Raw genomic sequence first — 278,038 nt, forward strand, 5'->3', positions numbered from 1 at the left:
CTCACTCTGGAATTTGGGGTGCCAAATGCAAGGGCACTGTGAGGGCAGAGGCTGCCTTCTGCAAAACTGCTCCTCCTGGAACAGACAGTGAATAAAAGCAGCAGCAGCCCTGGCCATTAATTACTCTATTTGTTTTCCACATTGCCTCTCACCACTTATTAGTGCAGCACTAAGGAGATGGGATGCAACCCCAGGCTGGGTGTGGATGCTGCAGAGGAATGAATGCCTGTGGGATTGGCATGGATGTGCCACTGCAGGGGAGAGGGGCCAAAGCCACCCCAGGGCCTGGCAAAGAGCAGAATGGGACAGGCAGAGGGGTTGGAGTGAGGCTGTTTCTTTGGGATGCTGGGCTAAAGCCACAGGAGCCGTGAGGCTGTGGGATGGGGAGTGCTGGCATTGGAATTCCCAGGAATGTATTTCTGTATTCCTGCCTGTCCTACTGGCCTCCAGGCACTGCAGCACTGCTGCCTGATGAATCCTCACACAACCTCATTAAGCAGGAGCTGCTTCCCCCCCAGGTAACCCCGTGCTCAAGAGCTCCTTGGGAACATTGAGGTGAGTGTGGGGAAAGGGGTTCTGCCCCCTCCCCTTCAGTCAGGCACCCCAAAAGTACCAGAACTGCAGCAAAACATAACCTTGCTATAAACAAGCCACAGAGAGTCAGACTCCCATGGGGATCCATCACCAAGAAATGATTCTCCACCAGGGCTGGCAAGGAGGAGCAAATAATTTGTCCTCTCTCTAGAGAGCAACAGCCCATGGAGGGAACTGAGCTAAACATTCCTCGATGCTCTTAATCTCCACCTATGTGCGTTTCTGGCAGTGCGTCAGAAATATTAGTAAAAATCGTATTAAAAATAATATTTAATGATCTTTTATGTGAACACCCCCCTGGAGAGATGTTGCTGGCATCAGCATAGAGAGGAGATCTTATTTGATATGGGATTTGGCACAGCTTGGAGGGCAACAGGACGGATGCGGCTCCGTCCTGGGTAATGTGTTGCAGCATTATCTTGATGGGATGGTGTCAGTGTGGGACGCATTAATAAATCTACAACAGCCTCGTAGCTCCCTGGAATATCATCTGTCACGCTGTGAAGCAGAGCAGGGCGAAATTAAACATTTAAATCTCACACAGATGGTAGGAGGAACTCGCTCCTCGGAAGGAAGGAGCGGCAGAGGGGAGGTTGGGCTCCTGGCTCCGCAGTGGATGCAGAGCCTGCAGCCCAGCCAGGCCTGGAGACACACTTAAATTGATTGAGCAGAATCCATCACCATCCACAGAAATGTCAGGAGATGCTTAAATGCATTCCGAGTGTATCGTGTTCTGACCTCTGCTCACCCTGGCATCGATTAACTCTGGGTTTCCTTTACCTGGGGGAATCCCCAGAGCACTGTTTATAAACATTCACAAACACCAAACCCCACACAGGAGGCATAAAACAACACAAGAACAACGCAAACACTCGGCCTGGGACGCAACACAGGCTAAGGAAAGCTGCAGGCTTGCACCTGGGGAATTGAACTTCCCTGAAAAGGAGGAGGCTGGCACTGCCTGTTCTACTTGTATTGGGAAAAAAAAAATCATCTCTGATTCCACTCTGTTATTAAAAAATACCCGTCCCAGTGACCTTTAAAATATCTGAATATAACACCAAAAATGCACGTGGTGCTAGAGGTGAGCGTGAATAGCCTGATGTGGGCTGCCTCCCCAGGCAGGGCCCAGGGTGGCTCTGGGGACGTGCCACCACCTCTGACTGCGCTGCAGCCACGCTTGGGAAATCAGCAGAGCAGAAAACACCTTTGCTTATCACCCACCACCACCCTGGAGGCGGCTGCTGCTGCCACGCCAGCACCAAGAGCAGAAAGAAGAGAACAAATTCCTTAACTTGGCCCTCGCCAGACCTCACTTCCTAGAAACTGTCACCAGGAATGTCTTTGACGTCTTCACAACAATAATATCCAGCTAATAACAGTGAAAACGTGGCACAGCAGCGAATAGGAGAGCATTAGGAATCCTAAGGGGCATCTTGGTGGCTGCATTTGCTGTAACCACCGCTGTAAAGCCATCCAGACCTCTGAGCAAACACAGGGCCCTCCTCGCCAGGGCGATGGTTTCTGTTTGCTTGGGGTGTTTAGCAACACCCTCAGGTCAGTGCTGAGATCCGCCCCATGTGCTGCTGCTGCTGCTGCTTCAGGGAATGAAACCTGGCTCTTCCCGTGGATTTGGGCAGAGGGGTTGCAAAACTGGGGAGTCCCTTGGGGAGAGCCAGCACAAGGCACGTGCCCAGTAACATTACCAGGCTGAGGATGTGGTGAGAGGAATTTCCCTCCCATCGCACCCACACAAATGGAGAGCCCCCGTGGAGGCTCTGGAAGAGCTTTTGGAGAACCACGGGAACCACAGCCAGCCCCAGCAGTCCTGCCAGCCCAGGGGATTTCAGGAGATAAAAATACCCCTTTCCATGGTGTAGCTTGGATCAGTGAAACCTTTAAACAGGGCTGGTGGGACACTTTACCCTGAACTTCCAGGAGGAACATACCCTAAGTCTTCCTCTGCTCCCTTCCACACTTGCTTGGACACCCTGAGCCTCAGCTTTGCTCTGGGGCCACTGGTGGAATAGAAATCTTCCCCAGTGGATCTGTTCCGGTGGAAAGTGTTGGCTTAAATTAACATTTTCAACAAAAAGCAGGTTCTCAGACGGTTCATAATGAGGCACATGGTGAAATCCTCCCAGCTGTATGCTCTACCTTGCTTTAATCAGATCATTAACTTTCATAAAGATGTAGGCAGGAGGAGTGGCGGCACTTGAAAAGAACTCAAAACACGCTGAGTTTCAAACTTCAGACTTGTCATTGACTTAGCCTTTCATTGAGCCAATTATTTATGACATATTTGACGAAATTCAGAAAAGAAAGCACTTAAAATCTGCATATCTGCTTGGCTGCAGTGGAGCTACTACTACTTGAAGGAGGAACACGAGCAGGGATCTCTGCTCGGAGCCTGAGGACACCTGGGTGCCTTGTTTTGCATCATTATTTGCCAGCAAGTGGTTCAACGAGCACCGATGGGGTGTCACACAGACGCATTTATTTGTATCCTGTTTTTGTTATGCACGCCTTTTAATAAATTATGAGGAAATTAATTCCGAACTTATGCGTCCAACTGGGCGCTGAGGCTTGCAGGCAGCTCAGCGCTCCGCGGCTGGGGCTGCCTCTGGTGCTCCCCTCTTGCGGAACCGCGGAATCCCAGAGTAGTTTGGGTTGAAAAAACCGAAAATTCCCATCCCACCCCTTTACCACGGGCAGGGACACTTTCCACTATCCCAGCTTGCTCCAAGCCCCGTCCAACCTGGCCGGAGACACTTCCAGGGATCCAGGGGCAGCCTCACGTCAGAGCGGACGGGGGGTACCGCGAACCCCGCGGGTGCCGCGGCCGCCCCCGGCTCCGGCCGCCGCCGATCCATGTCGGGATTTGGGGCGGCGCCGCGGGGCAGCCCGGTCCGCCCGCCCATGGCTGCGAGCGGCGGGCCCGGGGCCGCGGGGGCCGCGCAGGCTGCGAGCGGCGGGGGCGGACCGGCCGCCGCCATGGGCCCGGCGGGGGCGGGCGGGCGCTGAGGGGGGCGCGGCGGGGGCTCCCTCCTTCCTTCCCTGCCTCCTTCCCTCCCTCGCTCCCTCGCTCCCTCCCTCTGCCGTCCGTCTGTCCGTCCGTCCGTCCCTCCTGCCGCCCGCCCGCCCCGGGGCGCAGGGCGGGAGGCGGGAGCGGCCCCCCGCGCTCCGCACACGCGCACCGGGAGCCGCTCGGCCGTACCGGCGGAGCCGCCGCCGCCGCCCGCCGCCAACCCCCGCCCCGGGGGCGGCTGCCCCGGCGGAGCCTCCATCTGCAGCCCGGCGGCGGAGCGGGAACATGGCGGACCTGGAGGCGGTGCTGGCCGATGTCAGCTACCTGATGGCGATGGAGAAGAGCAAGAGCACCCCGGCGGCCAGGGCCAGCAAGAAGATCACCCTGCCCGAGCCCAGGTACCGCCCGCCCCGCCGCGGCCCCGGCCCGGCCCCCGCCGCCCTCCCTGCGCCGGACATAACGGTCCGGCCGTGCCCCCGCGGCCTCCGCCGGCACCGGGGCCGGCCTTGGCGAGCGCGGGGCCGGGCTGGCTGTGCTGGATGTGCTGGATGCGTGTGTTTATTTGCCACAACTTGTGCGGGGTCCCTCGGCGGGTGAAGGGGGGACGCCGGTCCCTGCAGGGGACGAAGCCCCGCAGCTCGGGGGTTTATGGATCCCCAGCCCGGCGGGTGAGGAATTCCCGTCCAAAGCGTTCGGTAGCACCGAACGGAGCCGCTCTGGCCGTGCCGCTCCGCAGAGCGGTTTTTTGGTGATGCTTCATGGGGTTTGACAGGGGATGCGGGAAGAGGACGGGGCCGGAGCTCGCCCTTAGCAGGCGGCTCACGGAGCGGAGGTGCTGGTGCCGGTCTGGGCTCCTCGCCCCGACCTTCCCCGGTCCCACCGCGGAAGCAGCCGGGTGCCCTGGCACGGACGAGGTTGTTTGCTTGGAGCTTGGTGCTAAAAGCAGCTTTCCTTCGGCAAAACCAGCTTTTTTCCCGTGGTTATGTGTTTGTTATAAAATCACCTGAGCATCGCTTATTTATCGGTGAAATTAAAACGGAGCTTTTCCTTTTTTTTATGGCTCTGTGTGTGTGTATACATATACATATATAAAATGAAGATTCAGCCAGCAAACGAAATACTGCAACAGGAAAAATCTAAACCAAATTTTACTGCAGAATGTGTAGGCAGTTTGGAAGCCTGCTGGTGGCCTAGCCTAGCTGTCTGCTGTGAGCCAGGGATCGCTGGAGCCCTCTTCCCACTTCTTCCCTCGTTTTCCTGCCTTTCTCCTGGAATGCTGGGAGGCTGCAGAGCAGGGGAAGGTGAAGGATGCCCAGCCCGTGTTTATCCCCCTTGCAGGGGCAGTGAGAGCTCAGGTGATGAAGTTTGGCTGTTGTGTTTAAGGTCTGGTTGAGGATGGTGTTGCTGGACTGCGGCTGCTTTTCTCCTGGTTTGTGTTTACACTTTAAAAGCCATACAATATCCATGACATTTCATCTGCCCTGTTAGCCCGAGGCGCAGCTTTGCTGGGGGTGCTGGTGGCTTCATGTGCCTCAGTGCTCTGGTGATTCCAGTGCTGTCCTCGGTGATGTCCTGCTCCCTGTTCCCAGCAGGGACATAACCCCCGCGGGCAGGTGAAAGGTGGGACGTGGAGAATTGCAGGGCAGGACGAGTCCTCCCGATGCCATGAGAAATATCACCAGGGTTGGTGCTTGTGGAGAGGCTGGAAGCTGCTGCCTGCACCGACGTCCCTCGTGCCCAGCGTGGCGGAAGCCTCGTAGCAAGCACAGCACCTGAGGAACCTGCTGTGCTTTGCTCTCCCGCTCCAGGATTTACATCTTTGGTGGTTTCCCTGAGCTGGGAGAGATGGTTCACCTGTGTTTGGCTCCAGAAGGTGGGAAAGGCAGCCAGGTGCCAGAGGAAGTTTTGCAGGGAAGGCGAAAGGATCGGTGGCCAAAGTGCCTCGCTCCTTGGGCTGCCTGTGGAAGGACCTGTTGGAGGTCATGGCTTGCCACCCTCCCTGGTGTGTGATGCCCTGCAGGAGGTGAGAATCCTTCAGTGAGGAGAGGTTTGGGGCTGTACGTGGTGCTGTGGGACAGGGGACACGCCAGGCCCTCGGCACAGGAGCGGAAGGAAGCGCGGACATAACCGAGAACAGGGACTTACCTCAGCCCGGGACCACAAACGGCTCTAGGGTGCCCAAAATGACTGAATCTCTCAGCTTCTAACTGAAACCAGGGATTTCCTCATACAGTAGGAAATTGTGACCGTTATTCTGGTGTCAGATATCTTTGTGCTGGCTTCTGGCTGGTTTTTTTGATGCCTCTCATTAGAGCAGACATGGTGTGCTGGGTATACTGAAATATTCTGTATCGCTGGCAAAGTGATTCATTTAAAGTGACATAAATCGGCTGGTTAAAGGCAGGTTGATATAGTAACAGGAAAAAAAATACAACACACGGAGTCCTCTCTTGTTTGAAATCAAACAATTTTTCCAGATATTCATTATTTCTGTGTGTGTGTGAGCAGCTCCTTGGAGGAGCACGAGCCCGGCTCTGTAACGTTGGGTGTGCAGCCATGCCCGCCATCAGTCCTGGCTGTCACTGGGACAGAGAGCAGGAAGGTCACTGGAATATCACATCCATGCTTGAGAATAAGTGTCCCTGCATTATTGCAGTGCTCTGCTCACAGGAAGGTGTTGGTTTATCTCTGGTGGGCAACCACAGCCCAGGGATGGGTCCAGTGCCCTGTGGTGTTATCTCCTATTGAAATAATAGAAAGGTTTTACCCCTTGTCTCCTTGCTGGAGCCCTGTACACCTGTCGGCACCCTTTTATCTTTCCCAGATAAGGCTGAGGTTAAATGAAGCAAATGAGTTTACTGTAATGCAAATTTGAGGGGGCTTCCTGTTTACAAGGAAATAGCTGTAGTGCCGGCAGAATGAATTCCAAGGCTGCAGGCCAAGGCTTAGCAGCAAATAAACTATGAGGGTGAAGAGTTTATTGGCCGTAGGGCTGATTATTGCTGAGTTTTCCTGAATTATCCTCAGACTGGTTTTGTCCTGAAATCGTTAAATATCACAGTTTGGGGAGGAAGCACAGAAAACACTAATGAGCCCGGAGTGCCTAAGGAAGAGGATTAGTGTGTTTTTGTGTTTTTTTTAAGCACCAAAACAAAACAACCCTTCTTCCATCCTCTGTCATCTGCTTTTCCTTCCCTTCTGCATTTCCTCCTTTCGTTCCTAAGAGCCTTTGCCAAGAGCTGTGAGAGCTGTGGTATCTTTCTGTTGTACATTGTTTCCTAAAAGCCTGTTTTTCAGGGAGATTCGCATGGGTGGGCAGAAAAGCTGTCAGAGGCAGAATATCCTGCTGAAATCAGGCCTGGAATGGGAAGGAAGTCAGCCCTGTGGAAACATGAGCAAATATGAAACCTAAATGTTATCCTGCAGCATTGCTCTCAAATATCTTAAGTTTTGGTGGAAAGGAGTAAATTAACTGCATTCTGAATTTTTTTGGCTATTCAGCAGGCTGCTGAGGGTTTTTTCCTTTTCCATGTCAATTTTACATTTCCCTTATTTTGGTCAGAGGGAGTGGAAGAGCACTTATAGAACAGCTGTTTTTATTTGCCAGCAGCTTGTTCTGGTTTGAGTAAAGGATTTGCGTAATGTGAAACTGAGAAAAATGGTCCAAGAAATCAGGTAACAAATGGGAGAGGGTTCAGGGCTTGCAGAAGCCTCTTGTGTGCGCCTCTGGAAAGTTGACATTAAACCTTTCTTGCTATAAACATCACGTAAGCTTTGGGTGCTTTTGGTATACAAATACCACGGGCATGGTAACAAAACACAGCATCCATCTGTCCAGGCTTCTCTCCCTGAGGCTGTAGATATTTCTCATCCCATCTTTCCATTTCTAACCTGCTTTCACTAATTACCTCTATTTCAAGTTAATTCTGATTTTTCTCCCACTCCTTTTCTTTGGTCTCCTCTGAATCTTGTTCTGCTGGGGGAAAAGGGAGCATGTTGCAGTCACTTTTTTTTTCCTTAAAAACAATGCTTTTAACATGACATTTTCCCTCAGTTATCATCCCATCTTCACTTCACTTGTAGGGGTGAATTCTGGCCCCTGGTACCCAGCTGCTTCTTGTAGGGTGGTTGATGTGCCCTTTGCTTTCTCACCCAGTATTCAAATTGGCTTGTTAAAACTCTGATTAAGGGTTGTTGAAAACACAGAGGTTAATTTGCCTTCCCAGTTCTATCCTGAGCTGTTTGTAATTTCTTTTCCTCCTCTGTTGGTGCTGAATATTGTTGAAATCCAAGCGACACCCCGCTCAGGGTTAAGCATCATTGCTCTGTTCTCTCTTGCTTCTGATTTTGTAATTCTGTGCTCTTGGCCTTGCTTTGCTCTTTCTGTGGATTTCACTTCATTCTTTTGAGGTGGCCTTCAGGGAGTTCTTGCACCTTGTGAAACTTGAGTTAATCTCCAAGTTGCAGGCTCACATTCCCCTGTCTGTGCTGTCAGTCTGGGTGATTTTGGTGGTGTTTTCTCTGGCATTGTTTAATGCCTCCGTGTTGTGTTTATTCATTTACCCTGCTGTCTCTGGGAACATTTTCCTGACAATTGCTTGTGTAATTTCCATTTTTGTTGCTGTTCCGCCCGTGTCAGCCCTCTGTGTCTCTCTAGGTGCTTCTTTGTTACTGCAAGCAAACTCTTCAGTTTTGGGTAGCTCCTTCCAATCAATGCCTGAGAACCTTTTCCATGAAGAAATTCTTCCTAATATCCAAAATCTGAAGCTCAAATAAGTAAACTGAAGCTTATCTTGCTATCTGCACTGCTAGTGTGAAAAGACACACGTGAGGGTTCATTGGGAGCTGCTTGAGGAAGGGGAAAAAGCTGCTTTTTTCTGAACTAACAGTACAATAAAGGCTGAACACTTGTGATTTTTGGTGGATTAGCTCAGGGCGAGACAGAGTAGTGAAATTTTTGATTGGAAATTCAGCCTCCCTGCTTGGCCATCAGCAGAAGTGTGTGGTTGTGAAGGCAGTAAGAAATGGCTCTCTCAGAATAATTGGGTGTGCATACAGAACGCTGGGGCTGCTGACAACGTGTGCTTGCTTTTTATCTCAAGTCAGCTTTGTACTCCAGCACTTTCTTGGGAAGAATGCATGCCTGGGGATGGATTATGGCCTGTCAGTGTAGGAGGATGTATGGGAGGGCTCCTGCTTGCTGTGGGTGCTGCTCTTGGCTCTGTTTGGGTGCTCCCTCTCTCTATTGGGAATTGAGATTTTACTGTACCTGCAGTGTCCCATACTCTGATAACAGACAAGCCTCTACAGCAGAGCACAGGAGGATGAAAGTCCTTTGCAGAGCTTTAAGAGACAAGGAATGAGAGTCTGGATGAAGGACAGCTTGTATTGCACAGATCAGGAGCCACTTAGGAAATACCTGGTGTACATTTGTTCACATGTAGCACCTTGGGCAGGTGCAGGAGTTGAAGCTGAGTTTTCTGAGCCTCACTGGAGACCCTTGACTGTCTCAGCTGCTGGGCATCCAGTGCTTGGAGCATCTCTGGGCACAGGAAGGAGAGATGTGGCCTTCAGAGAGATGCTCCAATTACTTCTCCCTGGGGATGCTGCAGGATTGCCGTGTATGTTTTGCAGCACAGACCTTTCCTTCCCTCGGGTGTCATTACCTTAAGTAAGAAAAAAAAAAAGGATAAATCAACGGTGATCTGGAGGGAGATCAGTGTGCAGCCTTCTGTTCCTGTGCTAAAAACAGAGGGGTGATTCTAGATGTGTTTTTTGGGGAAAGCTTCCAAAATGTGATGTTGTGTTACAGGTGCACTCATTTGATCTGGTGCAGGTGAGCTGCAGGGACCTGCCAGATGTTTTTTTTTTCAGTAAAATTAATGAACTTTATAGCTCTTAATCCTTTTATAGCTGATGGCTTTTCAGTGCCCAGACCTTCCTGTGTGAAATGGTTTCAGCCAACACTGGAACTATAACATCAGGACACGAGCGTGTGCAGCCCTTGGTTTCTGTTCTGGTGAAATCATGTGGAATGGCCTGGTTTAATCTTCTTATCAATAATAGCTTGATTTTGTCGGTAATTAATAAAATTAGTAGAAAGCCTATCAGGAGCCGTCAGGTCCAGGTGCATAAACCAAACAACAGAATTTAATTGAACTAAATTGGTGCAAAAAGCAGCAGTTTCTAGCTTAGAAAATACAGCTGTTTTCCACAGGAGCTTCACCCCATACTTACCCAAAAAAATCATTCCAGTACTGACTAAACACCTATATACAAACGCCTTGCAGAAATAAATAACAATTTCTGAAAGCATTTGAAGGATCATAGAGCCCCTCAGCCCCCTTCCAGCGTGCCAGGAATTTGTCCTGTCAGCACGTGTCGTGTCCCATTGAGGAGGGAGCCAGGGAAAGGGAGGATTTCTCAGGATCTGGTGGAGCTGTGCAGATCAAAGCCATCATTAGGGATCGAGTCTGGGGCGTGTGACAGCAGACAGGCACCAGCTGCACCTCCCAGCTCCTGCAGCCTCACCAGGAGCTGGGAATTGCTGGGTGCTCGGGGGAGTTCTGCCTCTGCTCAAGGTGCACGCGAGCAAAGAGCTCCTGCATCCTCCCGGGAAATTAAAAAGCTCCAGGGAAGCCAATGAAACACTCAGAGCTTCAGACCTTGGAGAAAGACACCCCTGTCCCAAGGGGCCCTCTGGGATGTGACAGCTCTGGGATGTGCCTTGGCTGCTGCTGTTTGTTGTGATTCTGCCTCGATTTCGGCAGGGAAAATGAGCTCTGTTGAGGCTGAGCTTTGTGTGGTGGCTCCAGAGGGTGGTGGTGAATGGAGCTGGATCCAGTTGACATCCGGAGGAAATGGCTTCAAGTTGCTTCAGGGGAGGTTTAGGTGGATTTTTGAGTGGATTTTGGGCCTCAAAATGTTGAAATTTGGAGGGGGAAAGGACCTGAAATCCACCCAGAAATCCACCTTGGGATCATGAGATTTGGGAAAAGGGACCCAAAATTCCTGTAATTTCAGGATCCCAAAAATTTTTCGAGGGGAAAAGGTGGAAAAACGGCAAAAATCTGAGGAAAAATGGTGCGAAAACGGTGAAAGTTAAATGGAAAAAAAACCCCAAAATTCACCCAAAAATCCACCCTGGGACCACAAAATTTGGGAAGAGGGAACAAAATTTCTGGAATTTCAGGATCCCAAAAATTGGTGGGAGTCTCCATCCCTGCAGGGATTTAAAAGCCCTGTGGATGTGGCACTTGGGGACGTGGGTCAGTGGTGGCCTTGGCATTGCTGCAGGAACAGTTGGTCTTGATGGTCTCTGAGAGCTTTTCCAACCTAAAAAATCCCATAACTGAATTAAAAGAAGCCAAATCGTGTGTGGATGTTTTGTTCTTGGTGTCTTGAGTGGGGATGGCTGGGGGTGGGACATAGCTTTGAGAGTGACATTCATTTTTGAGCCTTCTTTTATCATTTGCTGTTGTTTTCCAGTCTGGCTTCTCCATTTCTTCTCTATCCTCCTCTGTTCGTTTTCATGTTTGAAGCAATTCTGTGTTGTGCATCAGTCCTCTAGTTTTTTTATTAAGGTTTTGATGTTTGGATTTTTTTTTTTTTACCCGAGATTTTCCTGATTGTTCAAAAATACAGGAACATCCCTGTAGTTTTAACTTGTTGTTTAAAAGAGCTTTGAAAGATCTGATTCTTAGGCCAAATATTTCATCCCAGTTTTCACTTTTGATCAATCTTGCATTGCTAAACCTTTTAAAAGCACTTGTACAAGGAGAAAAAAACAACCCACTTTAGGCTGTGGTGGCTCTGGGCCATTCTGCCAATGCTTTGAATTGTACTTGTTGACCCTGTCATGCTTTCAGTTCAGAGGTCTTTGGGGCAGGATCTTTTGGTCCAATTTTAGCAACTTTATGATGGATTTGGATAGTGGAAGTAAACATTTAAAACCTCTGTAAAATTGCATCCTGAGCCTATAAATGAATAAATAAATCAGAGGCGTCTGTCACTGTTGGCCGTAGTTCTTGGTCTCTCAATCAAGGTTTATACTTGCTACTTGCAAAGAAAGTTCTAAACATTTGAGATTGAGAAAGATTAGAAAAAAATTGGCACGTCTTCAGTAATTCTGTGTTTGTTTAAAAAAAAAAGTAATTTATGATTGGCGAATGCCTTAATTGCAGTCAGAGCGAGGAGATGTGATTTTGCTCTGATTTCCCTTTCTTGTAATTTCTCAGCAGCAGCAATCTGGTGGAAGGGCAAGTCCTTGACACTGCAATTTGGTGTAATTATTCCTGCAAAATTCATGTACTTAGAAGCTTTTATATTAGTTTCAGATTTCAGCTCTGATAATGCCTCAAGGATCTTGGGGCTGGTGTTTTGTGAAGTTGGAGCTCCAAAAACTCCTGCTTCTGGCTCCCTCCTTGTAAACTTTCTTCATTAAAATAATTTGCATAAGTGAAGCTGCTGATGCAGGGAGGGGAGGGGGTGTGGGCAGGTGTTGCTGAGCTCTAATCCCTTCCATCCCACAGGGCTCTGGGGTGAAATATGTTGCTAATCACCCACGACAGCTCTAAGAGCATTAGTTTGCTGCAGTGAAACGACTTGGCTTGGTGTGAGGGCACAAAATGGGGCAGAAATGGGTGAAGCTGGGCCAGAAAATGGCAGAAGTCCCGTGGAGGTGGGTGGGGGTGTGTGTGTGGTGTGATGTGTTTATGGAGAGAAATCAAAGTTTGGGGTCGCCCATTGCTTTGTGATGAGGTGGTGAGGCTGGGCATGTGCATTAATTAATAACTGACTCACAGAAGGATTTGCATTGGGAAAGATCTTCAAGATGGAGTGTGATTCTGTGAGTTTACAAGTAATACATAAATATATCAGTTTAGATGGTGTAATGATCTTTTCTGCCTTTCTGTGCTGGGAATTTGCCCCATGAACTGCTGGAACCACAGTGACCGCGTGTGTAGCAGCTTTTACAGCATTGAGAGCCCAGTCATTTGGAGAAATATTGACTTCTGCTGAACTTTGAGCTGAGTGCAATCTGAGAGGAAGCAGAATGAAATGGGTTCAGTGGTTTGTGAGCGTTCAGTGTTTATTACCCCTGACACAGGAATAAATGAAGGTGGCTGTGGTGTGGAGATGGGATGCTGGGAGAGCAGAGAGTGGACAGGCACTGCCAAACCTTGGCAGTCAAAGCAGTGGCCATGGAGTTGATGAATATCTGGCATTTTCTTGAAATAATTATTAATTTGGACGTGCCAGGTGACATCAGGAATGCAGTGTGCTTTTGGCCACATGTGGCAGAGGGATGGTATCTGTTCTAATGACAAAGAGGAGGGAAAAAATAAATCCAACTTTATTTTACAGACTGGAGATCTGAGCAGATAAAGTTTATGACCTGCTCTTGACAATACAGGAAATGTTGGTAGAGTTAAATCCTGAACTAAGCTCTTAGTCTCTGTGAAGCTGATGTTTCATTCTTATTTTGCTTTTTCTGTTCTCCTGTTTCAGTCTATTGGAGAATATATTAATGATTGGAACTGCTCATTTTTAATGCAGATGTGGTTCTTCAATGCTGGCCATTGTTTTTCCAAGCTGTGGTGTGCATGTGTGCACCTGTACACCAAGTAACATCCCACAAATCTGAACTCTTATTGATTTACAAGAAAAAAATCATCTGCTCTGATGATAAATAATTCAAAGCTCATTTAAGATCCAGCAGTAGGAAGGGCAGTAGTAAGGAGATTCTTGACCTAGTTCCAGTAGCAGGAGTATTGCACATGTGGATACACCCCATTGCCTCATTCTGTGCCCTTTCCTTTTCTGAGGTGTGAGTTACTTTCAGAAGAACTTCAGGGACAAAGTCTGTGTGAAATGAATAGCAGAACTTTTATAGAATCATGGAATAGTTTGAGTGGAATGCGCCTTAAAGCCCATCCAGTTCCACCCCTTGCTGTGGACAGGGACACCTTCCACTATCCCAGCTTGTTCCAAACCCTGTCCAACCTGGTTTTGGACACTTGCAGGGATGGGGCAGCCCCAGCTTCTCTGGGCAACCTGAGCCAGTGCCTCCCCACTCTCACAGGGAAGAAATATTTCCTAATATCTAATTTAAACCTCCTCTTTGCCAGTTTGAAATCATTCCCCCTTGTCCTGTTGCTACATGCTCTTGGAAAAAGTCCCTCTCCATCTTTGTCAGAAGTATCAGAGCGAGTGCTGATTGCTTTCCTCTCCTCTGTAGATCCTGGTTTGGGCATTTTCCCACATCCACTGGGGTTGTGCTCCAGCTGCCCCGTGGTCAGTTCCTCACTTCCAGTGGCCATCCTTGGGCACACACACTCAGACACCCAGCAGAAGTTGGATTTCTCCTGCTTGGCATGCTTCTCCTTGGAGTCCCAGGCTGTCCCTGCAGTGTTCCTGGGAACAGCAGGAGTGGCTGTTGTTGTCCAGTGCTGCAGCCAAGGACAAGTCCTGCCTTTGGCTCAGCTCTTCTCCAAGGCTCCTTCTGCCTTGCTGCTCGTGCTGGAACTCGTCTAAGAGGGAGGATCATAGATGCTCTTGCCTTACATGGCCTTTTCTGTGTTAGAAAGGACATAATGTGTTTTCTTCTGAGCTTTTCAGACATGTGTTCAAGTAGATGTTTTCCTCCTGTGCCGACCTTGGCACTGCAGCTGCTGCCTGTGCCCTGCCAGGCTGCTCACAGGCAGTGAGAGCTGTTTCATTCCAGAATGGAGCTTAACCTTGGAGGCTGCTTTTCAGCAGGTTTCTTTGATCAAGGTTGGAGTAACTAGAGCTCCAAGATGCAGCTTGAAGCTCCTTTCAACAGACTGTTCAGCTCGTGCTTGAAATAAATCCCATTTCTGGGCAGCTGGAGGAGCTGACCAGGTTAGAGCGACCTGTTTATGGTTTGGTGAGGGTGCAGATAAATCATCTTCTGCCTGCTTGGGGCTGGCAGTGTGCTCCAGCAGGCCTGGGGTGTTTGTTCAGCTCCTCCTTTGGGGGCAGCTTCACCCAGGGGCTCTCAGAAGTGCAAGAGCACCCAGCTGCCCATGGCCAGGCACTGCTGGGCATCCCCCTGGGGCCAGTGGCAAAGGGCTTCCCTGTGCTCCCAGTTAAACCAGCAGTTACAGAATCCCACAATCACTGAGGTTGGGAAAGCCCTCCAGGACCATCAAGTCCAACCTGTGCTTGGTCCCCACCTTGTCACCCAGCCCAGAGCACTGAGTGCCACATCCAGATGTTCCTTGGGCACTTGCAGGGATGCAGACTCCACCTGGGCAGTCCCTTCCAATGCTTGACCAGCCTTTCAGTGAAGATAAAGATGCCCAGAGAGAGGTACTCAGGGTCCAAGCTGCATTTCTCACCAAATTTTAGGCCTGATTTTGACTTCCCCTAAACATCCTTCAGTTGATTTGTGGTATGTGGATAGTAAATGGAGTGTTCCTGAATTTTTTGTTGCTTGCGGTTTTCTTCCTCTTTGAAATGAAAAGAAGACATGAACAAAAGGTTTTGCTGCAGTCCAGTTGGATGTGCTTTTGTTTCTGAAGTCTCCTTGGATTTTGTTTTTAGCCAACTTTTGTTTCTGCTCCTTGTGAGTGCTGCTATTAAGGTGGATCATGCTGTGAACTGAGATGAACTCGTGCAGACACGGCCACTTCTTGCATTAGTGCGTGGCTTGTGCTGATGGCATCTCTGGCCAGGGAAAGCTTTTCAGAAATGGCTGCTTTTCTGTGAAATGCAGCTTTTAATCCCAGATTGTTTACGTGTAGGGCAACTAATGAGTCAATAGACTAAAGCAGAGAGGGAACCTTTCTTCCTGTTTGTGGAATGTGCTAAGCTCCATTTTAGAATTTTCCATCCTTCTGAAGGATACATGGACTCTGCTTCAATTCTTTGAACTCCAGAGGATTTCTACCTGTAACTTCCATGTGAGAATTAGCAGGTGATTATTCTGGATAGCTCATAATCCACTCCATGTCCTTTGTTCCTATTTATCCATATGGATAAGTAGCAATGATTTTAAAGCAGTGCGAGTGTCGAGGAGCTGGAACGTGGCACAGACTCCTGTAGCCTGTGATCATTTTACAGATTTGTTCAGTTTCTGTGGCTGCAAAAGACATTTTGTTCCTTTGACGTTATCCATCAGACCAGAAGTATGGGATGTCAGCAGAGGAGGAGGAGGAGGAGCTGGAGAGGTTTGCTCCTTACACAATCACTGTTTTCCTGGGCGCCTCAGTCACACGTTAAATTTTCATTATCTTCTCCCATTGTCTAGACTGGAGATCTGTTGATGTAATTTCTTGCAGTGCACTCGTGTGAGCAGAGCAAAGCTTCCTTGATGTCATTATTATGAAAAAGGCTTATTCTGTTACTGCTGGTCTGGTGGTCAGTGGGAACGGGGACGGTGCTGGGGGGCGATGGCAGCGCCGAGGGGCTCGGGGAGGAGGGGGAGCTGTGGGCTCTGGGAGCTCCTGCCAGGATTGTTCATCTCCAGGGGCTCCTCTGTGAGCTCAGAGGGAAGAGGGGAAGGTCTGGTTGGCAAAAGATTTGATTTTCCTAAAATCCAGATTCCTTGGATTTTAGGAAGAAGTTGTTCCCTGTGAGGGTGGTGAGGCACTGGTGCAGAGAAGGTCTGGCTGTCCCATCCCTGGAAGTGTCCAAGGCAAAAGATTTGGGTTGGATTTTAGGAAGAAGTTGTTCCCTGTGAGGTGGTGAAGCATTGGCACAGAGAAGGTCTGGCTGTCCCATGCCTGGAAGTGCCCAAGGCCAGGTTGGATGGGGCTTGGAGCAACCTGGGATAGTGGAAGGTGTCCCAGCCCATGGCAGGCGGTGGAACAAGATAATTCTTTAAGATCCCTTCAAATCCAAACCATTCTGTGATTCCACAATCTCTTATTTACTGCTCCCTCTTCATTTAAAATCAGTATTTTGTTTAGATTGTTAAAATACACAGAGGGCAGACCCAGTTCTTAATGAACAAATAAACAGCAAGTTCGTCACTGAATAATTTATCATCTCAAACCTGATTAACAGTGTTCAGCCCTCCCAGTTCTTGTCTGACTTGATGTGGTGGTTGGCCTCCAGAGCTCTCGCTTTGGATCACACTGTTCAGAGATCCGTGTTCCACGTGGGACTTGGAGATACACAGAGAACTATTAATAGGAATTTTTCCTACATGGGAGTTTAGGCCCTCCCAGCAAAGTCCTTGGCTTTATTATAGACTTTTTTTCTGGTCAAGTCATTCAGACTTCGTGCCTCAGCTCCTCTGAGGAGGAGTGTGGATGCTTTCCTCCCTCCATGGGGGGAGATGTGTGTCAGTATTTGGGAGGCTTCTCAGAATTTTAATGATGAGCACACAAGAGGGGATGTCCCTGAGGTCAGCAAGGCTTAGCTGCTCAGTCTTGCTGCTGCAGAAATATCAGTGATATTTAATGGCCTTGTTTAGAGCATGAGTACTTTGTTCAAGGTTATTTTTATAATAATAAATAGTGTAATTATCATAATAAGTAGTGTAATTATAGTAATAAATAGCATGTATGGAAATTATTGATTTTAAAATTGGAAGCAGAGAAAGTCTGGTGGAATTTTGGCTCGATACTGTGACAATAGAGTTGCTTTACCAAGGCCCAGCACTGCTGGCCTGCATTGATTTTAAGATTTATGTTCTTGTATTGTTGCCCATATGAAATTTTTATGGGCATTATATTACAATGAATATTGAAGTTACTTGACAAATAAAGGAAATCTTTGTTAATGTGGTTGAAGTGAGTGATTGTGACATTATAAATTAGGCAAAGTAGATGTTAAGTGCACTGCAGCCAAGCAGGGCCTAATGGAGCTGCTGTTGGCTCCTTGTGTGGCTAGCTGGGGGTGACTTGTGCAGTTATTTTACTGTGCAAGATAAACCTGAGACAGAAATAAAGTGGTGACCAGGATGTCCCCAGGGAAGTGACCCCAGGGATCAAAAGGCAATTTTAAGTAACCCCCTTTTTTTTTTTCTCCTTTTTTTTCTTTCAGTATCCGCAGTGTTATGCAGAAATACCTCGAGGAAAGGGGTGAATTAACCTTTGACAAGATCTTTCATCAGAAAATTGGTAAGTCATGTCTCAATAAAATGTTATTTGTGTAGATAATTTCAAGATCAGTTTGGTTTTTACATTTCTCTGTGGTGCCTGCTGAGGAGCCAGGGCTGTAGATTGAGGAACACTGGAGGATGGACAGGACTTAGTGAAACAAAGGTCTTCAAGAAGGTGAAATGTTGTGAAAGGGAAGAAGACAGAGCAAGGCCATCTGTCAACTTCAGGTTCTGGAAAACTACAGGGAAAATAATTAAATTATTTGGAAACATCGAGGAGAAAATGATATTACTTGGTATGGGCTTGTCAACAATGTAATGTGTCACATCAGTTAAATTTTTTTTTTCTTTGCAGAGGTAATGAGCCTGTTGATAAGGGAGCAGGAGAAACAATCCCAGATGTGTTGTCTTGACCCTCTGACATGGTGTTCTTGCTCCCAGCATGGGGGGGGGGGGGTGAAATCTGTGTGTGTGCAGGGGGTGAAACTGCTGGGAAAATGGGCTGGTGGAGCAGTTAATCATGGAGAGGTGGATGCAGGGAATGGGAGCATCAGAGATCAGTGTTCATTTAGCTGAGTGCTGCAGTGAGGATCCTCTGTGCTCTGCTGTGACGCACCGAGGACAAGGACAAAACCTCCATAAACCAGGGGAGGGGGAAGATGCAGTGCTCCCAGGGAAATCCAGCAGTGTCCTTCCTCTCCACCTGTGCCAGAGCAATGACAAGGCACAGCCTGGGCACCCTCGGGGCAGGGACTTGGCTGTGACAGCCAGCCCTGAGCTGCGTTGGCTCAGCTGGATCACACCATTAAATATAAAATCAGTGTTGTAGCCAGCGAGGCATGTGAAATAATCCTCTTCTGGCAGAATGTTGTGTCCATCCTGGCAGTGGATTAAAAAAATATACATGGACCTGCTGGGAACAATCCAGGAAAGAGCAGTGGGAATGAGCAGTCTGTTAAATCTGACCCACAGGGAAGTATTGAAATAGGGTGTGATGTGGGCAGTGGAAGGGAGAAGTGAGGTTGAACATGATTCAAAACCAGAAAAGCTGTTGCAGAAACGATGAGGTTAGTCCATTTTCTAGAGCTTTTAATGTTTCAATGAAAAAAAAAAAAAAAATTTAGTGGCAGTGTGAGTAATAAAGCAGGGAGGGTTTCACGAGGGGCTCTTGGGATCTTTGTGTGGCAGATTTGAGGAGTGAGTTGGCTGGGATAGCACAGCTGCTCCTGAACTGGAAATGGGGAATGGGCTGGGAAGTCTTGAGGTCAGTGGTTTCATTCCTGTCTGAAATGAGGCTGTAGTGAACAAAATACCTGATTTCCCAGGAAAAGTGGTGCAATGGGGGGCATCTTTGGGCTGGTTGAGTTTTCACTGGCCTCCCTTCTGGCTGGAGCAGAAATACCCCAAAACCTTCTTGCTTGCCTGGCAGCGTGCAGCTCACTGGAGTGGGAGTTTTAGGTATTGCCAGATTAAAATAATCGATTTTCCTGTGTCTCAGAGTGTCATTAATGAGTCTCAGAGCCACTGGAAGTCCTGGGGAACTTTTCACTGTGTTTCAACAGCTCTGTACTTGTGCTTAAAACGATGAGTTTTTATTGTGCCCAAAACTTTTGCCATGTAAATGCAGATAGATACCTTGTTTGCTGGTACTGGTACTGACACCTCAGTGTGTGCTTCAGCTCCAGTGCCTGTGCTGAATCATTAATATTTTGCTGTAGCCTGGCAGTTGCAAAATAAGCAGAATTTTAAGCAACCAAACACAGCCTGACTTCAACTGAGTCTCTTTGGGGGCAGTGAAATGAAGAAGTCCTTTTTTTTTTTTTCTTTCTCTATAAAAAGAGAAGTCAAACAGACCATCCTCTATGTAATGGATATTTCTATTTGTGTAATTGAATACTTTTCATTACCTGTTAGAGCGAGGACTGTTGCAGTTATTTTGATTAGTTACAGCAATTACAGTTAGGTAACTGGAACCTTGGAAGGATTAGATCTTTCTCTTTTTTTCCCCATGTTGGTAGTAGCCATTAAAGCTGGAATTTTAGAGCCCAGTTTCATTAACATTTTAGTTTCTGTGCACAGAGGTTTCCTCCTCTCCCCGGGTACAGTCAGAGCAGGACTTGCCCTGGATTACCTGGAAATGAGGAGCAGTTCTGTGAATGCTGTGCAGGAGTTTCAGTTCATTCTGAAGCTAAAATAGGATTTAAAATGGGATTTTAAAAAAAGATTAAAGCTAAACACGACTGTTTTTAACAGCAGACTTTGCATCACGCTGGAAAATACAGTATTTCCTTTACTGTGGTTGTTCATTTAAATTTGATTGCGTTTTCTAGCGTGTTCTTTGCCACTCAATTAGCTCTGTTTCCAGACATTAGCATAATTGCTTGTGGTAAAGTACCTGCAGTTTTAGGCGAGCGTTCTGCAAAGGGCTGTGAGAAGAAGTATGGGGAGGTAATTAAAACTCTAATCACCTTTTTGTTCTGCTCCTTGTCTCTTTGGCTGGAGGGGATGTGGTGAGACCGCAGGTGGGGCAGGTCCGGGTGAGCCGGTGTGGGGGGAGTCTCCATCAGCCGGGATCTCCAGTAATTCTGCTGGATCTTCCCTGGTTTTTCCTGTGATAATTTTGCTGAGGAGCCATCCAGCACTCCCTGCTTTATCTTTACACACTGACTATAAAACGCACCGAGCTCCCCAGTTTTTCCTTGGCAACTGCTCTAGATGAGAACAGGTTTGTTTCTTATTTTTTTTTTTTTTTTTACCCCAGACCTAATTTTTTCCTCACAGCTCCAGGTCACTGCTTTTTTAAAATTTTTTTTCTTGTTTTTCAGTATCCTTTCAAATGTAAACCCAGGCTTTGATCAGCTGTCTGATAGAAGGGCTCTGATGTCAGTATGGATGTTTCCCTATGCATGTGTCTAATTATGGTGCTGGTCTCATCACCTGCAAGTGTTTATTCTTAGTGAGCCCTAAAATCATTTTAGGGTCAGTGCTTTCCTGCTCCCACTGCCAAAGCTTTGGCCCAAATTCCCTTCCTGCCAGGTGTGCAGCTGCAGGGAGCCACAGGGGCAGCTCTGGCTTGGAAACCAAAACCTTTAGGATCGGGATAAGAGCAGGAAGCTCATCAGGGATGAAAATGGCCTGGAGGCTCCATCAGATTTGCACAAACAAGTCTGTCCCCTATTTGCATCCCTTCCCTCGGCAAGGCAAGCAGGCTGCTCTCATCCCTTGGTGCTGGCACTGCTGTTTGCCCCCCGAGTGATGCTCCAGAACGATCTGGAGCTCTCTAAGAATGTCCTGGTGAGTCAGAGGACGTGGAGCTCATGGAAGCACCCAGAAGAGTGCTCTGGCAGCCCAGCCCAGCCGGCTGTTCCTTCAGAAGCTGCTTCCTCCACAGCAGAAGCCTCTTGGGGAAGTACAGCCTGTCTCGAAGCCGAGTGCGTAACCACCTTAGCTAGTTTTCTTTTACCACATCCTGTTTGCTACAACACCAGATTAGGAGTTTCTTTAGAAAAAGAGACGTTTTTGAGAGGTTTTGGAAGCGTTCAAGGCCGGGTTGGGCAGGGCTGGGAGCAGCCTGGGCTGGTGGAAGGTGTCCCTGCCCATGGCAGGGGGTGCAATGAGATGGGATTTAAGGTCAAACCAAACCATTCTATGACTCTGGTATCCCAATATCCATAATTTACGTGTGGAATCCACTCTGCTTCACAGCTGTGTTAAAATTGCACGTGGAGTCCTTGTCATGGAGAGGCCCTGCCCTCAGAGGGCAGGTGGGAAATGAGCAGAGCAGGGGCTGCTACAGCCAAGGCCTTCAATTGAGTCTATGAGATGACAATATTGCTTTGGAACAGGGTTATCCTGGTTATTAAATGCTTTGGAGCAAACTTGCTGCCCGTTACAACTCCGTGACTCTGGTGTCCGACTCTGAGCTTTCAGACAAACTGGGAATGGAGCTGGGTTAGAAATCCTGGGATGTGATCTTGGAGCATCCACAGCTCCGTGCCTGGCTTGCTTCAGCCTTGGGCTCTCTGGTGGCTGCTTGAGACCCTGGTGAAGGCCCAGAGGGTGCTGTCATCTCTGGAGCTGGGGGGACGTGGCAGTTCCTTCACACCCTTCTCGGTTTCTCATCTCTTGCACAGCCGTTGGGGCTGGGGGAAGGATGAGAACAGGACGTGTTTTAGCTGTTTCAGCAGCTGGTCTTGCTGCAGTGCGAGTTTTGCACCTTTCCTAGGAAGTAACTTGCTTTTTTTTTTTTCCCCGAAGGTGGCTTAGGTTTTTTTTTTTTTTTCTTTGTGAATTAATTAAAACAACTTGTAGTTGACGTAAGAAGTTACAAACCTTTTTTTTTTTTTTTTTTCCTTATTTACCATCCACTTTCGCAGAGTGAGGGATGATCTTTCTGAGGTGATTCATTCCACTGTCTTCCATATCCTCCTCAACCAGCTCCAAGCTGGAGGTTTTCCCAGCAGGAGGGGGGGAAGCATTTTGCCATCTGCATCAGGGGCTGGTTCCAGCCCACGGGGGCTTGTGGGGGCTCTCAGCCCCTTCCCTGCTCCCCTTGTCCTGATCCAGCTCAGCATGGATCATGTTTGTTCTGCAGCTCCCCGGCTCAGCTTCCAGAGCATTTGGTCTATTTTGTAGCTCCTTCTGCACAGGGATTTTTGTGCCTGCCCTTCTCATTTTCAGGGAAATGTGCTCAAAATGACCCTTCTGGCTGCTGTTTCCTCCAGCTTGGTCTGGGACAACTTTCTGTTAAAAAAAAAAAAAAAAACCTACCAAAACTGGGGTGAGAACAGCTACAGCAGGTTTTTTGTTTTTTTTTTGGGGCAGTGAATGATGCTTTCTGTTGCTTCTTCCTCTAGTTATGGACTCATATTTCATTATTTCAGAATTTGGTGCTAATCATTAGATAGGAGTTAAAATCTGTTGAGAAAAACATTTTTGCTCTTCCTCTTTCTGCTGGCACCGTGCTCCCTGAACTGCCTAAAAATAACAGGCTGGGAAAAGTGACTCCCTAGAGCATTATTTAAGCTATTGTTTAATTTAAGCAGAAGATCTATGTGCTGTTGGCATTCTGGACTAATTAAATAGTCCTCTGAGGAAATAACAATGAAGGCTATAAAACTTGGTGGGGAGTAAAGAAAAGCACCTGAGTTTTTGGCTGTGAAGTGAGCAGGGATGACTTTTCTGAGATGTATCATGAGCACAGAGATAAATTTGCTCTGTTCTGGTACTTTGATGTTAAATAATGTGCAGCCAAGTAGCAGGGACATGGTTACTTGGTGGGTTTTTCTGTAAAAGCAGGGGCACAGGTCGTTTCTGCAAAGTGGTTTTATTCTGAGGTTCTGGTCCTGACCTGGCAGCCACCACACAGAATTAGTCACCACCAAAATTAGGAAGTTGTCTTCCAAACAAAAATTACACTTAAAATGCTGTTTGAAGACTGATCTTCTTCTTCTTTCTCATGGTGTTTGTAATTTTCAGTGCAAGATCAGCCTGGGACGTGGGATTGTGGACAGGCTGCAGGGGGTTCTTAGGGGCTGTGGAAGCCCCTCTGTCCTTGCACAGTTCTGTGATCAGTTAAAAACAACACAAGAACCCAAACCACAAGGAGACGTCGGAAACTGTGTGGCTGCAAACCGAAACAGAAACCGTTAATGTGAGATATTTCACAGGGGATCTGCTTCTCACACGGTTCTCTGCCTGCACCAAACAAGGCTGGGGATGTGGGGGGGGGGGACAGTGAAAGAAAATCTGTGCTCTGAGCCTTCTAAAAGTTGGTCTGGTTTTCTGTTTGCAGGTTGTTTTTTTTTTCACCAAATGAGTGTTAGATTTAAGATCTCTTTATTATGTCATAATTTCAGTGTTACTGGAAGCTACATTTCTTTCAACACCCTCTTATTTTGTGGTAAAATAAAGTGATACTTGGCATGATTTACTTGGAAGATCATTTTGAGGGGTGTTGCTGAAGCTCCTGCTGTAGATTTTACGTGCATTGGAATTGTCTGCCTTGGTGTCAGGGATAAAGAGTATCCAAAGGCACTATCAAAATGCATGCATTCATTTTGGATTTTCTTCTGATGATAAATAATTGAGCATTTCTTTGTTGGGCTTCAGCCCTGATCTCCCTGCCTGCCTTTCTGGGGGGGTTGAAGATGCTGTGATTTCCCAGGGGAGCTGCAGATTAAACCTGAGCTTTAAAATAGGAAAAATATACACCCCATCATCTGGACAGTCCCATGATGGATAATGTACACATCCTGGTAGATTAGCATTTGTATGCAGTGCAGTTGTTGGAAGATACAAGGCACGGGGAGAAAGTCTTTATCTCAGCAGAGCAGTGCAATTGCACGGTTTTTGGGTTAAATTATCAAGAATTCCAGGCAAACTGGCAATTTTGAAGTGAAGTAGCAACATAGGAGAGAAGACGAGAGTGTTAAGGATTATCACTCTGTAATAGAGAGAACAAACAAGGAATTATTTGCATGACATTTCCCTTGGCTGTCTCCAGAGAACACACACAAACACAAGCACCTGCCCTGCTGTGCACCTGCCAGAGGTGTGTTTGCTTTGCCCCTGGAATCCTGTAGGAAAATTAGTTCCTTTTGGATCAGAAGGGCCCTGGGTGGTTGGTTCAGCCCTCTTCAGCCTCTTCTTGAGCTCTCTTCGCTGTGGCTTAAAACTATGGGAGGGGGGTTTAGGCTGGATTTTAGGGAAGGGCTCTTCCCCTGGAGAGTGCTGGGTGCTGAACAGGTTCCCCAGGGAATGGGCACAGCCCTGAGGCTGCCAGAGCTCCAGGAGCACTTGGGCAATCCCAGGGACAGCCTGGGGTTGTTGGGGTGTCTGTGCAGGGCCAGCAGTGGATGATGATCCTCTGGGTCTCTGACAGCTCTGGGTATTCTGTGATTAACACTGTGCAAAGTGGCTTCCGTCCCAAAGGTGGTGTTTTCTCTCTGCTTGGCCTCTCTTGGGCTTCCTTTGCCTGTTCCTGGTGGAATCTTCTCCTTGTGCCCCACCACTGTTCACACACAGTCCTGATTTCCTCTTTTCCCACCCAGCAATTCCTCAGTCAATCTGAAACAGTTGCACTCCCATGGAGTTTTTTATCAATGTGTCTTGAAACAGTTCACAGCTAATTAAGCCTCTGAACACCGCTGAGAAGTAGGGCAGTGTTGGTTTGCCATGTCTGTAAGGTGGCATGGTAACAGCTTTAATGAGCTTTACCTGCCTAGCTGTAAAAGCATTATTGATATTGTTAATAAAGCAGATTCTCTGGGCCTGCCAGTGCTGCTCATTCCCATCAGTGGGATCACGCAACAGAACCAGCACCAGTCAGTAGAATCTAAATTACTGGAGCTATTAAGTGTTCTCACTTTCAGCAGTGCATTTAAGGGATAGAAAGGTCAGAGGTGCAGAGCAGAGGAGCTGGAGAGCTCTGGCTATCAATTACCCCATTTCCAGCTGCTTTTATTGATCCATACAGCATTTCTCCTATAAAGAACGTGGGCAATACACCTGACAGCCTCCTTCCCTGCCAGTGTCCTGTCCAGCCAGGGCCTCTGTGACATCCTGCTGTCACCTGTGTGTCCGTGGAGGTTGGATAGGTGGGCTCAAAAACATGCAAACCAGTTTCTTAGTGTTTCTAGATACTTCTGCCCATGATTTCCACGATTAAAAGAGGAAGAACAGCAGAACCATCTGTGTCTGAGCCTCCAGCTCACAGCAGCTTTCTCAGAGTGCCAGTGAACCAGAGGAAGAGTCAGAAATTCCTGCAGCAGAATCAGCTGGGCTCTGTCACTGTTGTTTTAGTGGTTTTGCTGCTCTTTACCTAAGTGCTGTGTGTATTTACTAACTGAATACTGCTGGCTTTGTGTTTTGATTTTGACCACAGCACAACAGTTCCTCGATGTTCTGGCTGAACAATTTGGCTCTTCACAGTGGTTCAGATATTGAGCAGAGTTTGCTGAGGCAAATACTGGCACCAGGGCCTTGAGAACACCCTTTTGTTGTGGAGTTATTCCATGTATTCATCAAATGATCCTGTCACCTTGCTGCCACTAAAACCACACCTGGATCTAAGCCCTTCCTGAGGAGCAGAGCTGCATTTCCCAGTGGAGTTTGTGTGTTCAGTAATTGGTGAAACAGTGAAATTCTCAGCTTGGAGCAGGGCAGAAGGAAAAGTGTGTTTCTCAATAGTAAAGGGATATTGGCTTGTATTATGTAATTAATTTTAAAATCTTTATAAAGGGAAAAAATACTGGTCAGGAAAATAGCAACTTTCACATCCTTGGTAGGGCCTGAATTGTGATGAGAGGAAAGAACAGATACAAAAAAGCCCAATCCACCACCATGAGGTTTTTGAGCTGCTCCTAGTTGTTAGCTTGCTGGTACCTTCTATTACCAGTTGCAAAGGGCTGTGAATTTCTTCTGTTTACAAGTGAAGAAAAAAGAAAACCTCAAGTGCCGTGTATTCCTTGATGGGATTTAGTGAAGAAATTTAATCACATTCTTTGTAATAACTGATTGAAATGAAATTCTTCTATTCTGTGTTTAGTGGTCTTTTTAAAAATTAGAATATTTTTGTGTGTTTCTATTTAGTGTTTTTTTACTCCTCCATCTTCTAGAGGAGCTTTTTCTTGTGTAAAAACCACTTTTTTCTTTCACCTTTGATATGTTGAATGCCTTTGATTTTTGACTTCACTCAGCTGGAATCTGCATCTTAAAGGAGACCAGAATATGAAGGATACACAGTAAATATGGTTCAGAGCTAAGTTTCCCCCATTATTTTCTCTGCACTGCTTTAAAAAATGATTGATCACACATTCAGTGTTCAGAGCTACCATTTCACGAGGATATTCAGAGAATCCCTAAATGCTTTGGGTTGGAAAGGACCTTAAAGCTCATCCAGCTCCACCTTCCACTATCCCAGGTTTCTCAGAGCTCCATCCAACCTGGCCTTGGAAACTTCCAGGGGTGGAGCAGCCCCAGCTTCTCTGGGCAACCTAAATAAAGATAATTGAGTGCTTTCAGTAAATATGTATATTCACTGCTTGGCATGCTCTACGTGGCTCAAGCTTTTGGGCTTTGACACAGAATTTGTGAATATTCCTCCGTTCTGTCCCCAGTGTCAGTGCTCAGCTCTCCTGCTCCTCTCCCTGCAGGAATTCCAGGCATGCACAAGTCTGGTGTTTAGAAAGAAGGCTGACCAAGCTTCAACAATGATTTCCCCGGGTGAAAAGCTATTGGAAAATAGGCCTGGAAATAAAAAGTTTTTCTCTGACAACACTTAAAACCTTTTAGCCAAAGCTTATTTTCATTTAATGATTTCTAGACCTCATTAAACAGGCTACCTGGCAACTTGCAGCCTAATTTTGAGCTCAGTTTGGTTCTGTTCTAGGGAAATTGTTCTGTTCTGCTCACCATTGGATGCACGTCCTCATGAAATACAGTGTGTTCTTTCCCCCTGCTTTCTATGCACAGGGATATGTTTCAGTCTGTTATAATGTATTATTTTTAATGCAAAGGGAATGAACATTAGGCTCAATTAGGAAAGAATGGAAAAGGGAAAGGAAAGGAGTGGAATGTGTGATGCTTTCTGGGCTGGGAGGATTCTTGTGGCTTTGCACCTTGCCAGAGCACAATTCCTACACGGTTTTCCCTGGTGATCTTTGTTCCTGGAGAGGGAAATTGGTGGTTCTCTCAGCTGTGGAGCTCTTAGGTGGCCTGAATTGCTCTGTGCTGTGTCAGCTCTGTGTGGGCACTGCACAGAACAGGAGTCTGAGCCTGGCCTGGTGTTCTGTGACAGTTGCAGCCTGGTGGGAATCACAGGTTTTATGTGGTTTTATGTGACTTTGTCCCAGTGTTTGAGTCTATGACCTGGATCTGTTCCTGGTGCTGATGGATCTGGAGGTCACTGAGGGCTATTTCAGGAGGCTGAACACACCCACAGCTGTGCTGTAATGTCACTGTGGTGTGGCAACTCTACATAGGAGACGTTCCTGGGGAGGAGATGCCCCAGAATCTCAAAATCATTTGGGTCAGGAAATACCTCCCAGAACCATCGAGTCCAACCTGTGCCAAATTGCCACCACTGAGCGCCACATCCAGGAATTCCTTGGACACCTCCGGGGATGGGGACTCCAAACCCCCCTGGGCAGCCCCTTCCAATGCCTGACCACCCTTTTTGGGAAGAAATTCCTCCTGATTTCCAGCCTGGCCCACCTTGGTGCAGTGTCCTGGCGGGGAGGTACAGAGAGCAGCATGTGAGACATCCCCTCTGGCCGTGGCTTCTTGCTGTCATCCGAGCTCACCAAGCAAGAAAGATCATGAGGCATATCTTGGAATGACTGAGATGGGAGCCCTTCAAGTGCCCTGAGCAGGGACAGAGCCTGTGTGGCAGCCTTGAGCACCATCCCACATTCCCAGAGCTTTTCCTGCCCGGGAAAGGAGCCCGTGTCTGGTGCAGATGTCACTGCTGCTTTGTTTGTCAGGGTTCTGTATTTATACACAGCACGTTTCGGGAGGATTTGGAAACAGCTTGATATTTTTGTTCTCTAATTTGCTATTTTGCCTACTAGAAAGTGGCTACATCAGCGTTTTGGACCACGTTCAGGCCCGCTGTAAATAGATGCAGCTTCCTTTCAATCAGTGACATTGTGAACGCTTCTATCGGGGCTAAACGTGGCTATTTTTAGCTCTGCTCTCTCACCTAGTCACTCCTGTTTGCTTTAATAAGATTTTTATTTACTCCTGTTAAAAGGTCACTTGAATCTTGATGCTCATAAAATTCCAGTTAGAATTAGAAGAAGTCATTTTCTCCCCAGTGTTTTATGGTGGCGTTCCTCGTTGTTGTTCGGTTTTATTTTATTTATCATTCCGTGCTCTCAGCTGACTGACAGGGGTGAGGAGGTGGTGTTGTGGCTGCAGGTGACCTTTAGGCTGCTGGAGGAGGCAGAGGCCAGTGCTGGCCCCTGTGGCTGCTGCCCTGGGGGGACTTTGGCAGAGCCAGAGACAGGAAAATGCCACAGAAGCAGAAAATGAGAAGGTGGCTTTAATCCTGCTGAGCGGCCCTAGTGAGGCCACATCTGGGCTGTGCTGTTCAGTTCTGGTCTCCACTGCTCAAGAAAGTCAGGGAGCTCCTGGAGAGGGTCCAGTTGAGGCCATAAACATGATGAGGGCTCTGGAGTGTGTGGCTGCTCACCAGCAGCATTTGTGTTGTTTGACTGTGGGAAGGGCTGAATTCTGGAGACAAAAACCAGGGGTGGAGGGATGCTGTTGATTAGAGTCAGGATTTCATGTAAAATTCCTGTGCTCATGCTGGAAAAACACAATTATTTGGGATAAATACTGAAGTAACCATTCATGTTCTCTTCTAAAGAGATGGGTTAACTTAGTTCCCCTCCTTGTGACAGGGACCTCGTCCAGCTGGGGATGAGCTCTGTGAGTACCTGGTTATGGCTGAGCTGCCTGACCTGATTCTGCTCTCCCCACCAGCCCATCCCTTCCTGCTTGTGAGCCTCTGCAAACCTCAAAGGTGGCCTTCATCCCTCCTTGAAAGGCATTTTGCCGTGGTAATTAGAGTCAGTGCAATTCATGGCACTTGGCAAATTTGTCTTGGGATTGTAAATGCAAAGCTGGAGGGGAAGATGATTGTCCAGAGGCTGGAGCCCAGAGGAGCTGGGTGCTGCCTCACACTCTGTGTGTGTATTATTGATATCATCCATCACTTTGGTGTTGCCAGAAGAAGCTCTTAAAAAATATTTTTCCTTTCCCTTAACAACCAGTGATCTGGTTGTTGCAGAAATTATATAGTTATACCAGAAGGAATCTTTAAAGCCAAAGCTGTCAGCATCTTTATTTCATAAATAATTGCTGGTTCTTTTTAGCTGTTACTTAACGCTATCATTTTATTAATTCCTGCTTTCTGTTCCTGGGCTTATTTTTCTGTGTGCTGTTAACTGTGCTTATTGTGCTCCTCGTCAGCTCCCCCTGAACTTCTTAAAACTCCTGTCACTTACTCAATGCTGCATCTGTCACTTCGTTGTGCCATTATGTGAGAGCTGCAGTTTCTGGCTGATCGTTTTTCACTCAACCCAAGAGCAGCAGTAAAGGAGGAGATTTCCTTTGTGCTGCAGGGGAAGTGCAGGGTCTGTTGATAGAATGGGAGGTCGAAACAGAAACAATTCCAGTCTGGGGAACATTAGGCTCTAACTGGATTTGTCTGAATTATAGAATCACTGAATGGTTTGGGTTGGAGGGGACCTTGAAGATCATCCATGGGTAGGAGCACCTTCTACTATCCCAGATTGATCCAAGCCCTGTCCAACCTGGTCTTGGACACTTCCAGGCGTGGGACAGCCCCAGCTTCTCTGGGCAACCTGTGCCAGGGCTTCAGCACCCTCACAGGGAGTGATTTCTTCCACGTATCTCACCTAAATGTCCATTTCAGTCTGAGGCCATTCCCCCTTGTCCTGCCACTCCAGTTCCTGATGCAAAATCCCTCTCCAGCTTCTTTGTAGCTCCTTCAGATCCTGGAATGTGCTGCGAGGTCTTTCCCCAACCTTCCCTTCCCCAGGCTGAGCAGCCTGAGCTCTCAGTCTGTATATTTTGGGTATATCTGGGTTTTTGCAGTGCAGTGCCAAGAGGCCTCAGGGAGGAGCAGCCCATGTCCTGTGGCTGCATAAGCCTCTGATTGTTCCCTGTGCCATGGGCTTGGGAACCTCTTCTTTCTCTGCCATAATTAAATTGAAAAAGTTTGGAAAATACTGAGCAGGGCTGGAATGTTTGGCGTGGCCCTGCTGGAAATGTGTGTTGGTATATTTTCACACTCCTCCCACAGTTGTCTTTGTGGTTTATTGTTGTGTTTTTTTTTTGTTGTTTGTGGGTTTTTTTGGGCACCAGCCAGGAGCTGGGACCAGGCCAGGGATTTTTCTTTCACTGCATTCAGAGCTGTTTGTGCCACTCTTCAGTCTCTTAATTACCCAATCTTTGGTTCATTGTCCTAGAAAAGTTCAGTCCATTCAGCAGGATTCTGCTCCGTGCTGCTGCTGGTTCCGTCATGTGGGAAATAAGGAATTTGAATCGGCTCCCAAAATTTCACTTTTTGTCCTCAAAAAGCCAAGCTGGCAAGGAGAGGTGGAGGTGCACGGTCTGGCTGAGGAGATGGGGCACTTTGGGTGGGTTTGGCAGTGATGGGGACATTTGTGACACAGATTGCTGTGTGAAATTCCAGGGTAGCAGGTGCCAGCTCAGAGGCAGGGAAAGACAGAGCTTCCATGGGATGAGGCTTGTGACAGTGCATTAAAATGCTCCTAATGGAAGATTCTCATCTGCAGCCTGCTGGGGTCATGCTCTAAATTACTTGCAAAGGAACTGTAAAGACCCTGATGTAATTTATTGAGCAATAAAACCCATTAGAGGTAACATGAACCGGTAATTCTGAAATGGGAGTGCAGAAGAGGTTGTGCTTCATCAGTGAAATGTAGGTAAATCTCCTACAAAAAAAAAACCCCAAAACGTGAATAGTGTCTAGTTTTTACTGGGGGAAAAAAAAGAGAAGAAAATGTGGTCTGTGAAGAGGAACGGGATATTTTTGTGCATTATGGAAATGCCTGATAAAATCCTCAGCAGGTGGAAGCAGTAATGGGTTTAATACACCTGTGGGAGGTGAGGCAGGCTTGGGATCCCTTTGTGCTGGAAATGAAGAGCTGGAATCAGAATCCTAAACTTTGGCAACTGGGGATGCTCACACAGGTTTATACAGCCCGTGGTGGAACTCAGGTGGTTTCATGAGCCTTTTTACAAGTGTGATGAGACAAATTTCTCTGATTTTTCTGTCTTTCTTTCCAGGATTTTTGCTCTTTAAAGACTATTGCATGAATGAGATCGATGAAGCTGTCCCTCAGCTGAAGTTCTATGAGGAGGTAAGTGCTGGTGGTGATGGAGCTTTGGGGCTGTGCAGGCAGTGAGACTGTCCTGCTCCATCAGGGAATGCTGAGAGGGAAGGAGAGGGACATTGAAGCAGTGTAGGACCGGTAGAAGAGGATCTGGGATGAATTTGCTGGTGTTGGGGTGACACTGAAATCCTTCAGGTCTTTCCCCATCAGTTTTTCACTTGTGGAAAAGGCAGCAGGGGGGGATTGTGGAGGGATGAAGGGTGGGAGCTGCTCAGATGGTTCAGGAGCTGCTGTGGCAGAGGGGACACAGATGGAGGAGCTGTGTCCCTTGTCAGGAGATAGCCAGTGAAGGAGCTGCCAGGCACTGTGCAGGGCACATCCCAAAGGATCAATAATTCCAAGGAATGCCCTGGGCCTCTCCAGCTTCTGCTGCTGCAGGGTCTGAGCTCCATGGCACCATTCATTCATTCATTCCCTCTTACATTTGTGACACTGAATAAAGCCCCAGTGAATCCTGTCCCAGGTGCTGATTTCAGGGCAGACCTGCCCATACCTGATGCTCAGGGTTAATTTAGAGCTGGAATAGCCTTGGCTGCTTCACTCATGAACTGAGAATTTAACTTTTATCCTTGCTATCAGCACAAACAGCTGGTATCAATTTGGAGATCAGTCCTCAGCAAGACTCCATTCCCCCACTCAGATCAGATACCTGCTGTCAATAAAGAATCTTTTTCTATCATTTCCATCTCTTTATACACTGAAGATATCACTGTCATAAGTAATCCGAAAAGGCCTGTTGTACCAGATTATTTAGCAAGATATTTTTGGCTGCCTCTTTATCTCTGAAACAATTCAAAATTGTATTTTTAGGTTATTAGCAAAATGTTGCCTCAAAAGAATTTCAGTGCTTTGTCATGTACTTCTGGAAAAATCCCATTAAAGATATTTAAAGAGAGGTTCATTGTGTTTTCCTCTGTGACATACCGGATCCAGGAGCTTTTCCTTTTTTTATATATTTGATTTACTTGCTGCATTTATTACACATAGAATAATCTGAGTACATTGCTACATTAAAAATTGCTTGGTGTAGAAGAGCTCTGTACTCCAGGGATTTCATATCACTGCAGCTGGAGTCACGATCAGGCATTTAACAGGATGAGTGATTCATCCCGATCAGTTTCAGGAGGAAAAGAAAAGAAATTAAAAAGAAAAAAGGGGGAAAATTGGGAAAAAAAAAAGGAAAAAAAGAGCTTCTAAATACTTGAAAACAAATGCATTCTGATCCCAGTTTTTGAGGAGATCCTTTTGATCTCTGGGGGGCTCTGCTGAAACCCCTGAACCCTGACTGAGGAGTTGTGTCCTTTAACAACCAAACATTGAGGGATAGGAGGTTGTTCTCAAATAAGACAATCAGATATCCATCAGGCTTCCTCCTGTACTGCTAATTATTTTGTGTCATTGCATTAATTAAAAGTGTTTCTTGGGCAAAGACATTTTGAGTCATTTTAATTATAAATTGGTATCAAGGGGGAAGCAGCACAGATGGCAGATCGGGGTGGGACTGGTGCCTTATCATGTCAGCAAACACCAGCAGTACAGCTAGAAAGATACTGACTTTAATTAATGTTCCACCTCCAGAGGTAGGTTGGTTCCAGTTTGTCTCTTGATAATTGGATTTGATGATCTGGGAGGTTTTTTCCCAACCTAAGCACTGCTGGGGTTGTGTGGCACAGAGCAGATCTGCTCACTGCCAGGCATCTGGATCCCAGGGTTTCTCCTGGAAGGTCCAGAAAGCCAATGCTGAGTCTTTCCCCTTGCATCTTTTTTTTACATTTTGTCGTGTCTGGAAGAGCTCTTTCCCTGAATATGCTCCAGAGGACCCTTGGACGGGGTGAATTTTCTGTTCTGGAGCTGGTTGTCAGGTTTTGTTCTGTAAATGAACTGTCTGGGATTGCTGTTCTTTCACCTGGAACACACTGATCTCCTACAGTACACCTGAGGAAACTCAATGTGTTTTGTAAAACTGTCTTTTAGCCACCTTTAGGCTTCAAATCCACAGTGTAGCTGGACTATGTGAACATTTTGAAATGTGCTTTATATTCTTTCTTGGACATCTGTACCAGATGTGCTGTGATCAGGGAATTTTTGGTTGGAAGAGCCCTCTCAGCCCATTGAGTCCCACTGTTCACTCAGCACTGCCAAGGCCACCACTGAGCATGTCCCCAAGTGCCACATCCTATTAAATCCCTGCAGGAATGGGGACTCCACCAATGCCCTGGGCACCTGTACCAGGGCTGAAAAAAAATCCCAATATTAAAGGGAAACCCCAGCCGCGACTGTGCTGTCACAGGTGATTTTTCATCAATAAAAAAAAAACCAATAAAATAAAACTTCAACCCAAGCCCTGTTTTGACCCAATGAGTGAGAAATCACAAGGGGATGTGTGGGGTGTGCTTTGTGCTGCAGATCAAGGAGTACGAGAAGCTGGACTCGGAGGAGGAGCGGCTGTCGCGGAGCCGGCAGATCTACGACACCTACATCATGAAGGAGCTGCTCTCCTGTTCCCACGTGGGTATCCTGCCCTTTGCCCCCCACTCCTGGCAGCAGGAATTATTTCCCTTTGAAATCCAGGATCTGGGTTTGGCAAAATTTTTTGGTTTTGTGTTGTTTTTTTTTATTGAGGTGTAAAAGTTGAGGCATACTGCAATTTTTATTAAACTTAGCGGCACGCAAAGGAAGTATCAGGAGATTTTTCTGGTTTATGTTTCTTTAGACTAAATGTCTGTTTCCAAAAGGATGAAATAAATGGATTTATTTGTATATAGGTGTGTGTAGAGATGTGGCTAAAGTCACTGAGAAGACACATTTCTTCTAGCTGAAATTTGGGCCCATTGATCTGTTCTTAACAGTTTCATGTGCTCTGATTTGAAAGGAGGATTTGCAGGTGTGGTATCATGCTTTGGGTGGAGGGTTTAAGCTTTTCTCTTTTTTTATTTCCCTCAAAATGCATTATTTTATTAGTAAAAGGTTCATGAGTGCTTCTGGCTCTGGAGCTGTGCCTGTAAATGGGATTTTTCATGGATTTGTTAAAGGAGGATCATCACCCCCTTTGATTTTTACCTTCCTCCTCCTCATCTTCCCCTCTCCTGCTTTTCTGCTTCAGAATAATCCTGTTACTGGATCATTCTGCACATTTCACACAATATTCACTGTAATATACCTGTGGGAGGCCCTATTGATTCCCCTTGGGGTTGGTGTTTCTGTGTGGGGAAAAGAACAACAGTGCTCTGACCTGAAATGAAACTCTTGACAGTTCCAACTGTTTGAAATCTTCCTTTTTCTTTTCCAAAAGCCTTTCTCAAAACAAGCTGTAGATCATGTACAAACACATTTAGCCAAGAAACAAGTGCCAGCCAGCCTTTTCCAGGTGAGCTTTCACAGTCTGAACATTCAGCTTCTCTGACAGAAAGTGACTTTTTAAATACTCTTTAAAGAGACTGAATGAATGGGACTGGTACATATTCTGTGCTGTAAGTGGGATTGAAATGCTTTTCCAAGTCAAAATTACAATTTACTCTTGTTATCTGTAATATTTTCAAGCGCATTTAGAAAAGCAAACTATACCTTGGTGTGTGAACAGAAGAGTTTTTATAGTTGTGTAATTTTGAGCCATTAAATGATTTAGAGTAAATCACTTTCCATCAGGAAGATGCTCAATCCTGTCAGGGTGAACTGAGCTGCAGCAGTGGAGAAATAGTCTTAATCCATCATGGGGGTGTTTGTAAGCCTTAAGTGTCTTTTACCTAAATCTGATGTATTTTTATGTGCTGAAAAAATGTGGAGGTTGCCCCTGCCTGATGTCTGCTGTGCTTCTGAGCTGTTCTGGCTGTTGCCATGAGCTGGGGGTTGGTGATTGCAGTGCTGGGGGATGCCTCAGCCCTACCTGGGGAGAGGTTGGGCCCTGACACACCCAGGGGAGGGAAAAAGTCACCTGTGATTCCAAGGTGCTGATCTCTCATCAAGGACAGGGAGGAGAGAAGCACCACAGAGACGGGGGAGCAGCTCTGGGGGCTTTGGATTCCACGGGGGTGACAATTTATTGGTTAAATACATTTGAAAGAAGAATTTTTTGCCCCCACACCCCTTTTTAGCTCATGAAAATATTTTGTGTTTGACTTCAGGGCACCTGCTCAGATTCCGAAAGCCAAATAAAGCTAAAATGCATTGTTGAGGCTTCTTTAGGAAAATCCAGGATCTGTGTGGGGCCAATGAGAGTTCTGTGTGTTGGATGGGACTGAAAAAAAGCCATTTATTGTCTGCTTAAATACTAATTGTGTTTCCTCACCCTTTTTAGCCATATATAGAAGAAATTTGTGATAGTCTCCGAGGAAAAATATTTCAAAAATTTATGGAAAGGTATGAACATGGAATATTACCTGAATTACCTGCCTACTGTAGTGGGAAGTCAGGTCCTTTCAGCACTGCTGTAAATAAGGCTAAAAATGTGTATTATTGCATGATTAATCAAATTAACCCAGCTTTGTGGGATACCCTGCTCAGAGTCAGGATGTGTGAGTGGAACAGCTGAAAAGCTCAGGGATTTCTCAGTCAGGGCACACAGAGGTTGGAGTTTGGGCTGAAAAAGGGCAGAATTGGGGTTTTGAGGATATTCTGTGTAATAAAGAATTGAAGGCACAAGTCTGGCTCAGCAGAGCAGCCCTTTCCTGCTGCTGTGTCTGGCTCTGCAAAGCTCAGCTGCCCCCCAGCAAAACCCAAATCCATTTTCTAAACGGGTTTGGTGCCATTCTGTGATAATTATAAAAATGCCTCCATAAAGCTGTTATTTCTTACTTTGAAAATAAATACTTAATTATTCATGTAGGAATAAGCAACTATTTTATTATTTTTTCCCAAAGCCCGTGGTATTGCTGATGTCTTCCCTATTTTAAGATAAAATGAGTTTAAAATGTTCCTTGGAGTATAGGGAGGTTCATTAACATAAATCGAGCTGCCTGTGTTTTTTTTTATAATTATCTTCCTCTTGATGTAATTTAAATGTTTGTTAGTTCCAAACATAGTTGTTTAAAAATTGAAAACCATCTTTGAATGATTGAAAACCGTGCAAGAGAGCTGTGGGGACACAGTGAGCACTTCCAGGGGTAAGGTTATCTGCTCTCTTTCTCTCCCAAGGATGTAGAACATGGAGTGTGCTCTGCCTAGGAATTGTTTTTCTTGGTGGGGGTAAGATTACAGTTGGTGAAAGGAAGGCTGTCATTTATTAAATACCACCCCACGCCCTAGCTCAGACTAGATTTTAAATATCAGAGTCTTGACATTTCCTGTAATACTCTACACAATAGTCTCAGACAACTTTTAAACTTTTTTTTTTTCTTTTGCAGTGACAAGTTTACTAGATTTTGTCAATGGAAAAATGTAGAGCTAAATATTCATGTAAGTACTCACAAGTATATTTATCTTGTCAGAGGCTGATACAGGAAAGAGAATGTTCAGTTTTGAATCCTGTTCTGCAAAGGCCTCATTAAGGAGGGTGGTGGATGTCACTGCTCTGCTATTCTTAGGCACAGCCCTGATGATTCCTGTCTGGACGTCCCCTCTGCCTTCCTCAGCTAACAGAATTTTGATTTTTTTAATGGCTGAAAGAGCTGAAGTGCCAGAATTTCTGCTCTTTACCAGCCCAAATCCCTGTCCACCTCCCTTTCCCACTCCAGTCTGTGATCCCAGCACCCTCTGAGCCCCTTTCCCTTGGCCTCAGCTTTTGCGTCCCTCTGCACTTCTGTGTGACAACTTGGGCTGCAAAAATAGCCCTGAGTGAGACTGGCAGATTTTGGGAACAGCAGCCTCATTCCCCTTGGTGCTACTTCACACTGTAGTGCTTCCAAGTACATGGAAATATCAACAATAAGGGGCTCCTTTTCCAACACAGTAAATGCTGTTGAATTACAGTTGAGGATCTCAACACATTCATGGATCATTTAGATGTTTTCACAGTAAGTTTTTTTTTAATGCTGGAAAAATGAAGGTTTTGTTTTGTTGTTTCTGTTTCCACTTGCAGCTGACCATGAATGATTTTAGTGTACATAGAATAATAGGAAGAGGGGGATTTGGTGAAGTGTATGGCTGCAGAAAAGCAGACACTGGAAAAATGTGAGTATCACCCACTCTGTGGCAGAGGTGATTGTAAACTCTGGACTAGTGAGGAAATCCTTCCAATCATTTCTTAGCAAATCACTGGGAAGCAGCATCACATTGCTGTCAAGTTCTTTGTGATGAGGTTTCATCCCCAGAATTCTGATTCCTGGCTCACTGCAGGCTCAGTGGATGCTGTTCCATGCCACGCAGGGGCTCAGTGTCACACAGCTCCTGGGCACGTGGAAATGTCCTGTCAAAACCAGTGGAAAATGCACAAGTGTTAAAATCAGGTGTGTGCTCCAACAATTCCCTGGATCAGAGGATATTCCTGTGGAAGCCGTGGTGGCTGCTCAGGTGTCACCTGCTCCAGGTGTGCTGCAGGAATCTGTCCCCAAATCTGGAGAGTTCAGGGCTATGCCAGAGCCCATTCCCAGTGTGCTGCTCCCAATTTGGGGAATTCCATCAGTGCCTGCCCCATGTGTGGTGAGAGCAGAGATCCCTGCTGCCATTTGGAAGGGGGTATCCCAGTGCTGGACTTGTGATTCCCAGAGCTCTCTGTGGGAGCTCCAGGGTCAGCCCTGGGTGGTTTTTATTCTTTTTGTGATCTTACCATTCACACACCTCCCCTGATCATCAGATTTCCATTTCTAGGCACCATTGTCCCATTGTGTTCTGATGTGAACATCTGGCCATGGATTTAACCAGTTGTTCTCAATATCAATCCATTTCTTTATTTACACCCCAGCCTTTCATTTTGCTTTTCTCCTAACAATTTCAGTCCACAGCCCATCCTTAAACATTTCCCTTCCAAGTGAGCAGGGCATGTGTGAGGTGCCCTGTGTCTGGCTCCTCTTGAATTTATGTGTGCCTGACATCCTTGATAATAATAAACTTCTGACTCTTAACAAGTGGGAGACATCTTAATGTTGCTATTATTATATTCAGTATTTCTACAGTGACTTCAAGTATTTATATTAATTCTCTTACTAACAACGCTGGCTTTATTCTTGCTTTGGTACTTTTTGTCCATGTACAGTTCATTCAGTTGTCCATGTACAAAAATAAACATTTTATTTAGCTTGAGGCATGCTCAGCAGGCAGTTCTCAGAGTCCCAGCCATCTCCATGTCTGAGTGTCTGAGTAGGGCTCTGGCAGGAGGTGGATAAACCTTTGGGAAGTGAGAAGGACAGGAAAAGTGAAGCAAAGCAAGGACAGGTTTTATTAGATATAAATAGAGCAAAGGGAAGCAAAATGTGGGAAAAGCAACCTTCTTTTTCAAATTTGAAGCAAAACTTAAGATGAGGTTCAGCTTCTGGGTAGAGATTTGATTTAGTTCTTTCTTGATCCAAACCTGTGAGCCCATCCCTAACCCAGCTCCCATCCCCTGCAGGCTGCCTCTGCTGCACTTAGAGCTGCAGACTTGGTTTGGGACAGGTTCCCAGAGCAGCTGTGGCTGCCCCTGGATCCCTGGAAGTGTCCAAGGCCAGGTTGGATGGGGCTTGGAGCAGCCTGGGATGGTGGAAGGTGTCCCTGCCCATGGGTTTAAGATCCCCTCTCACCCAAACCATCCTGTGATTTCCATCAGCTTTGAACACCCCCAGTGCCTCTCTCTGGGCAGGGCAGGGTCAGGGGTTATTTTTTATCACCTTTCACAGACTCCTCAGCAGGAACATATGAATGTATTCCCAGTCTGCAAACTTAAAATTCACCCTCACTCCCCCACTCCCAACACATTGATGTCAGGAATGACGTGGCTGTTTTTGGGAACTGGAGCTCCCAAAAGCTGAAGCTCTGAGGCTGGATGGGGATAGGCATTGAAGCTGTATGTGGTAATTTCCTAAAAATCCATGAGTGTCCATGTCTAGGAGTCTTCTGTGGAGGAGCACACATGTCCTTCTCACTGATATCTATTAATGAACTCACCAACAGCTTGGAAAAATACCCAGCCTGGATCATATCCTCCTGTGCTTGGTGGTTGTTAGGGTAACATCCTTTGTGAGCAAAATTTTATTAATTTGTGTAGCACAGATGGTAGAAGACCAAAAAAGCTTTCTTGTGTGTATCTGACTTTTTCTGAGTAGAAAGAAAATTAAGGAGAAAAAAAAATATATAAAACTCAGCGTGTGTTCAAGATATTGCTTTCCTGATAGAGTTGAAACTGTTGGAATTAAATGGTACCATAACAGAGTTTCTGTTATTTAATTCCTAAGGCAGATCCTTGCTTGTAGGTATGAGAAAATGAATATATGTTGTGTAATTCCTATCTCACTGCGATGGTTTGGACATGGAATTATTTGTTAAAGCACATTTCTCTGTCAGGAGGCTTCTGCTGGAAATGTATTAGTTCTGGGAGATTTTGGAGGTTTTCTGTTTAGCCTGAAATGATGTTTTTTTAGTCCTGGGTTTAAGTCTTTCAAGAGCTTGCTTACAGGATCTTGTAAATGTGCATGGCCTGGCTGCCAGTGAATAGTCCTGCCAGAGGAGATTTTTGGTGCTTTTTCTGAATGGTTATTTTTTTTTTTTCAGGTATGCAATGAAATGTTTAGATAAGAAGAGAATCAAGATGAAGCAAGGAGAAACATTAGCCTTAAATGAAAGAATTATGCTGTCTCTTGTCAGTACAGGAGTAAGTATCACTATGTTATTCCTTCTTCCTTCCATATAATGTAAAAGCTGTTACATATAATGCATATTCCATCAATTCCCTTGTGTGACATGCAAAAATTAACCCCCACTGGAGCCTCCCCCTGATTCTTGCAATGTGTCTGAAATGAGAAGGGAAAACCAAACGTGCTTGATCAGTTTGGGTCCTACAGAATGAGCATCTTTGCTGCAGAGGCTTGAGGGTGTGCCCATTTCTGAGGTAATTCATCCTCCCACTTTCCTGACATTTTAAATATCCTTTTTGAAGTCTTTTTGTTGGAAACTTTTCCGAAACACGATTCTGTCTTGCAAAAAAGATTAGGTTTTTTTGTGTAGCTTGGTGGGATCTAAAGTGCTCCTGCAGACAGAACTCTAGCTCTTCTTCCCTTTCCTGTTACTCTGATATCCAATTTTTTTACCCTTTTTGTTTTCTGTGTAGCTGAGTCAAGGTGTATTCCAAGCCATCTGTTCTATTTATAAATTGGATTAAAATGAGATGAATTCAAATTTAAAGTTGAAACCATCACTGGTGTGTGCAGAAAGCCATCACCTGCCTGCCGCTGGCTCCCTGGGGTCGCTGGCTGAGCCGTGTTGGGCTCAGAGAATTCCAGGCAGGATGGGAGGTGGCTCTGCCCTCCCTGCAGTGACACCGTGGTTGCCATGGCTACGGGTGATGCTGGCAGGAAGGGTTCACTTCCCTCACCTTGTGGTGCATGAATTAAACACTGAGTGTGGGAGCACAGCCCCTGTGCCCACAGATATGGGGAGTGTGACCGTGTTCGCAGGGGTCTTAGGATGAGAGAAGAGACAACAATGTTGACTCCATGTTTCAGAAGGCTTGATTTATTATTTTATGATATATATTATATTAAAACTGTACTAAAAGAATAGGAGAAAGGATTTCATCAGAAGGCTGGCTAAGAATAAAAAAAGAAAGAATGAAGAACAAAGGTTTGTGGCTCGGATTCTCTGTCCAAGCCAGCTGGGCTGTGATTGGCCATTAATTAGAAACAACCACATGAGCCCAATCCCAGATGCACCTGTTGCATTCCACAGCAGCAGATAACCATTGTTTACATTTTGTTCCTGAGGCCTCTCAGCTTCTCAGGAGGAAAAAGTCCTGAAGAAAGGATTTTTCATAAAAGATGTGTCTGTGACAGGGGGGATGAGGATGAGGAGGAGTTGTGTGTGGTTCTGTACAAGAGCTGGGCAAAGAGCAGCATTCCCTGCATGGCACAGAGCAAACCTTGTTGTGTGACACCAGGGCTGTGTCCCCGGAGATCAGGGGATCTTCTCTGTGGGGCTGACCTTGAAGATGCTCAAATCCAGGCATTGTCCCCACACTGCCATGGCCACCACTAAGCCAAGGAGAGCTTAGAGCCTCTTCCAGTGCCCAAAGGGGGCTCCAGGAGAGCTGGAGAGGCACAAGGGGGATTGGCTCTCACAGGGTTAGATGGGGTATTAGGAAGGAGTTATTCCCATTGAGGGTGGAATTATTCCCAGGGTGCCCAGAGCAGCTGTGGCTGCCCCATCCCTGGAAGTGTCCGAGGTTGGACAGGGCTTGGAGCAACCTGGGACAGTTGAAGGTGTCCTTGCCTTGCAGGGGTGGAACTGGATGATCTTAAAGGTCCTTTCCAGCCCAAACCATTCTGGGATCTGGAATTCATCCCTTTTTGATGCTTTTTGATCAAGTTACCTGTTTTCACCAGAGATAAATTGTGGTTTGTCCACATGTGTCAGGATTCCTGAAAACCAGTGCGGAGTGGGTCTGTAGTGGGGACTAGACAAGAAATCGAGGCAAATGAGTAATAATTGTCCCATTAACTTTAATTTGTGATTCTGTGGCTCCAGCACTGAATGTGAATTTGCATGTCTAGAGATTCCAAGAGAAAATAGATCAGAAGCTGCTGGTGGAGGCAGTTTTCTCACAGGCCAGCACACAGTGAGGCTTTAAGCAGGGGCAGCAGCAGGAGGAAACATTTGTTTCTTTTGTAAAGGATTATCAGCTCTTTAGAGTGACATTTCTTTCAGACTCTCAGAAATCTGGAGGACTTTGAGGAGAGGTTTTGTACCAAGTGCTGCTCATTCAGGTCAGGTACACCTGGGCAGGAGAGGCTGGAGCACTTGGAATATGCAGAATGAGATAGGTTTGAAGGTGGTGGAATAAGAGAATTCCTTCAATCCCTGAACAGAAGCTGGGAGGCTGCAGTGGCTCGTGGTGTGCCCAGGGACAGTTCTGCACTGCCCAGAGCAGAATGGAGCTGGGAAATCCATCACAGCACAATTAGTCACTTAACTGGGAATCCAGATGTCTCTGCAACATGCACAATAACAGCTGTGCAGATGACACTGCTGGTTGTGTAATCAGTTCTGTTCATCCACCTCAGGCTCTGGCATTCCCCACCCCAGCACCCCTGGAGCAGGGAGCTCCCATGGCACTGTGGCGAGAGCAGCTTTCCATGGCCACATTTCCAGTGGGTTCAGGAGTACAACAGGCACCTCTGCAGAGCATCTGGAGCTTCTTGGATGGCCCAAACTGGGCTCTGCAGGGCTCAGTCTCTGCTGGTGCCTTTGCTGTGTCACTGTGGTGTAACGGGGACAAACTGTCACCGAGCTTTGGGTTTCCTCTTCTGCAAGACACAGGCCCCATCTTCCCCTCCCACAGAGCCCTTCAGGTTGGAAAGGCATTGTGAAATCCTTGGAAGGTCGCAGAGTAGGGAAAAGATTTTACTTTCTGTTAAAAAGAAAAATTTATTTCATTTCTGCGGTGGCCAATATTTGCCTGATTTCTGTTGAAAAACTGGACCATGTGGAAATCACCAAGGTGGTGATGGACCCTGTGAAACCAGGCAGTGCCAAGGTGCTTGTGGAAGGAGTGATTATTGCATTAATCTTTTCCTGAGGGTAGGAGGGGATCATTCCATCTGTGTTGCAAGACTGGGGCTGTGCAGGGCTGTGCCTCCTCTCTGTTGTGGCTCCCAGTTTTTTTCTTCTAAAACAACCTCAGCAGTTCAGCTGCCTCACCCAGACCCTCTTGAGATGATTTTACTGATGGCTGCATTCAAGATTTCCTCCAAGGGATGATAAATATAATCCCAGAATATCCTCAGCTGGAGGGCCGTGCTCAGGACACCCCAGGAGATCAATAATCTGGTTTTTTGGAGCAGAACAGGTACTTGGTTGGTTTTCATGTGTTTCAAGCAGCGACACAGCTTTGGGTGATGTGTCAGGGCAGAGCTGCCCTCCAGTTAAACTGGGACACAGCTGCTCTGTGCTCTGCACACCTTTGTCCCCTGTTTGCTGTCACTTTGTGCCCCAAAGCCCAGTGCTTGGCTTTCAGGGAAGAGTCAAAACCAAAGGTTTCCTCCTAGAGCACTTTTTAGTGTGTTAATGTCTTTAAAATATCACATTTCTACTTTTTTTTAATGGTTGCTCCAGTATTTTTTTTCCTTCCATACGATTTATTGCCACAAATTTGACTTCAGCAGTTCTCTGGATTCAGTCCAAGATTGTTTGGATGTAAGGAACTCTTTCCAAACTGGTCTTAATTCACACATTAATGTCATAATGTTGCTTATTTTCATCAGAGCAGAAAGTTGACTGCAATGAAGAATTGCTCTCCTGGGAAATTGGTTTTATTGCTTTATGTGTTCTTTAAAAAAATAACTGTAGGGTGGTTTTTTTTTTGGTTTTTTTTTTTTTTTGGTGCTGTAGAATACTCCTTTGCTGGAGTTTTTGTCTCAGGAAAATACTGCAGTACAGTTTTTCTCTCTGTTAAGCTAGGAGAGGGTAGTGATGAAATTCGGAATGCTTGCACAAAAAAAAATGAGTTATGCATCACATTTACACTTCCAGATAACTTCTATTTTTAAAATCCATAAAAATATAAGCAAGCCATGTTCTGGTGTAGAAAAACCTTTTTATTCGTCTATGTGTGGTGTTTAAATTCTACCACTAAATCCTTCTGGGTAATTAGATTGCTCTGAAATTTTAGCAGCCCTGCTTAGGGACACTTCTGAATTACCCAGTCGATGCAGGAAATTAAGTTAATAATTCTGCTAAAGCTGCTGTTGTGAAGTTAAGTGGCAGCTACAATAATCCCCAACACTGAGTTCATAACCAGAGGTGGTATCTTGTGTTAGACACCACATCAGGCTCCTTTTTTTTAGGAAAAAAAAAAATTTACAAATTTTTGAAATTTGTATTTTACATTTAGGAATTTGGCTTTTTTCCTGGATGTTGTGCAGGTGTTTCACACCCATCCCTCCCATTTGTGGGGAGCAAAGTGCAGTTGGGTTGGAGAGGGGCGGGATGTACCCTGGTGTGGCATTCACATTTTCTGAAAGATCCCTTTGCCCAGGATTTTTCTCCTGGGAAGCTGAAAAGCTTCAGAGAAAAGGGAAACAAATATTATCTCATTTGATTCTTCTATGTTTTACTTGTCTGGGATGTGTTTAGAGGTTGTTTACCAACAGGTGGTTGTTTCATTAGTTTCTGATGTGAGTTGTTTTCACTCATTGGCCAATCAGCATCGGGATTCTGGAGAGAGTCACAAGTTTTCATTGTTATCTTTTTAGATAATTTCATAATTATCTTCATTATCTTTCATTATTATCTTTTTATCTTTTCTGCATTCTTTAATATAATACAGTATCATAAAATAATAAATGAGCCTTCTGAAAACATGAAAACATGAAGATTCCTCATTCCTTCCTTCATCAGGACACCCTGCAAATAAAATATCCTGGCACTGTGGGGATGTGTGAAATAGAAATTATATATGTAAAGATACATAAATAATATAAATAAAGATACAAAATATTTATAAATATAAAGATTTATAAGATTTATGAATGCATAAAGATTTAGAAATATATAGAAACCTTTATATCTGAACCCCGTGGAAGGAAGGAGGGGCTCTGAAGTGTCCCTGTCCCTCCCTTTCCTCTCTGCCCAAGGCCGCCGTGTTTTGCTGTTTCTAAATTGGGAAGGGAGCAAGTTCCTGTCAGAGATTCCCAGAGCTTTCCCTGCTCCATCCTGCAGCTCCAGGCACGCTGCTGGAGCCACGTGAGGCTCTGCTTCCTGCAGGGTGTCCCGGGCTGCTCTGCCTTTGGGATCAGATGTGGGATGGCCTGGGGCACTGCCATTCCCAAAGGGATCACTGCAGACCCACCAAACAGCCCTGCTTTGGTGCCACAAGGTGTCCCTGCCCTTGGGATGACAGGAGCTTTAAGGTCCCTCCCAAGCCAAAGCATTCCATGGTTCCATCCCATGTGGCTTTGGAGAAGAAGCCGAGGGGGTGACAGCCACCCCCTGGTCATTAGCTAAGAGCATCCTGGCTTTTATCAGCAATAGCAGGGCCAGAGCAGGTCCATTCTTCATGGAAAGGGTTCTCCAGCCCTGGCACAGCTGCCCAGGGCAGTGGTGGAGTCACATCCCAGGGAGGATTTGACAGATGTGGGGATGTGGTATTGTAAATGCAGGTCCACTCACCAGGGGAGAGAATGATGCATCTGACTCCATGTTCTCAGAAGGCTAATTTATTATTTTATTATACTATATTATATTAAAGAATACTAAACTATACTAAAGAATACAGAAAGGATACTTGCTGAATGCTAAAAAATAATAATGAAAACTTGTGACTCTTTTCAGAGTCCCAACAAAACAACTCACAGCAGAATCCAATGAAACAATCACCTGTGGGTAAACAATGTCCAAACACATTCCACATGAGCACAACACAGGAGGAGCAAATGGGATAAGAATTGTTTCCCTTTTCTCTGAGGCCTCTCTTGCTGCCTTTCAGCTTCCCAGGACAAAAACCCTGGGTGAAGGAATTTTTTCAGAGAATGTGAATGCCACAGATGTGGACATGGGTTGGTGGTGGCCTTGGCTGAATCCCTCAATCTCAGAGGGGTTTTCCAACCTCCAATTCCATAATTCTGAATTATGGAGGCCTTGTATCCAGCACAGGCCTGGTGCAGAGGAAGGTCTGCCAGCTGCTGCCATGGGGTTTTGAAGGTGTGCCATGGAGGTACCAGCACATGAGCAGACTTTGGGAACAAAGATGTGTTTTTCCAGTGGAATTTTTTTAAGGCTGCTTGTCTTTAATGGGGTGAATTGAGGTTCAGGTGCATCAGGAGGTGAGGTGAAACCCATCCCTGGCCTGGCTGCTCTGCTCTGACATCCTAAACCTGCTCCCACAGCCCTTGTGTTGTGAATTTTGCAGGATCTGGATGTTGCTGCAGCTGCTTCCTGAGCATTGTAATGCTCCAGAATCCCAGCTCCTGCCTGGTGTGTTCACATTCCTTCAATCCTCTGTTGGAAATGCTGCTGGGGGGCCAAACACCTTCACTGTCACCTGAGCAGGGCCCTGACAGGGGGACAGGGGTTACCAATGAAGCTGCATTTCAGGAGAGAACTTGGGAATACTGGCAAATAGCACAGGAAAAACACCAGCTGTATTTTTTGCTTCCCTAAGTCACACTTTGCTTTTTGCCCAAGGTGAACCTCTGTGCTCTTCCTTTGCAGGACTGTCCTTTTATAGTCTGTATGACCTATGCCTTCCACACCCCTGACAAGCTCTGCTTCATTCTGGACCTCATGAATGGTAAGCAAGGCTTGTTCAGATGATGATGATGATGATGTTAGAGAAATTTTGGCAGGAGGATTGCTGAGATGGTTGGTCCCTCAAGCCTGGGCTGCTCTATGAGCTATTTATTCTGCTCTCCACAAACCAGTGTGTGGTACAGCCTTTGCTTATGTGGAAATCCTCTGCTGGATTAGTCACTGAATGCAAATGTTTATGAAATAAATGCATTTTAAAATGGAGTTTCAGACTGATCAAATCTCTGTATGAACTTTCTCAGCTGTTTTGTCACCACACAGATTTGCAGAGGGTGGGGCTGTGTGATCTTCAGGTAATAAGAACCTACAAAAGCTGAGCTGTTCCCCCACAGTGTCACCCTGTCTGCCTGCAGGGTAAGAATTTACTGTTCACTTAATTACATCTCAATTCTCATTTCAGGAGGAGATTTGCACTACCACCTCTCCCAGCACGGAGTGTTTTCTGAAAAAGAGATGAGGTTTTATGCTACTGAAATCATCCTGGGCTTAGAGCACATGCACAATCGCTTCGTGGTGTACAGAGACCTGAAGGTAATGCTTGGTGGGTGCCTGAATCCACACAGCCCCTCAGGAAACTTCCATGGATTACCCTTCCTGAAACCTTTCCTTGGCAGGATTATGTCTTTATCTGCCAGATTTTTGTACTGAGTTTTCAAAGTCCTTCTAATCTGTGCCATTATCCAGTTTAACCAGCCTGGGAGAGGCTTCCTGGGGGTCACAGTAAATCCTGTCAAGTGTTACTGATCTCCCTGATGGGAATGATTTAGAGGATAATTTACTGTATTTACTGTAATCATTTACTGCATTTCTGGGAGCCCTGAAAGAGGCCTTTGTGTGTGTGATGGGGGACAACAGCAGGAGAGGGGCTGGGGGGTATCACTGACACTTGGGAAATCAAGGACAGGTCCCAGAGAAGAGTCCCTGGACCAAGTGGCAGCACAAGGGGATGGAAGTGTGCCCAGAGACTGAGAATAAAAGGTGTAAGAGCCACACACAGACCCTGCTGTGAAGAAACCAAAAGCAACCTGAGGCCAGAATGGATTATACATTTATTACCTGCTTTGTGTTCAAACCTTGCCTGGTTATTCCCTTCTGTTATTCAGTATTTCATAACCTGTGGAGTTGATGGTAGTGCTCTGTGAGAAGGTGGATTTTTATCTAGGAAGTGCCTGGTATATATTGACGTTAAATAAAAGAAGGCAATTACCAATTACCAGGGAGTATTGATGTTTGAGTTGCTGTGCTGTGAGAGTTTGCAGTTGTCAGCTGGGGAATACCAAGCACTCACCTCCTTCTCTTGATTTCCAGCCTGCAAATATCCTGCTGGATGAACATGGGCACGTGAGGATATCAGACCTTGGGCTGGCTTGTGACTTTTCCAAAAAGAAGCCACATGCCAGTGTGTAAGTATTCAGTCTGGGGGCTCTGCTGCACACACAGGTGGTGCTAAATCCATCCTGAATTTGTCTTTAAAACTTAACTTTGCCTGAAGGGGAGGAATGACACTTGTGTGGCCCAGGCTTGCTGAGCTGGTGGCTCTAATGAGGTTTCTTGGGCTCCTGTCCCTGTTTTCCTGCACAGTTGTAGCAGCTGATGTGTAGGCATGGCTGGGAGATGACACATTATTTCAGGATGATTCACTGCTCAGAGAAGAACCTGACTGAGTTAAAGTACCAGATTGCTTTAATTGTCCCAACCTGGTAATTAAATATTCCCAAACCGACTAAAATCCTGGATTTATTGTGTCTTTCTTTTTTTTCTGGATCTTCATGGAACTGGAGGCAAATTTTGTTCCTTTCTGCCTCTCACCATCAGGATCTAACTGGGATCTGAGTTCCTGGAGTTGGGTGTGGATTCACATCTTACCTGGCACGTTTCATTCTTAGCTCCTCAAGTGACCTGATTTAGTCTTGGAATTTATGCAAAAAGGGAAACTCCAGCCTGTCACACCTTAAGAGATGTGCAAATCAGTAGCTTCTTGAAAAAAGTCCATATGTTTTGAACATGTCAAGGGTAAAAGCAATACCTGGTGGCTGCTTCTTGTGGTGCCCAGGGCTGACTTCAGGAGTGTCCTGTGCTCGCACAGGTGGCACAAAAAACCCATTGGAAGCAAGACAAAATTGTCAAAACGAATTATTTCCAAACTGGGCTGTCTTATTGCGATAATACTGATTTTTAATGATTTTTCCCCCCAGTGCTAATGTTGGATGTAATGAATGCTTTGTGCTGTTGTGCTCTGCAGAGGAACCCACGGGTACATGGCCCCCGAGGTGCTGCAGAAGGGCACAGCCTACGACAGCAGTGCTGACTGGTTCTCCCTGGGCTGCATGCTCTTCAAGCTGCTGAGGGGGTGAGTGGGGCTCCTGCCTTGCCTGGGGGGGCCTCTGTGGGTGTCCCTTGGAATAGCAGGACATGGTGTGTCACAGATTGGCTGAAGTGATCCCTCGGTGCTGCCCCGTGTGTGACAAACCAGGCTTCTTCTTCCAAGCCAAACCCAACCCAAGCATCCTGTGGTAGCTACAGGTGTGGGGCATGAGGAAAGCACTTCTGTCTGCTCTCTGAAATGCTGCAGGCAGCAGTTTGGTCCTCTCTGGCAGTTTTAAATGTTGAGATGTTGCTCCTTGGAGTGCTCTAAGCAGTCCTGTTAAATCATGGGCTTTGTGTTGAGACCTGGTGTTGAGGAGAAGCTCTTGGCTGCACTGGTTCCTTTTTGGGTGCTACTCAGCCTTCCCTCCTGCAGGGCTTGGGCCAGGTACAAGGTGTGGATCCTTCCATTTGCTGAATCTGGCCTGTTACCTTACCAGTGTCCAAAGGTACACGATAATTACAGCTTTGTCAGCTCATTAAACTTAGAATAGATTAATGCCATGGGATTTATCTGAGCAAACAACAAGCACTGGTGGGCAAGTGCTTGTTGAAAATGGCATCCTCAGTGTTAATGGCAAACCAGGAGAAATCTGAGGCTTTTCACAGTGCTTCTCTGTAAAGGTTGATCATTAGGTCATCCTGTGTCCTCACACATAATTAATTACAAGCTTTTATCTCCGTGCAGGCACTGTACAAAGGAAGGTCAGTGTGTGACTTGTGAATTGAACTCTAGAACTGTATCAATTTAACATTAATTGTGCACAAAGCAGACTGTGTAAAGGTGCAAATAAAGAAAGAAGTGGTGTTTAAATTGCCAGTCTTTGGGCTGTGATTGTCCCTGGCAGAGATGTTCAGGGTGGTATCAGTGCTCAGCCAGAAGCCAGAGCATTATTCATGGTGAACTCTCATTTCTCATCTGTTCTGAAGCCAATTAAACACATCCCAAAACAAGGGCTGGGCACATGGTGCCATTTCTTGGTATTTGGTAAATTTAGTCTGGCACAGAATCTGCCCATAAGTCGCCAGTGAATCATTTTCTTCCCTGATCTACTCAGAGCCTCCTTGTCAGAGTACATGAGGCTGTCTGGGAACCATTTACCTGTCATGCTGAAAAGAGAAAAATTGAAGTCCTGGTCCATCCATTGCATTCATCAATCAGACCTTTTTTGAGAATAAAAGGAAAATAACTTGGGAGTAGCAGGTCTCCAGTTGAAACATGCTGGTACACTCTGCCATGTGGTAAGCCAGAATGCTTTAGAATAGCTAATTAATGGAACTGATAAGTGAGTAACATTTTTGATTGTGAAAACCATCATCCCCTCAAGGTTTTAAAGAAAAGAAACAGGGAATATATCCTAAATATAATCAAAGTATCTCTTACTACAATGCTGCTTCTTTCACAGAGGACTGTGTGATAAACCTCTAATGGGTCACAGTCTTCCATAGCTTAGAGGAAAATTCAAATTCAAGCCAGAATTATAAAGCAGGAAAGAGATGAAGCTAATAATTTACAAGATACCATCAGATATCTTCCCAGTGGCTGATGCTGTGGGATCTGTGATCTCTTATCTCTACTCTCCATGATGGGGAATGGTGAGTTCAGTGGGTCATGCTCACCTTCCTTATAGAAGTCCTTGGATTTAAATCCCTGTGGGTGATGGCTGCTCAGGGTTTCCTTGTTAGCTGAAAGCTATTCAGGTTTTGGGGAGATAGATGTAATTGGTGAGGCATTTGAAGCACATCTTTAAGGCCAGATCACTGTTGAAGAATTACCCAACTTTCTACTCACCTTCCTGTGGATGAGATTGCTCTGCAGGACAGGAGTGATGAGGGGAAGGATGGGACTAACAGGATGCTCCACTCATTCCTGGCATTGCCATAGCTGAAATACCCTGATATATTGAGGCTTTGCATTTATTTATTAGCTTTTTTTTCCCCCTTCTTTCCACAGGCACAGCCCTTTCAGGCAGCACAAAACCAAAGATAAGCACGAGATTGACCGGATGACGCTCACGGTGGTAAGGGCTGGCCTCAGTGACATCCCCGTGTTCCCTGAGCTCCCATTTCCCCTAAAACTGGAACTGCCCCCCCCTGCTCTCCCAGAGAGCTCTATCTCCATGTGGGAGAGCTGTTTCCAACCACCAGCAGAGACAAGAGGGCAGAGCACACCTCTTCCATCATGGAATATCTCTTTGTGTTTCCTTTCTCCACAGAACGTGGAGCTCCCGGATTCCTTTTCTCCTGAGCTGAAGTCCCTTCTGGAAGGGCTCCTGCAGAGGGATGTGAGCAAGAGGCTTGGATGCCAAGGAAGGAGGTAGGTGTTGTCTTCTCCTTGGACCTCTGCCTTGAAAAATTTCCACTTCTCTGTCAATGAGTGAATACATTTCAAGTAAAAATCTGCTTCCTGTTGTGAGGATTTTAATTTTGGAAAGAGAACATTACAAAGTGCTGCTGCATGGAATTACATTTCAGATTCCTTCGGTTTGGACATGTTTTTTGGACAATTTCTGTCCTTAAAGCCTTTTCCCTGAGTTCCCTGCAGTCATGCTTGCATTGGGTGGTGTTCTTACTTCTCATCCCTCGGTTGTTTTTCTGGTTTTGCCTGATCTGTTTTGGCATGAAATCATATGACTTGAGTCAGACATACTGATTGGGAAAATTTATTGCTTGTATTGTATCTGTAATGATAGGAGCATATTACAAAAAAAACCAAACCACAAACCAAAAAACAATCCCAAAAACATCAAGCAAAAGCTGCGAATATTGCTGGTGCTGCCTTTGTCACTTGATTATTCTGAGGAAAAGAGCTTTTGTTTTGTTTCTTGACTACAAAACACTCCTTGCTCCTGCCAGGCTCACCTTGCTTGTAGCTGTTCATGAAATTGTTATCTCCTGTTTAAAAAGCCAGTGTGAGACTGAGAGAGAAAAGGAGAGGAGTAAACAAGTGTTGAGAAACCATTGGGATGTGTGATAACAGGTAGATGGTCACACCTGAGCCTGGGGCTGCCTCCAGTTCCAGTGGGAGATTCAGAGGACATTTGTTTTGGAGCCCTCTTTGATAATGGCCTGAGATTGCTTTTCCCTGGGAGATAACAAGAGCAGTTTATTATTTTCTCATAAAATTTGTATAATGTGGAGTAATCTGGTTATTTCTAGAGCAGTGGTTGGGATCTGACCCAGAGCAGTGGTTGGAATCTGACCAGAGCATTTCTGGGATCTGACCCAGAGCCATGTTTGGGATCTGACCTGGATCTGTGTCTGGGATCTGACCCAGAGCACTGTTTGGGATCTGACAACAGAGGAACTTTGTTTGCTGTTGGAAATGATGGAGTGCCATCAGGAGTTCTTGCCTGCCAGCCCCTAGAACACTGTTCCAAGTGTTTCCACCTGCAACTCTTCTGTTGTTTACTGAGGAATTTTTATTTTTTTTTTGCAAAAAAGAGCAGTTTCCTTGATGTTCTCAAGTGATAGAAGTGTGACCTTTGAGGGCTTTGTATTCCTTGAATACACTTTAAAAGCCCTTTCCTTTGTTGACTTCAGTCACTTCTGTTTTGCAGCGCACAAGAAGTAAAGGAACATCCTTTCTTCAAAGGCATTGATTGGCAGCAAGTCTATTTACAGAAGGTAAAGGATAAAGACAGTAATTTAACTGACTTGGCAAAGCAGTAGAAGGAAAATAAACCCAAACAGGTACTGAACAGAAAACTTGAGGGTCACAGTGCCCAGCTCAAGTGCTCACTCTCACAAATACAGGGAGGGTTGTTGTTGAATATTCATTACTACAGATATTCTTGATTGTTAGGAGTAAATAATAACATTTCCAGGCTCAAATGACTGCATGTTTCCTTTCCTTTGCTGTCTCTAAACTGGGGAGTTTTATCCCCAGATTTTTGATGGAGCTCTAATTAAAAGAAGTGCCAACAATTTTGCATTGAAGTTTAATTCCAAGGGGGGCACTCTGGCACAGTCAGGTGTAATCTGTGCAAAAAAATACAAAGCTTGTGCATGACTCCAGAATGGAGTTAAACAATACCCATTAATTTGTCTTTAATGATGCTGATTTCAATTTCTAGTACCCTCCCCCCCTGATTCCTCCCCGGGGAGAAGTCAATGCAGCAGATGCTTTTGATATTGGCTCCTTTGATGAAGAGGACACTAAAGGCATTAAGGTACCCAACGCTCACTGCTGGAGGGTGGCACTGGGGCTGCTCTGCTTGGCTTTCCATGTGTGTGTGGCATTCCTTTGCTTCAGGGCTCTGGATGTGCAAGAAATTCCTTCAGTCTGGGAGAATCAATCCGTGCTGGTACCTTGGGCTGGTTCCCCTGTTTGTTGTTGCTTGGCAAGTCTTTAAGTTTTTAGGTTAACTGAAATCTACTTTCTTACCAAAAGTTTATGTGATGAAGAAAATGTTTCAAATGGTCAGGAAAGAATTGGGAAAGCCTCAGTTTTTCAAGAATACCTTATGGTTTGTGTGTTTAAAAGTTGGGATTTATTTCGGGTAGCTTGGAGAAATGGAGCTAAACCTTATTTTAATACTTGAGTGGTCAGAGAGTGGCAGGGAAAACTCTTAAAAATGACAAACTGTGTTAATAGTAGCAATGTCATAAGTTAGAAGAGTGGTAAAAGAAATTTTCACCTTCTGATATTATCCAAAATTTAATGAAAATAACATAAATTATATCAAAAAAAGCTGTCCCCTTTAGAACTCACATAAAGGGGGTGACCCTCCTGTGGATTCCTCCACTCTCTGAGGTTTCCCTGGGACTTTGGGGCAGCAGGGCTTGGGTCAATGCCCTTCGTTGTTTTCATCACCCATTTCTGCGGTAGAACAGACCTCATTCTTGTTCTTACAGAAGTGAGTCAGGAGAGAAATTAATTGTTCTAAACTTTATAAGGAAAAAGCCCCATTAAGTACTCACCGAGCCTAAAAGGGAGCTCGTCTGTCAGTGTCACCTGCTGTGGTGACAGAAGTTGGCACAGAAAAGTGCAGAGAGCCCAGGATGTTCTTTATCCCAGAAAATTCCACATCTTCAGCATCAATGTTAGCCTGGCAGGATTCCAGTCTCCTGCAATTCTGCAGTGCAGGATTCAGAGGAACATTTTGCAAGGAAGAACCGGGGAGTCTTTTTATTTCTTGAGTGGCTCAGAGATTCTCGATAACATGATTCCTGTCCTGGAATGTGAATCACCAGCAGGTCAGTGCTCTGTCATCTCCAGTTTGATCTCAGAATCTCATAGCTCAGGCTGACCATGGGATAAATTTACCCTTGGGGGTGAGTCAGGGAGGGACAGCACAGCCCCCCTGGGTGTCACAGCTTCCAGAGGGGACAGGAGGATTCCTGCCTGAGTCAGCTGCCAGTGAGGTGCCAGGAGCCCTCTCTGCCTTGGGCACCACAGCTTGAACCCCTTGCTCTCCTCCCTGGAGTTGAATTCATCCTGCAGAATGCCCTGTGTTCCCCAGAAGAGCATGTGAGCTTTGGGTTATGAGTGGGGAGCCCTCAGGGGATGCCTGTGGCTGTTCCCCCTTCCTTGGGTGCCACAGGGAGATTTTCTGGGTGTGTATTTTCCTGCTGGGATATAGCATGGATCTCTGAAAAGGAGAATATCTATTCCAGGAGGGTCTGGCCTGACTGCAGCAGGAGAATTGAGCTGCTCCTGCAGCTGTTGGTGCTGGATCCACACAGCTTTAACCTCCTCCAGGGATGGGCATTCCACCACTGCCCTGCTCAGTGCTGGGAAACCCTTTTGGTGAAGGAATTTTTTTCCTGATTTTCTTCAGTGCAATTCAATTTAAGTACTCGAAGGATCAGTGGAGAAAAGAATCTTTCTCCCAGTAAAATTGAGATCTGTAGCACATGCTGATGAATTCTGAGGGTTAATTATTAGGAATATAAAGACAGGCTGTGGAAGCATGGAAGGCATTGCTGTGGAAAAGGTATCTTTGCACTTACTCATGGAGCTTTTGGGCTGGGGAAGTTTTTGTGCAACAAAGTTAAGAATACTGCTGCTTACATTGGCATAGTGATTTAAATGTCTAGAGAGCATTATGGAGCAGTGTTGAGTGAGGATTTTGGAGCTATCAAACCAAACAAGTTTTGAGCAGGTGGCCTGTTCTCTGCACATAAATTAATATCTCTGCTTAAATTAGTGTCTGTGCTTCTCTTGCTTGCATCTGTTTGTTTTGTGAAGGTTTGAGTTCAATCCATCGTGTAAAATAATACTGTTGCATGGGTAACTATTAACTGTTGGGGATAAGAGTAGTGAAAGTTATTAAAATGTTGGGTTTTTTGTTGTTTTTCTCTTGCAAGTTGCTTGATAGTGACCAGGAGTTATATAAGAACTTCCCTCTGGTAATATCGGAGCGTTGGCAGCAAGAAGTAGCAGAAACTGTTTATGATGCAGTAAATGCAGACACAGATAAAATTGAGGCCAGAAAAAGGGCTAAAAATAAGCAGCTTGGCCACGAGGAAGGTAATCTGTCCTTACACTTCTCTCATCTTTTGCTGCTAGGTAGTAATTCCTGGGTTTGGAGTTCTCCCATTGCTGTCATTCCTAGGAATCGTTAGGATTTGTTTAATCGCTGTCATGTTGCTTAAGATGCTTCTGAATGTTTTCAAATGCTGAATGATGACATCAGGCTTTGGAAAGAGATTCATGGAATCATGGAGTCCTGGAATGGTTTGGGTTGGAAAGGATCTTAAAGCCCATCCAGTCCCATTCCCTGCCATGGGCAGGGACACCTTCCACTGTCCCAGGTTGCTCCAAGCCCTGTCCAACCTGGCCTTGGGCACTTCCAGGGATGGGGCAGCCACAGCTTCTCTGGGCACCCTGTGCCTCCCCACCTTCCCAGTCTGTGGGGTTTGATTTCCTGCCCAGGAGCTGGGAAGGGCCCCAGGAGATTTTGCACAGCAAACTGCAGCTTGCACGGGGGTGTTGCATCAAACCCCCAAACCTTGGAGAGCAACATTCAGCACTTTTAAAACTTCCACCAGTGAGATACTTCTTTAAGAGCCAAGTCCTGTCCTTGTTCCCTGCTCTGCAGGCACAGCAGCTGTGCAGTTAGGGCAGAGCTGGGGCTGAGTGTGTGGTTTGAACAGAGCTGGGGCTGAGTGTGTGATCTGAACCCGCCGAGGGCACGGCAGGTCCGGGGCTCCATCCCTTTGGCACAGAGCTCTCAGAATGCTTTCAGCTGCACCTCCTGGCACTTTGCTAACATCTCCTCTTGGTTTAGATTATGCCCTGGGGAAGGACTGTATCATGCATGGCTACATGCTCAAGCTGGGGAACCCCTTCCTGACTCAGTGGCAGCGGCGTTACTTTTACCTCTTCCCCAACCGGCTGGAGTGGCGAGGAGAAGGAGAGTCCCGGGTGAGTGAGGGGCCCTGGGAGCTCTGCTGGAAGGCAGGTGGAGCTGGGACACACCTGGATAGCCCAGGAGTTCTCCTGGGGAAGGAGTTTTCTCTGAGTAAAAGCCCCTTTGAGTATCTTCTCTGCTGTCTCACTGTAGTTAACACATAGCTTGCAATGCACACAGGAGACGTAAAGTTGACTTGAGAATCCTTTGTTTGCTTTGTTGTGTTTTTAAAGGATTTTGGTAGTTGATGGTGTTGTTTTTCATTTAGGACCTCTGGACTATTTATACAAAAAAACACAAACTGGTAAGGTGACAAATGCTATAGCATTTTGTTTCCAAGAAAATGCTATAGTGGCTGTAGTGTAGCCCAGCTGTGCTCATGTGCAGGGCAGATAATTTGTATATTTAAATTAAGGAAGCATTTGGAATTTAAGACATTGTGTACTCTGCAGTCCATAGGGAGAGTTTTCCTGCACACTGTTGTGTATGTTCTCTTTGTAAGTATTCAGTGCTGAAATATTCCCTTTCAGCTCTTTGAAGTAGTGAAATTGCCTTTTTTTGGGTAATAACAGTAATGCTTGAAAAATGTATCAAATTATATGCAACTCTTGAGGGAAAATAGTTAATATTCTGTTTGCAGACACACCTATTTGTAGATTCTTATTTCATGCTGTCATTACTGGCTTTTAAAACTGATATTTTGTTGTCACTATTGAAGCAACCAAGCCCCTTGTAAATCTCTCTTACCTTACTATCTATCTTTAGTTCATGACCCAGCCTTCAGAAATAAATGTTTGTATAATGACATTTAATGTGCATCACTTAATTCATGTGGATAGTCCAGGAAAATGAGATAGTGGCTTTATTTGATGGGCAACAGAGTTTTTTTCAATTAATTCTCTGCTCTTTTGCAAATGCTGCAGCAAAACTTGCTGACAATGGAACAAATAGTATCTGTTGAAGAAACACAAATTAAAGATAAGAAATGCATCTTACTGAGAATTAAAGGAGGAAAACAGTTTGTCCTACAGTGTGAGGTAAGACTTGATTTTTTGATAACTTCATCAGATTGTTTTGCATGTGATAAACAATTGACAAAAGTTTTTCTGCTCATCCTGTTGCATGTTAATTGAGGCACTTGGTGGAGCAGAGCCAAGTACCTTAGTTACTGATAAAATACCAATGTTTATCACCCTTGAGTTCTGAAAGCAGGAAACCTGCAGCTTGTCATGGATTTCAGTGGTATTTGGGACAAAATGAGTTGGGTTTATTAAATAGCTAAAAACTTCTCAAGCTCCAAGGGCCTCGTTGGCTCATGTCTCACTGTGGGGACCTGCTGGAGCTCATGTGTGGAAGGGGGAGTGCTCAAATCCTCAAAACATTGTACCAGCTTTCATTGAGGTGATGGAGAATTGCACATGGGCAATAGCCAAAGTTGCTCATTCCTTTGGAAAATTAAAATATCTTCCCCAAGGTGCTGTCTGACAGAGAATATCGGAGATATTTTTGCCCCCAATGAAGGAGAGGAATGATGAGGAGGACTCCAGTGATATCAGAAGGCTAATTAATTACTTTATTATACTATATTATTCTATACTATATTACATTACATCTAAACTGAATCTGCCAAGCACTCAGCTGCACTCCCCTGCACAGCATCTCGTGACTGTCAGCCAACAGTCCTGACACACAAACCTGTGTTAGGAAAATTAATCCGCAAACATCAGAGGTTTATGTCCAAAAAAGGAACAGAGGAGTCCTTTGATTATTTGAATAAAGGCAGAGGCCATGGGGCATTCCCCTGGGATCTCTCCAATTTTTGGAGGACACAGCCTCCTTTTTATCCCAATTTCCCGGCCACATTTCCCTTCTCTCTTTCCCCATTGGCTGAGGTACTTGAGAGGTACAGACTTCCCAAAACACCTGATACCAAAGATTTGCCTCTAATGTATAACCCTCCCTTTTAACTTTTAATTCTTATGGAATTTAGGGGCTTTTCTTCCCCATTGTTTCTTTCATCTTTCAATGCCTAGTTTCATTTAGCAGCAAACCTAAAGTTTATTTGTAAAAGCAAGTATCTTTTTCCGTTCATCAATCAGTGGAATCCATCCCATTGTTTCTTTTATATCCCAGTGCTGGTTTTATCTCCCAGCAGACCCACGGCTTGTTTGTAAAGACAAATCCACCATTCCTCTCACCTGGATTCACTCGGTCAGTGAATCAAAACACTCACACCAGAATCTAATTACCAATTCTCTTCAGGTAACCAATCTTCCATAATGTGAACAAACACGGGCACAGCAAACGAGATGAGAATTGTTTTTCCTTTCTCTGAGGTTCAGAGAATGTGCGACCCAGAAATATTCTTGGGAAGATCTGTGCCTTGGTTTTCTCTTTGAAGAGAAATGTGGCTACAAGAGAAGACACCATTGGCCACGTAGGATAAAGTGCCAAACTCCTTCTGTGTCTCTTGCAGAGCGACCCCGAGTTTGTCCAGTGGAAAAAGGAGCTGACAGAGGCTTTCACCGAGGCCCAGAGGTTGCTGCGCCGGGCTCCAAAGTTCCTCAACAAATCCCGCTCCACGGTGGTGGAGCTCTCGAAGCCCCCGCTCAGCCACAGGAACAGCAACGGGCTGTAGGAGGCACCCACCACCTTCCCGCAGGGAGAGCTGCTTGGTGAACCTGCAGAGCGTCCCAGAATCCTTGTGAACGAATGACTTTGTGCAGCGTGCCGGAGGCGGGATGTGCCTGGAGGAGGAGGAGCTCCATGTTTACAGCGTTGGGATCACGTCAGGACTCTGTGTCTGCAGCAGGGGTGGGGACCCTGCCCCTGGCAGCAGCAGCAGCAGCAGCAGCAGCGCTGGAGGTCACCAAGCCCAGAGGCTGCTCCTTGCTCCACACCCCCGGCGGGGCCCGCCCGAGCTCCGTCCCTCTGGAACTACTGATGGAAAGAAGGAAGGAAAAAGGAAGGAAGGAAGGAAGAGGCTTTGTCCCTGCCGTGGCCTGGCTGGCAGGGGGGTGACACTCCCGTGGTGACACCGACGGACCGTGGTGGGTGCCCCCCCTCACTCTGTGGTGTTGCCGTGTCCTCCCCGACCATTACTGCTGACTCTCTCTGATAACCTTGCTCCATACTGCTGATGATCAACAGTGTGACTCTGATGCACTTCAAAGTACTGAAATTCTTAACTGTCCTGTGGTTTAAATGTTATTGCTACTTCATGGGAGCGTTGAACTCGAATTATTCCCTGGGTTTGTTGTACTCACTAATAGTAGCTACCACCAGTTTTGCTTCTTCTACGTATATGCAGTACTATAACTGACACAATAGAGTAATAATTGGTGAAGAGGAATTTATGGTAGCTTCATCTAGTGCTCTGTTGTATAAATTGACTATTTTAGCACAGTTTTTAAAGAGCAGATTCCTTTTGACAAGTTTACAGTGAACATAAAAGACAGTTCTTTTCCATTTCAGGTCAACTGCACTTTTTAAAAAAAAAAATTAAAAAGAAATGATTCAAATCCAGTGCATTCTAGAGCATGTGCTGGGTTCAGGTGTGTGTGGGTACCTCGGTACGTATCCCGGATCACTCCTCAGTCCTGGGACTCGGGATCCTCCTCTGCTGTACACAGGTGTGTTCCCATAGCATAGAAATCCCCAGAAATCCCCAAAAATCCCCTGGAGCCCAGCCCAGGAGGTTCGTGCACATATCACAGCTCACCTTGGGAAAGGATCTCTCATTTTCTGTTCTGAAGAGTTCAAACTGCCCACAGTGAGAGCAGTGTGAGAAAACTGAGCATGGACGAGCCGATCAAATGCCAGGTTTATGTTAATTCTACCTGAGGCATCAGGGTGGAGAGTCTTGCTGAAGGAAGGATCTCATCCTGAGCTGTCCCACAGCTTCCCCAAGCTGGGTGTTGTGGTGGTTTCTAAGAGAGGGATCAGGGCTGAACTTAAGCTGTTTTTCCAATTCAGTGAACAGCTTAGAAAAGATTTTTCTTCCCAGCTACAGAGGTACAACTCTCAGTCCCTGAAGAGAGTGGAGCTGTGCCTGTGTCAGTGGGAGTAGAAGTTGTGCGTGGTTTGAGCGTGTGTGGCTGTCAGATCACCACAGAGTTCCTTGGAGGGAAGTAGTGAAAGTGGCTCTGTTTGCTTCTGCATGGGAGCTGGGTTTGCTGCACAGCTTGTGCAAACCCTGCCTGGCCACCTGGGGCTGCACCAAAGGGAAAATGCATTCTAGAAAATACCCCCCTGAGAAAGTGGTTTCTTTCAGTGATTTTTTCCCCCCCCCTTATTTATTTTCTAAGTTATTCTGTGTAAACAGCACCAGCCTCTCTGTCACTCCTGTTGAGCATCTCAGCTCCTCTGTAAGGAGCAGTGTCAGAGGTGATTGGCCAAAGGTTGGACTTGATGATCTTGGAGGTCTTTTCTGACCTAAAACAATTCCATGATTCTTTGTGTGGTATTTAAAAAATGTTTGGGATAAAAAATGCCTCATCCCACTGGCCGTGGTTCAGCTTTCCCTACAATACCATGCAATGCTCATGTTTTTCTCCTTGATTTAGAAAAAAAGCCCTCAGATGGTGTCAAAACCTTCTCATAGTTCTTGTGTAACTTGTTTTTGCTTTCTTAGTCCCTGCTCAGTCCCATTCTTCTCCTTCAGTTATTTTCCATGGCTGGATTTCACTCTCACTCCCTGTCAGCAGATTCCGGTGCCAGTGTTAGTGAGAGAGGAACAGGTCATCAGCTGGGAAATTGTGCCTCAAACCCAGAGATTTTATGTGAAATGAAGGCTGTATATTGTCTTAGGGAAATACATTTATTTTGAAATGTGATGGAGTTGGGATGGCCCTGGAATATTCTCATTATTGTGGTCTTTGCTGCCCCGTCCAACCTGCAGTGGGAGGGGGCAGGAAAAGATTTGGGTTTCTTTAGCCAGCTGTGATTTATTGACAATTGAAAATAGCTTTATTTTTGTGACTTTTATCTAACTGTGCAGCTAGGAGAGGGGAGGTTATCACAGTGACAAACTCCTGAACGGAGGTGGGATCCCAGTAAGAGATGGGGCTCTGTGTGGAAGTGACTGGATGTGCTGGTGTGGAGGGAGAGCTGGAATTGCACCCTCCAAACCAGAAAATCCTGGATGCTGCCCCAGTCTGCTCCTTCCTGATGTAGGAACCAGAGTCTCTGAAGTTTTTGTTTTGGACAAAGATTCCTGGTGGTGTTAATCTGCAGGAGGGTCTTTGGCTGTGTGTTTAGGATCTCTCATTTCTTTGCTAATTATTTTGCAAATTCATGAAACCGTTAAAGGAGCATTTACTTTGGGGTGTTTTTTGTGGGTTTTTTTTTTTTCAATCCTTCATCCAAGTGTTGGCCATCCATTTCTCCAAGTGTAAATCTTCTTCCTCTTGGTTGTGTTTGAGCTTTTTGTGTTCTTGTCCCTGGTCCAGCAGAGCCTCGGCTGCAGGCTCACGGGTTCTTCCCAAAGTGCTGCTGTGAGAAAAGCTGGAGTAATGCTGGAGTGGATCCAGCTGGGATTGACATTCCTGGTATGTTCCCCCACCCCCCAGCAGGCTTCAAAAAATCTTGGAGCAGGCTAATAATAGCTGGAAGTGTGTCTGGGAAGGGAAGCCTGGCAGGTAGGGAGAGAGCAGCTTGGGGGATAGACCTTGCCTTAGTCACAGTCGAGTTTTCCTGAATTTCTTGGGGCTGCCCTGAGCACAGACAGGAGTTGGACTCTGATGATCCTTTTGGGTCCTTTCCAGCTCAGGATATTCCATGATTCTGTAATTCAGCAGCTCCCTTTAGAAACCCAGTGAAGATTTTCCTCTCCCACTTCTACCAAGGCGGGAAAACCCAGAAATTAAATTGCGAGGTTGTGTTTGGCTTTGAGACAAATCAGGATAAATCAGGTGTTTACAGCCGTGTGGAGGTGGTGGAAACACAGGTTTGTGCTAAAAACAGAACTTGTTTTGGTTGTGATCCTGCCCACAGTGGCCACTGGTGCCCAGAGGAGCTCTCGGGGTTGATGCTCCCTGAGCAGGACCAGCCCCAGCCCCGTCATTCCTGGGGTTTGCAGGGAATCAGCTCACGAGGACTGAAATCCCTGGAGCTCTGAGTTGCTCTTTCCCTGGCAGCTGGTCAGCTTCAGGAGCAGGTTCCTTGATCCCATGTCCATATCCGTGTCCTGCAGCCCGTGGCAGGGCGGTGTCACCCCCAGCACGTGGCAGTGACACGGCTCCTCCGCCTCTGAGGTGTTTGCACCCAAAATATCCCCAGAGGAAGGGCTCTTTGAAGTGTACAGTAGGCAAGAAATAATTCTAGTGGTGTTGATTAATATAAGGAATGAGTCAGTTCTACGAATTAAAGAAAAAAATCTGAAAAGCGTATTTTGACAAAGCATAGTATTAATTTTAATATTGTAAAAAAAAAAAAAGAAAAAAGGAAAATATCTAAAATATACAGAGAAAAGATGTATATCCAAATGTCTGAGGAGTTTCAAGATAATCTACTTTTGTTTCCTGTTGGTTTCTATTCCATGGTGTACATATTGTGTGGATGGAACATCGGCTGTTTTAATACTATTGTTAAATTGTATTTTTATTTTGTGTTAAACTAATCATCACAGACTCAGCTTTATTTTGTTTATGTAAAGGTTGCTATGCTCTGTAGGTATAAACCCGAGAATTCTATTTTAACAGAAAAAAGCATTTTATATTATTTATTAAATACATGTTTCTCCAACTTCTGACATTCCACAGAATTTCTGCTCCGTATATGTATGGAAGTGGCAGCTCCTTTCAAGCAGGATCAGCCAGCTTTATTCTGTTTTTCATGACAAATTAGGGATGGATTTCCTGAGCCTGTGCAGCCCTTCTCTCCCAGCACAGGGACTCCAGGCTCAGTCAGGACCATCTCAGGTGGAAAACTCCTGCAAATCCACCCCTCCATGGGATATTTCCAAATTTCTCCTTTGTCCCTCAGCATTCCCAGAGCAAGTGTTTATTCACAGGAATCTGTGCTGAGTTAAAGAGAATTAATGACCTAAACTGGTGCAAGGAGTCAGTGTGGTGTTTGATCCAGCTCAGCCGTCAGGGAATTGCAGAGCTCTGTCATTCCCAGGGGAAGGAGCGAGTGGAGGCAGAGCCTGGACACAGGGCTGGGCTCAGGACCCAAAATGTCCTCACTGGAGATGGGTTTGGTGTTCCAGGGGCATCACTTGATCCTTCAAAGCAGGATCCTGAGGCAGGAGCAGTGCCAGATCACTGTCCTGGAGCCAGGGCCAGGGCAGGACCCTGCTTGGTGTCACATCTCAGGGGGGTGGCGGCCACCAGGGACCCTGCAGGGACTGTCCCTCAGGGTGTGGGGAGGGTGACACCCAGGCAGGACCCCTCTGTGGTGCCATCTCTCCAGGAGCTGCCTCTGCTGGGCACATCTGGGCACATCTGCAGAGGCATCCCCAGCACCTCTGTCCCCAGTGAGGTACAGAAATAGCCCTGAAGTTATCAGTTTGCTCAGTTCCTAAAAATAATTCCAGTTGTGAGCCTGGCCTGTGCAGTTTGAGGAGTACTTGAGGTGTAACATTGTGTGCTCTCAGTTTCCACAGTGGTGGGGCTGGGGGTCTGTGCTGGTCAGGGCTGATCCCTGTGGCATTTCTGGGTGAAATGTGGCATTTTCCATTGCCACACTGCTGCTGAAGTTCTCTCCGTGCTGAGGGGCTGCCTGGGGCAGGGAGGGATCCCTGCTGTGCTCCCTGGAGTAATCTCTGCCTTCTTTCCCATTTCCCTCTCTGATCCAATTGGATTTTGGGGTGAGCTGTAGCCCAAGCTGTGCCTGGAGGCAGAGGGGAGCTGGCAGTGCTGGTGGCATTGTGGCTCCTCAGTGTCACCCCTGGAACGGTGCCGTGCTGGGGACAGCGCTGCTGGCCTGGGGTGTGTCCAGGCAGGGATTTGGCAGAGAACCTGGGGACAGCTGCAGGAAGGTGGCTTTGTCCAGGGCCAGGTTGGTCTGGGTTTGTGTGACACGCTGTGTTTCCAGGCTGGAAAAGGAGATGGGCTGGGAAGAGGCTTTGCTGTTGGTAGCAGGCATCTCCTCAGGGAAAGGGAGAGAGAGCAGATAGTGAGATGGCACCAAAAAATGTGTGTGAAAAACAGAATAAAGCAGGAGCATCCTCGGAGAGGGGATTTGTGAGCACTTCCAGTGCCTCACCAGGTCCTTTAAAACAAAAAGGAGCAGATTCACACGAACAGCTACTCGCGATGAAGGAAACGATCGAAAGAGAACCTGTCCAAAATGTGTAATTAATGGTAAGCAAAGCCAGGATCTGTAAATAACTTTAGATATTGTATCGATGAGATCAGTCCTTGTTTTATGTACTTGGCTCTTTCCATATTTATTGTGGGGAGGAGGTTCCCAGGAGCTGTGGCCTCGCTCCTCACGGACTGTCCCGGAGTTTACAGCCCCGTCGTGGCGGGTGTGCCACACTCGGTTCTTGCCGCCAGTATTTTTTTAACGGATTATTTTGGCACAGCTAAGCTGCTTCTGTGTGTTGGTCAGTACAACTGCTCTCCTACGACCAGACCCCAATAAAAACCGTCCTTTGCGTGTGTGCCAGTGTCCTGTTCTTTCCGTGTCACCCGTCCCTTCCCGCGCCCTCCGCGAGGCTGAACTGGGATCTACTGGGATGTACTGGATGGACCCCACTGCCCCATGTACAGGTAAGTCCCTTCCCCCAGCCCTGTGCACGCTGTTTGTCCTGGTTTTTCTGAGGGACACATCAGCTGTGTCCTGCAGGTGAGACAGTGCTGGCTGTGCCAGGACTGGGAGGTGTGTGACAAGTGACCAAGGGTGGCCTTCCATCAACAGTGGCCAGGCTCCCTCGTCCCTGCAGTGCCACCTGGAAAGGGTCATGGAAACCACATCCTCATGCTGTTCCCAGCTGGGATTGGGGTTGGTGAGATGCTCACCCAACCTCAGCCTCCTGCCAGGGGACTCCAGACTGACAATCCTGTTTCCTTTCTTACTACCAGAGCCATTCTGGCAGTGGGTGCCAGTGCCTTGGGTGTATCCGCGGAGCTTTTGGGTCAGATGTGGGTCAGAGTGGCCGAGGTGGGGACATTGCCCCTGTGGAGCTGGACTTGTCCTGAGCAGGTGACATGGCCCCTGACTGGCTGTTGGCAGCTGGGACATGTGGGACACAGGTCCTGCTGTGCCCTGGGGGGGGTCACCCTTTTCCCCATGTGGTCACCACGTGTCCACTGTGCTGCTCCCCTCCCACCTGCCCTGGCCGGGTGCTGACCATGCTGGTGCTGGTGCCAGGGGCTATTTTGAGCTCTGCTCCCAGGTCCTCCTCCAGCTCAGCCCCACCTCAGGGCTGGGGCTGCTGGGGGAACTGGGGTGCGCTGGGGAGCCCCGTGCTGGGCTCCCAGCCCCAGGCTGTCCCCCTTGGGTAGCACCAGAGTGTCCTGGGGGGGCTCACACCCAACCACAGCGTTTCCCCCATTTCTTTGGGGCGCAGAGGTGTGCACCAAGGAGGGCACGGGTGACACACGTGTGCCAGCCGCTGTGGAAGCCAAGGAGCAGGAGGGCCCCGCGGTGCCACCGTCTCTCCCCAGCCGAGGCCCCGGTGCCACCGCCGCGGGTATTTTTAGCAGTGACATGTGTCACCTCAGCTGCCACCGCGGCGGGGGCGGGGGGAGGCGGCCGCTGACCCTCTCGGCGCTGCCGCCGCCGCCGCTCTCGGCTCGCCGGGATCCCGGTGCCGGTGTGGGACAGCAGCACCCACCGCCCCCGCCAGGTACCGGCACCTGGGGGGCCCCTGGGGTGGGGGTCGGGGTCCCCTCGGCCGGGAGGGCTATTTTTAGTTGGGAATGGGCTGTAGTCCGTGTTTTTAGTTGGGAATGGATGGCGAGAGCGGCAGCCCCGGCTCCGGGGGTGGTGGGGCTGTGCCGGGGAAAGAAACGCGACAGGGCAGCGATGGGAGCGGGGATGGGGACGGGGACGCTGCTCCTGCCCTGGGCAGGGCGGTGGCTGGGGACCCCTCGGTGGCCTCGTGGCACACACCAGGGTGGCAGCAGGAGCGGGTCCCGAGTTAGGACCGATCCGAAAGCCCTCGGCCCGCCTGGGGCTGTGTCCTGAGCGGGGGCAGCGCGGTGCTGGTGCCACCCTGGTGCCACCCTGGTGCCACCCTGGGTGCTTGGCCCAGGCACGTCCCCTCCGTGCCTCGGTTTCCCCGAGGAGGGTCCCTCTCCGGCCGGGCTGGGGGTGGCAATGCCGTGTCGCTCGCCCCCTCCGGGCTCTGCGGGGCCATCGGGGCCGGTTCGAGCCCGGCTTGGGGACAGCGCGGGGGCAGCGGCGGTCCCTGAGAGCACGTGGGGCAGCCGCCCGGGAAGGCAGTGACATTCCCAGCCCGCTCCTGGCCGCTCCTGCCCTTTACTGTACAAGGAGATGCGGCTGCCGGGGAGGCACGGCCGGGCCCGACGAGCCCCGACGCGCTCGGTGCATGAATGATCCCGACAGGTGAAACCGCGCCCGGCCCCGAGTGGGGCACGGATGGGCTCCTGCGGCCACCCAGCCCGGGGCTGTGGGGTCCCAGCTTCAATCACCCCCGTGCCACCAACCCTCCGTGCCACCACCTCCCCACGCTGCCCTGGTGGCCTCCCTGTCCCCTGCCGTGCTCCAGTTGGTGCTGCGGGCTCAGCTGGGCAATGCCTGGTGTTAGGAAAATTAATCCACAAACGCCAGAGGTTTATGTCCAAAGAGGAGACAGAGGAGTCCTTTGACTTTATTCAAATAAAGGGAGAGGCCATGGGGCATTCCCCTGGGATCTCTCCAATTTTTGGAGGACGCAGCCTCCCTTTTTATCCCAATTTCCTGGCCACATTTCCCTTCTCTCTTTCCCCACTGGCTGAGGTACTTGAGAGGTACAGACTTCCCAGAATGCCTGATACCAAAGATTTGCCTCTAATGTATAACCCTCCCTTTTAACTTTTACTTCTTATGGAATTTAGGGGTTTTTCTTCCCCATTGTTTCTTTCATCTTTCAATGCCTACTTTCTTTAATCAGCAAACCTAAAGTTCATTTGTAAAAGCAAATATCCTTTTCCATTCATCAATCAGTGGAATCCTTCCCATTGTTTCTTTTACCTCCCAGTGCTGGTTTTATCCACCAGCTGACCCACAGCTGGTTTCTAAAGACAAATCCACTATTCAATTGGTCAGGGTGCTGCCAGCCTGGCACAGCTCTGGGGCCAGCCCCTGGCTAACTCTCTGCTCTCTCTCTGCCCTGTGTGTCCCCACGTGTCTCTGCACAGCACCGTCCTGCCTCGCCGCCACCATGGCCATCTCCTCGCGCCTCGCGCTCTGGGAGCAGAAGGAAAGTCTCAGTCCTGGCACTGCTGCTGTTTTTGGGCTGCCTGGGAGCTCAGCGCTGGGGGGTGTCACTGCAGCAGCCCCGGGGTCACATCCCCACAGCTCCCTCGTGCTGTGCCCGGTCCCCTGGCTCTGAGCTCCCCCACAACCTGAGTGTTTTGGTTTGAGTGATTTCCGCCTGCCTGAGTGATTTTCATGAGCTGGCAGGCAGGGTTTGATGCTGGTGCTGCTGCTGGAAAAGCTGTGGGAAGTGGGGCTGGTTTTGCCCTGAGACCTGCATGTGGCTGTGGTGATGCTGGAGCTGCTTCTTGCCTGGTTGCAGCCAGGATGGTTCCTCTGGTGGCCACACCAGGGCTGCTGGCCCAGAGCAGAGCTGGCAGTGGGCTCCTGCTGCACCAGACCATGGGAGCTGCACCAATCTGGGCACTTCTCTTTGGCCTTTTCCTCTCGGTGCTTCTGCTCCCACAGCATCCCTGACCCAGCCTGGTGCCCTCGGCAGGAGCCTGGGCAGGGTGCTGTGCCGAGCATGGGCAGGGTGCTGTGCCCAGCCTGGGCAGGGCGCTGTGCTCAGCTTGGGCAGGGTGCTGTGCCCAGCCTGGGCAGGACGCTGTGCTCAGCTTGGGCAGGGTGCTGTGCCCAGCCTGGGCAGGGTGCTGTGCCCAGCCTGGGCAGGACGCTGTGCTCAGCTTGGGCAGGACGCTGTGCCCAGCCTGGGCAGGACGCTGTGCTCAGCCTGGGCAGGACGCTGTGCTCAGCCTGGGCAGGGTGCTGTGCTCAGCTTGAGCAGGACACTGTGCTCAGCCTGAGCAGGGTGCTGTGCCCAGCCTGGGCAGGGTGCTGTGCTCAGCTTGAGCAGGACACTGTGCTCAGCTTGGGCAGGGTGCTGTGCCCAGCCTGGGCAGGGTGCTGTGCCCAGCCTGGGCAGGACGCTGTGCCCAGCCTGGGCAGGGTGCTGTGCCCAGCCTGGGCAGGACGCTATGCTCAGCCTGGGCAGGGTGCTGTGCCCAGCCTGGGCAGGGTGCTGTGCCCAGCCTGGGCAGGGTGCTGTGCTCAGCTTGAGCAGGACGCTGTGCTCAGCTTGGGCAGGGTGCTGTGCTCAGCCTGGGCAGGGTGCTGTGCCCAGCCTGGGCAGGACGCTGTGCTCAGCTTGGGCAGGGTGCTGTGCCCAGCCTGGGCAGGGTGCTGTGCCCAGCCTGAGCAGGACGCTGTGCTCAGCCTGGGCAGGGTGCTGTGCTCAGCCTGGGCAGGGTGCTGTGCCCAGCCTGGGCAGGGTGCTGTGCCCAGCCTGAGCAGGACGCTGTGCTCAGCCCTGCTGCCACTAACAGGCTGTGCTGGCTCCTGTCCCCCTGCTTGCCCTGTGACCCCCCCCTGTGCTCCCCACCCCAGATTCGTGACGAGGACCGGGGGCCACCCCCGTCTGCTCCCCCCCTGCTCCTGTCGGTCATCCCCGGGGGCTTCATCAAGCAGCTGGTGCGGGAGACAGAGCAGGAGGCCAAGGAGGCACGGAGGAGGAAGGAGAGCAGGGTGGGCACCAAGGAGGAGGTGAGCACTGAGGGACCTTGTGACCGTGTTCACAGGGGTCTTAGGATGAGGGGAGAGACGAGGATCTGACTCCATGTTTCAGAAGGCTTGATTTATTATTTTATGATATATATTATATTAAAACTATACTAAAAGAATAGAAGAAAGGATTGCTTCAGAAGGCTAGCTAAGAATAGAAAAGAAGAAGTGATAACAAAGGCTCTGTGGCTCCGACTAGTCTGAGCCAGCTGGCTGTGATTGGCCATTAATTAGAAACAACCAACATGGGCCAATCCCAGATGCACCTGTTGCATTGCACAGCAGCAGATAACCATTGTTTGCATTTTGTTCCTGAGGCCTCTCAGCTTCTCAGGAGGAAAAAATCCTAAGGAAAGGATTTTTCATAAAAGATGTCTGTGACAGGACCTCACACAGCACAGGGGAGCTGGGTGTCCCCAGGAACACCTTTGGCTATCTGGATGCTGCAGCTGGCATGCAGGAGCTCAGGTTTACCTCTGATGGAGAAGCTTTAAGGTGAGGATGAAGGAAAGGAGTCAGTTCTGATGGAGGTTTTGATCCAGAGCTTTATTCCTGGCCCACAGGCCTCTGAATGCAGCAACAGCTCCAACAGAACTCCCCAAACCGCGTGGTTGCTGTTCCTTTGAACCCCGGGGAGAGGGGCAGGGAAGGGGTAGGGATCTCACCAACCAGGTAAGGGTGGGGGGAGTCTCAGGGGACAAATGACACCTGGATGGCCCAATGTCCTCAGGGCTGAGAGGCATCTTTTGAGCTCTGCCAATCACTCGATGCCCTTCTGGAATGCCAGGACTGACAGACAGCACTCAGCAGGGGTCAGGGTAGGGGAAAGGGGAGGTGATTGGCACACCTGGGGAAGGACTGGGGAAACTGAGGCAAACCATGACATCACGCTGCAGCATCCCCAGGTGTCACAGCAGGCTCCTCTCCTTTCCTGGCAGCCCGTGGGGAAGGACGGAGACAGCCGAGGAGCGGCAGCCAGCCAGGGGCCACTGCGGAACGGGCTGAAGGCAGAGGGGCAGGGGGGCAAGGGGGTCACAGCCCCCCCAGACAAGGAGCTGCCCCCTGTGTTGGGGACTGTGCCCAGCAAAACCCCAGCCCCTGCACCTGGCCCAGCAGTGCCTGCCCCCAAACCAGCAGAGACTCCTCCCAAAAAAGCAGAAACATCCCCCAAAACAGCAGCGCCTGCCCCCAAATCGGCGGAGACACCCCCAAAAAGAGCAGAGATTCCCTGCAAACCAGCAGAGACATCCTCAAAGCCAGAAACATCCCCCAAAACGGCAGAGGCTTCTTCCAAACCAGCAGAGACCACCCCCAAACCAGCAGAGACCCCTCACCCGGGGGCTCCCAAGGTGGGAAAGCTATCTTGGCCCAGGAAGAGCCCCAAGGACTATTTCTTGGGGGGCAGCCCCCCAGCTCCAGCCCCTGCACCCAGCCAGGGCCCCCAGCGAGGCAGCAAAGTCCCGGTGAAGGAAGGGGACACACTCAAGGGGACAGTCCCTGAGAGCACCAAGAAGGAGAAGGGGACAACCCTTGAGAGCACCAAAAAGGAGAAGGGGACAACCCTTGAGAGCACCAGTAAGGAGAAGGGGACAATCCCTGAGAGCATCAAGAGGGAGAAGGGGACAATCCCTGAGAGCACCAAGGAGAAGGGGACAATCCCTGAGAGCATCAAGAAGGAGAAGGGGACAATCCCTGAGAGCACCAAGGAGAAGGGGACAATCCCTGAGAGCATCAAGAAGGAGAAGGGGACAATCCCTGAGAGCACCAAGAAGGAGAAGGGGACACCCCTGAGGCACGAGGAGCCCCCAGCCAAGGTGAAAGCCCAGAAGGAGCTGTTGTCAGCCAGGAAAGAGCCAGAGAAGATGAAGAAAGATGTTGGAGGTGGCAAGAAGGAGCCGAGGGAGATCAAAAAGCCTGAAAAAGCCACAAACAAGTCAGAGGGTCTCCAGGGGGAGCCGGGAGGAATCCAAGAGAAGTCCACAGATGTGGGAAAAGAGGTGGGGAAGGTGAAGGAAGAGCTGGGGAAGGGTAAAGAGATGCTGAAAGAGAGCAAAGGGATTGGCAAGAGCACAGACAAGGACCAGGCTGAAGAAACATCGGGAAGGAGCCAAGAGATGAGCAAGAGCATGGAAAAGGAGCAGGATGAAGAGGCAGCAGGCGAGAGCACAGACAAGGACCAGGTAATGTGCTGGGTGTTATCTGGGTTTTGGGACACTGGTGCAGTTCTCTGCTTTCATGCAGTTCCTCCCTTTCCCATGGGGCTGGGGCTGGTGGGAAGGGAACCCCAAGCCTGGATGGGCAGGAGTGTGGAAATGCCCCTGTCCGTGGGACAAAGGCAGTTTGTTCAGCTCAGTTTTCCCCCTGCTCCTGCCCAATTCCCCTCTCTCCTCCCCCCAGGCCCCGAGGGACGCTTGGTACGAAGCAGAGAAGGTGTGGCTGATGCAGCAGGACGGGTTCACACTCGGTAACTCTCCCTCCCTCCCTCCCTCCCTGGGTCAGATGTGTCAGGGGCAGAGCTGGCTCCGGGTGCTGTGCCCCAGACTCAGAATCTCTGCTGCTCACAGTGACTCTGAGATACGTACAAGTCTCTTTACGTACAAGTCTCTTTTTCCCTGCCTGGCTGTTGAAGAAGGAGGCAGGATTCTTTTGTTCTCGTTCTCAAGGTTGTTTATTTTTTCTGTTATCTATTGCATTCTTTTCCTGACCCACCGAGGTCTGTCTGGTAGGTCAGGTTGAGGCACACTGGTGTTATCTTTTTATACTAAAAACAACATGTACATTGTTTACCATAACTTCCCAATACCCATCACCTTTGTTAGACAGTGAGCTTCTACTCCAAACCAATCTAAAAGTGCCAACATCACCTGGAACATGGAGGCTAGGAAGGAGAAGGAAAAAGGACAAGGCACTCCCAAATTCCTCCATCTTGGGACCCTGAGCCCCCATTCTAAAAACCTCAAAAATCTATTTTTCACCCCATGACAAACTAACTATTATTCTACTTAAACTCTTTTGACTTGTAATTCTTCACATAAAGGTTGGCAATTGTTTTTACCAAGGGCTAAATCAAAGGCACAGGGGGCTTGGGCTCTGTGCCAAGGTCTCTGAGCCCCCTGGGCAGGGGCTCGAGCCCTCCAGGGCAGCCAGAGGGATTTCCTGGGTTTGGGTCGGGGTTGGGTTTGGCCCCTGGCACTCACCACAGCCAGCTCTGCCCGGGCTGCCCCACCCCAGGGGCCCTCACCAGCCTCTCCTTCAGCCACACAGCTGAAACCAGACGTGGGGACACCGGAGCTGCCAGCAGGGAGGGTGAGGGTGCGCCGGGACGAGGATGGCGCTGTCACCGAGGTGGACGAGGACAGCGTGCAGAGGGTGAGTGTTCCCCTGATTTTTTAACATTTTCCTAAGCCTTCTGATGTTTACATTCTTGTAGCAAGCTTTCTCACACGCTTTCTGTAAATAACTCACTGTTTTACGTTCTTTTATAGAAGAAGGGAAATTTGGTAGACTGTTAGTTTGCCCAGTGTCGTTGGAGAGGTGATGCTTTCACCCTCCAATCCACTGTCTCTTTTAGGAAACTATAAATGTTAGAATCAAAATGTAAACTCCCCTTTTCTTCACCTTAAAAGCAACAGGGTGTGCACTCGTGTTGTTTCGTGTCCTGTAATGACAGGTGAGCCCCTTCCCCGGGCTGGGGGTGCAGGGACAGTGCCAGGGCACAAAGATGCTTCTGCAGCCCAAGGTGTCGTGGTGCCAGCAGGTTTGGCACAGCCCTGCCATGACAGCAGAGCTCGAGGGGTCTCTGTCTCTGTTCCCCAGACCAACCCCCCCAGCCTGGACCAGGCTGAGGATCTGGCTGCCCTCATCAGCCTCAACGAGTGCAGTGTGATGAACACGCTGCGGCAGCGCTTCCGAGCCCGCCTGCCCTGCACCTACGCGGGGCCCAGCCTGGTGGCCATCGCCACCAGCACCGCCGACGGCGCCGCCAAGGTGAGAGAAGGGACCGGGGACAGCGGGAAGCGGCCACCAACCCTCCTGGGGACAGTGGCGGAGGGCGCCGGGCGCGGCGGGGCCGGCAGGTGGCACCGTGGGACCGTCACAGTGCGGGGACAGTCGGGGATGCTCTGGGGACAAGCAGGACCGGGGATGCTCTGAGGACGTTTGGGACCGGGGATACTCTGGGGACACTTGGGACCAAGGATTCTCTGGGGACATTTGGGACTGGGGATACTCAGGGGACATTTGGGACCGGGGTTGCTCTGGGGACATTTGGGACTGAGGATTCTCTGGGGACACTTGAGACCAAGGATGCTCTGGGGACATTTGGGACAGAGGATGCTCTGGGGACATTTGGGACTGGGAATACTCTGGGGACATTTGGGACCGAGGATGCTCTGGGGACGTTTGGGACCGAGGATGCTCTGGGGACGTTTGGGACTGGGGATGCTCTGGGGACATTTGGGACCGAGGATGCTCTGGGGACATTTGGGGACTGGGAATACTCTGGGACATTTGGGACTGGGAATAGTCTGGGGACATTTGGGACTGGGAATACTCTGGGGACATTTGGGGACTTGGGATGCTCTGGGAACACTCGGGAGCAGGGACGTTTTGGGAGGGGGATGCTCTGAAGGTCCTGATGGCCAGGAATGCTCTGGGAGTGCTTGGTCTTGGGGCTGGGGGAGCTGTGAGGACTCAGACTCAGGAGGTTCTGCACCCTGGGGAGGAGCCATCACCCTGAGTGTGAACACCTTCGGGATTTCCTCAGTGAGAAGCCTGTTTGGGATGTGCTCTGTCACCCTCTCCCTGCCCACAGATTCCCAGGGGGAAGCGGGAAAACCTCCCCCCCCACATCTGCTCGCTGGCACACAGAGCCTACAGGAACCTGCTGCTGCAGAGGCAGGACCAGGCCATCGTCCCCCTGGGGCACAGTGGGGCTGGCAGGACCCAGTGCTGCCAGAGAGCCCTGGAGTACCTGGTGGGCACGGCGGGCAGCCTGGATGGCAGGGTCTCAGGTATGGGCAGGGCAGGGGCTCAGGTATGGGCAGGGCAGGGGCTCAGGTATGGGCAAGGTCTCAGGTATGGGCAGGAGCTCAGGTGTGGGCAGGTGTCGGGATCTCTGGCTTATGAGAGTGACCCTGAGAAAAGTTCAAAAGTCTCTTTTCCCAGCCTGGTGCTTGAAGAAGGAGTCAGGGCTCTTCATTTCTCGGTCTCAAGGTTGTTTATTGTTTTTATATCTATAAAATTCTTTCTCCTGCCCTGCTGAGGTCCATCCAGCAGGACAGTTCCAGGCACTCTGCCTGCCCCCAGGGCAGTGTTATGTCTTTATACTAAAAACTACATATACAGTATTTACCATAACTTCCCAGTACCTATTACCTATGTTAGACAGCGAGCTTCTACTCTAAATCAATCTGTAAGTGCCAACATCACAGCAGAAGATGGAGGCCAAGAAGAAGAAGAAGGAGAAAGGCTGGACATGCCCAGTTCCCTCCATCTTGCTTCCTGAACTCCCATACCAAAAACCCTAAAATCTCCTTTTCCACCCCGTGGTAACTTCACTATTATTCTGCCTAAACTGTTGTGGCTTGCTGATCTTCACATAAGGTTGGTAATTTGCTCCACGGGTCATAATCAAACCCACAGGTGCTTTTGGGCTCTGTGCCAGGGCTTCTGAGCCCCCTGGCAGGGGTCCTGGCCATCCTGGACAGCCAGAGGGATGTTCTGGGCTCCCACAGGCAGGGTGTCAGGTATGGGCAGGGATGCTCGGTGCTGGGCAGAGGCAGCACACAGAGCCTGTGCAGGCTGGGGGCACACAGCCACACAAAAACCTGGATTTGTGCTCCCTGGGGTGGCTCCTAAGCAGCCGATGTGGCCTCGAGTGCCGCTGTCACCGTGGCAGACTCAGCAGATTTGTGAGCAGCAGGAGGGAATCACTGGAATGGTGCTCGGGGCAGCGCTTTCACATTTCACACCTGCTCGGGTTACAGGTGACGCTGCTCAGCAGGCAGCGCCTTCAGAGGGCAGGGTTGGATTTCCCATCTCTCTCGGGTACACCGTGCTCTTGCAAAGGGCTGAGGGACGGCCTGGAACAGGCTGGGCAGGCTGGCACATCCCCTTCCTGCCAGTGGACACCCGGTGTAGGATGCTGACCCCACAGCCGGGCAGCTCCCCAGGGCTGGGACAGAGCCCAGCAGAGGTGAGGCAGGAGGAGACCCATCCTCCAGAGCTGCAGGGTGGCTCAGGGGGGCTCTGCTGGTGGTTTTGCAGTGGAGAAGATCCAGGCCATGTTCACAGTGCTGGGAGCCTTTGGGTCGGTGACCACCGGGCACAGCAGCAGCTCCACGCGCTTCTCCATGGTCCTGTCGCTGGATTTCAGTGCCACTGGCCAGGTCACTGCTGCTCACCTCCAGGTACCTGTCACAGTGCTCAAATGGGAGGGCTCTGGCTGAAAATGGGGGCCCTTGGGGTGGGGATGAGCCTCCCCTGAGCTGCACTTGTCTGGGCATGAGGGGTGATGCTCTGCTCCCTGCTCTGCTCTCTATTCTCCCTAAACCAGAGGTGCCCAAATGGCCCCAAAGGAGCAGAATCTCTGTCAGCAGTGTGGCAGGGTCTCCCAGCCTGTCCCTGTCCCTGGCAGGGAGCTGGGGGCCGTGCTGGGATGAGCTGATGATGAGGAAATGTATAATTCAGCGTTTCATTAGCAGCACCTCGCGGCCGCCTGGAGCTGAGCCTCAGAGGGCTTTTATCATGTCAGGGCTCTCATCAAAGGCTCTTTAATCAGAGCTGCCCATGCCCCTGAGCCTTGTCTGCTCCTGGGGGGCACCAGGGCTTCCACTGCTGGCCCTGCTCTGCCCTGGGCACCCACGGGGAGCTGGTGGCCTGGGGGAGCTGTCCTTGTGCAGCAATGTCCCCATTAGAACCACCAGAACCACCCTGGTGTGGCCGTGGGACAGTCTGGGGTGGGGACCCCCAGCTCTGCACACTCATTGCTGCCTCCAGTGCTGGCACTGAACGCCTTTGGCAAGGCTGGAGCTGATCTGGGCTTGTCTGGAGCCCAGGCAATGGCTTATCTCAGTCCTGCAGCATCTTTGCTGGGGCCATGGCACTGCCCAGGCCTCTGGGAGCTCAGAGGGTCCGTGGGTGCTGCTTTCATGCACTGAGGTTGCTCCTTGATGCCTGGATCATGGTTCAGCTCTTGCTTGCACAGCCGTGGGTGGGAGGAGCAGCCCCCAAACCGAAGGTTGCAGTTTATTTCAGCCCCAAGAGAGGTGAAAGTCTCTGTTTCACCCGCACGTTCGAAGAATGAGTTGGAGTTCTTCAGTTCTGGGTCTCAGAGTTGTTCATTGTTTCTTATCTATAAAAATTTTTCTCCTGCCCTGCCGAGGTCCATCCAGCAGGACAGTTCCAGGCACTCTGCCTGCCCCTGGGGTGGGGTTATGTCTTTATACTAAAAACTACGTACACAATGTTTGCAATTACTTTCCAATACCTATCACCTATGTTAGACAGTGAGCTTCTGCTCTAAACCAATCTGTAAGTGCCACCAACACAGCAGAAGATGGAAGTAGAGAAGAAGAAGAAGAAGAAGAAAGGCTGGACACACCCAAGTCCCTCCACCTTGTCCCCAAAAGCCCTACTCTAAAAACCCCCAAAATCTACTTTTTCACCCAGTGATAATTTTATTATTACACTACTTAAACTTCTGTGGCTTTCAGGTCTTCATACAAGGTTGGTAACTTGCTCCATGGGTCATCATCAAACCCACAGGTGTTCTGGGCTCTGTGACAGGGTCTCTGAGCCCCCTGGCAGGGGTCCTGGCAACTCTGGACACCCAGAGGGATGTCCTGGGTTCCGACACCAGCTGAGTCCCTGCAAGGAGAAGTCCAGCCCCTCTTGGCAGCTGCCAGGAGCATCTCCTCAATCTCCCTGTCCCCTTCCATCTCCCTGTCCCCTTTTCCCTCCCCAGACCTTGCTGCTGGAGAGGGCCCGCGTTGCCCAGCAGCCCGAAGGAGAGAGCAGCTTCAACATCTTCCCACTGCTGCTGGCAGGGCTGGATGTGGCAGAGAGGTGGGTGTGACAGCCCTGGGCTGCCCAGGGATATTCCTCATCCTTTATATCCAAATTCCCTCCATCAGTGGGGTTTTGAGACTCCCCTGATAAGGGATTGTGAGAGTAATTGCATGAATGGGATCTTTCTGCATGTGGAGAGATTTTCTATGAAATGAGGGCATTTCCTGGTGCACCTCCACTAAAGTTGAAATTGGGGTGATAAATGAGACAGAGATCCCTTTCCCTCTTACTTCTGGCTCCCACCAGGCTGTGTTGCCAAGAGAAGGCTCCAGCTGATGTGCCTGTGTGGGGCAGTGCTGTGGTGGCCTGTCCCATCCAGGTTCCTCAGATGGTGGCTGGGGGTGCTGAGGGCAGCCAAGGAGGGATTTTGACTCTCATTTTTTTTTGTGACTACTCCCAGGACGATGCTGCACCTGCACCAGGTGGCTGAGAGCAATTCCTTTGGGATCAAACCCTTCACAAAGGTAGGGAGAGGGAAATGCTGAGGTGGGATGGTGCAGGGCACCCCCCTTGTCACCACCAGCTGGAGGATGACTTGGATTCCCTGGTTCCTGGGTGTCTCGTGATGATGCCACCAGACTGGGAGCCTGGAGGGGAGGGAGGGGATGTTGGGATGTGAGGAAGGGTCTCCCCAAACAAACAGACCCCCCCAGCACCCCTCTGCTGGGCTGGGGCTGCCCTCCCTGGGATGCCACAGCCACCCTGGGACCAGATCCTGCTGCTCCAGGGTCACCAACCCCTGATGTTCCCCTGCAGCAGCAACTCCCAGGGGCAAGAGCATCCTTTGGGCAGCCCAGAATGTGAATTTTAGGGGTTAAAGCTCCAGAGCTGACTCCCACCTCCAGCCCCTCATTAGTCTGAGCTGTCTGCAGAGCCCCAGCAGATTGTCCACGAGCCAAAGTGCTGGGATGAATCGCAGCAATTTGCAGTTACATCATCTACTGATGAATCCAGTATTCCATCTTCATTAGGGAGCTCCTGCTTCACTTTGGCAGCCAAAGGAACTGACTGCTGGAGCAGCAGCTCGGGGGAGGGCACAGCAAGCCCGTCACCCTGCTGATGCAGCAGACCTGGGCTCAGAGATGGGGTTTTACCCTCCTTTCACAGCTCTGATTTCTGGGGATTTGCCAGCCCGGAGTTCTCCCTGGTCCCTGCCAAGGTGGGACGCTGCCTGCTGGAGCTGGTGGCTCCTGGCCCCACGGAGCAGCCCCAGCTCAGGGGCTGCAGGAGGGGTGTCCCTGGTGGGAGGTGGCAGGTGAGGTCCTGCTGGTGGCCAGGAGCTGCTCAGCTCTGGGCAGGAGTGAGGGGACAGGGCTGGGCTCTGGAAGGTGTCTCTGCCATGGCTTGGAAGGGGATGAGCTTTAAGGTCCCTTCCAACCCAAAGCACTGGATGATTCCATGAAATAAAACATCCATCCCCAGCTGCTGCTCTGTAGACACTCATGGAGTGGGAATTTCATGTCCTTGTGTGACAAGGTGATGCACCCAGCTTGCTCCTAACACCAGGCACCTGAGGAACCTACCTGTGGTGGTGTTTGAGGGTCCCCAGGATGAGGGAAGAGATGAGAATCTTGACTCCATGTTTCAGAAGGCTGATATATTATATTATATTATATTATATTATATTATATTATATTATATTATATTATATTATATTATATTATATTATATTATATTATATTATATTATATTATATTATATTATATTATATTATATTATATTATATTATAATTATTCTTTTATTATTTATAGAATTATTATATTATTTTATTATATATAATTATATCATATCATATAGTATATCATGTCATAAAGATATACTAAAACTATACTATACTAAAATTAACTATACTATAAAGCAAGAGAAAAGAGAGATCAGAAGGCTAGAAAAGAAAAGGGATGAATAATAAAATCTTGTGACCAGAGTCCGACACAGCTGGCTGTGATTGGTCATCAAATAGAAACAGTTCACATGCTGGGTAAACAATTCTCCAAATCACATTCCAAAGTAGCAAAACACGGAGAAGCTGAAGCTTCCCAGCTTCTCAGGAGAAAAGATCCTGGCAAAGAGATTTTTCAGAAAATATGTCTGTGACACCTGCCGGTGGCTTCACCGCTTGCTCTGAATTTTCTGGGGCGTCCTGATGGTTTCCCTCTGCCTTCTGCCGGGCACAGTGCCCAGCGGAGGCAGTGACACCCCTGTCCCTGTCCCCCTGCAGCCTGAGGACAAGCAGAGAGCCCTGGTGGCCTTCTCCCAGCTCCGGGCTGCCATGGGCACGCTGGGCATCACCGCGGAGGAGCAGGCGGCCGTGTGGCGTGTCCTGGCTGGAATCTACCACCTGGGAGCTGCTGGAGCCTGCAAAGGTGAGGGCAGTCCTGCCTCTGCTTCCCTCACACCTTGTGCCTGTGCTTGGAGAGGGGAGGGAGTGTGTCCTGCCAGGGATCAGTGCTTGGTGATGATGCTCATCCTCAGGCTGCTCTGTTTTTTGGTGGCTCCAAGTTCTTCCTCGCTCTTCCTGCATGGTGGGAAGGGGGATGCTGGTGTCCTCCCTGCTTCTGGAGCAGCTCTGTGCTTGCCAAATGGGGACAGGGAAGGGGCTGCTGGGTGTTGTGGTATTTTCGGGGTCCCCAGACGAAGGGGGGAAATGATGAATCTGACTCCATGTTCTTAGAAGGGTAATTTGTTATTTTATGTTCTTATATTTTATAAAAGAATGCTATACTAAAGCTATACTAAAGAATAGAGAAAGGATACTTACAGAAGCCTAAAAGATAATAAAGAATCTTGTGACTCTCTCTCCAGAGTCCTGACACAGCCTGGCTGTGATTGGTCACTAAGTTAAAACAGTTCACCTGTTGGATAAACAATCTCCAACCACATTCCAAAGCAGCAAAACACAGGAGAAGCCAATGACATGATATTGTTTTCCTTTTCCCACATTCCAAAGCAGCAAAACACAGGAGAAGCCAATGACATGATATTGTTTTCTTTTTCCCACATTCCAAAGCAGCAAAACACAGGAGAAGCCAATGACATGATATTGTTTTCCTTTTCCCACATTCCAAAGCAGCAAAACACAGGAGAAGCCAATGAGATAAATGAGATGATATTGTTTTCCTTTTTCTCTGAGGCTTCTCAGCTTCCCAGGAGAAGAAATCTTGGGCAAAGAGGATTTTTCAGAAAATGTGATGGTGACAGGGTGTCACCTCATGCCGGCTCCTTGGGAAGGACTGGGGTGGGTGACTCCTTTGTTGGCACGTTGTCCCCAATGACACCATGAAGGGACAGCTTCAGGTAGCACTAATTTCATCATCTCTTGAGTGTCTACCACAGTAACTGAATTATAATGGGCTGAGTCTGGATGAAGGTTGTATTTATAGAGACTTTGTTAATACGGATGGGCAGAAATTGCCTTATCCCTTACAAATGATTTTAGGACGTGCTCTAACCCATTTCAGAGGCAGCCACATTGATCTACACCCTTCAATTTATGAGGGCTGCATAAAGGCTGCCATAAACTAAGGCACAGACATTTATAAATGTCTCTGCAACATGTCATAACACATCTTATGGTAATTTATGCCATTAATCATTTATTAATTATTCTAAAAGGATAGATGCTGTCATGACTTACAGTGAGTTCTCTTTTCTCCTTCTTTCTGGTGTTCTCTTTCCTCATTTCCATCTACCTTAATACCCTTCCAGCTTTTATAGATGACCCTATGCATCATGAGTGTCAGAAGGCTTTTGGCCAAAAAATTTGAAAGTCTTTCAGCCCTGTGGGTTTTCAGGAGAGCAGATTTTGGAGATGCGTCTCATTTTGGGAGTGCCCAGCTCATGGGCAGGTGGAGGGATGGTCATGGGGAGCTTTGCTTTGCTCAGACTTCCTGCACATTCTGTCCTCAGTAAATCAGCCTGGGAGGGATTGGAATGCTGTGCCCAACGAATGCTGCTCCATTCTCTGAGCAGGAGCAGGAATGGGAGCAGCAGACCCGGGCAGGGCTGCAGCTCTGAGCACTCTCTGGTGTGGGATTAACAAGCAGATCATGTCTCAGTGTCGCTCACTCTGGTATCGATTCCCCCACCGTGTGTCAACAAAAGGGGAGAAATGAAAGGAAATACAGATGAAAAATGGATCAAAGCCGGGTGGAGCAAAAGTCTCAGTGGGGGCGACGACACTTTTAATGTGGTTAAACCTGTTTCCCGATAGCCATCTCTTCCCTCCCCTTTCATGCCCTTTGATGTTGTGTATTCCAAATCCTCTCCTTGAAATCTCACCAAAGGGAGCCTCAGCACTGCTTTTCCAGGGCATTCAGGAGCTCAGCCAGGCACCTCCTTCATCCCCATCCCCTGCCCTGGCATGTGTTAAATGGGCCCCAGTGTGGGCTAAAGGCACCTTTTTCCCTTCTCTCCTCACCCATTCCATTTGTGCAGGAATAAACCAGGAGGGAACAGCACCACCTCTCCCTGGCTGGGGATTGAAAATGCATTTGCAGCTACAAAAACGCCGAGAAGAAAAGGCTGAATTTCAAAAGCTCCTTCTGCTCCATCCCAGCTGCCTTTGAAACGTATTAGAGCAGCTCTTTTATTAGGAGAGCAGCCTGGCAGCTGGAGGCCAGCAGGGCACCCCGGGCACCATTCACCTGAGTGCTCCAGTCCCTTTGTGGGCTGCAGAAAATCCCCTGGTTTAATTTATTTGCTGTCCCTGTAAGCAGAAGGGAGGCTTGGGGCGCAGCGGGGGCGGCGTTCAGCTCGCTCTCACGCTGTCCTTTTGCTGCCTGACATTATCAGAATATCAGAATATCAGAATAAAGCTTTGTGGCTCCCTGCTCCCTGTGGGCTCCCCAGCACACACCTGTAATGGAGGTGGCTGCCATTCCAGCCCTCCTGGTGCTGCCACAGCTGTGTCAGGAGTCACTCCAAACCCCCTGGCACAGCGAGGCTGCTGCAAATCCGCCCTCCAGAACTCCTCTGGATGCAGGAAAACCACAGGGCAGGCAGGAGGGTTGGAACCTGCTGCTCAGGTGGGGGACACTGAGCTGCCCCAAGCCCTGCAGAGGTCAGGGGCAGCAGGGCAGTAGGAGGGACAGGAGCACTCAGGCAGCCAGGGAGGAAATTTGGGGTCAGTGAGACCACCAGCAACAGCCCAGGGTGAGTGCTTGAGCTGCTGTGGCCCTGCACAGATCCACCCCTGTGGCATCATGGCCTGGGAACCCAGGAAATTGGGAACTGAGCAGTTTGGGAATGGGCTGGGGCTGTAGCAAGAGAGGCTGAGCTGTCCCTGTGAGTGCTGACCCTGTGTTTTCTTTCTGCTTCTCTTAAATATTGCCTCGGCCAAAGTAATTCCCTTCAGGTGTTAAAGTCAGCAGGTTTTCCATGGTCACATCACACTCAGGAGAGCCATGTGGAGCTGCTGGTTATAGCTCATGGAGGCTAAAATGGTGCTTGGGGATGCCAGAGCTGAGTGGACCCTCTTGTTTGTCCCAGGGATGCTGGAGTGGGCAGTGTGGGATGCTGGAATGGGCAGTGTGGGGTGCTGGAGCAGTGTGGGATGCTGGAATGGGTATTTTGGGATGCTGGAGCAGTGTAGGGTGCTGGAATGGGCAGTGGGGGGTGCTGGAGCAGTGTGGGATGCTGGAATGGGTATTTTGGGATGCTGGAGCAGTGTGGGATGCTGGAATGGTCAGTATGGGATCCCAGCCAGGTCTATACAGCCCCCCCAGCCCTTCCAATTCCCCGTCAGGCAGAGCTTTTGTGTCTGACAGGAATCAGCGTCCGTCCAGCCAGCTCAGACAAGAACAAGTGGAAACAGAATAAATCAAAGCCTGGAGTGTTGAGGCAATTCCCCTGCCTGCTCCAGCACAGCCCTTGATGTTGGAGTCCTTCAGTCAGCAATGAAATACTGGGGAAGGATCAAAGGGGCAGGGAGAAGGGGGTTGATTAATCAAGCACCCCCAGCCCTGCTTTGTGCATCCCCTCAGCCAGGAGAGGGTTCCCCATGGAGCTTCCCAGGGTGTGGCCATCCCTCGCTCTCCATCCCACACCTTCTCCCTGCCACCAGCCTCCAGCTGTGTTTTAAGGGCCCATTTTAGCTGAGAGCCCCCCAAGCTCCTCATCCAGCACCCACAAGTGCCACCCTGAGGTCTCTGGGTGATTTTGGCTGCTCCCATTTTTGCTCATCCCTCTGTGCTTCTGAGCTGTGCTGCCCGGCTTCCTCCACAGCACCTTTCTGCTCTGGATTTGTAAAAGGATTAATCCTGCGGATTACTTCCCTATTGATTTAAATCATTAAGCTGGGATCGTTATCACCGGCTGCGAGCCATGTCTGCTCGAGGGGAGGAACTGCTGCTCCCGCCTGTAGGGACAGCAAACACTGCTGGGACCCTGAAAGGTGATCCCGGATTTCCAGGGATTGCTTCCTAATCCCATCAGCTCCCACCAGCACATCTGCTGCTTTGCCCTGCTGAAACTCTGATGTCCTGTGGTTCGCTTGGGACCCGACTTGCCTTTGGACCATTTTGATTCTGGGGGTGCACGAGGGGGCGTTTTGGTGATGCTGAGTCCCCCCGTGCCCCTCCCCAGTGGGCAGGAAGCAGTTCCTGAGGTTCGAGAGCGCCAGCCGCGCTGCCGAGGTGCTGGGCTGCGACGTGGAGGAGCTCGGCAGCGCCGTCTTCAAGCATCACCTGAGGCACATCCTGGCGCAGGTGACAGCGCGGGGTCGGCCCCAGGCAGAGGAGAGCCCGCCAGGTACCGCCACGGCCCCATCCCCTTGATCAGCGGAATTAGGAGTTTACAATTATAAATTGTAAAGAGGGTGTGGTTTATTGCAGCTGGGGTGTGTGGGTGTGGTTTATTCCAGCTGGGACCGTGGGGGGGGTGTTTCCACCAAAATTTCTGAGATGGGTGAGATGGGTTTTGGGTTTAAACACACATTGAGCCCCCAAGCTCACACCTCCCTGCCTGCCTATTCACCACCCAGAGTTTTTGGTGGTGCCATACCTCATGGTAGTCCTGGGTGGGTGTTTTTGGTGAAGTAACATCATCTTCATCAATGTTCACTGCTTGAGTTTTTTTTCTGGGCAGGCACAGTGGAGGTTTGGCTTTCACTCAGGCCAAAACCAGGAGCCTGGTTCTTGCTGGCTCCTTCAGTGAAAGGTTTTGCTTTATGGGTTTCAACAGTGCCTGAGTTTTGCTTTACTGAGTTATCTTTATGGCCTTTACCTAGAGACTAAATTCTTACATGTTCTGTTACAAGTTGCCTCTACCTAGCAAGTTATATTCCTGTTAGAAACTGCAATTTGCATATTTGTTAAATAAGCTATATATCATTATATATTTCTCTCTCTCTATATATTATATTATAAATATAATATAAAAATATATAATATTATCTATAATATACCATATATTATATACTATATAATATATATAAAATAATACCTAATATCTATCTAGTATATAGATATTTTTATATATTACATTTATATTTTTAATATATATATTTCTGTTGTCCTCCCCCCACCTAAGTACATTACATGCTTCCAAAATTCTGAATTTTCATGGACATATATGTTTCCCATATCACCTTTCCCCTTTGTTTCTGGGGGAGAGGGAATGGTGAGGCAAATTGTCCTGTTTTTCTCAGGCTGAGAGGCCCAGGTAGGTCTTAAAATTAATAAAATCATTAACTGTGCTGTGTCACATCACTGCCCTCAGCTCTCCAGCTGCCCCTGCCTGACCCTCCTTAGGGACAGGTGAAATGAGATGAATTCAGATAAGTGATGTGGCTCAAATGCTGTGAGATCTCTGCCTAGAAAAATGGGGGAAATCCCCAAGCTCCACAAATTAGCTGGTGTTGTGCTCCAAGCCCCTGTGTCCTGCAAGGAGATCTGGATCAGGGATTGTGCTGCTGAGCCACCAGAAACCTTAAATTATTGTATGGCTCTGATTTATGGAGGCAGACTCAGCATGTGTGAGGTGGGAGGGTGAGATTTTGCCTGGATTTCAGATCAGCCTTCCCACGCTCCTTAAAGGTTGGACTTGATGATCTCGGAGGTCTTTCCCAACCTTGATGATTCCATGGCAGCAGCAGAATTCCAGCTGGGCCCTGCAGGTTATCCTGATAAAAACCAGAACCTGAGGAGGAGACCTTTGGCATGGCAATAGTTGCATTCCTTAAATCCACGAGAACTGAAGGCAGGCCAGGGGATGTGCTGTGGAGCTGTGTGGGCTCTCCTGCACCACAACCCAGGGAATCCCAGACTCCACCTCAGCTCTGAACCTGGCTGGAAATAAACGTGTTTCCTGCTCTTCCCTCCGCTGTGCCAGGGCCGAAGATGACGGGAGTGGAGTGTGTGGAGGGAATGGCCTCGGGGCTCTACGAGGAGCTCTTTGCTGCTGTGGTCTCGCTCATCAACAGGTACCAAAGAGCTGCTGGGAGCTGGGGGTGGCAGCCCCTTCTCCAGGGGCATGGAGCAGGTGGCTGATTCCTGCTGGAAAAACAGGCAGTTGTGTGAAAATCCTTATGTGGGAGTGGCGCTGGTATTGTAGAATGGAGGGAGACCCTGATGCAGGGAATGATTGGCATTTGAATTTGATTGGCATTTGATATTGATTCAGAAGGCTGAACAATTGCTTTATTAAACTATACTATATTACATTAATATTATAATTATACCAAAGAGATGCAATATAGGAGTGTGCCCCCTGTTAATGGAGTGACAAAACTGTCCTTTGTCCCTCAAAAAGGAAAGAAGCCCAGAAGTTTCTCTCTCTCCTTGATTAGGTAAAAAGCCACCCCACTGATAGGCCTAAGGGACTTCACCTCAAACTTAAAAATAACTAATTATACAAGAGCCAAAAAGCCCCACCTAAGCAATTTACTAGAAAAAGAAGTGAACAAAGAAACTAATTGCTTTTGTGAGGTGTTTTACCAAGAGCAAGGACCTCCTGCACCTGGCTCGGTTTTTCTCTGTTATTTTGCCTTTCATTAAATCTTTTTGTTTCAACACTACAACAGAAGCCATCCTGCTGATTTTTATGCCTCCAAAGGTAGCTGAGCTATCTTGAGTGTGTTATAGACCTCCAAAAGCTTTTAAGACCTAGCTCAAAAAGACTACTATACTAAAGATACATACTAAAGAAAATCTCATGGTTGTCTCCAGACACTTAGGTACAGCTTTGACTCAATTGGCTAAGGAAACAAAAGAACTTTCACTGGTGCTTAATTAATTAAATTAAGTAAATAATTTTCTTAACGCATTTTACGTGTATAAAAGTAATAGGAGTACAGAACAGAGATAAGAATTGGGTTTTTTTCTTCTCAGTGCTTCTCCAGAAAGAATCTTTGGGAAGTTGTGCTCTCTGTGAAGAGAGCTGAGGCTACAGCGCTGGCGCTTGGGACTGCAATGTCTCTTGTGGCACTATGAGGGCTCAGCTGGCACCCCTCTGCTGCCGTTTGTGGGTAAATCCTGATGCTGTGTGTGGCTCTCCCCAGGTCCTTCTCCTCCCAGCACCTCTCCATGGGCTCCATTGCCGTGGTGGACACCCCTGGCTTCCAGAGCCCGCGGCAGCAGCGGCGCGAGCGAGCAGCCACCTTCGAGGAGCTGTGCCACAACTACGTCCAGGAGAGGCTGCAGGGGCTCTTCTATGAGAAAACCTTCCTGCGGGAGATGGAGAGGTATAGAGAGGTGAGGAGCAGGGCTTGGGAGAAGATCCTAGCACCCGGGAGTGCCTTTGTGCCCAGGAGTCCCTGGGCACTGTGATGTGAGTGAATAATTCAGGGGCTTTGCTGGGAGGGCTGCAGTAGGGCTGGGGTAGCTCTGCATGGAGCAGAAGCCTCTCTCTGCACCCCCTGCCTCAATTCTGAATCCTCTTGGCTATTTCTGCTCTCTTGGTATCTTTGTGGAAGCTGCCATGGCAGGAGGGTTGGAACGAGATGATTTTTCCCAGCACAAACCATTTTGGAATTCTATTATGTGCTTGCTGCAGCTCAGGAGACTTTGTGCCTTCTGTTGGTGCAGCTGACTTTTTCCTCAGGTGATGAATAATTGAGGATAGAAAGGAAAATGATAAATTATTGCAGAAATAAGCTGCTGAGAAACCTACAGGCAGAGATGAACTTATTATAGGCTTGAAGGAGTTACCATAATGCCTCAGCCCTGGGAAAAGAACTGAATTCCTATGGTTTAACACAGACATCATTGAGTAAGGATAGATGTACCCTTCCCTGGTGGTGAAGACTTCCAGATGCCATCCCACGACTGAAACAAGCCTTTAAATGACGTTTTCCAGGAAAATGTCGAGGTGTCTTTTGATCCTCCAGAGCGCTCTCCGCTGGCCACGCTGTCCATCATCGACCTGAGCTGCTCCCAGGTACCCTGTCCCCTCTGCATCCTGCAGTGAGGGCTCCAGAGGCAGAGTGGGAGCATCCCAGAGCAACCTGAGGTGTTGCAGGGAGAGGGGGGCACAGCATCCTCTTTGGACTTTTTGCTTTTTAAACTATGAACACCCTCCCTGACCAAGCTCTGCTCTCCATTACCCCCTTCCATCCTGGGGTGATGGGACACTGCTGAGGGCGATGTGCAGAGCTGGATCAGGTTGGAGAGGGTCTGCTCTGGGCTGGGGGTACAGCTGGGTGGTGGGAGCAGGGTGGGGGAGCAGAGCAGGCTGTGGTGGAGCCCAGAACCCCCCGTGTCCCTCGGTATTGGAATTAAATACCAATATAGCCGGATGGAATGTGCCTGGGCTCGTCTGGCCCTTGCTGCTTGACCAAGGTGGCAGCTGTGGTGGTTTCACCCCAGAAACACCTTTGGCTAGCTGGTTGTTGCAGCTGAGTACATGGAGACAAGTCCAGGCATGCAGGAGCTCAGGTTTACCTCTGATGGAGAGGCTTAAGGTGAGGATGAAGGAAAGGAGTCTGGTTCTGATGGAGGTTTGGATCCAGAGCTTTATTCCTGGCCCACAGGCCTTTGAATCCAGCACCAGCTCCAACAGAGCTCCCCAAACCGCGTGGCTGCTGTTCCTTTGAACCCCGGGGAGAGGGGGAGGGAAGGGGTAGGGATCTCACCAACCAGGTAAGGGTGGGGGGAGTCTCAGGGGACAAATGACACCTGGATGGCCCAATGTCCTCAGGGCTGAGAGGCATCTTTTGAACGACGCCCTTTCTGGAATGCCAGATTGAAGGACAGCACTCAGCAGGGGTCAGGGAGGGGGAAAGGAGAGATGATTTGCACACCTGGGGAAGGAACCAGGATAGCTGAGACAGGCTCTTCCATCACACTGCAACACCTGGGCAGCCACAGGTGCTCAAGGGCAGCGCCGGGGCCGCTCGCCGGGGGCTGCTGTGGATCCTGGATGAGGAGGTGCTGGTGCCAGGCTCTGGGGATGGCACTGCCTTCGAGCGCCTCTGCTCCTACTTCGCCACCAAGGCACCCCACCAGGACGGTGAGTTGGGCTCGGCTCGGCTGCCCAGCCTCTGGCATCGCTGGGTTTGGGATTTTGGGGAGATGTGGACGATTCAACCCCTCACTGGGTTTTTTTTCTGGGTTGGTCCTGGGGTGCTGTCACTGCCACAGGTGAGGGGCACCTGCGCAGGTGTGAGCAGACGCTGCACTTCGAGATCTGCCACCAGCTGGGCACGGCCCCCGTGCGCTACGACCTCACGGGCTGGGTCAGCAAGGCCAAGTTCAACCTGTCGGCCCAGAATGCCATCCAGGTGCTGCAGAACTCCACGGTGTAAGTGCCAGGAGGTGCCACAGTGCCCGTGGGAGGGTGTTGGGGGTGCCCCTGCCCTGAGTTCAAACCTGCCCCAGCTCTGGAGACAGAGGGTGGAGTGGGGCATCTCTTGTGTGAACAGCGGGGAATGTTTCCCACTGCAGAAGGCAGCTTTAGGTGGGATTTTGGGGAGAATTTCCTGGCTGTGAGGGTGGTAAAGCCCTGTTCCATCTCTGGAAGTGTCCAAGGCCAGGTTGGACAGGGCCTGAAGCAACCTGGGCTAGTGGAAGGTGTCTCTGCACAAGTCAGAAATGTGAGGCTTCCCCAGCAGCTGCCCAGGTTTTTCCCTCTGCTTTGAGCAGCCTTGCAAACGAAATTGGAATTGAAAGGGAACTGAAGTGCTGCAGGTGTCTGTGCACACAGGGGGATTTTAACCTTCTGCTTGCATGCTCCTGGCTCATTTGGTTTGGGCTTCAACCCAGGGAAACTTTAACAGAGCAGAGAACACCTCCATGCTCCAACCAGGGAGGATGGAGAGGGTGCAAGTGTCCCATCACCCTATTGCACACCTCAGAGCAGCACTGTGACCGTGTTCACAGGGGTCTCAGGTTGAGGGAAGAGACGAGGATCTGACTCCATGTTTCAGAAGGCTGATTTATTATTTTATTATATATATTACATTAAAACTATACTAAAAGAATAGAAGAAAAGATTTCTTCAGAAGGCTAGCTAAGAATAGAATAAGAAGGAATGATAACAAAGGCTCTGTCTTGGACTCTGTCTGAGCCAGCTGGGCTGTGATTGGCCGTTAATTAGAAACAACCACATGAGCCCAATCCCAGATGCACCTGCTGCATTCCACAGCAGCAGATAACCATTGTTCACATTTTGCTCCCGAGGCCTCTCAGCTTAGGACGAAAAATCCTGAAGAAAGGATTTTTCATAAAAGATGTCTGCGACACAGCCCCAGTTTGGAATGTGGGGCGCTGGGTGCTGCATCCCCGTGGAAGAAGCCGGGATGCCGACCCGGGCTCCGTGTGTGTGTCTGTGTGTCCATCCCGCAGATCCGCGGTGCGGGAGCTGGTGCGGGCTCGGGCGGCGGCTCCGCTGTGCTGCCCTGCCCTGGCCGGGCTGGAGGGGCGCTCCCAGGCCGCCCTGCACCGCAACGCCTGCCTGAGGAAGACCTTCGCCAGCAGCTTCGCCGCCGTGAGGAAGAGGTCGGTGTGCGCGCAGATCAAGCTGCAGGCGGTGAGTGGCAGCGGATGCGGGACACGGGGGTGGTGACACGCGGCGTGGTGGTACCCGGGGGGCGGTTTGTCTTGGATACGGTGCCTTACAGGGGTGTCTGCATCCCCAGCAGGGAGATACTGCCCGTCCCCGCTGGGGCTGTGGCCAGCGGCGGTGATGCGCTGGGCTGTGCTGGGCTGCTGGCACTCGGGGAGAGCCCCCAGGCAAAGAAATCAGGCACGGACGGCACTCAGATCGCACTCAGATCTCAGCACACAAGTTTACACACAGATCTCACACAGATCACAGAGATTACACAGTTTACAAACAGATCTCACGCAGTTTACACTCAGATCTCACACAGGTCTCACACTGATCTCAGATCTCACAGAGTGCGCACAGATCAGACAGATCACACACAGATCTCAGATCTCACACAGTTTACACTCAGATCTCACACAGGTCTCACACAGATCGCAGATCACACGCAGATCACACACAATTTACACGCAGATTACACACAGATCTCCTACAGTTTACACGCAGATTACACACAATTTACACGCAGATCACACCCAGATTACACCAGCACCTCGCTGCTTTAATTCTCTTTAGTGCTCAGACAGTAGCCAGCCCTGGGCGCTGGGCACTGCCAGGCTCCTGCTGCTCTCACACCTCATTAAGTGGCCAAACTCTCTCAGGAGAGGAGGCTCAGGCTCTGCTGAGTCCCTGGCCAGCCCGTTCTGGGGTCTTGCCTGTCCCTGGCAAACCCCGTGCCCAGCATCCCTCAACCTCAATGATTTTTAATCCTTCCAGTCCAAACCATTCCATGATTCTACAAATCCTGGTATTTCTACAAATCCTGGTACATTTTCTGGCCATCACTTGAACATGTGGCATGTCAGGAGGAAGCGTCCTGCTCACCACCCTGCGTTCACCCTCTGATTGAGGCAGTTCCCAACACAGAGCTGACCCCTCCACCTACCCAGACGCCCTGCAGGTGGCACAGGGAGCCTTTCCCAGTGCCAGCACACGCTGACCCTTTGTCCCCACTGACCTCTGCCACCCTGCAGGACGCCCTCACCAACCTCCTCCGACGCTCCCAGCTGCACTTTGTGCACTGCCTCCTCCCAGGGATGGGCTGGGAAGGGCCGGTCCCTCGGCCCCCAGCGCCACCAGATGCAGCCCCACAGCTGGATGTGGTGGCCCTGAGGACACAGCTGGAGGGGACCCAGCTCCTGGATGCCCTGCGCCTCCACCGTGTCGGTATGTCCAGACCCTTCCTGGCCCATGCCCGTCCCACCTGCAGCTCCCTGCCCCTGCTCAGCCTTTGCTCATCACCTGCTTCTCACCAGCGGGCAAGGAATCCCTCCTCCTTCAGAAATTCCCTGTTCAGAAATTCTCCTCCATTTATATTCCTGCTTTTTGGAGGCGTTCTGAGCCCCTCTCCTGCCTGAGCTCTGTGGCTGCAGCTCTAGTGGAGCATCAGGCTGGACCTGCACTGCCCACAGCCCATGCCATGGGGACAGGGAGCAGTGCAGGAGGCCCAGGGGCATGTCCTGTCTCACACAAGGTGCTGGGGTGGCATCTGGCCACCTCAAACTCATCTCAGTGCCCTCTCCCTGCCCTGGCTGCAGGGATTTCCTCTCTCAAGGCAGTTCCCCATGTCCCCTCCACCCCTGGTGCCCTTTGACGTGCACAGGATGTCCCAGCAGGTCCCTCCCCAGTGTGCCAATGCCCTGGGTGTGGTGCAGCCCCCAAGAGCCCTGTGTGCCCCCCAGGCTGTTCAGATCATGCCCTGGGTGTGGTGCAGCCCCCAACAGCCCTGTGTGCCCCCAGGCTATTCGGATCGGCTGCTCCTCACCCAGTTCCGCAGGCGCTTCCAGGTGCTGGCTCCCGAGGTGATGAAGAAGCACAACTCTGCCTACGAGGTGCCAGATGAGAGCAAGGTGTGTGTGCTGGGCTGGGGGGCACGGGCTGAGACCCCCAGTGGGGCTGTGATGATGCCAGAGCTGAGAGGAGGATGTGGGCATTGCTGTGGTCCAGTCCCTCTCCCTGGCTCCCAAAAAACTGAGGACGAGCCAGGCAACATTCCCAGAGACCCAAGAGAGCAGGGACTGTGGAATCTTTTGAGCACTGGGCATCACCTGCAGCCCGGGGTGACTCCTCACCTCACCCCATGATGCTGGCAGCCAAAAGAGCTCAGGAGGGCATCTGGGCACCTGCCAGTTTTATTTGTTTCTGAGTAAATCTGTAGCAAAACCAGCGCAAAGCCATGCCTGGAATAAAGCTGTGGATGAGCCACCAAGAGCTGAGAGGAGCTGAATTAAAGCTGGGCACGTGCTGTGCTGTGCAAACTGCAGCCAGCATGTGCAAAGGCAGTTAAGACCTCGGGATTTAATAAGACAAGTCTGACAATTGGGAAAGGTCAATATTGCCATGAAATGCTGTCGGAGGCAGAGGGTGCCTTGTCAGCAGCGTGTAAGCAGGGGATTTGGAAAATCCCATCCTCCCTGGAGCTTGCTGCCACAGGGGTTTGTCAGCTGGGAAATGCTGCCTAGGACACAGCATGAACCTGGCTCTGGAGCAGGAGAGAGGCTCAGCTGTGAGGGGACAGCGAGAGCTGGCCCTGTGCTTGTGCTGGGGTGGGACTGTCCTGCACAGCCCTGCACCACTCCTGCTCCCAGCAGTGCCACCAGACCAGGCACAGGAGCTGGTCTGCTGTGCTCACAGCTCTGCTGCTTCCTCAGCCTGGCACGGTGTTTGTGCTCTGTGATCCTTGTCTCATTCCCTGCTGTGCTCCATGCCCTCCTTGCACGGCGGCTGGTGAGGCATGGGGTGCAATCCTGCTGCTCCTGGGTCCGTGGTGGAATATTCCTTCTGTGTGTTTGTCCTTCAGGGAGCAGATGAGATGATGTTGTGTGGAGTGAGGTGATAGCAGAGGAGTTTTGTTACAATTTCTGCAGCCCTGGGGCTTTCAAACCACCCATCCAGACAGCGTGGCTGCCCCAGAGGGTGGCTGATGTTGCTGCTGTTGTGTTCATGTTCTGGTCCAAAGCTTGGAGTAATTGAGTTCAGGCTTCTCCTTGGGATAATCTGCTCGAATCCTCCAGGAGTTCTGTGCTGTGGGCTCAGGGGGGACCTCAGCCCTTCCCCCTGTTTTTGGCTCCATGGGATGAGCTGCTGGTGAGGTGGGCAGGAGAGGAGCACTGAGTGCAGCTGGAGGGTGCTGGGACAGGCACTGTCCCCTCTGTCACCTCCTGCCCATGCACCAAGGCTCTGCCAGACCAGGGATGGCAGCAAAAGGAGGAGAATCTCACCTGCAGATGCAGATCTCTGCTCCCCACCCTGCTGAAAACCCTGGGGGAGGAAAGTCCTTGCCCTGGGACTTGGGACTGGGCTTTGGCAAGGGGAGGAGGAAGGGAGGGCAGGGCTGGGTGAGCCCTCGCTGGGTGCCCACGAGGACTGGGGGTCTCTGCACCCCATTTCAGCAGCTCCCAGCAGGGTGTGGGTGTTTCCTCAGCAGTCCCATGATGTGTCCCTTCTCTGTAGGCTATCGAGGAGCTGTTCCAGGCGCTGGATCTGGAGAAGAAGAGCGTTGCCATAGGACGCACCCAGGTACCACCACTGTGCCCTGCTCCCCCATTGCTCTGGTGTGTGTGGGCACAGCCCCATGCCAGGCTCCCCAGCAGCCCAAAGTTCCTCAAACTGGAGACAAAAGCTCTCCTCCACTGCTGCATGTGGCACTAGGTGGGCTGGGAAACCGAGACTCGCTAAATATCAGAGCAAAGCCTCCTAATTCTCATCTGAAAGCAGAACCCAGGGTAAATCCTGTACCTAATTACCAAAATCCAGCCAGCCCCTGGTGGTATTTAAGTCCCTAATTACCATTGATGTCTCCTGGGAGTGAAGGGGGCTTGGGCAGCTTGTGGGTTTGCTGCAGAGCAGGAACTGTCACAGCAACCACATTTGAACTTCAGCGTGATGGGCTGAAAGAAAAATTAATTTCACGTGTGTGCTTGCCTTCAGCTCTGGAGTTTGTAAAGAAAGAATTCACGGAACGGTTCCGTGGAGCAAAATGACTTTCTTTTATCCTGCACTGAGCAGTTTGTAATTATCTCCTCTCTGGAACCCTCGTTTTAATCAATAGCACGGTGGCAGCCCCGGTCACATTTCGTTAGGGACGGGTTCGCTTTGCCGTCGCTTTGAGCATTGATTTTGTACCAGCTGTGAAACTCGCAGGCTTGGGGAGTTAATTCAGACATTAATGAGGCAATCGAATGGGTGGTGGAGCAATCATGGCATCAGCTCATGAGAGAGCCACTTTCCTTGGGGTTGTGCTGTGATTCAGTTTGGCATGGCTGAAGCGCAGCTCTCTCAGCACAGCCCCGGCCTCGCCCGGGTCACTCAGGGTTATTAAAGCTGCGCCGTGCAAATGGTTGGGAGCTCCTGATCCTGGATTCCAGGAGCTTCTCCCAGCAGTGACCCAGAGACACTTCAGATACTCAGAGATTGATACTGGCCTGGGTCTGATGGCATCAGCAAAACTGTGCCATTGCTGAGGCGTTTCAGAGAAAGAAAACAATCTGGTTTATTTTGGTTTTGCTATTGTAACACATCATTGCTGTTACCTGTGTGCATCTGAGTGTCACCTGTTAGAATCCTCTGTCAGTGGGGGTATCCATCCATCCATCCATCCATCCATCCATCCATCCATCCATCCATCCATCCATCCATCCATCCATCCAACCCCAGAGTGAGAAGAAAGGGCAGCATCCCACAGGAAAAGTTTTGAGGAATTGCACCTTGTGATGGTCAATGTCTCTCTAAAGGAGGAGGGAGAGTTTCCAGCCCTGACCTGGGGTGTGTGACCTGTTCCTTGCTTCCAGGTGTTCCTGAAACCAGGGGTGATCTCCAGGCTGGAGAAGCAGCGGGACAAGCTGATAGCCCAGAAGATGACTCTGCTCCAGGCTGCCTGCAAGGGCTTCCTCAGCCGCCAGAAGTTCAAGAGACTGAAGGTACCCATCCTGTGGGCTGGGGACACCTGAGCCCACACCTGGCATGTGGCCCACAGCACCCAAATAAGATCTTTTTGAGCTCCTTTGAAGCTTTCCCCTGCAGCCATGAGATGCTGTGCTGCCATCCCTGAGCTCCTCTGCCCCTTTCCCTGTCCAGCCTGGTGTCCCAGCCTGGTGCTCCCTGGCTGGGTGGGGGCCATCCCTGCTGTGTCCCCACAGATCCAGCGCCTGGCCATCCGCTGCATCCAGAAGAACCTGCAGGTGTTCCAGGCTGTCAGGCACTGGCCCTGGTGGCAGCTGCTGAGCCACCTGCGGCCCCTGCTCAGCGTGAACCTCGCTGAGGAGCAGCTCCGTGCTAAGGAGGTGAGTGCCAAGGGCTGGGATGGGCAGGACAGGGCAGTGTCACTACAGGACACGAAATAAAATGATGCAGGCACTGGAATCTCCAAGGTAAAACAAAAGGAAGTTCAATTTCTGACTCCACGCGTTCTGCAGAGCTGTGGAGGGAGAAGTGACTTCTTGCTTAGAGGGACCGTAGCAAACACACCATGTCCCCTGCAGTCAAACCCCATTTGATGGGGTCCAGGGATCCCCCACTACCCTCCTCATGCTCTCTGCAAGCTCCAGGGGCTGTGTCAGAGCCAAACCCCTGGGGATGGGTTTGTCAGCCTGTGGGGTGCTGAGAGATGAGCATTCCAACACCCCTGTGGACAGAAGGGACTCCACTCTGTGCTGTCCCCACTGCTGTGCTGGCATCCACCTGTGTTGCCCTGGGTGATGGGAGATGCTAATGGACATTTTTTTTGTCCCAGGAAAGGCTCCTTTCACCCCTCTGCACCCTCTGAGACCTGTGCTAAATTCCCATCTTCCCTGGAGTCCCACTCCTCCTCTTGCCTTAGTGAGGTTTTAACAAGATGTTTTCAGGCTGGCTCAGATGAAATAAAAGCTGCCCAAGCCTCTGTTTTTGTCTCCAAACCCACCTGGGATCCATCAGGCCCCATCATCTGTTAACCTCTGTTTTTATCACCACTCTGCACGCTCAGTGTTGGACATCAAAGCAGGACAAGGCTGCATGGAGCAGCTCCTGCTGCCTGGGAAGGAATCACAGCCAACACCGTGCCTTTGCACCGTGCTCTGATACCTGCCAGGGCCCTGGGACACTCCCTGGGCATGATCCAGGCCCCTGGCTGCTCATCCCAGGCTTTTGAGGTTTGCTGCTCTCTCATAAAACATGCTCCACACACAGCAAAGCTGACATTCCCTCCGATGGAATTCATGTCAGGAGCTGTAGTCCTGGCAATTTGCAGTGAGCAGCCTTCAAAGTTGCCTGGTAAATTTTATTAATAAGGCAGCTCTGTCTCTTCCACTTATTTTGAGCAGAAAACAAGGTTTTCATAAATAAACCGAGGATGCTGGAACTCTCTGTGGTTTTTTTCCAATCTTCCCTAGGAGGAGCTGGCGGCGCTGAGAAGGAAGCTGGAAAAATCCGAGCAGGCATGCAGCGAGCTCAGACAGACTACAGAGAGTCTGGAGAGCAAGGTACAGCCCCTGAACCTCTGGGACAGACCCCAAAACATCTGATACAGACCCCAGAACCTCTGCCACAGCCCTGTTTGGCCAGGCTGGGACAGGAGCTGATGGGGATGAACAGGAGCAGCAGTTCCAGCAGAGCAGGAGGAGCCATGGGCAGGGATGGTCCCCTGGACAGGATTCTGGACAGGCTGCAGTGTCCAGCTGCAGAATTCCAGGCTGGCATCACTCCAGGCTGCCCAGAAAAGCTGTGGCTTCCCCATCCCTGAAAGTATCCAGGGCCAGGTTGCGTGGGGCTGGGAGCAACCTGGGCTGGTGGAAGGTGTCCCTTAAAGCCCTGGATGGGCTTTAAGGTCCTTTCCAGCCCAAGCCATGCAGGGATTTCATGCTCCCAGCTGGCTGCTGGTCCTCTGTGGGCTCTGCTCCTGGAGACGCAGCTCCTTGTGATTGTGCCTGGGATTTTGCCAAGCATCATGAGGAGAAGGAGCTCCCAAGGTTTCTATAAATACCCTGGGTTTTCCCAGCTCCCTTGGCTGCAGCAGGGCTGAGCTGGGTCTAGGCTGCAGCCAGCAGCCCCCAAGGCCAGGACCCTCCTCATCCCTGGGAAAAGGGGGCAAAGATGGTTTAGTTTAAGCCCTTTGGGAATGCTGAGCGAGGCAACTGCCTCAAGGCAGACCTAGGAAAACACCAGGGAGAGAAATCCTGTGGGATTTCCTTACTGGGTTAAGCTTGTGGGACTCCCTAAGGAGCCTGCACAATGTGAGGTGCCTTAAAATGCTGTCAGACACAGGAGAGGAGTGTTGGAATGCTGTGTTTTCCTGTGGCTCTGCAGCCCCTCGCTGGACTGGCTGAGCAGGAAGGACCATGTGCCCGTCTGCTCTGCGGAAAATGGAATTGATTTTCTGGATTAATAATTCTCCCCTTCTGCTCCTGGTTTCAAAGGAAATTTAATGCAATAAAGTAGGACAATGGAGAGCTGTGATGAGCCCTGCAGTGCAGGCAGCGTGGCACAGGCAGCTGCCAGGCAGGAGCCTGGGCTCCCACTGGTGACACTGGCCAGTGCTGCTGTGCACTCCTGAGACCAAGGCAGAGCTCTCAGGATGGCTGTGGCGTGGCAGAAACCCCCCCAGCCATGCCTAGACTGCCCCCCTGCTCCCCCAGATCATCGACCTGACCACGGAGCTGTCGGATGAGCGCTACAAGGGTGATGTCACCTGCCAGGCCCTGGACGGGGAGCGGGCGGAGCGGCTGCGGGGCACCCGCGAGCTGCAGGAGCTGCAGGTACCTCAGCCCCGAGCCCCTGTGCGGGGACAGCGACCTTGCCATCCCCCTGACACAGCTCTCCCGAGTGCCCCAGAGCTGGGTAGAGCTGCTGCCTTCCTCCCTTCCCCAGAGCAAGCACGACCAAGTGCAGAAGAAACTGGAGTCGGTGGAGAAGCAGCTGGAAGAGGCGCAGCAGCTGGTGCAGCTGCGTGAGATGAAGATCAGCGGCTCTGGAGGAGGTAGGGGTGTCCCTCCAGAGGCAGTGCATGCTCTGGGAATCCAGCCTGACCTGTGGGGCCACAGAGAAGAGGGCAGAGGTTTGTCCCCCCCCAGAGTCAGTGCCACTCTGCAGCCCCTGGCCACTCCGGAGCGTTCTGTCACCCTGCATTGCTCATCCAGCAGAAGCTGGCAGTGACAGCTTGGGGACACAGCTCTGGATCTGGCATGGGGCTGGTGTGCTGTGCCCCAGGGTGCTGCTGGCAGTGCTGGGATGGGATGGGCACACAAGCTGTGCCTGAGGCAGGGCACGTGCTCTGTGTGAGTGGGGCACACAAAGCAGATCCGTGCCCATAAGCTGTGCGCTGGTGTCAGTGCCTTGTGCATCCCCTCCCCTGCCCCCAGCAGGGCCACAGGGGCTGGTCAGGCTCCCAGCACCCACCCTGGGTGTCTCTCGTTGGCAGAGGACGAGTGGCAGGTGAGGTTTGACTGTGCCCAGACCGAGATCGTTTTCCTGCGGAAGCGGCTGGCGCAGCTGGAGGAGCGGCTGGAGGCAGAGCTGGGCACCAGGACAGGGCTGGAGCAAAAGGCAAGTGCTGCCAGCCCAGGAGGGGACAGGGACACCCACGGCAGCAGGGCTATCCTAGGGATATTCCTCTCCCTGCTCCCAGGAGCTTTGCAGGGCTGAGGCTCAGCGTTGCATCTGCTTCTTGCTGCTGCTCCCACTGACCACAAAAAGCAGATATTTTCTACAGGTTTGAGCCTCAGAAATAGCAAAATTCCACCTCGGTCAAGTGTGAGCGTGGGCAGAGGGTGAGGAGCTGTGGGCAGGGGGTTTTCAGTGGTGGCTCTTGGTGCTGCTTTGGCTTTAGGAGCTGTACAGGGTTCTGCTCTCCCCATCTGTCACACAAAGAGCTGGCAGCTCCCGAGCTTTGCCCTGAGGAGGGAAAAAGCCAATGTGCTTCCCCGAGCAGTGCCTGGGAGCCAGGTCACTTCCCATAAGGATAAAACAAAGAAATAAAGATTTCTCATGGTCCATTAAATAGTAATAAGAAAGAAGCTGAGTTTTAGGAGCTTGGGTAAAGCGAAGCAGCCCATTTGCTCTCAGTTAGTTTGGAATTACAGGCTTCATTAATGCAAGATTTTGCTTATTTAAAGTCGTTCCTTAACGACTCCATTCCCTGGCGTGGGAGAGCTCTGAGTGTCTGTCCCAAACACAGTGGGAATCCTTGGGGATTCCAGTCCTTTTTGCAGAGAAATGGGATCAGGCATCACCCCGGGGCAGCTCTGCTGACTCAGCAGGAGGGGCTGGGATGCTACAGGCACTCGGAGGGTGCCTGGAGCTGGAGGGGATACAGCACCTCGGGCTGTCCTTGTTTGGCGAAAAATCCCTGGGTGAACCAGCCCTGGGGACTGCAGTGAGGCTGAGTCCTGGTGGGGATCTTATCCAGGGGGTGTGGGGTCAGTGGGGTTTCTTCTCTGTGGGGTGTGTGGGGTCCAAGGGCCCTTCCCCTGTGGGGTGCGTGTACTATCAGTGGGGTTCTTCTTCTGTGGGGGGGTGTGGGGTCCTTGTATCCCTCCTCTGTGGGGTGTGTGTGATGTGGGGTCATTGGGGTCCCTCCTCTGTGGGGTGTGTGTGATATGGGGTCAGTGGGATTCTTCTTTTGTGGAGTGTGTGAGATTCCTCCTCTGTGGGGTGAGTGGGGTCTAAGGGTCCTTCCCCTGAACTGAGTGTGCCATGGAGTCTATGGGGCCCCTCCTGTGTGGGGTCCCTCCTCTGTGAGCTGTGTGTGCAGTGGGGTCCCTCCTCTGTGAATTGCCACAGAGTCTATGGGGCCCCTCCTGTGTGGGGTCCCTCCTCTGTGAATTGCCACAGAGTCTATGGGGCCCCTCCTGTGTGGGGTCCCTCCTCTGTGAATTGCCACAGAGTCTATGGGGTCCCTCCTGTGTGGCATCCCCCTGTCCCTCCTCTATGGGCTGCCTGCACCACGGGCTCTACGAGATCCCTGCTCCACGGGGCGCACGTGTCCATCCTCAGTGGGGTGCAGGGGGTCCGTGTGTCCCTCCCTGGTGGCACAGCCCCTCGTGTGGCCCTTGCAGCTGGCTGAGGCGCGGGCAGCGTGCCAGGCGGCGCGGGACGGGGCGCAGCGGCTGCGGCGGCGCTGCCAGCGCCTGGCCTGCGAGCTGGAGGATGCCCGGGTGCTGGCTGAGAGCCAGCAGAGCCGCAGCCACGAGCTGGAGAAGAGGCAGAAGAGGTAAGGAATGGGCAGGGCTGGGGGGGCTGGAGCAAAGGAGGCAGGGGATGGGGAGGGGTTGGGGTGGGTGAGGAGCTGTGTTGTGGATGTGTTTTATGAAAAATCCTCTTGTTAGGATCTTTTCTCCTGAGAAGCTGAGAGGCCGCAGAAATGAGATGTAAACAATGATTATCTGCTGCTGTGGAATGCAACAGGTGCATCTGTGATTGGTCTCATGTGGTTGTTTTTAATTAATGGCCAATCACAGTCCAGCTGTCTCAGACTCTCTGGTCAGTCACAAGATTTTATCATCATTCCATTTTCCTTTCTATTCCTTGCCAGCCTTCTGATGAAATCCTTTCTCTATTCTTTTAGTATAGTTTTAGTGTATAATTTTCTTTTAATATAACATATATCATAAAATAATAAATCAGCCTCCTGAAACATGGAGTCAGATCCTCATCTCTTCCCTCGTCCTGGGACCCCTGCAGACAGCACCACAGAGCTGCTGTAAGGATGGAGCTGTTTTTTTATCTGTTTCAGCTGCTGGGAGTTATTTTTCCATCCCATTGCTGTGTGACTGACACAGGGTCTGAGCCCAGACTGGTTTGGGTTTGAAGGGATCTTAAAGCTCATCCAGTTCCATCCCTATGGAATATTCCCTGTGAATATTCTCCTTCCACTACCCCAGACTGCTCCAAGCCCTGTCCAGTGGGGTCTGTGTGTCCCTCCTGACCTTACTGTGCTCCCCTCCAGGTTTGACCTGCAGCTAGCCCAGGCCCTGGGGCAATCTGCCTTCGAGAAGAGCCTCCGTGAGAAGCTGTCCCAGGAGAACACCAGCATCCGCTGGGAGATGGGCAAACTGCAGCAGAGCCTGGAGGTAAGAGGAGACCCCACTTTGCTGTCTTGGAGCCAGTTCTGGAAGCAGCACTGATTACCTTTGCAATCAGAGCAGAGGCAATCAGGAAACTTGATTCCAATTTCTCCTAGCACGGCTCAGTGTGTTTAAATCTCCTTCCAGAAGGGGTGTTGCTATGTATAAAGGATCCCCACCCCATGATTCAGCTAATCAGGGCCAGCCCTGTTTTCACTGGGGTCACGTGTGCTCTTCCTCACATTCCTACCCCCAGTCCCACCTTGGGGATGGTGCTGCACCAAATGCCACCGTGGTGACCCTGGCATGGCTGCTGGGGTGGGGGGAGCCCCCAGGGCTGCTGCCAGCACCCCCAGGCAGCTGGGGCTGCAGGGACACCCCAGGGCAGTGGGAAGGTGAGGTCAGGATCAAGAGGGAAAAGGTGGGCATGGGGCTCTCAGTGTGGGGCAGGGGCTGCCCAACCCCTGCTGCTGCTCCAGAGGGGTTGGGATGATGTTTTTGGAATGCTGTGGATTCTGAGAGTGCAGTGTGAGCGTCCAGGCTCTGATCCTTGCTCTGCCCAGCACAAGGAGGCCTGAGGTGGCCAGGCTGGAGCAGCAGGTGGCCGTGCTGGCCGGCCGAGTGCAGGAGCTCAGCGCCCCTGGGGCCATGGACACGGTGCCTGTGCTCAAAAAGAAGCTCTGGGACCTGGAGGGCAGCGCTGCTGAGCAGAAGAAGGAGCTGGAGAGGCAAACAGCTGCTGTGGAGCACCTGGAGCAGGTAACGAGGGGCTGGGGGGGACCAGGGGTGTCTGTCCCTGCTGGGACAGCCCAACACCATCCCCACCCCTCGGGGCCGTGCATCATCTCTGGGGGTTTCAGCTCCACGAGAGGCTGGAGCTGGAGATGGAGAGGATGAAGCAGATCCACCAGAAGGAGCTGGAGGACAAGGACGAGGAGCTGGAGGACACGCAGAAGTCCTGCCAGAAGAGGGTAGGTTTGGTGCTGGGTGCTCCCCAGAGCTCCCCATGTCCCCAGGAGCCCTTCCAGGGGTCCATGTTCCTGCTTTCCCTCCATCACCTCGTGTGAGCCCCCATCACAGCTTTGGGGTGCAGACCAGGCTTTGGATCAGGGGTGAGCCCCAATCACAGCTTTGGGGTGCAGACCAGGCTTTGGGCCAGGGGTGAGCCCCAGTCACAGCTTTGGGGTGCAGACCAGGCTTTAGGCCAGGGGTGAGCCCCAGTCACAGCTTTGGGGTGCAGATCAGGCTTTGGGCCAGGGGTGAGCCCCAGTCACAGCTTTGGGGTGCAGATCAGGCTTTGGGCCAGGGGTGAGCCCCCATCACAGCTTTGGGGTGCAGACCAGGCTTTGGATCAGGGGTGAGCCCCAGTCACAGCTTTGGGGCACAGACCAGGCTTTGGGCCGGGGCTGAGCCCCTGCCAGGCTGGAGGGGCTGTTGGGGACAGTGTGTGTGAGCCACACGTGATGCAGCACATGGACCCACTGCTCCCAGTAACACCAGAGTCACACCAAGGGCACCAACTCCAGTGTTTCATTTTTTGGGGATGATTTCCAGAAAATAACTTTTCCTCAGAGCCATGAAGTTGATGGGTGCAAACACCAATTCCAGAGCTGCAGGGGCAGCCTTTGGGCACATCTGGGTGTGCTTCAAACAGCCCATCCTGTCCCCAGTGTCCTGCACGTCCCTGGCACTGGCACTGCTGGGGACAGGAGGTGCTCCAGGGGACGTGGCCCATTCCTGGTCCCCAGTGCTGGGTGCAGAGATCTCGGTGCCCTCCCTCTCCTGGGGAGTGCCAAACCCCCCCTGTGGCAGTGGCTGTGCCCTGCTGGCACCTTGAGGGGCGGCCGGGCACTGAGCAGGGCTGGGTTTGTCCCACGCAGCTGCGGCAGCTGGAGATGCAGCTGGAGCAGGAGCACGAGCAGAAGCAGATGGTGCTGCACGAGAAGCAGGACCTGGAGGAGCTCATTGGCACCTTGTGTGAGCAGGTAAGGGGGCAGTGCCCTCCCAGGGGCTGCTTTGTGGGCCCTGCCCTGTGTGACCGTGCTCACAGGGGTTCTTGGAATGAGGGAAGAGATGAGGATCTGACTCCATGTTTCAGAAGGCTTGATTTATTATTTTATGATATATATTACACTAAAACTATACTAAAAGAATAAAAGAAAGGATTGCTTCAGAAGGCTAGCTAAGAATAGAATAGGAAAGAGTGATGACAAAGGCTTGTGGCTCCGACTCTGTCCGAGCCAGATGGGCTGTGATTGGCCATTAATTAGAAACAACCACATGGGCCAATCCCAGATGCACCTGTTGCATTCCACAGCAGCAGATAACCATTGTTTACATTCTGTTCCTGAGGCCTCTCAGCTTCTCAGGAGGAAAAATCCTAAGGAAAGGATTTTCCATAAAAGATGTCTGTGAGAGCCGTGCCCTAAAAACAGGAATGGGGATAAAAAAGTGCAGCCAGAGCAGAGCCTGGTGTTGGTGCACATGCAGCTGCTCGTGAGGCTCTGTCCCTCTTCTGTCCCAGATGCCACCCAGCCACAGCAGGCACTGGGATCTGCAGGGATCACACAGGGGCTGCATGGTCCCAGTAAGGACCCACAGAGGGGAATTGTTCCTTTTTGTACAGGAGAATAATCCAAGCAGGGGGAGGTGTGTTCTTTTCCCTGGTGTTTCATGAGAGTCAAACTAGCCAGGTCTAGCACTGGAGTGCATCCAGCTACCTAGAAAAGCAGTTTATCCAATCCTGCTCGTTACAGAGGAATTATATCCCAAGCACATTTGGTGAACAAATCCCTTTTCCCTCTCTGATGAGTCTGTGGAAAAAAGCACACCCAGTTCTGCTCTTGTTCAGTCAGCAGGTGAGGGGCTGGAGTCAGCCTTTGGCATCACCTGGAGGCCATCCCAGAGCTCTGGTGACTGAGAGAGGCCAGGGCTGAGGATGGCACCAGCTCAGTGTCACTGTGTCCCAGTGCAGCTGCTCCCCACGACTGCCCAGAGGATTTCTCATATGTCCCCATGCCACTCACCCTGGCACAGAAACCAAGCCCTGTGTCCTCTGGCTGTTGGCACAAGCTGCATTTCACCATTTCACCAGCCCTGGCAGTCCTGTGAGTTCACTAAACAGGAGGAATCTGGGATCTTTGCAGCACTGGAAGGGAGGGAATATTTCAAGCAGACACAAAATGGTCTGATGAGGCTTATCCAGCACAACCCTCCTGCTCCTGGCTTAGAAAATGTTTTGGGCACTGTCACAATAAATAATGCTGTATCAAAGCAGGGGATTACTACAACAGTCCAACGTGTCCTGCTTGTTCAGGGGAGGGGAGCTGAGATGGATGAGGAGGCAGCGGGGGCTGGGGGAGCTCAGGAGGATGGGGCCCCTTCTCCCCCTAGGACAGCCCCAGGTGTTGCCCTGGCAGCCCCCAGCCCCCCGAGGGCAGTGCTGGTGTAAGGGAAGGGGAGATGGGGCCATGCAGCTGGGATTGCTGTGAGACACAAGCACAGTTTGGCAGCAGCTATTAAATCAAATCCTGGCTTTGTCACTTAAAAATCCTGGGCTGCAGCAGTGGGAGGGGGCAGCTGGTTCCAGCCATGGCTCCAAATTTATCCCCTGTGGTTGTGGAGAGACCCTGAGCAAGAGGAAAATGGTGTGAGCAGTGTCCAGGATCCAGCTGGAGGGATGGCAGAACAGCAGTGGTGGTGCTGCAAACACCCTGTGGTTAGCAGAGGACAGTTCATTAAAAAATGGGAAGAAAACAGCCAACCCAGAAAACTAATTAAGGAAATGGAGATGCCAATGATTTCTTGTTCCAGCAAATTCCAGCCAGCTCTAAACCAGGCCACAAGGTCAAATCCACACAGTTGATTTTAGCCAGTGAACAGAAAATAGCAGAGGGAAAGGGGTTTGAAACGAGAGCCGTGGAAAACAACCTAAATGGAAAATGTTCTTACACCTCAGTGATGCTGAAATTGAGTGCTGAAACCATGTCCCTGTTTATTTGGTGGCTTTCTAATTCCTTTATCCCTGTAACCATGGTTGCTCTCTCCCTCTCTCTGGCAGGGGGAGCACAGAGGATGGGTTTTTTAAGGTATTCCTTGTGGCTGTGTGGCCAGGCTGTCCCTCTGGCCACAGGTGGGGATGTGACTCGTGGGGACCAGGGGTGGGCAAATCAGAGGAGCATCTCTTTGATGGGGGAAAAATATGGAACATCCTGGAGGTGTTCACTCAGTACTTTGGTGTAATTAACCAAAATATCCCTGATTGAGCGGGGAACGCCTTGGGGTGCGGCAGAAGGTGCTGATGGAGGTTCCCGGGGCCAGCAGGGCTCAGACATCTCCTCTCCGCATCCCAGATCGGCCACCGCGACTTCGACGTGGAGAAGCGGCTGCGGCGGGACCTGCGGAGGAGCCGGGCGCTCCTGGCCGATGTTCAGCTGCTGCTGGCGGCCCCGGCCGGGCCCGGGGGCAGCGCTGCGGAGCTGGAACAGCTGCGCAAACAGGTAGGGAGGGAGCCGCGGGCAGCGGGGGAGCCGCAGGGAGCATCCCCCGGTGCCCCGGTTAACTGAGCGCTGGCACACCCGAGAGTCTCCTTGGAAAAGGAGCGCTTCCCTGTCATTAAGGCAACGCTGGTGAAGTGTTTTGGTTTTTTTTCCCTTTTTTCCCTTTTTTTTTCCCTGTTAATTACCTTCTGTTTGGCGCGTTTCTGCGCGTCTCCTACGGCCGGGATGGGGCGGCGTTGCCATAGGGATGCTGGAAGCGGGAGAGGGATGGGTGGGGGATTTGAGCTCGGCGGTGTTGAGTGACCTGGGGAGCGGCTCCAGCTCTGTGCCAGCTCTGCGCCACCACACTGGGGACATCCCCGACCCCAGCGTGAGCTCTTAGTCCCCTGCCATGGATAGGGGCACCACAGAGCTGCCCATCCCCTTGAGGGCTGTGTATTCCCAAGTGCCAAGCAGGGGCTCAGCTAAAGATGCTGGCCCTCTGAAACCACTCAGAAATTAATCTGTTCTGCACATTTCTCCTGGAAACAAACGAATCTGGAGGTACGAGCAACTCCAGCAACATCCAAACATAATTGGGAGGATCGTTGTGCATAAATAACAGCTGTGAGCAGCAGCTGTGCTGGGAGAGAAGGGGAAGGTGAGCTGGGCCTGATGGAGCTGCAGGTGTGTCCATGCCTTTACCTGGATGTCCTGGGCAAGAGATGGCCATGGCTGGGACAGGCCACAGTGGGAATGGCCACTTTTTGCACTCTTGTGTTGTTAAATGTTATTGACCCAGTGCTGTGGTGCTGCACTTCATTAAATCCCGTAATGTTTCCCAAATCCCACTTTGGGGCTGGAGAGGTTGCACTGCCCCTGTTTTTCCCCAGTCTCTGGTGGGAGGGAAATGTGGCAGGGCTGTGCCCTCAGGTCCTTTCCATGTGCTGATCTGAGGGACCTTCATGGATGCTGAGGTGCTTCCTCTGCCCATCCAGCCGTGTCCAGCCCCATCTCCCTGGGGAATAATGCCCAGCTCACCTGGGGAAGTAAATCTTTGCTCCAGAGAGTAAAGTCATGGAGAGAGCAGCTGAGGGAGCTGGAAAGGGGCTCAGCCTCGGAAAAAGGAGGCTCTGGGGGGACCTTGTGGCTCTGCACAGCTCCTGGCAGGAGGGGACAGCCAGGGGTGTCAGGCTCTGCTCCCAGGGAACAGGGACAGGAGGAGAGGAAACTGCATCAAACTGTGCCAGGGGGTTGGAAATCAGGAGGAATTTCCTCGTGGAAAGGGTGCTCAGGGACTGGAAGGAGCTGCCCAGGGAGGTTTGGAGTCCCCATCCCAGAGGTGTCCAAGGAATTCCTGGATGTGGCACTCAGTGCTCTGGGCTGCTCTGACAAGGTGGGGAGCAGGCACAGGTTGGGTTTGATGACTTTGGAACTCTTTCCCAGCATTTCTGACTCTGAGATTTTGGGATTCTTGCTCCCTGCACACCCCAGTCCTCAGAGCAAGGCAGGAGGTCACTCTCTGTCCCTGTGATTCCACGGCCTCTGCTCATCTCCCTTGTGTTTGAAGAAGAGCAAACAGCCTGGATTTTGGGAATGTGGAGTTTTTGCTGTGCCACCAACACTGAGGCTCTGCCTGTGCTTAAAATGCCACATGATTATCCTGTCCTTTAAGCTGAAACAATTTCTAATGGCATTCATGACGACTTTCTCAAAAGCCAATTCATCCTACACCAGCCCACGGACCTGCACGAGAAGAAAAACTTTGCTAAAATGCTACATTTCCGTTAATCAAAATCCATATGGCTGGAAGTGCAGCATTGTTTCTTAATAAGGCTGAGGCATCCATTTTATGCAGGTATTTAACAGATGGTGTTCACAGCAAACTAATGTTGTTCCACAGTTCATACATTATGCATTTTTTGGGGGGGAATTTCAATTTATTCTTCCCAAGTGGGAAAATTCCATTACACCAAGTGAATTGGAAGCTGATGTTTAATGAGGGGTCCTGGAGATGCTTTTCTGTCTGATGGAATTATCAGGAGTTTGGTGGGAATTGTGGCAGGGAAGAGGCCAGACCATGAGTAGGGATGCAGCTGGACAGGTGGGAAAGGCCATGAAACCAGGAGCTGATCTGTGTGGCATCTTCAACTCATCCCAGCAAAGCACAGAGACATTTTTACAGCTGACGGAAGAAAGTTCTTCCTTTTCTAGAGAAAGGTCTCAACCTCCCCAAAAAATGGAGGCAAGCCAGCTGAGGATTGCTCCAGTTATAATAGTGTTCCATTATTCCCCCCACTTTTAAATTTTTATTAATTTTTTTTTTTTGAGGGAGAGAGATAAAAAAGAAAGTTTAAAAAAAAATAATTCTCAAACTCTCACCTTGGTGTGCAGCTTTTCCCGTTGCTCCCTGGAACTCCACAGGGAAACCAGGCACGGGAAATGAGCAGTGAGCAGAGGGGTTTGTTTTTCTTTTTCGTAGAGAAAAAGAAAGAAACCCCAACGAGCAGGGGAAGGAACTGGATGTTCAGGTACAGCCTACGACAGCTCCTCCGCCCAGGCAAGGGGGGAGTTTTCGGGATGACGCTGCAGCTTCCAGATGTTTGCAGCCCATTGAAGATCGTTTGTGATCTTAATGGCTGAGCTGTAAAACCCGAGAGCAAATTAGCGTTTATAAATGGGATCTTCCACGTGTATTTGCAAATGCAATTTACGCCACGTGAAAAGCCCATTTGCGAACCGCCCCGAATCATGAATTGCTCTAATCAGGAATTACGTGTAATTCACATAATTTTGCAAATTAATGATCCCAGCTCTGCCTGGCCGAGGAGGAGGAGGGAGGATGTGCCTGGACTCACCAGGACAGGCAGTGGTGTTGGGGTCTGTGCTGGGAGGTGCCAAGGAAGCTTTGCTTGCCCTGTAAACCAGAACCAGACAAGTTGAGGAGTAGCAGGGGTTTAAAACGTGAAGATTTCTGTGTTCTTTAGCAGGGAAAAATGCCCTGTTGTCGCTCTAGGACATGAAATAAAACGATGCAGACACTGGACTCTCCAAGGTAAAAAAGAAGGCAGTTTAATTTCTGACTCCAACATTTATATATTTCCAAAAGTGACAGTGGATCGGAGGGTGAAAGTCTCCAATGACACTGGACAAACCAACAGCCCATCAAACTTCTTCTCCTCTATAAAAGAATGCAAAACAATAAGTTATTTACATAAAGTGCGTGAGAAGGTTCGTTACAAGACTGTAAACATCAGCAGGCTTAGAAGAACCTAAAAAAATAGGGTGACACCCTGTGAAAGTGGAAATAAGCATGGCTGTGTGGCACAGGGGGACAGCACCATCAGCATGTGGCTTCTGCTCCTTTAATGGTGATCCCCTGCACCTTTTCCCAGTTGGAAGAGAGTGAAGCCAAGTGTGCAGAGGCCCAGAGATGCCAGCAGACAGCAGCCCAGGAGCTGGAGAACCTGCACACGGAGCTGGAGACCCTCAGCAGAAGCAAGACCCTGGTGGGTTCCGTGGCAGGGCAGGTGGGAGGGCGCAGTCCCACCTCGGGGGGTTTGGCAGCAATCGGCAGATGCTTTGCTAAACCAGCACTGCCAGACTGGTTAATAAATCACCTTGGAGCGTTAATTACACCTCTGAGGATATTTACAAAATATCCCGGCGTCTTTACGGAGTCTCCAAGGATACTCCTCACTAAATCACCTGGACTGTTTGGAGACAGCAGCCCCCGGGGTGGTTTAAGGGTGGACAAAATTCCTGCGAGGGAGCAGCATCCCACGGTGCTGCCCTGGCTCTCTGGTGGGCTGGAGGCTGTTGGCAGCGTATTCCAGGGGGGATTTGGTGGGATCCATGAAGCAGGAGCTGTGGGTCCTCCTGCAGGTGGACGAGCAGCTGTTCCAGCTGCAGCACGAGCGAGCCGACCTGCTGAAACGCATCGATGAGGACCAGGAGGACCTGAACGAGCTCATGGAAAAGCACAAGGCTCTGATCGCCCAGGTAGGAGCTGGGGCAGCCTCTCCAACCCTGGCAGGGCTCTCAGAAAGCCCTGCAGGCTGGCACAGAGCTGGTGGTGGCACCTGGGGCTGCACAGAGGGGTGAGGAGGCACAGAGATGCTGTGATGAGGAAGGGAAGGCTCACAGCACCAAATCCTCTCGCCTGCAGCTTTAAATCTCCTTTCAAGAGGTGTTTTGCCTTTAGTTTCAACACTTGGGGAATCCTACAGCTGCCCTTCTGGGTTGTTTTTATTATTCTTTTCACCATTTTGTCATGCAGAGGTTAAAAAGTGCTGCCAGACAGCCTTGGGGCTTTCAGTGCCGTATCCAAACTATGTCAGGCTCTCCCAAAGGAATTTCCTGGGAGCTGAGGGACCCCAAAACTCCCATGGGAGGGGGGGCAGGCTGGCCAAGCTGACAATTCACAGTCTGGTGCCCCTTGCAGAGGTGGTAGGGATCCAGGAGCCTGTGTCTGGAACAAGGAGAATCCTGATCCACAAATACTTGTTTCAAAATTTAGGGAAAACCTGCAGTGAGCTGGGACAATGCAGCTCCACCAGGGCAGTCCAGGAGCAACTCACTGTCCCAGTGGCAGGAGGTTCAGGCAGGAACCAGCCCTCTGCCCTGAGCCCTGCTGCTCCCACTCCACATTTTCTGTTTCTGCAGTCGGCCACAGACATTGCTCAGATCCGGGAGCTGCAGACGCAGGTGGAGGATGTGAAGAAAGAAAAGCAGAGCCTGCAGGAGAAGGTAATTCCTGCAGGAGAAGGTAATTCCTGCAGGAGAAGGTAATTCCTGCCCAGCCTGTGGCACCCCTGATGAGGAGTGGGACCTCTTTAGGCTGGAGAAATCTTTCCCTGGCAGAGTTTTTGGGATTCACAGCCCGGCTTCTCTTTCCTCCCCTCCTGAACTGCCCTGGCTGGGATGGGCTGCCCCAGGGTGGGCACCAGCAGGGGCTGCACTCCCTCGCCTCTGTGACTGTGCCAGCCCTCCTGGAGTGTGGGATTTAATTTTAAACACATGAGTAATCCCATTAAGTGAAGTGCTTTACTGGAGCGTGGCTAAGCTGCCCGGGAATCAGAAGCAGGAGGAGCGGGTGGTGCTTTGCAGATAGGCCGGATAAAAGGAGACAAATTCCTGTAGTTTTAGGTCAAGTTCAAAATCTGAACCCGGGATCACTAAAAGGGCAGTTTCCTTTGGAGATCTCGGTGTAAGAACTGAGGAAACAGCCTGGCCCAGGCGGCTTTTCACAAAAACTGAATTTTTACGCCCGCTGTCCTCAAAGAGTGTGTGAGGAGAGAAGAGCAAAGGAGCCCCAGACACATGTCCCTGGCCAGCAGGTTCTCCATTCAGAGCCACACTTTGCTGTCAGGCCTGTTCTGTGTGGCTCCAACAGCAGGGAATTCTTTGGGGAGGGAGGGCAGTGCTTGGCCACAGCAGCTCAGGGGCCAGGAGAGACCCCCAGTGCATGTGAGGGACTGGGGAGGGGTCCAGGAGAGGGGTTCAGGAAAGGGGATGAGCCCATGGGATCAGGGGAGGGATCAGCAGAGGGATCCATCAGAGGGGTCTGTGACGGTGTTCACAGGGGTCCGAGGATGAGGGAAGAGACGAGAATCCGACTCCATGTTTCAGAAGGATTGATTTATTATTTTATGATATATATTATATTAAAACTATACTAAAAGAATAGAAGAAAGGATTTCATCAGAAGGCTGGCTAAGAATAGAATAGGAAAGAATGATAACAAAGGTTTGTGGCTCGGCTCTCTGTCCAAGCCAGCTGGACTGTGATTTGCCATAAATTAGAAACATCCAACATGGGCCAATCCCAGATGCACCTGTTGCATTCCACAGCAGCACATAACCATTGTTTCCATTTTGTTCCTGAGGCCTCTCAGCTTCTCAGGAGGAAAAATCCTAAGGAAAGGATTTTTCATAAAAGATGTGTCTGTGACAGGGGTCCAGGAAAGGGGATCAGGAGAGGGGATGAGCAGAGGGGTCAGCAGAGGGGGTCAGCAGAGGGGATCAGGAGTGGGGCTCAGCAGAGGGCTGGGGGATGCTGATGCTGACACAGCCCCTGCTCTCCCAGCTGCAGGCAGCTCAGGCCAGGGCAGCCCAGCTGGAGCAGTGCCCGGCCGAGCGCTCCATCGTCAGCCGGCAGGAAGCTCGGATCCGGGACCTGGAGAGCCAGCTGGACTTCCAGGCCGTGCAGATGAAGCGCTTCGAGGTACCCCCTCCTCACCTGGCACTGCCACCGCCCCACCTGTGGGGACAGGAGCACCTGGGAAGGGCTGGGAGGGATGGGGGCAGCCCGGGGGGTTGGTGGCACTGCTGCTCTCTCTGTGAGGGGGTTTCTGACAGCCAGTGGTGGCTCGGTGCTCACAGGGAGCTTCCCAGCTCCTCACCTTCCCCTCACCCCCCAGGTGCTGGTGCTGCGCCTGCGGGACAGCATCATCCAGATGGGAGAGGAGCTGGAGAAGGCGGCCGAGTCGGAGGCACGGGAGAGGGAGAGCAGCAGGTACTACCAGAGGAGGATGCAGGAGATGAAGGCTGACATGGACGAGCTGGTGCAGAGGGAGCTGGAGTCCAGCCGCCGGCGCGTGGAGCTGGTGAGGGGGTGATCCTGCCAGGCTTTGGGGGGGTCCCATGGCCACAGGGGTTTGGAGGTGACCCCTCATAGCCCCTGGGTTGTTCTGAGGGCTCCAGAAATTCGTTTTTGTGTGGTCCTTTGTGTGCTCTGGCTCTGGGGATGGAGTCGCTCCTGGGCTGCTCCTCTGGAAGGCACAGGGCATTGCTTTGCAGCTCTCTGCAGCCCCAAACCATTGAACCAAAGCTGTCCTTGAGGACCCTCGTGTTCCCTCTCTCCATGGCTGCTCTGGGAGCCTGGACAGTCACTCTGCTCCATGGTTTTTTTGTGGGAAGGAGGTGGCTTTGCCTGCTCCCATAGAAATGCAGTTCCCGTGTGGATGTGGCACTTGGGGATGTGGTTTCAGTTGGGCTGGATGATCTTGGAGGTATTTCCATCCTAGGTGAATCTATGATTCCAAGTTAGGTCATTCCTGTAGCTCCTCATGCTGGCTCTCCTGATGTCAGGCAGAACCACAGTGGGTGGGAAATGCCCTGGCCCTGCAGCAGCCCCTGAGTGCTGCGTGCTGGCCACAGGGCTGGCTGTGCCAGGCTGGCTGTGCCAGGCTCAGCCCAAGCACCAGCTCCTCCTGGAGCTCCTGGCTTTGCCAAACCCCCCCTGTGTCTGCAGCTCAGACAGTGCCAACCAGCAGCTGAACCTGCTCTGAGTGAGCAGAGCCCCAGCTGGCTTTGGAGAGCAGCAGAAATAGATTCACCTTCACTTTCCAGCCCTTTCCAGGGTCTCTTTTCATGTTGCTTCTTCCAGTAATCCAAGGGAAAGCCTCGCTCCTGAGTGGTAATTGAAAGATATTGCACTTCTGCTGGCAGCAGGGCTGAATTAGGAGCAGTTATTTTATCAATAATCTTTTAGTTAGCAATCAAGGAGATTTCAGGATTTATTCTGCCCCGAGGCTGCCAAGCCTTCCCCAGGGGAGTGGTGTGAATGATTCCCAATGCTCTGCCTGCACCAGGGTCAGGCTTTGCCCTTGCTCTGCCAGGCTGAGCCCTGCCTGCTCCAGCCTCCCCTGGGCATGGGATGGGCTGGGATCTCAGCCTCTGATGCTCTGCAGAGCCATGAGAAGGGGTTGAGAAAGGTGGAGAATGGCTGGGAAGGGTGGAACAGGGGCTGGGAAGGGTGGAACAGGGGCTGGGAAGGGTGGAACAGGGGTTGGGAAGGATGGAGAAGGGGTTGGGAAGGATGGAGAAGGGGCTGGGAAGGATGGAATAGGAGCTGGGAGGGATGGAGAAGAGAGAGGCTCTGCTGAGGTGCCATGGGCATTCTGGGCTCCCTGATCCCTGTGGAATTTGGGGAGCAGTGGCTGTGGGTGCTGTGATACTGGGTGTTTGTTGCAGCTCTGCTGGAAGGGAAGTGCTTGGAATGTGGATTTTCTGGCTGTTGTGATGGGGGTGGGTTCTTTTTTGCTGTATTTTGGGGGTTGTGCCTGTTTTTTTAGCAGCTTTTGGAATGTTTCATATGGGGATGTGAGCGATGGGAGGTACAGGAGCGTCTTGTGTTCTCCCAGATAAAGTGTGCAAAGAGGTCTGAAAGGGATTTTAGAGGCCCCTCCCTCAAATAAGACACAAAGAGCTGAAAACCAGCTGAACTTGTGAGGCAGGACTGAGGGCTCTGGGTTTATCCAGACACTCAGATATTTGGGGTCATCTGGCACCAGCGGGAGAAAGGAGCAGGGGGGCTCCCCCAGACACTGCTCCCCATCCCAGCTTTCCCATGGGGATTGCTCCATGGCAGCTGGCTCCAGGCTCTGCTGTGACATTCCTGGGAGCAGAGGCATCCCCCAGACTGTGTCCTCTGAAGAGCACTTGAATTAAACATGGGGCAGAGCTGTGATCAGGGAGCCCAGCCCAGCCTGTCAGGAGCCTGGTGGGGAGCATCAATAGTTAATAGAAAGCCACTTATGGCTCTGCTCCTGCTAAATCCCCCATCAATTATAAATCCAGCCTGAATTATTCACTTGACATTACTTAAGTCGTGCTCTGCTCCTAACAATTTTTGAAAAACTTACTTAAATACACGGTGGTGAGGTTGTGGACTTACCACACACTGTCGAGGTTTAAAGGGGGGGTGTTGAAGGAACAAATTCCTGGCAGAGATTGGGTTAAAAATCCTGTCTTGTTTAAGAGCTGCTGCCTGTGTATGTAGATACATATATAGAATATATATACAATATACAGAATAGAAGGTATTTTGTTTTCACAGCTCATATTTATTAGTGGAAAATCCTGTGCCACCATCCCCAGCCAGGCTTAGGGCATCTCCATTCCATCCCTCCTTCTTTTCCCACCCAGTTTAGGGCACTTGGGAGGCAGCCTTGTGCCATTCAGCAGGGAACACCCAGAGAGGAGCAGGGATGAGAGCTGGCTGTCAGGCAGATGGCTCTGCCTCATGAATTTTGTAAGAAGGATGGGTTTTGAACATTTTCCAAGCATGTTTGGTAATGATGGGGGTAGGACTTGGCCCTGCTGGACTCTTTGCTCTGGCTGCACAGCCTGGGTTTCCTCCCTGGAGCTGGAGCTCTTTTTCCAATAAAATCTGGATCCCAGCCTGCAGCAGCTCCTCGTTTCTCAGCTGCTGTGTTGACACCCAGAGCTTGTCAGGCCAGCCCCAGCCCCCTGGTGTCCTCTGACCATGGCGAGGAGTGAGGGATGGATTTACACCTTGGGGAGCTTAAACCCAAGGCTGCTCTCTGTGTTCATTGTGTGCGTCCCCTGGGGAGGCTGCAGTGCTGGGAGGGATGGACAGGGGCTGGGAAGGATGGAGAAGGGGCTGGGAAGGATGAAGGGGCTGGGAAGGATGGAGAAGGGCTGGGAAGGATGGAGAAGGGGCTGGGAACAATGGAACAGGAGATGGGAAGGGTGGAACAAGGGCTGGGAAAGATGGAGGTGGGGCTGGGAACAGTAGGAATGGGGTCTGGGAAGGATGGAACAGGGGTGTGGAAGGATGGAACAGGGGCTGGGAGTGATGGAGAAGGGCTAGGAAGGGTGGAACAGGGCTGGGAAGGATGGAACAGGGCTGGGAGTGATGGAGAAGAGCTGGGAGCAGCAGGAATGTGGGACAATGAGCGGCTGTCCCAGGGTCTGGGTCTCCCTCCATTGGCTGCTCTTAGGGGAGGATGGTGCTGGCGGTGCTGCCTGCACGGCTCGGATTTCAGGGCAGAATTTGAACATCTGGATGAGGGCTCTGGGATGGAAACTCAGCAATGGGCTCCAGCCATGGGCAGGAGCTGCTCAGGTCTCTCCTCCTGGAGAGCCAGGTGCCTTCTTGGTGAAATGCTTAGGGAAAAACAGGGGCTGACCCAGCTGGGATGAAGCCCTGGCTGGCCAGGGACTTTCTGGGTCCCCTCCTGTCCCTCTGTCCCCAGCACAGCTCCACTGAACCCTCCCCCAAGCACACCAGGGGGGCTGGTGGGTGCTGTACGAAAATCAGCTTTCTTTAATGAAGCTGTGAAACTCATCAGCACAATAATTAACTCATTTTACAGAAAACTGAGGCACAGGTGTGAAGATATTCTTCACAAGTTTGGTTTTTTTTTTTTTTTTTTTTTTTTTTTTTTTTTGTTTTTTTTTTTTTGTGAGAGGCTCAGTGTAAATAGTGTAAATAACCTTTTATTTTTTTTTTCTCGTTCTTTTGCTGGCAGATCTTTTGCCCTGGCCCTGCTAGGGCCACGTTGTGTAACACAACAGAGCTGGATTAGGGGTTTTTGGTCACTTGCAAACTGTAAAGGGGTTTATTTTTGGTGGCTTTTTTTTTTGTGTGTGTGTGATTTTTTTGGTGTGTTTTTTGGGGTTTGTTTGTTTGGGTTTTTTGTTTGTTTGTTTATTTTAAATTTTTGGGGGGTTTTGTGTGTGTTTTTGGGGTTTTTTTTTTTGGTTTCTTATGTTTTTTTAGGGTTTTTTGTATGTGTGTGTTTTTGGGGTTTTTTTGGTTTTTTTAATGTTTTTTTGGTGGGGTTTTTTGTGTGTGCTTTTTATTTTTTAGGGGTTTTTTATTTTTTGGGGCACTTTTTTGTTTTGTTTAGGGTGGTTTTTTTATTTTTGGGGGGGTTTGTTTTGGGGATCTTTTGGCTTTTTTTGGTTTTGGTTGGTTTTTTTTGTTTTGGTTTGGGTTTTGGGGTTTTTTTTTTGTGGTTTTTCGTGTGTTTGTTTTTTGGTGGTTTTTTTTTTTGGAGTGTGTTGTGGTTTTTTGGTTTTTGTTTTTGGGTTTGGTTTTTTTTTTTGGGTTTTTTGGGTTGATGTTTTTGTTTTTGTTTGTGGTTTTTTGGGGGGGTTTTCTTGGTTTTTTTTTTTTTTTTTTTTTTTTTTTTTTTGACGCTTCCAGCGCAGTGGGAGCTGGACGCCTTTGAGGAGCTGCAAGGACAATTACCATCAAAGGCAGCCGGTCCTCAGAGGTGATGGAGGAGCCAGGAGTGAAAGCTCTGCTGCCTATTTGCTAATTAGGGCTGTTGTGAGTCTGCTTTGCCTTTAAAAGAGTCAATTCCTCAGGATTCCATCAGCTGCTCACGCACCAATTACACGGTGCTCACACTCCAGCCTTCAACCCGGCGAATTTTGTCACTTCAAACTTTCCCCAAACCCCGCGAGTTAACGGCTTAATTAAAAATAATCATGATGGATGAGTTCTGCAGGTGCAGGCTCAGTTATTAGAAGAAAAGGGATCCAAGTTGGACTAATTAGATTACACTTGAGGTGGATGGGAGCGAGCAGAGGTGGTGTTGTCACAGCAGAAACACAAACAAAAATACAGAAACACCAAGTGGTGACAAGGACGTGGTGCTGGCCTGGGAATCCTTTGGAGTCCCAGGGATCATTTCACTGCTGGTTTTGTTTATCTCCTTTTAACCTCTCTTCAGATAATTCTGAGACAGAATTAGCTGGGGGAAAAAAAAAAGAGCCTCTTAAGGAAAAGAAGGTTTAGAAATCCCCTTCCATGAGGGATGTGCAGAATATTTTCAGGAGTGAGAGCAGCTCCCTGTGGAGCATCACTGAGCGAGCTCCTGTCCTCTTGTCTCGGGGAAACCTTTAATCCAGGCTCCCTGTCAGCAGGAATCAACCTCAGCCTTCCAAAACCATGGTTTCTGACCCACCAGCAGAGCCAGTCCTTTGCTCTGGGGCAATCTCTCCCCCGGTGTGAACGGGAGAATCTGGTTTGGAAATGTATTCAGAACCAGGCAGAATGTATATTTTATTTATTGATGATGAAATATACATCAGCCAGGGGTTCTGAGCTGGTCAGGCTGGTCCTGCTGTGCATGTCTGACTGGTTTGGTGGGAGCAGCCAGAGATGCTGGTGCCAAAAGGGGTTTAACAGCAGAGGATGCTCCTTTTAGCCCCTCAGGTCCCTCATGGTGCAGATTGCCCAATAATTTGACTTTTCCCCTTTATTTCTCCCCATTTTCTGCTCAGAGGAAACAAAAAGCCAGCTCTGCCCAGTGTGAGGGTGTCAGTGCTCAGCCCAGGGACTGTGTGAAAAGAGAAAAGCTCCTTGGATTTACATTTAGATAGAAACAACGTGTGTGTCAAAGGTGTCCAGCAGCTCCCTGGGTGCCAGGGGCCTGGTGCTGGGCCTTGTCAATTTGTGCTCTGCAGGCAGTGTTTTTCCATCTGAAATTGAATCACTGTGGCAAAATTATTCCTTTCCTTGAGACAATTGTAGGGTATGGAGAGAAACATGAGGTGTCTCCGTGGATGAGATTTGGGACAGCTGGGATGGGGGGTTGAGCAGTGTCAGCTCTGTTTCCTGGCTCACATTTAAACCACCCCTCAGGCGGGGAGGGGACCTCAGTGTCACCCCAGGTCCCTCTCTCGAGGCCACCAGTGTGTGTGCCACAAACTGGGGGTGCCAGGGGTGTCCTGGGGGTGCCAGAGGTGTCCTGGGGCTGCCAGGGGTGTCCTGGGGGTGCCAGGGGCAGCCCCAGCTCAGCAGCATCACCTGGGGTGGTCCCTTCCCTCTCAGCATTCCCAGGCTCATGCAGAAGGCAGTGAGCTCAGGGGGGACCCTTCCAGCCCCCAGGATGTTCTGTTTGCTGCTCCCACAGCCATCCCAGGGGTTTTCTGTGTCTGTGGCCAGAGAAGTGGGTTTGAGGTGCTGGGAAGGGGATACTGTTCTGTGCCTCCCTGCCCATCCCTGTTAACAACAGCAGGACAGAGGAGTGGAATTAAATGCAGCCACTGAACTGTATTTGATTTGTGCCATAGCCTGCAGGTGAGTCAATAGAGGCTCTTATCAGCCTGTGGAAGGGCTCAGCTCTTATCAGGCAGCAGTTCCACTCCCTGCTCCTGCAGTCCCAAGTACTGAACCCAGGCACGTGGGCACCCGGAGCTTGGGGCTCTTTCCTCCTCTCAGGGTTGGTGTTTCACTGTGAGCCCCGTTCTGAGTCCCTGCAGTCCTTGATGAAACACTTCCCTTGATGAAACTGCTCCTTTCCACCTTCTGCCCGAGCCAGGAGGGAAGTGGAGGGCTTGGAAACACCAAGTTTCAGAAAACTTCTCAGCAGCAGTGAGGTTTTCCCCAACGCCAGCGCGTTCCCAGGAGCTGCTGTGACACCCAAACTGGGCTGTTCCTTTCCGTGTTTTGATGAACTGAGATGCTCTTCCCCCAGGGCCCTGTGTGCCTGGTGATTCCAGGCCTTCCATTATTTACTGTGACAGTGTGCCAGCTCCTGTGCCCTGGCCTGTCTCAAGTCATCCCTCACCTTGTCACCGCCGCCGTGGCGATTTCACAGCTGGCAGCTTCCATCACTGTGGATCTGCTGCTCCCTCCTCTCTGCCCTGTGATGGCCTGGGAGCAGCAGGAAGGGTGTGGAATGTGATGAGCATGGGTGCAGGGCTGGGCTGGTGTCCTTGGTGTGCCAGGTGGGCGATGTTGGTCCATGGAACTGTGTGGGTCGTGTCAGATTGTTAATCATGGGATGGTTTTGGTTGCAGGGATCTCAAAGCTCATCTGGTCTCACCCCTTGCCATGGCAGGGACACCTTGCACTGTCCCAGCTGCTCCAAGCCCTGTCCAAGCTGGTCTGGGACACTTCCAGGGATGGGGCAGCCACAGCTTCTCTGAGCACCCTGTGCCAGGGCCTCACCACTCTCCCAGGGAATAATTTCTTCCCAATATCTCATCTAACCCTGCCTCTGACAGTGGGTAGCATTCCCTCTGTCTTGTCACTCCATGGCCTTATCCAGAATTCCTCCCCAGCTCTCCTGGAGCCCCTTTAAGCACTGGAAGGTGCTGGAAGATGCAGTTTATGTTCACAGGCACCACAGGGCACCGTGCCTCTAACCAGCCCCTACCGGCAGCACTGGGCTGGGTGTGGGATGGTTCAGCAGTCCCCATGCCAGGTGCAGACCCTCTCCTGGTGTCGCCCGTGCAGGAGCAGCAGCTGGCAGAGCTGGCAGAGGCGAGGCAGGGGCTGCAGGCTGACCTGGGCACCTCCATCCGCCGCATCGCAGACCTGCAGGTGGCCCTGGAGGGGCTGCGGGACAGCGACGACAGCGACGCTGACAGGTGAGGAGCAGGGCTGGGGGCTGTCGGAACTCAGCGCATCCTTTTGGATGTCCAGAGCTGCTGAGAACCCCGTCAGGGGGCTCAGAGACCCTGGCACGCTGCCCAGAACACCTGGGGATTTGATTTTGACCCTTGGAGCAAGTTGCCAGCTTTGTATGAGGACGTGAAAGTCACACAGGTGTGAATGGTGTAATAACAAAATGATCACAGGGTGAAAATGTAGATTTTAGGATTTTTGGTATGGGGGTTATGGGGACAAGATGGAGGAATCTGGGCGTGTCCAGCCTTTCTTCTTCTTCTTCTTGTTCTCGATTTTCTGCAGTGCTGTTGGCACTTTGGGATTGGTTTAGAGTAGAAGTGCACTGTCTAACATAGGTGACAGGTATTGGGAATTAAGTGTAAATATGTTACATGTAGTTTGTAGTATAAAAGGACAACACCACCTCGGGAGCGATCAGAGTGCCTGTGGCTGCCTGCTGAGCAGACCTTGGCTGGGTAGAGAGAAAATTTTATAGATAAGAATTATACCGAAAAGTGAAGAGTCCTGACTCATTCTTCAGTTGCGTGGGCAGAAGCAGAGACATCCTGCACATCTTGGGGCAGCAAATATCAACAGAAACCTGAGAGGGGGGAGCTGGGGTGTCGGGATCTCTGGCTTATCAGAGTGACCCCAAGAAAAGTTCAAAAGTCTCTTTTCCCAGCCTGGCGCTTGAAGAAGGAGTCAGGGCTCTTCATTTCTCGGTCTCAAGGTTGTTTATTGTTTCTTATCTATAAAAATTTTTCTCCTGCCCTGCTGAGGTCCATCCAGCAGGACAGTTCCAGGCACTCTGCCTGCCCCCAGGGCAGTGTTATGTCTTTATACTAAAAACTACGTACACAATGTTTGCAATTACTTCCCAATACCTATCACCTATGTTAGACAGTGAGCTTCTACTCTAAATCAATCTGTAAGTGCCAACATCACAGCAGAAGATGGAGGCCAAGAAGGAGAAAGGCTGGACATGCCCAGATCCCTCCATCCTGCCCCCTGAACCCCCATTCTAAAAACCCCAAAATCTCCTTTTTCACCTTGTGATAAATTCACTAGCATTCTACTTAATTTGTCGTGGCTTGCAGATCTTCATCTAAGGTTGGTAACTTGCTCCACGGGTCATAATCAAAACCTCAGGGGCATTTTGGGCTGTGTGCCAGGGTCTCTGAGCCCCCTGGCAGGGCTCCTGGCTGCTCAGGACAGCCAGAGGGATGTTCTGGGCTCCCACACTGGGGGAGCTGGGGGACTCAGCTGCTCTCTGCTGAGGAAGGGGCAATGCCAGGGTAGTTTCATGTCCTCACCCTCACATGTTTGCCCTGCTAGGAGCAGAAAATCTTCATGTCAATGGAAGGTTTCATGGGAAGTGTCACTCTTGAATTCATCCTGGCTGGCCCAGTTTAAAGTGAGCAAAAAGGGTGGGAATAAACCCATTTGTACAGCAGGTTCCTGGCAGCTGTTTGTTGGTGCCCCCAGTGATTTTCATTGAGTGAAAATCCTGTTTTGATCATCCCCAGGAGCTGCAGAGCCAGTGAAACTGGGTGATTGGGTAGAGGGTTTTACTAGGAAAAAAATGAGGAAAGAATTCCAGTGCATTTTTCAGGTGTTATTTCTAAAGCCCTTCAATTTTCCCCTCTGCCATGCAGCTAAAGGGGCTTCATGACAAATGGAGACCAAACAGAGGAATGAGTTTAAAAGAGGAAAAAAAAAAAAAGAAAAATAAAGCTGAGGTGTGCTTGTCACCACTTGCTCTGTGTGGTGATTAAACCAGGGAAGGGTGAGATAGAAACCGTGAGCTTAGACACTCAGTGCTTCCCAAAAGAAGAGTGATTTCCAATGCAATTGATGCATCAGTGGAGGTGAGAAGTGCTTCCCGGCAGGGAAGGCAGCCCCGGGGAGGAGCATCACTCCCCGAGCATCGCTCCCCGTTCTGCTCCCTCCTTTTTCCCCTGCAGGGAGCAGGGAGGGGTCTCCAGCCCCACTCCCTGGGGCTGTTTTGGGAGTGTTCCCCAATGTCTCGGTTTGAGCAGACAGCTGTCTGCTAAGGAAGGCAGGAAATGGAATATCTAAACCCCTTCCCTCTGAATTATTGGAATTTTGGAATTTAGGGGCTCTCAGGCAAAGGTAAAGGAACAGGAATTACAGAAAATAGAATACACAATACACACCCCCAGCTACATCTTGCAGCCTAAGACACCTGGCTCAAACCAACTCCTGCCCTGGCCACACTGGCTTGGTCTGGGAAGTTTTTCACCTGCTGGGAAGTTTAGGATCAGTGGGTTTGTGGTCCTCAGGAGCCACCCCTGACCCTCTCCCTGCTCCTTGCAGCGTGCGGACGGCGCGGGAGTCGCTGTGCTCCAGGAGAGACACGTGAGTGACCCCAGGAGATGGTGACAGAGCCTGGGCTGCTTCTGCCACAGCTCAGGGACCACCAGCTGCTGAAATGAGGAATTTTTTTTTTTTTTTTTTTTTTTTTGTGAAAAAATCCTTTAGGATTTAGCTGCAGCAGTGTCTGCTGCAGCTGCATGGGCAGGGCTCCCACTGGCATCCAGATGTGGCCCATTGACCCACTCCCACTCCCTGTGAGCTCTGGCTCTTATCCCAAGGGATGCTTCCACTCCTCTGGGCTGTGCTTTCAGAGATTATAAAGATGATCTGTGGCTTTGAAGGAAAACTGAGATCCTAAAGGATTTCATCCCCTACACGTGGTCTGGGGGCTCCTGCTGGGTGGGCTGGGGTATCCCAGGGGTGCACAGGGCCCTGTCAGGTACCCAGGGTGGCAGCAGCTCTGTCACTGCAGTTCCAGCCCTGGGGAAGTCCCAGGGGTGTGTAGGGCTCTGTGGGGTGCCTGGGGTCACGCTGGCTCTGTCACTGCACTCCACAGGCAGTGCAGGGTTTTCCTGCTCAGGGTCTACAGGGCACTTGCAAAAGCTTGAGGAAATAATGAGTGGCAGCAACCAGGCTGCCTGGAAAGGTTTATTTTCCCTCTGCTGGTGCCACAAACCAGCTGCTGTGGTGGAGGTGTGAGCACCACCCCACTCTGTGCCCTGTGCCACCATCAGAGTGACCCACAACCCAAAATAAATGTAAGTTCACTCTTAATTCTTCTCCAAGGAAAACCTACAAACCCTAATGAAGCTAATTAAGGGCTGTTTAAAGGAGGTACAGCTCCTTTAAAAAAGAATACAATCTTTAAGAGAGGATAAATACTGATTTCCCAATTACATTGTGGGCCCTCAAGCAGCCACCAACAAAGAGTGCGTTAAAGCTCTACAGGACAAAAATACAAGAACTTATGACTCCCTCCCCATTAACAGGCTAACCTATATTCAAATAGGAGAATTAATGCCAGAATGAGTAACCAGGGTCCTCCCTCCACGACGCAAGCTTACATCCATACATTATTAACAAATCACCGATACACGACAAATCAAACAAGCACAGCATGAGTATCTTGTTAACCCCACAGAGGAGCGTCCACTAAGAACGTCTCTCCTGTCCCCTCAGGGATGCCTGCTCCACTGCTGGCTCCGTGCTCAGCCTGGAGCCTGCAGAGAGCGTCAAGTCCTGGCCGAGCTCCTCCTCAGGCTGGACGTCCCTGCTGAGCGCCAGCGTGGCCGGGAGCGTTTCAGCACCGTCTGTGGGCAGCCGCAGCACCCAGAGCCTCAGGTGAGGGACCCCAGCCCATCCTGGGGGTGCTGGGGGGTGCTGAGCTGGGGGGGCTTCCTCTTGGGACATGCAGGACGGAGCTCAGAGGGACCTGGGGTGTTTAATGTCAAAAACATCAAATCAAGGGAGGCAGTCACTGCTACGCTGGGATCAGTGAAACACCAGATGAAAGTCACTACATCAAAAACGTGCTTCAAGCAGGAAAATATCCCTTGATGTGTTCTCTGGAGATAATTTAAAGAGGCATTGCAGCCTATTTGAGGATTTGTATGCCATATGCTCGCTGCTGAGGGAGAGGGATGCGTTTTCTACTGGTCTAATATCAAACATGTTAATTTTTGGTGGTGATGATGACAGGCTGGGGGAGAGATGGAGAGGGACCCAAGCACCTGCACAGCCCAAATGTCCCTGCTTTGCTCTGTGGGTGCCCATCCTGAATTGGTGCCTATCAGAGGGACCACCCAGTCCAGAGAAAAACTCCATTTCTGTGTCACAGAGAAATTCGTGTGTTTCGTGTGTGAAGCAATCACATGGCTTGACTTTGGAAAAACTCTGTAAATCAGGGTCTGGGGCTGCACTGTGGAGGGAGCTGGTGAGGGTGGAGGAGGGTGTAGGAGGTTTGTGAGGGCAGAGATAGAGCAGGGATGGAGTCCTGGGGCAGGGAGCAGAGTGGGCTCCAGAGAGCATCATCCCCCTGTAGGGAAGGTGGACGAGGTGCCAGCCACCCAAACTCAGGGTGGGCAGGGCTGAAATTCAGGGTGGCAGGGCTGGCAGTGCCCTGCTCACAGCCCCTGTGGTTCAGAACCTCCCCAGGGATGCTGTCTCAGGACATGCATCACCACTTTTCCAGTTTTTCTCCCCATAACCAGGGCAGGTGCCAGGCTGAGGCTGTGCACAGCTCTCTGCAGGTGTAGATGCTCCAAGGTGACAGGATTTGTCGGGGTTGTGATCACAGTTTCACTGCAGACATTAGTATTAATCTCCCTGCTCTGATTCTGGAGAGCTCCATCCCCACAGCCCCCACCTGCCTTGTACAGGAGAATGGCTCTTGTCAGAAATGATGTTCTGAGGAGCAGATCCCCTGCAGGAAACACCCTGGGTGAGCTGGAGCAGTCTGGGGAGGTACAAGACAGAGTTTAAGAGCAGCCAGGCAGGGCAGAGACCTGTGGGGAGGTCACAGAATCCTGGAATGGTTTGGGTTGGAAGGGACATTAAAAATCATCTCATTTCAACTCCCATAGACCAGTGATGAGTGGGAGCCCTGAGACCAGTGAGCTGAGCTCACTGGCACCCTGCACAATAAATAAAGCCCTTCCTAAGTGCTGCTGAGGAGGCTTTGGTCCAAATGACCCAGCTCTGGTCATTAATGAATGACAGAAAAACAGGCATTGTGCCCAATACCTTATTTCTGAGCTGAAACAGCTTGGATTTATAGAAGATATGCAGGCTTTCAGGTTGGACATTGGGAGGAATTTCCTCATGGAAAGGGTGGTCAGGCCTTGGCAGGGGCTGCCCAGGGAGGTTTGGAGGCCCCATCCCTAAGGAAGGTGGCACTCAGTGCTCTGGGCAGGGTGACAGGGTGGGGATTGGTCACAGCTTGGACTCAGTGCTCCTGGATTCTTCTCCAGCCTCAGGGATTCTGGGGTTTGCTGGGCTGCCTGTGGCCTTTGTCCTGAGCCCAAAGCAAATTTTTGTCCTGAGCCCTGGCCACAGTGTGAGCATCACCCTCTGTCCTGGGGCTTGTGAAGGGGCAGATTGCAAATGCTGGTGTGGGAGCTGTGTTTGGCTGCAGCTCATCTAGCATGGAAATCGAGCGAGGAGGGGATGAAATCCAAACAAACAGGAGACGAGACTGGAGGTAATAAAAATGAGATCAGGGAAACGAGCTCTTCCTTATTAAGATTCCTTTGTCTTACACAAGCTCCCAGTAATGAAAAACGAGTCCTGCTCGTGTTGGCTGCTCAGCACCACATCTGGGCTGTTTGCTGAACAAACAGCTGCCAAGAGGCAGAGGAGAGCAGGGAGCTCTTATCACCCCTGTGCTTACAGGAGGGAGAGCTTTGATTAACGTTGCCTTTAATTCTCTGCTATTTAAATTCCTGTACAAAACGCTGGCCAGCAGAACTAAGCCTCCATAAATATGACACAGCTCAGGGTTGGGATAAATATGATTTTTTTTTAATATTATTATTAAGAAGCCAATTTCAAAGTTTATGTATTTGTTCTGGTCTTTTCCAGGCAGGTCAGGGTTGTGCTGGGATGGGAGGTTATCCAGGGGTGCAGTCAGGGAGGGGATCCACAGCCCAGGATCTGCCTCTCCATCCTGCATCCCACAGGACTGGGGCATCCACAGCCCTGGCATCACCCCAGGATCACCCTGACATGCAATTCCCCTCCCACCTTGGCTGACAAAACCAGGAGCCCTGGTCCCAAGGCTGCTGGGGATCCGACAGGTTTATTTTTAACCACGATTGTGTCAGAAGCAAATCATTACGTGGGAAACTGGGAGCTCTTGTGTAGATGATGGTGTGACAAGAAAATCCTCTTCTGACAGAAATGAGGCCAATGTCTCTTCCCTCCCTGAAACTGAGCTGTCTTGGTTTTATCTATCAGCTCCCAGGAAAAGCATCCCAGCCACACTTTCGGCCCTGGTCATGCGTTGCAAAGCATGTGTGGATTTTATTGTATAAATGATTTCAACTGGTATAATTGCAATCATGCTAATTGCTATGTAATCTTCGCTAATTATTGTTGTATGTCATTTGGTTTGGTGTGAATGGCAGATTGCAGAGCTCTGTTGGCTTCCAGGTGCCTCCCAGGCATCTTTTGCAGGGACAATCATCTTCCCTGAGGATGGTGGAGGAGCAGGGCTCTGCTCAGGGCTGGAGGGGCCAAGGGTCCTGCCTCCTGTGGCACCACCTTCTTTTGGGGCTGCCTGTGATTTCCTGGGGTCCCTCTGAGCCCTGGGATTCGTGCTGGGAATCAGACAGGAATTTAGGGATGAGCAGAGGATGCTGCAGGATGGGGGGTGACCATCAGGCTCTTGTGTCCTGCCTTGTGAGGAGGATGAGGATGAGGAAGGTGAGACATGATTTTGGTAGGCATAAGGGAGCAATTAAATCACAGGAAGGGTTAGGGTGGGAAGGAACCCTAAAAATCATCCAATCCCACCCCTTGCCATGGGCAGGGACACCTTCAACTATCCCAGGTTGCTCCAAGCTCCATCCAGCCTGGCCTTGGACACTTCCAGGGATGGGGCAGCCACAGCTGCTCTGGGCACCCTGTGCCAGGGCCTCAGCACCCTCACGGGGAAGAATTTCTTCCCAATATCCCATCCAACCCTGCCTCTGGCAGTTTGATGGGTGCAGAAAATGGGAACTTTTGGGAGAGACAAGGATGGATAGGACAGTCTTGGCCTTTCACTGGAAACCAGGGCATGGAGAGTGTGAAGTCCCTGCTTGGGCTCTGGGCCAGTCATGGAAGCTGGAGCAATCCCACCTTTGCAGCTTTCACTCCATTTCAGACTCTGAAGGTATTCAGGAAAGCAGTACCTGTCAGTCATGTTGAACAGGACAATAAATACAGTGTGTTCAGTCCTTGTTCACAGCCCATTAGTGGTTCTCACATCTCTACTTGCTTTTATCTCAGCCTTAAAACCCAAATAAAAACCCTGATGCCGGTGTTTAATTTATGAAAGCCATTCATGCAGCACACAGGTTACAATATTATTTGGAAACGTGCAGAATGAATGGAGCAATTTCTGTACAAAACCTCACCGAAGGATTACACCAGCCATTTAAGTAAGATGCAATTTAGGATCCTAAAATCCAGCATTATTGGAAATGCCTCAAACTATTAATCAGCTGTGGTGCTTCAGCAGTGTCAGCATGGGATGGCCCTGAAGGGTGCAGTGATTCAGGGAGATGAAATCTCTGGTTAATTCCTTTTGTGTTGAATAATCAAGTGATTTAGGCTGGTTAAATGGGCAGGGAAAGGCGTGGGTACCAGTTCAGGGGGGCACCAGGAAGCTGGAGCTGCTCCACTGCCCCTTCCCTTCTGCAATCCCGCATTCCCCAGCTCTGGAGTTTGTCTTCAGCCCATCTGGGCATGTAAATTATTTCACGGCTCAGCGGCAGAGCCTGGTCCGAGCGTCTCGGGATGATCCCCTCCCACCCCATTCCCATGGCAACAGCGGCATTCCCAGGGCAGGAACCTTCATCGCTGCTGCTCCCTCCCAGAGATTCCTTTGTTGTTTGGGTCCTGCTGCTTTGCTCTGCCCTGTTCCCTCTTTTCCCCTCCTCCTTTCTTTCCCAAATTCACATCCCAGTACGGCCAGACCTCGTTTCCCTCGGCTGGCAGTGATGGGGTACCTGGGAGTGGGGACAGTGCCACAAAGCCAATGCTTGGAGGGGATCAAAAAGTGTCCCAGCGGGGTCTTAGTGACACCAGTGACCCCAAGCCCACTGGTGACCGCAGTCCCCCCATCCCTGTGGCAGGTGGCTCCCATGTGGTTCCTGCATCATCCCTTGTTTGGGATGTGATCCCTTGTCTGGCCAGCCCCCCTCACTGTGCAGGAACATCAGATTCAGGTGTAGCAGGGCTGCTGTTTGAGCAGCAGCCTGGGTGAAACATGCCCAGCAATAACATTGAGATGTGTCGGGGGTGCGCTGCGAGCCGCTTTCATAAAATTTTAGTGAATAATCTTTGACAGAAATAAAATAAATCCTACATATTGCTGTAATCCGTCAAGAAGAAGGATATTTGGAGGTAAGTGCTGGCTTGGCAGAGCTGAAGCTGGTCACACCACACGCTCTACACCAGGAATTATCCAGGCTGGCTGGCCTGGGCTCATTTAAGATCACATCCTTGGGCATTGCCCAACTGCTGGATGCAGCAGTGAGTTCATCCCGAGACTCCCACGGCAATGCCAGCTTTTCACTGCTCAGCCTTGTCCTTGCTGGATGGCATCCCGCTCACTGGGAATCCCACAGGCTAAACTAACACGGGTTTCTCTTGTTCAGGGTGAGCAGAGACACCAAGGACCCCGCTCTGAGCCGCCCCCTCTCCTCCCGGAGCTCTGCCCGCCCCGCCGAGGCTGCGGACCCGGTCAGGACAACGAGTCCCCTGCTGGGGGCCAGAAGACGGGAATATGGAAAACCTCAGGCAGAAGAAGAGCAGCTGGAGAGCCCAAAGAAGCCCGTGGATAGGATAGGAGACACATCCCCATCGCTGCTGCGCCGGGGCGGCTCCCCGGCTGCGGACGGGAGGTTCCCCAGCGCGGTGTCCCCGCCGGTGCCCAGCAGGAGGAGGCTCTCGGTGGCCTCGGGGTCGGTCTCGGTGGCCTCGGGGTCGGTCTCGGTGGCCTCGGGGCCGGTGCCCAGCTCTGCCGCCCTCTCCGAGTACGTGGAGGAGCTGCGGCGGCAGCGGGAGCCGGGGCTGGGGGACGCCTCCCCGCTGCCCATTTACCGCACCACCGGTGCCGCGGCCCTGCGGCGCTCCAGGGCTGCCCTGGCGGCCGAGGATCCCCCGGGGAGGCTGGAGGGGGATCAGGCAGGGGATGGAGATGGAGCTGGTGCCAGCCTCACCCGCTCCTCCAGCCTGCGGAGCATGGCCTCGGAGCCGGCCGAGCCCCCGCGTTCCCCCGCGCTGAAAATGGCATCGAAATTCGGCTCCTACGAGTCCCTCCTGCCGGCCCTCGACGGCTCCGGCCGCCGGCCGAGCTCCCCGGCTGCCGGGATGGAGGTGCCGCGGCTGAGCTCCTGGAGGAGCTGCCTGGAGCCGTCTCTGGAGGATGTGGAGCTGGGGAAGGAGCCGGAGGGATTGCTGAGCTCCCTGTCCAGCGATGGGCTGGGCGAGGGGAAGGGGAGCGACCCCTTCAGCTGGAGAATCCCCACCCTCAACTACGAGAGGAGAACCAAGGTCGACTTCGATGATTTCCTGCCGGCCATCCGCAAGTCGCGCTCCGCCAGCAGCCTGGCCAGGGCCCGCAGGGACAGGAGGGAGCACCGGGCCCTCACCGTGCGCTTCGAGGACGAGGCCATCGCCTCGGGCAGCCTGGAGCCCTCTGACACCAAGGGCGCGGCCAAGTGCGGGGAAGAGCCCGGGGACGTCTCTGACTCCTCCTCATCCTCGGGCTCGCACCGCTCCTCCCGCAGCGCCGACAGCATCAAGCGGCGGCCGCAGCCCCCGAGGGCGGCCGGGGAGGGCTCCAGCGGCAGGGCCGGCAGCCAGGGCAGTGCCATGAGCCGCCGAGCCGAGGCCGAGGGCAGGGAGGACGATGTCAGCAGCATCATGAAGAAATACCTGGGTAAAGAATAAGGTAAGTGGGCCAGGCAGTGATGGCACGGGCTCAGAGCTGTGGGTGCTGGCCCCGAGGCTCGGCGGCTGTGCTGGTGCTGCTGGGGAGTGTGTGGGGACAGGATAGCTCGGGACAGCAGGAGTCCCCATGCTCGTCCTTGTGTGTCAGAGCATCCCAGGGTGTCCCTCGGGGTGTGTGGCACTGGGACTGGTCACCCCTTGCCTTCGCACCTTTGGAGCTGCAATGGGGACACTGCTGGTGCCAGGGACAGCCCCAGAGCTGTCCAAAACACCAGCTCGGAATTCACTGGGGTTTCCCAAAACCAGCATCCCTCAGCTGCCACTCCAGCACATGGCAGACTCATCCCCCCAAGCGCTCCCTCCTCAGATGCCCAAGTTTCTTTTGGGTGATTTTCTTTCTTGGTGATTAGAAATCAGCTCAGGCTGGACGCTGGGGGTTCCCTCTCTGGTGAATGGGGCTCCCAGCTGGCCTAGATGTGCTTCTCCCAGCCCTCAACAGCCTCTGACACCCACTTGGATACCATGTCTGGATTGCAACTGACACTTGGAGAATTAGGATTTATTGCTGCAATCCAGGTTTGAAAGCGGAGTCCCTAATGAATGCGCCACAACTGTAATTAAGTGTTTAAAATAGATTAGAAAAACATTTTGTAAAACCATTGCCTTTAGAGTAACTTATTGGATGTCAAGCTGTGACCAAATTGACTAAGCCAACACACGAAGGGAGCGCATGTTAATAAAACATTTCTTTCCAGGAAGCAAATTTGCATAATGCAACATTCCACTTTCTGCAGGATCCATTTCCATCAAGCCCCAGCCCGCAGTGATGAGGGGCCATGTTGGGCACACAGCGTCCCTGCTCCTGGCAGAACCACCTCACGTGAGCAGAGACTGCAGATGGCTCCACAAAAGTCATGGGATGGTTCTACAAACTTTTTTTGGTCCTGGACATACCGTGGTTTCCTCTTGCTCCTGCCCCATTTCCCAGCTTTGCTCAGGGCCAGCCGCGGGGACAAGGACTTTCCTGTTCTCCTGGAGTTGTTTGACTTGGGAGTTGGTGCTTAAATTCAAACCCAGCGGCTGCCACAGATGCTGAGGATGTGCCATGGCCTGGGAAAGCCGCTCTGAGAGGAGCTGGAGGGACACCAAACCCCTCCTTTGTGACCCAGAGCTGCAGCCCAGGTGTCTCATCCCACGCTGCACTGCCCAAAAATCAGCTGATCTTGAGGATGCTCTTGGGTCTCAGTGTGACACCCAGCAACAGCAGAGCTCTGAAACTCTCATAATTCCACAGGTATTTGATGGATCCATCTGTGCTTCCATGGCTCCAGCCTGTGGGGGACACCTGGGCTCATACCAGTGGCTTGCAAGGCACATGGGCGATGGAGGGGCTCTATTTAATGTCTGCTTGGTTTTTACACAATAAAATATTTGCTTCTTTGACACACAGGTCCCTTCTGGTTATTCCTTTCCCCACGATGGGAGCAGTGCAGTGCAGAGCCGAGCACCTCCTTCCACAAAAAAGCCTCTTTTCTCAGCCTCCCCCTCCTTTCCTAGAAGAGATCCAAACTTATTCCTTGATCAGAGGTTTGGGGCAAAAGAATACACCATGTCCATGCACAAATCTCTCCTCTCCATCAGGCATTTCCAAGTCATTTGCTTGGCTAGGAAATTTCCACCAATTTGCACGTTCTCCTGGGACCCCCCCTGGGACAGCCACCGGGCAGTGGCAGCTTGAAAGGCCAGTTGGGCACTGTTCAGCATTTTGTTTTGCCTGTTGTATTCTTCACCTTCACTTCTCATTTAAAGCAGAGCCTTGCAGCAAGCAGCATTTCCCTTGTCAGCGATGGATGGGGAGCCTGGGGATGAGGGCTCACATCAGCGCCTGGCTCAGCAATTCCCGGCCATTCCCGGCGGCTCCGCAGGGCTGGCAGCCTGGCAGGGGGCACGGGTGACATTCCTTCTGCTCCCACGTGTCCCTTTCAGGACGTGTGCCTCATGCAAGGAGGCAGCAGATGAAGAAATTGCCTCTAATTAGTTTTAAATTGGTCTTTTTTAAAAAACGATTCCGCTGTTTCTGGGAGGGAAAAAGCAAGTGCTTTTCTCTTTGCAGGGAGTATTGCTCCCCAGGGGGATTTCACAGAACCAGGGAATCACAGAAGGGTTTGGGTGGGAAGGGACCTTAAAAATCATCCAGTTCCTCCCCCTGCCATGGGCAGGGACACCTTCTACTGTCCCAGGTCGCTCCAAGCCCCATCCAACCTGCCTTTGGACACTTCCAGGGATGGGGCAGCCACAGCTGCTCTGGGCACCCTGTGCCAGAGCCTCACCACCCTCACAGGGAAGGATTTCCTCTCAATATCCCATCCATCCCTGCCCTCTGGCAGTGGGAAGCCATTCCCTGTGTCCTGTCCCTCCATCCCTTGTCTCAAGTCACTGCTGAGCTCTCCTGGAGCCCCTTTAGGCACTGAAAGGGGCTCTGAGCTCTCCCTGGAGCCTTCTCTCCTCCAGGGGAACATTCCCAGCTCTCCCAGCCTGGCTCCTTGGTCTGCCCCAAGCCAACTGGTGGCACCTGAGGGGAGGGACACCAGTGGCACCTGGAGAAGGGACACCCAGGAGCAGGAATCCAGTGCTGCCCCACCTTTGGCCTCTGAAGTCTGACCTACAAGCACCAGCGGCCAAGGTGTCGCTTTGCAGCTCCTTTTTAATCTCAACTCCAAACGTGACACAAATTGCTCATTATTTGTGGCTGTGGCAAAATGATTCTTCTGACACAAAGCCTTTGATTTGGAATTACTACAGCGTTGGCTTTGCTGGAAATTAAGCTGTTCCTATTTCAACTTGCAGGAGAAAAGCAGATTTGTGTGTAATACGCTGACTTCTTTCTTTTCCTTTTGCTTTGCAGGACACAAAGGAAATTGCTCTGTCACTTGGAATGGCTGTGCACATCCTTTAATGACAAACCAGGACAAAAACAATGCTTGGCCTGGAGCGTTGCAGGCTCAGTCCAGAGAATTGTTTGCCCTTGGAGCAGCCAGAGAGCAAAGCTCATGGATGGTGAGACCCAGCCATCCATCAGTGCTGGCTGGTGGAAAATACGGTGTGTGCACAGCACAGGGGGGAAAACTCTGGTTCCTGCTCCCCCTGGGAGGCTCAGGAGACACAAAACTGATGGCTGAGCCAGCCAGGAGCAGGACCACGGCCACTTATAGCCTGGAGTGGGAGGACAGGAGTTATTCCCATTGCCCCTGTGTTTTAGCACGTTCACCTGCTCTCAGCACAAGAGTGTCACAGACATCTTTTATGAAAAATCCTTTCCTTAGGATTTTTCCTCCTGAGAAGCTGAGAGGCCTCAGGAACAAAATGTAAACAATGGTGGTTATCTGCTGCTGTGGAATGCAACAGGTGCATCTGGGATTGGTCTCATAGAATTGTTTGTAATTAATGACCAATCACAGTCCAACTGGCTCGGACTTTCTGTCCGAGCCACAAGCCTTTGTTATCATTCTTTCCTATTCTGTTCTTAGCTGGCTTTCTGATGAAATCCTTTCTTCTATTCTTTTAGTACAGTTTTAATATGATATATATCATAAAATAATAAATCAAGCCTTCTGAAACACGGAGTCAGATCCTCATCTCTTCCCTCATCCAGTCACACGAGAGCTTTGCCCTGTGCTGCTGGCAGGGATGGAGGCCCTGGGGGGGAATGTGTGGAGGCTCCATGTCACCCCTGGAGAAGGGAGAGGGCTGTTCCCAGCACCCCTGTGCCCACATCCCTCCCTCTCCAGCAGGGGCAGACCCTGGCAAAGGGAAATGCCTCCACATCAAATGCAAAAGCATCCAGCAATGAGACTGCCAAAGCTCTAATTGGCATAATTAAAGCGTGCTCTGTTCTCCCACTGGCTGTGCCTGTGGAAAGCTTTCCCCAGAGGAGTGATCTCTGTAAGAGCTCCTTCTTTACATGATGCCCATCACTCAGGACTGAGTGTCCAGAGCCATCCTGCAGCACTCCTGGAGCTTTCCTGCTGGCAGAGCTTCCTCTGGCTCATCACATCCATCCCTCATGGAGAATCCAGAGGCAGTGCAGGTGAGCTGGGCAGGCTTGGGTGCCATTCCCAGGCCCTGCTGAGGTGGGTACCAGGGCTGGAGACCTCCCTGGGCTCCCCATCACCCCCCCTTAGCCAGAGCACTTTGCAGGAGCTGAGCATCAAGGAGATCATAGAATTCCTGAGTTGGAAGGGACACACAGGGATGATGGATCCAACTCCTGGTCCTGCACCAGACCACCCTGAGAATCCCACTACGTGCCTGAGGTGCTCTGTGGCCTCCTCCAAATCTCTTAAAGCAATCAGGGAACTCCATTTAGTGCACTTCCAAACAATTAGCTGGGTCTGTAAGCCTTTTTTTCCAACAAATAAGCTGTTTTTCCCAGCACCTGTATCTGTGAACGCTCTCCACAGAGAACAGCAGGCACAAATTTCCCAAGGATTTTTCCGGGGGAAGGCAGTGAGAAGCTCAGAGAAGAAGAGAAAACAATTCTTATCTCTACTTGCTGCTCCTGTTGTTTTGCACATGTGGAATGTGTTATGGAGATGGTTTACCCAAAGTGATTTGTTAATTGGACCCCAGTGAAGGTTGTTTTGATTCCTTGACCAACTGGATCCACGTGTGTCATGACTGTCTGGAGACAGCCACGGGTTTTCCTTTAGTATTCCTTAGTACAGAGTATCTTTGTAGTATAGTATCTCTTTAGTACGTAATTTAGTGCAGTGTTAGTGTAATACACAATAGTTTAATAAAGTAATTGTTCAGCCTTCTGAATCCTGGAGTCAGAGCACATTTTTCCCTGCCTGGGGGATGCCTGTTTCCATGATAAACGCTTGGCTTTGGCTCCTAACTCTGCCCAGGGGGTTGGGAAGCACCCAGAGCTGCACGTCGTCCCCTGGCAGAGCAGCCAGGGTTGTGCTGATGGGTTGGTGGCTCTGGCAGAAGGACGGGGACATGGAACCCCCACCTCTCCTGGGCTGTGCTCAGCTCCTGCCCACGCTGACAGGATTCAATTTCACGGCACTTGGATGCAGCGAGTTAATTCCTGATTGCTGCCATGCACGGAGCCTCTCTGCCATTAAATGTGTCCCTTCCAAAAGGGAGATAGAATTGAAATTATTCCTCCTTGGGGTGGCTCAGCAGGCGTGGCAGCCTCCCCCTGTCCTGCTCACTCTTTGCTGTTGTGGCTGGGCTCGTGCTCCAGCAGTGGCCAAGGCCACCCCCAGCACTGGGACTTCCAAATGGGTTTGGAATGGGGAAAGGGAGCTGTGAAGAGCTGAGCCAAGAATTTGGCATGGTGTGGCAGTGCAGGGATGGGTGGAAAATGAAAATGGACTGGATTTTTCAAAGCAAGGCTGCCTTGGCCACCCTCCTCATCCCTGTTTGGATGGAGAGCAAGAATTGCATCCCTGTGCTGTGCAGGGCCACTGAGGGTGACCATAAATCCCCTGTCCCATCAAAATCAGGGTCTTACCCCTGCCCAGGGTGTCTCCTCCCTGCCAATCCCAGCATGAGGCCTGCCAGGAGGAGGGCAGGATGTGCTCCCTGCCCAGCTCCTGCCTTTCCCCCTCGCTCAGGGCCATCTGTCAGGCTGGGGCTCGTTTTTACCAGGCTGAGCTTTATCCTTGTTGAAGTCCCGCTGGGATTCCTGCCTCAGTGCCAGCCAGCCCACGCCCTCCCGCCGTGCCGGTGACAAGAGGGTGACAAGAGCGTGCTGAGCTCCCGCCGGGCTCCTGGCAATCCCGGCAGAGCCTGGAGCATCCCGAGCATCAGCTTGGAGCATCCCGAGCATCTGGGGAACATCGACCACCCCACATCCACACCTGCCAGTGCCTCCCGCTCTCCGAGGGCGAAAAAAATCCCTGAAGTCAGGACAAGGAGTCAGAGGGGGCTCTGAGCTGAGGCTCTGCTGGGCTCGGTTTAGGCTGACTCTGATCCTGCTGCTCCGGAGGCTGGAAAAGCTGAGATCCAGATGGCAAAGGGGGATGTGGTGGGGCTGTTCAGTGACCTAACCAGGCTGGGATCTGCCCAGGAGCAGCAGGGACAGGGCTGGCCCTGCTCTGGACCACCATGTGCCCCTGGGAGGCTCCTGGTCTCTCTCAATTCAAAATAATGCAGAATTTATAATGCATATAATGCATTATGAATATATTATATATTTTTATATATTATATAATATGCATTATAAATATATTATGTAGAATGCATTATATGCATTATAACTCTATTAAATATATTATTTATCATATCTCTAATATTTTTGCATATATATGATAAAGAAACTATTATATATAAATATATAGTGAATACATATTATACATTAGTACATCTTAAAATTACACTGTATATTATATAATACATTATATATTCTGTGTGATGTATTTTATATGGTAGATACATATTATACATTGATACATCTTAAAATTACATTGTATATTATATAATACATTATATATTATAGATTCTGTGTGATGCGTTTTATTGATGTATTCTATATTTATAGAGGAGCTTGCTATGTCATCAAATGACTGATACAGTAGGGGAAAACCACTATAATTATCCTCATTCTATTTTCCACTTTCACTAAGTGTACCTCTGAGCTGTTATAATGGCTATAATTAATTTTTGGTTGTTATTTTGGAGTGCAGGCCCACGCAGGCCTTTCCCACCTATATCCAAGAGACCACTTTTACCACACACCCACAGAAGGCCACCCTGGCCATTAAGGAAAATTGCTGCCAAATGAACTTAATACAAATTAGATTTAGCTGGACAGCCAGTGAACATTCCCAGTAATTTGGATTGTGCTAAAAAATTTATGAGAGGACTGAGGGCAGGAGATGGGTCCTCATTTGCTCACCCTGGTGACGAAGAGGGCTGGGCATAAACCTCCACACATTGGCCATGGCTTTGGGGGAAAAGCGTTGTTTTTCCCTCAACTCCCAGCCAAGCTGCTCTTTCTGAGTGATGAATTTCTCTGAATCAAAGTCCTGAAAGAACAGCAAGAGCTTAATTACAGTGCAAGGTCTTTGTGCTCGTGTGGCACATTGCAAACCAGCTGGGGAGAGAGCTGCTGCAGCAGGAACCCTCCCAGAGCCTCTGCTGGCACTGGGGTACCTGGAGCAGAGGGAGGCCTTTAAAGGGAATAAAACCCACCCAGCAGAAGCAAATCCCGGATCTGAGGCTCATTTGCATTCCAATTGCAGAGCTCTGGGCTGGCACTGACTCCAACCCACCCAGGCATCACCCACAGCGAAAATCCAAAACTGGGGCAAAGCGGTGCTGCTGAAAATGCTTTTCCTAAGGAATATTCATGGAGCAGCCAGGGCACCATGGCTGCTGTGCCTTGGGAGAAGGGTCCCTCAGAGCCAGCCCTGACCCTGAGCTTGTCACACTGCTGCCACTTTCTGCTGATGTGTCAGAAATAGCTCAAGGTCTCGGGGGCTTGAAGACAAAGGTTTGGTACCTGTCCATTTTAATTACTCTCCAACAGCACAGCCTTTGTCAGCTGCCATCCTGAAGGATAAAGCCATCCCGCTTTGCCAGAGTTTCCCAGCAGCAGTGGGTGGGATTTCACAGGGATTTGGTCTGCCTGGTGCTGTACAAACACAGCCAGGAGAGGTGCCAGGGAGGGGGAGCAGGGCTGGGTGCTGGGGTGCCCTGGGCAGGCACCGGGACCAGCACCAGGACGTGAAAGCTCAGCCGAGCACGGGGAGCGTGGGCAGGGATCCAGGGAAACAGGACTCCGTGCTGGAAACCTGAACATGTGCTTTCTGGGAAGTGCCAAGAAAGCAACATTTGGAGGTTAAGAAATGGCAGAAAACAGACAGATTTTTCCATGCGAAACTCGGAGAAACGCCGACTGCGAGTTTGGCGGAGCCCAAGCTGTGCAGTTTGGGTGATTAATTCATTAATATTTATAATATATACAGGGGGATTCGGGCTCCTCAGATGAAAGGTGTCAGTGGCATTGCTAGGATGAGGGGCAGGAAGGGGAGTGTGGGCTCTGCCACGAGCCCAGTTTGCCCCTGTGGGTTATGGGATGGGCTGGAGGTGCAAACCAAGGTGTGGGAATGGGGCACACCTGGAGGGCTCCATGCCCTGATCCCTGCTGGAGCACAGTGAGATGGCAGTGCCCGCTCCCCTGCCCCAGCTCTGCACCCCCCAATATTTTAGCGTTGTGGTTTTGAGCCCAAAAGACCCTTCAGATTAAATTATTTATTCCTGTGAAATGTGCTTACAACTGCAGAAGGATTTTGCTTAATTGAGAGTGCAGCCAGCATTTTAATAAAACTATAAAGGGGTGAAACGTGCATAAACAGAAGAAAAGTGTTTAATCTCGGCACAATCACTTGATGTTCATGAGAGCATTTAGCTTCCAATATAGCAAAGCAAATAATACTGAGATCCCACGAGCAAAGAGATATTTTTATCCTTTTGCACAAGCCCTGGGTTTAAATCTGACGTTATAATTGTGAATTATGGTAGTCCATTACCATAGCTACAGGAGGCTCTGACCAGCCAGGGGATCACATTGCTAATGGCTGTCACAGGTTGGCTGTGGTGACAGTGATCCCTTGGGACTGCCATGCCCTGGGTGACACCAGAGGTGGCACTGCAGCATGGGCACAGCACGGGTGTGGGGTCAGTGTGACAAACTTGTGTTGAAGCCACTCCTGCCTGTGCTCTAGAGCTGGGACCAGCACCCTGCTGTCCCTGGATATGGGACCAGCACCCTCTTGTGCATTAAATATGGAACCAGCATCCTCCTGTGCCTTGGATATGGGACCAGCACTTTCCTGTGCCTTGGATATGGAACCAGCACTTTCCTGTGCATTGAATATGGGACCAGCACCTTCCTGTGCATTGAATATGGGACCAGCACCCTCCTGCACATTAAATATGGGACCAGCACCCTGCTGTGTATTGAATATGGGGCCAGCACCTTCCTGTCACTGGATATGGGACCAGCACCTTTCTGTGCATTGAATATGGGACCAGCACCCTCCTGTACATTGAATATGGGACCAGAACCCTCCTGGGCTTCCTTGGAGGTGCTGGATGAGGGCTGAGGCTCTCTGAGCCCCACACTGGTGCCCATACCCTCACACCAGTTACAGCAGGGAGCACATCCTCCATCCAGTCCTGTTAATAGCAGGGAGCAGCTTGTCTGGGCTTTGGGATTTGGGATTGCACAGAGCCCATTGGATCTGCTCCCACTGCATCCCTCAGACACCTCTGCAGAAGCAGCAGGAGCCCCTTCCCCACCCCCCCTGTGCTGAGCATCCTCCCAGCAGCACTAGGTAGAGGCAGAGAGAGGCAGAACCCCTCCAGTCTGGGATTCAAACTCTGCTCACAGCCTGCTCGCTGAGGAAAGCATTTGTGTGTTGTACTGTAACCAAGGAGACTGGGAACTCAGGGAATGGCCAGTCCCACTTATCAGGAGCTTTTCTTCATCTCTGCTGGCGCACAGGATTGTGCTTGGTTTAATAAAGAGCTTGAAACAGCGTCACCCTTTGCAGGTAGAGACAATTCTTCACCAGGCACTGACGTCCCAGCTGGCATCTGCCCATAGGGAAGGATTGACAGCTCAGAATTCCAGCAGCTGGAATTCCCTGCGCTCCTCCAGGCACCAAACTTCCCTCCCAGCTGCAGGAATTACCAGGAAATTTCCAGGCCAGCTCAGAAATCAGTGCAGCCAGCAGCTGGAATTCCCTCCACTCCTGCAGGCACCAAACTTCCATCCCAGCTGCAGGAATTACCAGGAAATTTCCAGTCATCTGCCCATAGGGAGAGATGGACAGCTCAAAAATCCATGCAACCAACAGCTGGAATTCCCTGTACTCCTGCAGGCACCAAACCTCCATCCCAACTGCAGGAATTACCAGGAAATTTCCAGGCCCTGCCAAGGAAGGCTCCTCGTGCCAGCTGGGGTGGGGATTTGGGGTGTTGTACCCCTCAAAGGGACTCTGCACTCTGCCCCAGGGACCCCTGGGCTGTGCCCAGGAGATGTGGAGAGAGAGAAATCACTGGGAAAATCCCAGTGGATGCTGCACCGTCACCTCCATGGCCCCCAGCAAGGTGCTGCTCCTTCCGTCCGTGGGACAGAGCATTAATTTACTCCTGCCTATCTCAGAGCCTGCTCCTGGGGAGGAAAGCCATTATTTAAACATTAATTCCTTGTGTGGGCTCTCCTGCAATAAAGCAGGAGTGCGGAGGTGTTGAAGGAATTACGTTTTTATTTAATCACGGAGTAATTACAGGACCAGAGCTCTGTGGAGCAGCTGTGATTGACTTCCCTGCTCAGCCCCAGCTCACAGGAAGGGCCAAACTGTCTGACACCAAACACACAGGGACCACCTCACCCCTGGCATGGCCACTGCAGTCGTGCCACTGCTCAGTGGGCCACAGAAATGTAAATAGATAAATATAAACATAAAATATATAGCAATAAATATAGAAATAAATATACATATAATATATAGAAATAAATATACATATAATATCTAGAAATAAATATAATATATAGAAATAAATATAAATATAAATAAACCTATAAATATAAATATAAATATAAATATAAATATAAATATAAATATAAATATAAATATAAATATAAATATAAATATAAATATAAATAATCTGTGCATTTATCTATAGAGTCCTGCAAGGAGAGCCCCAGCTCGGACAGGGCTCTGTTTCCAGGGTGGTTTTGCACCAGGGAGCTGCAGCCCCATGACCCAGAGCAGGTCCCTGGGGATGCATCCAGACCATTCTCCAAATTCCAAATTTTTCACTTAGCAGAGGGCCAAGGAATTGCCCCAAGGGTGACAAGTGTAAGACCATGGCTTGTGGCAGGACCAGCTTCACTGGGAACAGGAATATGCTGGGAAATGTCTCTTCTTCCCATTCCATGGCAATTACTTGGATCTGGGCTTGCTTTAAAAATTCCACCAGTTTTATCAAAAAAGCTGATTTTGAGGCCAGAGTGTTCTGCAGGGTCTGGGAGCACAGGCATTAAATTCCTCCAGTTGTTTTCTGCTCAAGTGAAGCTTTTTCCTCAGAAAAAAACACCCCGAATTAATTTGAAAACTTCAAGAGACTGAGAAAGCATCACTTCCCCTTGATAATTCGTTCCAGTGGTTAATTACCTCGCTATTAGAAATGTGTCTTTTGTTCTAATTTAAATGTGTCTGGCTCCAGCTTCCAGTTGTTGGCTCTCTTGTGCTTTCCCTGCTGGATTAAAAGGCCCTTTCAGAGCTTGCTGTATCCCAGGAACATTTTTGCAGAGCCGATTCAAGGCACCTCTGGATCCTCCCTGGCTAAACCCCAGGGACCTCACTCCCTCCTTGCCTTTCAGTGGTGGTTTTTTCAGTTCCTCAGAGAATTCTCCTCCTTCTTTTATTCACCCTCTCCTGTTTGCCAAAACCCTCTTTAACAAAGCACATTTCCCAGCCCTGCATGGAATATTCCCCTTGGTCCCACAGGTGCATCAGGACCACAGCAACCCCCTAAACCTCACCAGGGCTGTGCTGGGGCCACTGCCCCCAGCCTTGGAGGGTGTCAGAGCCCTGGGAATGCCTGTGGAGCTGCTTTTGCTCCTCCAGCCTCTAAATTATTTCCACATTTGATCTTTTCTGGGACGCAGCCTCCCAGTTTGTGAGCATGGCCTATATTTCCTGTGTCTAGATTGCAGCATTGCCTTGGATTTGATTAAAATGTGTTTTTTTTTTCTTGGATGGCAGCAGATTTACCCAGGAATCCAGATTCCCCCACTCCCTCAGGGCACTGTCTCGCCAGCAGTCCCAGAAAACAGGGCTTTTTACCCCAATTTTGTGGCATGGGAAGTGTTTTTTAGTCCCAGAGAACCACCCTGGGCATGGAGCCATCAGCTCCTGGGTGTTGCTGCCAGCACTAACAGGTTTAGCATCAGCCCCATGGCTGATTTAAGGATTAAGCTCCTTAGAGGGAGCAGTGCTGGATTTGTGGGAAGATCAGGGCTCAGGGATCCCCCTTCCCATCCCAGCAGCCTGGGAAGCACTGAGGGAATTCCCTGTCGCAGACATCTTTTATGGAAAATCCTTTCCTTAGGATTTTTCCTCCTGAGAAGCTGAGAGGCCTCAGGAACAAAATGTGAACAATGGTTATCTGCTGCTGTGGAATGCAAAAGGTGCATCTGGGATTGGTCTCATAGAATTGTTTGTAATTAATGGCCAATCACAGTCCAGCTGGCTTGGACAGAGAGTCTGAGCCACAAACCTTTGTTATCATTCCTTCTTATTCTATTCTTAGCTAACCTTCTGATGAAATCCTTTCTTCTATTCTTTTAGTATAGTTTTAGCGTCATATATATCATAAAATAATAAATCAAGCCTTCTGAAACATGGAGTCAGATCCTCATCTCTTCCCTCGTCCTGAGACCCCTGTGAACAGGGTCACAATTCCCTGCCCTGCTCAGTCCTTGTGGCTCTCCCACAGCTGCTGCCACAGCCATGCCACCAGCACATCCTGCCATGGGAGGGACAGGAGGGTGACAATGCACCCTGCAGGGCTCTGGCTTGGCCACCACAGCACAGGTGAGGTGGTGCTGCACCACAGAGTGCTGCTCCTGTGTTATTCAGCAGCAAATGAGGCTCCTGGGAAGGGCAGGTGGGCAAGCAGAGGGTGCTGGAGGTGCCCTGCAGGTGGATGTCCCAGCACAGGCACAGGAGCAGCCCCATCCCGAGCCGGGCATGCGCCCACGGTGGCTGCAGAGCCCAGAGCTGGCACGGGCCCAGCCCTGGCACGGGCCCAGCCCTGCTGGCAGTCACGGGCTGGCTGAGGTGTTCTCAGCAGTCAGATGTCACCTCTAACCATGTCTCCAGCTGGCAGCAGTGGCGTCACAGCTCCGTAGGACAGCTCTCACTGTCCCAGGGCGGTGACAGCAGCAGTGTCCAGCCCTGGGGACACCTGAGCTTGTGGGCTAATCAATGGTGGTGGCATCGCTCAGCCCTAAGGACCCCATCCCAGGGGCATTCCTCTCTCCCAGCACAGCCCTGCAGCCACTTCCTTCACCCCCACAGTTTGCAGGACTTTGTGTCACCACCTGGGGAGGGTCACAGCGCCAGGTCCCATTTGGTGGTGGCTTTTTGATCTGTCCCAGGTGGTGACTTTTTGATCTGTCCACCCCCCTGGGGACACTGCAGAGAGCTCCCTGGGAGCACTCATGGATCCCTCCTTGCTCCTTCTGCCTGGCCAGGTGACAAACAGGAAGGGACACCCAGGGCAGGAGGAGATGCGGGGGCGTTTCCCAGGCAATAAAAACCCCTGGCAGCTTTTCCTGAGCAAAGCTTCAGTTCCCTCCTTCAACAGGCCCAGTGCCTCTGTGCCAGGCACAAAGGGACCTGTGCCCTGCACAGGAGAGTTCATAAATCATCAGTGACTGGCTCAGCTCTCCTCTCACGGGTGCTCCTTGTGGAGCTGCCCTTCCTCCTCCTCCGAGTTCTTCCACGGCGCCGGCACGAAAGCATCGAGTAAATAAAGATAAGGCTCTTACTCACTGCTGCCCATGTGAATCATTGCTGTGGTAGGAGAATTAATCCACAAACATCAGAGGTTTATGTCCAAAAAGGAGACAGAGGAGTCCTTTGACTTTATTTGAATAAAGGGAGAGGACATGGGGCATTCCCCTGGGATCTCTCCAATTTTTTGGAGCCTCCCTTTTATCCCAATTTCCCGGCCACATTTCCCTTCTCTCTTTCCCCACTGTCTGAGGTTCTTGAGAGGTACAGACTCCCTAGTACCCCTGATACCAAAGACTTCCCTCTAATGTATAACCTTCCATTTTAATTTTTAATTCTTACAGAATTTAGGGGTTTTTCTTCCCCACTGTTTCTTTCATCTTTCAATGCCTAACTTCATTTATTGACAAACCTAAAGTTTATTTGTAAAAGCAAATACCTTTTTCCATTCATCAATCAGCGGAATCCATCCCATTGTTTCTTTTCTCTCCCAGTGCTAGTTTTATCCACCAGCAGACCCACAGCTTGTTTGTGTTACAAGAGAATATTCCAATTTAATAATTAAGGAAACTTATTAAATAATCAAAGTATAAATTTGGAAAAAGCCGCAAGCAATTCGACTCTGAGCCAGGCGATCAGAGTTGGGGAAACCCAGGATTTGGCCTGTATTGCACCAAAGTCCCCGTGGGTCTCCAAATGTCATTTCTAAGGGGTTTGTTTTATACAGTCTTTTGGGGTCTGGAAGGGGCCCTTCTTTAGCACATTATCGTAGTGTTTTCTTCCTTGCTGCCTCGTTTCTCAGAACTGGTGAATAATTGCTGTGATCCTGTCAGGTGAAAATCTTCTGGGATAAACTTCTGGCATTGAATATTATCTTATTGATGATGCCTATCAAATGTCTCCTGCTGGGGTCTTGTCAGACAAAAAAATCCCTTGAAATATCCACCTCTGGAGCCAGTGTCCTCCTGGTGTCTGAATCTCCATCCTTATCACTTTGCCTATTACTGCTTGTTGCTCGACACTGGCTTCAGTACAAAAAATGCTGTGGTTTTTAATTTCCTTTATCACGAATTGTTTTATAACATTTGTAAAGACAAATCCGCCATTCCTCTCAGCTGGGTGGGCAGCCAAGGAAAATGCTCCGTTTTCCCAGACCTCTGCAAACTAAAAAAAAGCAGTGCTGGCTGTCCCCTTGCCCTTGCTCTGGGCTCTGCTGGCAGCACTGAGCCCAGAGCCCAGCACGGGAGCCTTTGCCAAGCAGCTGCAGCAGAGCAGAGCCTGGGCTGTGCTCTCGCAGCCTTCGCTGCTTTCCTGCATCTTCCTCCTCTGCCAAAGCACCCATGCCACTGTTAGGAAAATTAATCCACAAACATCAGAAGTTTATGTCCAAAAAGGAGACAGAGGAGTGCTTTTACTTTATTCAAATAAAGGCAGAGGCCATGGGGCAATCCACTGGGATCTCCCCAGTTTTTGAAGAACGCATCCTCCCTTTTATCCCAATTTCTTGGCCACATTTCCCTTCTCTCTTTCCCCACTGGCTGAGGTACTTGAGACGTACAGACTTCCTAGAATGCGTGATACCAAAGATTTCCCTCCCTTTTAATTGTTAATTCTTACAGAATTTAGGGGAGCAGCGTGTGAGGCAGGGATGGGACCAAAACAGCGCCAGCTTGGGACCTGCTGGGTGCACGGAGGCTTGGAGGGATCCACATCCCAGCACTCAGAGGCAGCAGCTGCAGCCTGCACACTGCAGGGAGCTGGAACGCTGCTCCAGGACCTGTGGACTGCCGTGGGGATTCAGGGATCTGCTCCTGGAGTGAAGCACCCACACCCTGCTGGGGGAACAGGGCCACCTTGTTCAGCTCTGGGCTCTGGTGGGACACCCAGGCAGGTTTTATGGCTGAGCCAATGGATGATTCCCCATCCCAATCATCAAATGGATGATTCCCCATCCCAATCACCAAATGGATGATTCCCCATCCCAGGTTGGGCAGACCTTGGAGACTCGTGCTCCAGTGGAAAGTGCCCCTCTCCATGGCAGGGACAAGATGGGCTTTGAAGTCCCTTCCAGCCCCAGCTGTTGCAGGATTCCATGACAATAGGAACTCATTCCGTGACAATGGGAACTCATTCCATGACAAAATAGGAACTCCTGGCGGGAGCAGGAGGAGAGGCAGAGCCGGCATCCCCCAGCCTGCTCCCCTGGCAGGGCACACGTGTTGCTGCATGATGGATGTTTGCTCTGTACCGACCCAGGAGCCGAAATAAATTGCAGCTATACAATGAAGAGGCACTTTATTGCTCAGGCATTAGGCAAAGCTAATGTAATCCGAACCGATATTGAATACAAATCCTCGGCTGTGACTCACCCTGCTATTACATTGTGTTCTGCAGAGCAGCCTCGTGCCATCAGAGTCAGGCTTTAGGGAAAAATAAGAAAGGAACAGGCTTTTCTCTCTCCCTGTGAAAGACAGCTGCAATGACGGCCAAATCACCCAATCATTGCCTTAATTAATAATTATTCGGAGCCTCCTGGGATTGATTGGATCATTATGACACCAAGTGAAGCCTGAAGAAGAACTCCAGGGGGAAGATGGTGCTGATTCCTTGCTCCCTTTGGCTCTCTCGCTTGCAGAAGGAGCATATCAGAGCTTCAGGAGCTCACAGGGGGGGAGAAAACCTGCATTTTTCCTGGGATAACTCATTCCTGCAAGCAACACCTGACTTTACAACCATCACCTGCTCTTTCTGCCTGGAGCCCAGCATGAGGCCTTGCTGCTGTGCCAGTGCTGCAGCAGCAGGATGAGGGGAGAGGGGATTTTTATTCTCCAGCCTTCCTCAATCATCTCCCTCCCTCCCTGAGACTGGAGCTGGGATCCTGCTCAGCACAACCTTTGCTTTCAGGTGCCACGTTGGTGCCTGATGCACAACCAGCAGCCAGGGCTGTGGGTTGCACTGCCAGGGCATCCTTCCTGAGAGGAGGGGCAGATTTGCCTTTACAAACAAGCTGTGGGTCTGCTGGTAGATGAAACTAGCACTGGGAGGTAAAAGAAACAATGGGGAGAATTCCACTGATTGATGAATGGAAAAGGGTATTTGCTTCTACAAATAAACTTTAGGTTTGCTGATAAATGAAGTTAGGCATTGAAAGATGAAAGAAACAGTGGGGAAGAAAAACCCCTAAATTCCATAAGAATTAACAATTAAAATGGAGGGTAATATATTAGAGGGGAATCTTTGATATCAAGGAGTCTGTACCTCTCAAGTACCTCAGCCAATGGGGAAAGAGAGAAGGGAAATGTGGCTGGGAAATTGGGATAAAAGGGAGGCTGCATCCTCCAAAAATCTGGGAGATCCCAGGGCAATGCCTCATGGCCTCTGCCTTTATTCAAATAAAGCCAGAAAGGACTCCTCTGTCTCCTTTTTGGACATAAACCTCTGATGTTTGTGGATTAATTCTCCTAACATTCCTCTCTGGGAATGGGGGTGTTGAGGAGACACTGATGAATCAAGACCCCAAACACTCCTGCAAGGCAGGGGCTTTGTCTGCCCCGTGCTCTGTGAGGTTCAGAGTCCAGCACAGCCTTGTGCTGAGTTGGGAAATCTCACCACACCTGAGGTCAATACTAATGCAGTCCTTGATCCCACAGCCAGCACTGCAAATCTTCCTCTAATGCAGCCAGGAACCCTCCCCTGCTCAAACTCTCCTCCCTCTAGCTGTTCCCTTCAAGAGCAGACAACCTTGGGTGAGTCAAATTGTGTTCCCCCCTTAACCATGAGCCCCAGAGCATCTCAGCATCTCCAGCAGTGCTGAAGGGCAGAGTCCATCCCCACTCAGTCCCTGTATCCCTGATCCCCTGCCAAAACTGCACCCAGGCACCCCTGGGGAGAGCCTGTTCGTCCTCCACACTGCTGCACAGGGCTCCTTGAAGAGTGCCAAGAAAATAAACAGGATCCCTGAAAGAAAAATCAAAATCCCTCCCACTCCTGTGCTGGATCATCCCCTGTCACAGACATCTTTTATGGAAAATCCTTTCCTTAGGATTTTTCCTCCTGAGAAGCTGAGAGGCCTCAGGAACAAAATGTAACCAATGGTTATCTGCTGCTGTGCAATGCAACAGGTGCATCTGGGATTGGTCTCATGTGGTTGTTTCTAATTAATGGCCAATCACAGCCCAGCTGGCTCAGGCTCTCTGTCCAAGCCACAAGCCTTTGCTATTCATTCTTTTCTATTCTTAGCTTAGCTAGCCTTCTGATGAGAACCTTTTCTTCTATTCTTTTAGTATAGTTTTAATGTAATATATGTCATAAAATAATAAACCAAACCTTCTGAAACATGGAGTCAGATCCTCATCTCTTCCCTCATTCCAAGAACCCCTGTGAGCACGGTCACAATCCCCCTGTTGGATCTCCACGCTGTGAGCACACAGGGATGAACAAACCATGGGTGCTGAGCATGGAAATGGCTCTCCAGCACACTGAGGTGACTTCCCTGGCTGCAGGGACCTTTCTGTGCCTGTGGCTTCCTTGGCTGCTTCGGGTCACCCTCACTGGCTCCTTCTGGGCTGCAGCAGGATAGGGACCAGCAAGGAGCACCCCAACCTCTGCCTGGCATCTGCTCCCAGCGCCTCAGGGACCTGCCAGGCCACGTTGCAGTGATGAACACACCTTCCCTGGCTTTGGGGAAGAGGGAATGAACCATCCCCACGCTGCCAGCAAAGCCCCCATGAAGGCAATAAGTCATTTACTCCTCTCCCTCCCTCACAGAGCATCCCTGGTTAATGAGATCATCCATCAACAGGATTTTTGGAAGCTGTCAGCTTGGTTCAGGCTGAGAGACTCAGCCATCAGCCACAGGGATCCATCAGGGTCTGAGGAACTGGCAGAGGCATTCACTGCTTCCCAGAGCAGCCCTGCCCTGACTCCTGTCCCACCACCAGCCCTGCAGACCCCTCTGCTGCCATGCCATGATGCTCGAGGCTTTCTGGGCACAGAGCACACCCAGACAGTGGGAAGGGCCCTTTCCTGGTTGTGCTGCTCCTGCTGCTGTGGCACAGGGAATGCCATGTGCAGCAGGCCTGGGCTGCTCCCTGGAAAGGTCAGGCTGGCAGAGCGCAGTCGCCAGGAAAAGCCTCCCAGCCCTGGGCCAGCCCCCAGCTGATTTATTTGCCCTCTGACAAGCACAGGAAGCAGAGCAGAACCAGGGAGGCACAGGGATGAAAGGGGATGAAAGCAGATGGCGAGACTGGGAGGGACCAGAAATACCTGGAAGGCTTGAACTTCAGAGAATTGGTCTAATACGTGAATAAGTGCATTTTCCACGGCGCTGTGCGTGGCAGGAGGACAGGCAGGGGCTGCTGCTGAGTGGTTTCTGCACCATGAAATCAATCCCACCCAGCACACACAGGCTGGCTCTGCCAGGAATCCTTCCCAGGTCCTGCTGGCCCACCTCTGGTTGACACCCACAGCTCACAAATGGAATTAGAGCAGTGATGAGTAAATGGAGACCTTTTTCCCTCAGAGTGGTAAAAAAGCTTATCAAAGTGAGGAAAATGCCAGGAATGACAGGGATTTAGGGAGGTGTGGGACAGAGCAGTGTTGAAGCAGGGCACTCAGAACTGGAATCCACAAATGAGAGGTTGACCATGCCCTGGACAGGGCAGCCACACGTGTTTATTCCCAGTTTGAGCCCCTTTGACTCATCCTTTCTGCCCTTCCAGCTCCTCTGGGCTCCCCACTGCCTTCCCACCAGGATATCCCAGAGATGTGGCTCACCAGGGGCTGCCACCCTCCCTCCCTCCCTCCCCATGTACCAGCACAGTGCCACACTCCCAGCTCCTTATCTGCTGCCAGGCTGACCAGCTCTGGCTGTAATTTCATGCTGTTAGAAGCAATCACGCTTGTAAAGCAAAAATCACGGCTGTGTTTCGTGGCACAGAATGCGAAGGAGGCTTTTAAGCACTGGAGAAATCCCAGCTGATGGCTCATCCCTCTATCTCTGTGCTGGCACAGCTTCATCCCAGTGCCCGGACATCCCCACAGCCACCCCCTCACCCACGGCTTTCAGAGCAGTCACAGATAATCATTTCTTCCTAATATTTAATGTAAACATAACCTCCTGCAGCTAAAAGCCATTCTCACTTACCCCAGCACTGCACACCCCTGTAAAAGCCCTCCTCATCCTCACCCTCCTGCACAGCAGCAGCCTTGCAAGGGGCAGCCCTGCTTTTTTAGCAGCTCTCAGTAACAAGCCCCAGGTGGAAGCAAAAATCTCCACCCTGCCTGTGTGTCACTGTCATATTTTATGAAAAATCCCTTCACCAGGATTTCTTCTCCTGATGGGAAGCTGGGAAGCTTCAGCTTCTCCATGTTTTGTTCCTTTGGAATGCGATTTGGATAATTGTTTAGCCAGCATGTGAATTGTTTTTAATTAATGACTAATCACAGTCAGTGGTGTCGGACTCTCTGAGTCTGGCATGGGTTTTTATGATGCATTATTTTCTAACCTTCTGATGTCTCCTTTCTCTTTCTTTAGTAAAGTTTCAGTATCTAATTTTCTTTTAATATAATATATATCCTAAAATAATAAATCAGCCTTCTGAGAACTTGGAGTCAATTCTCACCTCTCACCTCGTCCTAAAGAGCCTCACAACACCACAACAATTAAAAACCACATCTGTGTCCCACACCTGCCCTCAGCTCCCAAACCTCCTCCCTGTGCCCTGTGACAAGGATTGGGTGGCCCAGTGGTGGGGACAGAGCTCCCCTGTGAGAGGAATGGCAGATTTGTCTTACAAACAAGCTGTGGGTCTGCTGGGAGATAAAAGAAACAATGGGAAGGATTCCACTGATTGATGAATGGAAAAGGATATTTGCTTTTACAGATGAACTTTAGGTTTGCTGATAAATGAAGTTAGGCATTGAAAGATGAAAGAAACAGTGGGGAAGAAAAACCCCTAAATTCATAAGAATTAACAAGTTAAAAGGGAGGGTTATACATTAGAGGGAAATCTTTGGTATCAGGCATTCTGGGAAGTCTGTACGTCTCAAGTCCCTCAGCCAATGGGGAAAGAGAGAAGGGAAATGTGGCCGGGAAATTGGGATAAAAGGGAGGCTGCATCCTCCAAAAATCTGGGAGATCCCAGGGCAATGCCCCATGGCCTCTCCCTTTGTTTGAATAAAGCCAAAAAAAGGACTCCTCTGTCTCCTTTTTGGACATAAACCTCTGATGTTTGCGGATTAATTTTCCTAACCCCTGTGTCCCGCTCCCTGCCTGGGTGCTGAGGGAGGTGGCCGATCCCTGGCTGTGCCTGTCACCGTGTCACACAGCCTGGCACAGACGCCCTGTCAGACAGGCAGGGAACGTGCCGCGTGTTTTGGGAGGGAAACCAAACTCCGTATGGCGCTCTCCATCTGGGCTCTGAGGCTGCCTGCGAGGAAGGAAGGACAGCCAAGAGTGCACACCACTGTCCCAGGGGGACAAAACCTGGCCTTGCTTCCCCCTCCCCATGTGCTACCACCCTCACCAGTAGCGGGAAGAGGGACTGGGAGCCCTGGTGGTGGCACTGGGTGACACGGGGAGGACACACCGGGAGGGCAGCCAGGAAAGGAGGGAGGGTGTCACTGTCATATTTTCTGAAAATCCCTTTGCCAGGATTTCTTCTCCTGGGAAGCTGAGCACCTGCAGCTTTTCCATGTTTTGCTCCTCTAGAATGTGATTTGGAGAATTGTTTAGCCAGCATGTGAATTGTTTTTAATTAATGGCCAATCGCAGCCAGCTGTGTCGGACTCTCTGAGTCTTGTCATGAATTTTTATTATTCATTCTTGTCTAGCTTTCTGATGTCTCCTTTCTCTTTCTTTAGTATAGTTTTAGTATATAATTTTCATAGACTAGACTAGAATAGAATAGAATAGAATAGAATAGAATATCAATAACTCTCCCCAGTTGTGTCAATTAGATCCACACAGGACAAGTCTGTGAGGAAAAGGTCGTTGCAATAAGAGGTGAGAAGCCCTGTGGGCTGTCAGCATGGCTGGCCCTGGGCTGGCTCCTGACACCCCAGAACCCCCCAGATCCAGCTGGGCTTAATCCTCGACCCTGCCTCAGGTCCTCACCTGACCCCATCCTTCCCCTGCTGCCAGGAGGGATGGGGCTGCCATGGACCCGCAGCTTTTGGCAGCTTTCTGCCCTCCCATTCTCCCACCAAATCCTCCTGCAGGTCCTTCCCTCCTCCAGCACCTCCCCAGCCCTGTGAGTTTTCTCCTCCTGCAGTAACCAATGAAAAACCCGAAGAGTTTTCAGCAGGAGACCGTGTATCTTCCACCCCTGCATGCCCTGAGGGCAACTCCTGCTTTCCATCTTATTTATATTTATAAATCCAGACCTGGCTGCAGCCAGGCTCTCTCTGTGCAGGAGATTTGTGACCTGTGCTCATGTGGCTCCTGCCAGGACTCCTCCCAGTGCTGTTGTGTCCAACAAGTCAACAGCTTGTCCTGGGGCTGTGAGGACCAGGAGGAGCTGCTGGCACTTCCCCTCTCCCATCTGTCTCCAACAGCAGGGGAACAAAGCCTGTGGAGGGTGTGGAAGAGCTGGCAGCGCTCAGGACCCTCCTGAGCTTGGTTAAGCCTCAGGTTTCTGTTGATATTTGCTGCCCCGAGATGTGCAGGATGTCTCTGCTTTGGCCCGCACAACTGAAGAACGAGTCTGGACTCTTCACTTTTCGGTCTTGAGGTTGTTTATTAATTCTTATCTATAAAATTTTCTCTCTGCCCAGCCAAGGTCTGCTCAGCAGGGCAGCCACAGGCACTCTGATCGTCCCCGAGGCGGTGTTGTCCTTTTGTACTACAAACTACATATAACATATTTACACTTAATTCCCAATACCTATCACCTATGTTAGACAGTGCACTTCTACTCTAAACCAATCCCAAAGTGCCAACAGCACTGCAGAAAATGGAGAACAAGAAGAATAAAGAAGGACTAGACACACCCAGATTCCTCCATCTTGTCCCCATAACCCCCATACCAAAAATCCTAAAATCTACATTTTCACCCTCTGCATATTTTATTATTACACCATTCAAACCTGTGTGACTTTCACGTCCTCATACAAAGCTGGCAACTTGCTCCAAGGGCCAAAATCAAATCCCCAGGTGTTCTGGGCAGCATGCCAGGGTCTCCGAGCCCCCTGACGAGGTTCTCAGCAACTCTGGACATCCAAAAGGATGCGCTGAGTTCCGACAGTTAAAGTTTGGATTTGAAGATCTTAGAGGTTTTATCCAACTGAAATCCTGTGATTCTCACCCCTGAGCTTTCCACGCCCTCATCCTCCACCTTCCCTGGGCACCATCCTGCTGGGTGAGCCCTGTGCTGGCAGGGCTGTGTCACTCAGAGCCAGCCTCTCTCAGGAGAGGGATTATTGATCTGCATCTGGCACCCGGGCCAGAGCCTGCTGAAAGTGTAATTAATTGATCAGTAAGTGCTCTGAGATCCCAGATGAAAGAGCCACGTAATTACCAAGTATCATCCAGTGGCCCTGGGAGTAATTGTGATAAGGGCTCAGGGTTAGCGCTGCAGGCAGAATTACCTCGGTGCTTGATGTCACCCTCCAGGGACAGACCTGTGCCACGTGGAGGGGAATGGAGAGCTTGGGCCTTGAAAACAAAACCTCTCAGTGCATTCTCTGGGCCCTGCAGAGAGGCTGGGACAGCTGGAGGGGGATCGGGAGGGTGAAAAACGCCAACCACTCGTTTTTAAAATTTTAAAAGTACAATAGTAATAAAATGGTTATAAAAATAGTAATATAATTAGAGTAATAAAAATTTGGACAATTTGGATTTAGGACAATATGAGACAATAGAAACAAAGAGTTACAGACAGTCTGGGTACCTCTTTCTGGGCAGCACAAGCCCTAAAAAGGATCCACATTAACAGAGGATTAACCCTTAAAAGCAAAGGCCTGTTGCTTATTCATACATCTCATACGTGGTGCATAAATTCCATCCAAACACAGGATTCTGTCTGGTCAGTGTCAGCTTCTTCCTCTTAATCCTAATAGCATTGTCCTGGCTGAGCAAGGCAGGAAGAAGTTCGTTTCTTCTGATAATGGAGCAATAAATTCTCTTTCTCTGAAAGATTTAGGTGTCCTGTGGCTGCTATCTCAGTGCGAGTACCTCATTCTTCTCTTTAAAAAAATATCCCACATACATGGTTTCTATTTTAACATTATGTTATAACCTAAAACTATATTTAACACACTACTTAAAAAAATCAATACAGCATAACTTTCTAACATTACACATATAATATTCTTTTTAATATTTGTGAAAAGCCAATCGTAAAATACACATTTTTCACAGGAAGGTGCAGGGTGGGGTGTGGAAGTTTTCCTCACTCGGGGTCACCAATTGTGGTGGTGTTCACAGGGGTTCCAGGACAAGGGAAAGGGATGAGAATCTTGACTCCATGTTTCAGAAGGCTGATTTATTGTTTTATTATATATATTGTATTAAAACTGTACTAAAAGAATAGAAGAAAGGATTTCATCAGAAGGCTTGAAATGAAAAGCATGGAATGATAATAAAATCTGACCAGAGAGTCCGAGACAGCTGGGCTGTGATTGGCCATTAATTAGAAACAACCACATGAGACCAATCCCAGATCCACCTGTTGCATTCCACAGCAGCAGATAACCATTGTTTACGTTTAATTTCTGAGGCCTCTCAGCTTCTCAGGAGGAAAAATCCTAAGGAAAGGATTTTTCATAAAATATGACCATGACAGGTGGGGGGCTGCTCTCCAGAGTCAGAGCAGAGAAGGGATCTCTGGCTCCCGAAATCACTGAGGCTGGACAGACAGATCTCCATCAGAGAAGATCACCCATCACCAGGACTGTGGGAGCCTGGTGAACCCCTCAGATGCCAGAGGAAGCCACCAGAGCCTAAAAACTGTGCCTCCAGAATTTCTGATTATGCAAAAATTCAGCCCCGTGTGGGATTCTCTGACAATTCCCAGCCTTATTTTAGATTTTTACGCTCTGCCATAAAAGCAGTTATAGTAAATTATTAGACCTACACGTGGGCTGTCAGGAGGCTTCTCCTCTATTAATTCCCCCGTGATGTTGTGTCCTCCCTGCACTCACCTGGGCTGTGTGTTCCATGTCCCTCATGGGCACATGGTGGCCTCAAGGCCACCAAGAGTCCGGGGGCCTGGGGCTGGTGCAGCACCTTTCCCGAGGAGCTTTTATGTGTTATGTTAGAAAGTTATGCTGTATTAATTTTCTTATGTAGTGTGTTAAATATAGTTTCGGGTTATAACAGAATGTTAAAATAGAAACTGTGTATATGGGGTGTTTGATTCCCTCCTGGGAATCAAAACCAGCCCTCACTCTGTCATCCCAATGGCCAGCTCAGGGAGAGTGGAGCAGGATCTGCTTCCACTGCCAAACACAAAACAAAAACCGATCTCCTGAGTGCTGGGGAGAGCTTTACAAATTTCCCTGGTTTATTCCATTAACCCCGTGGCAGCTCAGGGATCTCAGCAGTGCTGACTGCAATAAAGTGACCTCCTTTAACCTGCAGCCTCCTTCTCACACTCCCAGCCCCGCCTGAGCCACAGCCTGAGCAGCTCTGAGCTCTGGTGCCATCTCCGGGTGACAGGACGGGGACAGGGCCATCTCCCAGGGGCTCACAGAGAGCTGAGCTGCCCTGGGACACGCCCGTGTCACTCAGCTGACACACACACAGCAACTCGGCGCCTCACACACTCAGTGTCTGCAGCTGGAAATGTCTCTCACAGGGCTGGAATTGGGGTTGGGTGGGAAGGGAAGGGAAGGGAACCATGCTCAGGACCATCCTGGGGTGCTGCCTCAGTCCATGCCAGGTGGGACAAGTTGGCAGAGGACGAGTGGCAGCTCTGTGTCCTGTGCCATGGAGAGGCAGCACCTTCCCAGGGGACACGGGCGCTGCTCCCACCGTGCTGCAGCTGCAGGAATCCGTGGGCTCTCCCACCAAAGGAGTGCAGCACGCTCACCAAAGCCCTGCAGAGGGACACAGGCAGCAGCAGCCACAGCCCTGGGCAGCGAGGTCTGTGATTCCTGCAGTGCACTCCCTAAATTCCATGGCAGCTTGAGCTGCATCTCCCACCACGTGAACGCACGCTGCTGCTCGGCCAGCGCCCCACACTTGTTGCTTGCTGCTCCTCCTCCTCCCCAGCGTTAAAAATAAGTTAAAAACTGTTGTAAAATAGTTGATATATTGTTAAGCATGTGCTGTTAGTCTGGTTATTCTATTGTAAAAGGGTGGTTATAAGAAATATGGTACTCAAGGTACCATATTACACCTCAGTAAAGTGCACCACGAGCCAGCCTGGACAGAGCTGTAATGGGCCAATCAAGGCCTAAAACCTTCATGCAAATGAAGGATCCAAAAAGAAACCAATCCAAGGGGACAAAAAACAGGATAAAAAGGGGCTTCTGACCCGCTGAATTTGTGCTGCTCCATCTGGGACATCGGGGCCATCGAGCAGCCCCAGTGCTGGCACTGCAGCATCCTTGATGGGAACGCTCCTGCTTGGGCCCCCTTGCTTTGGGCCTTTCTTTTTCTTATAATAAATGCTGAGATCACTTTAGCACCGGGAGCCTGCTCTGGTTTTTATCACCAGCCTCCCTCCCACCACTCCGATCCTGCCCGGATCCCTGGGATCCCTTGGCACCACGCTGGGGTCTCTGCCCACCCTCCCAAAACACTCAGAGCAATGGGTAGAGCCATGGCCTGGAGCTCAGAGGACATCCAGGGATGAGCCCCTCCAGGAAATCCCGTGCCTGGATGGAGCATCAGGAGCCACATTAGCCCTCCCATCGCCACAAATCCCAGAGCACAGCAGCACTCAGGGAGTGCCCGAGGTTATTGCCGGCCTCTCATCACCCTGACACCCGCAGCAGCAGCAGCAGGAAGTTCCAGCGAGCTCCACAACAGCTCTGCACGAGTGAAATGTTGTGCTTTTGTTAGGATCCCTGGGAGTTATTATCCCAGAGCTGCAGGATGGGCAGTGGGGTGACGCTCTGAGTGGGGACCCCGCCATGTCCCCAGCGCAGGGTAAGGTGTGAATACCCCAGCCACGGTGTGGGGCTGTGTTTTAGGGCTTTTCCTCTTTAAAGAAGCCCAGAGCCTCCGCCCAAAGTCTCCCGGGAGGCGGAGGGACAGGCTGGAGGCGGTTAATGGCTCTCCACCTGCGGGAGCTGCGGAAATGCTCCCAGCAAAGCACGGGCTCTGCTCCAAGCTCTTACAAGCTAATCAATGAAACATCACAGCTTGGGAGCCGGGGCAGAGCAAAGCAGCACAGTATGGATTTTATTTTTTCATGCAAAGAGCTTTAGTACAAATCCCTTTCCCCCCCCCCCCCACAAGAGTGCAAGCAGACTCTGCAGAGGAAGCCAAGCTGGGGCAGCAGGGAGGACACAGGGGTGGGCTGGGAGGGGGCTGTCACCTCCCCTGTGATGCACAGCTGCAGTTAGTGCCACTGTCCTACTCCTTGTGCCACCCCGTGCGTGGATTCTGGTCCCTGGGGGTGCCCAAAGCAGGGGAGGTGCAGGTGTGGCCCTGCTGGCCCGAGGCTTTGCTGGCCAGGCCATCAGGAGGGGCTCTCTGGGGCTGCCACTGCCTCTGCAGAGCTGTGGGGGAGCAAAGCACCGCTCCCTGCTCCAGCTGCAGGGCCTTTCTGGGAGCTGAGCAATGCCACCTGCTTCAGCCACTGCAGAGGGACCTTCCAGTCCCTGGGACCTTCCAACCCCTGTTTCATGGCACAGAAATGAGTTGATGTGAGTGGCTGCTTTGGCAGAATACCTGACTGTGTGCTGTGATCAGGGCAGTGCTGCGTGGCTGCAGGTCCTTGTTCTGGTAAGCAGCCCCTGATCCTGGCCTGTGCAGCACCTCCAGGGATCTGGGGTTTGCCTGTGGGCCCTGGGAACTGGAGCAGTGGCAGAGCAAACCGGGTCTGAGCGGGCTCATTACTAATTCCTCCTTGTGAGGGTGGTTCTCCTCATCTGCCTGTTCCAGGGATCTGTCCACGAGCCAGTGCACTCCTGCTGAGGAAGCGCTGTGCTGATACTGCATCAACTGATTCCAGGAGAGTGTGCCTGCTGCCACATCCAATCCATCACAGCAACCCACGGCAGCCATGGGATACCTCCCTCCCTCCTTCCCTCCCTCCCTCAAATGCATCATCCCCTCAAAGATCACAATCAGCTGTTGGACAAAGCCTGCCTTTCACAGTGCCATGGTTACTGGTAACAGACTGGAATCTGTGATTTCCTTCTTTTCCCTTATTTCCTGTTCCTTTCCCTCCCACCCACTGGTGCTCACCCCCTCTCTCCAGTGGCTCCAACAACTCAGGGATTATTCCCAATCAGCATCACTGAGGAATGCTGATTGCATCAGTTCCTCACAGAATGCTTTTGTGGTTCCCATGGGGAAATTATTTGAGCCAGACAAATGAAAAATATTTACCTGTGGTTGGTGCTGAGGGCCAAGGGCTGCATCCAGCTCACCCTGTCCTGCAGACACCTCCAGCCTTCCTGGGCATTCCTGCCTGGCTCAGGGTGCTGAGCAGTGGTGCTGAACCCTCCTGCCTGGATCAGGAGACTCTGAAATGCACAGGGAGACACTGGAGTGAGGGAGAAAGCCAGAGCATCCTCCTGAAGACAATTAATGGATTACAGTGAGTGTAGAGTAATGCAGAGGCAAGAAATCCCTCTCTCCAGAGGCAGTGGGATAGCAGTAAAATCATGCTGCACTCTGCCTCACTTCATAAAAACTTCTCGTTATTCCTCAAGGAGGAATTGCAAGAGAGGACAACAGTTCTGTGCACTCCTGGATTTACAAATGCTCTTTTATGTATCAGTGTAATCTCTCTTGCAATTTATATGGGATGCAATGAGTAAACACCAGCAGTCCTGGCAGGAATACTGACTCTGGAATGGATGCAGAGAAGGCAGGACAAGGTAGGAAAGCCTCCCCAGAGCAGGTATTTTCCAGCTGAAAGGCAGATTTGTAGAAGGCAGATTTGCAGATTTCTCCAGGATTTGTGGGGATGGTCAGGATGGGGGGACCATGGAGCCACTTGGCTGTTTCGTGACTGATGCATATCCTGCTGGAGCTGAAAAGAACTGAAAGTCACAGCAGAAAAGTCTTGCAAACTTTTGGGACATCAGAGCACAGCAGTGAAACATGGATACAGCAACCAGAGCAGCACCATTGCCTTGGGAAGGAGCCTGGCAGCCATGGACTGGAGTGGCTGGCAGTGCCTGGAGCTGGTGGGAGCCTCTCCAGGCATTGCCACGAGGAGCTTCAGTTAATTAAGCTCTGAATGATGAATTATGCATGGAGCATAAAACAATGTCCTGATTTCTGGCAGGGGAATTAAGGAGCCATGGGCTCAGGTAGGTGCTCCCAGGCTTCAGTCCTGGTGCACAAGGAGAGCATTTGCTCCACGGGGGGAAAAGGGACTGTGGAGCCGTGCTGGGGTGGCCCACACAGAGACACTGAGGGGTGCAGAGGTGACCATGGGGACACAGCACCCCGGGCAGGCTGTCCCATCCCTCCAGCTCCACAGGGATGCTGCTGCCTGCCTTCCCCTCAGAGGGTTTGTTTCCCTCAGCCCCCTCCAAACCCCAGTGGGCAACAGGGAGCCTATTTTCAAGCAGTGCAAAGTCTTCTTCTGTTGACAAGGAACAAGGGCTTCCCTCCTGAGCGGGCCCCCAGCTGTGCCCGCTGGCACTGGCTCAAAGGGGCAGGGTGCCAGCCTGGCCTCCAGCTCAAACCCCCCATTCAGCGCCGTGTTTGGGAGGCAAAGCAGGCAATCAGCCCCGTTCCCAAAGCCAAAGGCTGGAGTGGCTCTGCCATCTCAGAGGGACAAAGGCCTTTTCTGCCCTGGGACAATATTGCCACTCAGCAGCAGTGCCCCCAGCCTGGGCACGGCTCCTCAGAGCAGCCTTTCAGCTGCACTACGGGGCACCTCTGCCTCCAAGTCCAAAGCTGAGGTTATTTTTCCACTTCCTGGTGCCATTGAAGCTCCTCTGGGCACAGTGGAGGAGGGGTGAAAGCTTCCCAAGGGAGCTGCAGGGAGGAGGCTGCTCCCCTGTGTGGGCAGAGGGCAGGAGGGGCAGCAGCCTGGCACCCCCTGTGTCGCAGGCATCTTTTATGGAAAAGCCTTTCTTTAGGACTTTTCCTCCTGAGAAGCTGAGAGGCCTCAGGAACAAAATGTAAACAATGGTTATCTGCTGCTGTGGAATGCAACAGGGCATCTGGATTGGCCCATGTGGTTGTTTCTAATTAATGGCCAATCACAGTCCAGCTGGCTTGGACAGAGAGTCCGAGCCACAAGCCTTTGTTATAATTCTTTCTTATTCTATTCTTAGCCAGCCTTCTGATGAAATCCTTTCTTCTATCCTTTCAGTATAGTTTTAATGTAATATATGTCATAAAATAATAAATCAAGCCTTCTGAAACATGGAGTCAGATCCTCATCTCTTCCCTCATCCTGAGACCCCTGTGAACGCGGTCACAGCCCTGCATGGCCTCTGTGCCCTCATGGGAACCCCAGGAGCAGCTGCATCCTCAAAATAACATCCCCCAGCATGTTTGGGATGGCTCACACAGAGCCAGGGGCCCGTCCTGATGGGGTTTGTCCCCAAAGCATCTCTGTCCCCAAGTCCCACCTGGGGCTGTACCAGTGTGGGGGGACAGGAGCTGCCTGTGGGGTCTGTCCCACCCCGCTGCAGGGCAGACGCTGCAGGATCCCAAAGCTGGACGTGTGCAGGGTTCCACAGGCTGGCTGGAGCCCCTGGCAGCGCTGTCCCTGCCCCGGGGGCGCGGGGAGCTGCGAGTGGGCGGCGATCGATCGATCGATGGGGCACAACTGCAGAGCAAACGCGGCAGCGCCGGCGGCTGCGGCACCGCAGGCGCGGAAATAAATGAGGGATTGATTTTCTGGGCAGCTCGGATCTCATGGATCTCAGCTGCTGTGACAAGGGGAGTGCAGGCATGGCTGGCACCGTGGGGCTGTCACCTCCCTGGGCTGCCTGGTGCAGGGGCTGGGGGCACCCGAAATGAAAGCGACTCTTTGCCAAAAGGCAAAGCAACTCTGAGTGGCTCCAGGGGACAGAGCCCAGGCTGGGGACATTGGGAAGGACAGGAAAGTGGGTGTCCTGTGCTCCCTGTGGGAGCCCCCCTGCTCCCTGTCATCAGCCCCTTCCCAAACCCCAGTGAGCAGCACCAGAAAGGCACCGTCTGCCTTGAACATCTTATCTCCAAGCTGCTCTTGCTAAGTCACATCTGACTTAATTATGGTAATTAAGATTGACATTAATACAAGATTAAAATGTGAAATTAAAATTAGCTGTGAAACTTATCTGAGTTTTTAGAGCAGTTATTGATTCTCTCCACTGTTAATCAAAGGTCTGAGGTAATGGCCGATGAACACGGTGCTAATTAGAGCAATGCCCATAAAGTGGCCTCGGGAGATGTTTGTCTTATTTCTTGGAATACCTCAGGTTTCTGACCACGCAGACATCTCTGGCCCTGAGTGCTGCTGAAGGAGCTCAAGAGGCCACGTTTTGCCCACTCCTGTTAGTGCTGTCCCTGCTGTGGAGCTGGGCTGTGCATGCAGCCATGCCCAGCCATGCCCAGCCATGCCCAGCCATGCCAGGGCTGCAGGAGCTGCTCCAGCTGCAGGGGTTTCAGGGTGGCAGGTCCCAGCTGCAGGGTGTTCTGGGGAGCAGCAGGAGCACCGAGGCTGCTCCTCCTGGCGCACACCTCACCGTTCCTCCAGGTGAGATTTTTACAGCCCATTAGGCCCCGGCGCCGCTGCGGGAGGGAAATGATTCAAATCACAGCAGCTCTGGGGAGTGCATCCCACCGTGCATCCTGTGCTTCATCCCAGCCCATCTCCCTGCACACAGTCCAGCCTCCCAGCTCGTCTGAGCCCCCAGCAAAGCTGTTGGAGGGACAGGAGGACCCCAGGTGGCCCAATTCCCAGCAGCAGGTCCCTTCTTCCCCAGGTGTGATGCCCTGGATGCCCATGGGGTGCAGTCTCATGGGAGCTGGGCCCACCTGCACTCCCTAAGCCCGGCTGAGCAGCTGAGGTTTGAGCTTCACCGTTCCCTCTCCATCACTAACAACTTTTGCCACTTCGTGGGCATTTCTGCATCACAAATACGGTGTTTGGTCTCTTTTTCCTGCCTGTTTCCATGGCACTGCTGTTATTATCTGGCTATCTTAGGAGTTTACTACAATGCAGATGAGCACAATAAAAATCACTCAAGGAGAACTGCTAAATGAGAGACAACTCTTATCTTTAGCACCGGCAGGTCGGGAGGGAGGGAAGAGAGGCTGGAGCAGAGGGGGAGCAGTGCAGGCTGGGCTCGCTGTGCCACAAGCTTTGTTCGACCAAATTAAACCTCTGAGCAGGCAAGTCCCAGTTGGGCAGGAGAGTAACAGTGTTAAATAACACGCTGCACCTCTCGCCGCTTTCTCTCTCTTTCTCATTTTTGTTCTTCTCGAGCCTGCTGCCCAGCTGCTCCCAGCTGGCAGCGGCTACGAGTGACACCAGGAATGCAAATGACCTGCCGGCCTCTCCCCAGCATCCCCGGGCTGCTGCCTCCGCTTCCAGCGGCAGGAGGGAGCTCAGCAGAGCCCGGCGGGGGAAACACAGCAGGACCGGTCCCTGTGTTTGGACAGCTCCTTGCCTCGGTGCGTGCTGCGTGGTGGCCCTGGTGGTGACACCGGAGCGCGATGGTTGTTGCTGAGGTAACAGGATCGGTATAATTGCTCCCGCAAAGGTAGCGGGGGGACTTCTCAGATGGCAGCATCAACAAAGTGGCTCTTTAGGGAAGGGGCTGGGCTGTGTCTCGTGCTGTTTGACACTGGTGTTGTGCACTCCTGACACCGCTCTGGCTGTTGGAGCTGACAGGTCCAGAGAGGACCAGGCGCTCTCCCCGGGAGGTGATTCACAGTAAACATTTCAGGGCAGCATCTGGGATTTCAGGAGAGCCAAGCCTCTGTTTCTGCTCTTCTCAAAGTCAATGTAATCACACCGTGTGCTCCACGGGCTCAGCAGGGGCCTGCTGGGAGCCCTGGGCTCACAGATCCTGCTGGTGGGACGGGCAGGGGGTTCCTGGGAGACATCCAGGCCATGGTTCCCCTGCAGGCAAGGAAGCTGAGGAGCTCTGGGGCTGGGTCCTGAGCAGGGACCGCCTGTGTGCTGCTTCCTTTGCCACAGGACTGAGGGTACCCAAGTGCTCACCCATGGCCAGCCCAACATTACAGGGGGGCCCTAAGCAGCACCCACAAACTGTGGGCTTCTGTATGCTCAGTGCCCCCACCCCAGTGAGGTCAGGCAGGTCCCAGCTGCAGCTCCCTCCAGCAGCAGGGCCAGAAGCCCCAGAGCATCCCCGATCCCAAGGGAGCCATGGGAGCCTCCCCTCAGCGCCTCTGCCCTATTCACAGCCTGCTTTGGAGGAGCTGGAGGAGAGGGAAGGAGGGTACATCTGAGCTTGAGGAGGGAGTGAGAAGGGCTTGGGGTGCTGCGGGGGGTTTGGATGCTATAGGGGGCTTGGTGACAAGGGGCAGTGAGATGGGACAAGAGACAGGCTGATGGGGGGCCTGCAGCGGGAGCACTGACCAGGCTGGGGGAGGACCGGGACTCCCGGAGGGGGAAGAAGAAGCCGAGAAGGACGGAGGAAACCGCGGGCACGGGGCTGCTGCGGGAGCCGTACCCGGGCTGCTCGGCGGGGCCGGGGCGAGCGGGGGGGAGCTGCGGGCGGGGCCGGAGCTCTCGGCGCTGCGCGGGGGCCGGAGCGGCCGCCGGCGCCCTCCCCCGCCGCTCGCTCGGCGCTCCCCGCGCTCTCCGCTCCGGTCCGCCCTCCGCCGCGCCCCCGCTCGCTCCGCTCGGCTCCGCTCCGCCGGCAGCGCCCGCCCCCGCCCGGCCCGGCCCCGCTCGGCTCGGCGCGGCTCGGATCGCATCAGATCGCATCGGCTCGGCTCGGCTCGGCTCGGAGGCTCCGCCGCCGCGCCCGCCGCAGGATGCCGGGGCCCCGCGGGCTCTGCCTGCTCGCCCTGCTGCTGCTGCTGCTGCTGGGCACCCCCGCGGCCCCGCGCCCAGGTAAGCGGGGCGGAGCGGGGCGGAGCGGGGCTGCGGGGCTCCCCGGGGCTCCCCGGGGCTCCCCGGGGCCCAACGAGTCCCGGCCCGGGGAGGGGGCACCGCCCGGCGCGGGGGGATGCAGCCGGGACCGGCGAGGGGGCGGCGGGAGCGGGAAGGGCTGCTGGAAGCGGTCGTGCCATCCCCGATGGGAGACCCCCCGCTCCCGCTGCTCCCCGGGCCGGGATGAAACTTCTGGCATTGCGGAGAAGCGCAGCGGCACCGGGAGCGGGGCCCGGCGGAGCGCGGGGCTCAGCACCGCGGGGCGGACAGCTCCCGCCGCCCGGAGCGCTCCGGGAGCCGCGTCCTCGCCGGGAACCGAGCGCCAACGGGGCCGCGGCCTCCCGGAAGCCGCGCCGGACCCTTCCCCTCCCTCCCGCAGGGAGAGCAGCCCCATGTGTCCCCAGCCCTCCGTGTGTCCCCAGCCCTCCGTGTGTGTGTCCCCAGCCCCCGGTGTCCCTCCAGCCCCCACTTGCATGTCCCCGCTGCTGTTCCTGCCCCACCGTCTCGGTCAGGGGGTGGCCGTGGTGGGTGAGTGTTTAGCCAAGGGCTGTCTGTTCGTTCCACGTGTCCCCCGTCCCCACGCAGACCCGCTCCTCCTCCCACTGCCACGATGCCAGACCCAAGAATAGGCTCCGGGATGCGCTCGCGGGTGACTTGGCAAAGTCACCGCAAACTCACCTGGGGCTTGGGGACGGCTGAAGCGGCGCCTGTGCCCAGTCCCTCGGCAACGCTGGGGTGCCAGGACGAGGCAGCCGGGTCTGGGTGGGGTTCCCAGTGTGGATTGTTCGGTGGGAGAAGGGAGAGGCTGGTCGGGGTGTGCTGGCGCTGCAGTGCTGGGGCCTGAGGCTGCTCTCCGGGGCTGGCAGGGTGTTTGTAGCAAACGCAAGCAGCTCCTGGTGTCAGGAGTGCTGTGCGGTGCTGTCTGCCCTCTCCAGTCCCTGCTCTCGTGGTCAGATTGCGTTAAATGACTTTGACTTTTCTGGCTGAAACCCGGCTCTCCAGACAGGGACTGTAGTACAGAAGCCTTCCTTTCTGGGCAGCAGAACAGCAATGGATGTAGAGGGTGGCATTTCTCGCTCACCTGCATGGGTTTGTGCTCTGTGTACGTGCACAAACGTGTGGAGGAATCAGATGTGAAGTCTCTGCCAGTTCTGGCATCCTGTTCCAGCCTGGGGACACACAGGGAGGCACGTTCCTCTGGGGTGTTACACAAACCCAGCTCTGGTCCAGGCTGCTCTGTGTGACCATCCCAGGCTCCCGGGGGAGCTGGGAAGCAAAGCCAGCAAGCACAGGCCCAGCGAGGGCTCTCAGCTCCCTCACTGCCTCGTGTGCTGAGCCAGGAGGGCTGCCCCAGTGCCACTGGGAGCATCAGCAGGCAGTCCAGCTCCCGGGAACAGGATTTGGCACAATCTGCCATAAATCTCATGGTGGAAGAACACAGCGTGCTGAACTCCTCTTTCCTTGGCAGAGAGAGGGAGCTGATAAATTGTTGACCCTTTACAAGGTTTGGTGAATTATTGCAGTAAAATCCCAACTCCTGCCTACGCAGCCTGGAGCCCGTGGCGACGTGGCAGCTCTGCCCGTGCCTAGGGGGAGCCTTGTCCATCTGTGTGGAGGGGGACAGACAGCCAAGGGCCCAGAGCAGAGAATCCTGCTGTTCTCCAGCTGGGGAGAAGCAGGATCAGACCCCGCTGAGACAGATTGCTCTGCTCCATCTGCTGCTCTTTCTGTTCATGCGTCCAAGAAAAAAACCACCTTCACATGACTTGCACCCCTCGGGCGCTTGGCTGGTGGCTTTGGGTGCTCTGCACTGGTGAAGCCATTTAGATCACCAGAGAGGAGGTGTGAAAGCCTCTCCTCTGCTCTCAGCATCCGCTCACACCCACCCACAGGCGCAGAGCAGGCAGCAGAGGCACGTCCCTGCACAGGGACTGGTGCCAGGAGGCTCCGGGCAGCCTGTGCTGGAGCAGTGGCACCCTGAGAACGTGGGCACCCACAGGGGCATCTATTTGTACCCTGGAATGATGCAGTGGGCAAACTATTTGTACCCTGGGATGATGCAGGGGGTTTGTGGGCAGCTGAGAGCAGACAGGGCAGCACTGCCCTTGCAGGCACTGGGGATTGCAGGGGCACGGCTGAACCCCTGGGAGATCCAAAATATAAATATTTTGGTTTCTAAATATATTTGGGGTGTCCAATACAGGCTGCGATGAGACCAGCCTGAGGCTGCAGTGCTGGGAGCAGAAATGCAGCTGGGGGTGCTGAACTTCAGGCTCCCCCACACCCCCAAAATCTGCACCCTCTCTTCTCTTCTTCGAGGCATGGGGACACTCCTGGGGTGGCTGTCACAGCCCAGGAGCAAGGACAGAGATGCCACTGGCTCTGTGGTGAGCACAGCACCATGGGGGGGGTGTTTCCAGAGGATCAGGTGTGTCCAGCAGGAAGGAAAACCGAGCGTGAACTCGGCGAGGGCTGCAACAAGTGCGCGGTGAGCTCTCGCGGCAGCACCCCGGGCAACGAGATAACAGCACAGAGCCAGGCTGCCAGCACAGATAACAGCGATGGGGATTGTCTGATGGAGAGCTATCAAAGGCCATGGCAAATGGCTCCTCTTCCTTCTCTCCTCCTTGGCACAAAGGATGAGGAGAGCCTGGATCAGGAGTAAATGAAATTAGTCTCTCTCAGCCCTCTGCTTCTCCGGTATTTTTTGCCGTTATGAATATACAAAGATGCCATTTCAAGCGCAGCTTTGTGGATGTCACAGTGTCACAGACATTTCCTTCTGTACATTTTTAACTTCTCCTTCACTGAGGAATCTGGGAGCAGGATTTAGGGCTGAGGAGCCAGGCTGCGCCGAGTCAGCTGAATGTGCTCCCTTGGCATCCAGAACGGCAGCAGAGATCTTGGAATAGCAAACCATGGGAAAAGGGAAGTGTGTGATCCATCCCTTGCAAGTCAGGTGGTGCTGGGTTCGGAAGTTAATGGGTAATAAGTGATGGATGAGGCAGAGGAGTGCCAGGGCATTTCTGGAAAGGCAATGTGGGCATCAAAACGGGCTGGTGTGAGCGTGGCCCATCCTGCCAGCAGGCACGGATGTTCCCTGGGTATTCCAGGTCAGTGCCGAGTGCTGGGGTGCTTTGTTATCCCATTTTGTACAGACAGTTGTTTTTTTTTTAATGAAATAGGCTTTGTCTGATTAAATAACACACAGTTTTTGATGTAGACTACAAGCAGCCTCAGAAATCTGTGTATTTTCCATCCTCTGTCACTGCAATGAGCGCAGCTGCTTCCAGTGGGCTTTGGGAACAAAAAGAACCCACACCAGAGTAACCTTCTGTGAGCAATCCAAAAGTTATTTACTTGATGCGATTTTATTTCTCAAATATTTGAAAGTGGTTACTGAGCAGTAAAATAGGCTCCAAGGAAATCCTGTTACAAAACACAGGCTCTATTTTAATTAGCATGACATGAGCGACACTGCTGGAACCGGGGCTGCCACCGAGTGCATCTTTCAGGAGCTCGGAGATGTCTGTAGGAAACACGGCGTGAGCACCGGCTTTCCAATTTTCCAGTCCATCAGGATGGATTTGCGCTCTTGTCAGGGCTATGAAATTGCTGGATGTGGTGGTGAGAGTTGTGTGTCTTTAACCACTTGGCTTGCCAGGGTGCTCTGTGAGGTGGGGATGTGCCTGTCCCTGCTCTGGTCCCTGTCATCAGCACCCCAACAGCACCCAGCCCTCTGCCCTTGTCAGGGATTCAGCAGGATGAGCACCAGGATGAGCCACACTGGGGACCAAGGGCAGAACCTGGGCGGGCCCCTTCTGGCAAGGCAGAATGTGGGGCCAAAGCCAATTCTGCCAGCAGAAACCTCGGGTGCAGCTGGAGCCAGGCCCTGGCAGTGGGGAAGGGGCTGCCACCCCCAGCTGGTGCACCCCAAAGCAGGGGGCAAAGGCAGAGTGAGGAAGGCTGGTGGGGTGAGAGAAGGCTTGGCACCACTCTGGCTCAGGCTGCTGCCCTTCAGCTGCTGCTCAGAGCTGTGTTCCACATCTTCCCAGAGCCCTTCCCAAAAGGAGCTGCTCCACGAGATGGCTTTTCCTGCTGCTGCACGAGTGAGTGCTGCTGGATTGATGGGATGCAGGGAGCAGCTCTGCCTGGTGCAGGTGCCTCAGCTGCCGTCCCTGCAGTGGCAGGGAGCTCAGCCTGCAGGAGCCAGGGAAGGAGAAGGGCTCTGCAGCAGGAGCCCTTCCTGCCGAGGTGCTCAGGGGGGGAAGGTGTCCTTCATTCCTGCCAGCTCCTGGCTGTCTGTCTCCTTTCACAGCTTGTTAACCGACAAGTTGTTAAGGATGTTCTCGCTCTGTCCCACGGGGCCGGCCCCGCTCTATCCACATCCTGCTCCATCCACATCCTGCTCTACCCATGGATAAAAATACCTGCACAATGCAGCCAGAGAGAGGAGGGAGAACCTGCCAGAGGAGCAGCCCTGCAGACACCAAGGTCAGTGAAGGAGGAGGAGGTGCTGCAGGTGCCCGTGGTGCAGCCCAGGGTGAGGCAGCTGTGCCCCTGCAGCCCATGGGGATCCACAGGGAAGCTGAGCTCCACCTGCAGTGTGGAGGAGCCCGTGCTGGAGCAGGATCCTGGCAGGATTTGTGTGTCCATGCAGAGAGGAACCCACACTGGAGCAGGATCCTGGCAGGATTTGTGTGTCCATGCAGAGAGGAACCCACACTGGAGCATGTTTACTGGCAGGACTCATGATCCTGTGGAAGAGATCCAGGCTGGAGCACCCTGTTCCTGAAGGACTGACCCTGTGGGAAGGACCCACACTGGAGAAGTTTATGGAGGACTGCAGCCTGTGGGAAGGACTCAGGGTGGGAAGTTCATGGAGGAATGTCTCTTTGGTGGGCACCCAGGATCCATCCAGTGTCAACCCAGCACATCCACAGGGTCAGCTGTGCTGCTGGGAAGACAAAAAGGGGACACAAATGAACCTCTGCTAGCTCAGCTCTGTTGCATCTTGAATTTCATCCATAAGGATTTCCAGAATCAGAGGAGAACCATGAGCTGGGTTGCTGGAAGAGCCAACAGGAGTCTGGGACTGAAGGGCAAAGCTGGGAGCAGGGCAGGCTCATCTTCCATCCCAGAGAGGGACGTGCTGTGGGTGCCCTGCAGAGCCCTGGCACTAGCTCAGAACCAAGTGCAAGTGTTGGTTATCTCTGCCTTGGAGCTCCACCCCTGGTCTCTGAGTTTAGGGGATTCTCGAGCAGCCTCAATCAGTGCATGTGACCTGGGACAGCCCCAGGACCCCCCAAAAAGCAGGGGATGTCAGGGAGGATCTGCCAGGAGCTGTAGAAGAGGAGGCTGTGGCCGGTGGGGAGCATTCCTCTGGCACTGTGGAGGAGTCACCACCCCTGCCCCGGTGCCACTGTTGGGTGTCACTGCTGTGGGATAACGAGGAGCCCTTTGAAGGGTGCTGCAGGGAGCGAGTGTCACACTGCACCGGGCTCCAAATCAGGATCCAGCCCAGGGTCCCTGACCCTGCTCCTGGGGAGTGAGCAGGGGCACCTGGATCCAGCCCCCTGGGCTGGGGACCCTGTGCTGCAGTGCTCTGTCCCGTGGTGGCTCAGGGCTGTCCCCAGTCAGGGGAGGATTGTGTTCCCAGGGTGCTGAGGACTGATTTCCCCTCTCTTCCATCTTTTTGCTTGCTGGAGCTCCCACCAGTGGTGCAGCTGCAGCTGGCCCCGCTCCCAGGGCACAGCCCCGACTCAGACATCTCTTTTATTCCTTTTTCCTCCTTTTCCTTTCTCTGGGAAGAGGCCAAAGCAGCAGCTGACCAGCCCTGAGCACTGGCTGAGCCTGGAGCTCTCCTGATGCACAGAGAGGAGGCTCTGGATTCCCAGCTCTGCCTCCAGCAGGGGCAAGCACGGATTTGTCCAGAACTTTCTCCCTTTTCCTGGCCCCAGAAGCCCATGGACTGCAGTAAATTTTCAACGCCCAGGGAGCCCAGGAGGCTGGGGGCAGGAGCCTGGCTCTGTGCCTGCTCCATGGGGGTGAGAACAAGGCATTGGCACCCCAGGACAGATGGCTGCAGCAGGAAGGTGCAAGGAGACTTCATGGAAGCTCAATGCAAGCTTCTGGCGGTGCAGAGGGATGGGATGAGCAGCCTGGCCACTCAGCCCGGCTCCCAAGGCACCATTCCAAGTGCAAAGCTTTAGTCTAGGAAGGAGATTTGGTGCCAAATGCAAAGGCATCCAAAAAACTCGAGCGCGACAGAAGGGATAGCTGTGGGATGGATCCCAGAGCGGCGTCATCTGCTCGGCAAGGAGGATCCTCACACTCGGCCCCGTCTCTCTGTCTTGCACACTGGGCTGGGATGTGCCAGAAGCAGCAGCTGAGGGGCCAGGAGCACCCCAGGGAGGGTGGTTCTGCAGGGGGACCACACCAAACGGGGTCCCCAGGGTCACTCGGGGATGTTCTGCAGCCCAAGGGCGAGGGAAGAGCTGGCCCGTCCACAGGGGGATGGGGGACAGCAGGGAGGAGGGAGCGGGCTCAGGAGCAGCACGGGGGAGTGAGGGAATGTTCTGGAAAGCGGTCATTTCGGGGCAGCCTCAGAGCCAGTCAGAACGGCTGGAAATATTTAAAATTCAAGAGAGAATCTCCATCTGACGTTTTTGGGTGGATTAATGGAGCATGGCAACATTTTGTGGATGAGATGCTTCATCTCGGGTAGAGTGGTGGCTGGGGGACAGTGCTGAGGACATCGCTGCTGATGTCCCCTCTGCCACCCTGCATCTCTTCCATGATGATGGGGCTGCACAGGAACGGGGCTTGCATCTCCTGATGCTGATTTAAATGCAATTTCAGTAAAAAAAAAAACAAACAGGCTTTTCCTGACAGTCCTGAACTTCCATTTGCAAAGATACCAAGTCCCTAAACTGACAGACCACTCTGGCATGACCCCTATGAGCTCCCAGTGCTCCCAGCACATCCCTGCCCACTGCAGGAGAAGCAGCAAACTCCTTTTTTCTTGGCAAAGTCCTCTTGGACACATCCAATGCCATCCTTGGAGAGCTCAGATTATTCCCAGCATTGTCAGGGTTAATTTGTTCTGATGCAGGGACCAGATTCTGGAGCAAGGCTGCCCAAAGCAGCGACCCACAGCAAAGCCACCCCAAAATCTGGAGCCCCAAGGCAAGGAAAGGCTCTTTTCCAGGGCACACAGCCCACACCAGCCAATGTGTCTCCCTTCACTCCTTATCCATCCCCATTATCCACGCAGCAGTTTTTAAATTGCTGCTGGACACTATATTTACATAAATATGTGAGCCAATGAGGTCTAAAACCCTGGTGAGCCCTAAATGGAGAATTAGGGTTTTTTTCGGAAAGAGGATTTTATCAATTTACTGCGAGTGCAAATCAACAGAACAGAATTTACAAACCCATCAAAAAAGCGAGGTGACAGTTTGGAATTAATCCTCTGCCCCAGGCACAGGATGTACCTCCACAAACATCTCCCAGCATAAATATATTTGAGAAATAGTGGAGGAAAACGTAACTCCTAATGCCTGAGCACGCTGGCGGCGGCGGCAGCGGGAGATGAATGGAGTTAATGTCATCGGGAAGGTGCTGCCGCCTCCTGCTTTATTTTTATCCAAGACTCAGCGCCCAGCCTGCGCTGAGATATTGCAGTTTGTCTTTGTGCCAGAATTTCCCCCGAAGAAAATCTCCCCGATAATTGCTCTTCCTCATCTAGTCCTTTTAAGAGGAAAAAAAAAAAAAAAAAAGAAAAATAATAATTTCATTTCGTTCCTCTGCACCCCTCACTGCTGAAGAAGCCCCAGAAGGCTGCGTGTCCTGGGGGGGATGAGCATCCCCAAGGGGTGGATGTGGCTGGGGGATGGATTTGGGACAAGAACTGGCACTTTTGGGGCTGTTTGGGCACAGGGGTCAGGGATGTGCTCCGGCACAGGGGGATGCTGCTGGTGCTGCGCTCCCTTCCAGAGGAAGCTGAGCTCTGGCACCTGCTGGTGCTGCTCCTCCCTTAGGGACCGAGCACAAACCATGTCCATACCCAGCACAGCACCCTAAAGGCACAGAAACCCCCAATTCCTGCATCCCCCAGCAGGATGGGGATGCTCTGCTGTCCCCCGAGGGGCTCCAAGCTGCCGCGGAGATGAAATCAGTGAGGCAATAACCAGTAAAAGCCAAACTTCTCAAGCTTTCTAATCGCAAGTAGAAAGGCTCCTTTTCAGCTTTTGTTTCCAGCTCCCGTGGCTGCCAGCGGCAGAGATGGCTTTGTTGTGGAGATGGCTGTGAAGGACACAGGCTGTGTTCCCATTTAGGAATGCATTGAGGCTTTCTTGGAATTCATTAGGAAAGGTAGGGAAGGAAGGGTGCAGCAAAGCAAGAGTCCTTGCTGCTCCCCAGGGGAAGAGATTTTCATTTTTTTCCGCTGCAAAACGTCTTTGGCAAGGTCTGAATTCGAAGGTGGTTCTGTTCCTCCAGCGGGGCTCATCTGCAGCCAGTGGGGAAGGGGAAGGGGAAGGGGAAGGGGAAGGGGAAGGGGAAGGGGAAGGGGAAGGGGAAGGGGAAGGGGAAGGGGAAGGGCCCTCCCTGCAGTTGTCTCCCAGCATCACCGGGTTCTGGTCCCCCTCGGACCCATCCCATGTATCCTGGGCAGCTCTGCTAGAGCTCAGCATGGAATCATGGAATGGTTTGGGCTGGAAAGGATCCCAAAACCCATCCACTCCACCCCCTGCCATGGGCTCCTTTCATTCCACACCTTTCACTATCCCAGGTGGCTCCAAGCCCTGTCCAACCTGACCTTGGGCACTTCCAGGGATGGGACAGTCACAGCTTCTTTAGCCAGCCTCTGCCAGGGCCTCACCACCCTCACAGGGAAGAATTCCTTCCCAATATCCCATCCATCCCTGCCCTCTGGCAGTGGGAAACCATTCTCTCTGTCCTATCACTCTATGTCTTGTCCCCAGTCCCTCTCCAGCTCTCCTGGAGCCCCTTTAGGCTCTGGAAGGGGCTCTGAGCTCTCCCTGGAGCCTTCTCTTCTCCAGGTGAACATTCCCATCTCCCCCATCCTGACTCCATGGCAGAGGGGCTCCAGCCCTGCACCCACAGGGACTGTGACTCATTGTCCCCATGGGCACATTGTCCCACAAGGGCACAACCTGAATTGAGTCACACATTCATCATCTCCTTCAGTGGTTCAGCTCAAGCTTCCATGGGGGCGGGCTGGATTTCTCCACATTTCCACTCCACATGCACCCAACCAGCCTCAGGAGCAAAATCTTTCTTAAATTATGCAGTGCTACATCTCTGCTCCAAACCAGAAACCCGAGTGAGCAGCAGGGGCAGGAGCCTGCCCAGAGCCACTCACCTCAAACAGGAGGTCAGCTCTGAAAATTCCTTCCTCAGTCCCCCAGCTACAGCCCAGAGCTTTCTCTCATGGAAAATCCATGTTACAGGTTTATGTTGACCTCTTGCTCCTCATAGGAAATCGGGTGTTGTGTTTATCCAGAGCCAACAGCCCCAGCCTGGGGCCTCCTGCCTCCATCCAGCTGCTGCCCCTGGCTCTGCTGCCCTTCAGGGCTCCTGCCCAGCACCCAGGGCAGGATGTGACCATGGTTTGGTGGCACAGCCCAGGAACCCTTCAGCCCCATCTCTGAGTGCTCAGCATCGTGTGTCAAAAAGGCAGTGCTTAAACCCAGATTTATGTCTCAGATGTGCCTGTTTTAATCACACTACACTGCTATCAAAAGGACATTAAAAATTATGATTACCCTCCAGGAGCATAAACAATGGCAGCAGTGACAAACCCCTCGTCCCAGGCGGGTGGCACAAGCGTTTCTATAATTGGCCAATTCATTACCTGCTGGGGAGAAGAGCCAGGTCCTTCCTCACCACATTTCCCCATCACCAGGCTGGGTCAGAAATAACATCAGGAGGAAATCTGCCCAGCCAGCAGCGGCAGGAGAGCAAAGAGCTGCCCATGAGTGCTCTGCAGCAGGTCCAGCCTCTCCCCTGAGGCAGAGCTGGGGGTACAAACCACCCTCCAGGGGTGAGATTCGTAACTCAGCCCAGCTGTGCTTCAGGATCAGCCAGCCCATCCCTTCCATGGCTCTCTGATGTTGATGTTTTTGGAGTTTTGGGGGGTAGAGGACGGTGACATTGCCTTACAAGGGAGATGACTTTCAATCAGCATCCTTGGAGCTGTTCCCAGGGGTGAAGGTGGTGGCAGCAATGCTCCATGGGCACAGGGGAAGGTGACACAGGAGGGACATTCCCTGCAGACCAGTCACCAAGTCCTCTTTGCTTGTTGATGATATCCTGTTAGCCTTCTATTCCTCAGTTTTGGGGAACCCAGGGATTTTGTGGGTGCTGCAGTGGGCACAGAGAGGGGTCTGGGTGTCCCACAGCCCATCAGAATCATCAGCTGGGCACAGCAGCCCTCGGCAAAGCATTGTCCTCTCTGTTCCCAGTGCTCCTGCGTCCCCCAGCACAGCCTGTCATTATCCTTTCTGATGGAATTCAGATCAATCAAACAGAATAATGGAGCAGAGGTCAAGGAAGGCTGTTCCTTCCCCGAGGAACAAGGAGCTGCTTTCATCAGAAGTGCCAGGGAGCCAGCTTAATTGTTCTGAATCTGAGAAATTATGAACGTGCCTGATAATTGTGTGTCCTCCTGTGCTGGAGAGGGAGGAGAGCTTTGGATGGGAGATGGAGCAGCAGGGCTAAATCAGCTTTGAATCCCTCCCAAAAAAACCCCTGGTTTTCAAGGGTTGATGGTGCCACCCATACTGGACTGGGAGGAAACTCTGCACTGTGCCTGGGTGGGAGCACATGGAGGAGGAAGGATGCAGGAGGATGAGGAGGGATGCAGGAGGATGAGGAGGGATGCAGATGGATGAGGAGGGATGGAGAAGGATGCAGAGGGATGCAGGAGGATGAGGAGGGATGCAGGAGGATGAGGAGGGATGCAGATGGATGAGGAGGGATGGAGAAGGATGCAGAGGGATGCAGGAGGATGAGGAGGGATGCAGATGGATGTAAAGGTGTCTGGAGCAGCAGACCCAGCAGGGCTGAGCACTGCACCCAGGACCAAAGCTGCTCCTCACCATGCAGGAGGACCCTGCTTCTCTCCTGACATTCTGATGGCTAATGAAAACACATTTGCTATCTGTATTAATTAAAATAAAGTGCAGCAGCTCGTCATGGGGCTCTGTGGGAGAAGCTGTACATGGGTTATCATCATCCAGCACAGCATCGTGCAGTGATGGAATTAGTTCTGCCAGGCCATCTTTAAAACACAAATCACTGGTGGCTGATACAGCTGACAATTAATTCTATGAAAACCAGTGTCACTGGGAATGAGGGGAGGGCTGAGCAGCACCAGCAGCAGCCCAGGGATGGGCTCAGGGTCTGGGACAGGGAGGGGGCAAAGCCTGTGCCAGCCCCAAAGTGCTGCTCTGCCCCCAGAACAGCTCTGGTTTGAGTGAGAACAATTTTAAACAGTTAAAAATGGAATTTCAGCCATGTTTTGTCTGGAAAGGGGTTTGTTTCTGAAGGAGTGAGCCAGTGCAGGGCACATCTGAGGGCTGGATGTGCTGGGGGTTGCAGTTCCCACTTGGAGCTGCTGGAAGGATATGCCAGAGGAGCTGCTCTGCTGCCACCCCCCAGACTGGCCTGACTTAAAAAGGATCCAGCAATGAAATGCAGGATGTTGCTTTTTTAGAAGGAAAAACCAAGGAAAGGAGGGGGTGACAGCCTGGATGGGGCTCGGAGCAGCCTGGTCTGTGCAAGGTGCAAGGGGAGGAGCTGGATGGATTTAGGATCCATCCAACCCAAACCATTCTGGATTCTGCGGCTCTCTGATCACATCTGGCACCACTCCAGGCCGTGGAGGAGCATTTGGGAGCCCAGTGTGCCCCATCCCAGGCAGTTCTGAGCTGTGCCAGGGCCCGTGGGGATGGCAGCAGAAACAGGAATGGGGAATGCTGGGCTGTGCCCCAGTTCCTGCCAGCCCCGGTGATCGATGGAGCCCAATAACTGTGATAGGCAGAGCCATCAGTAACCCTCCCTGGCCCTGCCTTCCCCATTGCCAGCAGCAGGGCCCCTCCCCAGCTGTCAGGAGTCATTAGGCACCGGAGCTGCAGCGTTTCAGAGCAGGCAGCAGGGTCCTTTCAAGGGCACCAGGCAGCCCCAGGTCCCGCATGGTTCCTACGTGGCCAAAAAGGGAAAATTGGGAAATGGCTTTGCTGATAAAGCAGCAGAAGGGATTGCAGAAAAAGGGATTCTTGCAGTAATTCCACAAAAAGAGGTTGATCTGTCAGAGTTCACCCCAAATAATGACAGAGCAGACCACAAACTAATTAAGCTCCTTGAGGCTGGGATCACAGAAAGTGGATGGGGTGTCACAGCAGCCAGCCAGGTTGTAGTCTCATCCCTGATCCTTCAGGAGCCAGCCCAGAGGGAACATGAAAACACTGAAAATCTTCTAGAACACCTAGAAAATGCAGTAATAAGAAAGGGAGTGACTGACATCACACAATCAGCAGTGAGCAAATGGGAAATCTGAAGGGAGAAAATGCAAAGAAAATCAAGGAAGGAGATTCCCCCTGCAAGCTGGGACACACAGATCCCAGTGCATGTCCTGACCCCACTTGGTCCCCAGGAGGGATGAACGGGCCCAGCACACGGGCAGGGAGGTGCAGGGGGTGAGGCACAGCCTGGGGAATCCTCAGGCTGCTCCATTCCCTCATCCTGAGCAGCTCCAGCTCTGCTGCCTCTGTGTGATCCCAGCAGCTGGGAACAGCCCAGAGGAGTTCCTGGGGAGAGCAGAAAACTCCATGTGTGCCCTGTGCCAGATGTCCCCTGTGCCACCCTCACTGCTCTGAGGCACCTCTCCACCTTGGCAAAGTGGCCAGGACCTGATGGGCTTCAAATCTTACCTTGAGATGCCCCAGGGCAGCTTTTAGGGCACCCAAAAAAAAAAAAATTTTTTTTGGGGTATCTCTGGATAAACCCACAGAGGAGAGCAGCCATGGGCAGCAGGGCTGAGGCCATGGGGGACAAGTGACAGCCCTGAGGTGCTGCCAGTCCCTGCTCCTCTCTCAGAGTCTGGACTGGAGCCACGCTGTGATTCCTGTTACATCCTGTGAAAGAAATATAAAGAGCTGCCAAACAGATTTAGCAGAGGCAGCTCAGCTCTCCCCCAGCTGCTGCAGGGGGAGCTCAGGCAGGAGCTGAATCCTGCAGCTGCCCCAGGCAGGGAGAGCCGGGCTGTGATGCTGCTCTGCTCACCTGCACCTCCAATGTCACATTGTCACCTGGAATGTCACCTTGTCACCTCGTATTTCCAGTGCTGGAGTGCAAATCCAATCCAACCCAGCTCTGCAGAGAGCTGGGACAGCAGGGGAGGTTGGGAATTGTCACATATTCCATGGATGTGACTGCCTGGGAGTGGGGATGTGTTGTGGCCAGACACAGGAACAGTCAGTGATTGTAACCAGGCTAAACTTTGTCTCTGCAGATGTTTCAGGGCTGTGTGCCCAGAAAGTGCTTCCCAGTGCCCCCAGGAGCAGGGAGTTTGGCTGAACCCACTGCTGCATCCCTGCCAGGGCTCCTGCATCCCTCCTGGGTCCCCTCCATCACCCCAGGGGCAGTGCCAGGCACAGCACCCCTGCCAAGTCCTTGGCATTCACGTTCTCTGGAAAAATCTCTTTGCTCGGGATTGTTCTCCTGGGAAGCTGAGAGGCCTCAGAGAAAAGGGAAACAATTCTTATCTCATTTTCTTCTCCTGTGTTTTGCTCGTGTGGAATGTGTTTGAGATTGTTTACCCACAGGTGATTGTTTTTGGTGTGAGTTGGTTTCACTCATTGGCCAATCAGTGTCAGGCCTCTGGAGAGAGTCAAGAATTTTCATTATTATCTTTTTAGCATTCTGTAAGTATCCTTTCTGTATTCTTTAGTATAGTATTCTTTAATATAATAACATATAGCATCATAAAATAATAAATTATCTTTCTGGGACCATGAAGTCAGATTCATCATTCCTTCCCCTGCCACGGGGATCCCTGCAAATACAATAGCAGGGGACAGAGCTGAGGAGAGCCAGGCAGGCAGGACCCCCAGGATTTCCCAGGATTTCCCCTGGCATGGCAGCAGGAGCTGCTCTCCCAGGGCTGACCTGCTCCCAAAGAGTTAATCCCAGCACTCACTTCTCCAGATCTGCTCCGCTGCATCTTAACAGTGATGGGAGATTAATTATTTTAGCTGCAGAGAGCTGACTAGAACGGGGTTTTGTAGCTAAATATACTCTCTCTTTAGGAACCCATTTAATTTTATGCCCTGATGTAGACGGCTGGGCTGGATGATTGGTGAAGAAAGAAGGAGCTTCTCTTCCCCCTCTTCAATTTTGAGCCTGAAAAGCTGCCAAAACACTCGATTTCCTCTCCCCAGGTGGGCCCTGAGGAGTGAACATTCCAGCTGGGGATCCTAGGAGAGGCACAGGAGGGCTCTTCTTCTGCTCCTTCATCCCTCTGGCTGCCCCTGGATGCCTGGAAATGTCCCAGGCCAGGTTGGACAGGGCTTGGAGCCACCTGGGACAGTGGAAGGTGCCCCTGCCCAGGACAGGGGTGGGACTGGATGATCTTTAAAGTTCTTTCCCAATGAATTCCCAGAAAAATGAATTCCCCCTTGAACCCAGCCTGCTAATTCCTTTCAGCTGGGTCTGTCTGCAGATGTGCCTTTCTTACACTTGGCATCATAAAAACCTGTGATAAACCCAAATTATCACCTGCATCAAAGTTCCTCTCTTCCTAATGGCTTTGCTGCCCTGCTCCCTACTGGTCAGGGATATCAGGATAATTCCTGCCCCCATGAGGACACAGTGGGACAGAGATGCTGCAAATCTCCTGATTCCTGCATAGTTGGAGAACCTCTTCAATTCCTCTTCCTCTGCTGCTGCTCCTCCCACATTCCTTCGGGAAGGAGCTGGGCAATTCCCAGCTGAGCTGGGCTCATCCCTGGGGATTTGGGCCATGCTGGGGGAGATGCTGCAGTGAAAGGTGCCAGGCCTGGGGACACACAGGGTCTGTGGAGCCAGGGCACCACGGGCAGGTGCCCCTGTCACAGACACATCTTTTATGAAAAATCCTTTCCTTAGGATTTTTCCTCCTGACAAGCTGAGAGAACTCAGGAACAAAATGCAAACAATGGTTATCTGCTGCTGTGGAATGCAACAGGTAGATCTGTGATTGGTCTCATGTTGGTTGTTTCTAATTAATGGCCAATCACAGCCCAGCTGGCTTGGACAGAGAGTCCGAGTTGTGATAACACAAGCCTTTGTTATCATTCTTCCTTTTTCTATTCTTAGCTGGCCTTCTGATGAAATCCTTTCTTCTATTCTTTTAGTATAGTTTTAATATAATATATATCATAAAATAATAAATCAAGCCTTCTGAAACATGGAGTCAACATTCTCATCTCTTCCCTCATCCTAAGACCTCTGTGAACACCATCACATGCCCCAAAGCTACAGGTGAGGAGCTGGCATGGCCAGAACAGACACCTGGGAGTCAAAGTCTCATTGATTCCAGCTCCATGGAGCAGCAGTGGAGAGGAAAATCCATTTTCCTCCTAGCTCGGAGGAGTGTGTGATTTCCCAGCATCTGTCAGGGCTGTGAGGATCGTTGGAGCAGTTACAGCTCCTCGGGAGCACCGGCAGAGGGGGGAGAGGTCTGTGAGTTTAATTCCCCAATTCCTTGTGGTGTCCTTGCTCCCCAGCCCAGCCAGCCAGGCACAGGCAGCGTGGATTCTCCAGTCAGGCACAAACAGGATGGATTTGCCACTACAGCAGCTTTCCAGGAGGGTTTTGCTGTTGGAATATTGCCCCCAGCTGCAGCAGTCCCCATGTGGAGCCCAAACCCTCTGCTCCCACCTGGACCAGGACCCTTTTCCCCTGTCTCACCCCAGGGCTTGGGACCAAGTGTGGGTGTGGGTGTCTGGTGTCCCGCAGACCATGTCCCAGCTCTGTGTCCCCTGCCAGCACAGCAGGTCCCTGATCCCCTCAGGGCAGCTGGAACTGGTGAAAATCCTCCCTCACATCCCTGGAAGTGCCCAGGGCCAGGCTGGACAGGGCTTGGAGCGACTCAGTCTCATGGTTGGCATCCCTGCCACGGCACAGGGGGTGGATGAAGTGGTGTTTGAGGTCCCTTCCAGCTCAAACCATTCCAGGATTCGGTGATTCCATGATTCTCTCCTCTCTGTCCTGCCCAGCAGAGATGGGTTTGCTGCTGGGAGCAGGAGCTGGGTGGGCAGTGGGAGCAGAGCCTGGTCCTTCCTGGCCACAGCTCCTCGGGCTGGGCACCACTGCCAGCATCCTCACACACCCAGTAATGAGGGGTTTCCATGGCAACCTTATTTGAGCATCTCGAGTGACACAGATGTAAATTTTAAAATGAAATATTCAGACCACAGTCCTGTGAGCATAAATAAACCCCTGCACATGGGCAATTTAACAGCATTTTAAAGCAGATCCACAACTCCCCAGGGCCAGAGGAGTCTCTGTGGCATTGGGAAATTAATGGGAATAGAAAGGAAAGCGTCCTGACCTCTTTCTGCCCCAGGAATCCCAGCTTTATGCCAGCCTGAGTCCAGAGCAGCAGCAAATCAAGGAGGTGTTGGTCACACCTGCCCTGCAGAGGACGTGGCACGAAGGGACAGTCCAGGAGGGACAGCCAGGTGTCCCCTGGGATGGGAGGAAAGCAGCTCCAAACTTTCATGGCCTCTGCTGCACTGTCTTCCTGAGCAAAACCTGGGCATCTCTTTTTATCCTTCTGGATTATCTCCCATTAATTACTCCATGGAACAGTCCAGGTTTTCCCATTGGAGTCTGGGGGCTCCCAGCATTTCCAGGCTGTCACCTGCACTGGGGCAGGCACCTCTCCTTCATCCTCATGCCAGAGAGGAGAGCAGCTCTCTGTTTCCTCCAACAGCAAGGGCAATGTTCAGCTGCAATCCATCCACAGCCCTCCTGCTAAAAACGAGAGCAGGCTCCTGGTACTGAAGTGATTTCAGCATTTATTATAAAAAGAAAGGCCTAAAGCAAGGGGGCCCGAGCAGGAGTGTTCCCATTGAGGATGCTGCAGTGCTGGGGCTTCTTGATTCACAGATTCAGAGGGTCAGAAGCCCCTTTTTATCCTGTTTTTTTGTCCCTTTGGATTGGTTTCTTTTTGGATCCTTCATTTGCATGAAGGTTTTAGGCCCTGGTTGGCCCATTACAGCTCTGTCCAGGCTGGCTCGTGGTGCACTTTACTGAGTGTTATGGTACAGTTGAGTTCCCTATTTCTTACAACTACCTGTTGTGGTGTTGATGGTGAGAGGAATAGTGGATTTGTCTTTACAAACAAGCTGTGGGTCAGCTGGTGGATAAAACCAGAACTGGGAGATGAAAGAAACAATGGGGAGGATTCCGCTGATTGATGAATGGAAAAGGATATTTGCTTTTACAAATAAACTTTAGGTTTGCTGATAAATGAAATTAGGCATTGAAAGATGAAGAGACAGTGGGGAAGAAACACCCCTAAATTCTATAAGAATTAACAATTAAAAGGGAGGGTTATACATTAGAGGGGAATCTTTGGTATCAGGCATTCTGGGAAGTCTGTACCTCTCAAGTACCTCAGAAATGGGGAAAGAGAGAAGGGAAATGTGGCCGGGAAATTGGGATAAAAAGGGAGGCTGCATCCTCCAAAAATTGGAGAGATCCCAGGGGAATGGCCCATGGCCTCTGCCTTTATTGGAATGAAGTAGAAGGACTCTTCTGTCTCCTTTTTGGACATAAACCTCTGATGTTTGTGGGTTAATTTTACTAACAATGGGTCCCCAGGATGAGGTGAGAGATAAGAATTTGAGTCCAAGTTCTCAGAAGGCTGATTTATTATTATATATTATATTATATTATATTATATTATATTATATTATATTATATTATATTATATTATATTATATTATATTATATTATATTATATTATATTATATTATATTATATTATGTTAAAACTATACTAAAGAAAGAGAAAGGATTCATCAGAAGGTCAGACAAGAATGATCATAAAAACCTGTGACTACCAGAGAGTCCAACACAGCTGAACTGGGATTGGCCATTAATTAAAAACAATTCACATTCCGAGTACACAATTCTCCAAATCACATTCCAAACAGCAAAACAGGGAGAAGCTGAATCTTCCCAGCTTCCCAGGAGAAAAAAAATCCCGGTGATGGGATTTTTCATAAAACACCATCGTGCCAGCTGCCCTTTTAAACCGCCTTTTACAATATAATAACCCAACTAACAGCACGTGCTTAGCGATCTATCAGCTATTTCCCGACAGTTTCTAACCTGTTTTTAACGCTCCTGTCCCCGTCTCACCTTTGCCGGCAGAGCGGCTCCCAAAGTGCCGCGGGCAGCCCCGGCCCGGCTGCGCTCCCCGGAGCTCCCACGGGCATGACTCACCCACATCGCATTGCTACGCTTTTATTTGCTTAGAGGGGGAGCTGGCAGGATGCTCTTGAGGAAAATGTGGTTTGGTTTTTTTGGTTTTTTTTTTTTTTTCTTTCCCGTTGGAAAAACTCGATCTGCTGGAGCTGTAACTGCAGGAAAAGCTGGGATTCGCTGCTGGGAGGGAGAGGCTGCATCCGCCTGCGGGGACGTTTGGGGAATGAAAGATTGTTTCAATTAAGGGTTTTCTGCTCTTCAAGATTCAAGGGCAAAAGCTTTTAAAATCTGAAACCAAACCGATCACAGCCGAGTGTTTTGATGGACGCAGCCTGCTTTGTCTCAGCAGTCCCTTCTCACCCAATGAAATGTGTGTTGTACACACTGGAGGTTGGCATAGGAGGAGGTGGGAGAGCAGAAGGTGCCCAGGGTGCCCCTTCTCACCCCCCAGCCCCCTGGTGATGCAAGATTACACCAGTGTGACCGTGTTCACAGGGGTCCGAGGATGAGGGAAGAGACGAGGATCTGACTCCATGTTTCAGAAGGCTTCGTTTATTATTTTATGATATATATTACATTAAAACTATACTAAAAGAATAGAAGAAAGGATTTCATCAGAAGACTAGCTAAGAATAGAAAAAGAAAAAATGATAACAAAGGCTTATGTCTCAGACAGAGAGTCCGAGCCAGCTGGACTGTGATTGGCCATTAATTAGAAACAACCAACATGGGCCAATCCCAGATGCACCTGTTGCATTCCACAGCAGCAGATAACCAACCATCGTTTACATTTTGTTCCTGAGGCCTCTCAGCTTCTCAGCAGGAAAAATCCTAAGGAAAGGATTTTTCATAAAAGACTGTCTGTGACACACCAGGACCTGGCCTTGGCCTCCCTGCTTTATCCAAGACCTGAATGAACTCATCCCAGCAGGAGTGATCCCATTCTCCACGGAGGTGCATGGCAGCTCCTGCCAACCCTCCTGCATCAACCATGTGGGAATGGGGAATTCCAGGGGCTCAGCCTGTGGGCAGAGGGTGCTGGGCGGTGCAGGATAAATCCCAGCTCCCCACGAGGCCTTGGATATGATGCCAGCAGCATCTCTGGGCAGGCTTATCCCAGCCCAGCACCCCTGAATGCACCTGAGCCCATCACACAGGCAGAGCTGAACGCCACCACTAATAGTGCCTGGATGAGCTTTATTCATTTCTGCTGCAATCAGATCCTAAACCCTCCTGGACAGTGATTCCTGAGCTGGAGCAATCCCGCTGCCCTCCCTGGAGCGAGTGCTCAGGGCGATACCATCGGCATTAGTAATGGGAGCCCTGATAGGGCTACTCCTGCTTCGGCTCTTTCGGGAGCACAGCAGCGAGAGCGAGGCCTTTGTGATTATTCCAGCAGCCTTTTTATCGGGCATTTGCAGCTCTCTAATTCCTCTAAACCCCTCTGGCTGAGGGATCTTGGCAGATTCTCCTGGTGCCACTGGAGCAGCAGCCGCGTGGTGCCCACCGGACACAGGCCTGGCTGAGGGTCCTGGGGACCCTCTCGCATGGGGAGGCAGCTTTGGGGCTGGGGAGGAGGTTTTGGGGCTGGGGAGGAGGATTTTGGTGCCTCTGTGCTGTTGCTGCTGGGGTGGGTGTGTGTTGGTGCCCTGCCAACACCCAGCGCCGTGTCTGAATGAGAGGAGATGCTCTGGGAGCCTCTTCCCTGCCACCTCTCCTGTCCTGCTGCTTCTCCAGAGCCTGGTGCCACCAGCCCAGCCCTGGGATGGGGCTGTGCCCCTCTGGCAGCTCCCACACACAGCCCAGGCTCGGCACCGGCGCTTCCTCCTCGGCTAAGTATAAACTGTGGGGGCTGAGGCTGGATGGAGGCATCCTCCCTCCCCGGAGCCCAGCTTCCTGCAGGGTTTGCACACACCCAGGCACGGCCCAGAATAGACCTGGAGAGCAGCTGTCCTTCTCTGATAAGGTCACTTTGTGCTCCAAACTGTGCCGGCCCTGCCTGGCCCATCCTGCAGGAGCAGCTGCTGTGCCCACGCTGCCGGGCAGGGCACAGAGCCCCCCGTGCCACCCTCGGGGGTAGCGAGGACTGCAGGGCCAGCACCGAGGGTTCCATGTGTGAAAAATGCCAATCACTTAAAAAAAAAAAAAAAATTAAAATTTTAATGATGATAAAATGGTTATAAAAATAGTAATATAATTAGAGTAATAATACTTTGGAAAATTTGGACTGGGACAATAGGATGTCTGGGTACCTTTTTCTGGGCAAAATAAGCCCGAAAAAGGACCCATGTTAACAGAGGATTAACCCTTAAAAGCAATAGCCTGTTGTATATTCATACACCTCATACATGATGCATAAATTCCATTCAAACACAGGATTCTGTCTGGTCAGTGTCAACTTCTTTTTAATCTTAATCTTCAGGGCTGAGCAAGGTGGGAAGAAGTTCATTACTTCTGATAAGAGAGCAATAAATTCTCTTTCTCTGAAAGATTTAGGTGTCCTGTGGCTGTTATCTTGGTGCGAGTTCTTTCTTTTAAAAAAAGTATCTTACATAGCATAGTTTTTATTTTCACCTTATGTTAATATACTGCTTAAGAAAATTAATACAGCATAACTTTCTAACATAACACATATAGTATTCTTTTTAATATTTGTGAAAAGCCAATCATAAAATATGCATTTCTCACACGTGGGTTTGGAGAAGGCTTCCCAGCGCCAAACTGCCCTTGGAGAGCTCCTGATCGGGGTACAAGATAAACCCCTTGTGCATCTCAATAGTGTTTATTTCCTATTTCCAGATTAGATCAAGGCCAAACCATTCAAGGTGACCATTTCTCTTCCAGCAGCTCTGGACTGATCACTTGTGCAGAGCAGGATGGGTTTTGGCAGCTGGGGAGGGTCCTGTGTGGCCATGATCACCCCACGGGCCTTGGAGGTGGTGGGATGGCTGTTGGAGTTCAGAACAGTGGAAGGGATTTTACCAAATCCCATTCCGGCCCTGCAAACATGGAAATCCGCTGCAATCCTTCCTTAAGGATGGGGACACTCAGTTCTCCTTCCCAAACGGGCTCCAGGCAGGAGTCAGGGGGCTCTGGGGGCTGTGGGGCAGCACCGAGCTCCATGGGGATGGAGATCCCGGCAGCCCAGGGAGGTGCTGGAGCACAGCTCGGCTTTGGGGGTGGTGATCAATCAGAAGCTGAAATCCACAATCAATTCTCTTTCTGATAATGTGGAATCAGCCCTTATTGATCCCCGATGCCCTGCGCCTGCCCCTCCCCTGCTCCAGCCCGGCTGCGTTCCGCCCTCTCCCCTTCCCTGGAATGCGTTTGCCCTTTACAAACTGCGGCATGTTTAGTGGCTCATTAAGGAGTCGCTTTACAGAGTGTTTTATTTCATGCTTTGTTAAGGACAGAATCGAGTAAATGCATCCTGGCAAAGGATCTAATAAGGAATTAGTCAGCTTTCCAAAAGCATAAAATATGGTTTAAAGGCACAATCCATTAAGAATCAGGGTTCACATGACAAATAACCCGGGGATGCAGGGTTGGTGTTTTTGGGAATGTGTCGGCTTTAAGGACTCGGGATCCTTGACTGTCCTGTTGTGAGTCCCAGAATGTCCCAGAATGTCCCAGAATGTCCCAGAATGTCCCACTGTGTCCTACCAGCCAGCGAGCCCCCTCCCCTCCCTGTGCTTCCTCCCCTCTGTCTGAGAGCTCCATCCTCTCCCCATCATGGACAAATCCTTTTGCTGCAGAGCCCCTAAAAATTGTCACCTGGGCCATGGGAGAGCAACCACCGACTGCTCCTCCTGGGCTTGGGATGGGATAAAACTATACTAAAATAATAGAAGAAAGGATTTCATCAGAAGTGTAGCTAAGAATAGAAAAAGAAAAAATTATAACAAAGGTTTGTGTCTCGGACAGAGAGTCCGAGCCAGCTGGACTGTGATTGGCCATTAATTAGAAACATCCACATGATTTTGTGGAAGAGAAGAGAAGAGCCCTGGAGAGCCCTGCAAAACTTCTCAGGGAAGGAGAGCTGCCACTGGCACAGCCTTGGGGACGTTCCCCTCCATCAGCCCATGGCAGGGTGCCCATGGAGCTCAGGGTGGGATGGAGAGGGAAGCAGAGACACCAAGAAACAGCCAGAAGGTGTGGAAGCTCCTGGTGTGGAAGCTTCTGGTCCCCTTCAGAAGTGTGGGGACGCTGAGGCACTCATCCTTCCTTCCTGGAGGGAAATTATTCAGAGCTGGCACAAGCTGATGGTTGCAGATGATGTGTGTGAAATGTCTCCTAATGCGCTCAGGGAATGGGTGATGGATTTGCTGAACCACTTGGTAATTAAGGAATTAATGCTTTAACTTGTGACAAACAGCAGGAGAGGCCAGGGAGCCCTCAGGGGCCAGGACAGGTTTGCTGGTGGCTGCAGCAGGGTGCTGGCAGCAGGGTGAAGTGGCTTGGGGCAGGCTCTGTCCCAGGGGCAAGGGACCAGCCCAGGCACCAGCAGAGCGTCCAAGGGCTCTCCTGGACCGAGGAGCAGTGTAGGGACTGCCAGAGTTTTGGCAGCTCCATCCTTCAGGCTAATTCAGCTTTTGCCTTTCCCTGTTGCGTTTCCTTATCTTTGGTTCTTGCCAGAAACTGCTTCTATTTTCCAGGAGATGGAGCAAAGTCAGTTTTCAGCGCGGCTCAGTCCCTCTGCACAGGCTGCTTGTGCCCTCCCTCGGGCCCCCTGGGCAGTGGCACCCACAGTGTCCCTGTGTTTCACTCAAAAGCTCCATTTCCCCTTTCCCCCACCCTTTTCATTCCAGTCCTACCTTAATTAGCAGAATTTGAAACAGAAAACATCAAGTTAAATGCAACCCAAGAGTTGTTCCTATGTTTAAAGCACCTGTATTACCGAGGTGAGCCCAGGTTTACCTGGAGTCTGCTTGGGAAGGAAACCCTGACTGCTGCTCCAGCCCCCATCCCATGGAGAGCTGGTGCTGTGGTGGCCACACGTCCTGGCTGCCACCACAGTCATGTCACAGCAGCTGGGGCTGCTTTAGGGCTCAGTTGGTGCCTGGGCAGCCCCAGGCCAGCAGTGGGGCTGGGGGATTGCAGAGGGACAGCGACCCTGCGTTCCACGGGCTCCAAAGCCTCCCAGGGGACACGAGGGGGCTGGAATGATGGTCTTTAAGTAGCGTGCATTAAGTGCTTTCCCTGGCAACTGCTGTTTCCATGGAAAGCGTTGACTCTCGGAGCTCTTTGCGGCATCTCACAGAGCTCACGGCAAATTCCAGCCCATGGATCACAGCCCGGTCACCCCACAGCGGGGGATAAATCTGTATTTGTGCAATTACCCCCTGGCCAGAGCGGTGCTGGGTGGCTTTGGTCACTCCCTCTTTCCTGCCCACCCCTGTTGCCATAAATGTTGGATTGGGTTTGCCCAACACAGTGGGGCTCTGCCGAGGCGGGTGTGTTGTGCTGTGGGGGCAGGTTGTTCCTTCTTTGGGAAGTGGTGGGTGTTCCTGCAGCTTCCCAGGGGGCTGATTTCACACCAGCAGCACACAAAATGTTTAATTTCATGCCCAGCTTTGCCCAAGTCCCACTTCTCCCTGTTTCTTGCAGACAGCGGATCGGGGGCAGCGCTGGTGCCGGCCAGTCCGGACCCTCTGGCTGTGGATGAACCCCTGGAGAAGATGGGTGGTGGAGCTGCAGAGCTGGGGCACAGCATGGGTTTGACTGGTGGAGCTGAGGATTTTGGGCATGCCATGGGTCCAGACCCTGGAGCTGGGGAGCAGGGGCAGGGCACTGCCCTCAACCTCCTGCCGGCCCCAGAGGAGACCACAACGCTCCCACCTACGGCCACCTGCTGCCCCCAGACTCGATGCCAAACAAACTCCCCCTGTTAAGAAAAAGCCACCGACTCTAAAGCAAGTAAACACAGGAAGGAAGCACCCAAGGCTGAAGCCCACCCCAGCAGGGCCCCCTGGGACTGCCTCCCCAGCCAGCCCACGGAGCTCCAGGCTCCCCACGGCCGCCCCAGGGCTGCGGGTGCCAGCGGAGGACACGAGCGCAGCCCCCTGAGCTGCCCTGGGCGGAGCAGGCCACCACCAGCCAGCCCACGCTGCAGATCTCCCCTTCCAGCCTGTCCCCAGCCCTCCCTGACAGCACAGGGGATGCTGGAGGGGCTCCCACCGTGGCTCCAGCTGGCGTTATCCCAACCAAGGGCGTGGAGAGGGACATGCACGGCTCTGCGCTGGAGGAGAGCCTGGAGACCACCACATCCACCATTGTCACCACCACTGTCACCACCACAGAGCCCACCCCAGGTGAGCTGAGCACAGACACGGGGCTGTGGCACTGGTGGGGAGCACAGCATGCCTGTGTTTAGGCAGCCCTTCCCAAAATCAGGCCACTGCTCGAGTTTGGGGGCTGCCTAAAATCTTCTGCTCCTCATGCACTTTGTGATTGGAGGGATGAAACACTTGCCGTGGCTGGGAGAGCTGGGAGAAGGCTTCAGGAAAAGCTTAGACTTCCTTCCAGTTCCTAAAGGGGCTTCAAGAGGGCTGGAGAGGGAATTTAGACAAGGCATGGAGTGTCAGGAAAGGGGGAATGGCTTCCCACTGCCAGAGGAAAGGGTTAGATGGGATATTGGGGAGAAATTCTTCCCTATAAGGGTGGGGAGGCCCTGGCACGGGGTGCCCAGAGAAGCTGTGGCTGCCCTTGGATCCCTGGAAGTGTCCCAGGCCAGGCTGGAGCTTGAAGCAACCTGGTCTAGTGGAAGGAGTCCCTGCCCATGGCAAGGGTTGGGCTTTAATATCCCTTCCACCCCAAACCACTCTGTGATTCTGTAATTCCATGGGATCACTGATGGGGCAGGGATTGCTGGGTTTTGGGGGTGTGGGAGTGAAGTGCCCTTGATGTGACCCCGTTCCTGTCCCCTCAGTGCTCTGCAGCATGAGCTTCCACGAGCCTGAGGGCTACATTGACTCCACGGATTATCCCCCCCTGCCCCTGCACGGGTACCTGCAGTGCACCTACAACGTCACCGTCTACACCGGCTACGGCGTCGAGCTCCAGGTGAGCCCTGCCCTGGGCTGTCCCCACAGCCAGGCCCTCTGGTTATTGTATTTGTTGCCCCCAGATGAAGGAAGGAAGGAAGGATGAATCTGACTCCACGTTCTCAGAAGGCAAATTTATTATTTTATGATGCTATTAATTAGTAATAATTAATAGTAATAATAAGAATAATAACAAATAATTAATATAAATTAATGCTATTATATTAATTAATAATGAATATCAATTAATGCTATTAATATGTGTACTATACTAAAAATTTTAAACTATACTAGACCAAAGAATACAGAGGGGATACTTACACAATGCTAAAAAGATAATAATGAAAACTCGTGACTCTTTCCAGAGTCTCAACACAGCTTGGCCCCAATTGGCCAATAAGTTAAAACAATTCACATCAGAAACCCAATGAAACAACCACCTGTTGGATAAATGTTACGGATATATTTTATGAAAAATCCTTTGGTAGGATCTTTTCTCCTGAGAAGCTGGGATTCTTCAGCTTCCCCATGTTTTGCTGCTTTGGAATGTGATTTGGAGAATTGTTTACCCAGCTTGTGAAATTGTTTTTACTTGATGACCAATGACAGCCACCTGTGTCGAGGCTGTGAGCAGTTACAAGGTTTTATTATCATTCCATTCCTTTCTATTCCTTTCAAGCATTTTGATGAAATCCTTTCTTCTATTCTTTTAGTATAGTTGTAATATATAATTTTCTTTTAATATAATATATATCATAAAATAATAAATCAGCCTTCTGAAACATGGAGTCAAGATTCTCATCTCTTCCCTCATCCTGGGACCCCATGAACATCACCACAGATAAACAATCTCCAACCAGATTCCAAAGCAGCAAAACACAGGAGAAGCAAATGAGATGATGTTGTTTTCCTTTTCTTCTGAGGCTTTAGAGGAAGAAAAGGACAAAAATCCTGGGCAAAGGGAGTTTTCCAGAGAATAGGAATACCACAACTGGTCACTGCAGCAAATGATGCCAAGCCTTGGGCACCTCTGCCCTGGGCACCTTTGCTTGATAAAACAGCCCTTTCTGGGGAAAAAATAGATTTTTTTTCTGAGGCTTTGCAATAAATGAACTCAATGAGGGAGCTGGAACATCCTGAATGTCAGCAATGATCAAACTCTGTAAATGTCACGCAATTAATTTAACCAAGAGGCGCTGGCAGCAGGTTGTTAAAAAGGCACTGGGTGGAATGGGGGCACCAGCTCCCTGCCCTCTGCACCCCCCATTGTCTGGGAGGGGTTTGAGTGGCTCTGAGGGTGCAGGAAGCCCAGGAGGGCAGGCCAGGTTCCTTCTCTGGCTAGGGCAGGTACCCAGCAAATGCCCACCCATCAGAGCTGGGGATGTCACCAAGCTGATGTGCACCATCAGCTCCCCCCAAAATGAGCATCCCTCAGCCTGGTGAGGCTGCAAGCAGGGCAGGGGCCTCTGCCTATTCCAAACCCTCTCCAGGTGAAGCCAGCCCAGGGTCTCAATGCTGCCTGCAATCCTTTCTTCTCGTGATTTGCCCATGTCACCATTTGCATCCAGTTTAAACCATGCACTTTGAATTTGTGTAATTAAAGGTGTGCATTAAAAGGAGCTGGAGCCCCAGTGGGGTTGTCCCTGCTGTCCCCATGTTGGGCACAGGCAGGGGCTGGTCCCCAGGCCACGAGGCCACCGTGGCTGCCAGCCCTGGTGGGGAGGTTGCCCTGGGAGCAGCAGAAGTGCAGGCTGAGCCCTGGAGAGTCTGAGCAGCTCAGCCACTTCTCCATGGCAGTGGAAAAGTAACTGGACACAGCAACTGTCTCCTCAGATCCACAGGGTGCTAAAGAGAGGCTGCTCTGCTGTAAATTCGCCTCTGTCCATAATCCATCAGGTGACACCACTCCTGACCTCGCTCTGTTGCGAGCTGAGGTTTTAATGGAGCATAAAATTGGCCTCTCCACCCCCCCCCAAGCTTTGCATTTTGCTTTGCTGATGCTTTGGAGCGTTGCAGACAAATTAAATCACAACAGCAGGTCGGGGCTGGTGGAGCATGGCCTCATCTGCAGCTGGCAGTGCCCTGTGCTGCAGCACCACAGGCTCGGGGCTCAGGGGTGAATTCCAAAGGGAAAGCTCTGGATAACCCGAGGTGTGGGGTGTGGGGTCCCATCAGAGGGGTTTGGATTGGATTCCCAGCCCCTGTAGCAGGGAGGTGCTGCCTCTTACCCTGGGGATCTCATTAAAGGCATCTGCAGGAGCAGAGAGAAGTCCCTGGGACAGGAGCCCCTGCATGGGGCTGTGGGACAGCCTGGTGGTGGCAGGAATGCTTGTGGCAAAAAATCCTGCCCAAAACTGCTCCTGCAGGCACTGGGAGCCATGCAGGAGGACACAGGGACACTCCACTTCTTTCGAAGCCAGACCCTCACTCACTGCAGGGAGGACACAAAGCCTGGATGTCAGGCATGGTCCTGGGAGAGGCTGGGAGCTGCCCTGGGCTGTGTGAGAGCTCGGGGTCCCTGCTCAGCTCACTGCCCCTCCCTGCACCCTTCAAAACATTCCAGGGAGAGCTGTGTCCCTGCCTGTGCCACGGCAGCCCTGGGAGCTGGGAGCAGCCAGATCTCTGACTGCTCTATGAAATGATATTTATTTTTAAAATTCTTGAATCTTCTTGGCAGGAGATAGAATTTCCCTAAAGAGGTTTTTTTTCCAGTGGGTGAGCGAGGCTGGCAGCCTGACTGGAGGATCCCTCCTGCCTTCCCAAGGCTCTGGAGGAGCTGCTGTGGGTGCAGGCAGTGATTGAAGTCAGAGCCCGTGCTCCCAGCCCCTGGCAGGAGCTCGCACATATGGTCCCTCTCGCAGGGCTGACGGTCCCTGGCACGGGGCCACGGCAGCGTCTGCACTCCCTGCTCACTCCAGGCTCCTCTGGGAATGCCAGCCTGGTGCTGGCACAGGGAATGGCTCTTGTTGTGACACCCTGCTCCCCTGGCTCCACCGAGGGGAGGCTGATGGTGGAACTGAGTATGTGTGTGTGACACCCGGCACTGATCCCCAGCTTCCTCCCTTCTGCAGGGCTCTGCCTGCTCCAGCTGCTCCCCCTGTGACACCCAGCACTGATCCCCAGCTTCCTCCCTTCTGCAGGGCTCTGCCTGCTCCAGCTGCTCCCCCTGTGACATCCAGCACTGATCCCCAGCTTCCTCCCTTCTGCAGGGCTCTGCCTGCTCCAGCTGCTCCCCCGAATCCCCTTCCCAATTTCCCAGAGTGATTTGGCTCTGTGTCATGTGCGTGGTGCCACCAGCTCTGGAGGGACCCAGCTGGGGAACAGGTTTGGCTTCAAGCAGAACAAAATCTGTTAGAAACACCTTGGAAAAATCTTTGCAGGGATCCAGACCCAGCTGGAGAAGCAAAGCTCTGTCTCAGTGGGAGCTGGGGAAATTGCTGGCATCATATGGAGCCCACTTGGATCCCTGGACTCCAAATAATTCACCCAAATAACAATTAATTAATTCCATTTATTAATAATCAGATCTGAGCCATCCCACCAGCCACAGTGTGTGCTGGTCACGCTGGAGGGAGGGCACGTTTTTGGGATAATATCTAGAAAAGGAGAAGTGACCCAGGGCAGGCTGGGGGTCAGAGCTGCACGTGGCCCGTGCTCCAGACAATGCTTTTCCCTGCCAGGACCCAGCTGGAGAAATAAGGCAAAATCAGCTCTTATTAGATTGAAACATGGGCTGGGGTGAACCCAGGCATGCTCTGAGCCACCCTGGGGTGAACCCAGGCATGCTCTGAACCCGGATGGCGATGTTAATCCAGCTTTGCAGCCAGGAACAAGCTTTTCCAGGCATTTCCTTCAGGAGCAGGCTGAGGATGCTGAGGGCTGGGGGTGTCTCCATGCAGTGCCCTTGGAGCAGGGCACACCCCAGCCCCGTGTGCCAGGGGGAGGTGGGCACGGCGGTGACAACAGCCACAAATCCCTGCAGTCACAACATCGTCGGGAGTGCTCCCAATCACGGCTGGGCTGGTGCTAAATATAGAGCCCTGGGCCTCACACACTCAGGGAAACAAACGGTCTGATGAGCATCTTTCTGCTGAAATATGAGCCCATTTATTAAGCTAAATGGACGTGAAATGTAAATGTGAGGTTACTGCTCAGCTATTTCCAAATAATAATTAAAGCCTTTTGGAACTGCTCATTAGATGCACTTGCTGTGTGGCTCCCCAAGCACTCCTCAGTGGGGTGAGGGATCCTGGGGAGGTTTCCTGGTGCATGGGGTGGGTGCACGAGCCTGAGGAGTGCTCCGGTTTTGTTGCAGCACTGTGCTGGTGCGACGCTCTGTGTGTGTGTGATGGGCTGGGATGTGACCCTGGGGTCCCCACTCTGCTCCCCACAGGTGAAGAGCGTGAACCTGTCAGACGGGGAGGTGCTGTCCATCCGTGGCGTGGATGGTGATGCCCTGGTGGTCCTGGCCAACCAGACCCTTCTGGTGGAAGGGCAGGTGATCCGCAGCCCCACCAACACCATCTCCGTCTACTTCCGCACCTTCCAGGACGACGTGGTGGGGACCTTCCAGCTCCACTACCAGGGTGAGTGTGTCCCCAGCGTGGGTTAGGGGGAGTTTGGGGTCAGTCCCACTTGGCTGCAGGCTCAAACCAGCGGGCTGTGCCCCCACAGACCAGCCACGCTCCTGTTTCACCTCCTGCCCTTGCTCAGAGCATGGGCAAGTTGTTGTGGCCAGGGCAGAAGGTTCAATGTGCCCTGATGTCCCCAACCCCAGTGCTGGCTGTGCCTCTCACACCCACCTTGCCCCGTTTCTGTCCCTGTGCAGCAGCTCCTCCTGCACACACTCACACTGCCAGTCTATTTTTTACCTCGAAGAGCTTTAAAAAATAAATGAGTTCCAGCAAATTATTTTTAAAATAGAAACTGGGTCTGGGCAGGAGCAGTAACAGGTGGGGAAGCAGCGGCAGTGGGGGGTTGGTGGTGCTCTGCCACTGCTCTGTGTGACACGTGGGCACATCCAGCACGTCCCCACGGGGTGGCTGGGAGCAGCTGAGCCCTGAGCTCCCAACGTGTGCCTGTTCCAGTGTTTATGCTGAGCTGCAACTTCCCACGGAGGCCTGACTTTGGGGATGTGATGGTGATGGATCTGCACTCGGGCGGCATCGCTCACTTCCACTGTCACCTGGGCTACGAGCTGCAGGGGCCCCGCATGCTGACCTGCATCAACGCATCCCGGCCACACTGGAGCAGCCCCGAGCCCATCTGCTCAGGTACCTGCACATCCCAGCCCCGTGCTGGCAAACTGGGCCCCACTGAGGGAAACATGAGTGCCTGTCTTTGTCTCGTGAGATGAATGCAGTCCTGGGAGGTATCGGTGAAATTTTTGCCTGATGTCCCAGAGAAATGATGAGGAGGACTCCATCTTATCAGGAGGCTAATTAATTCCTTTATTATACTATATTATTATATACTATGTTACATTACATCTAAACTGAATCTGCCAGGCACTCAACTGCACTCCCGTGCACAGCATCTCGTGACTGTCAGCCCACAGTCCCAACACACGCACCTGGATCCAATTGGTCAGTGAATCAAAACACTCACACCAGAATCCAATTATCAATTCCCTTCAGGTAAACAGTCTTCCACGATGCATTCCACCTGTGAACAACACAGGAGCAGGAAATGAGATAAGAATTGTTTTTTCTTTCTCTGAGGTTCAGAGAACGTGAAAGCCAGAAATATTCTTGGGTAGAATTGTGCCTTGCTTTTCTCTGTGAAGAGAAATGTGGCGACAGGGATGGGGTGAGAGCAGTGCCTCAGGTGGTCAGGCAGTGACAGCAGAATCTGTCTCCTCCTTGGGCAGCAAAGGGAAGGGAAATTAAGATTCTATATCTGTGTGTGAGTATAAATATGTGCAGACAGAGCAAAGCAGAGCCAGGCAAGAGGTTTGTGCCCTGGGCACTCTGAGGGGAGCACAAATGCCACATGCCAGCGGGGCTGTGCTGTGTGTTGCAGCTCCCTGTGGAGGGACGGTGCACAATGCCACCATCGGCCGCGTGCTGTCCCCCAGCTACAGCGGGAACCAGTCTGGCAGCATGTACTGCGTCTGGGCCATCGGGGCCCCCCCGGGACAGAAGCTGCACCTGCACTTTGAGAAGCTCCTGCTGACTGAGAAGGACAGGTGAGGCTCCAGGAGCTGTTTCCTCAGAGCCCTGGGACTGCAGAGAGATCCCAGGGGGTTCTTCTTCACAGGGTGAGGAGCAGGGCCTGTTGCTGGGCACTAAATATAGAAAAAATGGAATTATTTGGGTTGGGAAAGCCCTCTGAGATCATTGAGTTCAGCTGTCCCCCAGCACTGCCAAGGCCACCACTAAACCATGTCTCCACATTTACACATCTGTTAAATCCCTCCAGGGATGGGAACTCCACCACTGCCCCTGGCTGCCTGTTTCAATGCTTATCAGCCCTTTTGGGAAAGAAATTTTCCCTGATATCCTTGATATCCAGTCTAAACCTTCCCTGACAAGCCATTTCTTCTCATCCTGTCCTTGTTCCCTGGGAGCAGAGCCTGACCCCTCAGGCTGTGCCCTCCTATCAGGGAGTTGTGCAGAGCCACAAGGTCCCCCCTGAGCCTCCTTTTCCCCAGGCTGAGCCCCTTTCCTGGTGCTCCAGCTCCATTCCCATCCCTGGACACACTCCAGCCTCTCCACGGCCAGGTTCTCATGGGGACAGCCTCTCTCGGAGAGAAAACCCCAAAATACACCAAAACCTGGAAGCCCCCAGCTTATCCCAGCTGCTCCAGCTCCTCCCCTCGTGCCGGGGGGGACCCAGGGGCGCTGTCCCGTGTGCCATGCCCCGTGTCCCCGCAGGATGGTGGTGTACAGCGGGGACACCAACCGCTCGGCCGTGCTCTACGACTCGCTGCGCGCCGACAGCGTCCCCTTCGAGGGCGTCATCAGCGACGGCTCCTCCATCAGGATCGACTTCCTCGCCGAGGAGCCTGCAGCTGCCACTGCCTTCAACATCCGCTTCGAAGGTGCTGTGTCCCTGTGCTGGGCTGCCAGGCCAGTGCCTGGCTCAGCCAGGATGGGGCAGCTCTGGTGTTTCGGGGTCTCCCTGACTCCCAGCTGCTGTGGGTTGTGGTGGTGTTCACAGGGGTCTTAGGATGAGGGAAGAGATGAGAATGTTGACTCCATGTTTCAGAAGGCTGATTTATTATAATTTATATATATTTTTTATATATATATTTATATATTTTAATATATATTATATACAATATAGATGATATATAATATAATTTAGAATATATAATATATATTTATTATATATAATATATAAAAATATATTTCAATTATATATTTTATATATTTATTATAAATATATTATATATAATTCGTATAGTAAAATATATATTATATATATTATAATATATATAATATTGTATATAATATTATAATAAATCAGAAGGCTTATATATATTATATTAAAACTATATATATAGTTTTATATATATTATATATATTATATTAAAACTATATATATATAAAATATATATAATATAATATATATATTATATTAAAACTATAGTAAAAGAATAGACGAAAGGATTTCATCAGGAGGCTAGCTAAGAATAGAAAAAGAATGATAACAAAGGCTTGTGACTGACCAAGACAGTCCAGACAGCTGGACTGTGGTTGGTCATTAATTAGAAACAACCACATGAGACCAATCCCAGCTCCACCTGTTGCATTCCACAGCAGCAGATAACCATTGTTTACATTTTGTTCCTGAGGCCTCTCAGCTTCTCAGGAGGGAAAAAATCCTAAGGAAAGGATTTTTCAGAGAATATCATGGCTACAGTGGGTGCCCAAGACAGAGAAGTCCAATAAAGCATGACCTGTCTGAGCCCCTCTGGCAGGTTCAAGAGCTGCAGGCTACCTTAGCAAGCTCAGCTCTTAGTGAGATCAGCTCATTTTGTGATTTCAGCTCTTGAGAAGCCCTGTGTGAAGTTCCACAGTGAAGTCTTTATTGATGCTTTCTGTGGAGGTATCAGGGTCAGCTCTTCTGTTGAACTGGGCAAAAGTAGCTCTTTATATAAGGTACAGGAGTTTTAGGAATTGCCCAATAGTAAGGGTCAAAAGGAAAGTGACCTATGGTCGTACAGAGAGATAAGCAAGGGTCTGAAGGTGGAAAAAGGGGCTTAGGTCCAGTCATCATGACTAGGCATTTCCTATCTTAGGCTACTGAACACCAGGGAGGCCTTGCAGGCCCTGTGCCTGCTACAGCAGGACACCCAGACCCAGGGGACAGCCACAGACACGTGGCTGCAGGACGGGTGCTGGCTGTCCCCAGCATGGGCAGGCCTGGTGCCCCTCTGTAGCTCCTGCTGTCATTTAAGTGGGTCCTGCAGCAGGATTGTTCCCACGGGAGCTCTGTGGCCCTGAGCAATCCCAGGGTGGATGCCTTGGCATCCCCAGCTTGGGAAACAAGTGCCTGGCAGTGCCCTGAACACGTCCCTAGTGCTGAACCACCATGGCAGTGGGGTTTGGTGAGGCCTGCGTGGCTCAGAATGGATAAATTGTTCATCCTAATTGCCTGTAAAACAGTCCCTGGCAGGGGCCGGCCATGCAGGTGGGGATGCAGGGGTCAGGTTCTCATGGGGACAGCAACAGGGCCCCTGAGCTCATCCCTAGTGCTGAGCCACCATGGGAATGGGGTTTGGTGAGGCCTGTGTGGCTCAGAATGGATAGATTGTTAATCCTAATGGCCTGGAAGAGGCCATCCATGCAGGGGGAATGCAGGGCTCAGGTTCTCATGGGGACAGCAGCGGGACCTGGGGAAGCTCAGCGAGAAGGGACGAGCCCCATGTCCCTACAGCTAACAGAGATCTCTTCCAGCCTTTGAACGGGGCCACTGCTACGAGCCCTACATCCAGAACGGGAACTTCACCACCTCTGACCCCACCTACAACCTGGGCACCACCGTGGAGTTCACCTGTGACCCCGGGCACTCCCTGGAGCAGGGCCCTGCTGTCATCGAGTGCATCAACATGCGGGACCCCTACTGGAACGACACAGAACCGCTGTGCCGAGGTCAGCCCTGCCCCTGGGCACTGCTGGGTGAGGGGTGACACCCCTGGGTCCCCGCTGAGCCCTGCCCACCCCTTTGCCCCCACAGCCACGTGTGGAGGGGAGCTGACTGCTGTGGCCGGGGTGATCCTGTCCCCCAACTGGCCGGAGCCCTACACGGAGGGAGAGGATTGCATCTGGAGGATCCATGTGGGCGAGGAGAAGAGGCTCTTCCTGGACATCCAGCTGTGAGTAGCCCAGGGGCTCAGTGTCTGGCTCTGCCCCAGATGTGCTCGTCTCATTTTGCTGCAGTGTCCTGCTCCCCTTGCCTGCACTGTGGAGCCACAGAATCCCAGAACAGTTTGGGTGGGAGGGACCTTAAAGCTGATCTCCCATGGGCAGGGACACATCCCACTGTCCCCGGTTCCCCCAAGCCCCTTCCAACCTGGCCATGGACACTTCCAGTGATGGGGCAACCACAGCATATCCAGACAAGCTGTGCCATAGTCTCACCACTCTCACAGGGATATGCCCTGTTCTCCCCCTCAGAGCTTCCATAATCCCCTTTGATGCACTTGGCACCCTGGGCAGGACTGAGTGGTGCTCCCTGAGTTCAAGGCACCATTACACAGTCCATAGCAGCAGTGAATTGCTGTTCCAACAGCTTTGGAATTCTCCACAGGGAGCAGTGCCACAGCAGCACGTGGCCATGTGCTTCTGGAGTGATAGCCAGCACGTCAGGAGCTGGGTGATGCAGGGTTAGGAGGGCCTGGAGGCATCCATGGGATGGAAACAGCTCAGTCTTTGGGCTGAATGTGAAATACAGGCACTAAGGGAGTGGAGCCACTCAGCAAGCCCAGGCTGAACGTGCTGGGGTCAGAGGGGAATGGGATCCAATGCCAGGCTGAGAGTTCTTGGCATGGTAATGCTGCTGCTGCAGCAGGAGCCTCCTTTGATGCTATTTTGGGTTTGCAAGAGGAGGACGTGTTTCAAGTAGAGGCTTAGAATCATAAAGATTTTAAAGCTCCCTATAAAATCCCAAGTCAGAGATCCCAGCACACCTCTCCCAGCTCTGTGGGTGCTGGGGCTGAGCAGAACTGCAGGCCAAATGATTTGAAGTCATCAGGCATAAATGTCACTGAGAAAATCGTGTTTGACAGAAAGCAGAGATTTACTACAAATGTCAGCTTGCCATGGGGATTAGCTGGGCTCCCTCCAAGAACATTCCTAATAAAACGTTCAGGGATCAGCTCAGGCGTCTCCTGTGTGGCTGGGAGCATCCTGGTGCTCTCCTCTCCCCGGGAAGGGCAGGAGGGTTGTCCTTGTCCCAGTCCCTCCCGTGCCACTGCTCCCAGCCCTGGGGAGCCTCACTGGGGCAGACAGGGCAGGGCAGCGAGCAGGGAACGGGTGTCACTGCCCACCTTGGGGTCAGTGTGATCGTTCACCCACTCTGCCACCCCTGGGCACCCAGAGAACCCTCCCGACACCAGAGCTGTGTCCCCCGGCGTGTGCACCCATCCCCTGCATTGGCCTTGGAGTGGGGGGAGAGGAGCGAGCTCCCCCATCCCCTTCTGCTCCAGAGCAGCCGCATTCCCGGGGTGGAGGGAGGCTGGCAGCCATCCCTGCCCGGCGTCCCCGGCCATCCCCGCCATCCGCGGGCCGCCACTGCGCTCTGGTGGCCGCGGGGACAAGCGCGGCTCTTGTAGACCGGCATTTCCAAGTGCGGGGTCCCGTGTCCCGGAGGAGGTGACCCGGAGGAGGTGACCGGAGGGAGGTGACCCGGACGGACGTCACCTGGCTTCCCCCTGAGCCCCGCTCTGCTGTGTCCTGCCTGGGCTCCCTGCCCTCTAACCAAACTCTCCTCTCAGCCTGAACATCACCAACAGCGACATCCTCACCATCTACGACGGGGACGAGCTCTCCTCCCGCATCCTGGGGCAGTACGTGGGCAGCAGCGGCCCCCAGAAGCTCTACTCCTCCAGCCCCGACCTCACCATCCAGTTCCACTCAGACCCTGCTGGGCTCATCTTTGGGAAGGGGCAAGGATTCATCATGAACTACATAGGTACGGGGAGCAGGGTGCTGGTGTGAGGATGTGACACACAGCCAGCCCAGGATGTCCAGGTGCAGGGGCTGGAAGCAGGGAGAGTCCCTGTGGCACCAGCACCCCCTTCTCATCCCACCCTGAACCTCCTGCAGGACCCCCAGGTCTCTGTGTCAGTCACTTCTGGGGTGTCCCTGTGTGTGTCCCCTCCTCCAGGCTGGCAACACAGCAGGTTTGGTCCCTCTCAGCCCTGGGGGGAAGAAATTGCTGGAAACAGGGACGCAGGATCCCCACAGACACCCTGTCAGGCAGGGGTGGTCACTGAAGCCAGTCCCTGGGTGGGCTCCTGAGGTGGATGTCCCCATCTCTGTGCTCCAGAGCAGCTCCTGGAGACATCTGTCCCATTGTCCTGTGGGGCAGCTGTGCCCTGTGCCTGCCAGGCTGGGCCTGTGGGTGCCCACGGCAGGGACAAGGACTGTGAGGGGCATTCCATCCCCATGGCTGCCTCTCCCCCACCCTGCTTCCAGTGCCAGGCTCCTCAAGGCACGTTTTCCTTGCACTGCTGACATTCCTGGCTACGACAAACAGAGCGAGCTGCAATGCAGAGCACCTGGGAGGCTGCAGGGCCCTCCTCGGTGCTCTGCAGCACACGGGGCTGGGGAGGGCAGGGCACAACCCCTCACCTGAGCAAACCAGCCTGGGGAAGCAGGGAACAAATCCTCCCGTGAGCAAACCAGCTGTGCTGTGCTGGCACCTCTCCTGAACCCACAGCTGGAGCTGAGCCTGCTGCTCCCAGCTTATCCTGACCCCATTTTCACCAGCCCAGCCCTCTCTCTGCCTGTAGGGTCAGGGCTGGGGAGGCTTCAAAGAGCCCCTGTTCCCACTGCTGTCCTTCCCTGTGCCCAGGGGATGCTGCCTGCAGAGCAGCTGTGCCGTTTGTGGAGCTGTGGGGAGGGACAGGCCCTTGGGAAGAGCCCTGTGTCCAGCTGGGGTGGCTCTGGGGAGGGCTGTGCCGTGGCTCCTGCTCGGTGGGTGACAGCCAGAATCCCTCTTGGCTGCAGAGGTGTCCCGCAACGACTCCTGCTCTGACCTGCCCGAGATCCAGAACGGCTGGAAGACCACGTCACACACAGAGCTGGTGAGAGGGGCCAAGATCACCTACCAGTGTGACCCAGGCTATGACATCGTGGGCAGTGACACCCTCACCTGCCAGTGGGACCTCAGCTGGAGCAGCGACCCCCCCTTCTGTGAAAAGAGTAAGTGTGCCCACAGGAAGCTGCTGCTGTCCCTGTCCCACACCCTGTGACAGCACTGGTCCTGCCCTGAGGGGCTCCTGCTCCAAGGTGCTCCAAGGTGCTCCAAGGGGCTCCAGCTCTGAGGGGCTCTTGCTCCAAGGGGCTCCCAGAGGTCCCCAGCTCTGAGGGTGCTCCCAGCTCCGAGGGTGCTCCTAGCTCCGAGGGTCCCCGAGCTCCAAGGTGCTCCCAGCTTCAAGGGGCTCCCTTCAGCCCTCCTCTCTCCCCAGTTATGTACTGCACGGACCCAGGGGAGGTGGAGCACTCCACCCGCCTCATCTCGGACCCAGTGCTGCTGGTGGGCACCACCATCCAGTACACCTGCAACCCTGGCTTCGTGCTGGAGGGCAGCTCCCTGCTCACCTGCTACAGCCGCGAGACCGGCACCCCCATCTGGACCTCGCGGCTCCCGCACTGTGTCTGTAAGTCTGGGTGCTCTCTCCTGCTCCCCTGCAGCCCAGCTCCTCTCTGGGGGCTCTGGGTGGCACTTTCCTGCAGCCAGGACCCTGCCCAGCTGTGGGGGTGGTGCAGATCCTTCCTACCTGAAAGCAGAGAGAAGTGAGAGCTTGGGTGCTTCCTCACTGCCCCCAGGCTCCTTCTCTCCCTCGGGCTCACCCTGCATGTGTTTCATTCCCTTTCAGCTGAGGAGTCGCTGGCCTGTGATAACCCAGGGCCGCCAGAAAATGGGTACCAAATTCTTTACAAGCGCCTCTACCTGCCAGGAGAGTCCCTGACCTTCATGTGCTATGAGGGCTTTGAACTGATGGGGGAGGTAACCATCAAATGCATCCTGGGCCAGCCATCCCACTGGAGCGGCCCCCTGCCCATCTGCAAAGGTAACAGGGAAGGGGAGGGGGGGGCAAGGGGACAGTCAACACCTCTGTCCCCAGCCTGGGACAGCCCAGAGACCTTGGTCTGGCTGCAGCCCTAGCTGGGAGCTGAACTCAGCTGAGAGCTGGAGCTTCTCTGGATCTGGGCTCTGCTCAGCCCAGCCTGCTCAGTCCTGGCCACATGTTTACATCACTGGGAGTTCACAGCATGGTTTTGGGATCAAACAGGGCAGGAGATCCCAGGTTTGGGTTTCCCAGCAGGCAACAGCTGCCAGCACCCAGCCAAAGCCAGCTACAGACCAGTAACTCTCCATCTCTCTTCCAGTGAACCAAGACAGCTTTGAACATGCTCTGGAAGGTGAGTGACGTGGGTTTCCTGGAGGCACAGCATCCTGGTGGAGCCTGGGAGGAGGGGGAGAGGCAGAGCGGGGATCACCCGGTGCCTGCAAATGCCACCACAATAGATCTTGTCCTTTCAGTAGCAGAAGCTGCTGCAGAGACGTCGCTCGAGGGGGGAAATATGGCCTTGGCCATCTTTATCCCGGTGCTGATCATCTCCCTGCTGCTGGGAGGAGCGTACATCTATCTCACCAGGTGGGGCTGCAGGGGCTGGCACAGAGCGGGGGCCAGCATCGCGCTCGCCAGCCACACTCCCCGGGGCGCTGGGAGGAGCTGGCATGGAGGGATGTGGCTCTGGAATCCCCAGTGACTCCGCCTCTCGCCGCAGGTGTCGGTACTACTCCAGCCTCCGCCTGCCCCTCATGTACTCCCACCCCTACAGCCAGATCACGGTAGAAACGGAGTTTGACAACCCGATTTATGAGACAGGGGTGAGTCCTGCCGTGCCTGTTCTCCCTAGGGATATTTTTGAGGGGTGGCTGGGATGAGTCCAGCCGGGCTCTGTGGGAATAATGGGATGGGAGGCCCAGGGGGCTGAGGGGTCCTGTCTGCCAGGACATCACTCCTCTGGGAACAAAACAACACCCAGGATCTCTCTTGCTGCCTGGGAATGGGTAGACGATCCTGAAATGCAGCTGCTGCCCTCAACTGGCTTTTCCTTGCTTGCAGGAAACACGAGAATACGAGGTTTCAATATAAGGACAGTGGTAAGAGAGTCTCCAGCAGTGAACTTAATGTGCTCTCATAGAACTTCCTCAGTAACTAATCCAGAGACCACGTGGAGTTTGGTTGGACCCCCGGACCTGCTGTTGTCTTTCCTTTTGCCTCTCTATTGAAGATTTTACTGTTTTCTTCACTGTATTTATTCTATTTAAACTGCGATAGGTGTGCTGCCCAGCCCTGGGCACAGGCAGCAGCTGGAGCCGGGGCAGAGCTGGGTCCTGGTGAGGCCAGGGGGGCACGGGGGCACTGCTGTGTCCCCCTCCGTGGCAGAATGTCCCCCTCCATGGCGGAGCGTCCCTCGGCACTGCCCACACAGACGCAGGGGGATTTTTTTGCGGTTCTGATGTTGTTAAAAATTAAAGATGTCTCCATTGCAAGAGCCTGCGGTTGATTGCTGGGAGCTGAGGTAGCGCAGGGTCCCCCGCAGGGTCCCACCCCGCAGCCCCCAGGGGGCTCAGGGGGCACTGGCCCAGGGACTGTCCTCGCTGCAGGGCTCAGGGACAGCCTGGCACACACGAGGTACGTGCTGCTTTCTTTTCCCACTTCGCTTTGGATGTGGAGAGGCAGCCAGCCAGGATCTGGGGTGATGCTCTGTGGAGAAGCACCAACCTGTGGAGAGTGCCACCCTGCCACTGGGAGCCCTGGAAGCTTCCCTGGAGCGAGCAGAGCTCCCAGTTGGTGCCCCTCTGCTCTGTGCCCGTTGTTCCCCTCCGGCAGCACTTCCCATCACCCTGCCAGGATCACCCCGGCCCGGCATGGCCGAGGGTGGCTCTGTACCCCTGGCAGCATCTCAGGGTAAGCAGGAGGGGCTGGGCTCCCTGGCTCCTGCTGCAGGAGGGGCCCTGGCGGGCTGTGCTGTGCAGGGGATGAAGGTGGAGCTGTTGGGAAGGAGAGGCAGCTGGGATGTGTGGAGGCTTCAGCACAGGAGCTCCGTGGGGAGCAGAGCAGGCAGAAATTGCCCTCAGTCCCACCCTCGCTATCCCCTGCACTCCTTCACTGCATCACCCCTGCCAGAGCCACACAGCAGCGGGGACACAGACCCCAAAGGGCCACCACTGTCCCTGCTGTGTCCCAGCCAGCCCCTGGGGAGGAGGGCAGTGAAGCCACCACCACGTCCTTGGCTGCTGGTGTCCTTCTTTTGTCCTTGTAGAACAATGGCGAGCGCGGGAGGCTGGGGGAGCTCGGGGTGGTTGGTGCAGCTCTGCAGTGTACAGCTGGGCTTTAGGGGTTTTCCTTTCAAAACAACGAATGTGTGTTTGTAATTTGTAACGGTTAAAAAAGAAAAAAAAAAAAAGAGGAAAAAAAAAATTGTGCCAAAAAAAAATATGTACGAAGCATTTCATTTCCCTTCATACATGTCTGTTTTTATAAGAACAATGTGAAAATTGCTGGGATTAAATATTTTTGAACATGATAAAGTAGTTCCGTGGGAAGCTCTAGCATTCAGTATAACCTTGATAACAATTGTTCTGTATTTTTAAATGTCTGGAATCAGTTTGCAGACGCTCTGGCCGCAGGCAGGGCAGGGTGAGGGCCGGGTACACTGCATGCCCTGCTGTGGGATGGTGGCCCCAAGCCACTGGCTTGGCTCTGAATGCCAGGTCCTGCCCTGGTGCAGCCCCACAGTGCCCCCTGCTCCTGTGGGATGGAGGCATCTGAGCCCTGCTGGGACATGAGGTGACCTGGCATGGCCCTGGGGACATCTCTCCTCTCTGGGTCACCCCACAGGAGCCAGTGCTGACTCCCTCTGTACCCCCTGAAGTCAGCATTGCCCCTTCCCATGCCAGCCCAGCCCAATGCTGTCTCACAGAGTGGGTGGAGGGGCTGGGTGCTGCCCCGAGGCACTGGGACCCCACTGGAGACCCTTGGCCCTGTCACAGAGGCCATGCAGAAAGTTTTGGGGAGCCCTGATAGCCCAACCCCATTGGGCAAGGGGTCTGTGGGGACCCATCTTGCCTGTGCCCTGCTCACCCATTGGCCACCCAACAACCTGTGGCTGTCACCTGGCAGCTCCCTAGAACTACAGGGGCCAGGAGGGGGCTGCCTCACCTGCCCCTGGTGTGCACGGGGCTGCATCCCACATGGAGCAGGCAGGCATGGCTTGGGAGAATCCTGGGCCTAAGTGGGGAACCCCCCCCTGCTCCCTGGGAACCTCTCCGGGCTGAGCTGCCCCGGTGGGGGAAGAAAGGAGCCCCTGTGAGGTTTTCCTCCAGCATCAGGTGTGGGCAGGGCAAGGTCCTGCCCAGGGGAGCCTGAGCACGGCCCTGCCTGCTCAGAGAGCGTGGTGGTGGCAGCACGGTGACTGTCACCTCACCACGGAGCAGCGCCACAGGGACACCCCAGCTGGAACAGCGTTCCCTGATGCCAGCAGCCCCAAGTGTCCCTGGCAGCGGGGAGGGAGGGGGATGCTCAGCCCATACCCCGGGGAATGCCCGGCCGAGGAAACCCGGGGCTCCCATCTGTTCCTGCTCCCCCCGCACCCAAAACAATGCAACAGTGCTGCCCTCCCCGGGCGTGCTTTTAACCAAGGTTACGCTGTGACATCGATAATGGCTTTGCTCAGCAGCTGCCAGGCTAATGCACAGGGGGCGAGGGAGCCAAGGCTCTGATGCAGAGCATTCCTGGGGGAGGGAGATTGGGTTATTTTTGGACAGAGATTGCAAGAGAATTAAAATGAAGGGAAAAAAAAAAAAAAAGCCCTTCATGCTGCCGTTCCTCCTCGGTGACGTAAAGCTGGAGCCAATCTCTGGCCTCAGGCGATGTGCTGCGGATGGAGCTTTGTCTGGGCCCAGCAGCCTCGGCCACAACGGCCTCCCCCTGCCTGGGGCAAGGCAGGGGCTCAGCGGGGCCGTGTCACAGCAGTCACACGGCTGAGGGACCCCCGAGGCCAGGGATGGAGCAGCAGGGACCCCTTTGATTCCTTGCAAACTGCATTGGAGCTTGGTGAGGCAACAGCATCTCTGCCCAGCCTGTGTCAGGCACAGCATCCCTGCCCAAATCGGGCACAGCATCCCTGCCCAGCCAAAATTGGGCACAGCATCCCTGCTCAGCCCAGGCACAGCATCCCTGCCCATTCCATGTCAGGCACAGCATCCCTGCCCAACCCAGGCACAGCATCCCTGCCCAGATCAGGCACAGCATCCCTGCCCACTCCAGATCAGGCACAGCATCCCTGCCCAGCCAAAATTTGGCACAGCATCCCTGCTCAGCCCAGGCACAGCATCCCTGCCCATTCCATGTCAGGCACAGCATCCCTGCCCAACCCAGGTCAGGCACAGCATCCCTGCCCAGCCCAGAAGGCTGGGAAAAGCCCTGGGATGCACTTGGCACAGCTCTGCCAGCGACACCCTGGCAGGAGCCCAGTCTGTGGGCAGCCTCCTGGCTCCAGTGGTTCCTTCTCCCTTTTCCTGAGCTGTCCTCCTGGGGCAGACACTGCCAGTGTCCTCCCCTCAGCTGTTGCCAAAACTCTGCTCGTGTTCTGCCAGGGCTGGGATTTCCTGGAATGTTTAGGCTGGAGCTGGGGCAGTGCTCCTGGAGGGGCCTCCCCTGTGCTGAGGGATCACAGAATCATGGAATAATTGGTTTGGGTTAGAAAGGACTTTTAAAGTGCATCTTGTTCCAGCCCCTTGCCACAGGCAGGGACACCTTCCACCACCCCAGGTTGCTCCAAGCCCCATCCAACCTGGCCTTGAACAATTCCAGGGATGGAGCAGCTCCCTGGGCAGCCTGTGCCAGGGCCTCACCACTCCCAGGGAAGAATTTCTTTTCAATATTCTATTTAAACCTATTCTCAGTTTCAAGCCAGTCCTCGTCCTGTCACCCCACACCCTCTCCAGCTCTCTTGGAGCCTGCAGGAAAGCCAGGCTGATCTTCAGGGAAGAGATGAGTGGTGGAGCTGGGGACCAGGGGCTGGTCCAGAGGCAGCAGAGAGCTCAGGAGGCAAAGGCAGGGGAGAAAGGAGGGGAGAGCCCAGCGCCGCGGAGCCTGCGAGTACCAACAGAGGGAAGCGCTGTCTGCCAGGAGCAGGAGCTGTGCCTGAGCCTGGGGGATCTGGGAAGGAGCAGGGAGAAAAAAAACACTCATTCCTTTCACCCTGCAGCACACAACGCTGCCAGGGCCCTGCAGCAGCACACCAGGCTGGGGAATGTGCTGGTTGGGGGCATGGGGAAGCAGCAGGAGCAAGCAGCAGGCAGAAAATGTGCCAGGATGGAAAACAAGGTGCATGTTAGGACTGCCAGGGATGAAGCTGCTCAGAGGAAGCACATAAACACCTGAGGGGCTGTGCAGGATAGCTCTGCTTCCACTCCCAGAGCCCTGAGCAGTGCCAGGGGAGGATGCGTGGGCACCGGATGGCAAAAATCTGCAAAACAAGGCAGGGCTTTCCTTGTGCCCTGTGGCGGTGACATGTGTCCCACACGGCTCCACGTGGCACCGCCACAGGGCAGGGCAGGGCAGGGCAGGGCAGGGCAGCACTACCAGGGCTCTGCCTGGACCCGGGATCTGCTTGGACCTGGGATCTGCCCGTGGGCAGCTCGGCTCAGCTGCTCACCCGGAACCTGGGCAATGGAGGAGGAAGGACTGGAGCTCTGGGTCCCCTGGGGCTCCCAGAACTGGCCGCACTGGCTTAGGGGAACAGGAAATGGGTTGGGGAGGAAGAAGGCAAGCAGGAGGACTCACGGCAGTTTCTCCACTAGCACTAAAGAGTTGTAAAGGACGCTCCAATCTGGGAACAGTCTCCCCCATCCCTGGTGCTGCAGCACACCCTCACATCCTCGCTGAGGCATTCCCTGGCTGCCTGCATTTTGGGCATTGCCTCGCTGGGAGCTCCTGTCCCCTGCATGCCAGATGCATTTATTCTTGGACACAAGCAACCCCTGCAACCTGAGGGCTGCAGCACAAGGGGACGGAATTCCCGGAGCCAGTGCTCCCTGCTCCCTGAATGCGTGTGCTCCCACATCCCTGGAGCCAGAACCGTGCACATCCCGACTGCTGTGTCCCTAACAGCCCGTGTCCCTGGAGCCAGTCCCCATTCCCTTGGAGGCTGCATCCCTGCGTGCTCCCACCCCTGGGACCAGCATCCCCAGACTGCTGCAGCCCCCGGCGCCTGAATCGCTGGAGCCGCTGTCCCTGCGCGTCCCGCTGCACCCCCGGTGCCCCCGCACCTCCCGCGTCCCGGGGTGCCCGCGGCCGGGATGGGCGCTCCCTCGGGGACCATCTCCGCCTCCTCCCGCCGCTCCATCCCCGGGACCCCTCCCGAGTGCCGCAACCCCGCGGCTCCCCCGCCCCTGCGGGCCCCTCCCGGCAGCGCGGGGCGGGAGCGCGGGGCGGGGGCGGGCGCGGCGCGGGGCGGGCGCGGGGGCGGGCGGGCTGTGCGGGGCCGGGGCCGCAGCTGCCGCCCGGCGCGGTCCCGGCGGGGGCGGCGCGGCCCCTCCTGCCCGGGCTGCTGGGAGTTGTGGTCCGCGGCGGCGGCGGAGCGGCGCGGAGGGAGCGCGGCCCCGCGCGGCCCCGCACGGCCCGGCGCGGGCGGCAGGTCGGTACCGCAGCGCTCCGCAGCGCATCGCGGGGGGGGCGCGGGGGCGCGGGGCGGCAGCGGGGCCCGAGGCGGGGGCGCAGACCGAACCTCCCCATCCCCGGCCGGGGCAGGGGCTCGGCGTCGGGCGGGCCGGGTGGCAGCGCGGCGGCAGGTGTCGCCGGGTGATGGGACAGCGGCACGGCCGTGCCATTGCCACGCCGGGTGATGCGGCCACAGCGGTGACTAACGCTGACGCCGCCACGCCGGGTGACACTGTCACACTGGGTGACACTTACTCTGGTGGCACCGGCGGGGTGGCATGCTCAGGAGAGGGTGAAGGGAGCACCCGCGGCTCCCGTTCCGGAGTGGCAGCGGGCATCCCGCCTCATCCCAAGGCTCCTGCTCCTCATGCTGCTCCCAGAGGCGACACCAGCCGTGCCGAGCCGAGGACATCCCCGCCACGCGTCCCCGTCACTGCAGGCCCGCGGCCCGGGGACCCTGGCTGGGCTGAGCCGAACCCGCTGCCTCCAGGAGATGCCGTGGCCAGCACGGAGTCACCGAGATGCAACTTTGTGCTGCATCGAAGCCTCTGCCTTCCTTATGTAACACGGCTGCTGCTGGCACGGTGCTCGCCTCCACGTCCTGCACAACTTCGGTGCAACGTGGAATTGATCTCCTCTCCCTGGAATGGCTCTGCCATCATCATTAGCTGAGGAGCCTTTCCTAGCATCTCAGGCTGGGGGTGCTGGATGTGACCCGTGTGGGTGCAGGGCTGTGGCTGGGAGGTGACAGCACCCACTGGGTGCCCCGTGCAGCCTCAGCCTCAGGGTGTGTGTTGGGAGCAGTGCTGATGTTTGGGGCCCTGCCCCAGCGCTGGCACAGCCCCTCTGGGGCTGGGTTTGGTCAGGTTTGCAGTGGGGTGGCTGTGCTGGAACAGGAGGCAGCTCCTGGGCTGGTCCCACAGAGACTGTGCCCAGAGAACACCAGGGCTCTGCAGCCCGAGGCTCCTGGGCTCTCTGGGGTCAGGCAGGCAGTGTGTGGGCACGGGGATTTGGATTTCTTGCTGCTCTGATGGTTCCCCCTGATCTGAGGTGTTGCCTGCATCCCTGGGGCAGCACTCGGGCCGTGTTTGTGCTGTGCCACTCTTGCAGGGTGTGACTCTGACCTGGGGACCCCGGGGCTGTTGAACCCCCCAACTCTGTTCCCCTTTGTGTTACCACCAGCTCCAACTGAGCGCGGCTGCTGTGCCTGAGCAGTTCCCTTTGTAGGGCAGGAGCCACCCTCAATACACATCACCCAGGGTTCTGCTCCTTCCCTGACATGCTCCAGTCCTGCAGGTAGCACGGGGGTTGTGCTGGCCTCAGGGGACGTCCCTGGCTCCGACTCTGTGGTTGCAGCCTGGGAATGGAGGCCTGGGCGGGAGAAGCGGGAGTGTCTGGAGGGATGCCAGCTGTGGAGATGGAGGAAAGTTATCTTGAGATTCCCGGGAGGCTGTGCCATGCCACGTGGACTGCAGATCCCGGGATGGGGCACGCAGGCAGCATGCTACAAGGAAGTAGGGTGGAGGGAGGCGGGTGTGTGGATGTTCCTCCCTGGGGTGTAACACTGCCTGAATCCCAGGTCTCCAGCCCTGCAGCACGTCCCTGCTGTAGGGTCAGATCCCATCTGCAGCCTGTCTCCATCACCACTGATAAGGAAATGCACGTTGAGAGGCTGCAGGACCTTGGCAGGAGGGGCTGTGGAGGGTTTGGATGGCTTTCCTGGCTCATAAACCCATCCTGCTACTTAGAGTCGCTGCTCTTACCAGTGAGCTGGTGAAATCAAACAAGCCAACCTGAGCTGCCCCTGCTGCCACCACCCTGACCTGCTCCTGTTGCCATGTGCTGGCCCTGTGGCCCATGTGCTGGCTGAGCTCTGGGCTCTGCCACAGCTCAGTCTGTGGAGGGAGAGTCACTTCAGAGCCATCAGATGGAGGGGATAAGCTGATGTGCTGCCAGATAGGGCAGTGAAGTGTGTACTCTCAGTGTATATTCACTTAGCAGCCAGATTTCAGACACGATAAGGCAGCAGCTTAGGAGAGAAACTGGAGGATGAGCAGGAGGGGACATGGTCACTGGGGCAGTGGGAGATGGAGTCTGGGTCTGGGCCTTTTATTTGGGTATTTGTGGAAGATGCTGTTGAGAGCACTGGGGAATTTACTCAGCATCCTTGGGCTTCTTATCCACCATCCCCTCCCTGAGGAGCCAGTCCCAGCTCACAGCTCCAGCTGTTTCCTGTGCACTGACCCCAGCAGGGACCCCACAGGGCAGCCCTCTCCCTAACACCTCTGGGTTTCTCTCCCCAGAACCTCCCTCCAGCACTGCCTTTCAGCATGATGAGCCCAGGAACATCGGTGGGGACCCTCCAGCCACGTGGCTGCTGACCCAAGGGTGCTGCCGGGCACCGCTGCCAATGCAGAGCTCAGGGCAGAGCAGGGCAGAGCCGCCGCTCCGCTCGCCCATGGCAGCCCCTTCCCACCGCGCCCTGGCCCGGCTGCATGGTGTGGGTGCCCCTGAGCCCCACGAGCAGTGACCGCCGGGCCCCGCTGTGCGCTCCCAGCACCGCCACCATGTCTTTGGAGTGGCTGACGGACTGGAGCTGGTCCCTGGACGGACTCCGGGATTTCATTGCCACGGGCATCCAGTCTTTCCGCGACTGCGACGCCACGGCCCTGGTGGCTGTCGCCTGCCTGCTGGTCCTCTTCGTGTGGTACTGCTACCACGTGGGGAGGGAGCAGCCCCGCGCCTACGCCACGGTGAACGCGCTGATGCAGAGCGCCGAGGCCAACGGAGTGCAGAACGGCTTCGTGTACTGCCAGTCGCCCGAGTGTGTGCGCTGCTCGCACCACGACGGCCTCAACCAGAAACTCTACCACAACCTGCAGGAGTACGCCAAGCGCTACTCCTGGTCCGGCATGGGCAGGATCCACAAGGGCATCCGCGAGCAGGGCCGCTACCTCAACAGCCGGCCCTCCATCCAGAAGCCAGAAGTCTTCTTCCTGCCCGACTTGCCCACCACGCCCTACTTCTCCCGGGACGCTCAAAAGCACGACGTGGAGTTGCTGGAGCGCAACTTCCAGACCATCCTGTGCGAGTTTGAGACCCTGTACAAGGCGTTCTCAAACTGCAGCCTCCCGCAAGGATGGAAAATGAACAGCACGCCCAGCGGGGAGTGGTTCACCTTCTACCTGGTGAACCAGGGCATGTGCGTGCCCAGGAACTGCCGGAGATGCCCACGGACGTACCGCTTGCTCGGGAGCCTCCGTACCTGCATTGGCAACAATGTCTTTGGGAACGCCTGCATCTCGGTGCTGAGCCCGGGCACCGTCATCGCTGAGCACTACGGGCCCACCAACATCCGCATCCGCTGCCACCTCGGTGAGTGTCCGGCGCCGTGGGTCATGTGTTGGGAGGGTGCGGAGGGTGGCAGGGTACAGGAGCCCCAAAAAAGTCTCTGGCACTCTGTGCTCTTGGGGCTCGGACACCTTTGGCCTGAGGAAGGTTTTGGGGGCTTTGGTGGTACTCAGTCCCTGGGTATCTGACATTCCCAGCGTCTCCAGATCAGCAGCAGGAGGGTTTCACCTCCTCCTCCTGCTGACCCAGGGCTGTGGACTCTTGCTGGTGTGTGATCCAGGGCTGATTTTACATAGGGGTCTCTGAACATCCCCCTCTCAGGCAGGTCCCCCTCCCATCCCGGGATGTGGGGCAGCCTGGGGCGCTGCTCCAGGACTATGTTGTGCCACTGGCAGCTCCCCTTTCCTGGAATCTCGTGTGCTCTGCACGGGACATGGGTAGATTGGAGCAGAGATGCTGCTCTGGGGTTTGCAAAGCTGCAAGTGAGGGCTGGGGGAGGTCCTGGGGTGTCCCCTGTGGTAGGTCAGGCGCTGGGCTGGTGGCACAGTGCTCCCTGCAGGCACGGGGAGAGCCCACATGGCACAGATGGCTGGGCTGGCACAGCACCGGCCGTGCCGGGGGAGGCACCGCACGGGCCCGGCTGGCAAACACCAACCACGCCTGTTCAGCCAACAGCTCGGGTAAACACACCCAGGCACTGCTGGCCATTTGTTGGGAATTGTTTTCAGAGCTGATCCCAGGAGCTGCCCCTGCTGGTGCCAGGAGGAAGCTTGTCACTCACTCCTTTCTCTGGGGCACTGGGGAATGTTCTCCCCTTGTGAGGGGCTGGGAGAGGTTCCTGGGAGGAGCCAGTGGGCTCAGGTGAGCACACCTGGAGCACACACGCCCTGGGCAGAGAAATGACGTGGATCATTTGCTTGTCCTTCTGCTTGGACTCTGCACTGGGCCGGGGGCACACTGGCACCTCCACCTTGGTGCTGGGAACACAGCTCTCACTGTGCTCAGGGCATGGATGTGTTTAAGACACAACCTGCCCTTTTAAGCAGCTGGATCTGCAAAGCCAGCACAGCCATCAGTGGGGCAAATCACTCCTGAGGATTTACTCCAGACACAGGCAGCTTCCATGGGCCAGGGCAGCATCCCGAGGGTGGGAATGAAGGGCTGCAGGCTGTTCCCTCCCTCCATCCCCCAGCAGCTCAGCTTCCCTGTTCCAGCATCTCCAGCTGAGGCTGTTGTGCAGGGAAATGGCTTTGGATTTTGCAGTCTTTGAAACAGCAGCTTTGTAGTCCCAGCTTTGCCGGGTAGCTGGGAGTCCCTGCTGGGTTTGACATCGCTCTTGGATCCGTCCTGCTCGTTTGCTGCATCGTTACCATTCGGGAGCCACGTGAGCCCTGACCCCTTTCTCCACCATGGCCACATCTTTGGGGCAGGATGGCTCTGCAGCAGCTCCTGTGTCCCCAGCACTGCAGGGGTGACAGTCCTGGTGCGGGAGGTGATGGGATCAACCCCTGTCAAACTGCCTTGGTTTGTGCTGGTATTTTAGGAAAAGACCCATTTTATTTCTATGATTGTCCTTCATGTTGCCCTCACAGAGCTGCTTCACTATGAGCGTTTTGTGACTCCCCCAGATTTCTGTCCTTGCAGCCCTATGGGTCACCCTGAAGCAGCACCTTGGGTGGAGACTGAGGGATGGGGCAGGTCCCTGGGGAGCTTGTGGCAGAGCCACAACTGAGCCCCATTTTCCAGCCCCAGCACTGCTCCTCCAGCCTTGCCTGGGGCAGGGTCATCGCTGCAGGGCTGGAGGAAGGAGCAGGCGGGATCTACCTTTGGTCCTGAAGTTGGAAAATATCCCAGGAGCCTGGCTCCCTGTGCACACCTCAGGGCCATGGGCTCTGGGGACTGGGAAGCTGTTCTAGATATGAAAGTACTGCTTGCAGTGCTGAGCTTGCTGGGGACAGTGAAAAGGCAGGAGGGAGCAGACAGGGAATGGGGCAGGGGCTGAGCTGCTCCAGGCTTGGGGTTCAGGTCACTCCCTGCAGGGGAGCAGCCCCTCAGCAGCAGCGTGGGGCTCACACAGAGCTCACTTTGCTCCCTGCTGCCCCACCACAGGGAACTCAGCACGAGCTGACCCTTCCTGTCCTCTCTCTTTGTCCCTGAAGGTCTCAAGACGCCCAGCAACTGTGAACTGGTGGTGGGGGGCGAGCCCCAGTGCTGGGCTGAGGGCCGGTGCCTGCTTTTTGACGACTCCTTCCTGCACACGGCATTCCACGAAGGTGAGTTCAGGGTGTGGGGCCTTGTGGTGTCCCCTCTGGTGTTGGGGACTGGGGATGAATCAGGGTGGCAGCCATGCCCAGTCCCTTCTGCTGCCCCAGCATGGCTGGGTCCCTGTGTCCCGAGGGGCTCAGGGCTCTGGCCTATCCCGGGTGGGAGCAGCCCTGTCCCTGGCATGGCAGGGCTCCCCATGAACTCACTCCCTCTGCCTCAGGGTGCTGGGACATCCTGGCACCCTTTCAGGGCACAGCCCTGGAGCCCCTCAGCCAGCCCATGGCTCACTCCCATCCCGACTTGCTCGTGGGCCCAGCACAGGGCCCGCTGACCCTCTCCCGTTGTCATGGCTGCTCAGCTTCCTTCACCACCGAGCTCTGCAGGGCAGCTCTGGCTGTTGGTGCCACGGCCTCCTCCTGCCCTCAAAAACCCCTTTTGTCACCCAGGCAGGGAGCAGAGTCCATCGCCAGCCCGGCAAGGCAGGAGCCCCGACCTCCACCCTGCTGAGGGAACAGCACACACAGTCGTGCTCTTCAGTCTGACCAAGGGTGTTTGCAATTGCCCAAATCCCTTCCTTGCTCTGTCTGCAGCCCTGCTGCAGCTCGGCAAGGCAGGCCAGCAGGGGAGCAGCCTCACTGGATTGCTGGATGGTTCCTCCTCCCTCCTGACGAGGCCTGTTCCGCTCCAGCTCTCCCGGATTACCCGGCATTAGTCGCCCGTGGCATGAAAGCATCAGGCAGAGCTGTTCTACAGAGGGGAGCGTGCGAAGAGAGTGGGAGAACAAAAGCTTTGCTTCCACATCAAACCTGCTGTGGGATTGGGAAGCACAGCTCCGTGCAGGGCCGGGAAGGCCGGAGTGGTGCAGCAGCCGCTCCCTGCACATATCCAGGACAGAGCTGCAAGGAGGCCTTGCCTCAGGAATCCTCAAATCCCAAAGCAGGCCTGGCAGGGAGGAGCATGCCCCGTGTCCCTGAGTTCCCAGTAAGCAGCTGTTTACGGGGGTTGCACTGGGGAGGTGCCTCCCTGCCCTCACTGTGCGTTTCCATCCCCTCATATTGGAATTATACCAATATAGCTGGATGCGACATGCCTGGCTCGTCTGGCCCTTGCTCCTTGACCAAAAGGCAGCAACTGTGGTGTTTTCACCTCAGAGACACCTTTGGCTATCTGGATGCTGCAGCTGGGCACTTGGGACAAGTCCAGGCATGCAGGAGCTCAGGTTTACCTCTGTTGGAGAAGCTTTAAGGATGAGGATGAAGGAAAGGAGTCGGTTCTGATGAAGGTTTTGATCCAGAGCTTTATTCCTGGCCCACAGGCCTTTGAATCCAGCAACAGCTCCAGCAGAACTCCCCAAACCGCGTGGCTGCTGTTCCTTTGAACCCCGGGGAGAGGGGCAGGGAAGGGGCACAGAGGGCTACCAACGAAGTAGAGGAGGGAAGTCTTAAGGGATAAATGACACCTGGATGGCCCAATGTCCCCAGGGATGGAAGGCATCTTTTGAGCTCTGCCAATCACTCGACACCCTTCTGGAATGCCAGGACTGACAGACAGCACTCAGCAGGGGTCAGGGTGGGGGAAAGAAGAGATGATTGACACACCTGGGAAGGACTGGGGTGTCACAGACATCTTCTATGAAAAACCTTTTTCCTTAGGATTTTTCCTCCTGAGAAGCTGAGAGGCCTCAGGAACAAAATGTAAACAATGGTTATCTGCTGCTGTAGAATACAACAGGTAGATCTTTGATTGGCCCATGTTGAGAGTCCAAGTCACAAGCCTTTGTTATGATTCTTTCTTTTTCTATTCTTAGCTTAGCCAGCCTTCTGGTGAAATCCTTTCTTCTATTCTTTTAGTATAGTTTTAATATAATATATATCATAAAATAATAAATCAAGCCTTCTGAAACATGGAGTCAGATCCTTGTCTCTCCCCTCATCCTAAGACCCCTGTGAACACGGTCACACTGGGGAAACTGAGGCAAACCATGACATCACACCGCAACTGAGGCAAGCCATGACATCAGCCTGCCCCGGAGGAAGGTTTACTGGGGTTGCACTGGAGAGGTGGGTGCCTCCCTGCCCTCACTGTGTGTTTCCACCCCCTCAGGTGCCCCGGAGGAAGGTCCCCGCGTGGTGTTCATGGTGGACCTGTGGCACCCCAACGTGGCGGCGGCCGAGCGCCAAGCCCTCGATTTCATCTTTGCGCCGGGACGATGACGGCGCTGCCCGGCCTGGTGGCTTCAGGGCAGCTCAGCCGGGGCCCTCTCCCGGCACACGGCCTCGGTGCTCCCTCCCGGGGGTGTTGTAAATGGAAACTGTGACGTGTATCCGCGCCCATCCTCTTCCTCCATCGTTGGCTTCAGGGATTCTTTTGCAAGCGCTGGCGCCTCGGCCCCACCGGGGCTCGCTGCCCCCCCTGCTCCGTCGCGTTCTGTTGCTAACTGTGTTTTGCGGTGTTCAGAAGTAGAGTAACAAACCCAAGGGTGCTCGTTTGAATGTAATGTAAAAATTTTTCTCGTGGTCATCAAAGGAACAACACACACATACACACACACCATGCAAGCCAACCAGCCTGCCCTGCCCGGGATGGATGGACTGATGGACACTGGGAGCTGCCGTGGGTGCTGTGCTCCCCTCAGGTTGGGTCTGATGGGCTGGGCAGGGCACAGCTCTGCTCACAGAGAACCCTTCTGGGGCTCCTGCTTCCTCCTCCATGTGCCAGCTGGAGCTCCCCAGCCCTCCTGCCCTCAAAAACCCCTTTTGTCACCCAGGCAGGGAGCAGAGTCCATCGCCAGCCCAGCAAGGCAGGAGCCCTGACCTCCACCCTGCTGAGGGAACAGCACACACAGTCGTGCTTTTCAGTCTGACCAAGGGTGTTTGCAATTGCCCAAATCCCTTCCTTGCTCTATTTGCAACCCTCAGTTTTCCCAGCTCCCAGCTGGGAGGCCCTGCAGGGGCAGGGATGCTGTTTGGAAACAGAGAATGGGGGTTTTGTCTGTCTGTAGGAAGAAAGGAGGTCACCATTCCTTCTGCTGCTCCATCTTCTCCTTTCCTCAAGCCAGGGCAGGCACACGCAGCGGCAGCTCCCATGGACCTGACACCACAGGACAGGTTCCCAAGGGGGGTTAATTCTGCAGGCTGAACAATGAGGTCCTGCTCACCCAGGGACCACCACGCTTTTCCTGAAGTCCCCCTGTCTGTTTTGGGGTCTGGGGGCTGGTTTATAACACCCCCCCAAAGCACAGTGTGTGGTGGATGCTCACAGCTCTGGCTGGGGACTCTTTGCCTCTGTGCCCTGCCCGGGAGGGACCAGCCCTGTCCCCCAACAAGTTCTTTACAGACTTTTCAGTGAGTCGATTGCAAGAGGAGGCAGAGATTTCAAATACATCTGAGATATTTTTTACACCCGTCTTGTTACAGACTACCTGAAGTGCATGATTTCTACACGCATTGGCTACCTGGACACAGGCCCTGGGGAAGCAGGCTGGCTCTGTCCAAAGGTTGGTAACATTCATACAGTGGATAAGCAAAGATTATCAATAAACAGTTGTGCTGAAAACAGAATGGGCTTTGCCTGCTGCTCTAACAAGTCCAGGGTCAAGCAAATGCCGAGGGGCTGGGTCCTGCTTGTCTGGCTGCTGGTGGGGAGAATGGCCTGGAAAGAGCAGGAGCTGCAGGGTGGGAGGGGGCACAGGCCTGTTTGCCAGGGATACAGTGAGCAAGGCTAGGGCTCAAAAATACCCAGCCCATGGAAACTCTGTCCTGACCAGTCACAGCCCCCCAGGCCTGGATTTGGCCAGGTTGGATGGGGCCCTGAGCAGCCTGGGTGAATCCTTGCCCATGGTAGGGACTTGGAAATGGATATTTGAGGTCCTTTCCAACCCAAGCCTCAGACTGTGATGTCAGTGGAGCCCAGGCTGCCAAGGAGCACAGGGAGCATCTCCCACAGCCTGCTGGTGGGGGACAGCTGTGGGTTCCAGCCCTGCTGCCTGGCCCAGAGCAGCAGAGACTGTTCCCAGCCATCCCCAGGAGCAGCTGCAGGCCCAAAGCTCCACACAGAAGCCATCAGCCTTGCCAGAGCATCCACAAACCATTTCAGGAATTCCTTCCAGCTGCCTGCACTGATTCATCAAAGGCAGCAGCTTCCCAGGAGCAGCTCCAGAGCAGAGGGTGCTGCTCAAATCCCACCCAACTGCCTGCAAATCAATGCCTCACCCCCTTAAGCACAAAGCCAGCTTGGCAGGGCAGGAATTGCTCTCCATGAGCCCCCCCTGGCAGCACTCAGACAGGCCCAGCTGATGGAGATTTAAAATGTCCCATTTTTAAGCATTCTCTCCAGTACAGCCATCGCCCTGCGGGCCAGGAGCTCTCTGTGTGCTGTTCCCTCCTGACCAGCACAGGCTGGGTGGGCAGGCAGGGGCTGGGTGGGCTCAGATTCAGCCTGAGCAGCTGAAGGAGCAGAGCCAGCCCAGCTGTTCCTGGCTGGCAGACGGCTCAGCAGATTGCAGAGCAGGATCCCTGATGGCAGCAGGCAGGAGCATCCATCCGCTTGGTGCTTTGCTGCTGTGCCAAATCTCCCTCCTGTCCCTCTCAGGCTTCTCCTTCCACTTCTCTGTGTTTCCTGCTAGAGCACACAACTGCTTCCCAAGCACCCAGGCAGGATCTAAGTGGATCTCCCCGAGGAGCAGAGCAGGCTGGAGCTGCTCCTGGTGCTCCAAGGCTTCCTCTCCTTGGAATTGCAGAGGGAATCCAGATCTGCTGAAGGCACAGAAGGGACAGGCAGAGCAGCATCTCCCAGAGGAGTCACTTGGCTCAGCTGAGCAGGGATCCCAGGAGCACACAACCCTCATCCCCCCTGCCTTCTCTCACCCTGCAAAACCTCCCTGATATTCTTCCTTGTGATGTTCCCTGTGCTCCCTCCAGAACCAGAGCAGTGGAAGCATGGAGGGAAGTCACCAGGGAAGCAGCACCTTACCTTGTGCCATCTTCCACAGGGGTGGAACTGAAACAGGAGGTCACCAGGGTGGCTCCAGCTCAGGCTTCTCAGGGAGTTTTCACTCCTACACTGCCAACAGGATCCTGACAGTCCTTCCATGCCCAGGATGGGAGCAGTGCCATACGACTCTGCTCCTGCTGAAACACCTTCTCAGCTGCCAGGGCTGCCAGCCAGGTGGCATCTGAGCCCAGCCACCCCTGAGCAAGCAGCTGGCTTGTCCTCTGGACTCCTCTGAAATTCCCAGCAATGTCTGAGGAGCAGCCCTGGGATGACAGAGCAACCTTGGGAACTGTCTGTGCTGGAGTGGGAGCAGCAGAAGCTGTGGCAGTGGTGACCTTCCCATGCCCAGCTCTGATTCAGCACCTCCCCACATTCATGTCTCTGCTCACCATCTCTTGGTGACACCAGTCACACATCTATCCACCAGGAACCTTCCAAGCAGCTGCCCTGCAGGACTGATTGAACCAACAGGCTCTGCCTGTTCCACCCCAGCACTGCAGGAACCACCCTTGGAGGAGGTAAACAGGGAACAGCTCCCACGACCCAGCCCATCACACCAAGAACCACAAACACGAAAACAACGTGACTCAGGCTGCTGGGATGAGCCTTGGAGACTCCTGTATTTCCACAGTCACACTGAGGGGTGTGTCTGCACCAGCAGCAGGTTCCAAACACAGCTATCCATCCCTCAGTGTAAGCAGCCACCACCACGGGCCCCCCCAGCCACCAGTGACTGGGGACACTGTCAGAGCAGAAAGGGGACAGCTGCTGAGGGGTTACAAAACCTCTTTGGTCCCATTAGCTAAGAGGCAACTTTAGGGTCTGCACAGTGTGAGCAAATGAAGCAGTAAGAGCAGTGAAGTAAGGTCCTGCAGCAGGAGGGAGGGAGCACAGGCTGAGGGACACTCACACCACCATCACCATCACCGAGCCCCTGTGGGGCTGCACATCCACAAGGAGGGCAGGGCTGGGCTGGACCATCACTGAGCAGGGAGGTGTGGAGGGATGGGGACATCCCTCCAGAGTCACCTGTGGCATAACAACCTCCTGGGAGCACCCAGAGGGGGATTGTGAGCTCTGCAGCTCTTGTTCTGCTCCCGTGTGACAACAGGCAGCAGACACTGCTAACCAAGGCAAGGCACGACGTCATGGAAGGATCATTTCCATGGATTAAGGGACAGAAATAAAGCCAAAGCCTGACCAGGGCAAGTGCAGGCACAGACAGTGGCTGACTGACATCTCTGAAAGCCAGCAGTGCCTGGGGGCTGTGTAACTCAGAGCAAGGTGAGGTTTTACCTCAGATCAAGGCACGTGGGGAGTCTGCAGATCAACAAGAGAGTCCCTGTAAAGTCCATGTAAACCAAGAGCCCCAAGATATTGCATTCTGTCCTCAGTCTTTGGTAAATGCTGTCGGTGACACCTGCACTGGCCCAAAACGTGCTGCAGGACAGGGCAAGGAGTGTCCCTTCCTCAGGGCCAGGCAGGCTGGAGACCCCAGAGAGGCAGGGCAGGGTCTCCTGCCTCTGTGGGCACAAACAGCTGAGATTTTCCTTACTGGAGATGAACGTTCACAGGGTTGAGCCGTTGTCCGAGCACAGCAGCTCATAGCAGGTTCACCCCATGCTTCAGCAGCTTCTGCTTGGCCTTGCTGGGCAGGCTGAAGGCACTGTCATGAGGGTTGGGGACGCCTGAGTTGCGGAGGGGAGCTCCCAGCTGCTGGAAGTAGGTCTCCTGGACAGGATTCCTGCAGGCATACACGGCTGTGGAGGCGTTCCTGGAAGGGCAGGGAAGGGCAGGGGTCAGACTGACAGCTTTGGGCAAGATTCACAGCTGGGCACTGGGATCCCGAGTTTTGGGAGGGACCTTCAGGTGTCTCAGCATGGGAATATGGAGCTGAACAGGCACCAAACCCCTGAAGGCCACAGGGAACCAGACCCAACTTCTAAAGGGTCCTGGCATCCTTAAAAGGGAAAGTGAGATAGCACAAAATCATTTAGTTTGGGAAAGACCCCCAAGACCATCAAGTCCAACCTGTGACTGAGTCCAGCTCAGTGCTCTGGACTGGGTGACAAGGTGGGGATTGGTCACAGGTTGGACATGATGGTCTGGGAGGGCTTTTCCAAACTTAATGATTCTGGGATTCTGTGTGTGGCCACACTCCAAAGATTCCCCTTGCCAGCCTAGCCCAGGACACCACGAGCCTGGAACACTCCTCAAGCCTGACATTCCTCCTCTCCCACTGCTGCTGGCCACAGCCAAATCCCAGCACAGCACCTTGCAGCAGGAACCACGTGTTCACTCACAGGTGTGATGAGGCTCAGACAAGAGTCAGACTCAGTCACCACCAAAGCTGTGATTAAAAACATTAATTAAGACTAAGAATCCCCCCTTCCAGAGTATTCCCTGCAGGAGGGCTGGCAGGGAGCAAAGCCAAGGACCCTGGATTCCTCCTCGAAGGAGGAAAGCAGCAACTGCTATGTTTGCTGACACCCTTCTGTGACAACTCTCCATAAAAGAAAGCAGTTTTAGTCATCTTGTTACTCAGGCTGATTCACACATGGAGTTGCTTTTTTCGGGGTAACAGAGAACATGCCAGCTTAGCCAGTCAGTTTAGGATTGGATTGAAGGAGCCAGCAAAGCTCATGCTAAACAAGGAATTCTCCAGCACTGAAGTGTGTGATTCACATTCCCTTGGCAAGCGGTGCCAGAGTTACTGTGTAATTCCCAGGAGCATCTTTATTTCATCATGTTTTGGACAAACAAACACAGGTGGGTGGAATCTGTGCACTCCCAGCTCAGCTGAGGAAAGGGGTGTCCACTTCAGCCATGGCCTGGGAAAGGGCTCTGGATGTCAGGAAAAGCTCTGGGTTTTGGGAAGGGCTCTGGCTGGGATAAGACCATCCTGCTTGGTGCATCACAATTGAGTTTGCCATGCACATCACAGTGTGTTTCCAACCCAACAAGCCGTGCAAGAAAACAATATCTAGGTTGCCAATTCTGGGTGCCTCTGGCTCCCTGCCGAGACACAAATTTATTAGGAACAGCTAAATTTAAAACTGTGTCTTAGAACCTTACAGTGCCAGGAACTGGCAACTGTGTGAGTGTTGCATCTTAATCCAAGCCATGGCACCACTCAGCTGTGCTCTCAGCCCACCCTCCTGGTGCCACTGCAGCCTCTCAACATCCAGGAACCCACAATCAAAGGAAATTTAGGGAATAAAGCAACGTGATTGGTCCTTGGGTGTGGTAACAAAACCCAGCCAGCCTTGGAAAGGGGTTGTGCCCTTCTGGGACAGGAGGGTTGTGAGCAGCCCTTACCTGATGATCACTTCTGAGGCCGTGGGGAGCTGGCTGAAGTCGGAGTGGATGAGTGTGGCTGCCCTCAGGAAGTGCCGGTCCAGGGGCCCAGGGGTGTGGGGCAAATTGGCTGCAAAACAGGAAAGAGGGGTGTTAAAAAGCCACTCTGCAGTGTGCCCCTGTTCACTGAGCAGGGAAAGGCTCTGGAGCTCACCACACACCCTGGAGAGCTGCAGAACAGGCTGGGGACACCCTCAATCCCAACATACAAAGCTCCCACAACAGAGTCCTTTGATCTGGCTGAGAAATGGTGTCTGAGGTGTGAAAAAAGGTTCCCATAAACCCCATTCTCCTCATTGCTCCCTCCTGCAGGCCCAGAAGATGAAGGCTCACCTGTGAGGACGTTCTGGACACGGTCATAGTGTGTGAAGCTGTAGTTTGTCCTGGCTGAGGCTGAAGAGTCCTTGGGCAGAGTCTCCCTCAGGTGAACCTCAAGGCCATTTAGGGAGGCCAGGCTGCTGTGGTACTGCAGACAGAGGGAAAGGCAAAGCTCAGAGCCTCACCTGTGCCTCACCTGGGCTTCAAGGAGGTTCTGGAAGGAGTTCAGGTGACAGAAGGACTGGACCCTTCCTCACTCTGCTGTCCAGGCTCCACCTAAAATGGCTGGGAAATTTTGGCATGGAGGGAACAGACAAATCACAGAGCTCCCGAGGCAGTGATGGGGCTCTGGGCAACCTGGTCCAGTGGGAGCTGTCCCTGCCCATGGCAGGGGTTGGAACAGGATGGGCTTTAGGGTCCCTCCCAACCCAAACCAGTCTGGGGTTCTACGACTCAGAAAAGGGCCCTCCAACCTGACAATCAGCCATTAGGCCACCTGATGCTACTAATTACAGGAAAATGCAAGGCCCCATTAATTTACCATCAACCATGACTCTCCAGGGCTCATTTCACATGATTTACAGCCCCAGCAAGGGACATTCCTTTGCTTACACCGGGCAGCACAGACACACACAACAAAGCACTGAATGAATGCCAAGCTGCTATTCTGGATGGATTTTCAGTAGCCCAGAGGCCCTGATCATGCTGAGGCTCCCTGGGCACAGGCAGGGCACAGGCAGGGGTCCCCCACCACCCCTGGGAGGATTAACTCCATAATCCTCATCCTGCCAATGAGCTTTTCCCTACTGGGGAGAGGATCAAGCCTTTGTTCAGCAGGATGGCAGTGCCTGGCCTATCCTTGACCCCTGTCATGGCACAGATTTTCCTTTCTGTGCAGTGAAATGAAGGGATAAGACCTAAAGAGCAGCAGGAGGCGAGGCCAAGAGCCTCCTACTCCACAGGGAAAGTCTGAGATGGAATCCACCCTCCCAGAGGTTCACAGCTGCACAAGTAGCATATTTTACCCTTCTTTGGTGTCATTTGGGGGCCTCAAAGCATTCAAAAAAACATTAATTGTAACTAAGCTTTGACATCCCTGAGAGTGGAGGGTCATTTTTAACCTACAGATAAACAAAGGGACAGACAAGCTGAGGTTGTGCCTGAAATCCACCAGCAGCAGAGCCCAGCTGCACCTCCTCCTGGGACAGTGGGACATGCAGGGCCCCTCTCCTCAGGGATAGCACACCTGCACCCATGGCAGGGTGCAGCAGAAGAGCCCAGGCACAGCTGAATTCCAGGCTGTGTGTGACAGTGCAGTTTTGGTGAGATCCAAAACAAGGGCACGTGAGATGGAAGCAGGATGTCTGGGAAAAGAGGAACCTGGATGGAATGAGAGCTTGTCAGCGCCAGGGCAAGACATCAGGGGAGATGGGCTGTGCAATCCCTGTGCAGTAGGGATTCCACTCTCCAGCCTGACAATTCCCACCTGCCTGTGTCCCCCCTGCTGTTCCAGACGAGCAGAAAGGGGACAGAGTGCCATGTCTGGTGCACAGGGCCCTGGCTGCACCTCAGGGCTCAGCTGATTTGGCAGCAATCCCAAGCCAGGTACATCAGCCCTGCTGTGCAGAGCAGACATTCCCCAGCTTCCAGGGCCCCAGGTGTCCCAGAGCTCCGAGGGGAAGGAGCAACCTTGAGGCTCTGCATTAGTCTGAGCTTCCCTCCACCTTCCAGTCTGGCTGGGGAAGGAAATTAGGTTGTTCCTATGGCAACTGGCATATCAAACAGGGCTCTGCAGCTTTGACTCAGCTCCTGGTAGGGAGGCAGAGGCCAGGCAGCAGCTCTGCAGCTGATGTTTTACAGGAAAGACGGGGGGCCAGCACATCCTGCCCCTGCAGGATGGGAGTGGGGGGACTCTGGGCACCCAAATCCCACCACAGGGAGATTTGGGATTGCTCTGGTGTTACCCAGGTGCAGTGCCCACATGGCATCCCTCTCCCCAGCCCCAGGGAGCAGCCTGGAGGCTCCCACAGCCAAGGGAACCCCTCTGGGTCCTGCTGCCAGCCACGTCTGCGGTGCTCCCCGAGGGAGAGGCGGCGACGCGCAGGCTGGGGCTTTAACACACCCAAAAACCACGGGACCGCCGGGGATCCGCAGCGAATCCCAGCTCCAGCACGGGCCCCTGGCAGCCCGCGGGTGTCTGTCACACCCCCACGCTCTGCTCCGGAGCCGGCAGTGCCAGACAACAGCAGCAGCACCGGGAGCCGCCTGTGAGACGCGGCTGGCCCCGCTCGGCTCCGACAGCTCCCACGCAGCCTGCCGAGCCCGCCGCAGCACCCAGCAGGTGATGGAGGCACCAGGAGCACGATTCAACTCTCCCTGCTCAGCTGTGAGCCCCGTGCCCCCCAGCAGTGCAGCCGCAGTGGGGCAGAGCGTTCCCACTCACCACGTCCTGCACGGCGCCGCGGTCACGGCTCAGCTGCTCCTCAGCCAGCAGCGACAGCACCAAGCCCTGGATGCAGTGAACGTAGAGGCTCAGCTGGGCTGGCTCAGCCCCTGTGCCACCCAGCCTGTCCCAGCTGCCTTCCCTGCTGCTGGGACATGGCCTGTCCCCTGCAGGGGCACTGGGCAGAGCCTCCTGGAGCTCTGGGACCAGTGGCTGCCTCCTGTTCTGGAGCTGTGCGTGTCCAGCAGGACCTGGACAATCCAAGCCCCGCTCGTGGTCACCAGCTGTGCTGTCACTTCCCCCAGACACACGGTCCTGGCTCACAGTCCATGGCTTGTCCTGATCACTGGATTTTCTTCTGCTCAGCTCCTGGGCAGGAGAGGGAACAGCTGGACTGTGGCTGACTGAAAGGGAATTTTGGGAAGCACAGTGACCAACATCAGAATGTGCAAGGGATTCCCCCTTGTCCTGGCTCTCCTGCTCCGAGGAGTAAGGGTTGGGAAAGGAAAAGCCTTCCAGGTATGGACCTGTAGTCCAAGTACCGTCAGTCTGGAGTGAGGAAGGGCTTGGGAGCTGCTCTGTGTCACTCTCTGAGGGGAAGGATGTTTTCCTGCTGAGCTCTGAGCTTTCACTGCCTGTTCCGCTCAGGTTTGCAGCTGAAGAATCCCTTGTGCCGGCTCCCATTCCAGAAAAGTCCATCAGAGGACTTGCAGGGCTGCCCAGCTGCACAGCATCTCCTGGGGCAGGCGTGCCTGATGTGTCCTCATGGGACTCCTGCACAGAGATTCCATCCAAGGCTTGGTTTTCATGAGCTCCTGTTGATTCTGGAACTGCCTGGGAGCAGAGAGCACTCTCCTCTCCTCTGGGGCCTGCTGGGGACATGGGTGACCTAGAGGGAGATGACAAGTGAACGAGATGCTGAGCAGGATCCGTGTGGAGTTATCCCATGGCTGCTAACCCCACTGGCTCCTGGCACTGATCAATGGCTGATCCACCCCCTGCTACAAAGAGATCTGGGAAAAGGATGGGCCGAGGTCTAACACAGGTGAAAAGCCTGGGAATCTTACCCTGCAGGCTCCTGGGAATGTCCCTGCCTTGGCCACAAAGCAGTGCTTGAGGGACAAGAGCTCCCAGCTGGTCTGGGGAAGCAGCTCTGCTCCAGGCTGCTCCCAGCAGGGATTTGGACATGGGGAATTCTGCCCAGCCTGAGGGGCTCAGGCAGCTCCAAAGGCAGTGACAGAGCCTGAGTTAGCTCCAGGGAAAACAGTGACAATGGGAACAGGGGCACAGTGTGAGCTCCTGCTGCACATCCTGCCTCTGGCTCAGGCTGGTCTCCTACCTGGCCATCCACTCCACGGGGAAATGCTGGAGAGCAGAGACCTCCTCTGCTGTGAGGAACACGGGCAGGACTCGGACACCCGGCGGCAGCAGAGGCTCTGCAGGAGCAGGGGAGGATTCAACAAACCTGTCCCAGCTTAAAGCCACAATCCAAACTGTCATGGATGTGTTTTATGAAAAATCCCTTTGACAGGACTTTTCATAAAATATGAATTGTGAAATATTTTTCATAAAATCCTTTTGACAGGATTTTTCTCCCGAGATGCTGAGAGACCTCAGAAACGAGATGCAAACAATAATTATCTGCTGCTGTGGAATGCAACAGGTGCATCTTTGATTGGTCTCATGTAAGTTGTTTCTATTTGATGACCAATTAGAGGTCCAGCTGTGTTGGGACTCTGGTCAGTCAAGATTTTATTATCATTCTTTTCTATTCCTTTCTAGCCTTCTGATGAAATCCTTTCTTCTATTCTTTTAGTATAGTTTTAATATACCATTTTCTCTTAATTATATATCATAAAATAACAAATCAGCTTTCTAAAACATGGAGTCAAGATTCTCATCTCTTCCCTCGTTCTGGACCCCTGCAAAGCCCACCACACCAAACCTCACCAGCCCAAAGGCTTCTGCAGGAGCTGCATGATCCTGCATCCCAACTGAGCTGGGCAGCTGTTTCCAGCCTCCCAGCATTTTCCCATGCCTGCCACAGTTAAATTTCCCCTCAGTGTTTCTATCCTGGCAGATCATCCCCACACTGATGCTGAGAGGGGATGGCTGGAGGTTTGGACTGCAAGCACCAGCCATCTGTTGTCAGGGCTTGGCAGTGGCCAAGTGGCCACATGGGGAACTGGAATTAAGGCAGGCATGGTTGGGAATCTGCAGAACTGGAATCAAACCCAAAAGAGCAAACCCCAGCAGAAGGAGCTGGTTCTGATCACACAGCACAGGCTGGCTGGTGGCAGCAACACCCTCTGGGATATTTTGGAGCTACTCCAGCACCCAGCACAGCTTGGTTGTGAATCCCAGAGAACCAGCCCGTGCTCCCATGCAGGGAAGGCAGCCCAAAGGATGCAGCTGGATGCTCACCAGGCTCCTGCAGCTCCTCAGCTCCAGGCTCACTCTGCAACAAAAGCCAAAAATCAGCTCTGTGCATGGATCAGGGACACCAGGACACCTGTGTCACCCTCCCAGTCCCCCAAGGCTGCAGCAGACCCCACACCACCCCCCCAGCAAACGCTGGGACAGTTTGGTGCTGGGAAGTGTTTTGGTCCTTAGGGAGCTCTCAAAGTCAAGGGGAGCTTCCCAAGAACCAAAATACACCTAAAATTCAGGACAGAGCCCAGATTTATCATCACCACCTGCTCAGGGAACAGAAACTCCCTTCATTCAAGCAGAAGAAAAGCAAAGGTTGCCTTTATATCTGCATACTGATGGCTTTTACAGAACATCTTGATCACATACATACTAATTTTTGACAAGTTTTAAAGCAAATGAAAACTGCTGTTTGTCAGAGACTCATTTGGTGGATTTCCCAGTAAATACCAAAACTTGTGTAAAAAGCCAGTCAAAACACCACATAAATGAGAACTCATGAATTCAGTAAGTTAAAGACTGAAAAAAAAAAAAAAAGCTAATTCCTAGTGCAGAAGTCTTGGAACCTTTTTAAAATCATGAGTAATAAAAGTTTTAAGCATCATCACCAATATTTGTCCTTCCCCATGGTGACACATGCCAGATCTGTGTGACAAGAGCTCCCACAGCACATCCTTACAGGAATCTGCTGGCAGGGAATGTGTTCAGTGCCATACCTGGCCTGGGGACTCTCTGCCCTGCAGGAGGACTTTGGCAGTGAGTGGAGGTGGCAGCTGGGTGCTCACAATCCTGAAAGGACAAAGCAAAGTCAGACAAGCACAGAATGGTTTGGCTTGAGAGGGAATTTAGAGATCATCAGCTCAGACAACTCTGATGACATTTGGTGACAAAGTGTCTCTACCAGACAGACCAGAGGCACAGGGTGACACACCCTGGTGCAGGACAAGGCTCCCAAGTCCCTCCTCGAGTCAAATGTCCAGGTCCCTTCGCTCTCAGGTGCTGCAGTGACTCACTCCAGTGTCCTGCCTGCAGCTATGAGGTCACTCCCTGGCAGATGCTCCCCCTGTGGCACATTTCCAGTGCTTGTAAAAGGTGTCACTGGAACAGTTCATGCCAAAGAAAAATGGCACTTGAGCGCTGCTGCCAAGGAATTCTCGGAATTCCCCACCTCCTGTCTTTCAGGGCCACCTTGGAGGCTTTCCTTGAAGTCATTCAGTCATCTTTGATTGAAGGAGCTGGAATTTCTCATGGGGAATCCTGGCTCATCCCCCTGTGCACCTCCTGTCAGTACAGACAGTGGTCCTGGGCAGCAGGTCAGACAAACCAGGGACACACAGACACACCTGCACTGAGCTGCACAGCTGTAGAGGGAACACAGCTGGGAGAGCACAACATCCACACACCCCCCTCTTCCTTGGTGACTTCTCCCTAAAAAAACTCAGAAATTCAGTCCTCACATCCTGCTGAATATCAAAAGCAGCAGATTTCTACTGAACCCCAAGCCTTGAACTCCTTCATGGTGACGAGCACAGATAACCTTGGAGAGACTCCAAGGGCCTGGAGTGACAGGACAGGGGGGCAATGGATTCAAACTGCCACAGGGCAGGGTTAAATGGGATATTGGGAAGGAATTCTTCCCATGAGGGTGGTGAGGCCTTGGCAGTGGTTGTCCAGAGAAGCTGTGGCTGTCCTTGGATCCCTGGAAGCATCCAAGGCCAGGCTGGACAGGGCTTGGAGCAACCTGGGATAGTGGAAATTGGGGTGGAACAGGATGGGATTTAAGATCCCTTCCAATCCAAGCCATTCCATGATCCCATGATTCCACAAACCACTCAGTCTCAGTGACCACAGACAGCCAGGGACTGCCTGGCCTGAAGCTCTTGAACAACCAAGAGCAGCCCTTGCTCTGCTCCCTGGACGCACTCCAGGACCCAAGCCCTGGAAAGGGGTGGATTTAACCCTCCAGGGAACAAACACCTGGTTACTTACAAGCCTTTGTAGAGGATGCAGCCTGCCAGGACATGGGGAGAGCGCTGGCACGTCTGCAGGATGAGAGCTGCCTTCAGCAGAAGCAGGGGATCCACCTGGGCAGGGAGAACCAAGGCAGTGAGGCCACAGCACCCTGGGAAAGCTCCAAGCAGCAAATGAACAAACACAGTGGCACTGGGGCACTGCAGAGGACAGGCTCTTACCTTGGTTTTGTCCAGATGCCAGAGAGAATTGAAAATCCTGTGGAGGTCACTGGTGTTTTTTTGGATGTGCTCAATGTACCTGTCCCACTCCCTGCTCAGCTCCTCCTGGGAAAACGCCTGTGGGTGACAAACCCCCACAAACACTGTCACTGCAAAGTGTCCCTGCACTTGGGATGGGAGATGCAGTCCACAGGGCCAAGATAGGTCAGGGAAAGGTGGGAGACAGTACTGAGGGGAAACTCTTTAGGGTGAACATCTGGGGAAGGTTCAGCAGAGCCCCACAGGACCTTGGAGCGATGGTGGGGATGAGCTGCTCACTTTTCCAGGTCCCACTTCCTGGATGTGTGACCCTTGGCAGGAGGAAGGGAACACTGGGGCACCAGAGCTGAGACAGGAAGTGTTTAAATTGCCCCAAAAGTCACAGTGTCCCAAGTCCCTCATTATCATGTCTCAGTCTCGTTACCTTGTCTCAGTCCCTTGTTACTGTGTCTGCATGTTCCCAGTCCCTCGCTATAACGTCCCAGTCTTTTGTTACCATGTCCCCACATCCCCAGTCCCTCCTTACCATGTCCCAGTCCCTTGTTACCATGTCCCAGTCTCATTACCTTGTCCCCACATCCTCAGTCCCACATTACCATGTCCCAGTCTATCATTACTGTGTCCATCATTACTGTGTCTCTCCTTACTGTGTCCCCATGTCCTCAGTCCCACATTACCATGTCCCAGTCCATTATTAGTGTGTCCCAGTCTCTCCTTACTGTGTCCCCATGTCCCCAGTCCCACATTACCATGTCCCAGTCCCTTGTTACCATGTCCCAGTCTCTTGCTACCAGGTCCCCACATCTCCAGTCCCTCGTTACCAGGTCCCAGTCCCTGGTTACTGTGTCCCCATGTCTCTAGTCCCTTGCTACAATGTCCCAGTCTCTTGTTATTGTATCCCAGCCCCTCATTACCATGTCCCAGTCTCTCCTTACCATGTCTCTACATCCCTAGTCCCTTTTTACCATATTCCAGTCCCTCATTACCGCGTCCCAGTCTCTTGTTACCGTGTCCCCATGTCCCCAGTCCCTCATTATCATGCCCCAGTCTCTTGTTACTGTGTCCCCATGCCCCCAGTCCCTTGTTACAATGTCCCAATCTCTTGTCACCCTGTCCCCACATCCCCAGTCTCTGGTTACCATGTCCCAGTCTCTCGTTACCATGTCCCCATGTCCCCAGAACCTCATTACCATGTCCCAGTCCCTGGTTACTGTGTCCCAGTCCCTAGTTACCGTGTCCCAGTCTCTTGTCACCTTGTTCCCATGTCCCAGTCCCTCGTTACCATGCCCCAGTCCCTTGTCCCCCTGTCCTCAGTCCCCTGTCCCCAGTCCCTGGTTACCATGTCCCAGTCCCTGGTCACTATGCCCCAGTCCCTTGTCCCCAGTCCCTGGTTACCGTGTCCCTTGTCCCCCTGTCCCCAGTCCCTAATTACCATGTCCCAGTCCTCTGTCCCCCTGTCCCAGTCCCTGGTCACCATGTCCCAGTCCCTTGTCCCCGTGTCCCCATGTCCCCAGTCCCTGATTACCATGTCCCAGTCCTCTGTCCCCCTGTCCCCAGTCCCTGGATACCGTGTCCCTTGTCCCCGTGCCCCCCTGTCCCCAGTCCCTGATTACCATGTCCCTTGTCCCCGTGCCCCCCTGTCCCCAGTCCCTGATTACCATGTCCCAGTCCCCTGTCCCCCTGTCCCAGTCCCTGGTTACCGCGTATGCGCCGCGCACGGGGCCGTGGTAGAAGGTGAAGAGGCCGATGAGCTGCTCCAGGAGGCGCCGGCAGCTCACGTCAGGCAGCTCCACAGCACAGCCCAGAACCTGCAGCACACACAGCAGGGCATGCAGGAGGTTGCCTGACAGAACTCGGGCACGACAAGTGAGAACAGCTCTCATCACTTTCACACAAGGACAGGCGGCTCTGTGCAGGCAGACACCCCTCGGAATCACAGTCACAGGAAAAGGAAATGCAAACATACCCACACAAGAGCCCTGGCACAGACAGGATAAATAAATATATATCAGAAATGCAGAGCTTCAGACACACTCCCTTCCCACGTTAGATGACCTAACTTGGTGCTTTAATAGCTAAGAACATTTTCCTGAAAACAAGTACTTCAAAATGTTCTAATTAACTCATTATTTATATTATGATGATGCTCCATCTAGTTTTTGAGTTGCTGAAAGAAAAGCACCAGTGCCAATTAAATGGGGCTGACTGGCCTCAGCCCAGTTCCCAGGGATGGTTTGGGGCACTTTTGTCACAACTGCCACACGCTGCTCTCTATATACTAAATGTCTGTGGGCACTGACAAAGCTCTGGGGATGCTGAGGGCTAGAAGGAAAGAACAATCAGACTTTCAAACAGTGACTGTGTCCTTACAAACTGCAGCACATGGATCCTGTTACTCCCCCATCCCTGGAAGTGTCCAGGGCCAGGTTGGACTGGGCTCCCCCATGTCCTGGCAGGCTGCATCCTCTACAAAGGCTTGTAAGTAACCAGGTGTTTGTTCCCTGGAGGGTTAAATCCACCCCTTTCCAGGGCTTGGGTCCTGGAGTGCATCCAGGGAGCAGAGCAAGGGCTGCTCTTGGTTGCTCAAGAGCTTCAGGCCAGGCAGTCCCTGGCTGTCTGTGGTCACTGAGACTGAGTGGTTTGTGGAATCGTGGGATTATGGAATGGCTTGGATTGGAAGGGATCTTAAATCCCATCCTGTTCCACCCCCTGCCACGAGCAGGGACACTTTCCACTGGCCTAGGTTGCTCCAAACCTCATCCAGCCTGGCCTTGGACTGTGTCCTTACAAACTGCAGCATGTGGATCCCATTATCCCCCATCCCTGGAAGTGTCCAAGGCCAGGTTGGATGGGGACAGTGGAAGGTGTCCCTGCCTATGGCAGGGAGTGGAACTGGATGAGCTTTAAGGTTCCTTCCAGCCCAAACCAGTCTGGGATTTTGGGATTCTGTTTCCAGCCAGGAACATCATAAGAAATCCCTTTGGGTGTGGGCACAGAAATGAGGTGCTTGAAATTTTTCTGCAGGAAGCTGAAGTGACTGCGAAGCCACAGAAAACAGAATTTAAGTTATGAATGAAATGAAATTTGTGCACTGCAAGGACCATCCCCAGCTCTCCCTGGGTGCACCCCACACCCTGAATAATAAACCCTCATGGTCTGATCCTGTCCTTCAGCCCCTGGCTGTTTTCACTCTGTGACTGCTCTGGAGCTCCTGAACTCACCCACAGAAAGTCTCCATCCACCACCACGGCAAACTTGAGCTTCCTGAGGCGGACCAGGCTGGGAGGGGCCCCGGAGATCTCGGTGAGGCAGCGAACAACCCCGGCCATCTGCCCACACAGCAGCTCCTGCTGCTCTGGGATAGTCTGCCAGGGAGCAAAGGCTTTAACTTCCCATTAAAAGAACTCAGGAAAAAAAAAAAACCACTGTTGTTTTCAGGTCTAAATAAAAAATAATTATCATTTCAACTCAATTTGCAGAAAGGGTTGTTAGGAATTGGCACAGGCTGCCCAGGGCAGTGGTGGAGTCACCATCCCTGTAAGTGTGAGAAAGAAAATGTGTGGGTGTGACACTTGGGGACAAGGTTTAGTGGTGCTGGGTTCACGGCTGGACTTTATTCCAACCTTAACAACTCTAGGATTCTATAAATCAATCGCAATAGAACAGGCAAATTTCTGGGAGAAAAAGAATTGGATTGCTTTCTCCAGGCAGCACAAGGTCCTGGGGCTTATGGAGAGGAACTTTCATCCCTCATTTGTGTTTATTCACATCAGCAGGACAGAGCTGGGCTGTGCTGGCCCATTCCTCAGGGAGGGAGCAGAGTTTAACCCCACTGCTGCGCCCTGAGAGCCCAGCCCTGCTCCACCTGGAGCTAACTGAGAATTGGGATTTCTTTAAAAATTTCTTAAAACTCTTGTGACTACTAAGTAAGGATTAATCCAAACCACCTGGAAGCCCAACCCCTCCTGATCCAGAACCATCAGCACTACTTTACAGGTACTGAAATAAAGCAGACATTACCTGGGGAGGGTAAAAATAACAGATGCCAGCACTTGTAGGATCCCCTTCCTCCTTCACTTTTGAGCCATCATAAAGGAAAAAGTAATTCCACCTAAAAAACATTGGCAAAAATGATTGTGTATTTGAAAACTGTTACCCTTCTCCCTCTCCTGTCTATTTCTACGGAAGAGCAACAAAAAGTTATTGCAAATGGAGAGATTGATTCTTTGCACAATCACACTGAGTTTACACCCAAAATCAGCACCAAAAAGGTCCCTCATTATTAAATTTGACCACTTCTGTGAGTTTAAAATAGGTTCTAGAACTCCAACTCTCAGACACGTGGAAGGAGACCTGAAAAAAAAAAGTGGATTTGTGAGATACTGCACCCTCAGCACACGGGATAATTATAAATAAGAGAGTACAATAATTATTATAATTATCGAGAATTATTATCCACGCGCATCTCCAGCAGCTCCCGGGTGCTGCCTGCACCCAAAGCTCCCAAGAAGCAGGAGACAGCAGCGTCCCTCTGACGATGTGATATCGTTCTGCTCAGAATTTCTTGAACGCACGTATTCAGTAACTCTGCATCCTGTCCTGTCAGCCAGCACAAGCTCGGAACGAGCTTCATGCGGGAGTTTTCCCGCAGGACCAGCCCGGGTCTGGAGCCCAGGCTGGCTCAGAGCTGGCACCGAGGAAGCCGCGCTGCTGCCGGGCCGGGAGCGGGAGGCTGGATCCGCTCCCGGACCGCCCCTCCACGGCCCGGGACCGAGCTGCTGAGCCCCGGGAGCTGCCAGACCTCACCCAGAACCGGGGACAGAATCAGCGAAGGGCCGGAGGTGCTTCCCGGGGCACCGGCACGGGGGGCGGCGAGCGGGGAAGGGGCTCACCATGGCGCGGGGCCGGGCGCGGCGGGGCGGGCCATGGCTGCGGGAGGCTGCGGCGGCTCGGGGATGCTCCGCGCCGTTCCGGGATGCTCCGGGATCCCCCCGCTCGCTCCCGCCGCCGGTTCCGGGCGCGCCTCCGGTCCCGTGACCGCGCACGTGACCGCGCGCATGGCGGCGCTGGCGGGAGGGCGGCGAGCGGGGCGCGCCCGGCGGCGGCGGCGGGGCCGGGGCGAGGAGGAGGAGGATGATGAGGAGGAGGAGGAAGGGGAAGGCGGCCCCGGAATAGAAGCGTTGCTGCGGCGGCTGCGAGAGGCGCGGTGAGTGCCCGGCCCCGGTCCGTGTGTCCTCTCGCCGCCGCGCCCCGCTAACGCCGCGCTCTCCCCGCAGGGACGAAATGCTGAGCTCCGGCTTCTGGGCGGCGAGCGCCGGTGAGTGCGGGGAGCGGGGGGTGCGGGACAGCGGGGGCTGCGAGCCCCGGCCCCGCCGCGCTGACCCCGCCGCCCGCAGGAGCCGTGCGGGCCCCGCTGGGCGCGGAGCCGCCCGCCCGCTGCGTGTGCTACGGGCTGGGCCGCTTCGGGCGCTGCCCCATCGCCCGCTGCCAGCTCGCCTTCCTGCTGCTGCTGCTGGACGAGCTGCGGGTGAGCACCGGCACCGGGGGGAGCAGTGGGGCAGCACCGGGCCGTGCTCACGCTGAGACAGAGTAGAAATAATCCAGAGTTGAAATCCATTTTGATTTAGGGGAAATGTACATCTTTGAGTCTGTTGTTAGAAAACATAGCTATGTAGCCTGACTGCAAGGCCTAGGCTCAGAGAAACTGCTTCAGTGAAGGACAGAGATAGGGGGGAGGAGACAGAGGGTGATAAAGAGAGACAGAGACACTGCTGTGAGAGCAGGTCAACCTGAGCTAGGAATTCTTTCTGATGAAGAACTAGCGGCAAATGTCACGTGAAATTCGTAAAAATGAATATGTATGGACCTATTATGAAATTGTATGCACATGTATTTGAGAGGGGGGTAAAAAGGGACCTGAAGTTCCCAGAGGTACGCATGTCTGTTAAGGAGAGTAATCCCCACACGCGTCCGGCGTTGTAATAAACGTACCGGCTTTACAGCGTTCACAAAGTTGTGGAGTTTTTGGTTATCTCTGCCGCTGTCCCCGCAGGTGCCACCCGCACGCTGCGCACTGTTCGACCCGGCCTTCTCGGCGCGGGAGGCGGCGGCGCTGCGAGCGCTGGGGCTGTGCCTGCTCCCGGAGAATGAGGTGAGGACAGCCCCGGTCACACCGCGGGGCCCGCGGACGGGGCTCGGCCGTGATGGGCTCGGTGGTTCCCGGGCAGGAGGGGAAACACGGGATCGAGGGTGCGACCACGCTGTTCTACATGGTGCACTGCGGGAAGGCCCTGTACAACAACCTGCTGTGGAGCAACTGGAGCCCAGCGGCGCTCTCCAAGCTGGTCATCATCGGGAACAGCTTCCAAGGGATCGAGGAGAGGTCTGGGCACAGCCTGGACGGGCTCTAGTGCCTCCCACCCTGCTTTCCTCTTCTCTGTCCCCCCACTTTAACTTTATTGCTTCTGACAGCAATTTCCCTGTTTCGTGCATTTTTGTTGCCATAAAGTTTTCAGTTGTGAGCCCTCTCCCCCCTCCTCTGTCCCACCCCCATGCAGAAAACCTGTCTAAATCCACAGGAATGTGGTGTCTAACGCAGACATCTTCTGTTTTTGTAGATTGCTGTCCAGAATCTTGGAGAGAGATTATTCTTACATAGCAAAGGTATGAGGTAACAGTTTAACATTATTGTTCCATGTTGACAATACACCTTTTAATGAGAATGGAAGGAAATGAACTGCCATTGCAAAGAAGGGGGGGTTATTTTCAAAACCTTTTCTCTAGACACTATAATATAAAAGCTTATCACTTTAGGATTGTTGAACATCTGCAGAACATCCTGCACACAGGGGCTAAGGGTAATGTAACACCATTCTCATCCTCACTGGCTCAGCTCTGCAGGAAGGGGCTGCTGCACTGTCTGTAACTTTTTCCCCAAATGACCTTTAGGTTTTGAAAGGAGTGGAGGAAGTGGCACTCCCCAGTCACCCCCGGTACCTGGACACCTTCAATGACACCTCTGTGCACTGGTTTCCCTTGGATAAACTGCAGGCGCTCTCCCCTGAGGTCTGGGACTTTGTGGAGGAGCCAATGTACCAAGATTGTGAGGACCTGGAGATCATCAGGAAGGGGGAGGAAACCACTGCCAAGTCCTGACCATCCCTGTGGTGGCAGGGCTGGGATCCTCATCTCTTCCCATGGAAGCTTCTGTGCAGCTAAGATGGAGCTCAAGTAGCAACTGTGGCATCAGGCTCTGTGCAAAGTGGCAGCACCTGAATGCTGAGGTGATGGGACATTTTTGTATTTTATTTAATAAAAAAAGTAAAGCTGAGCTTTGATTTACACTCACTGAACTCCAGCAAACTAATTCCACCAAAACCTGCCTTGGGAGCCATTCACACTGCAGTGACTGCTCTGATTCCCTCCCCTTCCATAACAATTTGAGGCTTTGCATGTCCTACACACATTGCAAAGCATCAAAAAAGGGGAAATTATCAGAGGGGTTTGTAGTGGGAGGTGTTGGGGTCTGGTTCCCAGTGCACGCTTGGAAAAAGCTCCCAGCTCTCATTGCTGCTGAGATCAGCTCTTGATCAGTCCTGAGAACAACCAGGTTGGCTCCCTCCAGGAAAACTTTTGTGTTCCTTCCCTCACCTCTGTGCTCTTAACCACTGCAGTCCCACAGCAGAGAGAGTTGGGACAGGTCCTGGCTGTGAGCAGCAAAGAGGAGCCCACTGTGTGAGGGATGTTGTGGGGACAGTAACTCACTGCCAGCACAAGCTGTGACATCTGTCACTAGAGACTCAGGGGACTCAGCTAGGCCAGCCCTCACTGAGCAGAGAATGTGATCCCTCCTCACCTGCTGGTAAACCTGTCCCAGGTGACAATTACAAGTGTCAGCACTGCTTGTTCTCCCTTAGCCTGGCTTCCTGGGTCAGGAAGTCTGGCCCTCCATCCTCTTACCACTGCCTGAACAGCTCTTCCAATAAAACCATCCTGGCATCCAGCTCCAGTGTCACTATTTACAAACCTGGAACTTTATTCTAAGGGTTACCCAGAGGCTGTTCCTGGGTGGTGACTCAGTCCCTAGCAGGGCCTCCCTTGGCCATTTCAATGAGGCTCTGCAGCGAGGTGGGCACCCAGATCTTCTGCACAGAGGCCTCACTTGGCCATGTCCATGAGGCTCTGCAGCAAGGTGGGCACCCAGGGTGGTCTCCCCTTGCACTGAGGCCTCACTTGGCCATGTCGATGAGGCTCTGCAGTGAGGTGGGCACCCAGGTCTTCTCCCCTTGCACGAACACCACGCCCCTGTCGATGTAGATGACGATCCTGCCGAAGGTGTAGAGCTGCTTGCCCTCGTGCCTCTTCCCGATGACAGGCATGAAGACGATGTTGTGCTCCTCGGCCTTGGTCTGGATGAGGTCCTTGAAGTTCATGGGCACGGAGCCGGCGGCGGCGCCGATGCCGCGCTGGGCCATGTTCTCGGCCTCGCGCCGCTCCTGCATGGCCTCGTACTGGAAGTCCTTGCGCCGCTCCGTGTGCGTCAGGTACGCGATGTTCTCCCGGGCACCCGGCTGCATGTACCCACCTGGGGGAGAGAATGGGCAGAAAACCGTCCTGAGCTGCTCACCTCCATCCGGGACACGAATTGGAGTGTGGTGGTCAAGTTTGGGCTCAGAAAGGGAGTTCTCAGTTTTGGAAAGAGGGCAGGGTTCAGGTGCTGCTCCCTCAGGCACGCCCTTCTCTTTTATGCCATGTGACTCCCAACTATCACTTTTAGGTACTAGGGAGAATCATGTGGAAGGGAACTGCTGGTTCCCTTCACCTCACCATAAAGAAAAAAATACCCAAGAATGGCAGCTTTAGAAGTCAAGCCCTAAAGGATGATATCTGACTGACAGGGCAAGGCTGGAAGCGGATCAGTTGTTCAACAGCTCAGGAAGCCACCAAAAATCTGTTTCTGCTTCAGTACAGTCCAGAACTATTGAGCAGCACCTCAGAGGTGTTCTTTAAGGACAGAGCAAGGCACAGCCCACTGACTTTCACTCACGTGAGTTCCTGCCATGCTGCCCCAATCAGCCTCCGAGTGCTGCCAGCCCAGAGCAGCAGAGCCACCCCCATGAGCCACCTACCCACGCTGGAGGACACAGCCCTGTTCATGATGTCAAGGGCTTCGTTGAACTTGTCTTTGATGGAGGGATGTGCTAGCACCTGGTCTGAGAACATGGACTTCCAGCCCAGGTACCACTTGGTGATCTCTTCGTAGTTGGGGCTGTTACTGAGCCAAGAGCAGAGCACCTGCAGAGCAAGGGACAGGTCAAAGGCAGCACAGGGACGTCTGTGCAAGAGAAGCCCCTCTGCCACAGAATCCCAGAGTCATTTAACATGGAAAAGACTCCAAGAGTATTGAGTCCAATGTATGAACAATCATCCCCTTATCAACCAGCCCAGAGCCCTGAGTCCTACATCCAAGCATTCCTTGGACACCTCCAGGGATGGGAACTCAATCACCTCCCTGGGCAGTCCCTTCCAGTGCCTGAACACCCTTTCCTTCCATGAGGAAATTCCTCCTGACATCCAACCTGAATCTCTCCTGGCATAATTTACCACTTGGTTTATTACTGTCAGTAAAAGGAGGAACTGTTCCAATGACTACTGAGCTGTGAGTGGGAACCAGCCCAGCTCAGCACCAGGGCAGCAATTCCTGCACAGGAATCTCTATAACACTCCTCAGTTAATCAAACCTCTTTCCTCAGCCCTCAGTGTCTCACCTGCAGCCATTTTGGGAAGAAGTGTTTCTCCAGCAGCCCAACAAGGCTGGAGACAGAAATCATCCCCTCCCAGTCAATCACCCAATAAAAAGCATCCATGTGCTGCTGGTGAGGGTTGATGATGAGCTCATTCAGGCACATTCCTGGGAAAGGAGAGGACAGTTAGAAAAGAGCCTCACTCAGTTTTATCAGTGCCCTGATCCCTTTCACCACCAACACACAGAATTTGAGCAGCATCTTTTTGTTATCCTAAAGGACAGTGGGGATCTTTGGCTGATCCTGCCACAAAATGGTGCGTTTCCACTTCCCATGATTACAATTTGCAGCCAGAACTGAGAAACCAAAATAACTTGACTATTTTTTGTCCTTTGAGCCTCTTTGCATTACAAAACTCATGGTGAAACATTAGAACAGACCAAGGAATTCAGGAGTAACAGAGAGACATCTTACAGCCTGGTCCTACCTGATAGCTCTCAGATATTCCTACCAGCTAGAGATGGATGATTTATAAAAAATAAGACAGAAAACCTAGAGAATAAGCAGAGTAATTCCTTGTATTTTTCTAATGTTTCTGCCTCTGCACAGGACAGGTAGCAGAAAATCAGAGGAAAGCTTGGTCTAATCTCATTAACAACAACCTCTGATGTAACACTGGCACCCACATATTAGCAAGGTGGAAGGTGCCAATGCCAGCACTGTCTACTGTCTCACCGAGTTTAGGCACGATGTTCTTGACCATGAAAGCCTCCCAGGAGCCAGGAGTGAACACATCCTTCCAGGGCTGAAGGATGAGCTTGGCAGAGGAGTCGCTGGGGTGCCACTTCTGCAGGGCGTTGGCCAGCTTGTTGCGGATGGGCGAGTACAGCGGCTCCAGGCGCGCCTGCATCAGCGGCAGCCAGGGGTGGATCCACGAGTGGATGGGCACCGTGTCCGTCAGAGGGTTCCAGCTCTCCACCTCGGGGCACAACAGCAAAGATTAACTCAATCCAGGCACCAGCAGCGAGTTCTTATGAAGCATAAAGAGCTCTGACGCAACCCCCAACTCCTCAATCCATCGGCAGAGGTTGCACACTGGTGTTTGGAGTTCCAGCTGGAATTCAAACACCGGTTCAGAGCATGGCTTTTCTTTCCCCTGCCCTCTTCTCTCACCTCCTTCTGCAGCTTGGGGAAGATGAGCTGATCCAGAATGTTATCCAGTATCCACACAGGGACAACGTTCACCCAGCTATCTAAGAAATCCACCATGGATCCACAGTTCCTTGGCTGCCACCGCGCCACGATGTTCCTGACATATGGCATCCAGATCTCCCACATCAGTCTGGCAAGAAAGCCCAAATAATTCAAAGTGAAGCTCAAAGCTACAGCCTGGGCCTAAATAAACTAAATGGGTGCAGTTAGTTAAAGCCGCTTCTTTTCTATAGCTGCAAACTGGATTTTAACAGGCCCAGCAAGGAAATCCTCTGGAAAAGCTCCCTTGTGTCTGCTCTTTTCCATCCCTGAGGAAGCAGCAGAGGAAGATGCTGCACAAAGTAGAAATCATTTGTTCTTTACCTGTGAAAAGCATCTGTTGACAGGTCCTGCCCACTGTGGGATAACAGCTGATCGTTTTCCAGAAGGCTCTTCCACTTGGCTATGATCTCTGTGCCGTATGTACAGTCCTGGGAATGACAGGGCACAAATGGTCCATATCATTTTCCATTAACTCCAGCTGGGATCTGCACAGAGCAGGCTGAGGGTGTGCTGAGCACAGCCAGCCTTTTCACCTCCTCTCAGGGCAAGCCAGGAGCTTTCAGTCTTAATTCCAGAATCCCACAATCATTCAAGTTGGAAAAGAACTCCCAGGCCACTGAGCCCAACCTGTGCCCCTTCCCACCTTGTCACCAGCCCAGAGCAGTGAGTGCCACATCTGTTATTTCCTAAATAACTTTTAGTAAAGTCCTGCCAGAGAAAAATCCTACCTTACAGTATTAACACATCTCCAGGGAGAGGACAGTCTGAACTTTAGCAGGTGTACAGAGAGATCCAGACTGTATTCCAGCCTAAATGCCACTGAGGACAGACTGTGCATCTCTGATACTTGACAGACAAATCTCTCCTGCTTTTGCTAAAAAACAACAGCTAGAGATTTTTCACCAATTTTTTCATCCCAACACTCATAAAAGGGATTGGTTTTAGCCTTACAAACTCCTAAATTTTTACCCAGCAAATGTCTGAGAGTGGGGACAGTAGAGTTTCATTTTGTCTCTTTTCTTTTTCTCCAGACTGATCAGGAATTTAGAATCCCAGAACCCCAGATTGGTTTGGATTTGAAGGGACCTTAAAGTTCATCATGAGATGAGCCACCTGCCACGGGCAGGGTCATCTCCCACTAGACCACACTGGGGACAAAGTAACAAAGATTACTGGAGCCATCAAGTGAGAGCTGCAGATAACTCAAACCAACACACACCTTGAGGGGATCCCAGTTCTTGAAGTATTCCTTCATGAGGGGATAAACTATGGCCACTGCCAGGTCCACCCTGTCTGACATCCTGTACTCCTCGTAGTACTTGTCCTGCAGGGTCTCAAAGATCTTTGCACACTCATCCAGGGTCAGAGGGTTCTCACAGCCCGGCTGCATCCGCCTCTCACACTCTTCCACCATGTCCAGCACCTTGCTGAGGTTGCTGATGGCCTTCTCCTCGTGGGACAGCACCTCAGCCATCTTCTGGATCTCGTGGCTGAGGTTGACCACCATGTCCCTCTCGTACTGCAGCTGCCGGTCGCTCTGGATGATCTCCTGCTCCGTGATGTCGATGAGCAGCTGCAGGTTGTGCTCCAGCTCGGGCAGGGCAAAGCCCTGGGGCTTGGAGTCCTTGCCCAGGGGTTGCTGGGGGCTGTCATCTGGGATGTTGTGCTTGTGGCTGATCTGGCTGTAGCTGTAATAAACCTTCTGCTCCCGGCCCGTCATGTCGATCACCTGCCACCACACAGAACAGAAATTCTCTAACAAAAAACTTTCAGCTTCACAAAAGGAGAAAATCCCTGACTCCAAATTGAAATCTGGAGATTTCCAAGGACCTTAAATACTCCAGGAGGCTGCTAACATACACTGTATTTGAACAAGGGGATTGCTTTCACAGTGGCCTTCTCCACACACAAGGAGTTACAACAAGTAAGAGACAATCTGGAATCAGAGCCACAAGAATCTCCTCACCTGATCCCAGTTTCACTGAATGATTCTACAAGCAGTGATCTTGCCATTGGTCAATGCACTTAGAACTTTTATAATTTTATAAAGATACTTTAATATCAGATTCATCATTTTATTGAGTTCCCTTACTGTCCCTTTGAGGTAGAAGATGGTTCAAACAATCCCAAAAAGGACAACTGTGCTTTCAGAAGTGGGTGAGTGTTGATTGTGACAAATGTGAAACAATTAAACTTAAATTGCAATTAACCCCCTACACACAGTGACATTTAATCTAATTTGTCACCACATCCAGGTGACACAGAGCTGTTATATGGCTCGGGGATGAGTTCCATGAGGCTGCACAGGCAGTTCCTAGGACTGGCTTTACTGAGGTTACCGGTGCCTAAAATGTGCTGGTGACACCAAAGGGCCCAAACTGTTCCTCAGGGGTCACCTCTTGGCTTATCAACCTCACCTTGACCTGGGACAGCTCCTTCTGAGGGGCTGCAAGCTGCTTGCTGATCCTGCCTTTGGCTTTCAGCTCTTCCACTGTTTTGTAGCTGTACTTGGGCTTTTTCTTGCCTCCGTTCGGGTCCTTCCGCCACTGGCTGAGCTCCTTCTGAAACTCCTGGACAAAAACAGCAGAGTTGAGGTGGCTGCTCTTTGTCACACCCCAAATCTGCCTCTTTTTACAGGAAAATAACCATCAGATCAATGAGGAATTTGTACAGGAAATAAATGGGAAGGGGAAAAGCTCATGCCAAGCCAGCTTGGATGCTGTGGGCCAGTCACCCACCCTATGGATTAAATGAACAGGATGTTCCTGGTCTTTTTTTTTTTTATTTAAACAAAAGACAAAGACTATTTATGTGGGGGACTCCTCAAAGGAGGGATTCTAGCAAAGCTACTGAAATAGAGTGAGCCAGAAACAACAAAGAACATTATAGTGACAAGGAAGATCTGCCTAAATGAAATCAACGTGCTCTGTGTTTGGATTCTTATCTACAATGAGCCCAAACAGTTTTCTCTGACACAGAAATTAAGAAAACTGAATTTTGCACACAGAACAGCAGGGAAACAGCAAGAACCCCAGAAATACCTCCTCAGTTTCCTCTTCTGAGTCCACCACAGGGAAGTCCTGCAAGGACTGCGTGGTCCTCTCGGAGCCATAAGCGCCCACAGCACCTTTGCCTTTCCTCTGCTTGGCCTCGATGGGGTTGATGATTCCTGGCAGGATGGGAATGGGGTCAGCAGGAGCACTTTGTGTGCTGGGAGAGAGCTGAACAGCCAGGCTTTCCCTGTGAGTTACCAGATCAGCACCAACACCCTCCCTGGCACTGCCTCCAGCACTGTAGTGCTTCCAACATCACCAATTCCCTGTAAAAATTCCCTGTAAAATCACTTCATCTCAGCACACACCAAACTGCCAAAGCACAGCCCTACTCCCAGCCACATTTCACTGCCTTTTTATTCTGCTATGTAAAACAGCATCTCCTTTCCTGTGGGATGGCCACCTTTGGAATTTACTGCCTTTCTTCTTGCTCTTTTTCTCTTGCAAATGACCACAGGTCAGTTTGAACACCCCTGACTCTCACCACAGGGCTCGGATCACTGGCAGGAAAACAAGAAGGAAGTTTAAGCCGCCTGGGACTGGCAGTTCTTTAAGGAATCCAACCTCTCCCCCAAATCCCCAGTTAACAATAATAAACCACCAAACACACTGACAATACCTTGAGCATTCTTCCCCAGACCCCTTCCAGGGACATATCCCATCTTCTGGAGAAGCTTCTGGCCAATGCCTTTAGTGTGTCTCTCCCAGCTGCCAAAATCCACAAAGGACTTGGAGCCTCCTACGAAGCCTTTCTGGCTGGGCTTGAAATTTCCACCCTGTCAAAAACAAACACAGGCTTCAAATAACCAAAGTGTGCAAAACTCCCCTCAGAAGGTTCTTCCCATACTGCCCAGCTCACTGGAACCTCACTTGTGCATCCATGAAGGACCTGTGGAGATCCCTGAAATTCCTTAGATAGGAAAGGAAAATCCTGAAAAAACTCTGGCTGACAACCTGACAGTTCTCAGGTTCCACCACCAGATTTAGCTGAAGCTGATTCCTGATTCTTTCAGGTTTTAATTGAAAATAAGGGTCTTTGAGTTTTAATCTATAACATGCCTGGATTTGTCTGTTCTGTGAAAGCAGAAAAATCAAGTCTCTGAAAGGCAGGAAACCACAGGAATTCTCTGCTTTAAACCTCACTGACCAAAGGGAATATTGAGAAAAATGAAAGGACTGATTCCCAAGGACACACAGTTATTATATCAATGTACAGTTGTGCCAATGATTTATTATCTTGATTTTTGTTTTATCAATGATACAAAATCCAGAGCACACACTCCCCTTACTGACACATTTGGGACTCTGGTTTAATTATTCCTCCCTTTTTTAGTGTTCTATTACACCTTCACTGCCCTCAACCGCAGCCTGAATTTCATAAACATAAAACAGAGAACAGTAAATTTCCTGGAGAACTCACTGTCTTCAACTTCTTGGGCACAAACTCCTTGGGAATCTCCTCCTGCTTCACAGGCTTCTCATCATCATCCGAGTCCTCATTCGAGAGCTCCTCGGCCGCCGCCTTCCTCAGCCCAGCGCTCACAAAGCTCACGGGGGCCGAGTAATCCCTGGAGCTGCAAAACAAGCGAGAATCCTGCTCATTCCTGCAGGAGCCCGGGGGCTGCTGTGCCTTACACCCCTCATAAATGCGATATTAAAGGCTGTCGAGCTGTTTAACCCTGCTTTTGCCAGGCAATCCCCATCCTCCCCCCTGCGCTGCACAGGGAGCAAGCATAGGGAAAATCTCTACAGGTGAGGGGGTCCCGAGTGCAGCCCAGGCTGCTTGGGTGGGTGTTCACAGTCGGGAAAGACACAGGGAACAAGGGGGAGTTCCAGGGAACAGGGGAGCTCCAGGGAACGAGGAGGATTCAGGGAACGAGGGGGAGCTCCAGGGAACGGGGGGGAGCTCCAGGGAACGGGAAAAGGCTCCAGGTAACGAGGAGGATCCAGGGAACCGCGCAGCTCCTGGGGTCCCTGAGCGGGCGCGGGGTCCCAGCCCGGCCGTACCGCTTCCCTCCGAAGCTGGGCCGCTCCTCGTCCGAGTCGCGCTCGGCCCACACGCCGTAGGTCGCCTCCTCCTTGGTCTGGCGGTGTCGCTGACGGTGCGGGTTGAATTCGTTCTGCAGGTCCCAGTCCGACACCTCGAAGCTCTCCATCTCCACGCCATCGTCTCCGTCCGTGCCGTACAGGTGCGACATCGACATGGTGGCTCCGCTGCGATGCCCCAGCCCGCTCAGGGACCCCAAGCCCCTTCAGGAACTCCTGACCCGGGACGCCCGGCCCCCTCAGGAATTCCCGACCCGGGACTCCAAGCCCCCTCACGAATTCTCGACCCGGGACCCCCAGGTCCCCTCTCCGACCCCAGCACCGGCCCCGGCCGCGCCGCCACAGCGGATGCGCCCCATTCACTTCCGGTCCGCTCCAGCAGCGCGCAAGCCCCGCCCCAAACCACGGAGTCGTCAGGAACGGAGCGGCCGCGCCGTTAGCGCCGCCCTGTGGCCCGGCGGGGTAGAGGGGGCGGAGCCCGCGCGATTAATAATTAAAATATTAAATATCAAATCAACACTTTAATGGTGTCCGACACCTTGGGTGGTGGGGGGGAAGGGGGGCATATATTAACTCTGCAATAGCCTCTGCAGGGTCGGGGATGGGGTTGTGGGGAGGGCACACGCACCACAAAGGCTCTGCAGGGCCAGGGGGCTGTTCCTGACCCTGGGAGTTGGGAACAGCAGGGCCGGGGTGGCTCTTCCCGATCCCAGGAATACGGAACAGCAGGGATGGGAGGGCTGTTCCCCACACCGGGAACGGGGAACAGGATCACGAGACACAAACGCGATGTACGGAGTCCTCCAGCCACGGCACAGGTGATCTCCTGCCGTCCCCCGAGCCCGGGTTTCCACAGCTGCATTCCCCACAGAGCACTGGGACCGGCCGGGGACGTTCCCGCCGTGGAGCACGTTTGGCCTTTGCAAATAAATGCAAATACATTCCTGGAGCGCAGTCATTTGGCAACAGTAGGAGCAAGCAATATGCTTGGAGAACAGATTTCCACGGGCCCACTGCACACTCGTCCTTCTCGGGCAACAACAGGCCACTGGCAGCGTTCTGGAAGAGACAGAACACAGGACCTCAGGGGCAGGATCCCCTCAGGGGCAGGATTTCCTCAGGGGCAGGATTTCCTCAGGGGAAGGATCCCCCCAGGGAAGGATCTCCTCGGGAAGAGGATCCTGTCAGGAGCAGGATCTCCTCAGGGGAAGGATCCCCTCAGGGGCAGGAGCCCTTCAGAAGCAGGGTCCCCTCAGGGGCAGATTCCCTCTTAGGAACAGGATCCCTTCAGGGGCAGGATGCCCTCAAGAACAGGATCCCCTCAGAACAGGATCCCCTCGGGAGCAGGATCCCCTTGGGAACAGGATCCCTCAGAATCCCCTCAGAACAGGATCCCCTCAAGAACAAGATCCCCTCAGACTAGCACAGCAAGGCCTGACTGAGGGTTTAAAGCCCCTGTGACAGAAAAAATGGCCAGAAAGGAACCAATTCTCAGCCCAGGGCAAGGGAACACACAGTTCCTGATCTTCCCTCAGTGCTTCTGATCTTTTTCTAGCCCAGCCATCTGCTTGTACACAGAAAGTTGCTTTTAAAGGATCAGTTTTAGTACCAAGAATGGTATTTTATGCTTTAGCATGGAGGAAGAACATCCAACACATCAACAGTTGTCTCTGGAGCAGCAGCCCAAGGCAGCAGCTTTGTTTTCCATCATGTTTTCCTTTGTTTTCTATCCCCTTCCTCAGGTCCATGGCACGTCTTTGGAGGCAGCTGGGGAGCAGCTCAGCTCATCCACACATTCCATGTGTCCCTGCTGCCCGCAGGGACGGGCTGCAATAACCCTCCCAGGCGGCTGAGTTTCATTTTGCAGCTTTAATCCTGTTCCCAGAGCTCAGGAAAAGAATTCCTTACAATTGGTCCCACACAGCAGCATTGTGTGGGAAGATCTGAGGCGACTGTGAGGGATCCCTGGCACCAGGAGTGTGCCTGGAACCCCAGCAGATCCACAGAAATCACACAAACCAAGTGCTGGTCCTGGAGCAACACAAGCAGATTTGCCCAAATCCCAAAATTAAGTCAACAGGGTCTTACCTGGAAATCATTAATTTTCTTAGTGAGAAGATGACGTGTTCTGAGTCACCTGAAAGAGCCCCAGAAGAGAAGGGTCAGCTCTGAGCCAGCATTCCCCAGGGAAGGCAGAAGCAACCAGGTACCCTGGTGTGTCCCAAACTCCCAAACCCTCAGGGTGCTCTTACCTGCAGGTGACCTTTGAGATTAGCCGGTGTTTTATAATCCCCCTTTAAAACCTGTGGGAAAGAGAACCTGGAGTGACCCCCTGGGGCAGTGGAATCACCTTTGGGTCACTGCTGTCAGCCATTCCCAGCCTTCCCAGGGAAAAAGCTGCACCTTGAGTGCTCTGTCCTGCTCTGGGCCCTTCTCTCCAAAACAGACATGGAGGGGCTGGAGTGTGGCCAGAGAAGGGAACAGAGCTGGGGAAGGGGCTGGAGCAGCTGAGGGAGCTGGGAAAGGGGCTCAGCCTGGGGAAAAAGGAGGCTCAGGGGGGACCTTGTGGCTCTGCACAGCTCCTGGCAGGAGGGGACAGCCGGGGGTGTCAGGCTCTGCTCCCAGGGAACAGGGACAGGAGGAGAGGAAACTGCATCAAACTGTGCCAGGGGAGGGTCAGGCTGGACACCAGGAGGAATTTCCTCATGGAAAGGGTGGTCAGGCTTTGGAAGGGGCTGCCCAGGGAGGTTTGGAGTCCCCATCCCTGGAGGTGTCCAAGAACATGCTCCATGTGGCACTCAGTGCTCTGGTGGGGAGGATTGGGCACAGCTTGGATTTGATGGTTCTGAGAGGCCTTTCCGAACCTGAATGACTCTGGAATTCTGTCATTCTGTCATTCTGTCAGTCATTCTGTCATTCTGTTTTCCCTGTGTGAATCTGTTTTCCCCCCCTGCTCCATCCCGACCTGGCTCTGGAGCTTCCCTTGCTCCGGAGGGCTCGGTGAGCCCCTGGCCTGTCCCCTGCATGGCAGTGCCACTCACTCTGTGCGTGTTGTTGACAACCAGGGGGTCGGGGTGGCCGTAGTTGGGGGGGTTGGCGTAGGGGTCATAGCCCAGCCTGGCGAGCATGGGGGCGATGTGGGCCATGTCCTGCAGCACATCCCCCGGGATGTGCCCGATCCATTTGGATAACGCCTCCATGTTCACCGGCTTGATCACCTGGTCTGTTGACCTCTCTATCCTGGGGAGAACAAAGGAAAAAAACAAAACCACACAATGGTTGGATTTCACGCATGTGCTGGGCTCACACACAGCTCGCTGCCACCTCCACAGAGAACCACAGGATGGGATCTTAAATCCATTTTAAATCCCATCCTGTCCCACTCCCTGCCATGGGCAGGGACACCTTCCACTATCCCAGTTGCTCCAAATCCTGTCCCACCCAGCCTTGGGCACTTCCTTGGGTGGGGTAGCCACAGTTTCTGTCCCTCACAGCTCTGCTCTGAGGAAGCAGACCCTGGCAAGGGGTTCCACAGCCCCAGAGGCTGGATCCTTCTGTTTACAATATTGGAATCATTAAGGCTGGAAAAACCCTCCAAGATGAGTGAGTCCAACCATTCCCCCAGCACTCCTAAGGCCACCACTAACCCATGTCCCAGCTGCCACATCCACACAGCTTTTAAATTCCTTCAGGGATGATGACTCTACCACCGATCTGTTCCGATGCTTAATTACCCTTTCAGGAAAGCAATTTTCCTTTTTATCCAACCTAAACTTCCTCTGGCACAACTTGAGACTGCTTCCTCTTTTCTTACAGGAGGGATCTATCTTGCACTGGGACAGAGGGTTTCACCAGGACACCTCTGCTTATCAGAGGAAAACAATATAAGATGTGTGGGCTGTAGCACAGATCCACCTGGTGACCCCTATGAATATTCAAAGCCTGATCTAAGCAACCTGGACCAATTTACTCTGAGCAAACAGGGAAGTAGAGCTGGCTGCACTCCCAGGGCATCCTGGAAAACTGGAGCAGCTGCACATCCCCCCGTAGCTCCTGTGCCCTCACCACCAGGGCACCATCAACTGATATGGAGACTTGGATAATTCCCTTACACGGCTGATTAAATTTTGCTAAGCCTGACTTAAGCCTCCATTTAGAAAAGAAACAGCATTAAAAGAGGGAGAGAAAGTGGGAGAAGGCAAACACCCCCTACACATGGAAAGGGCAGGAGGGAGTGCTGGGTGTGCCTCCACTGAGTAGGTATTACTTTTATTCTGCAATACCAACCCCAAACCTGGCAAGAACTGCAGCTCATCATCATTAGCAGCACAACTAATCACATCAAGGAGGCATCTGAGGACGGGTGGAGAAAGAGACATTAAAGAGCTCACTTTTCAGAGCAAGCAGTTCTTTGCAAATTAGAGACTGAAATAATTTCTGCAGTGTCAAGAGAGATTAAACAGTCACCTGCTCCTGAAATCCTTGCTTGACAAGCTGTTCTGTGGAGTACAACAGATTGGGAGCATTAAAGCCATCTCTTACTCAGGAACACAAACCCCACTGCAGTACAATGTGCTGTCCCTCCTCCCCTAAAACCACACACAAACACTTTAGCCTGCTTTGTGCAATGAAAAGCTGAGGAAAGAGCCGAGACTCACTTGGAAAGGGACACCCCACCAGGTTTCCCGATGAGCTCCTCGTGGTGCAGCACCGTGTCGCTCCAGGAGATGTCCAGGAACCTCATGATGTTGTGCATGGACTGCTCGGGGTGCAGCACCAGCTGCTCGTAGTAGACGGGCAGGCAGCGGGCGCGGCCGATCTCCAGGCACTGGGAATACATCACCTCGATGGCCTTGTTCCACTTGGTCAGGCAGTCCCGGTAGCTGTTCAGGTCGAAGCCGGCGATGGTCACCTTGCGCGTGATCATGGAGTGCACCGAGGCGCGCCCGTCCCGCACCATCAGCAGGAACTTGGAGTTGGGGAACAGCCGGGACAGGTACACGGAGGACTTGAGCGTGAAGGGGTCCTTGTTGCACAGGTACCTGGCTGGCTCGCCGTGCTTGGCGATCACCTCCAGGATGAAGGCCTGCATGGCCGCGTCCAGCACCTGGTCCGTCACCCCCGCCTCGTCCAGCCGCATCTTCTCGCGGCCGGACTTGGACCAGGCCTGGCGCATGGCCAGCACACGGGGGATGATGCGCGTCTCCTCCCCGCAGCGCACCTCGGGGTGGGCGTCCAGCATGGCCCTCATCAGCGTGGTGCCGCTGCGGGGGACGCCGCCGATGAAGATCAGGGGCATGTCCTTGCTGTACCGGTACTCCACGTGGTTGGCATCCACCATCACCAGCTCCTCGTTCTCCGGCCTCATCAGCCTGTGCCTCCTCTCGCTCAGGACCTGCTGGCACTCCAGGACCTGCTGCCCGAGGTGCAGGGTCACCATCAGGGCTGCCACCGAGCCCAGCAGCAGCAGCACCCTGCGCGTGGTGACCCGCATCCTGCTCTCCTGGGCACAGGCTGGGGGCTTCAGCTCTCTGCTAGCGAGTGTCCAACCCCACGGGCATCTGCAAGAGAACAGCACTGTCACAGCAGTGATGGGATGCTGACACCATCCCAGATTTCATCACCTCCTTCACTTATCAGCACCTCTTTCATTTATCAGCACCTCCTAGGCTTGGTGCCCTACACCCAGCAGGTAATTAAAGTCTGCCTAAGTGCACACCCAAAGAGAGAATTTCTGCATTGTGCTCCCAGAAACACAGGTTTACAGCTGGAGCAAAGCTCCAGGAATGTTTTGGAGAGGAGGGGCACTGTATATTCAGAGACTTCTTAAAACAAAATCTTTACAGAGAGCCTGCTCCATCCCAGATGAAGCCCAGACCCAAGCTGTGGTTATTCCTCCCAAATCCAAGTCAGCATTCCATCACTGCTCACCTCCTAGCCACCTGCATCCTCCCTACATTTTGTTTAGTTTAACCCTATGGTCACAGGGGAAGGGGAAGCTAAAATAAGAGAAAAACAAAAGCCTCTCATGCCAGCTTTAAGGGTCTGAGTCAGGAGAAACCATTAGAATGAAACACTGAAAGATTCAACCATCTGAGAGTGAACAGCCACACGCAGCGTTCACCACCCTGCCCTGCCTCGGGAACTGACCTGACAGAGAAATCCGTGAAACTTCATCTGGCACCGAGACTTTTTGGGGTTTTCCACGGCTCGGCAGGACATCCAGCAGGAAGGCTGCAGCCTCTGCAAGTGCCCAGCTCAGCTGCGTGCCCGGAGGGACTCCCGGGAATGCTGGCACCGCTTCCCGCACCCTCCCCCCGTCCGCCCCAGTTGCGAGTGCGGGTTTTGCAATCTTCCCCTGGGCTCACCCCAGGATTTCCAGTTCTTTGTGATTATGTGGCTGGGGCAAGAGCTGAATGGAGTGGAAGGAACGGGCCGTCCATGGATTCTGTTTTGCTGACAGGCCAAAGAGCTGCTCCAGAGAAGAGTTTCCCCCCACGGTGAAGGAATACATTGTGCAGCAGCCCATGCGGAGCAGGGAGCAGGCAGGAGAGAGTCTGGAGCTGGGCAGCTTTCCTGCTCCTCCTGCCAGGCACTCAGGGACTCGCTCTGCTCCCCCCTTCCAGTCCCTGACATCCCACTCCACCATCCTGGACTCCACCCACTGGCATGTATCCACTCCTGCCCAGGCAGTGCCTCTCTGCCAGCCCAGGGACGCTCTCCCACAGCCCAACAGCACAGCAACATCACCAAAAGTATTTTTGTGGCTCTTTACTCCCTGGTCCACCCTGACCAGCTGCTTGGTAACATACCTGAAGCTAAACAGCCTCAATTGCATCCCCAAGTATGAGATAAAGGGGGTGGATTTGTTGGGATGTAGATCAGAGGGACATCCAACAGCTCTGGCATTTTTGCAGCACCAAGCAGAGTCAGGGCCATTAACAAGACAAGTGCTGCTCCCTCCTGCTCTCTTCATCTGTTTCTGTCATGTAAATATATTCAAATATTCACCCCAAAATAATTGCAAATGCCACAAGACCCATTTCAATGGATGGCAGAGGAGCAGGCAGGATTTAGGGCCAACTGGAATAATTAGGGCAATGCAGACCAAGACAGGCTAATTAGCAGCAAAGGCTAATCATGAAAGGAGGCTGGAGCACAGAAGTGCTCTGTTCTCCAGGAGAACCAGCTGACAGGGAGCAGTTCCCACCGAGATGCTCCAGCAGCTCCGGAGGGAACAAAGGGACTCTCATATTGTGTTCGATGGGGCTGCCAGCTGTGCCAGGGGAGGTTCAGGTCAGACATCAGGGGGAATTTCCTCATGGAGACAGAGATCAGGCCTTGAGAGGGGCTGCCCAGGCAGGTGGTGGAGTCCCCATGCCTGAAGGTGTCCATGGAACACCTGGATGTGGCACTCAGTGCTCTGAGCTGGTGACAAGGTGGGGACCAGGCACAGGTTGGACTCCAGCTGGATGGTCTGGGAGGGCTTTTCCAACCTGAATGATCCTGGGATTCTGGAAGTCCCTGGGGACTGAGCCCTCACTGCTCCTACCCAATGCCACCACATGTCACTCTGTGTGGGGAGTGGGAAAGGCAGGGATTTGTGATTCTGTCACTGCTGAGCTCTGAACTCTGGCTCTGCCCCTGCACGGCAGCGCCTGGGCCCGGGAGGGCCAGAATGGGACAGACCTGTCCATAGGATCACCTGGGATCAGCCCTGTGCACAGCAGTGCCTCCCTGGGCCCCATAGGGCTGGAATGGGACAGACCTGTCCATGGGATCACCCCCCTGCATGGCATTGCCTGGGCCCCATAGGGCTGGAATGGGACAGACCTGTCCATGGGATCACCTGGGATCAGCCCAATGGGCTGGGAGGGCCGAGCAACACCCAGAGCGTGGCTGGGTCACACTCACACCTGCTCACACTCTCGCACACTACTCACACTCATGCACGCCCTCGCACACTATTCACACTCTTGCATGCTACTCACACTCGCTCACACCCTCGCACACCTGCTCACACCCGTGCACACCCACTCACACTCGTGCACACCCGCTCACACTCACGCACACTCGTTCACACCCTCGCACACCTGCGCACACCTGTGCACACTCGTTCACACCCGTGCACACCCACTCACACTCTCGCACACCCGCTCACACTCGTGCACACTCATGCACACCCGCTCACACTCGTGCACACCCACTTACACTCGTGCACACCCGCTTACACTCATGCACACCCGCTCACACTCGGGCACACTCGTGCACACCCGCTCACACCCTCGCACACCTGCTCACACCTGTGCACACTCGTTCACACCCGTGCACACCCACTCACACTCTCGCACACCCGCTCACACCCGCTTACACTCGTTCACACCCGCTCACACTCCTGCACACCCGCTCACACTCGTGCACACTCTCGCACACCCGCTCACACTCATGCACACCTGCTCACACTCGTGCACACCCGCTCACACTCACGCACACCTGCTCACACCCGCGCACACTCACGCTCACCCCTCACAAAGACTGTGAATGATTGGCATTGAGAACTGGGAAGGCCGGAGCCCGTTCAGGCTGGGCTCTGGCTGCTTCCTGGGCAGTGTTAGCTTTCTGGAAACGTGATTAAAAGGTTCTGTTTGTTTCTGTGATTTTTTGGACACAGAGAGTGATAGTTGTTGTCTATCTACCTAGTGCCTGGGGGAGTTCTTTGCTGTCTGAGGCAGTGCAGTGGTGCCCCAGAGAGTTTGTGTTCACTGCTGGTCATGCCAAGGTGTGCCTGCACTCTTGGGTCAGTGACTTGTGCTGGGCTTCGTTTTCTGCTTTTCCTCTGCTTTTGTTCCCTTGTTCTTAGAGTAAGCCCTTCAGTGAACAGTGCCCAGATGTGATAAAGGGCTGCTGTTCGAATAAAACCAGCAGTTTATAGAATTTTAATTTCCAGCTGCATAATTAAAACACTCCCATGTAAGGGAGAAACGCTGCTCAGAGCTCTTGCTGTGATCTGGGACGGAATTTTGTTTTTGTTGTTGTCATAGACTTAACCATAGGATTTGTTCCCTGTCTGTTTAGGCCATCTTAGCCAAATTGCCTGTTTAAATAAATGTTGCAACAGAACATCAATGAGTTCTTAAGTCCTGAGGTTTCTTTTTGAAGCTCTTTTTGAAGCTAATAAAGTGCAGTGTTAGAGGGTATGTACTCCCAAGAGAAAGACTTCATTTGAGACAAGGTGAAACTTCAAGGCAAATACGGATGTGTAGATGGCACAATGAGACAGAGCTGGTCCTCAGCTCTTTTGTGAGATTCTCCACTGAGAATTTCCTAAAATTTATGGGCCTCATTAGTCTGTGAGGGAAGATGGATGGGTCATTTCCTCCCCAGCAGACATTGTGCTGGAATCAGGGTGTAATTAGGTTCCAGAGACAACACCCTTTCAAATGCCCAAGCTGGCTCTGAGAGCTTCCCACTTGAGCAGGATTAGGGAGCTCTCAGAGGCTACTCTGGCAGGGAATGATGACATGGGAGCAGAAAGCAAAGCACCAGCAGCAATCCAGGGCTGAAACCCCTGAGTACAGCTTGGACACGGCAGTACAGGGATGTCACACAAGGGCAGGGGCTATGTCCCTGGCCAGCATCAGGGGGCTAAGGCTGGTTCCAAGGAAGAAGCTGTGGAGGAAGGCATGTTGTGGCAGTTTTGTGTTCCCCTTGGGATGCCTTTTGCAGCTGCAGTGTGCCAGGAGCTCTGGGCTCTGTGGTTTTTAAGACCCTAACCCTAGGTGTAACCCTAACCCTACCCCTAGGTGTAACCCTAACCCTACCTCTAGGCAGAGCACTAAAATCAGCCTTGTAAGGCTGGCACCCAGAGTGTGGGGCAGGATGGGGACCAGTGGGGACATGATAGCAGAGTGACAAGAGGTCCTACAGGCAGCAAGTCCTCCGTATTCCCATGCTGACGGGACTTGAGCATGAAGAAGGCTGACACTGTGTCGTGCCAGCTTGTGAAAGCAACACAGGATCAATGGGGCACCAGTGGTGGTGTGGACAGATGTGCAACCTCATGAGACAGATGTGCAGCAGCCAGCCAGCCTCCCAGGGGAATCACACATCCAGCAGCTTGCTCTTACCTTTTCCCCGTACGGTCATGGTGTTTCTAGTTGAGCTTCATGCTGAACCCGTGGCCACCAAAACACCTGATGGGGAAGAGAAGCCACAGTGTTGATTTGTTCATTTAGCACACACATCCACTCCCCTCCTCAGCACCTTCCCCTCCTCCCCACAGCCTCCTCTGAGCCCCAGGGAAAGGTGTTCCTGCTGGAGCTGGTGGCCCCAGCTCATGGTCAGCACTGGCAGCTGGACTTGGCACACCTGCCCTGAGACACCAGCACTGTTCACAGAGCACAGCCAAGCCAGGAGACACAGAGGGAAGCAGCAGGGCAGCTGCTCTTTTAGGAAATGCAGCCTCCTGGAAAAGAGAGAGGCCTCAGAGGGACCCTAGCAGCCTGGATGTTTAAAGCCCAGGGGATGACAATCCAGCTGGGCACAATTCCAGCACACACTGGCCAGCACAACAGCCTTGACCAGAGGAAGCAGCTCCAGACTCGCCTGCTGCAAATGCTGAAATCAGGCACACGTCAGACTATGACCAGAGCCCCCAATCAGTGACAGTGAAAGGAGACAGAGCCCAGAGGACCTGCAGGCCTGGCAGGACCTCCTGGCTCCAGCCCCAAGAACAAAGCTCTCTCCAGCCTCACCACCTGCCAAGGCAGTAGCACTAGCCCTGCACAACGTGGAAATCCCTCCAGATTGGGAACCAATCCCCTGGACACTGGGTTTCCCACAAGGACTGCTCCATGCCAAGGAGCACAGCAGCCTTGGCTGGAGCCATCCTGCAAGCACAGAGCATCCTGGGGACAGTCTGGGACACGGAGCTGCAGCAGAGCACCCCGAGGGGCCAGGAGCTGGCGGATCACCAGATGTCACTCTGCTCCCAGGATCACAGCATGGACATGGGACCATCTTGGGGTCACTGCTGCTGGGACATTCCCAGTCAGCTCCCCCTGGCTGTGCAGCAGGTCCTGGCCTTGCAGGATGTTCCTGAGAACATTTCCAGTAGTGACACTAATGGCTATTCCAGTCTCCTCTCGTGCCATCGAGTGTCACCGGCCCCTCCGCCTCAGCACTAAAGAGAAACCAGAGGGAAACTCCACCCAGCAGGAACTCTACAAGGGCTTATCCGCAGTGCAGGCGCTTCCCTGCGAGGCTTCCTGCTCAGCCTGGCCTCCATGGACGACAGGACTCCAGCTCCAGACCAGGCTGCAGCTCCACGCAGCAGCAGTTGCATCCCTGGATGTGCTTCTGCAGTGCCCCGAGTGCTGAGGTGCAGGGACAGAGGTGGTCCAACAGCCCACCCAACTCACCCTGCTCCGGAAACGGCTCCAGATCCTGCCCAGGCCCAGACACACGGACGGACACACAGACGCACTTGTTTGTGACTTCCTTCCTGATGCTGTGCAGGGCGTCACCACCAGCTGGGCTCCAACAGCAGCTCTGACCGAAACCCAACCAAAACCCCTGAGTCAAACCCCTGACCTTGGCACCTGTGCTGGGAACGGGTAAAAACCACCCCCAGAACAGCCCAGGAACCGGCACAGCACTATCAGAAGTGAGGAAATACCATTTGTTAAAAGTGTTACAAACAACCACAGAAACAGTTTCTATGTTTCTATGAGAAGCCCCATGTGATCTAAAGCTGCATTTTTCTTCAAACCATTCCCAGAAATGAGTGTCATTAAGTGCAGCCTCCCCAAAAGATGTAGGTGTGGCCTGGAAAATTTGAGGTCAATTTGTTGGTGCTTAATAAAAGGATGAGGATCTGCAGACGCCCCTGTGGCGGAACAGCAGCAGAAACTGTGGTCAGCAAGAAATGTCCCAACATATCCAGCTCACATCTTTACAAATCAGCAATATTTAATTACTGAATTGATAGATAGTCCCCAGTTCATTTACAAAAGTAAACACAGCTTGCCTGAGGGCCACTGCTTCATCCCAACCTGAGCTCAGTCCAATGCTGGCACTGCTGATGAGAGCTCTGCTCCTCCTGGATGCTCCTGCTGGCAATTTCCAAACACTTCCCAAGTATCTCTCTTAGCAGGACTGGAATGCAGCGAGCATGGGGCATGGGGCATGGAGCATGGGGCCAGCCCCAATCTCCACCAGGAGCACACAGAGGCACCACGGGGGTGGCTGTGGTCACTGAGTGCAGTGTCAGCCCTGTTGCACAACCCACAGCTCATGCTCCTCCACCCCAGCACTGCCCAGACTGGGATTGATCCCATGAGACAGGAGGAACAGAGTCCAACCCACTCACCCCAGGGGTGGGACAGGGGCTCTGCACCTACCTCTGCTGCAAGTGTGCCATGGCCCTAAGCCTTGGAGAGAAGATATGAAAATTAAGCTGCAGCACTCAAAAAAAACCTCCACAACAAAAAATAAGCTGCTGTCAGCCTCCACGTGGCAAGAGCAGCACCACTGAGAGCAGGACGGGTTTGGTGACTCAAACTGAAGCTGCACTGCAGGTCATGAACCCAGGGCATCCACTGGAACAGAGGCCAATTCCAGTGAAAACACAACCAATCCCAACAAAAACACCTGGGTCTGGAGCACTTTGGAGTTCTGTGTCCCTTGGAAAAACCCCCAAACAGTACTGACAGCCCTGTGGTTTACACTTGCACCGCCACCATCACCCCAGGGAAAAATAACAGTCAAAAGAGTTCAGGGATGAGTGTTCAAGCAGCCACCTCAGCACGCAAAGCACACAGAGGCTGCTCCAGCTGCATCTTAACACCCAACAAGCTCAGGGGGCAGAGGGGAATTTTTTCTCACTGCTGAGTACCTATAAAAATAAACCAGCAGAACCTGCTGCCCTGAGGATTAAGGCAGCGTGCGCCAGCTGCAAACACTTTCTGGCTCAGAAAAGCCTGCAAGGTGAGAGCCCTGAGCCACACCAATCATTCCAGCCGAGCATCCCAAAGAGCCCAGCCAGGGATAGGGGCACTGTGTGCCAGCCAGTTCCAACAGGCTCTAAATCACATCAGCAGAGGATCCACAAACATCTCACAGCACAAACAGACTGTTGGTTTATCGCCTCAAGGCTGTTATGATTAGCAAAACATTTTATTATCCTGCTCAGTGGTACAGTGTTCCTCAAACAATAAAAATCCCACCAATTTACAGTAACTCCCCTCCACCCATCCCTCGTTCCAAGCATGGCGACAGCATTTTATCATCAGGAGATGCAAACCTCAGCATTCACCCTGCCAGCCTGGCAGAGACACAGCCTTCAGCCCAGAGTGGCAGATTAATTATGGAATGCCCAAGGAGGAAGCTGCTGGCAGGACCCAGGGATGGAGGCACCTACCCACTCCCCAGCACCTGGCACCGTGTGCCCGCACCGCAGCAAGGCTCAGGCACGTCAGACACACATGTGCTGAAATGGGACACGAGCTCTGCACTTCAGAGGGAACTCCTGACTTTTAATTAACCCACAGAGCTTCAGCCTTCCTTAATTACTCTGTAGTTGCTGCCTCAGGGGGACAAAGGCAAAGCCAGCACAGGTCCACTGATGGTGACACTCCCATATTGGCTCCCCTTGTGCCCTGACCAGTGACTCCACTGTTCTGCTGGAGGAAGGAGCTCTGGGAAAGCACTGAGCTCTCCCCCAGCTCCTCTTGCCCAGGGAAGCTGTGGCTGCCCCATCCCTGGAAGTGTCCAAGGCCAGGCTGGATGGAGCTCTGAGCAACCTGGTCTAGTGGAAGGTGTCCCTGCCTGCAGAAGGGGGTGGAACTAGAAGATCTTTAAGATCCCTTCCAACCCAAACCATTCCATGATTCTATGATTCCTCTCTATGCCTTTGATCAGGTCCCTCCAACTCGCAGCCCTCGTCCAGGGTATGTCTTGGGAATCCCCACGGGAGAGGGGCACTGGGCAGCTGAGGGTTGCAGCCCCCCTGTTCACTCACCATGCTTGATGCAAACACAGCTCTTCCCTCACAAAACTGCACAAATATTCCCTTGCAGGAATGTGGGTGGTCAGAGCCTGCCATACAACAGGGAGGAAGAGAAGTCAGAGGAACTGCTAGAAAAAACACCAAGTATCTTCAAAAAATATTTTCCCAATCCACACGCCAAACCCTAAGTCTCAACAAGCTCCATTCTTGCATGCACAAAGATCAGGATCTGCAAATAAAAAATTGTTTCTGCAAGACAAACCCCAAAACCTCAAATTTGCTTAAGAAACAAAATCAAAGTGTTTTATTTCCCCATGCAGCAGCAGCAGCCCTGGGAGCACTGCCTGAGGGCAGGGCAGGGCAGCAAGGATGGAGGTGCCACTGCTCACCCTGCAGGCAGGGATGGGAGAGGGGACACTGCTCCCCATCTTCCCCAGCTCCTCTGCTCGTTCTTGTCCTGTTTCCTGCAGCTCCCTCAGGAGCACAGACCCAAGCACAGACCAGCCCCAGGATCTCCAGCAATGCCCAGCCATGCTCAGCACAATGGATGCCATGATGGCAAGCATTTGGCGTCTCCACAAAGCCAGAAACTTTGGCAAACACCAGCACCCACTTCAGCCATGTGTGTTTGTGGCCTCCCACTCCCAGCCCCAGCGAGGATGGGCAGTGACCACTCCCAGGCCCTGGCAGGGGTGAAGCCCTTGTGAAACCACCGATGGAAGAAACGGAACCGGCTCCTTCCGAGCCTGCGCCACTGCTGCCTCGTCAGCCAAAGCACCCAGAACAGCACATCCGAGCTCCTTCCTGTCTGCACCAGCCCAGCTGGAGCCCTGCTCCTCCTCTGCTGCCACTTGCATCTGCAAACGCTGGGCCACCAAGGCCTGTGCCCATGCCCTGAGTGCCACCCGGCCACGCTGGCTCACAGCCAGCTGTGAGCACAGCTGCCCGAGGGCGGGTGGCTGTTATCCCACCCCCCTTGCAGCTCAGCCACTGCTGGCAACAGCTGCTCACACCACAGGGTCCCTCCCAGCACCGAGCAGGAACAGGAGTGCTGGAAAAGCTTCCCCTGCCCCAGCACAGCAGCCTGTGGCTCCAGAACCAACATGCCCGTGGCTGTTCCTCCGTGGAGAAGCACCTGCATGCTTCAGCCCCTGCAGAGCCCTCAGTCTCACTCTGGGGTCACTGCCTGGGAGTGCACAGTGGGAAGCAGCTGCTTGCTTCATTTCCGAATGCTGTGTGTTGAGCAACCCCCGCTGCTGCTCTTGTTTGATGTCCCTGGGAGGGGACAAGGGGCTCCTGTGGCAGGGCCACCCTCCTGCCTGCAACCCACACCGTGAGGCACCACAGCACGGACTGGGGACCAAAAGGGGGCAAAAAAGGCATCATTCATCTTGAGAGGGAAAATCTTTGAGAGAATTCCTGCAGGAATTCTGGAGGCAGACAGGGCTTGGAAAACAGAGTGAACCAAAGCAGGCAGCCAACACCAGGGCAAGCTTCTCCCGGGTTCTGTGTGCCCGCTGCTTGTGCAATCTGGAGGGAAACGTGCTCAGCCGAGGCATGAGGCTGAGGTTCCTCAAGGCATCACAAATTCATCACAAGGCACATCTGCACGGTGCCAAATAAATCCACCTGCTGGGGGTTTGTTTTCTCTCTCCAAAAATCTTCTTGACAGTCCCCGCATTTTAACAGCGCTCCTGCCATCCCACACATCCCCAAAGGCTCAGCGTACCCGGAATGCAAACTGTCTTTGGAAAAATCTCCTTAAAATAGCAGCAGAAATTACTAATACCGTTTGTAAAACCTACAGGCAGAGGATGGCCATGACATGAGCCTGACCATGCTGGTGAGCCCACCAGCCTCCTGCAGAGACCCCAGGCCTCAGCCTGCCACATCCCCCCACAGTGAAGCCCCCCAATGCCAGCTGCTGTGGGCGATGCTGGGGAGGACTCACACAGTGCCCAATTCAGCTGCTGTCCCCTAAATTCCAGGCTGCCTCCCTCGTGTGACTCCGCACAGACCCTGGGCTCCCTTCAGGCTCTGCAGCACAGCTGCTCCTGTGGTGCCACATGCAGCAGCCTCGGGGCACCAGCTGCCACTGGCATGTGATGGCAAACCCCGCTTGCAGGCGCCTGTGTTGGCACTTGACAGCTCCTCACGAGCAGCCTACAGCATCCCCACAAAACACAGGGCAAATCTGGAAACCTGTTGGCACCCATCATTGGGATCTCCCCACTCACCGTTGCTCGGTGCCTGAGCAGGAGGGAGCAGCACGGCTGCGCTGAGGGGGGACTCCCCTCCCGAACCGAGTCCAAGCAGCCAGCGGGGCCTGGCACAGGGAGGTGTCTGAAGGGGTTTCAAGCTGTGAGATGACTTTTGGACAGAGCCCGAGCACGCAAACAAACACAGAGAGGGACAGAGCAAAGGCCTCTGTGATGCAAACCATGCAAGCCATCCCCTGCCTGTCCAGGAGGGCAGCCCAGCTCATGCTTGCTGGCTCCACTGCCAGCAACTCCAGCCACGAGTCCCAAGGAACCTGAGCTGGACAAAGCGTGGGTGTCGCATCCCTGCCACACAGGACACAGTAACAGATGGGCACTGCCAGGAGAGTGCCAGTGCTTTGTGTGGGCTGCAAGGTGCCAACACAGCTGCTCAGGAGCCCGTCTGCCCCCCTGCCAAGGGACCCACATCCCACAGCCACCCTGACCTAGGTGCTGCCAATACCTCTCAAGCATCAGCAGAGACCCACAGGTGCAGCCTCTCACTGGGCACCCACCCTGCCCAGGCCACCAGGCTCATCCTGGTATAGAAGGGTAGTCCCAACCTTGGCTGAGCTCTGGACACCTAGACAGATGGACAGCCCCAGCCCATGGGTGGCTCTGTGTATGGCAGTGCTCAGGTTATGGGGGCACAGCTTGATGCTGGGCTGCCAGAGGGGAGCCACGGGAGTGGGGAGAGGGCACCGTGAGCCAAAGAGCAGAATGGGAGGACAAAGGTAGGAGGAGGACCCTGCGCTGAGCACCCTGTCCCACCTGCCGTGCCCATCCTGCACTGTGTTCTGTGCACTGAGCACCCTGTGGGCACCTCAGCACACCCTGCACCCAGCACCACACTCTGAACTGAGCACTGAGCATCCTGCGCTGAGCACCCCGCACCGAGCATCCTGTCCTGGGCATCCAGCACTGCTCTGAGCATTCAGCACCGAACACCGAGCACCGCTCCGTGTCCCCAGTACCGCACACCCAGCACCGCACACCCAGCTCCGCTCCGTGTCCCCAGCACCGCACACCCCGCACCGCTCCGTGTCCCCAGCACCGCACACCCCGCACCGCTCCGATCACGCATCACCGCCCGGTGTCCCCAGCACCGCGCACCGCGCACGCCCCGCACTGCGCACCGAGCATCCCCCGCCGCTCCGCGCCCCGTTCGCTTCGTCCGCGCCACCCACCGAGCCCCGAGCCGCTACCAGGCAGCGCCCGCCGGTACCGGGCACCGCCCGCCCGCTGTCACCTGCCAGCCGGCGGGGCTGGGGGCACAAACGGCGGGGGCACACGCTGTTCCTGGGCCGGGTCTCTCCCCCCGCTGCTCCCGGTGCCCCCCCCCCCCCCCCCGCACTCACCGGGGCCGCCGCCGGCCCGGAGCGGCGCGAGACGCGGCGACGTCACGCGCACGCGGGGCCGGGATCCCCGCCCGCCGCTCCGCGCGTGCGCCGCGCGCGCCGGGCAGCGGGCGGCACCGGGCGGCACCGGGCGGCACCGGGCGGCACCGGGCGGCACCGGGCGGCACCGGGCGGCACCGGGCCCCAACCCCCGTCCCTGCCCGTCCCCCTGCCGGTACCGGCCGTGGCTCCGCAGCCCGTCCCCGCCAGTCGCCGGGAGCGCTGCGCATCGCGCTGCCCGCGGCCTCACCGTTATCCCCGGTCGCCGCCCCTCTCCCGGTGCTGCCTGTGTGCAGCGCCCTGCCGTCACTGGTATCGCTGTAATTAATTACCGCCGTCGCTAATTAGCGGCGTGGGAGCTCAGGGAAATGCCACCCGAGGTGCCCCACCGGGAGGCAACGGGATGGGAAGGGGGAATGAGGCCGCAAAGAAGTGCCCGGTGGGGAGGGACAGCATCCGAGGGGAGGGAAAATAAAACTCCTTGAAAGTGAATCGGTCTTCGATTAACTGCAATTTCGGCTGTTAATTAGTGCCCAGGTGGATTCTGCGGGCAGGGACCCAGGACCCTTCGCAGCCCCCCGATCCTGCAGGTGCGGATGGAGGCAGGAGCCTGCCCTGATTCCATGGACAGAGCCGGGAGCTCGCTCTGATTCCGTGGACAGAGCCCACAGCCCGCTCTGACTCCATGGACAGAGCCGGGAGCCCGTCCTCATTCCGTGGACAGAGGCAGGAACCCGCCCTGATTCCGCGGCTCCCAGGGCACCCCGAGTCTCCCAAGTGAGAGGGTCCCCACGGGGGCTGGTGGGGTCAGGCTGCAGAGCCTTTGCCACCCCTTTTCCCCACACCGAGGGTCTCCTGTGTCCCAGCCCCAGCGCGGGGAGTTCCTGCATGACACCAATTCCTTGGCAAAACCCCCCCTCCACCGTGTCCCACCCGGCTCCAGCGCAAGGCTGGCACATCCCGAGCGAGCAGGTTCATGCAACACCGACCCCCGAGCAGTTCTAATCTTCTGGTTTTTTTTTAATTTGCCTCACAAGGTAGAGTACATCCAGGGAATGTGCAATGTACAAGGAAAGTGCTGGGCAGGCGAGCGCGAGGGGAGGCGGGGGTGCCCCACGGGGCCCGGGACTCGTAGCTAGCAGGCAGCACGCTCAGTCGGAGGGCGCGTCGGGGGTGACAAAGGTGCCCTTCTGGTCCCACTGCATGTCCCGGATGCGGCGGATGGACTGGATCTGGGGCTGGAAGGCAGACCACTCATTCCAGTGTCGGAAGTCTCCGGTCTCAAAGAGGTACTGGTAGCCTCTGTAGCCAGGGTACTGGTACCCGACCCAACTGCGGGAAAAGCAAACACAGGGCACCTGAGCGGGGTCAGCCACTCCAGGCAGCAGCCACATGGCTGGTGGGTGCTCAGGGGGCCGGCGTGGCCTCCCTGTGCTGGCCACCAACCTCTGGGGGACGGGCCACACCGCTAGAAACAGCCACACCACCCAAAACTGCCATGCCAACCAAAACCAGTCATGCCACCAAAACCAGCCATGTCACCACTTTCTGTCTGCCTGAGAGCCCACAGCAGCTGGTTAGGGAGGACAGGGAGCCTGGCACGAGGCAGCTGCCACTGCAGCCCAGCTTACGTTCCACTGGGCACCTGCACGCTGCCCACGCGGTCGCAGAAGCCATAAGCCCAGAGGCTGGGCACGTCGTCCTCCTGGATTTCCATCTTGTTGCCCTTGAAGTCAGCAGACTCGTAGAGGGAGATTTTGTGGTCCTCAGCCTCCTGGGGAAGACAGAGGGAGGGTGCTGGGCAGTGTGGCCGAAGCCCTGGAGCTTTGCTGCAGTGAGGCATTGAGCACACAGGCCTGGGCAGACCCCACCAGGCCCTCTGCTCCCCAGCACTCACCATTTTGATGGGACGCATGGACATGAAGCAGTCGCTCCGGTAGCTGCTGGACCAGGTGTCCCAGCGAGGGTACTCGCCCTTCTCCAGGATGAACATCTCCCCACGCATGTTGGCCTGCTCGTAGGCCACCCAGCTGGGGAGAGAGGTGGGCAAAGAGCGGGTCAGGTGCCACCCAGCAGTTCCCCTCCTGCTCAGCCAGCTTGCAGGACAGTGGAAGGGTTTCCAAAAAGGCTGAGGCCCCACCACTCTGCTCCCACCTTTCTCCCAGCCCAGGCACTGTGGCCTGTGCAGAGGCAGCGCTGATCCATGGGCTCCCAGCTGGAAGCTCACTGGTGTGTGAGTGTCCAAACCTGCAGCGGGCACCAGCACTCCTCTTCCTCAGCTGGGGAGCAGCAGGACCCCTGCACAGCTGGTGACCCCACAGAGTCAGCTCAGGACTCTGTTGTCCCTCCTGCCCGGGCTGTGTAATCCTGGCATGCCCGCACGCCTCATTGCTCCAGCGCCAGCCAGCGCTGGCACCTGTCCCACTGCTGGGAGTGGGGCTCACTCAGCTGCAATGTCACCTCCTCAGCAGAGCCACGAGGTGCTGAGGTGCTGGGAGTGTCATGGGTGTGGGGCTCCAGAAGCCCCCAGCACCACAATGGTCCTGCATTTGCTGCTTCCCCTTTCCCTGCAGAACAGCTCTTCCTGCAGATGCCAGCAGGGGTTTTCCTGCAAGCAGGAGATGTGTTCAGGTACCCCAGGCTGCACAGCCTCAAGCTGCCTGCTAAAGCTCAGCTCGGTTGTTTTGCTTTTGTCTTTCCCTGAGCACATTTTTGGGTGCAGAGTTCCATTGGTGACTCTCAAGAAGCTTCTAAGGACCCCAATGACACTCAAGTTCTCTCCTCCCAATTTCACCCTTTCTGTGTCTAGTGCAGCTTCCCAGGTATCATATCTGAGCTCCTTCCAGACTGCTCCATCCCCCATTTGTTTCAAGAAGAGTTGGATATTCTGGGTTCTTAATAAAAAAGTCATAGGTGCTGCATGGTGTCACTCCAGGTCACCCTCCAGGTCCCTCATGGATGCTGTCAGGACAAGCCATGTCCTGTGCATCCTCCCCACAGCTCTACCAGCCCCCCTGCATTCCTGGGCATGCTGTTTCCAGCCAGGCACGGCACGGTGGGATGCTCTTTCAACATGGAGATCATCTGTCTGCTCAGTTATCTGCTTTGGGGATCGTTTTTGTCCCTGCCTGTGTCAACTGTTCCCACGGCTTTGCAACCTGCCCAGCCCCCTTGTTGCTGCTCAGCTGCCTGGGTGCGGGCGGGTGCTTGTCCCTGCCCATCCCTGCCTGCTCCATCCTGGCCCAAGGATCCCACCTCATTTCACCTTGACTTCTCTAAAATCATCAGGTCCCTTGTGTTCCGTGGACAGCTCCAGGTGGCTGAAATGATGGACACGTTTCCTCAGCCCTTGGCTTTGCCTCTGGTGCCCTTTGCTTTGCATGTGGCCCTGGCATCCCTCCCACCCATCCTGGCCCTCCTGTCCTCCTCGAAGGAGATCCGGGATGCCCGCTCTGCTCCTGTGCTGGCCCTGCTGCCCAGGCAGCAGGGAAATCCTGAACATCACATTGTGCCCAGGGCTGTGTCCCCACCCACCAGGAACATCCCCAAGGTCACAGCCCCCTCCGTGGCTGGGGTCACTTACGGTCCAGAGGTGACAATGACACTGCGCACCCGGTCGAAGCCACGGTCAGCCAGGTTCAGGCACTCGGCGGTGAACTCCATCTGCCTGCCCTGGAAGTTCTCCTGGTCGAAGACAACAATCTGGGGATGCAAGGAAAGGGTTGGATGAGGACAGGCACGCTCAGGGAGGGCAGGCTGGTGCTGGGTGACCAGTGCCCGAGCCTTCTGCTCCATGTGTCCCCCTTGGCTCTCCAAGCCTTCCTGCAGCTTCTTGGATCTGGTGCCCGCCCGTGCTGAGCTGGGCTCCGTGCAAGGGCATGCCCCAACAGCTGTTCCTGCTCCAAGATGGCCTCATCCTGCCCTTGCTGCTGCTGGTGCCCACATTGGTGGGAAGGAGCTGCTTCTCCAGGTGCTCTGTCTGCACCTTGGCCTCCTCAGCCTGGCACGGTGTCACCGGAACCCTTGCATTACTCACCCTCCCGTGCCAGCCCTGCTGCAGTGCCTCAGTGGCATGCTGGCATCACTGTGGCATTTCAGTGCTGGCCTTGTCACCCCTAGTGTCCCCTCCACCTCCCCGTAGGACCTCTGCATGCAGGGGGTGACCAGAGGGACGGGTGAGAGCAGCCAGCCCTGACACCACAACCCAGGGGAGAGCATTTCCCAAGCCTGTGGTCCCCAACAAGCTGTCCTGGCCAAGGCACCTTCAGACCATTCCTCCTGCAGCAGCTGACCAAATCCTGAGCCTGCTGTCAGAGGGACAGAGCAGGGATGGCATCGCCCACACTTCCACAGTCCTTCCCCCTGGAACAATCTCCTCCTGCCCTTGTCCCTCAGCCCGGAGCATGTCCCTGCACACATGGGGAGCCACAGGGCTTACCCTGAAGGCTTCTGGGGAGGGCTCCTCGCCCTTGCTGTTTGCGACAGGAGCAGGGTCGAGGGATGGGGTTGGAGCAGGAGCTGCCTTCTCCTTGTCATCCGCAGCCTGGCCGGGAGCAGTGGGTTTTGTGGTCTCAGACATCGCGGTGGTGGGCTCAAGTCTGTGACAGGGCACCAGCAGCAGGTTAGAGGGAGGAATGGATGTGGGCACCCACTACCCACCCCAGGAAGGGTAACATCTGCATGGGGTGGGTGGGCAGGGCCAGGAGAGGAGCTGCTGGAAGGTTCTCCAGCAGGCACAGGAAAGGATCCTGCCTTCACCAAGGGGATCACAGGAGGTCTTGGAGTCCACACTCTCCTCCTGTGGTCAGGAGAGCCCTGAGCATGGTCCTGGAGTGCCCAGGGATGGGGCCTGATGCTGTGCCAGGCACCGGGGCCATCCCGCACGGGGTGCACTGGGAGCCCGGGGGGCACCAGGGCAGCGTGTGAGGGGTGGGAAGGGGACAGCCCTGTTCTGCTGAGGCCCTGCAGCTGGCACCCTGCTGCGGCCCCGCAGGTCAGTGTCAGCAGCAGCTCCCCGGGGAGTGGAGGGCAGGTGGGATGCTGAGCACAGAGGTGCTCCCAGACGTGACCACCACAGCGGTGGCCACGGCTTAGACCCTGAGTTTCCCTCTCCCCACCTTGGGTCCTCTGCAGCCCGGTGTCCGGGGACTTTGTCCTCTTACCTGGGCAGCTGCTGCTTCTTGTTGGAGTGAGCGGGCTTGTGTTTCGGGGCGCCGCGAGGCCCCCACTTTATAGCCTGGCAAGGGCAGACCCCCGGGCGGGCTCACAAAGGAACTGCCAGCTCATCAGTGTCTGCGCGGCCGCCCAGTCATCACATCCTGCAAAGCGCTGGGCGAGCTGGAAGCCTCTCCCCGGCCCCGTGCCCAGCCGCTGAACCCAGCACTTTCCTTTGTGCCCCCGGCACAACAGAAGACCTGACCGTGCCACTTTGCAGCGCGCCCGGCACCCGCTGCCCCGCGTGCGGCCGCCCCGGCAGGGCATATATAGCCCTGGCACGGCCCGGCCGGCGCCGGCACCGGCTCAGGAACACCTCCCCCGGCCAGCGCCCCGGCCCCGGGCCCGCGGGGACACCCCGCTCCCAGCCCCGCCGTGCCCGGTGCCCCCCTCCAAACACTGAACCTCTCAGGTGCTTTGAGCATCGCCCCGTGCCCGCGGCGCTGCTCTGGAGATGCCAGAAAGCGAGACCTGAAATGTTCTGAAATGCTTCAGGAGTCAGGGTTTTTCCAAAGGATGTGTAATCGAAGCTGACACTTTCTGAACAACCTGAGTGCCTGAAAACAGTGTTTGTTCTCCCTTGGGAACGTCCCTGCTCGCTGGCAGGGTTCTTCCTTTGCTTTTTAGCCCATTTTCCTCATGCTGTGGTCACCTTGTAGCACCCCTGGTTCTGCCACCATCACATTCATGGTTTTGGGGCATCAGCTCTGTCCGACTGGTGCAGGAGGGTTGTGGGTGGCTGATTGGGGATGCACTGGCACCAGTCCCTGCAGCAGCTCTGGTGCCACATCTCCCCACCCCATGGCACCTCGGGGGGACCTTCCCCTGAGCCCCTCTGAGCCTCTGATCAGCTTTTCTGCACCTCCACACCCCTGTCCAGCACCCTCAGCTTCCCGCAGCATCCAGCACCAGCAGTGTCTCACCCGGGGGTGTGTGGGCACAGGGCTCAGAGCCCCGTGTGCTGCCCTCCTCTTTTGTTCCTCTCATGTGTCACCCAGCAGTGGTGGGATCCAGCTGCACCCTCTGGGCCATTGCACAAAATCCCCAACAAAAAGAATGTATTGATCCCTTCTTTTCCCGAGGTTTTTCAGGAGGTGTGCTGTGCCCGTGACACGGCTGGGTGTGGGGTCTGCTGCCCCATCACCCTGGGCACTGGCCCAGTCTGGTTCTCACCTTGATACTGAGCAGTGTTTTATGATTCATGATTTCAATTTGTGCTCCTTTCCATGGTTTTTATCCAGATTTCTAATTTAACCTGCCCTCTCTTCCTCCCAGAGCCAGCATGGGGGCTCTCCCTGTGCTGCCTCCCCTGTACCTCCTGATCACCAGGTCTCACCCACCCCCTGCTCCTGACTCTGCTTCCCCTCCCAGTCCCCAGCACCTTTGAACCTGGATGTTGGAAAACCAGCTCAGAGAGGCTGAGCCCTGCTCCTGATGGTCTCTTTGCTCCTTACTGAGCACTCAGCATCCCTGTGGGCTTCCCTGAGCCAGGGCTGACAGCAGGGATCGATCCTTGGCCATTCCTGAGCCCCCCAGACACAAAATCTCTGCCCTGCCATGGACCCTGTGCCCTCACTGCGCCATCCCTCCCTGGCACAGGGATGCACAGCTCCAGCACAGCCCTGGCAGCAGATGGGCACTGTGGGCCATGGAGGGCACGGGCACAAGGGTTTGCTCTGCCCTGGTGAGTCCCACTGCCCGTGGATCTCCTGCTGCTGCATCCCTGCCTGGCACTGAGTGCCACTGTGGCAGCACCGGCTGCAGTGACCGTGTCACACTGCCAGGACACGGCGTGGACAGTGAGCGAGTGGTGGTCACGGTGCTGGTGGCCAGCACAAGCTGGGTTTAGCTCAGGCCACAGCGAGAGGCCAGGGACAAATTGTGCCAGTGCCAAGAGGGCTTTTGCTGGGCTTGCAGGTGGCAGGGAGAGCCCGTGCAGCCCTGCTGTGCCCTGGGGCAGCCCGTTGTGCTGAGCCTCCCCATGTGCCCTGCTCTGCCTCCCCCAGGCTGCCCGGGGCTCACAGGGCTGCTGCAGCTGCATGAGGGGGATTCTGGCTCAGCCTCCTGGCAGTTTTCTAGCAAATTCTGTCCCAAAACACAGCACTCCCTGTGGACAGGGTTTTCCCATTGGGCTCGAGAGCCTCCATTGCCTGCTGCCTGCTCTGAGGGGCAAGGCTGGGTAGGTGCCTCTGCCGAGCCACTGTGGAACCCTGGCAGCACCCCAGGATGGTTTGTGAGGAATGTGGGTCACTGTAAGGTGTTTAGGTCCCCAAAGTGTGGTGGCAGCAGAGTGTTTCCAGCACACAGAGGCAGGAGGCTGCTGCAGCTCTTCCCAAGTCATGACCTGCACCTCCAGTCCCTCCTGTGCCTTTTATACCCCCACCACCACTTTCCAAGCCCCTGGTCCCCACTTCTTTTGGTGTCCATGGCTGTTGTGTGCCCAACTGCAATGAGCCATCCCAGATTTAGGGTAGAGCCACTCTGCCCTGGCAGGGAGAGCAAGTGGAGACGTGTCCTTCCTCCCACTTCCCAGAAAGGGGTGAGGAAACCTCCCCACGCCCCCAGAGCAGGCAGCACTGCCTGCGGGCAGGGGGAGCGCTGCCAGGGCTGGGACACGGCCCCAGCCCAGCCCCACGCCAGGGAGGGCACGTGGCAGGAGTGTTGGCAGGGCCTGGGGGCGATGCCCCAGCCCTGGAGCTGTGGGGTGGGGGTCAGAGGCTGTGCCCGGTGGGCCAGCTCCATGTCCCGGCTCATCAGCGTCTCTGACACGGCGCCTTTGTTCTGGCCAGTCCCTCCTCCCCGCCATGTGCTGAGTTAGGGGTTTCAGTAATGCTCCCCTGGGCTCTGTCTCTATCTGGAGGCTATAAAAACCCAGCTGGAGGCTGCTGGACATGTCACCTCCCTGGGCACCAGTGCCTCACCCCAGGTAAGTGCTGGAGCCTGGGGCAGCTGCCCCGTGCCCGTGGAGGGGCCTGGGGGCGAGCAGCTGTGGGAACAGGTGGAGGAACATCCAAGATCTGGGGTCAGACCTCTCCTCAGCACCGGGAGCTGTGGTGGGGGTTGGGGGATTGGGGGCTGTCCCTGGCTGTGCCAGTGGCAGGTGTTGATGCTCAGTGTGGGCACACAGCTGACTCTGCAGTGCTCCCAGCTCAGCACTGCCCTGCCAGCACCAGGGCTTTGGCTCAGGGAGCTGCCAGTGGGAGGAGGAGTTTCCCTGGGCACGGGCAGGGATGTCTGCCAGGGCCAGGTGCCCACTGGGCCAGGTGCCCACTGCTCCACATGGCCCTGGTGGCAGCTCCAGCTGGGCAGGGGGAGCCACAGAGCTCTTCATCTGCTCCAGCATGGAGCAACTCCCTTGTTGTCCCCCACACTGCTGTGAAAGGGGGACAACAAGGGGCTCCTGAGTTCATTTCCATCTGGGCACAGAGGCAGCTTGAACTGTGCCCTTCCCCTGTGCTCTGGCAGAGCCACCATGAGCCACCGCTGCAAGAAATCCTCCGGTCTCTGGAAGGTACGGGAGCCTGGGCAGGACCAGCACCATGCCCTGTGAACACCCGGGAATGGGGCTGTGATATCTGCATCCCCAGAGCCTCCTGACTCCCTCCATTTCCCCCAGATGGTGGTGTGGGATGAGCCTTTCTTCCAGGGCAAGAGGCACGAGTTCACCACCGACTGCTACAGCACCCCGGAGCACGGCTTCAGCACCGTGCGCTCCTGCAAGATCGAGAGCGGGGCGTGAGTGGGGGTCCTGGGGCACTGCCACCCCACGGATAGCAGGGGGGTTGGAGCGTGGAGGCCTCCACAGCGCCTTTTGCTACCCGAGCCGCCTCCTGCGGGCACCGCTGGGCGCAGCGAGCGCAGCCCGGCTGTGAGTGGGGCGGTGGGCACGCCGGGGCTCTCACCCCTCCCGCCCCGGCAGGTGGGCAGGCTTCGAGCACTGCGGCTTCCAGGGGCAGCAGTTCGTGCTGGAGCGCGGCGAGTACCCGTGCTGGGAGGCGTGGAGCGGCAGCAACGCCTACCACGTGGAGAGGATGTGCTCCTTCCGCCCCATCGCCTGCGCCGTGAGTGCCCCCGCCCCGGCTCCCCCGCGGGGCAGCCCCCGGAGCCGACCCCTGGCCAGGGTGGCAGTGCCAAAGCTGTGCCCGTCTCGGCCGCAGGACCACGGACGGAGCAGGTTGATGCTCTTTGAGGAGGAGAACTTCCAGGGCAAGCGGGCAGAGATGAGCGACGACTGCCCCTCGCTGCCCGCCCTGGGCTGGGGCAGCAGCACCGTGGGCTCTTTCCTTGTCCGCTCCGGAGCGTGAGTACCGGGGGTTCGCAGCCTGCCGGGACCGCCGGGGCGCGCAGAGGGGCTGAGGATGCTGTGGCAGAGGGGCTGAGGATGCTGTGGCAGAGGGACTGAGGATGCTGTGGCAGAGGGACTGAGGATGCTGTGGCAGAGGGACTGAGGATGCTGTGGCAGCTGCACGGCTGAGGATGCTGTGGCAGTGGGGCCGAGGATGCTGTGGCTGGGGGGCCGAGGATGCTGTGGCAGCTGCAGGGCCGAGGATGCTGTGGCGGCTGCGGGGGCTCCGCGGTGCCGGCAGCCCCGGGTCACCGCCGCTCTCTGCTCTGTCGCAGGTGGGTCTGCTCGCAGTACCCGGGCTACCGGGGCTTCCAGTACCTCCTGGAGAGCGACAGCCCCGCGGGCGAGTACAAGCACGTGCGGGAGTGGGGGTCCCACGCGCAGACGGGCCAGGTCCAGTCCATCCGCAGGGTCCAGCAGTGACCGCGGTACCGGAGCCCCCCCGCCCCGGGCCCCGTCTGTCCCCTGAGCGGGGACAAAGCTCAATAAAGGCTCACTTGTCCGAGGTGGCGCTGGCAATTGGGGATGAGGGCCATGAGGGTGCGTGGCCAGGAGTGATGCCACTCCCAGGGCCAGAGCGGGGTTCTGCAGGGGCAGGGATGAGGTGGAGGGGAATTTTTCTGCCCAGGTGCTCTGTAGGACCCCCACATCCCATGGCCCCACAGACACCATCTGCTCTTCCAGCACCTGCCAGGGGCTGAAAGGAGCTGCAGGATCAAGCAAGTGTGCACCTATCCCTGCCTCCATGCAGACCCTGTACCCATCCCAGCACTCTCACCCACCTGTACACACCCCTGCATCCATTCCAGCACCCATCCCTCACTCCCGCACACCCAGTGTGCAGCCAAAGCTGGAAATACAGCCGGGAAAGACTGCTCTGGGAAAAAAAAAAAAACAAAACAAAAAACAAAAAAACAAACAACTCAAAAAAACTCATTTCAGAACAGCTCTGGAGGAAATGTTTGATGTGGTGAAAATGTCCCATGCATGACATTTGCAGCAGCAAGGCCACCAGCGGAGGGAATGCTGCCCAGCAAGAGATTGTCTCCGCAGGAAATCACAATTAAAAAGGCTAAATAGAAGAAGAAACAAAAAGTTGTGGGATGGGCTGGATGAAACCCTCCTGCACCCCAGGGCAAGCCCGGCCGGGGCCGGCAGCCAGGGAGACCCGAAGAGCGGAGCTTCCTGTCACCCCCCGTCCCGGGTACCGCCCTGTCCCTGCTCAGCTCCAGAGCCGTGGGGAGACGCGGGGTCCGGGAGCGGGGCCAGCACATGGCCAGGCACGGTGGGCAGCTGGCGGCGAGACCCTGGGTCCCTGGGGAGCCGGCGGGGACTTGGAGAACAATGCGGGAGCCCAGCAGCTGCAGAGCGCTGCGGAGGGGCTGTCACAAGCCCGGACGGGAGGGGAGCTGTCCCCGGCATGGGGGGGCCTGTCCCTGGACAGGGCTGTGTCCCCAAGCCGGGCTGCTCTGTCCGTCCCCACCTCATCCTGCCCCCGTGTCCCCAGGGGTGGGTTCCACACCCCCTGTCCCCCTTGTCCCGCGTCCCCCGGGTCACACCCATGGCTGTGGTGAGCCCGTCACGGCAAATGATGCCTGGCAGGGGGTGACAGTGGCATTTGCAGAGGCTGTCGTGGCAAAAGGGTCCCCAGGGTCTCCCGCAGCGGGAGCGATGCGGGAGCGTTGCGGGGAAAAGGTGACTCGGCCGCATTTCCAGCATTAAAATTTAATGCGAGTTGCAGCATCCTCCTGCGCCGTAGGTAGGGCCGGGGGGGGCCGGGGGCTGCTGGAGGAGGAGTTTGCTTGGCCGCCTCTTCCTCAGGGATGCTCTGGGAAAGCTCCAGCACAAAGGAGAGGCGCGGCGGGCAGGAGCCAGCGGAACCGGCGCCCCCCGGCCCCAGCGCGGCCCCCCGGAGCAGGTAACGCACCGCGGACACGGCTCCGCTCCCTGCGGACGGGGATGGGCTCTGGGGGCGCGGGGAGCCCCGGGGGCCGCCCCCACCTCCGGGCGGGAGCAGGGGCGATGTCACCCCCGGGATTCGGGGGGTCCTGCGGGCGTCGCTCCGGGAGGTGCGGGGCCGGCGGATGCAGCTGATCCGCCCTCTCCATGCCCCAAAAATACCCCCATTCTCAATAGATTATTCCCCGGTTATAAATAACCCCAGGAGAGGCCCCCCCCCCCCCGGCAGGACTCTCTCCTGCCCCGGGGGACAGCCTGGGTCCCCTCCCTTTGTTAGGGCAGGAGCAGCCGCACATCCCGCAGCGCATTCCCGGCCACATCCCGGCCCGGTGATCCCGGTGATGCCGGTGGTCCCGGTCCTGAGGCAGCGCTGGGCAGCCTGGCCCCCCCATCGGACACCGACTGCAGCCCCCCCTCCCCCAAATCAGAACTAACTGCTGCACCGCTTGCTTATAGATATATATATATATATATTTTTTTTTTTTTTTTCAGAATCCTCATCAAGAATAGGGCTCCTGCCAGGTAAATGGATTCTTGCCTGATTTTCAATGCTCCTGGGAAGATTTGTAGCCAAAATGCTGTTTTAGTGCTTTGTCTCGAAGTCCCCATTTTCTCCTAAGGCTGACGATCCTAGGCCGGGGTTAGAGGCGAGGCTGGGCCAGCGGCCCCAGGGCACAGCCCAGCCCTTCCCTCCCCTCCGCGTTAACCTGGCAGACGCTTTTCTTGCGGAGCCATTTTCTCTCCCTCATTGTCTCGCAGCCTTTTGTGTGTGCGGGTAGGTCCTGCCCTGGGAGCCAGGAGGAGCCCAGAAATAATCAGATTTTCAGGCGTTGCGGGCTTGCAAGGAGCCTTTCACACCCTCACACCCCTTTTGTGCCGGGCTGCCCAGCCCCAGGGCTGCAGACAAAGGCAGCAGTGCCCGGCACCCCTGCAGCAGCACCGGAGCCTGGGCTGTGCCAGAGCCGGGGCTGTGCTGGATGGCAGCGAGGGTCGGGCAGAGCTGGCAGGGCACAGGGCCGGGGTGTCTGCCCACCCTGTGGCATCTGGGGGCTCAGGATGCCCGGATGCCACATCCCAGAGATCCTCTCTCTGGGATCTCTCGCCTGTTGTGCCTTCATCTCCCTCCTCCTGCCCCCAGTGGAGCTTGTGCTCCTCTTCCTCCCTCTCTCCTCACTCGAGGAGGGGGTTTAGCCCCATTTAATTCGGGTGTCCAGCCCCCAGGGCCACTGTATGTGCCACCCACACGTGTGGCAGAGGCAGCTCAAGCTCACGCCCAAGATGAGGGTTTAGGAGAGTCCTGTCTGCACAAAATTGTTCTTCCCTCCCTGTCCCCAGGGATGTGCTTCATTCCCAGGCCGCAGAGGCCATCCTGCCCCAGCACAGGCACGTCCCGCTCGGATCCAGCAGGGGATCCGTGTGCCAGATGCTCAGTGCCATCTCCCCAGCTCATTCCCGCTGCTCCCACCGCAGCTGGGACGTGCTGTCCCCACGGCAGGGACTGTCCTGCCGGCAGAGCCTGCGGCGTGTGGTGACAACGAGCCGCAGGAAGCAGCTGAACTGCAGAGTCACCACAGCCCCGCTCCCCCGGGACCTGCTGCCGTCCTGGTCTGCCCAGGCGGGCAGGGCAGGGCAGGGCAGGGCAGGGCAGGGCAGGGCAGGGCAGGGCACAGACATGGCCTGGCTGCTGGCACCGGCCACGTGTCCCCAAGTCCCCGAGGAGATGGAG

The 278,038-nt window shown here is 52.9% G+C and overlaps 10 protein-coding genes and 1 long non-coding RNA gene across 17 annotated transcripts in view; 7 read left to right on the forward strand and 4 right to left on the reverse strand.

Moving 5' to 3' along the window:
• The first annotated feature begins 3,636 nt into the window (after positions 1–3,636).
• Positions 3,637–65,338, forward strand: GRK3 (G protein-coupled receptor kinase 3). Its single transcript, XM_036392978.2, has 21 exons — positions 3,637–4,020; positions 17,639–17,715; positions 31,539–31,612; positions 34,052–34,153; positions 34,938–35,012; positions 35,940–36,001; positions 36,985–37,036; positions 37,659–37,750; positions 40,262–40,361; positions 46,913–46,991; positions 47,409–47,539; positions 48,317–48,411; positions 49,251–49,358; positions 51,327–51,393; positions 51,589–51,689; positions 52,933–52,999; positions 53,449–53,544; positions 55,685–55,847; positions 56,608–56,744; positions 57,654–57,767; positions 59,207–65,338. The coding sequence occupies exons 1-21, from the start codon at positions 3,908–3,910 to the stop codon at positions 59,366–59,368; spliced, it is 2,067 nt and encodes a 688-aa protein (XP_036248871.1). The 5' UTR covers positions 3,637–3,907; the 3' UTR covers positions 59,369–65,338.
• Positions 65,339–65,413: 75 nt separating this feature from the next.
• Positions 65,414–131,882, forward strand: MYO18B (myosin XVIIIB). Its single transcript, XM_036393417.2, is given in 46 exon segments — positions 65,414–65,447; positions 66,248–66,526; positions 66,935–67,047; positions 69,487–69,642; positions 70,599–71,840; positions 72,058–72,124; positions 72,917–73,029; positions 73,477–73,647; positions 74,474–74,672; positions 75,928–76,070; positions 77,627–77,727; positions 78,131–78,194; positions 79,950–80,094; positions 84,314–84,478; positions 86,060–86,150; positions 87,228–87,420; positions 88,025–88,105; positions 89,029–89,176; positions 89,308–89,467; positions 90,511–90,694; positions 91,747–91,939; positions 92,513–92,622; positions 94,226–94,291; positions 95,563–95,691; positions 95,911–96,054; positions 97,141–97,230; positions 98,383–98,502; positions 98,615–98,723; positions 99,165–99,289; positions 100,801–100,955; positions 101,691–101,814; positions 102,372–102,383; positions 102,385–102,567; positions 102,669–102,779; positions 103,689–103,793; positions 106,161–106,307; positions 109,682–109,795; positions 110,172–110,288; positions 110,952–111,035; positions 112,374–112,511; positions 112,708–112,893; positions 120,291–120,424; positions 122,781–122,822; positions 123,960–124,121; positions 129,143–130,440; positions 131,234–131,882. Coding segments are annotated over 45 exon segments (8,046 nt in total). The 3' UTR covers position 130,440; positions 131,234–131,882.
• A 31,890-nt stretch (positions 131,883–163,772) lies between these two features.
• SEZ6L (seizure related 6 homolog like) lies at positions 163,773–205,516 on the forward strand. Its single transcript, XM_036393106.2, is given in 19 exon segments — positions 163,773–164,145; positions 188,298–188,533; positions 188,535–188,743; positions 188,745–189,001; positions 189,619–189,752; positions 194,127–194,319; positions 194,821–195,006; positions 195,755–195,920; positions 196,609–196,775; positions 198,637–198,831; positions 198,917–199,055; positions 200,676–200,872; positions 201,913–202,107; positions 202,374–202,565; positions 202,785–202,979; positions 203,299–203,331; positions 203,453–203,567; positions 203,701–203,803; positions 204,042–205,516. Coding segments are annotated over 19 exon segments (3,021 nt in total). The 5' UTR covers positions 163,773–164,066; the 3' UTR covers positions 204,072–205,516.
• A 3,984-nt stretch (positions 205,517–209,500) lies between these two features.
• ASPHD2 (aspartate beta-hydroxylase domain containing 2) lies at positions 209,501–218,824 on the forward strand. 2 transcript variants are annotated; one of them, XM_036393487.2, is made up of 4 exons: positions 209,501–209,625; positions 211,952–213,023; positions 215,159–215,272; positions 217,368–218,824. In XM_036393487.2, exons 2-4 carry the CDS (start codon positions 212,144–212,146, stop codon positions 217,475–217,477), a joined length of 1,104 nt encoding a protein of 367 aa, XP_036249380.1. In that variant the 5' UTR covers positions 209,501–209,625; positions 211,952–212,143; the 3' UTR covers positions 217,478–218,824. The 2 variants fall into 2 exon arrangements, with proteins under 2 accessions (XP_036249380.1, XP_036249381.1); XM_036393488.1 differs by lacking the exon at positions 209,501–209,625 and having other exon boundaries at positions 211,344–213,023.
• A 2,033-nt stretch (positions 218,825–220,857) lies between these two features.
• On the reverse strand, positions 220,858–236,004 carry HPS4 (HPS4 biogenesis of lysosomal organelles complex 3 subunit 2). Its single transcript, XM_036392938.1, has 13 exons — positions 235,928–236,004; positions 235,056–235,146; positions 234,257–234,400; positions 232,736–232,843; positions 230,997–231,113; positions 230,794–230,888; positions 229,521–229,593; positions 228,799–228,832; positions 227,714–227,810; positions 226,375–227,263; positions 223,947–224,079; positions 223,575–223,683; positions 220,858–222,030 (listed from the first exon to the last, which is right to left on the reverse strand). Exons 1-13 carry the CDS (start codon positions 235,960–235,962, stop codon positions 221,859–221,861), a joined length of 2,097 nt encoding a protein of 698 aa, XP_036248831.1. The 5' UTR covers positions 235,963–236,004; the 3' UTR covers positions 220,858–221,858.
• An 88-nt stretch (positions 236,005–236,092) lies between these two features.
• SRRD (SRR1 domain containing) lies at positions 236,093–238,378 on the forward strand. The gene is made up of 7 exons (XM_036393418.2): positions 236,093–236,241; positions 236,312–236,352; positions 236,432–236,562; positions 237,088–237,186; positions 237,263–237,417; positions 237,653–237,698; positions 237,984–238,378. The coding sequence occupies exons 1-7, from the start codon at positions 236,093–236,095 to the stop codon at positions 238,188–238,190; spliced, it is 828 nt and encodes a 275-aa protein (XP_036249311.1). The 3' UTR covers positions 238,191–238,378.
• Positions 237,619–247,427, reverse strand: TFIP11 (tuftelin interacting protein 11). Of its 2 annotated transcripts, XM_054516717.1 has the most exons (13): positions 247,093–247,427; positions 246,506–246,659; positions 245,705–245,861; positions 245,074–245,201; positions 244,450–244,602; positions 243,252–243,761; positions 242,354–242,460; positions 241,952–242,120; positions 241,514–241,757; positions 240,803–240,945; positions 240,164–240,329; positions 239,227–239,619; positions 237,619–239,162 (listed from the first exon to the last, which is right to left on the reverse strand). In XM_054516717.1, exons 1-12 carry the CDS (start codon positions 247,287–247,289, stop codon positions 239,264–239,266), a joined length of 2,484 nt encoding a protein of 827 aa, XP_054372692.1. In that variant the 5' UTR covers positions 247,290–247,427; the 3' UTR covers positions 237,619–239,162; positions 239,227–239,263. The 2 variants fall into 2 exon arrangements, with proteins under 2 accessions (XP_054372692.1, XP_036248829.1); XM_036392936.2 differs by having other exon boundaries at positions 237,619–239,619.
• Positions 247,428–247,632: 205 nt separating this feature from the next.
• On the reverse strand, positions 247,633–264,791 carry TPST2 (tyrosylprotein sulfotransferase 2). Of its 5 annotated transcripts, none has more exons than XM_036392941.1 (7): positions 264,756–264,791; positions 257,259–257,324; positions 251,790–252,692; positions 250,173–250,371; positions 249,384–249,434; positions 249,220–249,268; positions 247,633–248,190 (listed from the first exon to the last, which is right to left on the reverse strand). In XM_036392941.1, the coding sequence occupies exons 3-6, from the start codon at positions 252,623–252,625 to the stop codon at positions 249,239–249,241; spliced, it is 1,116 nt and encodes a 371-aa protein (XP_036248834.1). In that variant the 5' UTR covers positions 252,626–252,692; positions 257,259–257,324; positions 264,756–264,791; the 3' UTR covers positions 247,633–248,190; positions 249,220–249,238. The 5 variants fall into 5 exon arrangements, with proteins under 5 accessions (XP_036248834.1, XP_036248835.1, XP_036248832.1 ...); XM_036392942.1 differs by lacking the exon at positions 264,756–264,791 and adding an exon at positions 264,585–264,676; XM_036392939.1 differs by lacking the exon at positions 264,756–264,791 and adding an exon at positions 261,152–261,228.
• Positions 264,792–265,945: 1,154 nt separating this feature from the next.
• On the reverse strand, positions 265,946–269,373 carry CRYBB1 (crystallin beta B1). Its single transcript, XM_036393371.2, has 5 exons — positions 269,233–269,373; positions 268,378–268,496; positions 266,692–266,824; positions 266,426–266,568; positions 265,946–266,126 (listed from the first exon to the last, which is right to left on the reverse strand). Exons 1-5 carry the CDS (start codon positions 269,371–269,373, stop codon positions 265,946–265,948), a joined length of 717 nt encoding a protein of 238 aa, XP_036249264.1.
• A 4,107-nt stretch (positions 269,374–273,480) lies between these two features.
• CRYBA4 (crystallin beta A4) lies at positions 273,481–274,798 on the forward strand. Its single transcript, XM_036393458.1, has 5 exons — positions 273,481–273,519; positions 273,625–273,743; positions 273,928–274,069; positions 274,166–274,308; positions 274,629–274,798. Exons 1-5 carry the CDS (start codon positions 273,481–273,483, stop codon positions 274,774–274,776), a joined length of 591 nt encoding a protein of 196 aa, XP_036249351.1. The 3' UTR covers positions 274,777–274,798.
• A 1,357-nt stretch (positions 274,799–276,155) lies between these two features.
• The window catches only part of LOC118692972 (uncharacterized), a 6,590-nt gene continuing 4,707 nt past the window's right edge, over positions 276,156–278,038 (forward strand). Inside the window, exons 1-2 of the long non-coding RNA XR_004981204.2 lie at positions 276,156–276,271; positions 276,805–278,038. The exon at positions 276,805–278,038 is cut by the window's right edge and continues 456 nt beyond it. This is a non-coding gene — a long non-coding RNA (uncharacterized LOC118692972). The remainder of the gene's footprint in view (positions 276,272–276,804) is intronic.

This window comes from Molothrus ater, chromosome 18 (assembly GCF_012460135.2).
Source record: "Molothrus ater isolate BHLD 08-10-18 breed brown headed cowbird chromosome 18, BPBGC_Mater_1.1, whole genome shotgun sequence".
NCBI lineage: Eukaryota > Metazoa > Chordata > Aves > Passeriformes > Icteridae > Molothrus > Molothrus ater.

Excerpts from the sequence above, each read along its gene's own strand:
- GRK3 (XM_036392978.2), top strand. The coding sequence starts at position 3,908 with ATGGCGGACCTGGAGGCGGTGCTGGCCGATGTCAGCTACCTGATGGCG. Across the intron at positions 51,690-52,932 it reads CTTGGATGCCAAGGAAGGAG|CGCACAAGAAGTAAAGGAAC; the intron begins GTAGGTGTTGTC and ends TCTGTTTTGCAG. Across the intron at positions 56,745-57,653 it reads GAGGAGAAGGAGAGTCCCGG|CAAAACTTGCTGACAATGGA; the intron begins GTGAGTGAGGGG and ends CAAATGCTGCAG.
- ASPHD2 (XM_036393487.2), top strand. The coding sequence starts at position 212,144 with ATGGTGTGGGTGCCCCTGAGCCCCACGAGCAGTGACCGCCGGGCCCCG. Across the intron at positions 213,024-215,158 it reads CCGCATCCGCTGCCACCTCG|GTCTCAAGACGCCCAGCAAC; the intron begins GTGAGTGTCCGG and ends TTGTCCCTGAAG. Across the intron at positions 215,273-217,367 it reads GCACACGGCATTCCACGAAG|GTGCCCCGGAGGAAGGTCCC; the intron begins GTGAGTTCAGGG and ends CCACCCCCTCAG.
- HPS4 (XM_036392938.1), bottom strand. The coding sequence starts at position 235,962 with ATGGCCCGCCCCGCCGCGCCCGGCCCCGCGCCATG. Across the intron at positions 231,114-232,735 it reads CCGTGCGCGGCGCATACGCG|GCGTTTTCCCAGGAGGAGCT; the intron begins GTAACCAGGGAC and ends TGTCACCCACAG. Across the intron at positions 227,264-227,713 it reads CCCGTGGAGTGGATGGCCAG|GTCACCCATGTCCCCAGCAG; the intron begins GTAGGAGACCAG and ends ATCTCCCTCTAG.
- SRRD (XM_036393418.2), top strand. The coding sequence starts at position 236,093 with ATGGCGGCGCTGGCGGGAGGGCGGCGAGCGGGGCGCGCCCGGCGGCGG. Across the intron at positions 236,563-237,087 it reads TGCTGCTGGACGAGCTGCGG|GTGCCACCCGCACGCTGCGC; the intron begins GTGAGCACCGGC and ends CTGTCCCCGCAG. Across the intron at positions 237,418-237,652 it reads TTCCAAGGGATCGAGGAGAG|ATTGCTGTCCAGAATCTTGG; the intron begins GTCTGGGCACAG and ends CTGTTTTTGTAG.
- TFIP11 (XM_054516717.1), bottom strand. The coding sequence starts at position 247,289 with ATGTCGATGTCGCACCTGTACGGCACGGACGGAGACGATGGCGTGGAG. Across the intron at positions 242,121-242,353 it reads TCAACAGATGCTTTTCACAG|ACTGATGTGGGAGATCTGGA; the intron begins GTAAAGAACAAA and ends CTTTCTTGCCAG. Across the intron at positions 241,758-241,951 it reads TCCCCAAGCTGCAGAAGGAG|GTGGAGAGCTGGAACCCTCT; the intron begins GTGAGAGAAGAG and ends TTGTGCCCCGAG.
- TPST2 (XM_036392941.1), bottom strand. The coding sequence starts at position 252,625 with ATGCGGGTCACCACGCGCAGGGTGCTGCTGCTGCTGGGCTCGGTGGCA. Across the intron at positions 250,372-251,789 it reads GGTGGGGTGTCCCTTTCCAA|GATAGAGAGGTCAACAGACC; the intron begins GTGAGTCTCGGC and ends TGTTCTCCCCAG. Across the intron at positions 249,269-249,383 it reads ATCTCAAAGGTCACCTGCAG|GTGACTCAGAACACGTCATC; the intron begins GTAAGAGCACCC and ends GGGCTCTTTCAG.
- CRYBB1 (XM_036393371.2), bottom strand. The coding sequence starts at position 269,373 with ATGTCTGAGACCACAAAACCCACTGCTCCCGGCCAGGCTGCGGATGAC. Across the intron at positions 266,825-268,377 it reads GTCATTGTCACCTCTGGACC|CTGGGTGGCCTACGAGCAGG; the intron begins GTAAGTGACCCC and ends CTCTCTCCCCAG. Across the intron at positions 266,569-266,691 it reads CCATGCGTCCCATCAAAATG|GAGGCTGAGGACCACAAAAT; the intron begins GTGAGTGCTGGG and ends TGTCTTCCCCAG.
- CRYBA4 (XM_036393458.1), top strand. The coding sequence starts at position 273,481 with ATGAGCCACCGCTGCAAGAAATCCTCCGGTCTCTGGAAG. Across the intron at positions 273,744-273,927 it reads TGCAAGATCGAGAGCGGGGC|GTGGGCAGGCTTCGAGCACT; the intron begins GTGAGTGGGGGT and ends CCGCCCCGGCAG. Across the intron at positions 274,309-274,628 it reads TTCCTTGTCCGCTCCGGAGC|GTGGGTCTGCTCGCAGTACC; the intron begins GTGAGTACCGGG and ends GCTCTGTCGCAG.